The 288,358-nt window shown below is 43.8% G+C and overlaps 3 protein-coding genes across 3 annotated transcripts in view; 1 reads left to right on the top strand and 2 right to left on the bottom strand.

The window, feature by feature from the left end:
- Positions 1-33,061, top strand: part of TNFRSF19 (TNF receptor superfamily member 19) — a 143,669-nt gene extending 110,608 nt beyond the window's left edge. Inside the window, exons 6-10 of the mRNA XM_040340516.1 lie at positions 9,427-9,588; positions 11,557-11,682; positions 12,995-13,088; positions 21,682-22,033; positions 30,346-33,061. Coding sequence (XP_040196450.1) covers positions 9,427-9,588; positions 11,557-11,682; positions 12,995-13,088; positions 21,682-22,033; positions 30,346-30,354 — 743 coding nt within the window. The 3' untranslated portion in view covers positions 30,355-33,061. The remainder of the gene's footprint in view (positions 1-9,426; positions 9,589-11,556; positions 11,683-12,994; positions 13,089-21,681; positions 22,034-30,345) is intronic.
- Positions 33,062-90,125: 57,064 nt separating this feature from the next.
- On the bottom strand, positions 90,126-247,309 carry LOC120929225 (mitochondrial intermediate peptidase). The gene is made up of 19 exons (XM_040340515.1): positions 247,107-247,309; positions 234,312-234,485; positions 229,195-229,283; positions 225,500-225,586; positions 222,505-222,568; positions 221,165-221,347; positions 216,999-217,155; positions 209,976-210,024; positions 208,945-209,005; positions 206,416-206,468; positions 190,526-190,679; positions 186,887-186,964; positions 184,004-184,208; positions 172,420-172,529; positions 171,259-171,333; positions 167,090-167,209; positions 129,450-129,571; positions 123,585-123,658; positions 90,126-90,479 (listed from the first exon to the last, which is right to left on the bottom strand). The coding sequence occupies exons 1-19, from the start codon at positions 247,254-247,256 to the stop codon at positions 90,382-90,384; spliced, it is 2,103 nt and encodes a 700-aa protein (XP_040196449.1). The 5' UTR covers positions 247,257-247,309; the 3' UTR covers positions 90,126-90,381.
- A 15,928-nt stretch (positions 247,310-263,237) lies between these two features.
- Positions 263,238-277,889, bottom strand: LOC120929224 (adiponectin-like). Its single transcript, XM_040340514.1, has 3 exons — positions 277,790-277,889; positions 266,925-267,120; positions 263,238-263,823 (listed from the first exon to the last, which is right to left on the bottom strand). Exons 2-3 carry the CDS (start codon positions 267,118-267,120, stop codon positions 263,315-263,317), a joined length of 705 nt encoding a protein of 234 aa, XP_040196448.1. The 5' UTR covers positions 277,790-277,889; the 3' UTR covers positions 263,238-263,314.
- Between the last annotated feature and the right edge of the window lie 10,469 nt (positions 277,890-288,358).

The following is a 288,358-nucleotide window of genomic DNA, read 5'->3' as shown; positions in this document are numbered from 1 at the left end:
CGGAGAGGAGGCGGAGAGCAGAGCAGTCCTCAGGTATGTATAACATACCACTGGAGGAGAGCTGCTGCCGCCGTCTAGTTGTTCGGCGCTCAGGGAACATAACAGCTTTCATTTGAATACCTGTGTGTTCCCAGCTGCGTGTTGTCATAGCCTCTCCCCCTTGTCCGGGCACTTTGATAGACAGATCACCCGTCCCAGGATTGGACGGGTGATCTGTCTATCAAAGTGCCTGGAAAAGGGGGAGGGGCTATATATGACGACACGCTATTCAAATGAAAGCTGTTATGTTCCCTGAGCGCCGAACAACTAGGCGGGGGGGGGGATGAGACCTACACAAGGCTGCATTTGGGGGGGAGACACAGACAAAGCTGCATTTGGGAGACACAAAGCTGCATTTGGGGGGAGACTCAAAGCTGTATTTTAAAAAAAAGTATCGGTAATCGGTATCGGCGAGTACATGGGGAAAAAAAGTATCGGTACTTGTACTCGGTCCTAAAAAAGTGGTATCGGGACAACCCTACTTTGGGATGAGTTAAAGTGGAGACTGTGAGCCAGGCCTTCTCGTCCACATCAATACCTGACCTCACAAATGTGCTTCTGGAAGAATGGTCAAACATTCCCATAGACACACTTCTAAACCTTGTGAACAGCCTTCCTAGAAGAGTTGAAGCTGTTATAGCTGTAAAGGATGGGCCAACTCAATATTGAACCCTGTGCCATTAAAGTTCATGTGCGGAAAAAGGCAGGTGTCCCAATACTTTTGACAATATAGCATATTTAGCTTCCAGTACCAAAAGTGGGTCGGGTAGGGGTTTAGACTGCATACAGAGTTCAGTCGTGTTTTAGGCTAGGTTCACACCTATGCGAATTGAGTGCGGTTTAAACCGCATCTAATTCGCAGGACATTTCAAAATACATTGTTTTCAATGAGGCTGGTTCACATATGTGCGATGCATTCGCACTGCGTATTGCCTCCAAACCGCATGCGGTTTTTATGTCTTGCGGTGCGGCTCAGGTGCGAATTCAGTCCCATTATCTTCTATGGGTACGCATCTAATTCGCACATGTGTTCAGTTCTCTGCAGGAGTTTCTCTCATTCAGCTCAATACAATTCTCCCCCACTCTCCTCTCACCCGGAAGTTCTCCCAGGTCTCCAAATTCGCACCTGATCTGCAGCTAAACCGCAGTTGATCTGCAGAACACCCTCTAGAGAAATCTGCAACGACAACGCAGCTCAAAAAAGCAACGCACTAGTGTGATTCCGGCCTTAGGAGTTGAAACTCTATTGAGAAACATTTGTAGGCTGCAGAAATGTCCTGATCTTAAAGCGATTGTACGGTTAAGTAAAAAAAAAATAACAAACATGTCTATATTTACCTGCTCTGTGCAATGAAATTGCACAGAGCAGCCACGAACCTCCTGTATTTGGGTCCCCCACCGGTGCTCCTGAACCCTTCTCTCTGTCCAGTGTCCCCCATGGGAAGCTGCTACCCATTGACGCAGACAGGGGGGCTCGGACCCGTCCCCTGCCCTCTTGTCACTGGCTTTGATTGACCGCACTGGGAGACAATGGGAGACAATGGCTCCTGATGCCCCAGCAAAGCCAACGAGACCCGAAAGTGAGGGAAGAGAAGAGTTGCAGATGTGCATAGCGCTGGAATTAGGGCTCAGGTAAGTAAAATGAGGGGTGTGGGGGATGCTGATGCCTACATTTTTTTTTACCTTAATGCAAGGAATGCATTAAGATAAAAATGTTTAAGCTTTAGAACCACTTTAAGCATAAAGCATCTATTTCATATGAGGGACAATGAATACAATCACTGGCTGTACAAAAGCAAAAAAAAGTATACGATGGCTGTCATAACAAAAAAAGGCTTCACTTTTCTGAGCTGAGGATCTGATGGTCTTTGATCATTTACTGGTTCATTGGCTAATGAAAAAGTTAAACAAAGAGGTAAAAAATAAATAAATCATAAAGCAATGCACTTAAAGCGGGGGTTCTCCCTAAATTTATTTTTATTTTTTTCTAGCATGTCATTCAGCATAGTAGCTTGAGCTACAGTATGCCTTTATATATTTTTTTTTTAGCGCCGTACTCACTGTTTGATCGGGTTGTAAAGTTTCAGGGGAATGGGCGTTCCTATGCAAAGGGCTTGTGATTGACGGCCGGCTATGGCACGTCACGCTTCACGGAAATAGCCAAAATAGGTGTTTGCCCTTCACGGCGCCTGCGCAGTCAGCTCCGATGTCTGTGCGCAGGCGCCGTATAGCGCCGCGAAGAGCCGAGACCTACTCCGGCTATCTTCGGGGAGCGTGACACGCCATAGCCGGCCGTCAATCAACTTCCCTCTGGATAGGAACGCCCATTCCCCGCGGGGAGTCTGAATCTTCACTGTAGGATTAAACAGTGAGTACGGGGCAAAAAAATAAAATAAAGGCATACTGTAGCTCGCGCTACTATGCTGAATGACATGGTAGAATGTTGTTACTGAGGGTTAACCACCGCTTTAAGAAGCAACCAAACAAGTTGTTCCTAGAACTGTCAGGTGTTTGGTTTTTCTTCCATGCATTGTGAACTGTCTACACATGATTGATTGCACTGTCTATGTGTTGACAGTTTGCTGAGAGATCAGACCAAGTTAAAAAGGGACACTTGTCGCTCCACTTACATGACATGAAAAAATTACAACCACTCACTCAGTTGGTAGCCCTAACGATTGTAGCCTTTAGCACGTTACATACATATTTTCAGGATTTCGTGTTTAGGTCTTCTTTTTGGTTTTTTTAAAGACCAGGTCACGTTAAAAAGCAAGGGCAGTTACAGTATTGGTATTGCTGGTACAAAGCTTGTTCTACCTTTGGAAGTTTGTGCAGACTGGCTAAGGACAGCTGCTAACTTTCAGTTGGTTGGAGAACACCATGGAACCCCCAACCAGAGTAAATTTGTCTATAAGGATAGTCTGTGATGGCCAGCTCAAGCTATGATCCTGACAGCCTATACAGTGGAACCTCGGGTTGCGAGTAACGCAGTTAACAAGCGTTTCGCAATACGAGCACTGTATTTTGAAAAATCAAGAAAAGCTAGCAGGATTCAGGCCAAAGCGGTGTGCAGTACTATGTTTGGCCTGAGGTGGGGGGGGGGTGCCGGAGCCATTCGGAAAGACTTGGAAATACCCCATTGCTGTGCCTTGCCGAGGTCAGCTGAGCTGTCCTCGGGCCTTTCTGTCTGTTTCCGAGGCTCTCCGGCACCCCCACCTCTGGCCACATGCGGTATTGCATGCCGTTGAAGTCAATGCGGAACTAATTATTTTCGTTTCCATTGACTTCAATGGGAGAACTCACTTTGATATGTGAGTACTTTGGATTACGAGCATTCTCCTGGAACGGATTATGCTTGTAATCCGAGGTTCCACTGTATGAGGATCATTTTTACGAATACATATTTCTGTGCATTTTGGGCAGTTAAACGCCATGTTTTTCATACCTCCAAACTTTTCAAAAGGACGACACTATTTAGCACCAAGTATGCAAGAAAAAAAAAGGACATACCCTGTGTGACCTATAATTGCTATATATGGTCCATGATGAAAAAATACACACAAAAAAATTATTGCTTAAACGAGTGGTCTCCAAACTGTGGTGAGGAGGCCAGATTTGTCCCTTTTTGCTTGCTTTAATCTGACCCTTGGGGCACTATTTTATTCACTGACACCAATGAGAGGTACAGTTCCTCCCAATGATGCCAACGATGAAGCACAATTCCTATTAAAGACATCAACGATGGGGCACAATTCCTCCCAGTGACACCAATGATGGAGGATGGTTTACTCCAACTGATGCTAGAACATTTTTTACTCTTGACAGCCCCTCTAAAGACTGAAGGACCGTAAACTAGCCCTTTGTTTAGAAAGTTTGGAGACCCCTGGCTTAAACCAACACATTTTTTATCCACTAATTTTCCTTTATACTGGTTTTTCAAAATACCAGATGCAATCATTTAAAGCAAGCTTTCTCAACCTTTTGAACATGGGAGAGCCCTTGTTATGCATTTCTGGTCTCAGGGAACCCCTGGTAATAATTACTGTATCTACAGCCCTCAATACATTAGCATGGTGGTCAGTGGGGAACAAAATACCTTCAGGCGTAACGTAACCTATTTACGTTACGCCTCTGCAACTTAGACGGGCAAGTGCTGTATTCTCAAAGCACTTGCTCCGTAAGTTGCGGCGGCGTAGCGTAAATAGGCCGACGTAGGCCCGCCTAATTCAAATTTGGAACAGGGGGGCGTGTTTTATGTAAATGCTCTGTGACCCGACGTGATTGACGTCCGTGGAAATCTCCCAGTGTGCATTGCTCCTAATACGCCGCAAGGACGTATTGGTTTTGACGTGAACGTAAATTATGTCCAGCCCCATTTACGGACGAGTTACGCAAACGACGTAAAATTTTCACATTTCGGCGCGGGAACTAAGACCATACTTAACATTGGTACGCCACACTTACGCCACCATATAGCAGGGGTAACTTTACGCCGGGAAAAGCCTAATGTAAACGGCGTATCTGTACTGCATCGGCCGGGCGTACATTCGTGAATTCGCGTATCTAGCCGATTTACATATTTACGCGTAAATCGGCGTACACGCCCCTAGTGGCCAGCGTAAATATGCAGTTAGAAGTTATAGACTTACACCGGTCGGATCTAATAGAAATCTATGCGTAACTGATTCTAAGAATCGGGCGCATAGATACGACGGCTCAGACTCAGAGATACGACGGCGTATCTGAAGATACGCCGTCGTATCTCTTTTGAGAATCTGGCCCTTAGTAATTATGCAATACATTTTTTATGATGATCATGAAATTGTAGAGTAGTTGGGGGTCATGCAGGTCAGAGGCCAATACGGTATGTTAGATGAGCATTTTTGAGAAGGCAAATGAAAACGAACTGAAATCTCTTTTGAACTGTCCTTTCATGTCTGTGTTCCAAGTCTAGTTAACCGACCTAACAGCATTTTTGAAGAATGTGAAATAAATGACCTAAATTCTCGAGTTTATAAATGGAATAACTGAAATGATGTCTATAGCCTTTAGATGAAGCCCTCCTCACCTCTATGATATCGTTGTCAGTTGCTGTAACCATAAGCCAGTTCTATGGGCCTTAAATAGCCTGATTATGGCATAAAAAGTGTATTGTGCTATAAAAAATTAACATATCCTTTGTCATGCTTAAAAGCAGAATGGTGTCTTGGCGCCGGGCGTTGATCCCCTCACTTAAATGTGTTTGCTTTCTGAAGTTTGTCATGCAGAAGGTGAGACAGGGTTATGTTCTACTTCTAATTCAACCAAAACTAAGTCAATTTAGAGTACAATTCATGTGGAAAAACTAGCAGAAATGCTTGATAAATGAGTTTATGCAAAGAAACACAATCCTTCACTTTAGTCAGACCGCTTTTCAAGTGATTGCTTCTGGCTTTGATAAGTGTGGCTACGATCAAAGCTGATTTCTGCTATTTCATACCTCAAAATTCTCCCCACCACTCTGCATTCTGACATGGGATCTCTAATGAATTTGTTCTGGTCAGTCAGAGAGCCGAGACGTGTGCACTGTTTATGGGAACTCGGTGCTTTGTGGTGGGGTGGCAGAGTATTTTTGTAGCCGGTTCTTGGCCCTCGTTTTGATAACTGTGGTTTGACCATAAGCAGTTTACTTTATGTCCATGACTGGAAATATGTTTTTCATTGCTCATGTTAGAGATTGTGTGTGTGTGTGTCTCTCTCAAATGCTAATTATGCCGTCTAGGGAAAAACCTTCAGTGTCTTTGGAATCAGATCTGGGAGTACTTGGTTAAAACTGCATTTTTGTGTGCTCATTTTAGAGATTTTGTGATCATGTGTACAGTGATCTGTGGGATCATGTATGATCGTGTCTACAGTTATCTGTGAGATTGCGTATGATTGCGTCTACAGTGATCTGTGGGATCATGTATGATCGTGTCTACAGGGATCTGTGGGATCATGTATGATCGTGTCTACAGTGATCTGTGGGATCATGTATGATCGTGTCTACAGTGATCTGTGGGATCATGTATGATCGTGTCTACAGTCATCTGTGGGATCATGTATGATCGTGTCTACAGTCATCTGTGGGATCGTGTATGATCGTGTCTACAGTCATCTGTGGGATCATGTATGATTGTGTCTACAGGGATCTGTGGGATCATGTATGATTGTGTCTACAGTCATCTGTGGGATCATGTATGATTGTGTCTACAGGGATCTGTGCGATCATGTATGATCATGTCTACAGTGATATGTGGGATCATGTATGATCGTGTCTACAGGGATCTGTAGGATCATGTATGATCGTGTCTACAGTGATCTGTGAGATTGTGTATGATCATGTCTACAGTGACCTACAAAATCATGTCTCTCTCAATGCTTGGTGGAATAATCATAAAGCCTTTAGGCTATGATACACTGTTCCCGCTTCATCTTTTTCCTGATGAATGTCTGAAATATACTTGGAGGCTGGTCACGTTGGCTGCTCCCACTCACCATCTTTTGATTTGCAAAAATCAAAGGAGCCAAGCATAAAATTGTAGGCCAAACAGTGGCTGGATCAAACCACTTGCTGCTGGCTGATAGAATACAGTAGCCCAGCAGAGGGATTCATCTATACATCATGGCAACACACCTTCAAGGTCATACCCGTGTCTTCCAGCCTGCAGATAGGCCTCAGCCTAGAGCCATCAGTCATATTTTCTTTAGTGGTTGTCAGTCTGTGGATATACAACACTAGTGGCTTGCTCACAGCTGCTGTACTGTATGTAAAGGGTGTATACTATTCCAGAAGTCCCAGTATATTGGACCTGAGCCTACAATGAGGCCTGACAAATGTTTGTCCGGTTCTGTTTACATGTATTGTAGCTACTTTTTGATATTTCATAAAGTTAGGAGAGATATGGATATGCAGCATGTATTTTAAGACAACATTGCTGCTTTTGAGACAAAATTGGCACATGTCAACAATGCCTAAAATCCATATACTGTATATATTCATTTTTGTGCATTTTTTTTATTTAACCAGCCCAGATAATTTAAATATAAAGTGGGGAAAATAATTATTTGATATCCTGCAGATTTTGTAAGTTTGCCCACTTACAAAGAAATGAAGGGTCTATAATTGCTATCATATGTGTATTTTAAATGCTAGAAACAAAGTATCAACCAATATCAACAGCCCTAAAGCATAATGTTTCCACCTCCAAGCCTGACTGTATAGATGGTGTTCTTAGGGTTATAATCAGTGGCAGCTGGTGCTCAAAATTTTTGGGGGGGCACAAACGAAAAAAAAAATGCAGCCACTGTGCCCTTTAATTGTCACCACTGTGCCCTTTAATTGTCGCCACTGTGCCCATTGATGCCACTGTGCCCTTTAATTGTCGCCACTGTGCCCATTGATGCCACTGTGCCCTGTAAAATGTCCCTCCCCCACCCGGCACTTACCTTTCTGGGGGTCAGCCATCCTCCTTCCATGTCCCTCGATGTCTTCTCCCGCCCTCGATGGCGCTTCAGCCAATCAAGTTACAGGTAACCAGAACCGGTGAACCTGATTGCCTGAGACTCCTGTTAGTCTTATCCAAGGAACGCACCGCCGGTACGTCCCTTAGATAAGCATTCGGAAGCCGACTACAGCCGCTGGCTCTGATGGGCACTTTCACACAGCGAACCAGCTGCCGTTATTCAGGTGGCCGGCGCTCACCATCCGGCCATCTGAATAGTGGGCGGCAGCGGCGAAAATACATAGATTCATGCAGGCCATGTATTGTAAAATCTTGGATGAGAACCTTCTTTTCTCAGCCAGATCACTGAAGATGGGTCATTGATGGGTCTTTCAGCATGACAATGACCCAACACATACCGCCAAGGCATCAAAGGAGTGGCTCAAGAAGAAGCACATTAAGGTCATGGAGTGGCCTAGCCAATTTTCAGACCTTAATCCTATAGAAAATGTATGGAGGGAGTTGAAAATTTGAGTTGCCAAGCCACAGCCAAGAAACCTTAAAGATTTAGAGAAGATCTGTAAAAATGAGTGGACCAAAATCCCTCCTGAGATGTGTCAAAACCTGGTAACCAACTACAAGAAACATCTTACCTCAGTACTTGGTGGAGAAACCCTTATTGACAAGCACAAAGTGAAGTTTTTCTTGGGGATCAAATACTTATTTTACTCACTGAATTGCAACTCAATTTAAAACATTTGTATCGTGTTTATTTCTGGATTTTTGGTTGCTATTCTGTCTCTATCATTTAAAATACACCTATGATAAAAATGATAGACCCTTCATTTCTTTGATAGTGGGCAAAATTACAAAAGCTGCAGGGGATAAAATTATTTTCCCCACTGTACGTCCTCGGGAGCAAGTATTTATACCAGGATCATGGCTGCAGCTGCGACAAAACCCCACATGTGTGTGTGTGTGTGTGTGTGTGTGTGTGTGGTTTTTGTGGACTAAGTGGTGTCAGCTCTTCCCAGTTGTTGTGTTTTTTTTATTTTTTAACAAGAGATTTTATTTTTATTTTGAACTTTATTTGCCAAACTTTTCACCCCCTTTTTCCCCTTCTACAACATAGTGTAATAATTTTGTAACCCCAATCAAACAACTAGGAGGGCTCAAACTCTTTGTTGTAACACAGGACATACCGTATTTATCGGGGTATTGCGCGCTCTGGCGTATAGCGCGCACCCCTAAAGTGGACCCGCATTCCTGTGGAAAAAAGATTTTTGTACTTACAGTTTTGGTGTCTTGCGCGGCGTCCATCGTCGGCCTCGTCGGGTCTGGCGTCCGTCTGTGGCTTCGGGTGTCCGCTTTGTCGGGTCCGGCGTCCTTCTGCGGAGTCCTCCCCGCTCGTTTCCCTCTTTCCCGCGCCGAGTTTGAATACTGCGCCGGCATATAGCGAGCGCAGTACACTCGTGTATAGTCGGGCAGGCTCGGCTACTCTCGCGCTCACGTCCTGTACGTCCAGGACGTGAGCGCGAGAGGAGCCGAGACTGCCCGACTATACACGAGTGTACTGCGCTCGGTATATGCTGGCGCAGTATTCAAACTCGCCGCGGGAAAGCGGGTATCGGCGTATATCGCGCACCCGCGATTTTGCCCTGATTCAGGGCAAAAAAGTGCGCGGTATACGCCGATAAATACGGTATACACAAAACACAGGACAGTTCTGAGTTTTTGAGATGATAAACAGGTTATTATTGCATCTATTGAACAAATGTAACCGTACTTTCAATGTTTTTTATTTTATTTATTTATTTATTTAATGGAAATGAGGGAAGTTTGTTTTAAGGGGTTTACACTTTAGGCCTTGTAAACTCTTACCGGGTCTTTTAATCTCTGTATCATTATTTGTAATTCCTTTCAGGCAGCAAAGTGAATCTTGTGAAAATAACTGCCACAGCATCCAGCCCTCGAGATACTGCCCTGGCTGCTGTTATATGCAGTGCCTTGTCAACTGTGCTATTAGCCCTACTCATCCTTTCCGTTATCTATTGTAAGAGGCAGTTCATGGAGAAAAAGCCAAACTGTGAGTATTACAAATTCTATAGTTTGTCTTGTTTAAATGAGACGGTATTGTAAATATTTCTCACCTAACTTTTTTCTTATGCCAAGGAACCCAAAAAAAGTTATGCTGTAACGATTAAATGTTGTATATTCAAATGTTACTTTGCAGTCAGTAGATTAAGGCCCCGTTCACATTTCGCATAGTGGAAACAAAGGTTTTACTATTTGCTTTTCTTTTGTTTTTTAAGCACGATTTACATGTGTTTCTGTGTGCTGCGTATAGGGCAACCCATTCACTTTAATTGACTTCCCTGTGTAGGTTTGTTGCCCAAAAGATGCTCCTGCCCCTTTTTGGGCAAAAAGCTTTGTGCAATTTTTTTTTTAAGGCTCGTTTTGCCATGATTTATGTGAAACAATTGCAGCAAAATCGTACCCTGTTTGGTGTGCTTTAAGAATGAATGGCAACCAAACGTGCATTTGGAATCGTTGCCAGAATCGCAGCTATTCTACTGTCAATTCCAAATTGCCAAATGTGAATGGAGCCCTAGGCTTCCCACTGTCCCCATCTTCCCTTAAAAAAAAAAAACAGCATACAGAGCTCAGTAGCTTAAGCTGCATTTTTTTTTTTTTTTATTAAAGATGCTGTTTATTGCGTTAAAGAAACTTATTCCAAAAATATACAAAGGAATACTCAGTCTCGTGTCCTTACATATATGTCTGTGGTAAATAACACAGTTACGTTGGTGATAGTACATACAATCCCAATATATTCACATCCTAAAAAGTATAGAAGGAGTGTATTCAGAGGTGTGGTTTCTATGTTGGGGTTAGGTCGTAAGAGGGGAACGGGAACAAAGGACCCTTATTGAAACTCTTTGAGGATCCTCTGGTAGTGTAGGTAATAATCTGCAAATTACACAAACAAGTGAATGAGTCAATAGTGAATAACTGCTGTGCTCTCCTTGGAAAACACACAGTGCTCTGGCAATCCTTTGTCATGTAGTACATTCATTTTTAAAACAAAGATTGTGTATACTGTGTATATAGTATAAAAAACAATGTTTCATATATGCATTGAAGAGCTTCAGGGAAAAAAAAGGACATTCCTTATTTGATTGGGTCTTCACTGTTCTATTCCTCAGCATCCTTAGCACTCCTGACCATACAAGTACCACTTTTCTTGAATTTGCATTACTTTGGTCAGACTAATCCAACCAGTGATTCCTATAAAGAGCCAGTAGACCTAAGGCATCTAGCAGCGGTACTATATACGGCATACTTAAAACTTTGTATGCGTTGGGAACATATGTGATTATTCAGGGAAAGATTTGTTTATTTTTGGAATAAAATTTCTTGACTTCAATCAGGCAGGTTTGGTAACTTGTCCTGAGCACTTTTATTCCCCTGATGAACATGACCTGGTATTTTCTCGTCTAGCCCACCAGTTCCCTGTCCCTTCCACATATAATCATGTTAGGTGATGTTAGGTCAGCAGAGCTAAGGTACATAGAGTGTTTTTCTCTAGAGCACAGGTGTCAAACACAAGGCCCGCGGGCCAAATCTGGCCCTCCAGGACATTTCACGTGGCCCTCGCACCTCTCCTGCAGCTGCAGTAGAGCTCCAGCCCTCCTCTGGTCCTCCTCCAGACCCCTACTTTCTGCTTTCAAGCAATGCATCCAGCTTCTTCCTAGCAGCAGCATAAGGAAAGAGGGGTGCACTGTGATGTAAGGGAACATGGGAGACTCAACTGCTGATGGTGGGGTGGCTCTTAACATCTAATGTAAGTGAAGGGGATGCACTGGACAACTAATCTTAGAGATACAACCGGCCCCTTTGAGGGCAATCATAATGCGGCCCACAATGAAATTGAGTTTGACACCCCTGCTCTATAAGATGAGCAGCACATAGGCAGCCTGTCTGTGTATATACATTGATCTTGAGTAAAGTGTGTGATTGCACATCAATGTTTCATTGTGTTTGTGTGATCCAGGGTCCAGCAGATCTCAGGAAGTGCAGTATGCAGGCTCAGAGCTGTCATGCCTGGACAGACCCCAGCTCACCGAGCACACACACAGGACGTGCTGTCATTGCCAGCAGGAGCCAGCACAGGCTTGTGGTAAGCGATAAGTGTTTGCTTGGTTTGTTTAACCTATTGAGAGGTGCAGCACAGAACACAAAGGAGCTGACTATTCCATTAACATTGCATAGTATTCAGCTGAACACATGGAGGTTACTGCTGCCATTGTTTAATCAAGATGACATTTAGGTTGCAGAAGTCATAAAATGCTGTAATGGGTTAGAACCTTTTACTTTCCTATTATATTTATTGGTCATAGTTATGGAGCACTACTTTTCACTTAGCCTGCAATTGGAGAGCACCATTTATTACATAGTCGAGTGTTTATAGAGCGTATTTTATTAAGCAGCTTAGAAATATAGAGCACCATTTATTACATAACCTGAAGTTATAGAGCACATTTTATAGAGCACAATGTATTACATAGCCTGGAGTTATAGAGCGCCATGTCTTATGTAGCCTGGACTTATAGAACACCATTTACTACATAGGCTGGAGCTACAGAGCGCTGTATATTACATACAATGGAATTATAGAGCACCATGTATTGCGTAGCCTGAAGTCGTGGAACACCATCCTGGAATTATAGAGCACCTTCTATTACATAGTCTGGAAATCTAGGGCACCATTTATTACATAGCCGGGAGTTGTATCACAATTTATTACGTAGTTATAATCACCATTTATTACATAGTCTGGAATTTACCTTCTTTTTGAATCATTAAAATGAAAGCAAATTCTGGAGCTGCTGACTCTTAATAAAAGGACACTTACCTGTCCAGCGCTGTGAACACCGTAGATTGGAGGACCCCCCCAAAAAATATGGAAGTATAGACTAAGTTATACAGCACTGCTTATTAGATGGCCAGCAGTTCTAGCACAGTAGAAATGTCTGTGATATTAGGGCCCCTTTCACGTGTGCGGATCCGTTTTTTGGCATCCGCTTGCTCAGCGGGGATCGCTCTGTTGATCCCCGCTGAGCCGGCGGATGACTAGTCTGTCTCTTCACACTGTGCAGAGACAGACCAGTCGGGTCTCCGCTCTCCTCTATGGGGGGATCGGATTGAAAACGAACCGTCTGTCCGTTTTTTTTCATCCGATCCGACCCGCCAGACGGATGCAAAATAGGGTTTGCATCCATCACACTTTAGCGGAGAGTATCGGATCGGGGCTGATCAGGTGTCGGCGGACATGTCACCACTGACATCCGACGCTCCATAGAGGTACATGGAGCGCCTGTTCAGATCCGCCTGATAAAACTGACAGGCGGATCTGAACGGTTCTCAGGTGTGAAAGCGGCCGTGTGTGTACAGCACCTGTTTTGACTTAATTATATGGTTTTTGTTTTTAGGTCCTGTTCATTTGATTCCATCACTGTGTTGTGAGGAGACCTACAGCTTGAAGCATGGATGTGTATTTCGGTCTCACAGCACTCTCTATGATGGGTAAGGATATATTATATTAATATTACTATTATCATTTCTTTTGTTTCATAATTTCCTGTAGCACTCTACAAAGTAAGTGATACAAACAAGAGAGAATAATCATTTTATCACCAATAAATATTATTCCATTGACACTTGCATGTAATTGTATAGCAAGTACATATATAAAAATAAGAGATTACTATTTGAAGCATTGCTCCAGGCAGTGTAGACATACCAAGTTCTTTTATGATATCATTTATATGGGTAAGTACCTGAAATATCATTTAAAACTTGCTCCCGACCTTCTCACTAAATGCGTCATCAATACAACATTAGAGGTGGGACAGATTGTGCCTGGAAACAGTTTTCTATAAATGTTTACTTTTAAATTGGTAAATTTGCATGTTTATGCTTATAGGGGAGAACTCTGCAGACACCCCCCAGCCTGCCTTTGTGGTTTTCGGCACAGTAGCCGGTTAGACCTTCCATTGCTTGATTGATTGTATGATGTGCGTGGCTGGGTAGACACTGTGACTATCACTAGAACCAAACATATTAGGTACATGTATCCCATTTGACAAAGGCTCTGCCAAGGGAGGGGGGTCTTTGATGGATACATCTAACTGCTCTAAACTGAACCCTTAACACTTAAAAGAGAGCTATAGCCAAAGCGTGTTTGTACTTCTATGGTTCTGCACTCCTGTGACCTGTTTTCAGCAGGCTGAAGGCTGATGTCACACAGCTGGACCAGGCTCGGGCAAGATCACGACAATGAAGTCAGGATCCACACACATGTCTGGACTGGCACCGTCTCAGCCTCTCAGCGAGCCACAGAGAGCCTGAGCCGGCCGCTCCCGCCCCCTCTACAGCCCAGTGCACCAGTGAGCACACAGGGGCAGAGCAGAGAGCGGTGACTGATGGTCACCGCTCTCTACTCAGGGAGCTGTGAGAACCAAGCAATTGGTTCTCAGGGTTAGAGCTGGTGTTAGAGACAGATGCAGCATCCACCTAGGTAAGTATGAGAAGAAAAACTTCTAACCAGTATACCAACTCTCTCTAATGGAGCCCTGGATAGCTAAAACAGATACATGGGTTCTTGCCCTTCCCCACTAACCTAAATAAAATAAAATAAAAAATAAAGTTTGTCTAGACATGCATTTTAACCCATTCTGCAGCACATTTACCATATCCAGGGCTTGAGCTGGAGCTGGTCCCATTTGATTTGATATTTTAACAGACTTGTGTGCTACTTCTACAGTATACAATAAATAATATCGATTTTCCTGTTTTCGATAATAGCGCCCTGGTAAACTTGTCTTTTGAGAATTACAATTTTTTACTTTTTTACTTTTTTGTTTTAGGGTATGTAAATTCGAACAGTGAACTTCTCTTGTTTGGTCCCTTTTGGTCTGTTAAATATACCATTGAAAGTGTTTCGTTATATCTGTTTAATAGCTGCAAAAATACCTGTTGATTTTGCCAGAGCATTGCGCTACGAGCCCACCCTGGTGTTACAACCGCAAATAATATTCGCTATTGAAATACTGATCCTCCATCCAGCCAATCAGAAGCAGGTCTAATGCCCTGTACACACTATCGGATGGCCTAAAACCCGATGGAACTTATCGTCGGAATTTCGTTCAAGCTGTCTTTCATACACATAGTCAGACCAAATTCCGACTGTCCAGAACGTGGTGACGTAAAACACTGACGAGCCGAGAAAAATTCAAAAGTTCAATGCTTCCAAGCATGCATCGACTTGATTCTGAGCATGCGTGGATTTTTATCCTCCGTTGGAGTTGCACAGAAACGATAGGAGTTACCTATCGTTTTTTTGGAAAAAAATAAAATTTGTTCCATTTCTAAATACCGACGGAAAAAAGTCCGATGGGGCCCACGCACAATCGAAATTTCTGATGAAAAAAGTCCATCAGACTTTTTTCATCGGAGATTCCGATTGTGTGTACGAGGAATGAGACTTTCTGATTGGCCAAAAAGAGAAGAGTCCCAATTGGCCGCCGCCGAGGAGGAGGGAGGAAACGGAAGCTGCCGTGATGCCCGTGGAGAGCAGGGGAAGGGAAACCCCCCTCCAAAAAATAAACTGGCCACCACTGGTTTTAACCTTAAAAGAGAAGTATGTTATTGTTTTTTTATTCATATAAACCTAGGTGGAGGATGTGGAACGCTCTTCCACAGTCGGTGGTGTCAGCAAGAAGTATTGATAGACTCCTGGGTGTGCATCTTAGCGAACACAATATACAGGGATATGGGAAATTATTATCGACACAAACACACCAACACAGGTTGAACTGGATGTTGTCTTTATTCAACCTTACCTACTATGTAAATGCCACAAGAAAAGAAAATGAATGCAGCCACCACATCTAAGGTCTAGTAAGCTGCAATCTATTACATTTCTTTATCGTACATCACGGGACACAGAGCGGCATTCATTACTATATGGGTTATATGGAGTACCTTCAGGTGTAGACACTGGCAATCTCAAACAGGAAATGCCCCTCCCTATATAACCCCCTCCCATAGGAGGAGTACCTCAGTTTTTCCGCCAGTGTCTTAGGTGTTAGTCATGGTTTAGCTTGCCTCCACATCCTTGGGATTAGGTGAGCTAACCGGTTCTGTCCAAAAAAGCCTCAGCGCTAAAGTGGTCAGTAACCGGACCCCAAACCCTTGGGGTATAGCCCATAATGCTTTTCTTTTTAGAGAGCTGGACCCTGGGCCCAGAACTTAGAAACCTTTGGGTGCCTAATGTTTCTGTTGCCAGAGTGCTATATGGGCCCAGGACAGTGGATCCTTCATAGGAACCCAGGGCCTGAAGGTCTAGACATCCCCACCGAGATGGGGGAAGATTGGGCCTCTTGCTTGGCAAAGTCCTGCGGCATGGAGCAGGTAAGTGAGGGGAAAACTTGCGGAACTTGGTTCTTAGCAGGTTTTTTCTGGGGGGTCACAGGGGACATGCCTAAAGTTATGCACTGCATCTGGCAAACTAGTCACATATCATAAAGATAGGATGGCTCTATATGTATTATTCCCCATAAGATGTGACCTCCCTTGTAGTGTTGGAAAAGCATTGAGTGGGGCCTGTGTGATATAAAATTATATGTGTGTGTCAGAGAGCTGTGCTTACCTGCAAGCCTCCAGGCGATGCTCCATTCAGTCTTCCTCCTCACGGCCTGCAAAGCAGGCAAAACGCTGACCTCCTCATGGTTCCAGGCTGCAGGCTGCAGTTTGCTGGAGCAGAGAGGTCCCTTCCTCCCAACCCCACCCCCCCCTGTCGGGAGGGGCATTTCCTGTTTGAGATTGCTGGGGGGGAAGGGCGGGTCAGTGGCTTAAGGAAGGGGCGGCCCTTCCTTGTTTGTTCCATATAGCTCATTCAATACTTTGGAACTGAGGAGGAAAGACCAGAACGGCAAGCACGGGGCGCCGAGGACACACAGTGGCCAGAAAGAATATTGCAGTCTTCAGAAAGACTGTTTTCAAGCCTAGGAATAGGCTGTTTCTTTTCCATCTCATAGTTTTTCTTGCAATACTACTCAGGGGGACAGAATGTTTTTTCTTTCCTAGATTTGAAAAAAAAAAAAAAAGATTTTTTTTGAAAAAAAAAAAAAAAAAAAAAAAATGTCATCTAGGGGAGAGGAAGCATTTTTTTATCCCCCAAACAGGTGTTTGGGCATTTAACTATTTATAAGTCCCAGGTACCAATAAGTAGCAGGTGTACCTCGGTATTGTACCATGGCATCAAAAAACAAGGGTACAAGAGGTGGGGATTCCCCCAGAGAGTCTGAGGTCTCGGACAAAGCTATGCCGCTGCTTTCCCCACAGGGAGCCTTGGGGCCATCGGGATCTGGGGCTGGAGCTGACGCGGGTCAGTCCAACCCTAAGATGGTCACGGAGGAGGTATTACTCACCTCTTTAAAAGAGATGCAGAAAAGCATGGGTAAAATGATAGCCGCAGCTATGCGGGGCAGTAAGCGGAATAGATCTCCGTCGCCCGAGCGCGGACCCTCAGAAGAGGAGGTCCTTTCCTCAGGGGAATTGGACGACCTCTTGGACAAGGACCAAGTAGGTTCAGGGATCGAGGATCCGGATACAGAGGAGTCTGGGGCAGTCTCCCTGAGGGAGAGCTGGTGGATTCAAGGATTGTCGGACTTGGACCATAGGGCATTCAACTTGCCAGTACCAGATCTCCAGGTATCGACGGTTTCAGCTTTGGGCTCACTGAGGGCGCCTCAAAGCAATGCTGTGTTTCCGATCCATCCTCTATTAGAGGGAGTTTTGTTCCAAGATTGGAACAAGCCAGATAAGATCTTCTTACCACCTAAGAAGTTCTCTGTCCTATATCCTATGGAAGAAAAATTTTCCAAAAGATGGGCTACTCCTGCAGTGGACGCAGCCATCTCATGTGTTAACAAATCGTTAACATGCCCTGTAGAAAACATACATGTGTTCAAGGATCCAGTTGATAAGCGCTTGGAAGCACTACTTAAGAACTCCTTCACTACTGCAGGGGCAGTAGTACAGCCAGCTGTGGCTGCGATTGGGGTCGCTCAAGCATTATCGGATCAATTTAAGCAGATGCTTAAACTTATTCCTGCCCAGCAGGCAGAAGAATTTTCGGATGTCCCTAAGGCCATATGTTTTACGGTAGACGCAATCAAGGATTCTATCCAGCAAGCGTCACGTTTATCGTTATCCCTTATCCATATGAGAAGACTCTTATGGTTAAAAAGCTGGGAGGCTGAGCCCCCATGCAAGAAGCTCCTGGTAGGGTTCCCCTTCCATGGAGGACGACTCTTCGGAGAAGACCTAGATAAATACATTCAGACCATTTCAAACGGCAAGAGTACTCTCTTGCCAACTAAGAAGAAGGTTCAGGGGCCTGCGTTTAAACGACAGTATTCCCCTGGGCAGGGGCCCTCTAATGCCAAGCAGTATCGACGGCCTCCTGCAAAAGCAAACTTCGGCTTCAACAGCAAATCACAAGGACAGGCTGTTAGAGGCAAAAGGCAGTGGTTTCGCAAACCAGCAAAACCAGCCCCCAAGCCAACCTTATGAAGGGGCGCCCCCACCCACGAAGGTGGGGGGAAGGCTGCGACTCTTTTCAGAGATTTGGGAAGCCAGCATTCCCGACGAGTGGGTACGGTCTTCCGTGGCCACAGGCTACAAATTAGATTTCCTAAGGTTTCCTCCTCCTCATTTCCAGAAGTCGAGGATTCCAAACGATCCGGAAAAGGGAGCCGCATTAAGATCGGCATTAGATCATCTACTTTCCCAGGAAGTAATAGTAGAGGTACCAGTCCTGGAACAGGGGCTGGGTTTCTACTCCAACCTATTCATCATCCCAAAATCCAATGGAGATGTCAGGCCAATTTTGGACCTAAAGATGGTAAATGCATATCTAAAGATCCGCTCATTTCGGATGGAATCCGTGCGGTCAGCAGCTGCCACACTCCAGAAGGACGACTTCATGGCGTCCATAGACATAAAGGATGCCTACCTTCATGTTCCAATTTATCAGCCACATCAAAGATATCTACGCTTCATGGTGGCTTCGCGTCACTTCCAATTCGTGGCGCTTCCCTTCGGGTTGGCTACGGCCCCCCGGGTGTTCACGAAGGTCCTAGCTCCGATCCTAGCCAAGCTAAGGATCCAAGGGGTCACGATCCTAGCATACCTGGACGACCTCCTAGTCATAGACCACTCGTCTCCCGGCTTGGAGCGAGCAGTGGCCCTCACGGTCCAATACCTCGAGAGGTTCGGCTGGGTCCTAAATCGAGAAAAGTCAGCTTTCCAGCCCACAAGGCAGTTGGAATATCTCGGCATGAGATTAGACACAGAACAACAAGGAGTGTTCCTACCTCTGAGGAAGGTAAAAGCCATCAAGGAATTAATCCTACTGGTTCTAAGCACTCGCATCCTACAGGCAGCCATCCTGTCAGCATGGAGCAGAAGGCCACAGGCCTTGGATATCCCGTTGCCGCTCTTATCAAGAGTCCGACAAAGTCTGTGTTGGTGGTTAGACCCTCAGAATCTACTGAAGGGGAAGTCTTTCAGCCCAGTGGCTTGGAAGATAGTGACCACAGATGCCAGCCTGACGGGCTGGGGAGCAATTTTGGATGGTTGCACTCGCCAAGGTACTTGGGCAAAGCCAGAGAAGCAGTTGCCCATCAACATCTTGGAGCTCAGAGCTGCTCGACTAGCCCTCAGGGCTTGGACGTCAAAATTGCAGGGGTTCCCGGTGAGAATTCAATCAGACAATGCCACGGCCGTGGCATACATAAATCACCAAGGGGGAACCAGGAGTCAAGCCGCTCAGAGAGAGGTGAGCTTGATTCTCCTATGGGCAGAGGCGCATGTGCCCTGCATATCGGCAATATTCATTCCAGGAGTGGACAACTTTCAGGCGGACTTCTTAAGCCGCCAGACTCTATGGCCGGGGGAATGGTCTCTGCATCCACAAGTCTTTCAAGCACTCTGCCAAAGATGGGGAGTGCCGGACGTGGATATCATGGCATCGAGACTCAACAAGAAACTAGACAGGTTCATATCCCGCTCAAGGGATCCGATGGCCTGCGGAACCGATGCGTTGGTTTGCCCTTGGCATCAGTTCAAACTTCTTTATGCGTTTCCCCCGCTCCAGTTACTACCCCGCCTGCTGCGCAGGATCCGGGTGGAACACATACCAGTCATCCTGGTAGCTCCAGCATGGCCCAGAAGGGCATGGTACTCACTCATCCTAAAGATGGTAGTGGGAGACCCTTGGACTCTTCCTCTACGGCCAGACCTGCTATCGCAAGGTCCGATCCTCCACCCTGCCTTACGGCATCTAAATTTGACGGCCTGGAAGCTGAATCCCTGATTCTCAGGGGTAGAGGTCTGTCTCAGAAAGTAGTCTCTACCCTAATCAGAGCCAGGAAACCGGTCTCTAGGGTGATTTATTACAGGGTCTGGAAGGCCTATGTAGGCTGGTGTGAGTCCAAGCGATGGCTTTCTCGCAAATTTACCATCGATAGAGTATTAAGTTTTCTCCAGCTAGGAGTGGATAAAGGATTGGCATTAAGCACAATCAAAGGACAGATTTCTGCTCTGTCAGTGTGGTTTCAGCGGCCGCTGGCCACCCACTCGCTGGTTAAGACCTTCCTTCAAGGGGTCTTACGTATTAGACCTCCAGTTAAATCCCCGCTTTGTCCGTGGGATTTAAATCTTGTTCTGTCAAGTTTACAGAAACAACCGTTTGAGCCGTTGGCTGAAATTCCTTTGGTTCTACTGACAAGGAAGTTAGTATTTTTGGTTGCCATAGTTTCCGCAAGAAGAGTTTCGGAGCTAGCGGCCTTATCCTGTAAGGAACCATATCTTGTTTTTCATAAGGACAGGGTCGTTCTCCGCCCTCATCCTTCCTTCCTACCGAAGGTCATATCCAGTTTTCATTTGAACCAGGATTTGGTATTACCATCCTTCTTCCCTAAACCTACTTCCAGAAAGGAAGGGTTGCTGCATACCTTGGATATTGTCAGGGCCATGAAGGCCTATCTTAAAGCTACAAAGAAGATCCGGAAAACAGATGTGCTGTTCATTCTACCGGATGGGCCCAAGAAGGGGCAGGCAGCTGCAAAGTCCACCATTTCTAGGTGGATTAAGCAATTAATCACTCAGGCCTACGGCTTGAAAGGGTTGCCTCCTCCAGTATCATTAAAGGCTCATTCTACTAGAGCCATGGGCGCCTCCTGGGCAGCACACCACCAGATCTCTATGGCTCAAGTTTGCAAGGCGGCAACCTGGTCTTCTGTCCACACGTTTACAAAATTCTACAAGTTGGACGTAACAAGGAATACTGATACTGCCTTCGGGCAGGCAGTGCTGCAGGCTGCAGTTTGAGACCCTCGGATTCCGGGGGCTCCTCTTTTTTGAGTTAAATTTAAAATTTAAAATTATTTTTCTCAACTAAGTTGGATTTATTATGATTTGAGTATATCTCTAAATTAAATCCTTTTGTCTTGGAGATGTTCTCCCTCCCCTCATTGTAAGCATTGCTTTGGGACATCCCATATAGTAATGAATGCCGCTCTGTGTCCCGTGATGTACGATAAAGAAAAAGAGATTTTTAATACAGCTTACCTGTAAAATCTTTTTCTTGGAGTACATCACGGGACACAGAGCTCCCACCCCTCTTTTTTGAGGACCATTTTGGGAGGCATACTGCTTGCTACAAAACTGAGGTACTCCTCCTATGGGAGGGGGTTATATAGGGAGGGGCATTTCCTGTTTGAGATTGCCAGTGTCTACACCTGAAGGTACTCCATATAACCCATATAGTAATGAATGCCGCTCTGTGTCCCGTGATGTACTCCAAGAAAAAGATTTTACAGGTAAGCTGTATTAAAAATCTCTTTTTTTGTTCTTGGGTTTGAATCGGCTGTAAAAGGATTTCTGTTGCAGAGGGGAATGTATGATGAGTCATTTGCACTGTAAACTTAACAAAAAGTGCTACTTATTGAAGTGCGCCCCGTGGCATGGCTGTTTGATATGTAATGTGATAGAGTATTGAACCTCACACAAGTATGGAAGTCATTCTTGTTAATCTTTGCTTTTTCAGAAATGCCGATTCTGTAGCAGACGTGATCCCAGCATTCTTTGGATCCACTTCACACTCGGCCTGCAGAGAGCTTGCAGAAACTTGGCCCCTTATGCAAACAGCTCCTGGCAGTGATAGCAGTCCTGTGTGTGAGCCACATCCGGAGCCTATAGCAGGAAGCGCAGACTCTTGGAATAGAGATAGCGGGGATCCAGGTCTTTTCCACACAAGCAGTGTGCACAACATCAATGGAGAGATTCTGGGGGGACAGACTTCAGAACATCTTCATCTACCAGAGCTTGATGCCTGCCGAACAGCTGAAGAAAGCCATACAGAGAAAGAACAGCCTGCCTGCAGCCTGGATGATAAACAGGTGATTTGGCTTAATCAACTCCCTCTATAAAATGTATAACGAGTCAAGAAAGGATGCCCTGGCAGCCAATGTAAACAGTAACATCTGCTGCATAACAATTGGCACGTAGTAAATAACTAATCATATGTAAGCAACCATGTACAGGACTTTGGGGACTAGCCCTCTGAAGAGCGATCTATGGTGGATCACTTTTCAGAAGGCATTTGTCAGGAGGCGAGGAGAATTTATATTGCCCCCTCACTGCCTGCTGTAACCACTAAAAGCCCACATCACCATGCACTGCCCACTGAATACGAAATGGGGGATAGTTTTTGATGCATGCAATGTGCATATCCCTGTATGACTATGTTTGAAGCTTGGGGGGTGATAAAACTGTCTCAAAAACCTGCTTTTACCACTTCCCTAACTGCAAGTGTTAACTAGGCCTGAGAGTGCTCTTAACCACTTCCCGACCAGCCGCCGCAATTTTACTGCGGCAGGTTTGCTCCCCTGGGCAAAACGACGTTGCCTTATGTTGCTTCGCCTTTTGGCCACTAGGGGGCACGCACACACTGCCTGAGGCGTGCACGGCTCACCGCCGGAGCACCTGCGATCGCTCGTGACAGAGCGAGAACCGGGATCTGTGTGTGTAAACACACAGATCCTGGTTCTCTCAGGGGAGAGGAGACTGATCGTGTGTTCATACTGATTGTGAACACCAATCTGTCATCTCTCCTTGTCAGTCCCATCCCTTCTACAGTTGGAACACACCTAGGGAACACATTTAACCCCTTGATCGCCCCCTAGTGGTAACCCCTTCACCGCCAGTGACATTTATACAGTAATCTGTGCATTTTTATAGCACAATTTCTGAATAATTGTCACTGGTCCAAAAAATGTGTCAAAAGTGTCCGATCTGTCCGCCGCAATATCGCTGCAAAAATCGCTGATCATCACCCTTGCTAGTAAAAAACTAGTAAAAAATAATAATAATAATAAAAATTCCATAAATCTATCCCCTATTTTGTAGACGCTATAACTTTTGCACAAACCAATCAATATACACGTATTGTGTTTATTTTTATTATTTTTTTACCAAAAATATGTAGAATACATATCGGCGATAACTAAGGAAAAAATGTGTTTTTTAAAAAAAAAAAAATTGGGATATTTAAAAGATATTGTGTTTTTTTTTTTTTAAATTGTCACTCTTCTTTCGTTTATAGCTCAATTGTCAGTTAAAGCGACGCAGTGCCGAATCGCAAAAAATGGCCCGGTCATTGAGCAGCCAAATCTTTCAGGGCTGAGGTGGTTAATATGCAGTCATTAGCTGCTGTTGATTTTGCTACAACCATGTACCTTCCTATATAATAGTTTTATGCCGCGTACACACGATCGTATTTTCCGTCAAGAAAAGTCAGATGTGAGCTTTTGGTCGGAAATTTTCGTGTAGGAATTTCCGCCAACAACAATTTGAGAGCTGGTTCTCAAATTTTAGGACGGAAAAATTTCCAATCGGAAATTACAATTGTGGCAATTCTGACGCATGCTCGGAAACACTGAACTTCATTTGATCGGCTCGTCTGTTGTACGTCACCGCGTTCTTGACTGTCGAAAGTTCAGGGAACTTTTGTGTGACTGTGCTTGAGCCAAGCTTGAGCAGAATTCAAATCGGAAAAACCATTTAAGGTTTTTCCGACGGAAAGTCCGATCGTGTGTGCGCGGCATTGGTTGTCTTGCTAAACTGTGTACTCTACTCCCCTTTCCTCATCTCCACAACATATTTTGTAATCTAAAGCAGCCCATAGATGATGCGATTTTTCTTTCCCTCCACCATAGGTGGAAGGAAAGAAAATTGCGCAATTAACCCATCAACACAGTTGTGCTATTGTGTTCTGCTGGCGCAGGAACCCCCCCCCCCTGGCTGGCAGAACACAATTACTGGTAGAGGCTATAGCTGCCGGCAATAATCGCACATAAAAAATCCAACAGGCTGGTTGTACCCAAGCCTATCGATGGTGCAATCGGCCTGCCTGTAGATGGATCGAATCTCGGCCGCTCCCTGCTGAACAGGCCAAATTTCAATCCCTGTATGGCCAGCTTAACCCCAAGGCGCCGACAGTACACAAATATGTGGCCTCTTGGCTGGTGGGTCTTGGTGCCAAGCAGCCGCATATTTGCGCGGCAGTTAGCCGACGCAGCTGTGTGAGCGAGCGCCCTGCGCGCTCCAGACACTTTTACTGGCTGCGGTCACATGATCATAAACCCTGCCCTGCCTCCCGGCATCTAAAACCTCTTAAAGGGTCGGGAGGCGCCGGCACAAAGGGGTTAAGATGAAAACTAGGAGGGACATTTATAATTCTTGAGATAACACAAGAAAAGTCAACAGGACACGAGACAACTCTGAGGCTCCGATCACACATTTCACACGTTTGAATAGCGGTGGGATCATTGCGATTCTGCTCGTGATTTCAAAATGTGCTGTGAAATCGCACATCGGGGTGTTCAGGTGACATTCATTTCAGTGGCACCTAAAAACGCGGTGCGATTCTGCCAAGATTGTCCCGCAAAATCGCCCTGCAATTGCGTAAACCAAATTGCGCCGCGCAGATCACCCCAAAAAAAGTCCTGGAAGTTTTTTTTTTTTTTGTGTGTGACATGCACGACTGCAGCGTTATTTGGTTTGCACAACAATCGTGGCAGAATCATTTTTTAGGTACCTGAACATGCTGATGTATGATTTGACATTTTAGCAGCGCGTTTGGAAAATGCAGGCAGAATTGCGGCGATTCGAAATGCCATACTGTGAACAGAGTTTAACTTCCTGAGCTAAAAAAAAAAAAGTGTCCAGCACACCAAAGAGAATCTCAAATATTTACTGAGATCTCAAGCAAACAAAATTCCAACTATAAATGTGGTTTTCATTCAGCAAAAATCCTACATATTGTAATGAAAGCTTTAATATGTCTGGGATTCCATTTAAATAACAGGTCTGAACAAAATTGTAATGACTTTCATTGAGCCAATTCACACCAAAACGTGCAAGAAAGACGCATTCTGCGCGGGTTTCTCGCACCGTGCTGGAAGTGCACTGCCTTTGTGTTCTGCTGCGGGTGCCAGTGAAATGTTAACTGCACCCCAAATGCAGGTTACATGGAACCGCAGTACCGTGAGATTTGGTGTGGTGCATTTTTGAAAAGTAGCGAATGCACTACTTTTTCGTCGTCCTGGTGCGATAGGCAGCCCATTTAAATAAAAGAGCTGCAAAATCACTCCGCATGGGAATGCACAGGAACATGGACAGCATTCCTATGCGATTTATTTGTGAACCGGCCATCAATGATGGCAAGAAAGAATGTTCTGACAAATGACTTTTCAAAATTTCAGTATTAATGTTCGATCAATACTTTTTTCAACTGCGCCTGAACACATTCAATGTTATCCTGTGTCCATGTACACAGTCTCGTTTATTGCCATTTTTAGGCAGTTGCGTTTAACCCCGTTTTTCTGAAAGCAAAAAAATGTGTTCAGACGCCAAAGATTTCCACATTATAGACGCTAAAGGCGATACCTGCATTTTGCCGCGTTTTCATTTTTAAAGGTGACCTATTTTTTTACATTAAAAATCTCAAAAATGATGGCAAGTGGACAGTCCACAACTTGTGGCAAATACGGTGTGACAAAAAGTATTGCAATGACCGCCATTTTATTCTCTAGGGTGTTTATATATATATATATATATATATATATATATATATATATATATATAATGTTTGGGGGTTTTAAGTAATTTTCTAGCAAAAAAAACTGTTTTAGTCTTGTAAACGCTGAATCTGAAAAACAGGCTCGGGGGTTAAGTGGTTAACTGAACGCTTCTAGACGCAAACACGGTAAAACGTTCAGAAGAGTTTGCACCAGCGCCCCGTTTACATGGGGCTGAACAAATGTATGAGAATGCGGACAACCTTCTTTTTTTTTTTTTTACGTTTATAGCCGACCCTTATTGGTGGATTATATTTTACTGTGGAACATTTTCATTCCCTGAATGCAAGATACTTACTTGTATCTGTTCTTAATCTTTTGTGCTTCTAGTCTGAACACGTTCCAAGGAGATCAGTCTTTCTAATGTTCTTCTTCCAGTAAATCCTTGTGGTTTGTGCGCCTGATAGTATACTATTTCTTCTTTATATGGTATGTTTATTCAAAGCAAGAATAACTGTTACCTTGCTCAGCTTTCTTATTGAATGCAAAGCAAATAAAAGCTGAAATCCAGGCTCAATAAAAACTGTTTTACCAAGGGAGTTAAGACTTTTAAAAAATTGTGTGAATATTTACTTCATTTATCCCATCATGTAAAAACAGAAAAGCTTTTTTATATGACTGGTTAAAGCGGTCGTATGCCCAAAAAGAAAAAAAAAAACTGTAAGGCCGGGTACTCACGACCAAACATGTATGGTGAAAGCGGTCCGTCGGACCGTTTTCACCATACATGTCTGCCAGAGGGCTTCTGTACGATGGTTGTACACACCATCGTACAGAAGTCCGCGCGTAAACAATACGCGGGGCGTGTCCGTGGTGTCGCCGCGTCGATGACGCGGTGTCGCCGCGACAATGACGCGGCGACGTGGGCGGCCCGCCTTTAAAATGCTTCCACGCATGCGTCGAAGTCATTCGACGCATGCGAGGGACGGCGGGCGCCTGGACATGTACGGTAGGTCTGTACTGACGACCGTACATGTCCGAGCGGGCAGAATTCCAGCGGACTGTTTTAAAACAAGTCCAGGAATATTTGTCTGCTGGGAAAAGGCCCGGCGGGCAAATGTTTGCTGGAATTCGGCCCGCTCGCGCCCACACACGAGCAAACATGTCTGCTGAAACTGGCCTGCGGGCCAGTTTCAGCAGACATGTTTGCTCGTGAGTATGGGGCCTAAGGCAAATGAATAATGAGCTAGTAAAAACAGAAGGATGGGTATCCGTTCCCCATTCCTCTGGCTGGATTGGATTAGATGGGAGTCGGGTGTAAACGGACAGGCTATCTGGACCGCCCATAGAAGAGAGCAGGCTGTGTCTATGTCCACTTTGCATAAGTGGAACAGACACAGACCCAGCCGTCTGCCTGAAGTCCACTTGCTCAATCTGTTCTCTGATCCCTGCTGAGCAAATGGTCTCCAACGGAGCCCGCCCAGTGTGTAAGAGGCCTAATAAAAGCCGAACTATTTTCACATGTTCCCCCCGTGCTATGATGCCCCCAGAGCTCTCTGCCAGCCACTGACTTCTTCAGCCTGGTGGCTTCCAGGTATCAATCTCTGGCCATTTTCATTAGGCAGGCCAAGATGTTACTCCCGCGAATGCGTGGGAGTTCAGTAATTTCAGCATTGCATGCCCTTTTCTGCATTAAAAATCTTGCCTGTTTGCATATTTTTTACGTGTATTAATTACATGCTTACTTTTTTTAAAGACACTTCCTTTGGGGTCTTCTCAGGCTTTATTGATGCAGGTCTGTGCATTACTGTAGCTTCCACAGTGATGCACAGACATGCCAGTGTTGGGGGCAACTACGTCATAACTGGAAGTGACATTGCTACCAAGCTTCTGTGTTTCCATATCAGTGGAAAGCCATCAGTCCAGTGGGCATTATCCCTAGCCGAGTGCAGTGGGTGGTAGGGAGGAGAAGCTGAAAAGGCCGCAACTGACTATGAAAGATACAGGTATGCTGTATACATGCCCACTAGTATATAGTTCCCAAGCATCTACCTAAAGCTAACCATAGATTGAATATCAATTGGATCAGCAAGGACCGGGCAAACTTTGAATAGTCTATGACTGTTTGAGTGCAGTCTATTTAATGATCAACTCCGCTCGAAGGGGACTTTTGGTCATTTTTTGTTTGATCAGTGCATGCAGCCAATGGGCTGCATGCACTGATCAGTGTATTCAGTGTTTTGATCAACAAAAACAACGATCCATCTATAGCCAAGCAATATCACAGTATGCATAAAGTCAACCTTTATCAGCTTGGTTGATTAGGGGGAACTTCTCAACACGTTTCCCAGGCCAAAAAGCCTGCTTCTTCAGGAGGAGTACAAAGTGTCTATAATGTAAATCACAGTCTAGGAATGTCAACTGATGTTTGTTGCTTATTGAACAGATCTAACAAAACACTTTCAATGGTGTATTTACCAGAGCAAAATGAAGCGAAAAAGAAGAAAAGAAGTCAAATTCATGGATAGGGTTACCATACACTTTAATAAATGGAAGTATACATAGAGTACCATGCCTGCACACTGAACCTGCAATGGTTTCAACATCCAACAATCTGTGTCACTGCCGGGGTTAATGTTGGTTGCCTCATCTATGTGCACATGATCGGAGATGGTAAACTTTAGAAGACATGAACTGTAAAATAACTCCTGATTGCTGAACTTTTGCCAAGCTGAAATTCTGCACCTTGCTTGATGCCGCAGGCTGGATTCCGGCCTCTTTTTACTGCATTACCAACAATGGTACCTGTTGTGTCTTCAGTGACAGGAAAACTATAACGATTTTATTTATCCTGTGTAAAATGTATCGGCGACTTTTATAGCAAAAGAAGGTTTAGCCATTTATTTTCTCTTTAAACTGATGTTGAGAAAGTTTTATAAGCGCTTAAGAATCTGAAGCATCTAAGTTTAGCACTTCCAGGAATCTCCCATTAGTTTTCTGCACTCCTTATGGTTTAGGATTAGGATCCCTGTACACTTTATCTCAGTGTTGGTACATTTAGTTCTTTAAGTGAAATGGTAATTGAGCACCTCTTAAGTATAGAAATCGAAATGTGTACTTTTTTTTTTAAAGAGGATCTGTCCGATACACGTTACATTAATGTATTTACAAAAATAGTTAGTTGTCTCATACTTTAAACATTTTTGAAATGTTTTGTAGAAGAGATTCTGGGTGTCCTCCTAAACATGCTTGCTGTCTATCAGTATTTATTTTAAAGCTGAATTCCAAGTTTGCATAATTACATTGGTCCATCTTTAACCAATGTACTGTAAGTATGCATGTGTCCTATGCATGTGTCCTATCTGGTAGGCCAGCGCTTGGCATGGTACCCAGAAGCTAGCAGCAATCACTGTAGCAGTGCTTTCTTAGATCCAAGCTGGACCAATCCAACTACCCTCATATGCATACCTATAAATTCAGCTTTACACTTGTTCATCCATTTTGGGAAAACCACTTCCACTGGGAGCACCATAATCGGCGACAGGGATGAGTGAAGTTAACATTTCTCACTTTACCCACATGTGTGTAATAATTGGAACATTTCAGTGAAGCTTGTCATTTTGGTGAAATGAATTGGAGACAGTTGGAAGAGGGAGGTTGAAGAAACCCTGTCACCAGATTATACATTTCAACAACAATCTCCCTATAATGTAAATTTAACATATTTTAGGCATGTTGTTTACCAGTAAAATGCCCCCTTGTGTACACATCCAAAAGCCTTGAGATTTCTGCTGGGCCCCACCATATTGGTTGGCAGCTGCAGCAGAATTATAACTGTCACTCAAGTGAAACTCTATAGTATTATTCTTCATTCCTCACCCCAGCTGCTACATAAAAAAAGATACATAGGGAGGTTAGTAGAGGGTCAGAGGAGCATGCCCAGCACAATCGGTAATGATTATACACTTCTGTCCGTCAGACTTTAGGAGAGCCAGCTGTGGCCATCAGGAGTACAAAATGTCCCATTGCCAGTTTGAGTATCCATTCCCTCATCATTGGTGTCAGTGGGAAAAATTGTGCCCCATCATTGGTGTCATTGGTAGGAATTGTGCCCCATCATTGGTTTCATTGGACCTCATTGCTGGTGTCATTGGGAAAACTGTGCCCCATCATTGATGTCATTGGTAGGAAATGTGCCCCGTCATTGGTAGGAATTGTGTGCCATCATTGGTTTTATTGGTTACCATTGTTGGTGTCATTGGTAGGAAATGTGGCATTCATGTGTGTCAGTGAATAAAATAGCATCCCAAGGGCCGCATAAAAGCAAGCAAAGGGCCGCAGTTTGGAGACCACTGTTCTAGGGTATTGACTCTTCCTAAAATAGTCAAATGTGTTAGCAAGTTGAAAGAAACATTGCAAGCTAAGCTTTTTTCTGGAAGGGAAAAACACTGCAAGCATTTACAACACATATTGCTGAGCATTGTGGTATGCTGTATAGTGCATTTTGTTGGCATTTTAAATGGCACTGTAACACGCTAGCATGTGTATGAAGTGTTGTAGTGCTTTTTGTCTGGTTATTTATTAATGAACAGAAGTAAAACATTTTTTTTTTTTTTTTTTTTTTTTTGCAGGAATGCTGAAGGATCGTTTGCACAGTGTTGGATTAAGTGTTGGAAATGTCGATGTTAATCAAGACCTAATTCTGAATTGATTCCATTGGAAAGTCTCACTTCTAGAATAACTTTATGAAGAGTGACTGGTTTGTTCATAATAATGTGGTCAAACTGTAAACCCATTTCTTCGAGGTGGAATTTTTTATCAAGACCAATAATCTTGATCGCTGTACTGAAGGTCACATTGTGGATGAACCTGACTAAGATTGCATTCTGCATCCATGTCTTGCCGATCAATGTCTGGATTCTCTTCATATAGACTGGATTGAATTATAGATCTGCCTCACAGAGGTCAGCCTTTCAGTTCCAAACACTGAAACTTCTTTCTGGAGCATGAATTTTACATTCATTTGATAGAGGCTCAACATCATGGAGATTAGACCCTAAATCCTCTTAATGGAGACTGAATTGCATTGAAGATCCACCTCACAAAAGTGAACCATCAACCCTTTTGTTTTTTTTAGAGAACATTTGAGTATGGTACCTGGAGGATCAATTTTACATTCACTTCATGGTGACCAAACTCTAGATCGACTTCATGGGGACTAAACCATAGATCGACTTTATAGATCTCCATTTCATGGAGACAGAACCTTATATCTACATTTTGGGGATCCATTTCATTACAGACTGAACCATAGACCCACTTCTACTTTATGGAGATCTACCTAAATGCGTCTGAACCCTGTAGCCACTTCTTGGAGTCTGAACCCTAGATCTACCTATTTACTTTATAGGGGACAATTTCTAGATCCACTTATTGTAGCACAACATTTAATTATTTTGCTATATACGCTCTGGTATTACTTTACTATTTGTTAGGAAGTTGTGGTTACTTCTCTAGATTAAATATGACCTCCTCTGTGTCCAGGATTACCTGTTAAATAATTTCATGCCACACACTGGCAATGAAACAATGGACATATTCTATTGCATCTCTTGTCAAACAAAGAATATCTCTGAAAAGTTCAGTTCAAACTGGTCTCTGATGGAACACACAGTTGTTCTTGGCCATCCACTATTTACCAAAGACATCAAAATTACAATCTAATAGTACATGCAGCTGAAAGTGTTGTGCGTTTTTCAGATTACCGAAAAAAGAACTTCCGTTTTGTGTTGGACATGTACTGTATATGCCCATTAGCACCTACCTTCCTTGCTGTCAGGGCAGGTTAGAATATTAAACATAGAATTGGCTATTGAGTTTACCAAAGGCACTTTTTTTTCTTTTAGAAATGATTGATTAAATGTTAAATCAACATGTTGGGTTGGCTAGGTGAGTTGTCTTTTTTAACTCACTTTTTACAGTGCATTATTGGAGATTTAAGTCACAAAAAACAATCTAAGCAAAGACATAGGTTCTGTAATTAAAAAACACTTTTGTGGTTGAGTTAGGCACATACGTGAAGTGGTGTTTCTACTAACTGTTTGTAAGGATGCATTTTTCTGATTCCTTTTGCAACGGGTTCTGCGGGGACACCTAAATATGGCCATACACAGAGCGACTTTCAACCAATCCCTTCTTAATCTGTCAACATTTACTCCATGGCTGGCCCTGTCAGCACCCAGTTAGTTTAACAAAAGAGGGTTTTTCAATCAACTTTTTCATGAAGGAGCTAGGCAAGAAAATTCTTATTTGAACAATGCCGGTATCCAGTTGGATAATGGCACCAGTGGGATACTCTGAAGGTAGCAAAAAACGTGGTGACAACCCATTTGTGCTAGGACCTACCTCCTTTCCATTATGTACTACCTGTGGTACAGAAAGCTGCCTACCACTTCAAATGCTGAAAGTGTATAAATTGCCATCCGCTTGACTAACATCATCTAAATGACCCAGTTTATGATTTTTCAAACATGTCTGTAGTGTTGGATCTTAGTAATAAATGTCTCAGTCAATGTATCCAGCACTATCTTAATTGGGTGCCAATTTAAAAACTACCATGTTAGTGCATTGGACAAAAAACATGAGATTGAGGCACTGGGGGCTTTAATGGTACCACCATAGACTGAACAACACAATATATAGATAAAAACAGAATATTGTATTAAAAAGTATAAAAAAAATCAAAAATGTTACAGTAATGACTCTTTCAAAGCAGGATTGGTGGTAGACAGTATACAGCACCCCAAGCAGAACGGGAGGTCTGAAACAATTTGATGCAGTGCTTCTCAACATTTTTCACAGGGTTACCGCATTGCATTGTTACTCTTGATGTACGGAGTTAAATGGAGTGTGTATAGTCTGCTGGGTTTGCTGTCATTTGACCTGCCATTCCTGCCTTCCTGTATCCCCAATTCATTCATTTAGTATTTTAAGTAGCCCAATTCGATGGTTACAGCCTGGATTAAGAATTTGCTTTGTGGTTCCTGGAAAACATTAAAGCTTGCAGTCCTAATGGATGAAACCAAGAGGAAGGAGCATTTTATGTGTTTTTGTTCCATGTGAGGAAATGTTGCAAACCTTGTAATTGTAATGTAATATAGGCTTGTGTGTATATATACCCATATTGAAAGTGACACTTGACTTGCTCTAATGCACTTTTGATAAAGTTATTACAGTTGTTAGGAGTTCAGAAAAGTATTTTTATTTTTTTACACCCAATTCAAATTTAAACTTGGATCATTTAGATTCGTTTTATGTTCATATGAAAAATAAATGTCTGATACACAAGTTGATCTTCCTGTGTGCTTTGGTAAGGCCACTGCTCTGAGGCACAGGTAGTACAAACTGAAAGCAGATTTTTATAGCACCTAAAAGATTTATGTTATAAAGATATATGCATGTTTTAACGCATTTTGGGATCCCATGGGTTATGCCAAAAAGCGTCAAACTCACTTGGTTTTATATAGAAAAGACAGGGGCAACACACAGAGCACTTAAAGGGACACTATTATGAGAGGATCACGGAGGCTGCCATTGATAAACGCTCCTTTTAATGTAACTCATATGAACCAAGTGTAGAAATAATTAGGTTTCAACACTCATGCCTTTTCTGTGGCTGTGATTCAAAGTACTAAACTCTTCTATCCTATACAGCCAAGGAAGCTGCCATCTTGGCCTCTGCTTGATCTAGAGTTGCCAAGATGCCCCATATGTGATCAGCTATGACACCAGACATTTGATGGCTTGACAGTTGAGAGCTAACATAAGCACACTAGTAATTGTGACAGAGGGCCAGATTCTCGTAGATACGGTGCCGGCGTAGTGTAAGTCATTTACACTACGCCACCGCAACTTACTGGAGCAAGTGCCGTATTCGCAAAGCACTTGCTCCGTAATTTGCGGCGGCGTGGTGTAAATGGCCCATCGTATCCCCGCGTAATTCAAAGGGGGTGGCTTGTATTTAAATTAAGCGTTCCCCCGTGTCGATCAAACTGCGCATGCGCCGGGCTTAAAATAGCCCAGTGCGCATGCTCCAGTTCTCGACGGAAAACTTTACGTCAATGACGCTCACGTTGGCGTAAAGTCGTATTCGCGGATGACTTAGGAAAACGACGTAACCGACGGAAAAAGCCGACGCGGACCCGACGCCATACTTAACATGGCATACGGCGGACTGGCGTAAGGTTACCCCTCATATAGCAGGGGTAACCTTACACTTACGGAAACGACGTAAGCCACGGCTACGCAATGCAAATTCGTTCGGGAATCGGCGTATCAGGCTCATTTGCATAGTCAAATGAGACCTGAACGTAAACGCCACCTAGCGGCCGGCGTCGCATTACATTTAAGATCCGACGGTGTAAGTGCCTTACACCTGTCGGATCTTGGCCGTATCTATGCGAAAATGATTCTAGGAATCACTCGCATAGATACCCGGGCTCAGAAACAGAGATACGACGGTGTTTCCTGAGATACACCGTCGTAACTCTTCTGAGAATCTGGCCCAGAATCATTAAAAATATCCCTTGAGTGTAACTGCTTTGGGGAAGATGATAAATCTGTGGATTTAGTTCCACTTTAAGACACAGCTAGTCTTTATAGACAGAGACAAGCAATGGCAGTTCTCCAACTTCCATCGTGATAGTCACTTTAAAGACACCCCTATAACAAATGAACTCAAGGAGCCTATAGAATCAACCTGCAAGCATGTATCTTAATACAAAATACACTTTGTTAATACCAATTTGAATCACCCAGAAACAAGATGAAATACAAATATCAAAAAGCACTATGTGATACAAATATGTATTCCTGTTTTATAGGTGATGCATACTTGCATAGTTAGGTTGAAAAAAGACACAAGTCTATCTAGTTCAGTAGTTCTCAACTCCTGTCTTCAGACCAGGTTTGCAAGATAACTGGAAATACATCACAGTTGATATAATTTGATGCTCAGTGATTGCAGTACTCTAGTCTGCGTCTCCCCAAGGTAATACATAAAATCTGACCTGTTAGTGGGCCCTGAGCAAGGGAGTTGAGAACCAATGATCTATTTCAACCTATTAAAGGGAAAGAGAAAAAAAATATATCATACAATCCCATATACACAATCCTATACCCACAGTTGATCCAGATAAAGGCAAAAAAAAACAGCAAAGCATGTTACAATTTGCTCCAGCAAAGGAAAAAAATTCCTTTCTGATCCCCCGAGAGGCAATCGGATTTTCCCTGAATCAACTTTACCTATAAATGTTAGTATGCAGTTATGTACATTTAGAAAATAATGCAGGCCTTTTTTTTTAAAGCAATCTACTGAGCTGGCTAGAACCAGCTGTTGAGGGAGTCTATTCCACATTTTCACAGCTCTTAGGCCCCATACACACCATAGAATCCATCCGCAGATAAATCCCAGCAAATGGGTTTCAGCGGATAGATCCTATGGTGTGTACACGCCAGCGGATCTTTATCCGCGGATAAATCTCCCCTGGGATGGATTTCCAGCAGATGAATATTTGCTGACATGCTCAACAAATCCATCTGCTGAAGTCCATCCCAACGGATGGATCCGCTCGTCTGTACAGACTCACCGGATCCATCCGTCCAAAGGGATTCCCCGCACGCGTCGTAATGATTTGACGCATGCGTGGAATTCCTTATATGACAGCGTCGCGCCCGTCGCCGCGTCATAAACGCGGCGACGGCGCGACACGTCATCGCCAGAGGATTTCCGCGCGGATTTCAATGCGATGGTGAGTACACTCCATCGCATAGAAATCTGCGGAAATCTTTGAGAGGATTTATCCGTGGAAACGGTCCGCTGGACCGTATCCGCGGATAAATTCTCTCGTGTGTATGGGGCCTAACTGTGAAGAAATCCGTATTTGGAGATGAAATCTATGTTCCTCTAGATGTAAAGAATGCCCCCTTGTCCTCAGTGATGACCTTAAAGTAAATAACTCAACACCAAGTTCACTATATGGACCCTCTAATCTCTCCTCATAACTGAGCTCCTCCATGCTTATCAGTTTGGTTGTTGTTCTTCTTTACGCTTTCTCCAGTTCCCCGATATCCTTTTTGTGAACCAGTACCCAAAATTGAACTGCATATTTCAGATGAGGTCTTACTAAGGGTTTGTACAGGGGCAAAATGCTATCTCTCTCTCTCGAGTCTATACCTCACTTAATACAAGAAAGGACTTTGCTCGCTTTGGAAATACCGATTGGTATTGATAAAGTATTTTTTATATTGGAGAAAATACTTGGTGGGTTGATTTTATAGACTTTTTGAATGCATTTGTTGTACAAATTTGTATTTTAAAGAGATGGTGAAAGCTTTTGAACATACTAGTTTGGTGAGTAACAAGAGTACATTTACTTGTGCTCTCCTGTGACCCAGAATCAGCCGACAGTGGGTTAAAGCAATGGAGTTTTTTTTTATATTGTACTTAAATGTATTTTATATAGAAGCTCCGAAGGTTTTCACTTCCTGATTGACCCTCTCACCATCCCTTCTTGTTCCCCTTCCATTACCAATACAAACAGAGAAATCCCACAGTTAAATACCTCCTGTAGCAAACGTTCAGGGAAAGCACTGCGATGAGAGGGCTTTTTTTTTTAAGAAGGTGCTTAATAACAGGGTTCTGTATGTTACAGGTTTAATAAATCATTAACACAGAGAATAATTTAAACAAGGGGGCCCAGGGCAGTAAGTAATATTTCCCAACAGATGACGTCCTTTCCAGTATTTCCATAAAAAGAAATGACCAAATGTCAAATTGTTCTCTCATATGGTGGTTCGTTATATGCTGGTTTGTGTATGGATGTCAGTACTTCTACATACACAGTGTAAAACTGTCAGAGGGGATAATTGTGGCCAATAAATTAGAGCAACCATCTGGATTCATATCTGCACTGGAAAGTGACATTTGGAGAATAAAAGTTTGAATCTAAATGGTTGCTAAGAGCTGTAGGATGCAGTTGTTTCCTTAGACCGTAGCAGAGCAGTTCTTTAGTAAGAACCTGTTGACAGGCCATTAATTTCAACAAAAATTATATGTGCATGTTATTCACCCGTAAAAGCCTCTCCAACTGCTGCTGGGTGCTGCCATCTTGGATATGATGTCAATAGCCCCAGCAGACTCAGATGTCACTAAAATTACACACTATAGTTCCTCTTCGCTCCTCCCCTACTGCTATATAAAAGTTATATTGGGAGGTGAAGGGAGGATGGAGGAGCTGGGCCAGCACAGGTATTATTTAAACACTTTCAGAAGAGGGCAGGGCTATGGCGTGGGAGGGGGTGTGTGTGAGGGAAATTACTTTATCCTTGTCAGATTTTCTAGTAAGTCAAAAGGCACATTGCAAGTGATTACCAAATATTTATGGGGGGGGGGGGGGAGTGGTATAAATTATACTGCATTTTGACCACTAGATGGAGATGACAATCATAGGAAGTCCTAGTAATAGAGAAAATTTGAGAAAAACTCAAGCGGCCTGAACGAATGCTTGTAAAATTCATCTACCAAAAATATTTTTTCAAATAAGCACTGCCCAAGCAGAACAGACACAAGATAATGCTGTTCAGGGGCGGGACTATCTATTAAACATTGGTTCATTGTGACATCTTCCTATATCATGTGACAGGTGCTTTCAGGTACTAATCTGTGCATCATACATCATACCACTTAAATCCTTGTGTAAAGACAAGCAGAATTCTGTGCTACATGTTTATTTACATTCTACCTTTTTACATTTTTTGTATTGTAAATTCATGTAAAGTGCAAAGTCAATGTGATTTGTTTTTAAGGTCACGGTTTGCTACCTGTAAATTAGACTATTGTTTTTATATTTTATGGTATGTAAATACATTTTTAAAATAAAATGTTTTTTTTTTTCTCTTGGAGAACTGAAAGTTTCTTAGATACAGTGTGTTCATTTTAAAGTCTATATCAGGGCAACATGAACATAAAAAACATATATAGTACATCCGTGCAATACATTTACCCATGTTTTATCTACCCTGCTATGTCAGGCAGGCCATCAAAGCTTAGAAAGGGTGCCACATCCCTAAGTAAATTGTAGCAAAAAAATGTATATTGGATGGGACTTTTAAAGGCACCAAACAAGCATGGACAAATCTAAAATGCAAAAGTTTATTGTACAAATATTAAAAACCAACAATAATATAGGGACCCCATACACATGACAATCACATCAAGAACAAACGAAAGACCAAAAATGTAATTGGTACATAAATGAAACCCAACGCGTTTCAACTTCCATTTTGTTCTTCGGGGGTTGTTGCAATGGGTAATCTCTACAAAAGATAATATACAATACTATAAAAGAGTATATGGCCATATAACAATAACGTAATATAATAAACACACTCAGTGTTGGTGATAGAGATAAACCCAATGACGGATGTTCTAAAATCACATCAGGCGGGCAGAAAGGGACAAGTGACTGCTACACAGGATTATATATGTAAAGATATTCTTCAACTTACTGTACAATATATTTAAATGCTAAGGCATTATATACAATTTATTAACTAAATATAATAAAATCATAATTTAAGCCAGAGTATAACAAAGCTGCCAAGCGAAGCCATGACTAAGCACTGACGCCAGTGCGAAACGTTGGCCATACTGATTTTTGTGGGCTTGCAGTGACTGTATGCACAGTTGAAAATAAAGACATCTCTTTTAAAGAAAATTTTGGAGTGCGGCTGTCCAGCTTTTGTTCTTTTGTTTTTTTGCTATTACCGCATTGCCAGCACCCTGGTGGTTCAACAACCCCTGATCATCACGAGGCTCACCTGGAGCGGTGAGAATTCTGTCCAAGCGAAATTGTAGTGTCTATGAAAGTGGTGTAAATCTTTCACTCGAAATTAATAGATAAGAAAATTATATAGAATTTTCCCTCTATCCAAAATCTCCGAAAGAAAAACAATGAGAAAGAAAAGAATCAAAGTAAAAAGAATGATACAAAACAAGTCTGTTTGGTGCCTTTTAAATATACCATCCAATATACATTTTTTTGCTTTTATCTACCTTGCAGGTACAGAAAAATGACTGTTGATCTACCAGAAATGTTCTCGGCCCAGTTGTTCCTTGTTAAACTACTCCGACCCTCCCGCTCTCCCATCTTCACAATGAACACTAATCATTCTGTAGTCCAAGAGAACAACTAGGAGGGCTAGTTAGAGATTACTCAAAGTATGCACAGGACATACTGAAAATCTCACATGATTAACGGGCACTTTCCACGTTGATTGAACAGATACAGTGCCTTGCGAAAGTATTCGGCCCCCTTGAACTTTGCGACCTTTTGCCACATTTCAGGCTTCAAACATAAAGATATAAAACTGTAATTTGAAGAATCAACAAGTGGTACACAATCATGAAGTGGAACGAAATTTATTGGATATTTCAAACTTTTTTTAACAAATAAAAAACTGAAAAATTGGGCGTGCAAAATTATTCAGCCCCCTTTAAGTTAATACTTTGTAGCGCCACCTTTTGCTGCGATTACAGCTGTAAGTCGCTTGGGATATGTCTCTATCAGTTTTGCACATCGAGAGACTGAAATTTTTGTCCATTCCTCCTTGCAAAACCGCTCGAGCTCAGTGAGGTTGGAAGGAGAGCGTTTGTGAACAGCAGTTTTTAGTTTTTTCCACAGATTCTCGATTGGATTCAGGTCTGGACTTTGACTTGGCCATTCTAACACCTGGATATGTTTATTTGTGAACCATTCCATTGTAGATGTTGCTTTATGTTTTTGATCATTGTCTTGTTGGAAGACAAATCTCCGTCCCAGTCTCAGGTCTTTTGCAGACTCCATCAGGTTTTCTTCCAGAATGGTCCTGTATTTGGCTCCATCCATCTTCCCATCAATTTTAACTATCTTCCCTGTCCCTGCTAAAGAAAAGCAGGCCCAAACCATGATGCTGCCACCACCATGTTTGACAGTGGGGATGGTGTGTTCAGGGTGATAAGCTGTGTTGCTTTTACGCCAAACATAACGTTTTGCATTGTTGCCAAAAAGTTTGACTTTGGTTTCATCTGACCAGAGCACCTTCTTCCACATGTTTGGTGTGTCTCCCAGGTGGCTTGTGGCAGACTTTAAACAACACTTTTTATGGATATCTTTAAGAAATGTCCTTCTTGCCACTCTTCCATAAAGGCCAGATTTGTGCAGTATACGACTGATTGTTGTCCTATGGACAGAGTCTCCCACCTCAGCTGTAGATCTCTGCAGTTCATCCAGAGTGATCATGGGCCTCTTGGCTGCATCTCTGATCATTCTTCTCCTTGTATGAGCTGAAAATTTAGAGGGACGGCCAGGTCTTCGTAGATTTGCAGTGGTCTGATACTTCCATTTCAATATTATCGCTTGCACAGTGCTCCTTGGGATGTTTAAAGCTTAGGAAATCTTTTTGTATCCAAATCCGGCTTTAAACTTCTCCACAACAGTATCTCGTACCTGCCTGGTGTGTTCCTTGTTTTTCATGATGCTCTCTGCACTTTAAACGGACCTCTGAGACTATCACAGTGCAGGTGCATTTATACGGAGACTTGATTACACACATGTGGTTTCCTTTTATCATTATTAGTCATTTAGGTCAACATTGGATCATTCAGAGATCCTCACTGAACTTCTGGAAAGAGTTTGCTGCACTGAAAGTAAAGGGGCTGAATAATTTTGCACGCCCAATTTTTCAGTTTATTATTTGTTAAAGTTTGAAATATCCAATAAATTTCGTTCCACTTTGTGTTTGTGTCCCACTTGTTGTTGAATTTTTTAAAACAAATTAGTTTTATATCTTTATGTTTGAAGCCTGAAATGTGGCAAAGGGTCGCAAAGTTCAAGGGGGCCAAATACTTTCGCAAGGCACTGTATAATAAAACCCTTTTGCCGCGTACACAAGGTCGGACTTTTGACTGGGCAAAACTCAGTGGGAATTTCAAAACAGAAAAATAGAGAACCTGCTCTTTAAGTCCGATGGAAAAAGTCTGATGGGGCATACACACAGTCGGAATATCCAATGAAAAACTCCCATCTGACTTTTTCCATCGGAAATTCCGACCGTGTGTATGCGGCTTCAGTCATAGTTTTAACAGACCAAAAGGGATCAAATAAGTTAATTGTTGGTGTTTACGTACACTTTTTAAGGGCTAGTTTACACCAGTATAAGCAAAGGATGAGGATGTTTGACAGGTGGTGAGGAAAAGTTGTCACCCATTTTAACCCCAATGCCGCACCTTCGTACATTGCACTTGTTTGCAGGGCAGTTAAAGCATGGACCTATTCAGTACTGCCCACCAAATACCACAGGGGGTTGAGCCTACTGCCCACCGAATGCCACGGAGAATTTAATTCTCACAGCAGCATATGGACATCCCTGTCGGCTACCCCAAAGTTTTTATATAAATGGATAGTTAAGACATTGAGGGGAGTCTGAACAGGTTCTTTAGTTCTTGTTGGACTATAGAACAGTCCTAGGTGCACTAGATGGGGTTGCATGGGGTACTGAAACGAGTATAGAGTAGTGTGATTGTTGCAATGCTTTCCAGAAATGGAAATTAGAGTGTGATGTGCCTCAATCTTGTACACCCACATTATGTCAAAGCAAGAGCTCCCCAAGCTCGGCAGTGATTTACCCATCCAGATGCTGCAACCAGCTGAAGCTTTTTTAACCTATGCATCCTGTGATGAATATTGCACTGTTGTTTTCTAGGTGTGGCCCAGCTTTCTGTACACTTTATACTAACCACAGGGTCCTGAGGATAGAGTGTGTGTAATTGTACTTGGCTTTATCTGTATTTAGAAGGGAGTAATGAGGTGGCACAGGGAGAGTTGGCCACACATACAAATGGAAAACAATAACACATTATTTTCATTTGTCTACTAATTTACTGTATGTGTTTGCTGGAGGCTGCGCAATCTTCTGACTGCCTGTCCTAAAAAGCCTACAAGGACTGCATTGATTTGGTTATGAAGAAATTGGGGGCCAGCAAAGCCAAAGTGAGGTGCATGTTAAAGTGGAGTGTGCTGAAGTTGAGTATAAAAATGAGGGAAGGGAGGGGTGCAGAGCTATGTTTGAAAGTTTTGGGTTGTTGGGGTTTAGGTGTAACAGTCTTAAAATGTCCACTATTATTAAAGAGGAACTTCGGTCATTTTTTTTCAATTTTACATCTATTAAATCTTCTGCTCTTGTTTTAACTTTGGATAGAAAAGCAGTGTTTTTCTGCCAGTAAATACCTGATACAGCCAACTTCCTGTTTCTTGTCTGGTAAAAAGCCTAGGCTAATGACATGCACAACTCTCTCTCTAACTTTTGTGAGTTTGCCAGGAGGGGAGGGGGGTGAGTCATAAGAGGGATAATGAGAGCTGCAGAGCTGGAGGTGTGCCTTTTTAGTATGTCTGTGTAAATCCAGGAAGTGAACAGGCAGAAGCTTCAGCTGCTCACAGTTAAAACTAATGTAGCCAGACTCCGTGGAGGGAGATTTCTGCAGCATATTTGGCAAATACAGAATCTATAAAATAATATGCAAAGTGGATGGAGGGAAACTTCAGAATGGCAAAGATGTTTTTATTTAAAATTATGTGAGCAGACTGCAGTTCCTCTTTAACTATATTTAAATATAGGAACATCCTTCCACCATACACTCCAGTCTCTGAGTCCTTATTCACTTTTCATGCATGAGTAAACCATGTACAAGATCCAAACAACTGTTCTGCAAAATCTACCCTAAAGGGCTTTCCACACTTGTCCATCTTGGTGCATGAAATTGTATTTCAAGTAAAAATCCCATTCTTTTTGTATGAGACTGGTTCACAGCTATGGTCTGCATTTCAGTGTGATGGGGAAAACTATATGAGCCCATGGAACAGATAACAGGGGAACTAAACTCCCAGAAATTCCCTTCTCATTACAGCGATAGGGCAGATAAATCCCTCACCAGCTGCTGTCATCTTTTCCTTGGCTACTTCTGGTTGCCGGGTTTTTGGTCTCTTGGTGGGCCGGTCAGGGTATGAAACTGTCATTTTTGCATGTGTGCATTGTAATCTGTTTTGTAGGATATGAAACTGGTCAATCCTTGGGAGGCTAGCCCAGAAGGTGTGACTGGGAGAAGATGAATGTTTTTGGGATGATCTGATCAGAGCCCTTTACTCCTGGGGATATTGCCCTGGGGGGAAAGCATGTGCATGTGTTCCAAAGATGTTACTGCTGCCGGGCTTCAGAAGGTGTTATGGCTGAGTGCCAGAAGGAAGCTGAACTTAACCTCTTAAGACCCGGACCAAAATGCAGCTAAAGGACCCGGCCAGGTTTTGCGATTCGGCACTGCATCGCTTTAAAAGACAATTGTGCGACGTGGCTCCCAAACAAAATTGGCGTCCTTTTTTTCCCACAAATAGAGCTTTCTTTTGGTGGTATTTGATCACCTCTGCCGTTTTTATTTTTTGCGCTATAAACAAAAATAGAGCGACAATTTTGAAAAAAATGCAATGTTTTACTTTTTGCCAAATAAATATCCCCCAAAAATCTATATATAAAAAAAAAAATTTATAGCGTTTACAAAATAGGGGATAGTTTTATTGCATTTTTTTTTTTTTTTTACTACTAATGGCGGCGATCAGCGTTTTTCATGACTGTGACATTATGGCGGACACTTCGGACAATTTTGACACATTTTTGGGACCATTGTCATTTTCACAGCAAAAAATGCATTTAACATGCATTGTTTACTGTGGACATGACAGTTGCAGTTTGGGAGTTAACCACAGGGGGCACTGAAGGGGTTATGTGTGACCTAATGTGTGTTTACAACTGTAGGGGGGTGTTGCTGTAGATGTGACGTCATCGATTGTGTCCCCCTATAAAAGGGATCACACGATCGATGACGCCGCCACAGTGAAGAACGGGGAAGCTGTGTTTACACACAGCTCTCCCCGTTCTTCAGCTCTGGGGACCGATCGCGGGACTCCAGCGGCAATCGGGTCCCACGGTCACGGAGCTTCGAACCGGGTCGCGGGAGCTTAAAGGACAACGTACATATACGTTGATGTGCCCAGCCGTGCCATTCAGCCTTAAGTGGTTAAGGGAACTTGCCTGTGGAAGCTCAGCTAGAAAGGTGGGTGTCTTTCGCCTGAAGCTCCATGTACAAATCTGCTCACTGAGGAAGAGACGCCAGAGGTTGTTGCTTAAAGACTGTGACTGCTACCATAGGGTCTTGGATGTACTGGCTGTCTTTGTTCTGCGTTATTTTCGAGGCTGCTACTATAGGCCCTAATACTGCTGGAACAGGATTTTTCGGGGAAGCGTTTTGTGCCTTGAGTATCCTGAAACCACAAACGCTCCTCCCTGCATTTGTTCAAGATCTGCAATAAAGCTTTAAAAGACACCCCTAGTCTGAGCCTGAGTTTGTCAGTGTATAATCACATCTATTGTAACATGGTATCTGTTGATTTTGATGTCATCATCAGTGACCACATCAAACTAGTGAAAATGCAGAATTGTAAAGCAGCTTGTTTCTGTAACCGCTAAATGGTAAGATGTTGGTAAGCAAAGGTGATATTCAAGATCTATTTCATTGTGAAGGTGTAAACATGTTTATTATGTTTTGTACAGTTGATTTATAGTTGGAGCAAAAGAAAATATGACATGAAAAAAAAAAGAATACACAATAAAAGCACACAAGGGAAGTGTATAAAACTACAAAGTGAGAGACTTATGCTTGGTTAATATCAATATAATTTATGTAAGAGGATTTGTTATGACCTCAAACTGTAAAGTGTACCTGGAAAAGGCAGAATTACTGTAGCCATTAAGCCTGCATACCCCTGGTGGGGGTTTATGTCCCACATGATTGAGAAGCACTGTTTTAGTCTGTGGATTGCCCTGAATGAAAAGATTGCAGGCCGAGGAAACATAAAATAAGTTCAAATATGAAGTGACAGATGGTCAATTACAGTATATGACTGTCAAAGCAGGCCAAGTCTGTTATGAATGTAAGATGTGCTGCAGGATGAGACAGGAGAGTGACAAGTATTGTGATCAGAATGCAAGACAGAATTTGTGACCAGAGACAGAAATATTAGAGAAACAGAACAGACCCGAGGTCAGCAGGAGGCTTAGTACGATATGCTTGGTTTGGGTACAAGTCATGTTGTCACTAAGGCTCCACGAAAAAGGAGAGTTACACAACCCTGGTCAGCAATAGCCAAGGTTAGAACAATGTCTTATTGAAGAGCGTGTTGCTATTCTGGACATGTATAGGCGCATTTGTTCACTGGCACACAATGGTTACATGGCTTTGTGTCTTAGCCAAGTTAATGTACTGGCCTTTAACTATTGATTACATTTTGGGTCACCTCCATGTCTGTCTGTTCTAGTTTTCATATCACCTCCTTTAGCTCCAGCATTCCTGTCACCTCCATGTTTACACAGACAGCAGCACCGCCTCAGGCAAGGACACTCAGCCCCATATGCGATCCACACACAGAGGTGCCCGCCCGGCCCGCCTCCAAGATCCCAACAATAGAAATTAAATTGTGGCACACTCCCCTGGAAGTGTAAATACTTTATTGAAGTGTCACATACAAATTAAAACATCATAGCACTGGCACACTAGGAAGGTAGATGGGTTTCTTCACGTCCTGCAGCACTTTTTCCTTACTCCAATTTTCCTACCACCTCCATGACCTTTTGTTCCAGTTTTCCTGTCACCTCCATGACCTTTTGTTCCAGTTTTCCTGTCACCTCCATGACCTTTTGTTCCAGTTTTCCTGTCACCTCCATGACCTTTTGTTCCAGTTTTCCCGTCGCCTCCATGACCTTTTGTTCCAGCTTTCCTGTCGCCTCCTTGACCTTTTAATTCAGTTTTCCTGTCACTTCCATGCCCTTTTGCTTCAGTTTTCCTATCACCTCCATGTTCTTTTGGTCCAGTTTCCTGACGCCTCCATGTCCTTTTGGTTCAAATTTTTGTCACCTCCATGTCCTTTTGGACCAGCATTCCTGCCGCCTCTACGTCCCTTTTCTCCATTTTACCTGTCATCTCCATGTCCTTTTGGTCCAAGTTTCCGCTGTGACTTTTTGCTCCAACTTTCCTGTCATCTCCATATCCCTTTGGTCCACTTTTCCTGCCACCTTTGTGTCACTTTGGTTCAGTCTTCCTGTCAACTCCATGTCCTTTTGCTGCAGTCTTACTGCCACCTCCATGTCCTTTTTGCTGCAGTCGTCCTGTCACCCACATGTCATTTTCCTTCAGGTTTCTAGTGCTAACCACATTTAAGTTTTTTTTTCTTTCTTTCTTTTTTTCACTTTTGTTCACAAATATGTCTCGGGACTCCAATAAATCACTAACTCACATTTATTTTACAAATAAGTGAAGAAATGTTGTGTTTTATGAGCAATTAGGAATTGTAAAATCTCCCATGTCTGCTTTACACCTTTGTTAAGTGTGGTTTTATGAGAGTAACTTTTGTCTGCTCTGCTTAAACACATAAACATTTCGAACTTGAACTTAACATCCTTTCAATATCTTAAGAAAGCAGAGGATTACCTGCGGTATTTGTAACATATCCGAGCAACAGGCACTTGAAATGTATCCTAAACACTTCATCCTATTCAGAGTGATTTAGTGAAAGCAAGGATTTTATTTAACTTCATGTTTCCTTAGAAGGTAGAATCCATCTCTAAGGCCACAAAACCTAAATGTGTGCTAGAGGTTTACATGATTTCACAAGTCTTCTATAAAAACTGAATTTCTTGGCAAAACTAAATTCAGTTTAATGTATGGTATACATTATTGTGGTGTGTTTGAATGCAATGTTTGGAATTAAATATGTTTCATAAAGGGGTGAACTAAAGCCTGTCTCGGACAACATGCTCTGAGACCTGACAATTTTGGAAGACAGTGTGGCCTAGTAACAAGTAACACAGGGGCGTGCTGTTTACATATGAAATGGGGATAAATGCACAGGGAACAATGTTCAAGAATATTAAAGTCTTGTAAACCCAAATACAAAAAAATAATGCTTAGCTGGTGTTCTGTTTCAAATGGAGCTTTTTGCATTGCCATGCCTTCATATCCCATACATATCCTATGGTTCCTTGCTGCCTGCAAGCTGTAATTACTGTATTGACTCCGCCGCCTCCTCCTCTCAGAATTTCTGTAGTTCAGAAGGCAGGCTTTGTGAAATGAGACACAGAGTGCATAATCGCAGAGCATAGTGAATATGTGTCACAAAATTCAACTAAATAAAGGTGTGGGGATCTTCACAAAATACGTTTCAAATGTAAGCTAGAAATAATTGAAATACAATGTGCAAATTAATAAATGATTTTAACTTTTTACCATAGATAGGCCATAGATATGCTTTAAGACTAAAGGGAAAATGTGTCTAGGACTGAATCAGCTAGCACTGAAATAAAAGGGAGAACAGAGAGAGAAACCAAAGACAGAAATAAACAACATGGCTCATGCATCTAGCACTAGATGTCAAAATATCCGAAAACATCCTGTAATCCTGCACAGCCAGTCTATCCACACCCTCTGCTTGACTAACAAGAACTCCGGAAGGGAGGATTGCCTCACGATTCTTGCTTCACAGCAATTTGTGTGCATGGAAAGAGGCAAACAGTGGCCATGTGAACAAAGTCAAATGATTTCTGAGAACTACCATGCTTGAAACTAGGAACACTCTGGGCCAGATTCAGATCGATCAGCGGATCTTTAGATCCGCGTAATCCATCTGATTTAAGATCCGCCGCCGCAAGTTTGAGAGGCAAGTGGGTAATTCACAAAACACTTACCTCCAAACTTGTGGCGGCGTATCTTAAATCCCCCGGCGGAATTCAAATTCCGCGGCTAGGGGGAGTGTAGCATTTAAATCAGGCGCGTCCCCGCGCCGATTTAACTGCGCATGCGCCGTCCGTGAATTTTCCCGGCGTGCATTGCTCCCAATGACGTCACTAGGACGTCATTGGTTTCGGCGTGAGCGTAACTTGCGACGTGTGGTTTTGTGAATCGACGTACGCAAACAACGTAAACAAATAAATATTTGACGCGGGAACGACGACCATACTTAACATTGGCTGCGCCTGATAGAAGCAGGGGTAACTATGCCCCGGGAAAACCCTTACGTAAACGTCGTAAAAACACTGCGTCGGGCCCGCATACGTTCGTGAATTGGCGTATCTTGCTGATTTACATATTCTCGCCGTAAATCAGCGAGAACGCCCCCAGCGGCCATTTTTAAATTGCAGTTAAGATCCGACGGTGTACACAGTTACACCTGTCGGATCTTAGGCATATCTATGCGTAACTGATTCTATGAATCCGTCTCATAGATACGACCGGCCTAACTCAGAGATACGACGGTGTATCAGGAGATACACCGTCATATCTCTCTCTGAATCTGGCCCTCTATCTCCATTTTCATAGCTCCCAACTGTCCCTGATTTCGAGGGACTTCCCTGATTTGGAGCAATGTCTCTCTGTCCCTCATTTTGGTCTTATCTTTCAAATAGTGTTTCCCAGTGCTAAACCTTTCATCCAATTTCTAAATTGCTGCATTTGTGAATTTTAAAAGCCAATATAAAGGAATAGTAGTGGTAAAAAAAAGCACTTGTGGATTTAATTAACCCTTTGGTTAATTCTTCTTTAAAGGGAGCGTGTCAGGGGATGTGTCCTATGCCTACACATGTTTGCTAGTAGGTGTCCCTTATTCCCATCTCAAAATGTTGGGAGATATGGATTTTCACAGGCATGGGGACATTTAGGTAGTTAGCCAATTCCCTGTGGTTGGCAATATCCTATCTGGAGGAAATTAAAAGTAATTGAAGTCCCATTCCTTTTTTTTCATTTTAATCCCGTACCTCTATATGTTATGGTTGTTTTAATGATGTTTCACTTGGAACGCCTCTTTTTCTTTAGTAGAATTGCACTTCCCTCCCTCTCACTCCAATATTCCACTCCTCAGCAGTGGATCTTCATGGTTCCAGTCACAGGAAGTTGAACAGTGTTGGGCTCAGAATGCTTGCATAGATGGCTTACAGCCACACCCAATGTACTGAAGAAGAGAAGGGGTGTGTATAACCAGGTATGATCAATTACAGAGTGCTATATTCACAAAGTGAAAATGCCAGCGGGCTGAACACAAAAAAAGGAACCAATTTCTCCATCAAAGCCAGTGGTTCTCAACCTGGGGTCGGATGATGATTTGCCAGGGGTCACCGAATCCTGGGCTGTTCCTGAAGCCTGCATCACTCTCCCTGCATTTTTGCAGCCACCCAGCAGGGCTATCCCTGGAGCCTGTAGCCACCCAGCTGGGCTGTTCCTGGAGCCCGCAGCTGCCCACTCAGCCTCTTCGCATTTCAGTTCACGGCATGGCTGGGGGGCAAAGACTAGAGGTCAGCTGACTGGTGAGGAATATGAAGTGGGAGGGGCTGGAGGAGACCCTATTTTCTGATTTCGGCATAGGTGTCACTGCTACGAGACACCACAAAGTCGGAAACACAGTGAAACCGGAGATACAGTGAGTGACACTACCTGTGATTATAGTTGCCATTAAAAGGACTCAGGGAGTGCTAAATGTCTGTGGGTTAGAGGCGTAAATGACTTGTCTTGCCTTGGCTGACAACCCACGCTACAAAAATAATTTTACTGTTAGGGGTCCCCACAACTTGGGAAATTTTATCAAGGGGTCACGGCACTAGAGGGTTGAGAACCACTGATCTAAGCCATCGAGGTAGATGAGGAAGTCCTCCCACGCGTTATTGTTTTCTGACAGTGTCTGCGTGTGTGGGGTCCTCAACTGTCAGAATACACAAATCAGCGCTGCTTGAGCGCAGTTTTTCCAACAGGTCCATTTAACAGAAGTCGGTCGATAGATTGACTTTTGTTGAATGGTAGTGGCCACACATGGATTACAACTCCTCTGGTCCCTGCTGAACAGAACAAATTTCAATCCTTCTATGGCCAGTTTTAGTTTGGGGGGGGGGGGGTCAAAAGCACTGTGAAACTGTCCATAAAGTCTTAGAATCAGTCACGATACCTTCTTCTTAGAAACATCTATGGGGTAGGAAATATATATTTTTTTAGGTATGCAGTGTGAATGGAAACACAAAACAATTATATAGTGGTAGTCTATCTTTCATATAGGCTTTCATTGTAGCACCTTTCATGGTAGTGCAAAGCGCAGTGTGGAACAAAGTAGAGTCAATGTATATCGCCAACTAATTTCAGTTGATATCTTACTAAGATAATATCTTGGAACTTGTCAGTATGTGTAAAGAGATGGCGGTTATTTTCTGTCAGCTAAGACTGTAGAGGCCTTTGTTTTTGTTGTGGCTTCTAAAGAGACTTAACCATGCATTCCTGTGAGCCACCTTCAAACATTAAATTAATTACATGCCCCCCCATTTCTTGTGGCTGAAGATTACTACCTGCAGCACACATTCCACATCATACATCGAGGCAGTTTTTTTTTTTATAAGATAAAACAAAGGATATAGTGTCTGGCTCTTTTCACAAAGATGGAGAGCACGGTCTGTGCACAGCATAACAAAGAAACACAAAGCATGCTCTGTGCTAGCAGGGTGCAATCTAATCCATATTTAGTTGAAGCATGAGTGTTGGCAAAACCAACTTGGCCTTCACAGTGCATCTGATCCATCTTGATTATATCCCATGATGCATTGCACTCGGCTCCTTCTAACAATGGCCAGTGGATTTGCCAGCAGTCCTGCTGTTCTTCACATCAGTGCTGAATGGCAGGATTAAGAGGGGAATGTTTTCGGATGGTAGCCGGACAGTAAGAGGATTTGATTGGGTCTCTTCAGGGACGAGAGTTATCTGCCGCTGTCTCTGCAAGACATGTGAGAAAGGAGGTTTTCTCATCTGTTGCCAAATAAATCCTATTTAAACTCAGAAATATCTGTTCAGTGTTTCAAACCACTGAACACTTTTAACTACTATGAAAAAAATACAGAACTTACTGGGAAAAAATACATAGTGTATCAGGGTTAGTAGCAGCCATTTCTAGTCTTACATACAGTATCTCACAAAAGTGAGTACACCCCAGGGGTGGAGTGACAACTCATGAGGCCTCTGGCAATAGGAGATTATGGGGCCTTCGGGCAATAGGAGACTATGGGGCCCCCAGGCAATAGATTATGGGGCCACACAGTATACACACACACATACAGTATACATACACAATATACACATAGGCCCGGATTCACAAAGCACTTACGCCGACGTATCTCCAGATACGCCGTCGTAAGTACAAATGTGCGCCGTCGTATCTATGCACCGAACCAGAAACCAAGATACGCCTAAAAATAGGCTTCATCCGACCGACATAACTTGCCTACGCCGGCGTATTGTGGGTGCATATTTACGCTGGACGCATGTGGCGCTCCCATTGATTTTCGATTCAAATATGCAAATGAGGGAAATACGGCGATTCACGAACGTACTTGCGCCCGGCGCATAATATACACGGTTTGCGTAAGTCGTACGTCCGGCGTGAAGTTATTCCCCATATATGAGGCGCAACCCATGGACCAGGGAACACAAGCCGTCGTATTTTACGTAGTTTACGTTGGACGTGAATATGGCTGGGCGTAGGTTACGTTCACGCCATAGGCAGTGATTTGACGTATCTTAGGCAGTTGTTTTGACGTGATTCTGAGCATGCGCACTGGGATGCGGCCACGGGACGGCGCATGCGCCGTTCGTTATATGTATCTGTCTGGCACTCAGCCCATCATTTGCATGGGGTCACGCCTCATTTGCATGTCTCACGCCCACTTCCACCTACGCCGGCTTACGCCTCAGAAACCCAGCGCAGATTTGTGAGCAAGTGCTTTGTGAATTCGGTGCTCGCCTCTCTGCGCTGCGTCGGCGTAGCGTACAAAAGATACGCTACGGCGGCATAAATATGCACCGATGTCTGTGAATTCGGGCCATACAGTATACATGCACACAGAATACACATACACACACTGAGAAGGTACTGGAGAGGCGGGGCAGCTATAATCTTGGGATTTTTAGACCAAAAGGATGTCGGTAAGGGACATTTCAGGGACAGATGTAAAAAAACACGAATTTTTACATACTGTCCCTGGTTTTACTGAGGTTGGCAACCCTGATGGGGCCCCCTAGTGGCATGGGGCCCTCGGGCAGTGTCCGAGAGCCTGAATGGTCAGTCCGCCATTGGTACACCCCTCACACTTTACAAATATTTTATCATATCTTTTCATGTGACAACACTGAAAAAATTAAAATTTGCTACAATGTAAAGTAGTGGGTGTACAGCTTGTATAACAGTGTAAAATTTGCTGTCCTCTCAAAATAACTCAACACACAGCCATTAATGTCTAAACCGCTGGCAACAAAAGTGAGTACACCCCTAAGTGAAAATGTCCAAATTGGGCCCAATTGGCTATTTTCCCTCCCCGGTGTCATGTGACTCGTTAGTGTTACAAGGTCTCAGGTGTGAATTGGGAGCAGGTGTGTTAAATTTGGTGTTATTGCTATCTCTCATACTGGTCATTGGAAGTTCAACATGGGGCACTATTCCTCCAACTGATATGAGGCACTATTCCTTCCACTGACACCAACAAGGGGGCATTATTTCTTCTACTGATATCAATGATGGGATACTATTCCTCATACTGATAGGAGCCCTACTCCTCTGCCTACTGACCACCAACCCTGAGGCCCCTTTTATTTCTCACTGGTGCTGGACCCGGGACATTTTCTGGCCACAATCCGGCCCTCCTAAAGTCTGAAGGACAATAAAGTGGCCCTTTGTTTGAAAAGTTTGGAGACCCCCTGGCCTAGGCTATAAGAAGATTGCCAAGAGCCTGAAACTGAGCACCAGCACAATGGCCAAGATCATACAGCGGTTTAACAGGACAGTGTCCACTCAGGACAGACCTTGCCATGGTCGACCAAAGAAGTTGAGTGCACATGCTCAGCGTCATATCCAGAGGTTGTCTTTGGGAAATAGACGTATAAATGCTGCCAGCATTGCTGCAGAGGTTGAAGGGGGGTCAACCTGTCAGTGCTCAGACCATACGCCGCACACTGTATCAAATTAATCTGCATGGCTGCCGTCCCAGAAGGAAGCCTCTTCTAATGATGATGCACGAGAAAGCCCGCAAACAGTTTTTGGAACACAAGCAGACTAAAGACATGGATTACTGGAACCATGCCCTGTGGTCTGATGAGACCAAGATAAACTTATTTGGTTCAGCTGGTGTCAAGCGTGGGTAGCAGCAACCAGGTGAGGAGTACAAATACAAATGTGTCTTGCCTACAGTCAAGCATGGTGGTGGAAGTGTCATGGTCTGGGGCTGCATGAGTGCTGTCGGCACTGGGGAGATACAGTTTATTGAGGGAACCATGAATACCAACATGTACTGTAACATACTGAAGCAAAGCATGATCCCCTCCCTTTGAGGACTGGGCTGCAGGGCAGTATTCCAAAATGATAAAGACCCCAAACACACCTCCTCCTAGACAACCACTGCCTTGCTAAAGAAGCTGAGGGTAAAGGTAATAGACTGGCCAAGCATGTCTCCAGACCTAAACCCTATTGAGCATCTGTGGTACATCCTCAAACGGAAGGTAGAGGAGCGAAGGGTCTCTAACCTCCACCAGCTCCGTGATGTCGTCATGGAGGAGGACTTTAGTGGCAACCTGTGAAGTTCTGGTGAACTCCATACCCAAGAGGGTTAAGGCAGTGCTGGAAAATAATGGTGGCCACACTAAATATTGACACTTTGGGCCCAATTTGGACATTTTACCTTAGGGGTGTACTCACTTTTTTTGCCAGCGGTTTAGACATTAATGGCTGTGTGTTGAGTTATTTTGAGGGGACAGCAAATATACACTTTTATACAAGCTGTACATTATAGCAAAGTGTCATTTCTTCAGTGTTGTCACATAAAACAATATAATAAAATATTTACAAAAATGTGAGGGGGTGTACTCACTTTTGTGAGATACTGTATAATTGTGGGGAAAAAATCTAGTTTTATTACATTTCTCAAAAATGTTTATTACATTTTCAGAAATTGTGACTGAAAAATTACAACTTCAATTTTTTTTTTGCTATGTCTCTTACTAAATGCCTCAAACTCCAAAAAGGGGTAATTTGTGGGATAATTGTACTGTACTGTCTGAGAAAGGGTGTCAGTACACCAGGATTGATCAATTTTAATATATGCACACACCATAGTTTGTAGCCGCTATAACCTTCACACAAACCAATTATTATATAGTACACCAATTGGGAGGTTTTTTTGTTAGTTTTTTTCTACCAAAGACATGGAGCAGAATACATTTTGGCCTAGGAAGTAATTTGCTTTTATTGGATATGTTTTATAACAGAAAGTAGAAAATATAATTTTTTCCCAACAATTTTCTATCTTTATTCATTTAAAAAAATAAATAGTGATCAAATACTACCAAAATAAAGATCTATATGTGTTGAAAAAGTGATAAAAGTGTAATTTGTATACAGTGTTGCATGACCACACAATTGGCAGGTAAAGTAGCGTAGTGCTGAACAGAAAAAAAAATTACCTGGTCATGAAGGGGGTAAAACCTTCCAGAGCTGAGGTGGTTAAAAAGCTATAGATTCCATTTTTACAGGACTCCTCAGATCCTTGCTTTTAGGGCTGTGGTTCAGCTGGCACATTGATTGGTGGGAAGGCCCCTGAATCAAAATATTTTGGACGAGAATATATCAAATGGTCTATACGGTCTGGGAGACAGATTCCCTAAGAACCCAAAATAAGCCTTATTAAATCTTAAATCCCTCTCGTGTACCTCCAGCCAATTGAAATGTGTGTCTTTCATTTTCACTACAGCCAAGAAAACCTTAGCAACAGCATTGAAATCTGAAGCACCGACTATTGCACAGGTAAAACAAAAAATGGCATTGTATTTATTTAACAAAAATTTGGCTGCCATTGTGCATGACAAAATAAAAAAAAATATGGCACCCTTGCATTTCCAACTACTTTGAGGGGACTTTCAACGATACACTATGGTCGCTCTAACACTTATTCTAAAGCTGACCAGTTGGAGGTTCATCCTTTGCGCTGGGGCCTGCTCTGGCCCAACTCCAACCTATACCCCTTCCTACACCTGTCTGTCTTTTATCTCTTTGCTTATGTCTACTCTCGAAGATATATATCTTTTCTTTTTTTTTTACTCTTTATTTTATCAAAATGTATTATCTGCAAAAAATTAATTTTCCCTTCCAATGGGGATATACATTGACATATTTCATTTCATTTCCAATACCTTATCTACACTTACCCGACCCCCCCCCCCCCCCAGTCCAACCCCTTCCCTCTCTTTCTTGCACCATCCCTCTCCCTTGAGCATTTCCTTCTCCTCCTCTCTAAATACTCTCACTATAATTCTTTGTTAATTTAATCTTTTTCCACTTTTCTCATCTCTTAAAGAATCCCTATCTAGTATCTTCATGACTGTGTCTTAGGCGTTCCATATTATATATCTCTTCTATTTTATCGAACCGCTCTCTGTTTGTTTGTTTTTTACAACATTAGGTTTCTTGTTTTGCGGGTGGTACCCTTACAGACCATGCTTTATTCTTTGAGTGCCTTAATAGTATTTAGATATTTTTACCAAGGATGGGCAACAATTCCACCATTTTCTCTACCCCTTTTAGGGAGGTCAAGTCCTATTAGTTTTTGCAGATCCAAAGAGAATATTTAGAAGGTCTATTGCACTAATGACCATTTGTCATGACCACCTATTGCACTTAGGCTTGTGAATATCATGTACAGTATGTCACTTGTCAAAATGTGCATCTCTGCAAGACCTAACAATTGTTAAAGTATAACTAAAGGCAAAACTTTTCTTTTTGTTTTGGTTAGAAGGGAGAGGGATTAGAACAGTCAGTTTTTATTGCTGTCTGTGTCCCCGTTAAGGAAATTCAGCCTCTATATTTGTCTTGTTTACCCTTATCATTGAAAGTGAAAGTAAAAGAAAATCCCACATTTCGGGTTGTCCCCAGAAAACTAATAATGGTGGAATTATGATCCCCTCCCTTCGGAGACTGGCCACAGGGCAGTATTCCAACATGATAAAGACACCAAACATACCTCCAAGACGACCACTGCCTTGCTAAAGAAGTTGAGGGTAAATGTGATGGACTGGCCAAGCATGTCTCCAGACCTAAACCCTATTGAGCATCTGTGGGACATCCTCAAATGCAAAGTGAAGGAGCGCAAGGTCTCTAACATCCACCAGCTCCGTGATGTCATCATGGAGGAGTGGAAGAAGACTCCAGTGGCAACCTGTGAAGGTCTGGTGAACTCCATGTCCATAAGGGTCAATGCAGTGCTGGAAAATAATGGTGGCCACACAAAATATTGACACTTTGGGCCTATTTTGGACATTTTCACTTAGGGGTGTACTCACTTTTGTTGCCAGTGGTTTTGACATTGATGGCTGTGTGTTGAGTTATTTTGAGGGGACAGCAAATTGACAGTTATACATGCTGTACATTCACTACTTTACATTGTAGCAGAGTGTAATTTCTTCAGTGTTGTCACATGAAAAGATATAATAAAATATTTACAAAAATGTGAGGTGTGTACTCACTTTTGGGAGATACTGTAGTCACATAGTTAGTCAGGTTGAAAAAAGACATCAAGTTTAACCAATAGAAACAAAAAAATAAAAATAAAATAGAAAAGCTCCATATTCACAATCCTATAGCCACAGTAGATCCAGAGGAAAGTAAAAAAATAAATAAAAAAAATAAGCATAATCATTGTACTCCAATGGGAAAAAAATATTTTATTTTATATTCATCATTATTAGTCAACAGCTTGCTACCCAACTATACCTAAAGCCTTGTATTCAGTTTTGGATAGAGATTGGAACAGACAGCAATGAATACGAAATATTACAGTTGACCCCAGAACAGCAGACAAGAGGAAATCTTCCAGTTTGGACACCTGTTCCAGCAACAACTGTCTAATAAATTTGCCTACACTTCCTGTTGTATTTCTGGGACCTGGGATCAAAAAAAGGGGACACAGTGTGAAAAATACAACCGTCATTTTATTTTATTTATGCATGCTTTGTAATGTACTTTGTATTGATTGTTAACACAAACTGATGCGTTGGCATGCATTTTGATGTGTTTCAATCAGAGGCATAACTAGAACCTGCAGGTTTAGGAAACCTGGCTTCTGGGCCCTTTTCATTGGTCCCAGGGACCCTTCCTACTGTTCCTGGGGCCCTTTATAACCCCCCACTGTAACTTATCATGCGACTTGCAACACAAAGTTACATGGCAAGTTAAAACACATTAATTTCAATAGGTGCCATCTTAATCAATGTGACTCAAGTCGCAGCGATAAAAAATAGGTTTCTGCACTAATTTTCAGTGATTTTGGTGCACTAAACATAAAAATTAAATAAATCTGAATCAATCATTTATTATGTCTTTGTTATTTTGGAACCTGAATTAAATGAATTGTTTTGTTATAATTTATTTTGAATTTATGTTGGATTAACATTTTTCATAAAATAAATACAGTAAGGCGTGAGTCCCCAACCCATGGGCTGCGGCATGTTTGCAGCTGGGCCACAAAGGCTGCACTTTAAGAAGTGCGAGCTGAGAGATGACTTGCATTCAAACCATGGAGGTAAAAAACCTATGTGCAGCAGTAGTTCCCCCTATACTTACTTGAGCCCCATCGTGATCCAGAGATGTGCACGAGAGCCTTGGCTCTATGGCAGGGGTGTCCAAACTTTTATTTAAAGAGGGCCAGATTTGAAGAAGTGAACATGCGTGAGGGCCGACCATTTTTCCTGACATTCTTTGAACCAATAAAAGTCGGTATAAGTGTGTTCGTCCGAGCACTAATACTCTGCCCAACAAGAATTTTCTTGCCTTTGTGGCTGTGTGTGATGAAGAGATGAGCTTGGGCGTGTTATTTGTATATATATATATATATATATATATATATATCTTTTGTGGCCCCAACGAATCCCTGAGCGCCACTCAGGACTAAGGATGAGCTTGGGCGTGTTATTTGGATATACCGTATTTATCGGCGCATAACACGCACCTTCACTTTAGGAGGGAAGTTTCATGAAAAAACGTACATTTTAAATAAAGAACTGTGAAGCAAAATAAGGGTCAGTGCCCATCTGCAGCCTCACTATTGCAATGAATGCAGCCTCACCATTGCCATGAATGCAGCCTCTCCATTGCTACCAGTGCAGCCTGATCGATGCCTATCTGCAAAAGATATATATATATATATCCAAATTACCAGGGGGGCCACATTAAACCGTAACAGGGGCCACAAATGGCCCGCGGGCTGGACTTTGGACATGCTTGCTCTATGGGGACTCTCCCTTCTCATTGGCTGAGACAGCAGCGGGTGCCATTGGCAGGCCTGGGTTGCGGCTCTGTGTGTAAATGAGCACGCAGAGCAGCGGCTCTGCAGTGAGCCTGCTTGGGTGCCCCCATAGCAGGCTACTTGCTTTGGGGGCACTTGCTAGGAGGGAGGGGTCAGGAGCGCCGACAGAAGACCTAAGAAGAGGAGGATCGGGGCTGCTCTGTGGAAAAGCACTGCACAGAGCAGGTATGTATCACATTTGTTTGAAAAATAAATTGACTTTATTATTTTTTTTACAAACGAAACAAAGACATTTTTCCATGTGCACATCTCTAGTCAGTGTGAGATTTTCACTGTGTGCACCATATTAAACATGGACCAGAGAAAGCAATGGAGAGAGTTGTCCAATGAGATCAGAAAGACAATTATAGCATGTCAAAGGTAAAGTCTCATCAGTGCCTTCTGATCAGTGCCCACCAGTGAAGCCTCATCAGTGCAGCCTATCAATGCCCATCAGTGAAGGAGAAAAATTATTAGTTTACAAAATTTTAAACAAAAACAAAATATGAAAAACGTTCCTTTTTTTGTTTTGTTTTTTTTACAAAAGTTTTTGGTCTTTTTTGTTTTTGTTTTGCAATAATTTAAAACACAATGGTGATTAAATACCACCAAAAGAAAGTTTTATTTATGTGAAAAAAAAATGATAAAAGTTTCATATGGGTACAGTGTTGCATGACTGCGCAATCGTCAAAGTGTGAGAGCACTGAAAGCTGAAAATTGACCCAGGCAGGAAGGGGGTATAGGTACCCAGTAAGCAAATGGTTAACCAAACTGTTCCAGCCGTCTTGGGTTTAAAGGATTCCTTCTCCAGGCTGCATGTTTTAGTGCTTTGCATAGATGTTCTATAGGACCTAAGTTCAGGACTCATAGAAGGCCACTTCCGAATAATCCTATGGCTTAGTCAATCTTCTGTGCCCTTAACTGTGTGCTATGGGTCATTATCCTGTTAGAGGACCCATGACCTGTGACTGAGACAGAGCTTCCTGACACTGGGCATTACAATTAGCTCCAGAATTCCTTGATAGTCTTGAGATATCACCCTGCACAAATTCAAGGTACCCTCAAGCTGTTTTGCAAGGAGAAATGGGCAAAAATTTCAGTCTCTCGATGTGCAAAACTGATAGAGACATACCCCAAGCGACTTACAGCTGTAATCGCAGCAAAAGGTGGCGCTACAAAGTATTAACTTAAGGGGGCTGAATAATTTTGCACGCCCTATTTTTCAGTTTTTTATTCGTTAAGAAAGTTTGAAATATCCAATAAATGTTGTTCCACTTCATGATTGTGTCCCACTTGTTGTTGATTCTTCAAAAAAAATTACAGTTTTATCTCTTTATGTTTGAAGCCTGAAATGTGGCAAAAGTTTGCAAAGTTCAAGGGGGCCGAATACTTTCGCAAGGCAAGGCAAGGCAAGGCTGATTACTGTACAAATTACACGGGCAGGGAAGAGATTAACACTAGGGGACAATCAAGGGGTTAATTGTGTTCCCTCACTGTGGGGGATGGGACTGACTGGGGGAGGAGAGCAATCGGTGTTCCTATATACTAGGAACACGCAATCTGTCTCCTCTGACACAATGTGGATCTGTGTGTTTACACACACACAACCCAGTTCCTGCTTTGTCTCGAGCAATAGCAGGGTCCCCGGCGGACATCGTGGCCACCTGGCATGCGCATCGGCTCCTCAGTGATGTGGTGGGCGCGTGCCCCCTATACCTGCGGGAAGCTGACGTGATATGATGCCGACCCAGGATGGGAGACCCCATCTGCAGACGTCATTTGACTATAGCCGGGATGTGAAGTGGTTAACCAGTGAAACCACCAAGCTACTCATTCGCTCCCTTGTTATCTCTCGCCTTCACTATTGCACCACCCTTTTCATAGGCCTACCTCTCCATAGGCTATCCCCTATTCAGTCAATCATGAATGCTGCTGCCAGACTCATCCACCTTTATCAACCACTCAGTCTCTGTCACTCCTCTTTGCCAATCCCTCCACTGGCTTCCCAGCGAATTAAACTAAAAATACTAACAACAACATACAAAGTTATTCACAACTCTACCCCAAGCTACATCACCGAACTTGTCTTTAAAAATAACCCCAACCGTCCATTCTGCTCCTCTCAAGACCTCCTGCTCTCAAGCGCCCTCTTCTTTTCCTTCCATGCCCATCTCCATGATTTCTCCAGAGCCTCCCCCATCATCTGGAACTCTACCTCAGTCTATCTCCTTCTCTTGCTGCCTTTTGTCGATCCCTGAAAACTCATCTCTTCAGGGAAGCCTGAAGATACCTCCAACTAACCGAACTTTTTATCAGCTCATACCCCACAGTTTATGATTTTTTGTACCTCTTGCCCCACCCTATTAGATTATAAACTCTTATGAGCAGGGCCCTCGTAACGCTCTCGTATTTTATTGTTTTGTAACTGTACTGTCTCCCCTTTATACTGCTAATCAATGCGCAAACTGTTGGCCCTATATAAAACCTGTATAATAATAATAATTGTGTGTTTTTCTTTATTTGTGAAAGGCTACCAAAAAATGTGCACATTTGTGTGTGTTAAAATTTAGTCACATTCAGTGAAAGTCACATGAGAAAATAGATTAAGTGGAGAGGTTACATTGTATCACTGGACAATTGAACTACACAAGGCTGAAGAGCCTTGTGTAGTTCAATTGTCCAGTGATACAATGTAACCTCTCCACTTAATCTATTTTCTCATCCAGAGATCAAATGGTGTGTTTGTATGTTGTTTATGCTTATTGTACTACATCAGATAATCCCATCAAGGGTTTGTAGTGCAGGCTAGAGATAACAAAGTGAAGAACATGCCTATCCAGACTACAGAACATAAACCAGACCTGTCTCAAGTGGTTTCTCATTGTTTAATGGAACAAAGAATTATGCAGATGTGCACTCATGCAAAATCTGTGTGATATGAAGCTGCAGACATTTATAGTAATAAAAAAAAGCTTATCAGATCTGGCTAAGTGTTATAATTTATAACATTGCAAATGTATTTCTTATTTTTAGACATTGCAAGTATTTTTGTCTAATACCTTTGTGCATTGTGTTTCTTACTTTTGTCTTTTCATGTGCTTTACAAATAACTTTTTTTGAAGTGAATCATCATTCTGCCAGGCGGGAAATCTTCTTATCTAGAGGCACTAGCATACGCGTGGGAGCCGCCAGTCACGGCACGATCGCCAATTCTAAAGGTTTCTACAATGCGCCTGCGTAGAGATTGGCACCCGTCTTTTGCAAATATCTCCTAAACCGTGTAGGTGTAGGAGATATTTCGAGCACCTACAGGTAAGCCTTAATCTAGGCTTACCTGTAGGTAAAAGTGGTTGTAAAGGGTTTACAATCACTTTAAAAAGTAAAATGCAAAGTGCAATAAGCTATTCAATTCAATTAGTGACATTGTGAAAAGTCCTTAGAAATAAAGGGCCAGATCCACGTAGCGTGGCGCATTGTTCCGTCCGGCGTAGCGTATCTCTGATACACTACGCTGCCGTAACATACAGCGTATTTTCCTTATCCTGAAAGAATTTGCGCCGTATGTTACGGCGGCATAGTGTAACTTTGTCGGCGTAAGGGCGCGCAATTCAAATAGATGAAATGGGGGCGTGTTTTATGTTAATACGTCTTCACCCGACGTAAATGACGTTTTTTTAACGGCGCATGCGCCGTCCGTGGGGGTATCCCAGTGCACATGCTCCAAATTAACCCGCAACAAGCCAATGCTTTCGACGCAAACGACGTAAAATTTTCAAAATTCGACGTGGGAACAACGTCCATACTTAACATTGAGTACGCCTCATATAGCAGGGGTAACTATACGCTGAAAAAAGCCTTACGGAAACGACGTAAAAAAATGCGCCGGCCGGACATACGTTCGTGGATCGCCGTATCTAGCTAATTTGCATACTCGACGCAGAAATCTACGGAAACGCCACCTAGCGGCCAGCGTAAATATGCACCTTAGATCCGACGGCGTACTAAGACGTACGCCAGTCGGATCTAGCCCAGCTTCAGGCGTATCTTGTTTTGTGGATACAAAACAATGATACGCCGGAGCAAACTAGAAGTTATGCGGCGTATCAATAGATACGCCAGCGTAAATTCTTTGTGGATCTGGCCCAAAGTTCATAATGAGTAATTAAATTCCTTCTTTCTTAAACATAAAACAGTGTTGTGAAACATCACTTATTGCTTATTCACCTGATAGTGCCCAAATGGGTGTACACTCACCAAATAGCCATGACCCCTTTACCTAAAAAGGTGTAAAATTGCCATTTAGTTTTAAAATTACAAATCAAGTAAAAGACTGCTTACATTGTATAGTGCCCTCCCTGGCACTATGATAGCTCGCATAGATCACTGTAAGGGAATGTCACTGCTCTGCTCTGGGTTGAGAAACACAAATCCCACCAATCACATGCCCCTCCTAAGGTATAAAATATCTAAATTCGAGTCACCGGGATGCTTCATGATGACGTCAGGCGAAGAAACATACATTGAGGCGTAGACAGTGTTTCTCAACTTCATTCCTCAGGGCGCCCCAACAGGTCATGTTTTCAGGATTTCCTTTAGATGAAACAGCTGTGGTAATTACTAAGGCGGTGAAACTGATCAAATCACCTGTGCAAAATAATGGAAAGCCTAAAAACATGACCTGCTGGGGCGCCTTGAGGACTGGAGTTTAGAAACACTGGCATAGAGTACCACTCACGTCACTTCCGGGTCCCTGCCTTCTGTTTTCTCACCAATTGGCCAGTGGAAAACAGGCCGGGTTGAAATTGTGAGCAGAGTGGCAGTGTTTTGCAGCGATCTATGCAAGCTATTCTAGTGCCAGGGAGGTCACTATACAATGTAAGCAGCCTAAGGGGTCATGGCTATTTGGTGAGTGTACATCCATTTGGGCACTATCGGGTAAAGACTTATTATGAACTTTATTACTAAGGACTTTTCACATTGTCATGAATAGAACAGAATGGCTTATTGCACTTTGCATTTTAGTTTTTAATTGTACCACAGCATATGTTTATATTTTCAAATTAGTGCCCCCTTACATTTTTTATTGATTTACAGAATAGGTATCTACTACACTATTTTTTTTGTATACCAGTTTAATCACCTTTAGCACGAGTTTCTAGTAATGGCTCAAGGTCATTTTGGCACATGACATTAGACATTAGGCACAGATACTGTACCAAGTAAATTGGTCAATTTGAAGGGAATGGCATGGTAGTGGATTGGGGTGGGGGGACTGACTGGCATTGAGTGTCAGATGTGATCACTAAAGTGAGTTTTATGGAAAAGAAGAAACACTTGGGGAAATACCACTAATGGAGAGGAAAGGAACACTTGGAAGATAGAAGGGCAGAAGGCACCAACAGAGGCTTTGTAACTGTCCTGTGTATCACAACAGAGTGCAATTAACTAGGAATAATCAGAAACATTCAAGTATTGCAGTACTTCAGAATTAATATGAGTCAGGTTTTGAACATTCAGTACTGAGAGTCAAAGCGTGAATTGCCAGGCTGCAACCTCCTCCCTAACCTCCAGCCAGCTGCAGATCCCCTAATGCCCTGCACACATGGTCGGAATTTCTGATGGAAAAAGTCCGATGGGCGCTTTTCATCGGATATTTCGATCGTGTTTATGCACAATTGAACTTTTTCCGTCTGAAATTCCGACGGACTTAGATAGAGAACATGTTCTCTATTTTTCAGACGGAAAAAATTCCTATCGGAAAATCTGTTCATCTGTATGGAATTCCGACGCACTAAAAACCACGCATGCTCAGAATCAAATCGACACATGCTCAGAAGCATTAAACTACATTTTTCTCAGCTCGTCGTAGTGTTCTTGACGGTCGGAATTTGGTGTGACCGTGTGTATGCAAGACAGCTTGAGCGGAATTCCGTCGGAAAAACCATCCGAGTTTATTCAGATGGAAAAAATGGTCGTGTGTACAGGGCATAACTTGCACAAGTCCATCCAGTTCAACCAATGTCCCATATTGCACCCCTGCCCCGTCTGTGCCCTCCAGTCTCCCACGGTGCCCCTGCAAAATCTCCAGCCTCCTCCAGAGACCCCCATCCCCCACAGTTGCCCCCAACTCCCTCCACAATGCCACCAGCCCCATCCAGAGTCTTCTAGCATTTCATTACATATTTTACTTTAAAGGCTAGTTATAAATTGGGGTGGTTGCCATTTTTGTACAGCTTGGCGTGGGAACACATTAGAGGCCTTCGACTGTCATTGTACTGTTGCTGTAATACTAATGTGTCCCTGTGCTTTTAAGGAGGAATGGGCCTTCTCCAGACATACCTGCCCATACCTAGATCTTCTCCACTCGCTAGCTGTCAAAGTTTTAAAAAACGTGGCAGTGCTGGGTTCCGCCCACCAGGCCTCATCACTCATATACAGTGCTCTGTGAATGGAAAACTACAATGTCCAGCAGTCTTTGCCGTTTTCAATGAACTACCATGGCCAGGGCCAGACTTACCATTGGGCTTGACTGGGCTCAAGCCCATGGGCCCCGCCCAATAGGTGGCTACTTTGAAGAACCTAGAATATGAAATATATTTTCAGTTGTTTCACACTTTTTTGTTATGTATAATTCCACATGTGTTAATTCATAGTTTTGATGCCTTCAGTGTGAATCTACAATTTTTATAGTCATGAAAAATCAAGAAAACTCTTTGAATGAGAAGGTGTGTCCAAACTTTTAGTCTGTACTGTATATATATTTTTCTTTATTTCTTCTTTTTTTTGTAAAGGCCCCCCCCCCCGCTTCTCAATTTGCGGCAGCCTCCCCGCTTCAAGCCAAACCCGAACACTTTAGCGGCACAGGGCACATTTTTTTCGTAGTATACACAATAGAATTATAAAAGACCTGGGGCACCTTTGGGTGCCTCAAGGAGAGTGGTAATGCAGCGCGCTGCGGCAAACAGTGGGTGTGGCCAAACTGCTCTTGCTGACATCATGGCTCCCCCTCAGTGATGCCAAACCTGCCCCCAGACAGTGGCCCACATGTCCCGAATGGCAACAGATTTTTGTGTGACTACCTCCCGCGAAAGGGTTAATTTTCCCGCACTGCAAGAGGAGGCAGCACGAAAGCAGGAGGAACCGGAGCGGTGTGTGGAGGACTGTGGCTGCTGAAGGGAAGAAAGCCGACAGCCGGGCTAATGACAGTCTGTGGCCCCGGCTGTCGGCACAGGTGAGAGGCACTCCCCCCCCGCTCAACAACTGCAAAACCCCCCAGGAGGAACCGGAGCGGTGTGTGGATGTCTGCTTAAGGGAAGAGAGCCGACACATTCCGTGCACAGGTGAGAGGCACCCCCCCGCTCAACAAATTTAATGCGCCCCCCGCTCAACAACTTCAATCAATTCGCCCCCCCCGCTCAACAACTTTAATGCTTTAATGCGCCCCCCGCTCAACAACTATGATCCCCCCTCGCTCAACATCTTCGACCCCCCCCCAATTCTCGGCTCTTGGGGGCCCCTTCAACACTCAAGCCCAGGGGCCCCCACCACCCTAAGTCCTGCCCTGACCATGGCGCTGTGGTAGTTAACTGCTTGCTGACCAGCCACCATCATTACACTGCAGCAGGCCGGTTCGTTCCAACAAATCGCTGTAGCTGTACATTGGTCCTTTTAACAGCTATAGCAGGCGCACAGGGGAGCTGATGCACGTGGCCGGCGTTTGCAGTGTCCGCCAGCCACCTAGATCATACCACAGAGAGCCAGAATGGGGATCTGTCAATGTAAACAAACAGATCCCCACTCTGACATGGAAGTACAGAGTGATCATCTGTTCCTAGTGATTAGGAACAGCGATCTCTCTGTACTCCCAGTCAGCCCCCCCCCAAGTTAGAAACACCTCCCGGGGAACACATTTAACCCCTTGATCACCCCTAGTGTTAACCCCTTCCCAGTGCATTTTTATAGCACCAATCGCTGTATAAATGTCACTGGTCCCGAAAAAGTTTCAAAAGTGTCTGATCCGTCCTCCGCAATGTTGCAGTCCCACTAAAAATCGCTGATCAACAGCATTACTAGTAAAAAATAAAAATGCCTTAATTCTATCCCCCTATTTTGAAGACGCTATAACTTTTGTGCAAACCAATCACTATACGCTTATTGCAATTTTTTACAAACAATATGTAGAAGAATACATATTGGCCTGAACTGATGAAGAAATTAGTTTGTTTTCTTACTTTATTTTTAATATTTATTATAGCAAAAATTTGAAAAATATAGCTTTTTTTCAAAAGTGTCAGTTTTCTTTTGTTATTAGCGCTAAAAATAAAAACCTGCAGAGGTGATCATAATACCACCAAAAGAAAGCTCTATATGTCGGAAAAAATTTGTTTGGGTAAATCGCAGAATAACAGCGCAATTGTCAGTTAAAGCGATGCAGCGGCATATCGCAAAAAATGGATAAGGGCGAAAATCTTCCGAGGCTGAAGTGGTTCATTTATTCTTCCTGTCAGCATGTATTGTCTTCCTTGTATGAAATATATCAGATACACTGACAGGTCTGCAGGAGACATGCATGGCATCAGCAATCTGCTGATCGCTGGTGCAATTTTTTTTTTACAGGCTCCTGCAGCAAAAAATTATAAATTCACATTTTTTTACCTACAAAAGCATGTGCATTTATTATTTTTTCTGAAATATGAACATATTCCTTAAGAGTCTCTATATTGGAGCATATGTAGAAGAGATAGGACCACATTTCACAGAGAAGCCTTGACAAGGCAGGTAGGCTTCCACATATAATTGCAAAACTCTGTTTTAAAGGCAAATTGGTAGACAGTGCAATTTTTTTTATTTGCAGGCTAGCTGGTAAGTGTGCTCAGAAATGTTTTGCTTGTTTGTGTTGTAAAAAGCCCTTTAAGTGCACCTTTCTTTAAAAGCTAGTTATAGATTGGGGTGGTAAAATATTTTTGTGTAACATTCATATATTCCCATACTTTTATTGGGCAAGTACAATCTTTTTTTTACTGATGGGACCTGGAAGGTTTTGTAAGAATTGAATAGACCCTGGTCTAAATAAGGTTGGGAACCACTGTTGCAGAGAATAGATATATAGCCGGATTCAGGTAGGGGCGCGTATCTTTAAGGCGGCGCAGCGTACCGTATTTACGCTACGCCGCCTTAAGTCAGAGAGGCAAGTACTGTATTCACAAAGTACTTGCCTCCTAACTTACGGCGGCGTAGCGTAAATGGGGCCGGCGTAAGCGCGCCTAATTCAAATGAGGATGAGGGGGCGTGTTTTATGTTAATGGGGGTGACCCGACGTGATTGACGTTTTTTACGAACGGCACGTGTACATTTCCCAGTGTGCATTGCTCCAAAGTACGCCGCAAGGACGTATTGGTTTTGACGTGAACGTTAATTACGTCCAGCCCCATTCATGGACGACTTACGCAAACGACGTAAAATTTCAAATTTCGACGCGGGAACGACGGCCATACTTAACATTGACTACGCCTCGGGGGCAGCTTTATCTTTACGCGGCGTATCTCTTACGGAAACGGCGTATCTTTACTGCGACGGGTGCACGTACGTTCGTGAATCGGCGTATCTAGTCATTTACATATTCTACGCCGAACTCAACGGAAGCGCCACCTAGCGGCCAGCCTAAAAATTTCACTTTAAGATACGACGGCGTAGGAGACTTACGCCGCTCGTATCTTAGCCTAATTTAAGCGTATCTGGTTTGCAGAATATGCTTACATTAACGCCGGCGTAGATTCAGAGTTACGACGGCGTATCTACTGATACGCCGGCGTAACTCTCTTTGAATCTGGCTAATAGTTAACAATAGAATAACCACATCTATTATCATGTCTGATCATGCAGCTTTGCGCCAAGTTCTCAAAATCGACTGCCACCAATAGGGATGTCAATAGGCACAGGGAAGCAGCCCCATTTGCATTGGGTGCTCTGGCATGACTTCCTCGGACACCAGGGGGTTGATTACTAAAGATAAATAGGTTATTCACTTTGCAAGTTGCCCCAGAGCTTAGTGAATGTGATGAAGTTTTACTTTGCAAAGATTATCAAATCATGTGCAAGTAAAATAAAAAAGCAGCATTTTGAACAGCCTGTTTTCCTTTAGTAAATCAACCATTAATTGTCTACCAATGCATCTTCCCTTGGTAAGGGACAGGCAGATCCACAGCTTTGACCAAGTGTGCCATTCTCTTATTAACTTTTTACAAAGTAGGAAATTCAAGGGTATAGTGCATATAAATTTAATTATCCATATACAGGTGCATCTCATAATACGATAAAACGACATAGATGTGGAGGACGCTGATCCACCTACCTGCATTTACGAGAAGGGAGAGGGAAGTGCAGGGCCGATCCTAGGCAGGGTGCATTGCACCCAGGCGCCTGCAGAGGTGGGGGCGCCGAAGTGCTAGAGTTCTCCCCTCCCTCCTCTCCTTGTTTGTGTCCATCCAGAACTAGTGTTCTGAGCATAGGTATGTGTCCGTCCTCTTCCTGACATGAGAGTTCTAGTTTTCAGTGGCTGCTGAGTGCTGATGTGCAGGAATGACTTCCTAACACTGGGAGTCTTGGATCCCGCACTGTCTCCACCAACTCCAGTTGGAATGCCTCCCACTCCCATCTCTATCTCAGGCTGCACAGAGAGAGAATCGAGGTGAGTCACAGTTTTCAGTGTGCTGTGTGCTGGGGGGTGGCATCCCCAGCATCCATTTACACATGCTCTGGGCTGCCCCTGCTCTAGATGTTTTATGGTATGATAGATTGCATAGGATACACAGCCCCTGTCCATTCCTGCGCCATCTACAGATGTGATGTATAATGAGATGTAAATGGGAGGAGTTAGTAAAATGACAACGCCCATGTGGGGGGCGCCAGAAATATTTCTGCACCCAGGCGCCTGTGACCCTAGGATCGGCCCTGGGGAAGTGGGTTTCCCAAGTGGAGCTTCCAGGGCTGCGGGTGCTTGTGGGCACTGTTTGCAATGCTGACTTCAGGACGCCATCGGTGCGCGTTGTGGGATCGAGCACATAGATTGCTGGGCCTTAAAAATCCAGACCCTATGAAACCAAGCAATGTAATTTGCAGAGTACATTACTTTAAAAAGTCAACAAAGGACTATAGATTTAGACGGGGCACAGTTAATCTTGCTGAATGACATTTCCAGATATGCTCTGGCTTTAAGGAAAGCAGTAAAACCCCTTTTGGATGTCCTTAGAGAAAGAAATATATTTTATAAATGGAGGCGTGTGAAAGGGTAAGGCGTTTTTACAGCGCTTTTCAATTCATTTCAATGGAGAGGGGCGTTTTTTTCAGCGCTCAAAAGCTGCTCCAAAGATGCTACTTGCAGGACTTTTCTTAACGCCCCCCCAGTTCAACGCCTCAGTGTGAAAGGGTAAGGTGTTTTTACAGCACTTTCAATTCATTTCAATGGAGAGGGGCGTTTTTGGAGCATTTTTTTCAGCGCTCAAAAGCTGCTCCAAAGATGCTGCTTGCAGGACTCAGTGTGAAAGGGTCCATTGAGATGCATGGAGAGCGTTTTAAGAGCGCTATTTTTAACACTAAAACTCTGTAATACGCTTCAGTGTGAAAGGGGTCTAAGGCTTAGAGATACAAATTGGGCTTTGTTTTACCAACATGGGAATCATAGGTTTGCGCACAGGGTGTGCCTGGGCACACCCTAATCACCCTGTGCTGCACAGATTTCCCCTACTGCTTGGCTTCTGAAGAAAGGAACTGGGGAATCTCTGTCTCAAAAGTCAAACATCAGCGGTCAGTTTAGACCCCTGATATTTAAAGTGTAAAGCCACTCTCATCCTTTCTAAACTACTGCCATAGTGCTGATCTATAAGGATATAGAGGCCTCCTGCATGTATCCTCACCTGTCAAATGTCAGTAGACTCCCCGCCCTCCTCTACACTCCCCTTGTCAACATGCATTTTTTCCTATGTATTCCTTACACTAAATTCTGCTATGATCACTAACATCCAGTCAAAATCCAGAAAAGTAACCACATGACTTGAGAAAAGGAGTGAGGGGTGGGAAATAAAAAAATAATGCCTGTCTCCAGGCTAGTGCATGAGATATGTAAATAACCTGTCACTCACAGCAAGGGGCGGAATGGACTAAGGTTTTTCTCTGTAAGTCCGTTTTATTTCACTAAACAATAAAAGAGGATTGCTCATAGCTGGATTAACTCTGTGTGGCAAGACTGGGCACAGATGATAGGAAATCGTATACTCTACATTGTGACAGCAAAAAAAAATAAAAAAAAATGTTGGGTTTACATCCACTTTAACCAAAGCCCCCCAATGCAGCTTGTAAAAGATTGCAATAATTTATGATTCTTTTTTTTTTTTATTGTAACAAGTAAAAAAAATGTAAAAGTAAAAATGTTAAAAAAAAATGATTGCAAAAAAATTATAAAAAATATAAATAAAATTGTAAAAATAAACTACTAACACTAACCTCTGCCCTACTGACCTTGTCCACTGTTCTACTGACACTATTTATTGCCCTACTGCTATATATATATATATATATATATATATATATATATATATATATATACACACAAACACACAGATATGTTTGTTTGAGCTTTGGGGTGCACACTCTAATGCAATAGGCTGCGCACACCTATGATGGGAATAAACCAGGCCGTAAAATCAGAAAAAAAGGGGGAAGAAGACAGAGGAAGAAAAGGAATGGGGAAGATATTGGCTGGCTCATAGCCGAATCCCAAGATTAATTATAAGGTGGTGGCAAAGCACTTTTATATATCTGAAAGATCTAAGTACAATATAAAGATTGTCTTATAAACAGAAACTGAGTTTAGTTCAACTCTATTTACATTGTAACTCTGGAGTCCTGGGCCAGCCACCTGTAGTGGTGGCAGAGCCTAAAGTTTCAGGCACTAACAGTTACAAAGAGGTGTCTTGCAGACAGTCACATCACAGCATCACCAGCTGATTCCCGCAAAGCTTTGGTCAGGAGATCATGAGACTCTGTCATGTTAGCACTGAGGCTATCAATGAGGCTGTCAATCCCGAGAGAACTGAAGAATACAAAGGAAATCCAGATATTGAGGATTAAATTCAGTAATGTGAGTTAATCTTAGTTTTACATTTTGTAATTTTTTTTAAATCTTTTATCAGGTACTTTTATTGAATTTAAAGTGATATTACTATCACTGTTATACTGGTATAAATAGCAACCATTTCTAGAAAGGGAATTAATCAAACAACATTATGGATTGTGGAAAAAAGAGCCATTGGAGATCTCCCACACATTGGCGTAGGTAAATATATAAAAAAAGGGTCCATTATTAGTAATAGCCCCAGAGCTGCAAGGCAAGAGTGGTAGCCATTTAAGTCATCATCAGTGTATATTATTCCTTTAACCTCCCTGGCGGTATGAGTATTTCAGATTTTAGGTGCTAAAAGCGGTACCATTATTTGCAAGGAAATTTGGCGTTTTACATTGTAGGCCTGTAATTCTTAGGAATAACTCACTTAAATCTGACCAAACAAGAGTCTAGTAGGCATCCCGGGTATGACATTTTTTTTAAAACAAAATTATAAATGATAATATAATAAATAATTATAAATAATTATAACAAATAATAATATAATTATATTAAAAATTATTTAATAATGTAATCAACTCAAAATCACTGAAATTTGCTCAGTTGCAGAATTGTCGCTGTCATTACTTTTTTTTTTTATGACGAATTTCCCCACAAATCGCTTTTGCACAATTCTGCAAGTGATTATAATTTATTATCGCTGTTTTCTAGCTGCTCTAAAACCATTTTTGACATAAAGGGACACTTTTGGTTGTTATGGACAATCTACAGTTTGCAGGCAGAAAGAACAGTTTTTTATTATATAAAAGTACATGCAGGACACTGGGCAGACCACTAGGGACAAGGGGGTGTGTATTTTTTACATACAGTACTGTAATCTATAAGATTACAGTATACTGTATGTAAGGTGTTTGTTTACCTTTTTGAATTTGGTGCCGTTCTCCGCCCCTGTGCGTCGTAACGTCGCAGGGAACGGAGATCGGCGGCACACAGAGGCACTGTGTGAATCGAGCGAGCACCCGCTCGCTCACACAGCGCGGTGGCATCGCTGGATCCAGGGACAAGGTAAGTAAACACTGCCTGTGGATTCAGCGAGGCGAGCCCGAGTCTGACTCTGGGTTACCGATCGCAGCACGAAAATGTAACCCCGAGTCAGACTCTGTAATACCGCCAGGGGGGTTAAAATACTTAATGTCAATAATTAAAATGTTTGAGTGATTACAGAGTGTGTCTTCCCACCACTTGTTCTAGTTGGATATAGCTGAAGTTGGGACCTGTTGTGTGGACCATGTAAAATAGCATTTTCGGTGATAAAAAAAAATTGTACCAAAATTGTTACCAACAATTTCATTGGCTGGATTACTATGAGCAACAGATTTGAATATACTTTCCCAGTTCAGGCTATAGCCCTGCTGCTCCCAGTCTGCATCATAAACTGTCAGTAGTAAGAACACAAGGCGCCAAAGATGACAGCAGTCTGGGTCTTCCTGTAATTTTGGTTGGTTTGCGCTCTTGTCCAAACCACACAAACCTCTTTCCAAAGTACTTTATAATTATATTCCCCTTCAGGAGGTTGGCCATTCTTCATAGAGAAAATGACAACTTGATTAAGTGTAGAGAGAAGCTTTTTTTTGGTGAAAATCACAGGATTGAGTTGAAGGATAGATCAACTAAAACAAAGACTTAACTTCTCTTTAAAGTGAAACTTCAGCCAAGTTCTTACATTTTTTAAATTGGGTGGTGGGTTAGATCGTCTGTTGCAGTGAAGTGCAGAATTTCTGTCCAGTGGGGAAAGAGACTATGATAAAAGCCTCAAATAAGTACTAACCCTCCCCACTCTACTAGAAATGTGTTCCTATCATTGGGACTGCCCCTATGGGAGAGCGTTCCTATTAACTTCTGTGTTGGCAATCACATAAAGTAAAGACTCTCTATTGAGGAAAAAGATAGCAATAAAACAATCTGGAGTTCTACTTTAAGCCTTCCTTGTATGTATTTATTTGTTTACATTTTTTTAATGATTGACATGATGTGCAGGGTTTTCTTTGTCCTTGAAAGTTCACTTCATCCTCAGTGATGCAGAGACCTGCATGATTACATTGTGCGTGGAAGTTGTGGTGACACCTCCTCAGGGTTCTGGTCAATGACACAATGTATTTACAGTACCTCCTCCATCTTCTGGTTGGAAACTAGAAGACCGAGGACATCTTGTGGCAAAGGGTACTGCAGGGGTCAGTGCCAGTGAGAAGTGGCTCATTGCAGCTAGAAGTCTATGCCCAGAGACATACAGTTGTATTCAAAATTATTCAACCCCCACTGAAATTGATTGTTTTGGCCAGTTTGACATTGATTTTGATCATTCAGTCATCCTGCTTACAATTAAATCAAAGAGGCACGTGTAGGTCAGACAAATATAACATAACATTTATAATGAAATAACCACAAATGTCTTTTCTGTGCTCACATCATTATCAGTTTTATTCAACCCCCAAGGAGCACTCATATGTTCTATTTCCCAAAGACAACCTCTGAATATGACGCTGAGCACATGCACTCAACTTCTTTGGTCGTCCATGGCGAGGCCTTTTCTGAGTGGAACCTGTCCTGTTAAATCGCTGTATGGTCTTGGCCACCATGCTGAAGCTCAGTTTCAGGGTCTTACCAATCCTTTTATAGCCTAGGTCATCTTTATGTAGAGCAACAATTTTTTTTTCCAGATCCTCAGAAAGTTATTTGCCATGAGGTGCCATGTTGAAGTTCCAGTGACCAGTATGAGAGAGAGAGAGAGAGAGAGAGAGAGAGAGAGAGAGAGAGCGATCGATAACACCAAATTTAACACACCTGCTCCCCATTCACACCTGAGACCTTGTAACACCAACGAGTCACATGACACCGGGGTGGGAAAATGGCTAATTGGGCCCAATTTGGACATTTCCACTTATGGATGTACTTACTTTTGTTGCCAGTGGTTTTGAAATTAATGGTTGTGTGTTTTGTTATTTTGAGGGGGGACAACAACTTTATACTGTTATACAAGCTGTACATTCACTACTTTACATTGTAGCAAAGTGTCATTTATTCAGTGTGGTCACATGAAAATATATAATAAAATATTTACAAAAAAGTGAGGGGTTTACTCACTTTTGTGAGAGATACTGTATAAACATAAAAAACAAAAATAGATAAATCAATTTTGAATAAATTCATGTGTTCAAATGTCATAAAACTGGAAAAGATTGACAAAAATTGCCTGCATTCAAACATTTGTGCAATCATATACAGTTAGGTAAATATATTACATATAGTTTCTTTTTTCCAGGTTTTTACCAAAGCATATTCAAGCTATAATTATATGATGGATATGGACTGAAAGTGCACACTCTCAGGTTTAATTTGAGGGTATGTACATCCAAATCGGAGGAAGTGTTTCAGAATTACAGCTCTTAATAGCCACCCCCCTTTTTTCAAGGGACCAAAAGTAATTGGACAACTGAATCAAAAGCCGTTTCATGGCCAGGTATGGGCTACTCCATTATTTCTTCATCAAATAAGTAGGTAAAAGGTCTGGAGTTGATTCCAAGTGTGATATTTGGATTTGGAATCTATTGCTGTGAACCTACATCATGTATTTAAAGGGGCAGTCCATGTAAGTGAAACAGGCCATTGTAAGGCTTTAAAAAGGAAACAAATCCATCAGAGAGATAGCAGCAATGTTAGGAGTGGCCAAACACAACAGTTTGTATATTCTGAGGAAAGAAGAATACACTGGTAAGCTCAGCAACATAAAAAGGCCTGGACGTCAACAGAAGACAGCAGAGGTAGATGATCACAGGATCCTCTCTATGATAAATTTTTTTTTTTACACCATCCAGACAAGTGAAAAACACTCTGCAGGAGGTGGGCGTATCATTGTCAAAGTCTACAATCAAGAGTAGACTTCACAAGAGCAAACACAGAGGGTTCACCACAAGGTGCAAACCATTCATAAGCCTGAAGAATAGAAAAGCCAGATTAGACTTTGCAACAAAAAAAAAAAACATCTATAAAAGGCCAGACCAGTTCTGGAAAAGCATTCTTTGGACAGATGAAACTAAGATTAATCTGTACCAGAATGACGGGGGGGGGGGGGGGGGAGTGCGGAGAAGGCTTGGAACAGCTCATGATCCAAAGAACACAACGTCATCTGTAAAACATAGTGGAGGCAGTGTGATGGCATGGGCATGCATGGTTTCCAGTGGCACTGGGTCACTGGTGTTTATTGAGGATGTGACAGAAGCAGCCTGAATTCTGCAGTCTTTAGAGATACAGTTGTGCTCATAAGTTTACATACCCTGGCAGAATTTATGATTTCTTGGCCATTTTTCAGAGAATATGAATAACACAAAAACTTTTCTTTCGCTCATGGTTAGTGTTTGGCTGAAGCCATTTATTAACAATCAACTGTGTTTACTCTTTTAAATCATAATCACAACAAAAACTACCCAAATGACCCTGATCAAAAGTTTACATACCCAAGTTCTTAATACCGTGTATTGCCCCCTTTAACATCAATGGCAGCTTGAAGTCTTTTGTGGTATTTGTAGATGAGGCTCTTTATCTTCTCAGATGGTAAAGCCCATTCCTCTTGGCAAAACGCCTCCAGTTTCTGTAAATTCTTGGGCTGTCTTGCATGAACTGCATGTTTGAGATCAAAGTTATTGAGGTCAGGAGACTGAGATGGCCACTCCAAAACCTTTACTTTATCCTGCTGTAGCCAATGACAGGTCGACTTGGCCTTATGTTTTGGATCATTGTCATGTTGGAATGTGCGTCCCATGCGCATCTCGCTGGCTGATGAATGCAAATGTTCCTAGTATTTTTTGATAACATACTGCTCTCATCTTGCCATCAATTTTGACCAAATATCCTGTGCCTTTGTAGCTCACACATCACCAAAACATCGGCGACCCACCTCCGTGTTTCACAGTAGGAACGGTGTACCTTTCATCATAAGCCTTGTTGACTTGTTTATGGTTGTGGCCAAAAAGCTAAATTCTGGTCTTATCACTCCAAATTACTTTGTGCCAGAAGGTTTGAGGCTTGTCTCTGTGCTGTTTGGCGTATTGAAAGCTGGATACATTGCTGCATTTGCGTAGTAATGGCTTTCTTCTGGTGACTCGACCATGCAGCCCATTTTTCTTTAAGTGCCTCCTTATTGTGCATCTTGAAACAGCCACACCACATGTTTTCAGAGTCCTGTATTTCACCTGAAGTTATTTGTGGGCTTTTCTTTGCATCCCAAACTATTTTCCTGGCACTTGTGGCTGAAACTTTAGTTGGTCTACCTGACCGTGGTTTGGTTTCAACTAAACACCTAATTTTCCACTTTTTGATTAGAGTTTGAACACTGTTGATTGGCATTCTCAATTCCTTGGATATCATTTTTTATATCCCTTTCCTGTTTTATATAGTACAAATATCTTTTCCTGCATATCCTTTGACAATTCTTTTGTTTTCCCCATGACCCAGAAATGTCAGTGCAGCACTGGATGAAAGATGCAAGGGTCTGTCAAGAGTCTAGAAACTCGTTGACCTTTTATACACACACACTAATTACAGGCAAACAGATCACAGGTGAGGATGGTCGCCTTTAATAGCCATTCAAACTCCTTTGTGTCAACTTGTGTGCATGTTATGAGGCCAAAATCACCAGGGTATGTAAACTTTTGATAAGGGACATTTGGGTAGTTTGTTTCTGTTCTTTGTGATTACGATTTAAAAATAGTAAACACAGTGGATGTATAATAAATGGCTTCAGCCAAACACTAACAATGAGTGAAATAAATGTGTTATCATTCATAGTCTCTGAAAATTGGCCAAGAAATCATAAATTCTGCCATGGTATGTAAACTTATGGGCACAACTGTATACTGTCAGACCAGATTTAGCCAAATGCAGCAAAATTTATTGGACGGCGCTTCACGGTACAGATGGACAATGATCCAAAACACAATGCAAAAGCAACCCAGGAGCTTTTGAAGCTAAAGAAGTGGAATGTTCTGCAATAGCTGAGTCAATCACCTGCTCTCAACCCAATTGAGCATGCATTTCACTTGCTGAAGGCGGAAAGACCCACAAACAAAGAACAACTGAAGACAGCTGTAGTTAGAGCCTGGCAAAGCACCTGAAAGGATGAAACTAATACACACGATTGGAAATTCCGACAAGAAAACCGTGGATTTTTTTACGACTGAATTTTGGCTCAAACTTGTGTTTCATACACACAGTCACACACAATTCTGACCATCAAGAACGCGTGACGTATAACACTACGACGAGCCAAGAAAATGTTATTTCAATGCTTCTGAGCATGCGTCGACTTAATTTCGAGCATACGTGTTTTTTTTGCACGTCGGAATTGCATACAGATTATCGGAATTTCTGACAAGAACTTTTCCCGTCTGAAAATTTGAGAACCAGCTCTCAAATTTTTGCTGTCGGAAATGCCGATCGTGTGTACTGGCATAAGTCTTTGGTAATGTCTATGGGTTCCAGACTTCAGGCAGTCATTGCCAGTAAAGGATTTTCAACAAAATAGCCTATGTGCAAATATATATGGACCTAACTGCCTTTGTGTAAAAACCACAATTGCTCAGTGTCAAACAGCGCAATGCAATTTACAATATTTTTTATTTTCTGCCATTAAAATCAGTAACTGTCTAAAATCAGATTGGACAATGTACAGCAAGGGAGCATTAAATACATATTATCTGGTGAAGTTTTATGTGTATTTCACAAATGTACAGGGACCATTTTTTGGGACCACTCTGACAAATTTGCCTCAAGTCTAGCCAGCCTTGTCCTGTGTCTATAAATCGCTGTGACAGAGCAAACAATAAAAATATACCTTTAGTATATAAATCCTGCTTTTCCTACTGCCCTCTCCCATGGTAGCCTCCACCAGACTCACTCACCCAGACCAAGTGGATAGAACTGAGGTGGAGTTGGATTCCTTTTATCCCCACTCAGCACATTAGAGGTGCTTCCTACCTCAACCTCTATTACTATCCTCTTTTAGAACACACTGGGGGGTTGTTTACTAAAAGCAAATCCACTTTGCACTACATGTGCAAACTCCAAGTGCAAATTGCACTTGAAATTACAATGAAAGTGCACTTGGAAGTGCAGTCGCTGTAGATCTAAGGGGGACATGTAAGGAAAAGAAATCAGCATTTTAGCTTGCACATGATTGGATAATAAAATAAACAGAGCTTCCCCTCATTTCAGATCTACCCCCTCAGATTTACAGCGACTGCACTTCCAAGTGCACTTTGCACTTATTGGGCCAGATTCAGAGAGAGATACGATGGTGTATCTCCTGATACACCGTCGTATCTCAGAGTTAGGCTGGTCGTATCTATGCGCCTGATTCATAGAATCAGTTACACATAAATATGCCTAAGATCCGACAGGTGTAACTGTGTTACGTCGGATCTTACCTGCAATTTAACCACTTGCTTACTGGGCACATAAACCCCCTTCGTTCCCAGGCGAAATTTCAGCTTCCGGCACTGCGTCGCTTTAACTGACATTTGCGCGGTCGTGCGACGTGGCTCCCAAACAAAATTGACGTCCTTTTTTCCCCACAAATAGAGCTTTATTTTGGTGGTATTTGATCACCTCTGCGGTTTTTATTTTTTGCGCTATAACCAAAAAAAGAGCGACAATTTAAAAAATATATATATTTTTTTTACTTGTTGCTATAATAAATCTCCCATTTAAAAAAAAAAAAAAAATTTTCTCAGTTAAGGCCGATACGTATTTTTCGACGTATTTTTGTAAAAAAAAAAAAAAAATCGCAATAAGCGACTGGTTTGTGCAAAAGTTATAGCGCCTACAAAATGGGAAACAGAATTATGATTTTTTTTCATTATTTTTTTTTTACTAGTAATGGCGGCGATCTGCAATATTGCGACGGACGTATCGGACACTTTCGACAAAAATTTGGGACCATTCACATTAATACAGCGATCAGTGCTATAAAAATGCACTAATTACTGTATAAATGTGACTGGCAGGGAAGGGGTTAAAACTAGGGGGTGAGGAAGGGGTTAACTGTGTAGCCTGGGTGTGTTCTTACTGTGTGGGGGGAGGGGGGTGACCGATGCTGTGTCTCTATGTACAAGAGACACAGATCGGTCTCCTCTCCTCTAACAGCACGTGGAGCTCTGTGTTTACACACAAAGCTCCACGTCCCTGCTGTTACCGGCTGTGTTCCCGACGATCGCGTGTACCCGGCAGACATCGCGGCCGCCAGGTACACGCATCGGGTCCCCAGCGATGCGGCGGCACCGTGGTTACCCGCCGCGCGCCCCCCAGTGGCGCGCGCGGGTAATGCATTCCAAATGACGTCCAAAGACGTCCACTTGGCACCTGAGAACCGCGCTGTTGACGTCTTTTGTCAATAGCGCGGGGCTCAAGTGGTTAAAAATGGCGCGGGGGGGCGTTCTCGCTGATTTACGCTGAGAAATATGTAAATCAGCGAGATACGCAAATTCACGAACGTACGCAGACCCGACGCAGTGTTGTTACGACGTTTCCGTAGCGGTTTTCCCGGCGTATACTTAGCCCTGCTTCTATGAGGCGCAGCCAATGTTAAGTATAGCCGTCGTTCCCGCGTCGATTTTGAATTTTTTTACGTCGTTTGCGTACGCCGATTCAGAAACCCGTGCGCCGCAAGTTACGCTCACGCCGAAACCACTGACGTCCTAGCGACGTCAGTGGGAGCAATGCACGCCGGGAAATTTTGCGGACGGCGCATGCTCATTTAAATCGGCGCGGGGACGCGCCTGATTTAAATAGTACACTCCCCGTAGCCGCGGAATTTGAATTCCACCAGGGGTTTTACGATCCGCCGCCGCAAGTTTGGAGGTAAGTGGTTTGTGAATTACCCACTTGCCTCTCAAACTTGCGGCAGCGGATCTTAAATCACATAGATCACGCGGATCTAAAGATCCGCTGATCTATGTGAATCTAGCCCACTGTTTGCACTTGTAGTGCAAAGTGGATTTGCCTTTTGTAAATAACCCCCACTGTCTCATCTGTTTTCTCCAATTTCTCTGAGGATTGCAGATACTCCTGGGCCAGTAGTATCATGCTTTTTGAGGCCCTCTCTGCCTAGTTAGCCTTCTTTCTCTACTCTGAAATACCCACCATCATTCTTGACAACCAACATTCCTGTGAGGCCTCATGCACACTGGACGTTAAAATAACGTTATAAAAACACCAGTAGCTTTGCAGTGAGTTTTTCAACTTTTTTCAAAGTTTTTCCAATAGCGTTTTTCCACGTTAGCGGTTTTTTGTTGAAGAATTTTTTTTATGGATCAAAAAACGTTAAAAAACGCTGGTGAGTAACGTTTTTGAGCGTTTATCATTATTAGAGCGTTTTTACAGCTGAAAAACGTCTCTCAGAACCCACTAGTTTTTTTTTTTTTTTTACTGCTCAAAAACGCCACTGCCCAAAACTGCTGATAACAGCCTATGTGTGCATGGACACATAGGATAACACGATGGAGAGTTTTACTGTAGAAAAAAATGTCTACTGCCAAAAACAGCTGCTGTAAAAATGTCCAAAAACGTCCACTCACTCCGATGGTAACACCCTTGGCCTTGTATTCTCCCTTGGCCTTGTATTCTCCCATTCTCCTTGCACTACTGGCAACCTCACCAACACCCCCCCCCCTCATTTCCACTCTCTAATCACAACCTCATCAGATTCATAGTGTCCTTGTCTTTAACCACCTAGCCTTCCAAGTAGAAAATTATTGTTTAAAGAAATCTTCGTTACTTTAACTTTTCTATTTTGCTACTGACCACCTCTATTATAAAATCTCACACCTGTCATGTCCTAACCTGGCCACCTCGGTCTACGAGAGTTCACACTTAAGCCTCGTACACACCAGGAAAACTGTGGGGAGGGCTTTTGGCCGGAAAAAACGTCCGTGTGTATGCTTCCTCGCAGTTTTCCCAGCAGGAAAACTGCTGGGAATCCCGGTGGGAAAATAGAGAACCTGCTCTCTATTTTCCCTGCGTTTTTAAACCCGGCAGTTTTCCTATGTGGAATCCCGGTCATGTGTACAGGGCTTCATCCTCACTGGATGCACTTGCTCCTCCAACACAGAATCCAGCCCAGACCGTTACAACCTTAGCAGGCTGACGACAACGGAAATCTCAAGAGACATATCTGTGCTCTTGAGCGACTGTGATGTAAAAACGAAATCCCTGAAAGACTTCCACCTATACAAATCTGCCCTCCTAAAATAGAATTTTCTGCCACCATGCTGCCAAATAATTTGTCATCCAGTCCTTGATGGCCTATCTCTACCTTTAACTTTCTACTTTGTCCCCCACCACCTCCACCCACTGCCCAAGAGATAACCAATCACTTAAAAAACAAGATCGATGCAATTCAGAAGGACATATCCACTGTGCAGATAACTTCCCCACTTAACACATCCTGTCTAACAGCACATTCAATACTTTTCTCTTTTGCCACCACTGAAGAGGTTACCAAACTTTTCTCAGATGCCCACCTAACCAAATGTGCCATGGATGTTGTTCCCTTGCAACTACTACAGTCATCCTCTTAATCTATCCTATGCTTCCTCACTCACATCTTCAATCTCTCCCTCTCTACTGGCACCTTCCCCTCACCTCTAAAACATGCACAGATCACCCCCATACTTACAAAGCCCTCATTGGATCCTACTTAACTTTACAACCTAAAGACCTCACTGGACCCCACAAACCTGAACAACCTAAGACCTATCTCCTTGCTCGCATTTACCTTACACTTAGCCTACAATCGTCTGAGCTCCTACCTCACTCAAAACAACCTGCTTGACCCCCTTACATTTTTGCATTCGCTTGCAGCACGCCACAGAAACTGCCCTACTAAAAAACACACTAATGATTTACTAACTGCTAAAACCAACAGCTACTTCTCCATACACTTACTACCAGACCTTTTTGTGGCCTTTGATACTGTCGATACCACCCGCTCCTCCTCAAACTCCACTGCATTTTCCTAGTTCTCCTCTTATCTATCACAGTGCTCTTTCAGTGTTACCTACAACTCTGTTTCCGCCTCTCCACTTCCTCTTCTCTATCTACAACTCCTCCCTTGGTCATTTGAAAATTTCCCATGGCTTCCAATATCATCTATATGCCAATGACACCCAAATCTATCTCTCTACACCTCACCTCAATCCTTCAGTCTCCTCTCATATTACAAACGTACTAACTTACATATAAACATTGATATCACGCCACTTCCTCAAACAAAATCTTTCTAAAACCGGCTTTTGTACTTGACCTGCCTTCCTCCCCTTTTCCATAAAGATTAATAATAAAGGTATCAATCCCTCCGCTCTTGCCAAGTTACTAGGTGTAATCCAATCACTGTCCAAAGCTTTTACCTCTAACATTTTTAAAATTCACCCCTTTTAAACCCTTTAATGAAACCCCCAAGCTATTCACTCCCTTGTTACCTCTCACGTTGACTATTGCAACTCCCTTCTTTGCAGGCTATCCTCCCTTCAGTCTATCAGGAATGCTGCTGCCAGACTCATTTACCTTACCAACCGCTCAGTGTCCTCCACCCCTCTCCGTCAGTCCCTCCACTGCCTTCCAATTGCCCAGCAAATTAAATTCAAAATACTAAACAGCAACATACAAAGCCGTTCACAACTCTGCACGAGCTACATCACCAATTTCGTCTCCAAATATCTCCCAAACCACCCTCTCAGCTTCTCCCAAAACCTCCTGCTCGCTATCTCTCATTTCCTCTCCTATGCTCAACTCCATGAACATGGCGACTGCTATAAAAAAGTGTTGCGAGACAATAGAACTGCTGCAGAATGCCCACTATAAATAATTATAAGTGCTATAACAACTCACAACTGCATTGTGTCACACTGTTTGAAAATTATAAAGTTGTTTAAGTCTGGGCCTATTTTATAGCTGAACTCTGGGAATATGAAAAAACTACCCATGCAGTGAAGATCTCAAGCATTACTTTTTTTTTTTTTACTAGGGACCTAGAGCATTGAACTTTTAAACTGTGCGGGTGGGGGGCACCCTGTAAGGACATATTTCCCCGCACTTCCACGGAGATCAGCTTTATAAACAAGTATCCATTCTCTCCACCCAGGTCTCATATTACACCCAGCTCTTCGCTTTACGCTGTGCAGTGTGTAATGTCAGATCCCCACCCCCTGCCTGCTGGAACTGAGAAATGGCCTTTGATCCCTGTGTTAGAAGGCTATAAGAAGGGCTGCAGATAAACAGATACAGCTTATGTAGCAGGATGTTTTGATTTGTGTATAACCTGAGGCTAGTCACTTCAGTGGGTATATGTAAAGATTTACAACCTCTGACTTCTACACATTCCCACCAAACAAGGTGTAGGGGGTGTCTAGTTCACATTTGAATTGCTGATTTTATTAAACAACAAAATGTCACACACCTAAAACATGTGATATAGCACTACACATTAATGCTGTGGTATGATAAATAATTAAAGGACTGTTCTATAAAATCATGAAAGATGCATTTATTACGTGCATGCAGTATAATCCATGGAATTTGTCGACTTTTTTAAACATATTGTAACAGGCATACCGTAAACTCATTTAGAAAATTCCCGCAAAGGTGACATGCATGAATAGATGACATATACAATTCACATGGTGTATTCAGTCTCATTCTAAATAAACAAAAAAGTAGATTTGTTACTCAGCTCCACATTTACCAATAGTTCAAATCCACGCCGAGTTCCAGATTGGTTGCCAATAAATACTCCCTTCCTTGGGGAGTTTATTTATTATTCAAACCTCAGGCATCTAAGGGCTGCTGTTCTCTTTGATACTCATGTGTGTGGTGCCATGACAAAAAGCATATGAGTCTAGGAAGGGATTTAAAAAGATGACCAAACTATAGGAAATCATTTCATTGTAAGGGAGGTAAAGTATAACTAAAGTAAATTTTTTCTTTTTGGATAGAGTGGAGAGGGATTAAAATGCTTGTAAATTTTATTGCCGTCTGTACCCTTGGTAAGGAAATCCACCTAATATGTCCTGTTTACCATTATCAATGAAAGTAAAAGTAGAAGTCCCAAATGTTGGGTTGTCCCCAGAAAAGTAATAGAGGGGAAATCTTCCAATAAGGACACTAGTTCTGGTGACCTGAGGGTCCCCAAGGAATTTCCTTTATTTGCATGGATTTCCTCTCGCTTCCCGTTTGGCTATGGGGAAAGGGATTGAAGGGAATTCTCTGCAATGAGACGCAGATGTCAAAAAAAAAACCTGACAAAAAGGTTATTACCCTCCCTTATGCCGCGTAGACCCGATCAGAATTTCCGATGGTATAAAATCCGATGGAATTTTCCGTCGGCATTCCGACAAAGCTGACTTCCATCAGTCTTGCATACACACTGTCAGACTAAATTCCGACCGTCCAAAACGCGGTGACGTAAAACACGCGTCAACTTGATTCTGAGCATGCGATAGACGATAGGAATTTCCGATCGTTTTTTTTTCCCATCGAAAAAAATAAAACATGTTCTATTTCTAAACACCGATGGAAAAAAGTTGGATGGGGCCCAAACATAATCGTAATTTCCGATGAAAAAAGTCCATCTGACTTTTTTCATTGGAAGTTACGATCGTGTGTATCGGCATTACTCTATACAAAATTAAAAAAACGTTTTGCAGATTTTAAACAACTGTCCAAGCAAAGTCAGCCCAATTCTATCAATGCTAACAGAAGGTTCCAAGAGCTCCAGAATTTTATTGTGGATTCTGCATGCATCACTTGCTACTGTTGGTGCACGCATCTACAAAGAAAACAAATGGCATCAATTCAATTTGCAAGGGGTGTGTTCCCAGAAAAAGCCTTTGCAGTCCAAAAATAATATAGGAGCAAAACTACAGTTTGCTATTGAACATGCAGGATAAGATTAGGTAACAATGTGCCATGGACCAATTAATCAAATACAGAGCCGTTTGGTCACCACAACAGTATGTTTGGTGCAAGGCGAAAGCAGCATTTTAGAAGAACCTCATAACAACTGTGAAGCATGTAGGTTATCACGTGGGGTTGCTTTTCTGCTTCTGGGCCTGCGCAGCTTGCAATTGGGTTAACGGTGAACTCTGTATCATATCGAAGCATGCTTGATGAGAACGTGAAACCATCAGTCTAAAAGCCGATGTTGAACCAGAAATTGATCTTTAAAAAGCCAAGAAAAGAGGGCAATAGCAGTTTCTGAGGCAAAAGGCATACTTAAATTTTCCATAGCACACAATTACATCCATTATTATTTTTGTCAAAATTATTCTTTTGTTTTTAATCAAGTAGATCACCTTTATCTGCAGGTGCTGTTTGAATGAAGACCTAAAGTTTGCCTGTTCAAAAATGCAACAATTTTCATAGGGTGTACACATTTTTTCACATTTTCCTTTCCCCATAGTGTACTGGTCTATGGTTATGACCTAAACCAGCAACCAGACGAAGTGGACTGGACTGCAGTGAATTGGCCCATTCATGGGCCGGGTGTACACAAGATATGATCAGCTCCAAAATTCTTCACAGACAGCGCAGTGACAAGCTCTGTAATTTACTATGATGAGTGAAACCACCAGCGCTTCATCTCTCCATTGCTGACAAGCTTGCACGGAAGGGCAGACCGTAGAAGCAAACCAGCTCCTTACATAGTACAACCACCAAAACCCAGCGGGTCACACACAGTTCAGATGATCTCTACAGTACAATTATAATGAGAAAAATAGTCTGGATGAAATATTTACTTCCACAAAGGAGCCATTTCTGCATAGGATTATTATTGTTAAGACAATATTGTGGCTCAGCAGTTAGTGTTTTTACTTTGTAGCACTAAGGGTCTGCATTTAATTCCAAGCTGGATATGATAGGTGAAGTTTCTCCAACACAATACTGGTTTACTGGTATAAACAGGGCTTGAGTTCAGTTCATTGCTTGCCTATGCCACTTTACTATGCTGCACAAACACCAGTCTTTGGGTCCAGGTTTTTTTTTTTTTACATATATAAATGTAGAAAAAGTGATTTGAGTTGATGTTTATTATACACTTATACAGATACATAGGTGGCCCATATAGTGAATTTGGCATCGAGTTATTCACTTTCAGGTCATTCCATCTGGAGGGAAATAGATTTAACCTCCAAATATGTTAAGGCTTCTTCAGCTGTGAAAATGTTTAACCACCTCACGCCTGGTCAATAGTGAATTGACGTCCGGGAAGTGGTTTCGTTAACCTGACAGGATGTCTATTGACATCCTACAGGAAAACAGCCGCCGCGCGGCGATCGGTGATGCAGCGTGTCATGGCTGATCACAATATAAACAGGAAAAGCCACAGATCGGCTTTTCCTCACTCGCGTCTGATAGACGTGAGTAGAGGAGAGCCGATCGGCTGCTCTCCTGATGGGGGGTTTGTGCTGATAGTTTATCAGCGCAGCCTCCCCTCGGATCACCGCACAGGACCACCAGCATGCTTGCCCAGGCCCACCAGGGATGGGCATCCACACTGGACCACCAGGTATGCCCCTTAGACCACCAGGGAATGGCAATCGGTGCCAGGGCAGCTGCCAATCAATGCCCAGGCAGCTGCCAACCAGTGCCCATTCAAAATCCCTGCCAGTGTCACCAGGGATACCCATCAGTGCTGAATATCTAATAATATATTTGTATAGCAAAAAATAAAAACCCCAGAGGCGATCAAATACCACCAAAAGAAAGCTCTATTTGTGGGAACAAAATGATAAAAATTCTGTTTGGGAACAGTGTAGCATGACTGCGCAATTGTCATTTAAACAGCGACAGCGCAGAAAGCTGAAAATTGGCTTGGGCAGGAAGGGACGTAAGTGCCTGGTATGGAAGTGGTTAAAAGACAGTTCTGGCCAGCTCAGTGGATTTAAAAAAAAAAGACCTGGATGCAGTCCTAAATGCACAAACATGGGGGATCAGAAAGGATCAAGTTGGATCATGCTTTATTTTTTGCCTTCTTCTAAATCAACTGTAGGCAAAGGATAGTGTGTACGGAAGTGTTTTTTTTTTGCTCTATTGGTTGAACAAGATGGACTTTTTTTCCAACCCGATTAACTATGTAAAGATATATATTAAGCTTATAGGTGACTGTGATCACATGATCAGGAAACACTGTCTCTAGACCTAAGCTGTGACAGCCTGATCTCACATCTACCAGCAACGCACAGGGGGAGATGTACTGAAACTGGTGCAGTTGTGTATAGTAACCAGTCAGCTTCCAGGTTTTATTGTCAAAGCTTAATTGAACAAGCTGAAGTTAGAAGCTTGTTGGTTATTAGGCACAGTTGCACCAGATTGTGTGAATCAGTTTTTGTAAATCCCCTCCATAGTGTCAGCTGCTATTTGTCAATTTGTCAAAGGATATAGACACTGAAGGAGTTAAATACATTTTTAATCCTTGCCTCAAATTTTATGAGTCAGACACAAACAAATTAGCAAAAATGCATTTCTACTCGTATAATAATTCTAAGTAGTGCAACCGTTGTCACGTTTTTATTTGAACAGTTTCCATATTATTTTACTCGTTTTTATTAAACACACAAAAACAAATCAATTAAAAAGTAAAACAAACACTTTAAATTACGACATTCCACTAGTAGTTAATTGGTCCCACATACATAGCAGCTACTGTTTAAATTGCAGATGTGCTTTTATATATGTAACTGACCAAAATATAGTTTATGAACTCCATCAAAAATGGAAAACAATTTTTACTGCCAGACCAATGCTTGTTCTCCAGAATGCCAACAGGGAAATCCCTACCCCTGAAACTGCTGTGCCAAGCTTCCTGTGTCACCTGCGTAAGTTCTCTGTTATTCCTTTGGAGAATCCACTAAAGTACATTATACTGTAGTGCTACTAAAGTTTATTAAGCCTTCTGGTCATTGTCTACCAAGTAAACCTTGGCAGGAGATGGCTTTTATTTCAATCTCCTCCTAATATTTGCTCCTTGTGATATTTTTTGTCTATATACATTAATCTCAGATGATATCATTTGTTTTTAGATCGCTAAAATAGAATGCTTACCAGCCATTACCTTTTAAAAGTAACTCAATAGATTGCAATAGATTCACCACGGGAATATATGGAGATTTTACTTGGGCTGGCTGAAATAAGAAAAACGTGAGCTGTCACAGTCACAATTTGTGTCATCGGAGGATGTCTGGTGCAATCTGAAGATGTCACAGACTCCAGGGTGGGAGACTAAATGTGGCCCAATTAGACATGATCATTATGACCCCTGCCACCTTCATCATGACCATACAAAAGGCAATTTTCTAGCAAGCGTTACCGCCTTTTGAGTACAAAAATGGTATAATGAACCAATAACAGGATTCAAGTTTACATATATAAAAAGGTACTAAGTTGCCTTTATCCCTTCTATATTTCTGAACAAAAGCTGGTAATGCTGCTATGGAATTGTCAGTATGTATGGTCAGAATTACATTAATGTGGGTTTTACAGCAAAAGCAAATGGCAAGACAACTCAGGGACATGTTTGCAGAATTCCCACAGTGACGCAGTTCTTTAACCCTATGAAGCTATTCTCTCTCGCTGGCCCAGAATTCTGCAGAATCTCACAAGCTAGCGAGGTTGCAGAAGGGTAGTGATATCTCACTGGCCTTGGTTGCAGAAGGGTAGTGATATCTCACTGGCCTTGGTTGCAGAAGGTTAGTGATATCTCACTGGCCTTGGTTGCAGAAGGTTAGTGATATCTCACTGGCCTTGGTTGCAGAAGGTTAGTGATATCTCACTGGCCTTGGTTGCAGAAGGGTAGTGATATCTCACTGGCCTTGGTTGCAGAAGGGTAGTGATATCTCACTGGCCTTGGTTGCAGAAGGGTAGTGATATCTCACTGGCCTTGGTTGCAGAAGGGTAGTGATATCTCACTGGCCCTGGTTGCAGAAGGGTAGTGATTTCTCACTGGCCCTGGTTGCAGAAGGGTAGTGATTTCTCACTGGCCCTGGTTGCAGAAGGGTAGTGATTTCTCACTGGCCCTGGTTGCAGAAGGGTAGTGATTTCTCACTGGCCCTGGTTGCAGAAGGGTAGTGATTTCTCACTGGCCCTGGTTGCAGAAGGGTAGTGATATCTCACTGGCCCTGGTTGCAGAAGGGTAGTGATATCTCACTGGCCCTGGTTGCAGAAGGGTAGTGATTTCTCACTGGCCCTGGTTGCAGAAGGGTAGTGATATCTCACTGGCCCTGGTTGCAGAAGGGTAGTGATTTCTCACTGGCCCTGCCCGTGAGTAAGTGGCTTTACAAGACCGGACAAGACAAGTTGTCCCATAGCAAGCCAGTTATCGAGTTGTTCCAGCAACGGGACTTCTCCGATATGGCCCCCAATTTTAAATTTGATGGTTTGGAAAGAAGGAAGCGTGTAATTTCTTTACATAACACATTCACGTAACTTTTTTTTACAATAATCTAAAGTGCTATACTTCATACTTTTCCTTGGCTAATACATGACAATTTTCTAATGTTGGCAAGGAGCTAAGCTTTACTGTTCATATTGGTGAAGATCTCAACAGAGCTGTGACCACTGTGTTCAGGAGACAAGTAGGATCTAGGACTTGTACAACAAAATTGCATTGCAGTCAAAAACTAGAAATAAGTGAAATAAAACAGTCATACATTAACAAAAAATAAGTTAATTCAATGTAACAATTACTGAAAGACAAAATTAAAATACAAGATTCCCTGTTAAGGGAAGGCACTTTAAGCAATACTCACAAGAGTATTCACTTTTTAGTTGTAGTCTCAGGAAGTCAAGAATTTGCAGGTCAGCGCAAATTTATACAGGATATTGGAAAACATTACCAGCAGGATTATTTTAAAATGGCACCAAGTAAAAAGGAGCAGACTGTTGCACTGTAAATTGTTGCATGGCTTTATTCAGAGTCCATTAAAAAGGTTTCAAAGTCGGGATCCAGGTCTGAAACTAGGGCATCAACAAAGTCATCCACCGAGGGGCACTTCTGTAGCATGCCTGTGGACAAATATAAGCAACGTTAGCACAGTTAAAATATCTGATCTGGATAGCACATCCCATTTTTTATTCTGCATTATTCTTACACATTATAAAAAAACAGCAGCGTTTGAAACTTTCTGTTTTCACCAAAGATGCTCCCATGTTTCCGGTTAGTACTCAGTACATAAAACCTGCACATATCTGAGCAATCGGCCCTGATGAGCACATTATAATTCTCTGTCCTGACCAGCCACTCACAAGATCATGAAAGTCTCCATACATCTCACTGTGTGATAAACAGATTGTTACTTTTACTTTAAACGCTGAAGGATTCTGCCCCCAACATGAGAATGTATACATTTCCCCTCAAAGTTTTGTATTTTACCAACAAATCCAAAATACATGCATTGCTCACTCCGTGGTGTATGTACCCTGTTGGATGCACTCTTACCATCAGGGGTCAAGTCCTGGGGAAAAAAGTGTGGGAACTCCCACCCAAGATCCACTCCCCCACCAAAAAAAAAAAAATGATACGCTCATATGCATAATTACTAAATTGCATGTTTTTTTTAAGCAAGTTCTTTCTAAATCCCGCGCTAACTCGCGGCAGACCTCCGCAACGTCTCCTGGGAACAATGACAAAAGCTCCCAGGAGACATTGCGGCATCGAGGAAGTGACGGAATAACCACTAACCGATGAATCCATATACAGGAAGCAGTCAGTAACATAAAGGATTACTAAGGTTCGCCTGTCCCTGACAGTGACTCGAGCTGGGCCTCGCCGCTTAGTGAAGGATTGGCTCGGGCGGCTCGGCTGCTCTAGTCCTGCAAAGGGAACTGAGTTCCTGCTGTGAAAAAAGTGCAGGAACTCCGTTCCCACGTGTTCCCGCAGGACTTGAGCCCTGCTTACCATCATTCACCATGCCCCCGTAACACATGATTCCCTTATCAGTGTTCACAACACCTAATGTACACATTCATGCGTTTTACCCCTTTCCTTATTCTGTTGAAGTTGTCCCAACAATGTATGCAGTAGCATCTCTGGCAACCTCCCTCCTTCCCATATCCGTACCACGTGCTCCAGCGGCCCCTCCTCTCCATTTGCATTACATTCTCTAGCAGCTCTCACCCAACAGCCCCCCTTCCCCAGCTCTATACACGTTATACACATTCTCTACCAGTTCTGCCCTTACAATTGACATATTTTCTGCAACTCTTTGCTTACTGTCCCCAATAGCTCCTCTTGCTTTTCTCTCTTGTATCTCCACCAAAGAGCCTTACACACCGCTGTCTACCTTGATCTCTCTCCATAAAAAAGGCCGGTTGAAATCAGCACTCCATGCTCTCAACTCCCACATGATTTGTACAGTATCTCAAACCTGAACCACCCTGCCTGCAGCCTGGTCACTGCTTTTTTGTTCTGAGGTCTCCGCTATTATTTCCTACCCCATTCTCCACAACACATTCCATTTTGTGGTATATTGTCTTCAAACGTTGTTCCCTGACTGCTTTAATGGAGGCAAACTGCCAAGATGATAATAAATGCCACCTGATATTTTTATAGAGAAGCATGTGCTAAACTCTGCCATGTCCTACCATTACTCCTTTGTCAGAGGCCTGTCATGGCAGTTGCCAGTTGACAATTTATACATAACCATGCCTGCCAATTGGATCACTCTCTTCCTCCTCTGTCTTCAAACTCTCGGTCCCTAATGATTTACCATTCTGTATCCTTTCCCAGTTGAACACAATCAGCTGCTGTTTGTCTCTTATTTATCCCTCAGAAGCACTTGCCAAGCATCTTCCTTCTCCATGATCAGATTTCATTCACCTAAGCCAATCCACAATAATCATCCTCCTCTATTAATTATTCAAATGCCCCATGATCATATCATACTGCACCTCTTCTATCATCTGTTCATGATCAATTCCCATAGTCTTTTTTTTTTCCTTCCCCACTGTCCATGATCATCTCCTCTCTGCTACCCGTCTTTCATTTCCCCTTGTTCTTGATCAGCTCTCACTCTGCCTCCTTACTCTTCCACCAATCTTCATTTTTTTTTTTGCCCTCTTCTACCCGTACAAGTACAGGTCACACACTGCTTCTTTCTCATTCCACCCCAGTTAGCCGTTTCTCCCAATGTCCCATGGTCGGTTGTTGCACACGCTACCTTCCGCCATGATCAACTATTCATACCCCTTATGTTACCTGGGTCCAAAACCATTGTTCATTCTTTCTCCATCTCCCTTCCTTCAACCAATCCATACCAGCTGCTATTCTATCTTGTTTTTCCTCCCTAAAGGTCTATAAATCAGCTCAGACAGTAGTCTACGATCAGCTTCCGCTCTACCCACATGATTAGTTTATACGCATTCCCCACATGATAGCACAGTTGACCACTTTCTAAAGCCTAGTACACACTGGCTGAATGCCGAGCGGCATTGGCCGGTTGGATAGAAATCAGCCGATATTCGGCCCATTTTTACTGCAGCCAGTTTGTCCAGCTTCTGTTGATGGGTCATGACTGAAAAAGGTCTGCCAATCGGCTCCTGATCAGCGCTCTCAACCAATGGCTGAGAGCTCTGACCGGAGTGACCTGGATTGACTAAAGACAATCAGCCAACTAAAATCTGCAGAAGGAATGGTCAGCAGTCACAGCCTACATATTATGAGTACAGTTACATATATGACAAGAACCTATGACGGTCTGATGCTGTGAATTCCATGGCACCATAAAAGCGCACCATGTACAGAACATCTCAAAGATTCTCATTCCCTGCTTGTGTGGTTGGCTAGTGTTTTTCTCCTAATTCTGAATGGAGCTTGAAGTCAAATTTCAGGCACATTCAATGCAGTACTTGAATTTTCTGCAGTAAGTTAGAGGTCTATAAGCCAAGGATTTAAGATTGTCAAAATTTAGGTTTTAATTTTGCAACACTGGGATGAATGAAGAAAATGTAGTAGCCAAAGCACTGTACAGTGCAGCACGCTTCAGACAGTTACTTCAACCAACTATCGTAGTAACTACAGAATATAAGCAGGCAAGTCTCTGGCTGGCTGTGTTTTGTGGGAAATGAACATACGTTTATGAACACACTCAGACCCCTTGTGACATCCCCCTGGGAATATGTACAAGGGTTTGTCTACTGGAAGTGCTCTCTTTCCACAGCCTAGGTGCAGGGATGTCATTCGTCTCTCCAATCCATTGAAATAAACCTACATGCTTGGCTGAACCAAATATGCAATTTTTTTTTCTTTGCAGTTGGGTTGCTAACTAAAATCTAATGTTAATTGTCACCTTTAGAAAAACGGTTGTGTAGATTCTCACAGATCTATGGGAAAGCATATTCCAGTGCATACAAATACACACATATAAATGAAGCTCAGCGTTTGCCAGCTCTGTACCCAAAGCCAGAACCTGCTGTACTCCCCAGACTCCTCTGCTGCTTTGAAGTGGTTTTTTACTCAAGTACTTCCCTTGCCAAAACAAATATGACCCGGCTGTGGACTGACACACCTTGTGTACATCATGCAAAATAAAAATGCCTTCAACAATTCAGCTTGCCTCTGAATAATTATAGGCAGCGCTTATTAGGAACACAAACCTTGCCCTACATCCTTGAATAAACACTGCTGGAGCCATTTGGCTTTTGTGAGCGCTCTTTATGGCAGGAGCCTACGGCTCTGACAGTTGAATCAGCAGCAAGCAAAGGAGCCGCAGGCAATCAGGAGCTGTTCTACGAATTGCTCCATCGCTGCTCGAATCGAAAATTAATGTATTGTACAAGTGTCAGCATGAAGAGTCTATATAGTTAAAAAATGAAACTACCAGGTTGGAATAGAGTGGGATCACCATTGGAAGGAATGCCATAAGAATGTGTACTTAGACATTCCATGCAGAATAAAACTTGCTATAAGGCTATGTTATATTTTTTATTTATTTTTCTCATTTATATAAAAGGAAACCTATTCTAAAATTAGACCAAACTTCCAGTTCAGGTGGTGATCCGTGTCAAAAAGAAAGTCCTATTAGCTTATTAAAGCAGACCTAGGCTGTTCTGGTGTCTGTTCCTACACCTGTACCCCTGATCACAGTTATCAGAGGCAGGGATGGGTGAGGTGTGCCTCCGATAATGTCAGAGTCTTCACAAGCACTCAAAAAGCTAGCTGAAGGGAGTGTTCCTGGGGCTCAGTGGAGGTGATAGGTTTACTCAAAGACAGGCCATACATTAATCATTTTTTGTTCAATCAGCAAGTTGAATAAAAAAAAAAAAAAAAGGATGAGCCGATTCCCCCATCCACACATTCAATGTGATGAATCCTTCCCACCGAGTTATTGTATTCTGACAGCAGGGAGACTTAAGCCTCGTACACACAAATCAGATTTCCCTCAGACAAATCCATGGAATTTTGCGCGAAGGGCATGGCTGTGAACTTGTTCGGCATACAGACGGCAGAACTTGTTCAGCCAACATACACACAATGACGTGGGTTTTCAGCTCTTTAGCGCCACCCTTTGGGCAACATCTGCTAATGTTGTGCAATGGTTGGCATTGTTTCGGAGCATGCGTGTCTGTACTTTTTTTCTGATGGACTTGTATACACAGGATCGGATAATCCGACAAGACACATTTGTTGTTGGAAAATTTGAAAGCATGCTATAAAACATTTGTTATCGGAAATTACGACAACAATTGTACGATGGAGCGTTCAAACTGAGGATTTTCCGCAAAACACTGCCATCACACACTTGTCGGAAAATCCGATTGTGTGTACGAGGCTTTACCTGCTGTCAGAATACAACGATCAGTGCTGCTAACTGTAGCCAGTAAGCCCATTGTACAGAAGTCGATTGATAGATTGACTTTTGTATAACCAGTCTGCCCATACATGGATGAAAATTTGGCTGGTCCATGCTGAACCGGCTTAATTTCAATCTATGAATGGCCACCTTAACTGCGATTTATTAAACATCTTTTTTATTTATTTATTTTAACTTTTCAACTGTGCTAATTAGGCCCAATAAACCAGTCAAGCTTAAAGGGGTGGTTCACCCTAAAAACTACTTTTTTTTATTAGACTGGCTCCCCACATTACAATACGATTAAGGCTATTATTATTTTTTTGATGCTGTACATACCTTTGTACAGCATATTCACCCGTGGCATCCGGGTTGCGAGTCCCGCGGGAGTGGGCGTTCCTAACATGTCTGTGATTGACGTTTTGCCCAAAAACGAGCTCCCCCCCCCGTCGCGTAAGTCGCGTCACGGTTGGCGAAAGGAGCCGAACGGCGAGTCGGCGCTATACTGCGCATGCGCATCGCCGTTCGGCTCCTTTCGCCAATCGATGATGTCACTCCTACAGCCACACCCCCCTACAGTTGTAAACACACACTAGGTGAAACATAACCCCTTCAGCGCCCCCTGTGGTTAACTCCCAAACTGCAACTGGCATCTCCGTTCGGCTCCTTTCGCCAATCGTGACGCGGCTTACGCGACGGGGGGGAGCTCGTTTTTGGGCAAAACGTCAATCACAGACATGTTAGGAACGCCCACTCCCGCGGGACTCGCAACCCGGATGCACGGGTGAATATGCTGTACTAAGGTATGTACAGCATGAAAAAAATAATAAGAGCCTTAATCGTATTGTAATGTGGGGGGCCAGTCTAATAAAAAAAGTAGTTTTTAGGGTGAACCACCCCTTTAAGAATCATCCAGACCATGCAAACATATCCTCCTATGTATAAACATATTTGTTATTAATGGCTCAACGAGATCCTCCCAATCGTACCTCCAAACCCACCACAATAATAATAAAAAATGCCAGATACTTAAAATATGGACTGCAGTGAAAACTTTTGGAACTTCTTTTACAAAGGTTAGAGCTTCTATGAGCTTTTAATGCTCTTTCCAAAATGGGAGATTTTCTCTCATGTCCTGTTCAAGTTACAGGGAGGGCACAGACAGGAAATGACACAGAACATCTCCAATGGGCAACCAACAAAACGCTGATGGGCAACAAAACACTGTAATTGGTGCCCAAATGCCAAACAATAAAAAAATTAGGGATCATAGACCGCAATTAAATCTTAACGTTTCTAAGGCTGGCCATACACAGAGCAAATTTCTGTCAACCACTGTGTTGATGCGGGAACCCCTCCTGCCGGGTCATAGTTTTCTCCCAGCGGGGAAGTCGTCCCTGCTGGGAGAAGACTAATTATTGCTAGGAGCTTTCGCAAGATAATCCGCAGGCTGGTTGTACCCAACTTGATGGATCAATCAACTTGGTACATTCAGCCTTCCCATTACAGACTCAAATCTTGGCGGGTTCCTGCTGAACCGGCTGAGATTTTATACGTGTATGGCTGGCCTAACTGTTACCTAGCCTATTTAAAACTATGGATACTGTCTGAAGTTGGGCTTTAGTATACTAGCATTAAAAGGCTAATATGCATAAATATCATTATTTTTATTTGCACTGATTGAAAAAAAAAAAAAAAAAAAAAAAAAGGACAATGTATGATCAGTGATATATGGCACAATTTTTGCAAGTGCTGTAAATGATCTGAGCAACTGTTCTCATTTTGTCTTTAATATCTGTGTGTATATTTGAAAAAATATGATTATATTTTTTAGATCTGTTGTTTTCTAAATCACCTCTGTTAACCACTTAACGACCCTTGCACGACTATATACGTTGGCAGAATGGCACGGCTGGGCAGATCGACATACCGGCACGTCGTTTACATCTACCCAGCCGTGGGTCGCGGGCGCGCGCCCGCGACCCGGTCCGAAGCTCCGGGACCGCGAGACCCGATCGCCGCTGGGGTCCCGTGAACGGTCCCCGGAACTGAACGGGGAGAGCCGTGTGTAAACACAGCTTCCCCGTGCTTCACTGTGGCGGCTGCATCGATTGTGTCTCCCTATAAAGGGGATGACACTATCGATGTCACTCCTACAGCCACACCCCCCTACAGTTGTAAACACACACTAGGTGAAACATAACCCCTTCAGCGCCCCCTGTGGTTAACTCCCAAACTGCAACTGTAATTTTCACAATAAACAATGCAATTTAAATGCATTTTTTGCTGTGAAAATGACAATGGTCCCAAAAATGTGTCAAAATTGTTCGAAGTGTCCGCCATAATGTAGCAGTCACGAAAAAAAAACGCTGATCGCCGCCATTAGTAGTAAAAAAAAAAAAAAAAAATTATAAAAATGCAATACAACTATCCCCTATTTTGTAAACGCTATAAATTTTGCGCAAACCAACCGATAAACGCTTATTTTGATTTTTTTTACCAAAAATATGTAGAAGAATACGTATCGGCCTAAACTGAGGAAAAAAAAAGTTTTTTTTATATATTTTTGGGGGATATTTATTATAGAAAAAAGTAAAAAATATTGAATTTTTTTCAAAATTGTCGCTCTATTTTTGTTTATAGCGCAAAAAATAAAAAAACGCAGAGGTGATCAAATACCACCAAAATAAAGCTCTATTTGTGGGAAAAAAAGGACGCCAATTTTGTTTGGGAGCTACATCGCACGACCGCGCAATTGTCTGTTAAAGCAACGAAGTGCCGAATCGCAAAACCTGGCCTGGGCATTTAGCTGCCTAAAGGTCCGAGGCTTAAGTGGTTAAGCCACCAATATAAATGACATAATCTCTGCTGGATTCATGGCGCAGATGTTCAGGCAGACCAGTACATCAATGCTAAGCACCTGCTCAGACGCTGCCAAAGGCATCATCAAAAGGGAGCTGAAAGCCACATGTGACTCACAGGTCACCATTTGTGATCATTACAGGAAAGTTCACTTCATACAAAAGAACCTTCCAAGTGTAGTTTGCATGTTCATATAGAGATTCATTTTGTAAAATGCATTTGTAACAGTGTAAAGTGTGCTTACTGCCTATCAGCCTAGAAATGTAAATTATCCGCTGACTACAGAATCACTTGGTTATTGTCAGCATAGTTTGGAAGCCAGGAGTCGCTGTACAGGGACCTCTCCCCAGCCCTGGGCCATTGTCAGACTCACCTTACCCACTTTGATGTTTCTGCCTTCTTAAAAGGAAGGCAATTTCATTTAAATGATGTCAGTGACAATAAGTGTTTCTTTCCTGGCTGCTTGCAATGAAATGGTGATTTATGTGTTAGAGACATGTGAAAGAGCCTGAACGACAGTGTGCTCAAAACGTGTCGATTGCTCACCCTTGCCATTTTCTACAGTGACCGTGAGCCGCAGGACAAAATCAGAGCGCAATGCAGAGAACTCACGTTACAGAAAATCAGTACTTAACACAGACCTTGCAGTAAAATGCAGAGTCCGCTAAAGCCTGCCATACATGGATCAAAATTTGGCCCGTTCAGCAGAAACCGGCAGAATTGCAATTTCAATCCCCTTGTGGAGGCTTCTATTTGTGGACAGCTTTACACCCGATCCTGCATACTTAGATGTACCTGTTTTAATCATCAACCATGTGAGTTGCTAAATGTTGTACCTTCATTAAATGTAACCATATTGCTACGCTAAAGCCTCATACACACGGATTTCCATCAGACAAATCTGTGGATTTTTGTCTGAAGGGTGTTGCCCGTGAACTTGTTCTGCATACAGACGGCAGAACTTTTTCAGCCAACATTCACGAAACCACATGGTTTTTTTTTTTTTGCTCTTTAGCACCACCCTTTGGACAACTTCTGCTAATGTTGTTTTATGGTTAGCATTGGTTCGGAGCATGCGTGTTTGTACTTTGGATTTTAGTTAGACAAATTTGTGAATACACAATCTGATAATCCAACGGAACACATTTGTTGTCGGACAATTTGAGAGCATGACCATCCAACATTTGTTGTCAGAAATTTCGACAACAATTGTCCGATGGAGCATACAGACATGTGGATTATCCGACAAAACACGTCCATTGGACAATCGTTATCGGAATATCTGATCGTGTGTACGGGCCTTTAGAGGTGCCACTCTTCTCTTTTATAATCAGTTGCGACATGACACTACTTGTATATCAAGACATCGCTCTTTTAGCAAGTCAAAATTTATTTAAAAAAATTTTTTTTTTTAACTGTATGTGGATAACTTTTTTTTTTTTTTTTTTTTTTTTTTTTAACAACAAAAAAAAAAGTATCATCTATGGGCTGCTTTATATTATTATTTAAAGGTACATATATAGCGCTGTCAATTTACACAGCGCTTTACATATACATTGTTTTTGTTTAATCATATTTTATTGGATATTTTTTTTGTTTATACATAGTACATTCACATCGGTCCCTCCCCTCAAGGAGCTTATAATTCAAGGTCCCCAACTCACATTCATATACTAGGGCCAATTTAGATAAAAGCCAATTAACCTACCTTATATATCAATAAAGACACACAAAATTAGAATGGTTTGTGTGTTATCAGCCTAAGCACATTGTTTTTGTCTATTGCTGTGACTAAGGCCAGCCATACACAGTGCACATTCCTTTCTTTCGCCAACCCAGAAGAAAAACGGGTGAAGATAGAAGCTCTGTCAGTGGCGATAGCTTGCCGCTGGAGGGCTTCATTTTAAGGTAATGCATACTAGCACATGCATGCTTCACCATGTGTTTTAGCTGAACACACGGAGAAGAATAAATTAAACAAACAAAAGGAACCACCCTTAAAGTGATTGTAAGGATTCGTTTTTTACATCATACTTGCGTAACTCCACTGTGCAGTAAATTTTTCACAGAGTGGCCCCGATCCTCGGCTTCTGGGGTCCCCCAGCAGCGCTAGTAGTTCCTCCCCACGCCGTATAACCCCCTAGGAGTTACCTTGCGGGCGCGCGCTCGAGTCCAGCATTGTGCGTCCATAGACACCAAATGTAGGGCTCAATGGCGTCATTGGATTTTGACAGCAGTGAGAGCCAATGGCTGCGCTGCTATCAATCTATCCAATCAAGACCTGAGACAATGGGCAGAGGGGAACAGCGCATCTCCAGCGGGGTAATACAGGACTCAGGTGAGTAAAACGGGGGGGGGGGGGGGGGGGGCTGGTCAGTGACAGAAGTTTTTTCACCTTAATGTATTAAGGTGAGGAAAAAAAAAAAAAAAGGAGGGTTTACAACTCCTTTAAATAGGAAACCTGGGGTAGCAGTACCATACCAACTAAAACAAGAACATAAGCATGGATAGAATATATAAAAGCAGAAGCATACTCAGTAAGTAAGTGGTTAAATTAGCTGCTGAAAGTGCCTAAAACTGAGAATGTAATATGACCAAGTGTAAATGATGGCCCTAGAAGTATTCCTTCTATTCTGGTGTGTGTTTCAATGGACTCTGGAGCGTGCCCGCAAGGTAACCCCTCAGGAGAACACTTCTCCTAAGGGGTTATGCGATGCGGGGAGGAGCTACCAATGCCGCTGGGGGACCACAGAAGTCGAGAATCTGTGCCACTCTGTACAAAACGTAGCTTTTATATTCCATACACACACACTTTACTACACTGTGTTGCTATCACAATGTGATAGCATTGTGCGGGTGACAGGTCCCCTTAGTGGAGACCATCAGGGGTCTGTTTAAACTGCCAACATCTCCCCTGCACTTTGTCTACACATATGGAGTACTGAAAGTACTCTGTTGCATTACCAGACACAGCCTGTTATTTTACAGCTGTGAACCTAGAAGTACTCACAGCACTTCCAGGTTCACAGATCAGGAATATGATCTCTTCTCCATGCTCCCCACTGTTCATCCTGACAGTGGTTGTTGTGATCAAAGGCTCCTAGGAGGAAGGGGACAGCCTTTGACTCATAATGGGGGGCACCCACTTCCACCACCCATAGAACTGATCAGATGTTTTTTTCCAGCCACCCTGATCCCTCCCACAATAAAGCCCAGTGTCCAAAGATACATTTGAAAAGAACCACACGGCTGCTATTGGTTTAACCCCTGCAATGCCACGCGAAACATGCCATTGACAGTGAAAGGGTTAATGTGTAAATGGGTGCTCCTGAACAAAGAATAAATGCGCAGGATGTATGAAGTGCAGATTTAGTTTTATTCAGACTCTTGAATAATTTATTGATTTATTTTATTTATTACAGGTACTTAAATAGCATTGTCAATTTATGCTGCGCTTTACAAATATATTGTACATTCATGTCAGTTCCTGCCCTCAAGGAGCCAACAATCGAAGGTCCCCAACTCACATACATGCACATACTAGTGCCAATGAACCTATCGGCATGTGTTTGGAGTGTGGGAGGAAACCCGAGAACCCACACAGGCACATCATTAAAAAGTCAATGGCCCGGATTCACATACATCGGTGCATATTTATGCCGGCGTAGCGTATCCAATATGCGCTACGCCGCCGTAGCGCAGAGAGACAAGCACTGGATTCACAAAGCACTTGCTCCCACTCGCTGTTAAATCTAAATTTCTAATCTAAATCTAAAGCTGGGTTTCCTCAACGTAAGCCAGCGTACGTGGAAGTGGGCGTGAGCTATGCAAATGATGGGCCAAGCGTCATAGAAGTACTTAAAACGAACGGCGCATGCGCTGTCCCGTGGAAGTATCCCAGTGCGCATGCTCAGAATCACGTTGCAACTACTCCCTAAGATACGAGGGATCACTGGCTACGACGTGAACGTAACCTACGCCCAGCCCTATTCACGTACTACGTAAAATACGACAGCTGTGTTCCCTGGTCCATACATTTGCATGAGTTGCGCCTCATATATGGGGAATAACTTTACGCCGGGCGTACGACTTACGTAAACCGCGTATATTATGCGCCGGGCGCATGTACGTTCGTGAATCGACGTATCTGCCTCATTAGCATATGTGAATAGGAAATCAATGGGAGCGCCACTTGCGGCCAGCATAAACATGCGCCCAAGATACGCCGGCGTAGGAAAGTTACGACGAATGGACGAAGCCTATTTTCAGGCGTATCTTGGTTTCAGAGTCCGGCGCATAGATACGACGGCGCATATTTACACTTACGCGGCGTATCTCGAGATACGTCGGCGTAAGTGCTTTGTGAATCCGGGCCTATGTGTTTCGGGGGTTCAATGGATCCCCCCTTTTCATCAGGGCTACAAATAAAATATACAAGATGGTCATCAGCATACAGTATTGACAGGCGTGTATGTAAAATAGAATACAGAGAATATGCTGGTATCTGTAAACAATTTATAACTGAAAAATAAACCTTTGAACCTTGAAATGTGTTTTTTTTACATTCTACTTTTGCCTCTTTCCTCCATTGCGCACCTAGTCCCCAAGCGGATTTCGGCCACCACCTCTAGGAGAGCTATCCAAGGGGTATTATTCCCTCAACACTGCTTAAGACCTGACTCTGAACATACCCACGACTATGGAAGATCCAGCGCTCCGCACCTTCCTTCTAATTACTGGAATGGCTGACATGGTGTCATATTATTTAGCTATAGAAAAGCAACACTTATCAGTCCCTTGACACCAAACAAGAAGCCAGGTGCAGCTTCTGAAGCACTGGAACCCACAAGAGTGAGATATGGACTTCACAATTACTATTCTAAACGTATGTACAGTATCTGGCAGGAGTTCTGCTTTAATTACACAACTCTGTATGAGGGTTCAATTAACACAGCTGTAGAACACACCAAATATCTCACACAGGGCAACATATAGCAAGCAATGGAATAATCAATCACTGTATAGTGTATTACATTTACACTTGTTTACAGTGAGCAGTTGAGCCACAACCAGATGACGGGCTGAGGTCAGTCGCAGTAATCTCCACCAGCACATAACTGGAATGGAGCCACATTCCCATTTGGAAAGAAGGCTAAATATTTAAAACAAAAAAGGGTAAATATTTAGACGTGTCCCACCCACGCTCTATACAGAAACCACGCCATGTCACTACAATGCGAAGCTCTTCATTTGTGCCATTATTCCCTTTGTCTCTCCCAAAAGGCAGCTGATTAAATAAAATATCCATTATTGAAATAAGGAAGCTATGAAGAAAATATGTGGTTGAACATTATAAACAAATAACCATTTAAATTTTATTTTGTTACCCTAAGGTAGCATCACAATGCCTAAATCACAATCATTACTAATGTAGGCTATAAAGGTCCATAAAAGACATGGATGAGCGAGTTTGGGTTGGAGGAACTTGACTGGCCTGCACAGAGTCCTGACCTCAACCCGACAGAACACCTTTGGGATGAATTAGAGCGGAGACTGCGAGCCAGGCCTTCTTGTCCACATCAGTTCCTGATCCCACAAATGTGCTTCTGGAAGAATGGTCAAACATTCCCATAGACACACTCCTAAACCTTGTGGACAGCCTTCCCAGAAGAGTTGAAGCTGTTATAGCTGCAAAGGGTGAGCCAACTCAATATTGAGCCCTACAGACCAAGACTGGGATGCCATTAACCACTTCATTACTGGGCACTTAAACCCCCTTCGTGTCCAGACCAATTTTTGGCTTTCAGCGCTGACGCATTTTGAATAACAATTGCGCGGTCATACAACACTGTACCCAAATTATATTTTTATCATTTCTTTCCCCACAAATAGAGCTTTCTTTTGGTGGTATTTGATAATCTCTGCGATTTTTATTTTTTGCGCTATAAACAAAAAAAAGACAGAAAATTTGGAAAAAAAACACAATATTTTTTTACTTTTTGTTATAATAATATCCCAATATATATATATATATTTTTATATTTTTTTCCTTGGTTTAGGCCGATACGTATTCTACATATTTTTGTTAAAAAAAAAAAAAAGAAAAAAAAGAAAAAAAATCGCAATAAGTGTATTTTATCGGTTTGCACAAAAAGTTATAGCACTTACAAAATAGGGGATAGATTTATGATTTATTTTTTTATTTTTTACTAGTAATGGTGGCGATCTGCGTTTTTTTTTGTCAGGCCTGTGATATTGCGACGGACATATCGGACACTTTTGACACAAATTTGGAACCAAATTTATACAGCAATCATTGCTATAAAAATGCACTAATTACTGTATAAATGTGACTGGCAGGGAAGGGGTTAACCACTAGGGGGTGAGGAAGGGGTTAAATGTGTATCCTGGGTGTGTTCTAACTGTGTGGGGGGAGTGGACTGACTGGGGGAGGTGACCGATGCTGTGTCCCTATGTACAAGGGACACAGATCGGTCTCCTCTCTCCCTGACAGGACGTGGAGCTCTGTGTTTACACACAGAGCTCCACGTCCCTGCTGTCACCGCCGATCGCGTGTACCCGGCGGACATGGCGGCCGCCAGGTACACGCATCGGTTTCCCAGCGATGCGCCGGCACACTGTTTACCCGCTGCGCGCCCCCCACCAGTGGCACTCGCGGGTAATGCACAGAAAAAGACGTCCAAAGACGTCCACTCGGCACTTGAGAGCCGCGCTGTAGACGTCTTTTGACTATAGCGCGAATCTCAAGTGGTTAAAGTTCATGTGCGTGTAAAGACAGGCATCCCAATACTTTTGGCAATACAGTGTAGTAAGAATTGTAATTGTTCAAAACATCCCATCTGAAAAACTAGAACAAACCAAGCCAAGCCTCCACAAAGGCCAAAAATGTATTCTAATGTCGCTTGTATTTTTCGCTGTGTTGTCAATCACCTTGAGGAAGGTTGGAAGATCTGTGCCAGTCTCCTTGCTCTTCATAAAAGGGCCATACAAAGATGCAAAACGTATTCTTAAACTGGCTATACACTTAATATTTCAGCTGATTCCTCCCAATTGACCAAAATTCTAACTATTGGGTAGATTTGTCGGCATTGCTCGGCTCGACAGACGTCGGGTAAAGGAGCCGTGTGGAAAATTGTCGGTCTAACAGTGATTGCAGCCAGTTACAGTTAGTAGTTGTGGGTGCTGGCTGTCCAAATACAATTTCCGGCAGTTGAGATTCATTTATACATGCTTCTAACGTAAATGGAGAATAAAGTGATTTTCCTCATTCACTGGGCCGAACAAGTGAAATCCAAATGGCCATTTTTACTTGTGATGGTAAAATTACATAATTTTTGTATTCAATATAGATTATATAGGCAAGTTTCTTCTTCAACACAAAGGACAACTTAAAGGAGAACTAACGTTTGACAGTATAGTGCCCCCCCCCCCCCCCCACTTCCCAACTAGTCGTTACACTTTTCAGGAGCTTCCAAACACTGCTCAACAGCCGATCTCTGCTATGAATTAAAGGAGTTGTAAAGGAAAACATTTTTTTTTGCTGAAATGACTGTTTACAGGGTATAGAGACATAATAGTTAACCGATTCCTTTTAAAAACGATTAAAAATAGATAAAAATCAATCATATAATGTACCTGTAGTTTCAGTTTCGTTTTTGCATCTAGCTTAGTTTTTGCATGTTATTTGATGCATCTGTGCTGGACAGAGCCATAGAGCAGTGATGGTTTGGAAAACGAAACTAGAATCTCTCAGTACTGTGATCATCAGGAAACAGACAACCAGGACGTGTTCAGAACAGAGCAGAATTACAGCAACATCAGAGCAAAAACGAACAATGAGGACATGAAACCAGGACTGCAGTAAGGTAAAGGAAGCTATTTAGCTAAAAAAAAAAAATCCTTTAGTGACCCTTTAAGTGACCGAGAACGAGCAGTTAAAAAAGTTATGTTATCGCTCTTTTAGCCCTATGATTTTTGGATGCAAAAAAAAAAAACGGATCTCCCGCAAACATGGTGGGTTGTTACCTTCTCAGATACTCCCCCACCCAGTGGATCCAGAGATGTCCTGCCGAATCCTCTTAGAATTCTGTGCCCACACATGCCGTCATCTTTTTAAGTGACGTCATTGAGACTCCCTCCGGCTCTTTTAGGTTTAGCCATCAGGCCTCTCCATGACATGGTGCTAGGCCCACCCCCCACCCCCCCCCCTTCCTCTTTCCACAATGAAGGACTATGCCTCCTGGAAAATATGTTGTATATCCCAGGGGGCACAGCGGGGCAAAGTGCACGTCAAAGTGCATCGGGGGCATGCCCAAAGTTGTTCATGATAAAAAGGTAAACACGAAAAAAAAAGTGGGCTCCATATGAAGAGGAAGAAAGGCAATTTATATTTGAGGGTGAAGATCTGCTTTAACCACTTAAGGACCGCCTCCTGCACATTTACGTCGGCAGAATGGCACATGCACGTACAGGTACGTCCTGTGCTAGTGCCCAGCCGCGGGCGCGCGCCCGAGGTGCGTGCGACCCGGTCCGAAGCTCCGTGACCGGGACCCGCGATCGGTCCCCGGAGCTGAAGAACGGGAAGAGCTGTGTGTAAACACAGCTTCCCCGTTCTTCACTGTGGCGGCATCATCGATCGTGTGATCCCTTTTATAGGGATACACAATCGATGACGTCACACCTACAGCCACACCCCCTACAGTTAGAAACACATTAGGTCATACATAACCCCTTCAGCGCCCCCTTGTGGTTAACTCCCAAACTGCAATTGTCATTTTCACAGTATACAATGCATTTTAAATGGTCCCAAAAATGTGTTAAAATTGTCCGAAGTGTCAGCCATAATGGCGCAGTCACGAAAAAAATCGCTGATCGCCGCCATTAGTAGTAAAAAATATTTTTTTATAAAAATGCAATAAAACTATCCCCTATTTTGTAAACGCTATACATTTTGCGCAAACCAACCGATACACGCTTATTGCGTTTTTTACCAAAAATAGGTAGAAGAATACGTATCGGCCTAAACTGAGGGAAAAATGATTTTTTTATATATTTGTAGGGCATATTATAGCAAAAAGTAAAAAATATTGCATTTTTTTCAAAATTGTCACTCTATTTTTGTTTATAGCGCAAAAAATTTAAAAACGCAGAGGTGATCAAATACCACCAAAAGAAAGCTCTATTTGAGGGAAAAAAAGGACGCAAATTATGTTAGAGAGCCACGTCGCACGACTGCGCAAATGTCTGTTAAAGCGACGCAGTGCCAAATTGCAAAACCTGGCCGGGTCCTTTAGCTGCCTAAAGGTCCGGGTCTTAAATGGTTAAGAAAAAAAAAAGTTCCCTGAAGCTTTTGGCCTGTAGTAGGATAGGAAGTCCCATATGGCATCCTGCTTTAGCAGCTTGCAGACAAAATGGCAGTCCTTAGCCACTACAGAGCCCTTCAACACTGAAACCTCCCATTCTACTTCCTTTTTATTGGAGGAAATTGTTCTCACCTTCTGTGAAGGAATTTGCAAAGTTGACCGTATACTGATTGCTGCCGGTCACAATGTGAAAGGGAGACCAAGTACACACAACCTGATATTATGTAAGTTCACTGGTAATGTTTATCCTGGCTGACACTTTAACTTCCTCCCAGTGTCATCTTCTCCATGGCTGCTAAGCACAGGTCTGTCTTCTTTAAGCTGACATCTTTGGTTTATGCCTCAAATGTGCCTCCGGGAATATAGCCCTTAATACTTGTTGATCTTTGTCTTGCACTTGACACATTCAATCACATGTGTTTCAACAGAGCTCTTTACAGGAATTAGATTTACCAGTTCTCATGGCTCATAGATTTCCATCCTTAAATGATACTCTTGTGCACTGTACTGTCTGATGTACATATTGCTGAGTGACAGTGCACTGTAAGGTTCACCTTTGACCTGCAAGCTATTGTAGGTACAAACCACATACCAAGCAGTGACTAAGCTGATGCTATGCTTGGGGTAGGCAACTCGAGGAGCTACAATTCCCAGTATGTCCAGTCACAAAACTTTTAGAAAAATCTTGCCTGGCCCTCAACCATATAAAGGGCTTTAACCACTTCCATACAGGGCACTTATACACCTTCCCGCCCAGACCAATTTTTAGCTTTCAGTGCTGTTGCACTTTGAATGACAATTGCGCGGTCATGCTACACTGTACCCAAACTAAATTTGTATAATTTTGTACCCACAAATAGAGCTTTCTTTTGGTGGCATTTGATCACCTCTGGGATTTTTATTTTCTGCAAAAAAAAAAAATGACCGGAAATTTAGAAAACAAACATTTTTTTTGTTTCCGTTATAAAAAACATTGTAAATAAGTACGTTTTCTCCTTCACTGACGGGCACTGATAAGGTGGCACTGATGGGCACCAATGAGGTGGCACTGATGTGGTGGCATTGATGATGGGCACCAATATGCGGCACTGATGGGCGGCACGGATAGGCACTGATGGGCAGATAGGCAGCACGGATGGGCAGGGATAGGCGGCACGGATGGGCAGGGATAGGCAGCACGGATGGGCAGGGATAGGTGGCACGGATGGGCAGGGATAGGCAGCACGGATGGGCAGGGATAGGCGGCACGGATGGGCAGGGATAGGTGGCACGGATGGGCAGGGATAGGTGGCACGGATGGGCAGGGATAGGTGGCACGGATGGGCAGGGATAGGTGGCACGGATGGGCAGGGATAGGTGGCACGGATGGGCAGGGATAGGCGGCACGGATGGGCACTGATAGGCGGCACGGATGGGCACTGATAGGCGGCACGGATGGGCACTGATAGGCGGCACGGATGGGCACTGATAGGCGGCACGGATGGGCACTGATAGGCGGCATGGATGGGCACTGATAGGCGGCATGGATGAGCACTGATAGGCGGCATGGATGGGCATATATGGGCACTAAAAAAAAATAGATGGGCACTACCTAATGTGTTGTACTAATGGATGCCAATCAGTGGCATCCATTGTGGCACTGATTGGCATCCATTATGTGTCATCCCTGGTGGTCTAGGGTGGCATACCTTTGATTTAAATCCCTGGTTGGTGATCTAGTGGAATCCCTGGTGGTCCAGTGGGCATCCCTGGTGGTCCAGTGGGCATCCTCAGGGGGGGCCGTGCTGATAATCGATCAGCACAAACCCCCTCCTGTCAGAGGAGCAGCTGATCGGCTCTCCTCTACTCGCGTCAGACAGACGCGAGTGAGGAAAAGCCGATTACCGGCTTTTGCTGTTTACATCGTGATCAGCCGTGATTGGACATGGCTGATCACGTGATAAAGAGTCTCCGTGTGAGACACTTTACCTAGATCGGTGTTGCGGGGTGTCAGACTGACACCCTGCAACAACGATCGCCGCGATGCGCGCCCCCGGGGGTGCGCAGCGGCTCAGAATCCTGAGGACGTCCTATGACGTCCAGTCAGGATTCTACAACCACTTTGCCACCGTCAATCTGTCATTGGCGGGCGGCAAGTGGTTAAAGAGGATCTCTGGGAAACTCCCCTTCATAAGCCGGCCAGTGGGCTGAACAAAGAAAAAACAAGGTGGAGAGAGGAATCCTCCCCACCAGGACATTATACTTTATTCTGATAACTGCACCCACTGTTACAAACAAAACAATTGAGCAAGGACCGCCACACACCGATTGAAATCCAAACATCCATGTCAATTGGTGTATGGCCAACTTTAGTCTGTGACCTCTTGAGCTCCCCTGATTCAAAAATTGCGCACTCTCTGCTTACTCTGGAACACGAGAGAGAATCTGTGCACCAGTGGCGGCTCGTGCTCCATTTTTTTGGGGGGGGGGGGGGGGGGGGGGGCAGGACTCCAAAAACAAAACACCCACCACTCCCACACCCCGTTGGGTCTTTTGATTGATCCCCCTCCCCACTCCCGTTGCTTGCGCGTCCACTCACCAGCCCTGTGCTTACCCCAGCTAGGTCACAGACAGCTTCGGCTCCTTCCTGCGTCTCCTCCTCGGCAGCTTCCCCTGCGTCTCATTCTCCTCGGCTGTAAATGAGGTTGATTCTCCTCTCAACCAAACAGGTCCTAAGACCCGATTCCCGATTAGCCAAGAGGAGAATCAGGATAACAGTAGCGAATATTAAATTTGCTATTGTCACACAGCTGGGTGGGCTCAGGGCGCAGTGCTCTGTGACCCAAGCCTCAGGCTCTAATCATGTGCTTCCAAAAAAAACAAAAAAAAAACCAACCCATTGGAATTCATGCCTCCGGCACCCCACATGTAGATTAGGGGGCCGAACGCATGGATTAGGTGGACGGACCGCCACTGGTGTGCACCACTGAATCATGTGACTTGAGGTTACAGTGATGCACAAAATCACTATGAAAGTCTTTATGGAAAAACTTCAAACAAACCGTGCATATCATAAATCATACAAATTTGATATACAAATCTAGAATAAAAATTGCATAAACTGCAAAAAGTCCCAGTATTGCAGTCCCAAAATGATGATTTTAAGCGTCAGTGCTCCTATGGACTCCTTGTAATGCAAAAAAGTGCTGGTGCTTATGGACATAACACAGAGCTCCCCTCCACAGTGCTTTCTGTGTCCCACATGGACTAACACTCACAATATATGTTTGACCAACTATCTTTAGTATGATCAATAGCACTTGTAGGGCAGTCCCCTGGTTGGTTGATGCCGTTTAAGTTTCGCCAGATAATATTCACCATACCCGACAAAGTTGCTCAGAGGGAAGGATGACAAAAGACATAGCGTAAAACCACGCCAGTAAATTTACAGATATGCACTCACTTGCTGGGGTGCACTATTACCTGGCACCTGGTGTAAACAGCCTCGAGTGTGTAAGAGGACGACGACGGCCACCTGATAGCGGAAGTGAGGAACAAGTTACCGCCTAGAAATGACATCAGTGGACGTTGCGTCACACCCATATGACCAAAGCCTAGACACATCCCCTTACACATACAAGGTTGTTTACACCAGGTGCTGGGTAATAGGGCACCGCAGCAAGCGAGTGCCTTTCTGTGCATTTCTTTTAATCAACACATTTGCTGGAGTGGTTTTACGCTATGAAATTCACCTGTTGTCATCCTTACCTCTGAGCAACACTGTCGGGTATGGTGATTATTTTGCAAAGTTAAGGGCATCGATCAGCCAGGGGAATGCCCCACAAGCTAGAGATTTGGTCAAACGTATAGAGTGAGTATTAGTCCATGTGGGGCACAAAAAGCACTGTGGAGTGGAGCGCTGTGTTAGGTCTATAAGAAAGCACCAGCACTTTTTTGCATTACAAGGAGTACATAAGAGCACTGACACTTAAAATTAAATCATCACATTGGGACTGCAATACTGGGACTTTTTGCACTTTATGCAATTTCGATTTTAGATTTGTATATCGAATTTGTATGTTTTAGGATAGGCACGGTTTATTTGAAGTTTTTCCTTAATTAATTTGTGTTTTATAACATACATATTTAACGGCAGCAGTCATTTGTATACTGTATGTGTACTGTTCTATTTGAACGCATTACACATCCTAGGTGCAAAGCATTCGTTCACTTTAACTATGAAAGTCTTGCTGAATCTGGCTGCATGTGATTATATGCAACTGAATTAAATACATAGACTGACTAGCACTATTGAAGTTTTCTTGTTGCAATAAGTTGCTCTTTAAAGCGGGCAAGGCAATGATATAATGGGCTAGAATGTGATGCATACTAGCCCATTATGAGAAACGTACCTTCGAACAAAGCCACCCAGCGCCATTATGTCACCGCTTAAAGTGCTGACACCTTCCCCCGGTCTTCCTTCCCGGTTTCCTCGCCTCCAGCTACATGAGTGGCCGGGGGCACGATGACATCACTCCTGTGCAATGCGCGCGGGAGCCGTCATTTACGGCAGAGGCTCTGAAGGTCCGGCACTGTAAGCCAGACCTTTAAAGCGCATACGCCGGTGATGTCATTGGCTGCACGCACTCTTAGGAGATCTTAACAGTACTTATAGGCAAGCCTTATTATAGGCTCACCTGTAGGTACAAGTGGTGTACCAGAGTTCACTACTACTTTAAAGACAAACTCCAAGCAAAATAAAAAGACCATTCAATCCAGTTGTATATTGCATTTTTTTACAAACATCTGGTACAAGAACCTGAATCAGTGTTTAACTACTTGCCAACCAGCCGCCGCAGTTCTACGGCGGCAGGTCGGCTCCCCTGCGCGAGAGCCCGTAGCTCTATGTCGCCTCGCAAAGCAGCCACTAGGGGCGCGCTCCCCCCGTTCGTCCCTGATCCCAACGCGCGTGCCCGGTGGGTGCGATCACCGCCAGGCACCCGCGATCGCTCGTTACAGAGCAAGAACTGGGAACTGTGCATGTAAACACACAGCTCCCGGTCCTGTCAGGGGAGAAATGCCTGACCGTCTGTTGGGAATATTTTGATGGGGGCACTTGTGGTGACAACTTTCTTGGAGGGCATTTCCTTTATTATGGAGAGATTTTCTCTTGCTTCGTAGTTTTACAGGACAGGAAGTAAAGAAACATCATCCCAATAATACCACCGGATGGAGCTTTTAAAGGGATTGTAAAGGTTCGTCTTTTATTTTCTAAATCGGTTACTTTAAGCTAGTGTATTGTTGGTGCACTTACCTTTTCCTTCAATTTCCCTTCTAAATGTTTATTTTCTTTGTTTGAATTTATCACTCCCTGTTTCTCCTCAGTAAGCTTTCCACCATCACCTGAGCGGTGGAAAGTCATTTAGAACAGCTTACTGAACACCTTACTGAGGAGAAACAGGAAGTGAGAAATTCAGACAAAGAAAAAAAACATTTAGAAGGGAAATGGAAGAAAAAGGTAAGTGAACCAACAATGCACTAGCTTAACTGCTTAAGGACCGCCTCCTGCACATTTACGTTGGCAGAATGGCACGGCTGGGCACATGCACGTACAGGTACGTCCTGTGCTAGTGCCCAGCCGTGCCCAGCCGTGGGCGACCCGGTCCAAAGCTCCGGGACCCGATCGCCGCTGGAGTCCCGCGTTCGGTCCCCCGGAGCGAGCTGTGTGCAAACACAGCTTCCCTGTTCTTCACTGTGGCAGCTTCATCGATCGTGTGATCCCTTTTATAGGGATACACAATCGATGACGTCACACCTACAGCCACACCCCCTACAGTTAGAAACACAGTATGTCATACATAACCCCTTCAGTGCCTCCATGTGGTTAACTCCCAAACTGCAATTGTAATTTTCACAGTAAACAATGCATTTTAAATGCATTTTTTGCTGTGAAGATGACAATGGTCCCAAAAATGTGTCAAAATTGTCCGAAGTGTCCGCCATAATGTTGCGGTCGTGAAAAAAAATCGCTGATTGCCGCCATTACTAGTAAAAAAAAAATATTAATAAAAATGCAATAAAACTATCCCCTATTTTGTAAACGCTATAAATTGTGTGCAAACCAACCGATAAACGCTTATTGCGATTTTTTTTACCAAAAATATGTAGAAGAATACGTATCGGCCTAAACTGAGGAATTTTTTTTATTTTTTTTTAATATATTTTTGGGGGATATTTATTACAGCAAAAAGTAAAAAATATTGCATTTTTTTCAAAATTGTCGCTTTATTTTTGTTTATAGCACAAAAAATAAAAACTGCAGAGGTGATCAAATACCACCAAAAGAAAGCTCTATTTGTGGGAAAAAAAAGACACCAATTTTGTTTGGGAGCCACGTCGCACGACCGCGCAATTGTCTGTTAAAGCGACGCAGTGCCGAATCGCAAAACCTGGCCGGGTCCTTTAGCTGCCTAAAGGTCCGGGTCTTAAGTGGTTAAAGTAACCCATTTCGAAAATAAAAAACAAACCTTTACAACCCCTTTATATCTCACCCACTATCTAAAATGAATAAAAAAAAAAAGTCTGGCTTTAGATATTGTCTCAAGGCTTGGGAATTACTTACACGTCTGTTAATTACAAGGAAGGGCAACTTATGGTTTTAGACAGCGCAGCATTTGTTGTGTTTACCATTTGGAAACCAGGGGATTGTAAACTGTCAGTTAAGATTATGTCAGCAGATGGATTATCACTAGATGATTGTGGTTACGCCAATAAAAAGATCTCCCAAACTCATGGAAGTCACATCACATAACATATTTGTATTTGCTTTGGAACACATACGGTATCTCCATAAGAATATACTGCATGTAATAAAACATTTCTTCCAGACTTGATATAAATGAAGATAAAAGATAGTTAGTGACATGTACAAAAACAGCAGAGCCATAAGGCTGTATCTAATAAAATAGAATTGTGAGGTCACGCGGCCTGATTTTATTTGTTGTTTCACCATTTAGTGCTGGAGATTTCTCTAGAATTATGTAATTGTATACTTCCACAAAGTATTCAATTCATTCAAATTGCCCCCCAAGCTAATAAAAGGATCACATTTGTTTTTTGTTGATGAAATAAATAGAAAAATTACTTCCCATAATCCAAGGTTCATTTGGGACAACCAGTGCCCACCCTGAAGCCCTTCTTTTCAACGGTCTCTGACCAAACTTGTGCACACCCTTCTCGCTGGCGTTACCATGTGCGGTAAAACCAGCAGCCACTGCTGCTCCGGCATTGTATAATATGACCTATGAAGGCTCGCCCCACAATCCATGGGGTTGGTGAGAAGAGGAACAGAGTGGTACAAAACTCTCTGCCTTATCTATGGACAAAACCAGCATGAGATCCTTTATTAGCTTGGGAAGGGGAGGGGTCATCTTTACTTCCTTCTTGGAGATTAGCTTTAATAAAAATTACATATGAGAAATTTGCGCTCATCTTGGAATTCTGTAGATCAGGATTTCTCCAATTATTATTATTATTTTTGATTGAGAGAATTCTCAAAGTTTTTAATGTGCAGGAATCTTTAAACTGTTTCTGTTCTCAGTGTATATGGAGGGTGTTGGTTTTCTTTTTTGGTTTAACTGGATGGACTTGTGTCTTTTTTCAACCAGATTAATTATGCGACATTTTTTGCTGTGTGATGTGATCCTTAAACCCTTTAACGAGCCATTATAAAATGACGCCGGCAGGAACCCTCCCTCCCTCCAGGTGGACATCATATGACATCCTTTCTTCCCGGCAATCTAGGGCACACGCGGCACCGCTCGTGACCCGGTGCGCATGCCCGGCGGACATCCTGTGATTGCCGGCGATCACGGCAGGAGTGAGGATCTGTGTGTTTGTAAACACACAGATCCACCTCCTGTCAGAGGCGAGGAGACCGATGTGTGTTCCCAGTACAGAGGAACACACATCGGTCTCCTCCCCTTATGAGTCCCCTTCCCCCTACAGTTAGAATAACTCCCAGGGAACATATTAACCCCTTCCTTGCCAGTCACATTTACACAGTAATCAGTGCAGTTTTATAGCACTAATAGCTGTATAAATGTGAATGGTCCCAAAAATGTGTCAAAGGTGTCTGATATGTCCGCCACAATGTCATGGTCACAAAAAAAAAAAAAAAAAACGCAGATCGCCGCCATTACTAGTAAAAAAACAAATAAAAATGACATAAATCTATCCCCTATTTTGTAGACGCTATAACTTTTGCGCAAACCAATCAATATACGCTTATTGCGTTTTTTTTTTTTTTTTTTTACAAAAATTAGGAAAAAGAATACGTATCGATCTAAACTGAGGAGGAAAAAAAATTGCGATATTTATTAAATCGAAAAGTAAAAAATATTGTGTTTTTTTAAAAATTGTCGCTCTTCTTTTGTTTATAGTGCACAAAATAAAAACCGCAGAGATGATCAAATACTACCAAATGAAAGCTCTATTTGTGGGGGAAAAAAAACCAAACATTTTATTTGGGGACAGTGGTGCATGACCGCGCAATTTGGCAATCAAAGTGCAACAGCGGTGAAAGCTAAAAATTGGTCTGGGAAGGAAGGGGGTGAAAATGCCCTGTATGGAAGGGGTTAAATAAACTTTGGACCCTTTTGGAGATCTTGGTGTGCTGATCATATATCTTTCGCTCTGAATATTTCCGGTCTACAGCACCCATTTACCCAACAGCCATTACAGGAACATGTGCATTGGGAAGGTTTCTCTGGACTATGTGCTTATACGAATACAAGAAAAATTCCAAGAAAAATAATGTATTTAGAACCTTTTACTGCAATAGGAACATATGGTTAAATGTCCTTTAAACACGAAAACTATGTAATAAGGAAGTGTGTGCATACACAGAATAATCTAAGGGTGGATGTTTCATGCTGGGTACCCATTATTGTAGCAACTTATGTATTGCAGGGAACCTTGTTTGAAGTATTTGCTTAGTTAGACCCCATTATATATAATACAATGTAAACATACTGTAACACCACAAGTACAGTATTTATCCATTGTATGACTACTTCACCTCAACAGAAGAGTCCTCTGATACTATATATGTGCAGGAAACCTTTCTTCCAATGAAAGTAGAAGGCTGTTATCTTCCAAATAATGGAGCTAAAAAAAAAAAAAAAAAATTGGCTGCAACATTACAGCCCGGTCAGGAAATTTTTAAGCATGTCTTTAGCTGGCAATACATCATACTATTTTCTTATTCAGTTTCTTTTAGCTTTACCTTAAACTTTGTACTATTGTACTTTGTGTCAATTGATTGCATACAATTTAAAGCGTTTAGGTTTTATTCCCTATTATAAGGTTTTGGTAAATCTAAAGGAAAACTGTACAAGATAATTGTATAATGTATGGCAGCCTTGGTGCATTTCACTTCTATCATTATTTTAAAAAGGTTTTATTGGTCTTCAATCCAGCCACGTGATGCCATGGTTCTTTTTCCTCCAGCAGTGGGCTGGTCATTATTGGTCCCATTCTGCAGCATTTTCCTGTAAGCACTGGGTGTCTTGATAATCCACTCTCAGGGAAATGGCCCTTGATGCCCTGAGCACATAAAAAGTAGGCGGAATAATGCCTGGAGTCATTCAACCAGGGAGAGGACTGCCGCTGGACCGTAGATTGGTGAATCTGCAGAGAACAGTGCTAGAGATAGTGGGGTAGATTCAGATAGATCAGCGGATCTTTAGATCATTGGTTTCGACGTGTACGTAAATTACGTCCATCCGTATTCACGACCGACTTACGCAAACAACGTAAAAAATGTAAAACTCGGCGCGGGAACGACGGCCATACTTAACATAGGATACGCCGCATATAGCATGGGTAACTATTCGCCGGAAAAAGCCGAACGCAAACGACGTAAAAAAAAAGCGGCGGGCGTTCGTTTCTGAATCGCGGAAATCCTCATTTGCATATTCGTCACGTGTAAAAAATGAAACGCCACCTAGCGGCCAGCGGGAGAATGCAGCCTAAGATCCGACAATGTAAGTCACTTACACCTGTCGGGTTTTAGGGAGATCTATGCGGAACCTGATTCTATGAATCAGCCGCATAGATCCGACCGTCGGATCTCAGAGATACGACGGCGTATCAGGAGATACGCCGTCGTATCTCTATCTGAATCTGCCCCAGTGTGATTATTAGAGGAAGAGCTGCTATTTTACTTATTGCAGGGTTACTCAATGTTTTTTTGTTTTAGCTGAAGTAGGCTGTCTGGACCCCAACTTTTGACCCCTATGGGCACAAGTCACAATGTGTGTTTAGCATCTAAGTGGGAACCTGTACTATTTAGCCAAGGAAAAAAAATACTCAAAGTGCATTTCTCAGTTTTAAATACAAGCTCAACTTTAATCACCCATCAGCTTCTTGGGTGTCCTGGGGATTACCATAAAGGTGATTTTCCTCTCGAGATCCCCGTTCTACTCAACTCCGAGAACCGGAACCTCCCACCAAGTTCTATATTGTTTATATGCCTTACAAGAAAACAACAATAAATAGGGGTGCCAATAATCTTCACAAACAAGAGTGATTTGTCATTACTGGTATAAGTCAAATTTGTGCCGGGGTTTTTACCTTTTATAAAATATCCTGAGCGATTTAATTAGTAGTTTCCCCAGCAAAAATACGCAACTCCCCCCCTGGCCCATTGCAAAATCTCACTGCTAATGTTGAATTCTCCATGGTAAATTATGAATAAACACAATGCTGGATAAGCGTTTGCAGCGACAACCTATTTACTGTGTGTTTGCAAGCAAATAAGTTCATGAAATGTAGACAACACCATTTGATGTTGAGAGTGCCTAAGGAAGACCTTACAGCACGGCCTACTGTACATCGACCAAGAGGATTCTTTCTTTCACATCCTGGCTGCCAGTGCATGCTAAGGTTTACCAGCTGAAGAGCCTTCAAGTTGCCCATACAAACAAAAGTCCAAATCCAAAGTTTCTAGAGAAATGCACAACAGGATGGAGCAGATGTTGGCAGAGATGTGCGGGAGAAGAAGCCAAAAGTATCCTGGAATGTGAGTGTAAAATTGATCAAAGGTTTCCTGCTCATCAGACTTGGCCTTACAATAATATATAAATATAGCTGCACTATTTCCTCAAGCCTAGTCCAGACATTACAGTACAAATTCCACACTAAAGAATCAATCTGCTCCAGCGAGGCAGAATGACAGCAACTTAGAACAAGCAGACTGATTACAAACCAGAAAACAGCAGCCTCACTATACTGAACATTAGGAAAATGTCTTGTATTTATTGAACACATCTTTCAATGTACAAGGTGCAAAACATCAAGTAAATATAAACCCAGAGATCTGAGACCAAGTCTATTGTCCACTCCCCAATACTAGCGGTCATGTGCCATTTTCATAGTCTATGGAGGCCTCAAGAAGCACTTAGTAGTTGGGATGCCTGAGGTGCAGTACCCATAGATCTTCAGCTATGAATCTGGGGATACTGTTTTGTTATGTTTTATTTTTAATATTTAATGGAAACATGGTTAGCCTCACATGCTATGCTAGGTGCACACTGGTCGTTTGACACATTTTTGGGCACTTGGATGCAAGAGATGCAACCACCAGTCTAGTTGCCAGCAGCCTATGAACATCTATGACAGGCTTATGAAGAGAAAAAGGCCTATGTTTAACGTACAACCGAACAGGGTGATACTGTGGATGTACCAGTAACCGGTGTGCCACCGTCCCGATAGTATTGGAATTGGCTAAGGGCTAGTAATTGTGGACTTTGAAGGCACACAGTACATCAGATCAGGAAGGATTTTTTTCCCCCTGCTGTAGCAAATTGGATCATGCTCTGCTGGGGTTTTTTTGCCTTCCTCTGGGTCAACTGTGGGTATGGAGTTGGGTGTATAGGATTGTACTGTGTTTTTTATTTTGTTTGTTTATTTTTTGTGGTTGAACTGGATGGACTTGTGTCTTTTTTCAACATAACTATGTAACTAGTACATATGGTAAGAAAACTAAATTTTGTAATTTTTAGATTGTATGTTTTTTATATGTATGATGTACCTATACATTTAATTTGTTTTTTGTATATGTTTTAATAGATTGAATTGTCTGTGCTCCTGAGGAAGCGCTACCTATAGCGCGTAACATGTAGAGCGAGCCCTTCTGTTCCTCTGGACTACCACTTGGTTACACACTACACATTCAACTTTACAATTATGCTCTATATCTGAGCCTCCTATGGTAGAACTGTATCATAATTGTGATAACCAGGTATTTACTTGATTTCTTTTGATTTTGTGTCTGTTTTTATGACATTCTTATAAAATCAATGACAGGCTGAATTATTCAGAGGCTAGACCATTTAGGCCTGTTATGGGACGGCGGTGAGTTGGGTCCTTGGGATCCAGGTTAGGTTTTTTCAAGATGGGCTGGATTGTGCCCTCTTTCAACAGGGATGGCACTGTGCCTTCCTTAAATGACTGGTTTATAAGCTGTGTGATGGGTGGTGCCAGGATGTCGGCACATTCCTTCAGCAGTTTGGTGGGGATGATATCATTGGGCGATGTGCTGTTCCGCAAAGCACCAATGATATTTTTTGTGGTATCGATGGAGATCGGTTCCAGAGTGAACTTTGTTGATTGTAGAGCGTTTCTGTGGGTGTTTTGTGGTTGATTGACGGTGGGGTTGAGGGGGGTATTGTTTTGCATGATGCTTTCCCGGATTCTTTCAATTTTGTTGATGAAGAAATCCGATAGTTCATTGCAGAACTCTTGGGTGTCTGAGTTGGGGACTTCAAGACATCCTGGATTCATGGTCTGGGTGACCATCTTGAAGAGTTCGCGGGGGCGGTTTAGGGCGCTGTTAATCGCCATAGAAAAAATGATGTTTCTTGGCTTTGAAGATTTCTTTATGATATCGTGTTGTTATTGCCTTGTAGATGATGAGGTTATCCTCTGCAGGACTTCTTTTCCAGGCGGCTTCCGCCCTTCTGCGCTCTTGCTTCAGAAGCGACAGCTGGTTGTTGAACCAGCCGGACTTTCTTTTTCGGATGCAGGCTTTGCGTTTCGGTGCTACTAAATCGGCTGACTGTAGCAGGGCTGCGTTTATGGCATCCAGTGTATCTGCGGCTGTTTGATGTGGATGGATTGTTTTGATTCTGTTTCCCAAGGTAGATTTGAAGAGTTCCGAATGGAGCTTCTTCTGAGATCTAGCCCAGTGTATTGTCACCGGCTTGGGTGCTTTTATCACTGGGGGAATTTTGGAGATTATGAAATTAATTGCATGGTGGTCTGTCCATGGCAATGGTTCATTTTCTAAAATGCTTATTTTCAGATTTTGTCTGAAAATTAGGTCGAGTGTGTGACCTGAAGCATGTGTTGGCCCGCATATAAGTTGCTGTAGCCCTAATCCCTCCAGGTGATCAATGCAGGCGTCCGCAATGGGATCCTGTGCGGAGTTGGCCCACAGATTAAAGTCCCCAAGCAGCAAAAGGTGTTTGCTGTTAAGGGTATAAGTGGATATAAACTCCGTTAATGATGGCAAAAACTGCGATTTTGGCCCAGGTGGCCTATAGCAGAGGAGAATGTGAACAGTCTCCTGGGGGGAAGTTTGAAGTTGAAGAGTAAGGGTTTCCATGAATGGAAGAGGATTTTGAAGGGCTGGCTTAGTGATTGTAATGCGATTCTTGTGGATCACCGCCAGGCCTCCTCCTCTTTGCCCTATTCTGTTTTCCGTTATAATGCGATAGTTTTCTGGCACCAATTCTCCGAGAATGGTGTTGCAGTCGTCTGAGAGCCAGCTTTCTGTAATAAAGAGGCAGTCTAGATCGTTTTGTAGTAAGAAATCGTGGATTTCTAATCGGTGTTTTACTGCCGATCTTGTGTTGATCAAAGCACATGATATGTGCTCGAGCTGGGTTAAATAGTTAAAATTTTTGATGGTCGATCGTCGATCGAATCTCAAAAGTTGCTCTATTTTTAAGGCCTTTTTGGTGACGGCTGGTAATGCTGTTGCGAATTGTCTCAGACCCCGAATAGAGTCCGCAGAGTATCGCAGATTAGCCATTGTCGCCAGTCACATTGTCGTCAGTCTTTCCTAATTGCGGCGGCCGCGAATGAGGCCTGGTCTGGCGCGGATGCGGGAAGAGCCGCGAGACGCCGGACGTGATGGGTGGAAGACTGTCCAAGTGAGCCGTCACTCGTTGAGTCTTCTCTCCCCGATTGGTCCAGAGGAAGGCGAAAAACCCCAGGCGTGCTGTGCCAATCTGCAGCGATCGGGGGAAAAAATTCCTTCCTGACCCCTTAACGGCGATCGGTGCAACCCTGGATCAATTGGCTAGGGGGGTGTGGTGGACCCTGCCTGGCTGCACTACCCCTGGGGAGAGCCGACTCGTTTGAGAGCGTCCTGCTCTCACTATCCCTGGGGTGAGCAGACTAAGATGAGAGCGTCTGCTGCACCGCTGAATCTATATAGCAAGAGTTCCAACTTTATTAGCTGCAAGCTTGTTCTGGATCAGTGATTGAAAAAAAAAAAAAGTGACAGGAATTGATGCTTGTGGGCCAAAACAACCAGTGTACATGAGGCCTTAGGCTGGCCATACATTTCTCTTGTACATTTTTACTTTAGATTTACCAAAACCATAAAATATGAGATCAAACCGAAACACTTTCAATTAATATGCAATTAGGCAGGACCTTGCATTACCACCTACCTAAACATTGTTGCCGACAGAAAAATCCTTCATGGAAACAATTTTCTAGATGGCAGTGGCCTCTTTTAGCAGAATGTGTGCTGCCACACTACAAAAATGGTTCAAGAATGGTTTGAGGAACACAAGTTCAAGGTATTGACTTGGCCTCCACATTCTTCAGCTCTCAATCCAATTGAGCATCTGTGGGTTATGCTGGAAAAACAAGTCCAATACATGGAGGCCCCACTTGCAACTTACAGGACTTATAGAATGGGCTACTGACGGCTTGGTGTCAGATACCACAGCATATCTTTAGAGCTCTAGTGGCATCTATGCCTTAACAGGTCAGGGTTGTTTTGGCAGCAAAAGGGGACCTACCTAATATTAGATGGGTGGTCGTAAAAAGTTATGTCTGATCAATGCATGTGCCGAGTTTGTACAGAAACAGTGCTTATCTGTGTTTGGTTATCTATCAGGCAATGTGTAATGGGGTGATACTGCGCTGGTCAGTAATATTGTGGAATTAATTAATCTAGATAGTGAAACAATACCACAAATATAAATAATATTGAAATCAATAACATGTGAATGCTGCTGCAGCCAAAAATGTTAGATAGAACATCAAAAGACAATATAAATGGAATTAAGCTGCGCTGCGCTAATGGTGTAGCATATAAATATAATCTATACCCAACATGAATGGTGATAATAAATACATATAAAAAAACAACCATAAAAGTGATTATAAGTTCTTAAAAAACTTAAATAAAGTGACATGTGCACACATGCATCTCGGTGCAAACCACATGTATAAAGTCCCAAAGGAAAAATTCAAAAGTATTCAATCTCCGTGCAGATTTCTAATGCCAGAAAAGAAAGTGCTGAAAGTGTCCAGGGAAATCGTGTCTGAGTAGCAGGATAGACGAAAGCCTCCACCTCCTATCTATATCCTGCTTACCAAATTGAATGGATCCCTAATGAAAGAGAAGGCTGGCAGTTACTAGCATAACTCCCACAGACAGAGGCATGATGGGACTTGTAGTTTTGCAACAGCTGGAGGGCCACCCGTTTCAGACCCCTGATTTACAATCACTTCAAGGCTACTATCTTAGGTCAAAATATGCAATGGTACAAAGCTGTGCTCATAACATCTCACAGTTTAAAGAACACCAAAATGAAGGTCCAGTTTCCCAAGTTCTGCGAGAAGATTCTTCTCTAATATGACAATCTAGGAACAGGGCTTTGTTCACATAAAAAACATCTGAACTGTTGATAAACCATCACATCAGCAGCTGTTGTTTGCCAAACATACACCCTGGTCAAGAGAACAGACAAAAAGAGAAGAAGATCAAACGTCTCTTGTTTTCACTTTACCTTCTACCATGAGTATGGGCTCCTTTCCACCACCATGTGCCAGCATCTCCCTGCGATAGCGCTCTCCCATCACCCTGTGGACAAGACAGATCCTGTTACTGCCACCTGCATGCTCGGTTCTCATAAGGACATGCTGTTATAAGTCTCGTTTCCTGACTGATACAGATTTAATGAAGCCTGCTGCCCCCATGACACAATGACAGCCTTCATTCTTCAGAGACCTCAGGAAGAGTTCTTGCCATCTCAAAAAACTCTCTGCTGAATGATGGCCACTGTACTGGGTCCCAATATATGCAGATTCATTTACATATATACAGTACCAAGCTCACATTTCCTTTGAAGGAGTCAATAAAATCTAAAACTGTATACAGAAGAATTCACAGAATTAACGCTGAAGTTTTTTTTTATCGTTATCAGGGAGAGTACTTACATGAAGGGCGAGTGGCTGCTCTGTTGCTTAAAACCTTGTGTCCTTGTTCCCCTGGATACCCCCACAGCTGTGATCTTCCAAGGCTTTGGAGGGGTTTATATAAGCGGCTTCACATGTCTCAGAAATTCGCCAAAAAAAGTGACTACTATGCCTGTCCTTTCCAACCCTCCGCTACATTCATAGAAACTATACTATCAGATCCCACAATGGAAATTGCTCTATGAATGGAGGAGGCAGACCTTTTTTTCATCGTCCTGTTCTCTATTCATAATGCACTTGTTACTGTGGGAACAGATAGTAGAGTTTTTGTGAATTGTGGAAGGAGTCGGCATACTCTGCACTAGAGATGGGCTTGAGCGTGTTCGAAATCACATGCGTTAGATCCCGCCAGGAAGCCGACACTGCTCAGGGACAATCACAGGCAGTGAGACATTTCCTGATCTGTGCAGCTGCAAACCAGGAAATGTCTCACTGCCTGTAATTAGCCATGTGCAGTGTCGGCTTCCTGGCAGGATCGAGCACATGGGATTTCTAACACGCCCAAGCCCATCTCTACTCAGCACTTATGATGAGTGCTTGTCACAGGTGGTGCTGCTCGTAATAAGACCTGCAGCACTGGAAGATCACTGTTGTAGGGGTATTGGGGTCTAAGGACAGAAGATTTCAAAGAACAGAGCAGCCACAAGCACACTGGATACTTGTCATTCATGTAAGTACTATACCTGGTGGCAACTTAAAATAATGTGTCATTTTCTGGGTTAAAAATCAATAATTTTCTTTTTCTATATTTCATAGTAGATCTTCTATGCAGATTACTTGGTTATAATATCAGTTATATGCAAGTTACTCATGCAAGCTTCCACTATAAATGAATAATTACATATATGTTAATGTAATCAAAACAACATGATATTAGGCACAAAGACATAATATCAATGCAGTAAAAGGAAACCTTGGTAGTGGGTTAGATACAAGCTTAGTACATTTACCCCTTTCTGTTTCTGTTTGAGGCTGGTAAATTGCACATTTTCAATAAAGATATTTGAGGGGAAAAAAAATGAACCCCCAATGACGTCACAACTAACAAAACACTTTGGGAGGAGCCAGGGTGTACATCACCACGCATGTGTGCCGAACAGCAGCCATCTGGGATGTGGGCAACATTGAGGTCTTACTATACACAGCACTGTCATGTAATTTTAATTAAAGCAGCGTTCCATCCAAAGCCGGGCGCCCACAGTGACAAAGAGGAGGGGGAGACAAGCGGGGCATCGTTCCCCCGCATCGCTGGGCCCTGGGACAGGAAAGTGTACAATTTTTTAAAATCAGCAGCAGCAGTATTTGTAGCTGCTGACTTTTAACAGGGGTTATAAGCCTCCCTTGCTTTATCCAAAATGAAAAAAAGTTTGGCCTATAGTTCTACTTTAGGACTGAGTGCATTTTGTTTACACATTTCTGTTGGGATAGTCCATTGCAATTAAGAGGAATTGTTTTTTCTTTTCTGCTGATCTGGAATGTATATAATAGCATAGGTTGTATATCATATTGAAATTAGGTAACACTAATTGTTTTTACCTTGGCAGCATTATCACGAGATAATTTCACAGGGTAATATCAGGTTTTGCAAATGTAACATGGGTCTGTGAGTGTTTTACAAGATGAGCAATATATTTTTTTTTTTTTCACCTGAAAGGCAAAAGCCATAATGAGCTAGTATGCACCGCATACTAGCTCATTATGAAATACTTACCTCGGAACGAGGTGAAGAGAACTTACCTGGTCCACGCCGAGCCATCTTGCTTTGTCGTGTCTTTCGGGTATCGCCGCTCCAGCGATGTGATTGGCTGGAGCGGCGATGTCGTCACTCCCGGCTGCCGGCCCTTTAGCCGAGGATTCCCTCTGCGCATGCGCCGCTGCAATCAGCGGCGCATTGCGAGCGGAATATCTCCTAAACCGCACAGGTTTAGGAGATATTCTTTATACCTACAGGTAAGCCTTATTATAAGCTTACCTGTAGGTAAAAGTAAAATAAACGCCTATACAACCACTTTAAAGCGGTGTTCCACACAAAAATTAAAAGCCAGCGGCTACACACACTGCAGCTACTGGCTTTTAATAATAGGACTCTTACCTGTCCTGGAGTCCAGCAATGTCGGCACTCGCAGCTGATGTTTCCATCAGCTTCTGGGTGCTGCCACCGCCATTGCGGGTAAGGGAACCTGGCAGTGTAGCTTTTTGGCTTCACACTGGGAACCCGACTGTGCATGCGCGAGGCCCGCTCCTCTCTCCTACTGGCCCGGCGGCCGAGGGAGGAGCCCCGCGGTGACGTCACGGGAAGTGGGAAAGGATACCGGTCATATTAGTGTTATTCAAATTACCCATCAGTGTTCATAATGTTATGGCTGATCAGTGTTAATCAAGATATCACTCTAATCAAGATATCACTCAACAACAACTGAAGTCATGCACAGTAAAGCCAACAGCCACCCCAGGAGAAAAACAGTTCATGCACAGCTATATAGTTCTCAATTATTGGTGCTCTGCAGAAAGTACCACTCCAGGCTGGCAATAAGTACAGGAACTGGAAGGTGAGTGCTCTGGTATGTAAGGATCCGTCCCACATCGAAGTCCACAGCAAAAAAAAAAAAAAAAAACACGGCCCAACAGCTGAATACCAGAACATTAGAAGTTGTAATCAAAGATGGACACATCTCCCATTGGACACAGACTTTTTGCCTTGATGCGTTTCATCCTAAACAGAGTTTAGTCAGAAAAACAAATTTTGAGGGCAAAAACCCTGTTGAGGGCAAAACGCATCATTAGCAAACCCTGTTTCTGATCTAGAGATGTGGCCATTTTTTTTTTTTTTTTTGAAAACTGATATTTTGGAATTCAGTGATTGTACAGCTTTGTCGTTTGTTGATGAAGATATCTGAAATTTTAACCAGCTATTATGAATAACAGATGTCAAACTGAATTGTAATCATGCTCCTGGGTCATGTGTATTCAAGTATTCCATTTCATTGGAAAACAGATACAATCATTAAAATAATATACTGTACTGAGCACAATATCTACTGTAAGGTACTGAGTCTTTTGAAAAGAGTTGTAATTATAGCAGCAACTCAAATAGACATAATCTGGTTTAAAAAGATAAGGAGGAAAAAAAAGTCAACGATCTTGTTAAATCATTGCACACAACACTCCTGCTTGAGCAACTATTTTTTAAGGCACTTTTTTTGTATGTTTTTTTTTTTACACATATACGTTTTGCGCAATTTTGCGCATGCGTGCGCACAAACTTATTCTCGTGTTCACAATATGTTAATGGTCATTTGCGCACAAATGTGCGCAGCCACATTACAATTAATGAGATTTTAGTTCAGTTAAAAAATAAGCTGTACTGAGCTTTTTCAAGCTGAAGTGTGCAAGAGGCCTTAATAGGATTTAAAAAATAAAAAAAATAAAAAACAATTTAGACCTATGAAAGAACCCAATTTATCTATATGAACCAAATGCCCCAACCCACACACAAATCTCGCACAATGTTAAAAGTAGGCGGTTGCAAATTTTTTCCTGTTTTTATTTCAGGTTTATGTATGCATACAATGTGTAAATGGGACGTTGTGGCTCACTGCTTGTTTTTGCTTTTCCTTCTCATTCCTGATGTTTTACTTTTTTTTTTTCCTGTATCGTGAAAACGTTAAGGCTTAATGTACATGGGGCATTTTACAAACTCTCCTGAGCGATTAAATTTGAAAAATAGTAAGTGACGTTTAAAAACATCAGTTTTGTCACGTTTACATGCAGCAAAGCATATTATATATCATTTTTTTACGTTTCTTGCAAATAGTCGAAAATGAAAAAATGCCTGTAAACGAAACGTGGCTAAACGCGAGTTGCCGTGTTTACACGCCGTTACAGGCATTTGGCGTTTCAAATGCTTCTGAACATACATCTGTCCTAAATGCATTTTTTGCTTTCCAAAATTTTTTTCTAAACTCAACTGCCTAGAAACGACCCTGTGTACATTACCTTATATAGGCATACCCCGCTTTACGGACACTCACTTTACGTGTCTCACAAGTACAAATATTTAAAGTGTCTCACAAGTACAAATATTCCCGTGCCGTGCACCCGCATTAGACGGAACTAACTGAAGTTCTGAGTACTTAGCCTGCCTAGTTCCAGTGTGCTCTTTCTGTATCCTGGCTGCCTCCCCACCTCCAGTGACATCACATCCCCTCCGTGTTTTTTCAGGCTTCCCTGTCAGCCACAGAATGCCATCCAGCCTCGCAATAGCACTGTCCTTTGTGCACAGCGCAATGTCCACAGTCCGGGGGATGGATTGGAGCGGCCCCCCCTTGCATCAGATGAGCTTATTTACATGTGAGTGTTCCCCTGATGCCCCCACTAAAGCCCCTGGCACCCCCACTACAGCCTAGAAGTGAAAAAAGGCATTGCTTCACTCAAGTACATTTTCGTTTTACATCCATGCTCTGTTCCCGTTGTGTACTTAAAAGTGGGGTATGCCTGTACTTTGTTCTAGCCTGGAAATCCACTTTACGAAACAAACTCCAGGCAGGTACAAAAAAACACAACTAATGTGGCAATTTATTTTTTTAAATGCAACCAGGGTAAGTATCTGAATTTTAGTCGATAGCCTTCACAGCCTCACTTAGGCACCTCATCCAGCTGGTTAAAACGGGAAAAAATGGCCCTATTCCCGCATCCATACATGTCTTTGCATTTTGACAGCAGGGAGACTTCCCCACCGTCAAAATAGGCCCAACAGGCTGTTTTGAACAGAAGTCAATTGGTAGACTGACTTCTGTTCAACCACATTGTCCAAACTTGGCTGGTTCCTGCTGAACCAGACAAATTCCATACTTAGACTGTGAGAGGGAGGGGCAGGACTGATAGCCAATCAGGTGCACTGCTTCCAAATGTGCCAAAGAACATGCTAATTGTGAGAGCAGAACAAGCAGAGTGATGTTCTCATTCACTGTTCAGTCATCACTGCATTCTTCCACTGTATGTTGTGTCATTGAACTGGTTGTACCGTATGGGAGCAAAGTGAAAATTTCAGGGATTAATGGACAATACTACCTTTGGCAGTTACGCAGCTTCCAAATATGTAGTTTAATTGAATATTTAGCCATTTGCCTGGAGTCCAGCTTTAAAGCTCTAATACTAAATATTGCTTGGGACTATAGTTAGATAGGTTTCTGCCATTACTTAGCTGTTTGAATGTAGCTGCATTTAAAAAAAATCTGGGATTCTGATAAGTTAAAAAGACTGGAAAAAAAACTGTAGATGTACTCAGTATGTTACTAAAATGACAGGTTATCTAGAATAACTACAACGTGGCTACACAAGTGATGGACCCCTGTATATTCCTCCCATCACAGAATGAAGCAGTATGTATCCCTTACCGGTCAAATGGGTTTTTCATGAAGCACTGTCTCCACACCATGGATGCAACAGCCCGAGACATTAGATATGAATAGTACTTGGCTCCATATCCAGCAAGGTGACTAAATCTCTGTTGCCAGGCCTGCCAAAAGAAAAGAAGTAAGATAATATATGAATGAATTACAGATGATCTATCAGCATCACATATAGAAGGACCGTGAAGAGCCCAGTAAAAAATGTTACAACAATCACACTCATTTTGTTTTTAAACACCACATATAATAACTGTATATTTTTCTTTAACTGTCACTACCCGCTCCCCCACTTGTAGGCATCTAAAAAGACTTAATTCAGACAGTTCAAGATGTGCTTCTTCATGCTGCATTCCAGTATGGCAAAGTGAATGTGTACCACCTGCAGGTAGTTCTTACATCTCAATGAGATCGCACTGCCTTCTCAAAGCATTTATCTTTGTTCTGTCCCTAAAGGTAGGCACTGTGTTATTTAGGGCACCAAACATCGTTCCCAAAACAAGGATCAGCAACATCAACTTTGTAAAATTTTGTTAAAGTATGAACTGACGACCATGTGGCTGCCTTGCAAATATGGGAAACATATGTGTCTGATGGTGAAAAATCCAGGACCTCCCAATCTCTTTATTGGAATGGGTCACAACAGGAAAAGAAGGTGACTGATGTCTCATGATGTAAGCATGAGCAAAAATCTGTCAATCCATCATAAAATAGCGGCTAAGGTGGCTGCCTGACTTTTGCATGAGCCTTTCAACCTAAAGTAAAATCGGTTTTACAAAATCAGATCATAGTGGAATGCGGCTTTCATTCGGCCAACCAACAGATTTCAATGTCGTTTGGGCTGCGTTATTCACAATACTCAGGACAAGGGATTTCCATCAACAAGCGCTACTTTAAACAAACTCCCTTCAGGGTTGACAAAACAACTGTGTGAAAAAGTGAATACTAAAGCTGCTATATCTATAGGTGCACAAAACCAATGACGAAGTAAATAAAAGGGTGATAAGCGCTAAAATATAGGTGTATGACACAGTTGGCTGTAGGCCAACACACTAAGACTAATAGTGAAAAGATGGGTTAGGAGAGCCCAAAACGTGAGGGTGACTGACCCACTAAAAGCAAACAACTCATAAACAAATATTAAAAAACATGTAATAAAGTCTATAAGTAATACGACAGATGGATAATCTTGAAAGAAATATCCGATACAAGGATCATCTGTATAGGTGAATGCAATCCGATAACTTGTCTCCTATTGCCCTTACCTTAAACCAGTGGTATATGCGCAAAGGGCAAAGGTGTTCTCCTTTTGGATCAGCGCCGCAACTCCTGGATCAGCTCCAATAGTCCTGGAGGGTTGGAGGTCCTGGAATCCGTGTATCCGTGGTGCCAGGGATGGAGCCAAGGGATAGCCAAAGGATGGATCCCTGAAGAAGTCACGAGACGGTGACGTAACGGCGTAGGAAGTGAGACCTATGCAAGCAGCCGGAGGCCAACGGAAGTAAGTCGGCTGATAGTCACGCCGCGTCCCACGCTGTCATACGCTGTAGCGCGAATTCACGAGCTTTTAAATTCCTTTTAAATATCGTTTGGAACATATATTTTTTGAATACATTTTTTACTGCTCACAACTTACTTCACCATTGTGGCACACCTTTTTATTGCATCCTTTGGCTATCCCTTGGCTCCATCCCTGGCACCACGGATACACGGATCCCAGGACCTCCAACCCTCCAGGACTATTGGAGCTGATCCAGGAGTTGCGGCGCTGATCCAATAGGAGGAGAACACCTTTGCCCTTTGCGCATATACCACTGGTTTAAGGTAAGGGCAATAGGAGACAAGTTATCGGATTGCATTCACCTATACAGATGATCCTTGTATCGGATATTTCTTTCAAGATTATCCATCTGTCGTATCACTTATAGACTTTATTACATGTTTTTTTATATTTGTTTATGAGTTGTTTGCTTTTAGTGGGTCAGTCACCCTCACGTTTTGGGCTCTCCTAACCCATCTTTTCACTATTAGTCTTAGTGTGTTGGCCTACAGCCAACTGTGTCATACACCTATACTTTAGCGCTTATCACCCTTTTATTTATTTAAGTTCAATTACAATACAATTCAGTACAAGAGGGGTCCAAAGGGTCCTTCTGATGAGAGATTACAATCTAAAAAGGATGGTCTCATAGTATAAAAGATAACTGAGTTATGATGTGAAGGACAACGTAAACTTTAATTTTATTAGGTGGAGGCAGGATTGGCTTCTCTGAAGAGATGAGTTTATAAGGATCGCCTAAAGGTGGACAGAGTAGGATCTTCACAGATTGGGATAAGCTGTTTCAAAGGATGGGAAAGGCTTGGAAGAAATCCTTGAAGTAAGCATGGAAGGAAGTGACAAAAGAGTTGGAGAGCAGGAGGTCTTGGGAAGAGCATGGAGGACAATTTAGGTGAAATTTTGAGAATATAGTGATAATTTAGCTATGGCCAAAGTTCTGGATGGCTTTGTATGAGGTTTAGTAATTTGAATTTTACTCATTGGGAAGAAACAGACAGGGGAGGGACTCACAGAAGGCTAGCAGACACTGAACATCTGGGTAAGGTGAATGAGTCTGCGGTGTGACTCCACCGAGGCCGACTACTTACACATGTTTTGGTCATGCCCTGGTGTGACAGCGTACTGGAGGGAACTGTTTTCCTTTTTTGGGGACACTCTACACTTCCCGGTTCCGCTCACCCCGGAGGCCGGGTTGTTAGGGGTGCTTAATGACTCTGTACCTACAACGCATGCTCGGACTCTGTTACGAATAATTTTGTTCTATGCCAGAAAACTGATATTGTTACAATGGAAGAGTGCGTCCGCTCCGGACATTCAAATGTTGTATCGTATGGTGAATAAGGTTTTACCCATATTTAAATGTATATATAGAGGCAGGGCCTGCCCTAAGAAGTTTGGCAAGATCTGGCAACCTTGGCTGGATATTGCCGACTCCTTCTGGAAGGATACCCCACTTTCTCAGCCATAAAAGGATTAGGGGGGCACGGCTCTGGGTGCTCTGTTGATTGTTGGGAAGACGGGGGCGGAGGGTCTGGGTGTGGGGGGGGGCTGGGGGTTGGGTCGGATGGATGATTGAGGGTGTGAGAGCGTGTTTGTGGGTGTGTGTGTGGGAGTGTGTATGGGTTACGGTTGACCTAAAAAAGGTAACTGTTACTCGCGGCCAGGTTCGGGCCGACTGGGTTACCCGGAAGTAACGGGTTCTCCGATTCCTCCGTTGAGGGAGCGGGGCAATTTGTTTGTGGGAGGGAAGTACAGTGGAGGGAAGGGAAGTGGTAGCATTTCTGTGCGCCATGATATGCCTGTATTGTTCCAACTACTGTGCCATTACTTTTTGGACCACTGTACCTGTACTTGTACTTGTGAAAAACTAATAAAAACAAGTTTAAAAAAAAAAGGTGAATGAGTCTGGAAAAAGAATTCATGTTGGGCTGAAGGGGCATAGCAGCTTATGTGTAAACATAGGCCAATGGGGAGGGAGTTTACAAAAATAAAATAAAAAAATCTGTTCAAAATCCCGTACCGCTGGTATCATAATCCCACCTTTTTACATAACCTCAACCCTAACATTCCTGATCGCTGCTGGAGGTGCCCTTAAACACTCAGGAACATCATTCCACATTTTCTGGAGCTGCCCTTAGATGCAACTATTCTGGCAAGCATTAAAGCACTTATTTACATGCCCTTCCGTCTATGGTAGGTCCTCCCACCCTCAAATATGTCCAAAATTACTTCTACATGTACTAACAGTCACTAGATGTTTAATTGCCTCCCAATGGAATTGGACACATGGGCTGAACACACTAATTTATTTACATTTGCGAAGTTAAACTCATGAAATCCCTCACGGCTAGAATGAACAATATTCTTACTAAATATGAATGAGTATGGGATCCCTGAGTCCACCTTGATACTCATTATTAAGACTTACACTTGGGAGCCTCCTGGGTGCAATGATAACACTTGACCTGTCATCCCTTCCACTTAATTTCTCTATCCCTCCCCCCAATTTTTTTGTTATTTACCTTTCTTACCTGAAACATAACCTTCTTGGGCTATCCATCTCTTGATATGTTACTATGGCTTGGAATCAAGCCTTTGGCTTACTGGGCGTTCACATGACTGGTGAAGACTTTGTCTGTCACACAAAATTGCATCTCTTTCAATGCTGCTCAATATTTGTTTGTTCTGATGTTCTATGTTCAATCCTCATGGTTCTGTATGGCTTCCCAATGCATCACCTCATACTCGAATGCATTACAAGATTCAAAAGGAACCAGCAACATCAAGCATAGCAGACTCTGATGACAGAATAAACTCTAAACATCCAGTAGGCAAACTGTTACAGCAGGATTGTTTTCATACCCGTCTACCCTGTGTCTAGAATCAGACATACTGCAACCGTGTGGCTCTAGGGAAAAACAAGACTCAGGGTAATATGCAAGACCTTAGGTACTAAGGAATCCTGGACAACTGGTAGTAGGTTATTGTTGGATGGCAGGAGGTGACTAAAGCTTCTGTAGTCAGGCAGAAGAGATAGATCAAAGTTTTTAAATTACTCTTTGCAGGCAGGGGCAACATTGGGGAAATGCTTCCTTGACACCATATGCCAGTGCACAACAATCTATCCAGGGGATGACCTCCAACAGTGTTAACCAATTCCGCAGTGAAAGCTGGTCTGAGTAGGGTAATTTAACAGACTTCTATGACCTATGTAATTGAGGTAGAGGCCAAGTGCTCAGCATGACCAGCCTATTCACAACATAAGTCTTCAGAGACAGACAAGCGCTTAAAAGTGGTTGTAAAGGCAGAAGGTTTTTCATCTTTATGCATTAAGATAAAAAGCCTTCTGTGTGCAGCAGCCCCCCCTTACACTGATCTGAGGTCCCTCTCTGTCCAGCGATGTTCCACGAGTGGCTCAGCAGTCTGAGATTCTCCTTCCCGATTGGCTGAGACAGCAGCAGCGCCGTTGGCTCCCACTGCTGCCAATCAATGTCAGCTAGCTAATCAGGGGAGAGGGGGGCAGGGTCAGGTCAGGGCTCCGCTTGGGTGCCCCCCATAGCAAGCTGCTTGCTGTGTGGGCACTGAACAGGAGGGAGGGGCCAGGATCCCAGGAGGATCTGAGCTGCTCTGTGCAAACCCACTGCAACAGAGCAGGTAAGTATAACATGTTTATTATTTTTATAGGAAAAAAACAGACTTTACAAATCACTTTAATCAATGTCAATAGCTCTGGGCCTAGAAATTATTCTGTGGCTAACTTTTGCCAGTATGGAGTCTGAAAAATAACCAATGAGAAACCCAGTGCCTGAAGGTCACTTCCAGTCTATTCCCACAACCTCCAATCTAGCAGTTTTTTGATATAACATTCCAAAATCAAGGCGGGCTGAGGTTTGTTAGGAATCAATGAGACCAGCTCTAGTAGGGATGCAGAGAAGAAATTTTATTAAAACAAAAAATAAGTGTAAGAAAAAGAGTAAGAAAAAAGGGTGCTAGCTAAAGTTAGTCTTTTCACACAGTGGAGCTGAACAAAATGTTCACCCTCCTAGGGCACAAAAACAGAGGCATGCTGGTAGTGGGATGGGTTATCCTGGGCTGGTCTACAGTTTTTTTTTACCAGTGTCCAGTCCTTCTTTATAACCTGAAGGTTAAATTATTCCTGTGTCCCCCAATGAAGGAGAAAAACACATTTAATAACAGCACAATCACAGTTAAATATTGTAAACAAAATTGACTTTTTAAAATCCCTCGACAATTATTTGCCAATTTACAAAATTATAGCATTTAGGACAGCGGTGTGAAAAACACGAGTAATTTTCTGTAATATTCTGAATCATACGGGCTCATGACATATTCCACACGAACTAGGACACAGGTTTCCCAAGGAAGAGAAAAAAAAAGCGCGCAACAAAAAGGTTAAACATGTACACTTAACTTAGCGTAACGCCACTTTTGTTGAGGAAAAAAAAAAAAAAAATTCCCCTCTGGGTGATCTATGTACATTGCAAGGATTATAACAACCTTTGTTGCAGATTCCTCCCTTTTGCTATTCTGAAGTAATCCATGTGTGTTTTTCTGTGCCTCTGTACTAAGTGGGTCTAATGGGAGTGGTTTAATAATTAACTGTCAGGTGTGCAGCTGCAGGGCACGAATGAGGAAATATGACATGCTCCTATTAAAAGTAGCTCACCAAAAAAATGAAATTTTTGTTGCAGGGGATGCCTGAAATCTGACTAGTATCTGAGGCAGACTTTTGGGGAAATTGGTGAGCCAATCACACAAGCAGGAAATAATGTTTCTGGGGAGTGGTTAGTACACACACTGGGCCAAATCTTCAAAGGAGATACGCAGGCGGAACTGCTGTTCAGCCTGCGTATCCCTGTGGCTATCTTTGGAAACGATCCTCAGAAGGATTTTTCCAAAGATAGGCATAATATCCGACATCTGTAATAGACTTACACTGTCGGATCTTAGTATGCAGTACCGAATCCGCCGCTGGGGGCATTTCGAGTCGAAATGCCGCTTTGCGTATGCAAATGAGTACTTAGGCAGATCCACAAAGCTTTTTAGCTTTGTGTTTTCTGCGTAAGTTACGTTTTGCATGCGTAAAATTAGGGATGCTTTTACAAGGCCTAAACTGTTTAGACCTTGTAAAAACAAACCTTTTTTTCGATCGCCGGGGTTTTTTTAAAATTTCGATTTTTTTTTCCCCGCGCGTATTTTTTTTTTTACCCGACGCAACTTTATTGTCCCGTTGCGATCCACAAAGCCCGGCGTAAAGTACGTTCGCGCGATGCACGTCGGGAAAAATGACGTCACACGCATGCGCCGAACGGTCGGCGCGGGAGCGCGCCTCATTTAAATAGGAATCGCCCCCTCGATCAGACTTGCGACGGAGGCACTTAAGTTACACGGCGTGTAATTTCTAGGTAAGTGCTTTGTGGATCGGGCACTTAGGTAGAAATTTAACGCCTGTGTAACTTAACTGCTGAAAGTTAAGTTAGGCAGCTTTTTTGAGGATTTGGCCCACTGTGTACAGAACTCCACCTAGCCATATTGCAATGCATTCTCAGAAAATAACAGTGGCTGCAGATTAAAAAGGAAAGGTAACTTAATAACATTCAATAACAATAGGATTAGTGTCGCAATTATATGGGCTATATTTTTTCTTTATTTGCTATTTTTTTTCCCACGAAAGTGGAGTTACCCTTTAAGAAATTGGTCTTGGCTGGCGGTTACATTACAGGTAAGACTGGATTGATGGAGTAAAGTCTAAACTAATATCTGTAACAGCAGAATTGGAACCACCTCAGGAAATCTTCCACAGACATTCCATCCATTTAATAAGAACAGTTGTGCAGAATGGCCCAGAGGCTTCTGATAATGTGCCATCTGCAGGTCCTGTCACTGCCTGCCTTCAGTGCACACAAGCTCAAAGGTAACCAGAATATGCAATCAAAGATGGCTCCTTTGACTCATCCTGACATCAATCTAGGACGATTACCTTGTCAAAAGAAATGCCACAGTTTTGCTTGTGAGAGTTTTATGTTAATTAAAAAGTACAAGAGGAAAAAACGTTTGTTATTAATAAAAACCTGAAATAAGTTTTTGGTTCTGTTTACACCTACAAATATCTTAGAAGGCACAGCAAAAACCAAATTGGTGCTGGTAGATTTATGCACAACGTATAAAAGTATGCTGGGGCTTCAAGCTAAAAAACAAACAAAAGAACAGTATATATGCAATGTGTTTGTAATGTGCTAATGCTGCCATTAGTTGTAATGTAAAGTAAGGTATCGTGATCTTAAATCATGCAAAAGCACAAGTCAGTTTTTGCCTATATAGTACAGTTTATGTTTAAAATAGAAAATGCACTGGATGCAAAAAGGGAAGGGCAATGAAAGATAACACCAGAAATCCTGGAGCTTTACCCATCAGTGTTGATTGATCTTGATTTAATACACATCAAGACTAAGCAGCTTTTAATATGACTGTATAGATAAAAGGTCACTCAACCCGAAAAATGTTGTTTCTTGGGAATTCTAACTGCAAGATCTATGCAGTTAAGCTGATGTATAAATCCACAAAAAAAAACAAAAAAAAAAAACACCTTATCTCGACTACCAGCCCCTATAGAAAGGGTTTATACCGGCAAAACCGGTCACGCAGTTTCCTTCCAGGACCATTACTGTCTCTCATGATCTGCCATTCCCCTACTATACTTATGGATGCTGGCTTTCTTGTACTGTATGTATTTTCATTACTAACACTGTGATCATGGTTTGGTTCTACCCAAGGCTAGGTTCACACCTACGCATTTTAGCGCATTTTGTAGAAATGCACTACAGTCCATTTAACTTCGTTTCCTATGGCTAATGTTCACGTCTATGCATTTTTCTGCTGCTGCATTTTTGGAAAGTGTAGGGACTTTTTCTCCTGCAGCAGATTGAGTTTTGCGTGTAAAAGATTTCAATGGATCCGACCCAAAAACTGAACTGTGAATAGGTAGTTAAGAAGCGGACAGCTGCAGCGTCCTTAACAACCAATTCCCTGCTGCCGGCTAAATGCAAACCAAAAAGAATACCGGCATTAGAAAACGTAAAAAAAAACAAAAAAAAACAAACACACACACATGTAGGCCCGCCCAATCCATACCAGGCCCTCCAGGTCTGGTACAGATTTAAATCCATCCATACTTTATCTGAGCAAGCAGCCCAGCACCTCCTCCTGAACCATACCAGGCCACATGCTCTCAACATGGGGGGTGCTTTGTGGCAGGTGGAGTTCTCTCTCCCCCCCCCCCCCCCAAGGAACCTTATCCCATGTTGATGATGACAAGAGCCTCTTTCCCCACAACCTTAGCCCTACCCAAGTTTTTTTTTTTAGGTCATCAACGATGGGCATAATCAACCTTTAGCTTTTTATACTGTATCTTTTGTTGATACTAGTGCCAACATTTTCTACAATAGCCAGTATCTGCCCAATAAGCCATAGCAATGGTGTCACACTTACGGCTGAATTCCACAATTACTATTTTCCAGTGGATAGAAGAAGATCCTGGACTGCCGCACTCCTTAAAACGATGTCTTTATTGTACAAATAAAATCCAAAAAACAACCAAAAAGTGATGCAGTCAAAATGAAGTGAACAACAGGAAAAAGGTGGCTGACATGTTTCACATCATCATGCAACCCTGGGTACATACTTGAGGAAACGCTGCACCACCAAATTGAGGACATGTGCCAGACATGGCACATGTGTCAACTTTCCCTGTCTAAGGGCGGACAGGAGGTTTGAGCCATTATCGGACACCACCATTCCTGGCTCCAGCTGGCGTGGTGTGAACGATGTCTTTATTGTACAAATAAAATCCAACAACCAAAGCGATGCAGTCAAAATAAAGTGAACAACAGGAAAAAGGTGGCCGACATGTTTTACATCATGTGACGCTTACTCGTAACTACGATACTGTCAGTTTTACAACATATAAATATAATTCTGTGCGTCACTGTACGTTTCGTGCATTATATTGCAGTATATTATATTGTATCTGTGCAATGTGTCTGTGTAGTGCGAGTACTCAAATTAAAGGGCAACAAAACGCATCTTTACATTGACTAAAGTGCATCTACGTACAGATTTCAACTTCTCCTTTACATTTGCTTATAAGCACCGTCATCGCCCTCCCAATAATGTCTGGGAGGACAAGTAGAGGCGTTCCTTTGGCACTGTAAGGGGGCCAGCAACAAAAGTGTCCACAGGCAAAGGTGGACGTGGTGGTGGTCAGTCCTCAGGCAGGGCATCATTTCCTCTGTTTAGCGAGTTTGCTCGTGCTATCCAACCACAGCATGCAGAGGAGGTGGCAGACTGGCTTACTAAACCTTCCTCATCCTCCTCATTCTCGGTCACACAAGAAGAGACAAGTGTGCAGTCCCCTGCAGTTGCCAGAGTGGAGAAACCTGCCTCCTTGTCCACATCTATTCCTGTCATAGCCCTAACATCAGCCATTAAGTAGGCAGCTGATTTATTTGACCAAAGCATCAGCCACTTGCTCCTTGATGATGCCCAGCCATTACTGGATTAAGATGCTGGTTCTGAGGTAGGAGGATGACAGAGTCTAGAGAGAGGGAGGAACACTGGTAGACAAATTGGCATTCATGTTCCCCATACCGCAGCGTATTGCCAAGTTGTCTCCATGGGAAATATTAAGATGGAGATTAAGATGATGATGTCACTGATGCTACTTGGGTGCCAGATAGAGCAGAAGAAGAAACTGAAGGTGAGGCGGCACAACACCAAGGAGGTCGACATCAAGAAAGAGTAGAGAGCAGCCACCCTTTTCCGTCACATTCTGCAGCTGTTATCTCCCGGCCCACTCCCCACAGCTCAGCTGTCTGGACCTTTTTCAGCACATCTGCAGCAGATCGCACTGTTGCTATCTGAAACTGTCACAGGCACATCTAACGTGGAAACAACACCAACCATTTGGGTACCACATGCCTAACAAGGCATTCTAACGTCCAACCACTCATTGGCAAAAGCACCTAAAAGTCACACAAAAGGGGCTTGAAACTGTCCCTCCTCCTCCTCACCCATTTCAGTCTGCCCCTGCGATACCGAGTCATTACCTTTCATCAGCTTCCACTGACAGGGATGATGGTATAGCACAGACCGCCTCTGCTTTTTTTTCCCCCACGCCAATGGCTGATCATGAAGGATGCATGCACTGTATTGTCACCATTTGAGGAGGCCACAAGGATGGTGAGCAGTGACAGTGCATGCACCAGTGAGACAATCCCTATGTCACAGAACACAGGAGGAGAGAGGGGAGGAGGATTCTGGCACTCATAGGCTTTGAAGTAGAGGAAGCCATGCGTCGATCTGTAAGCGATGGCTTTCCAACCCCAGGACCCTTGGGAGTAGTATGTGGCTGGGAGGAGGAAGTTCCAGATGCTGTCACCTGGGTGACCCCGAGGAGTCTGCTTCTCAAGCCTCTGCAAATTTGAGGCGCAAGGGCAACCTCATGCTTCAAAGCCTGAGAAAGGACACAAGAATACGTGGCATAAAGGAGAATGATGATTACTGGTTGGCAACCCTCCTTGACCACCGTTATAAGGGTGAGGTCTCTGAACTCATCCTGTCCCCACAGAGAGTGCAGAGGATAAAATCTCTTGAGAACACATTTAAGTGGATTTTGTTGAACGTTTTTCCTGACTCTAGTAGGTTACAGTGTGGTGGAATACTTTGTTTTGAGTCTTCCGTTGGTCAAGAAAGGAGCGTTGGAGAACGTTGGATTTTTTTTACGTTTAAAGATTTTTATTGAAGTTTTTATCATAACAAAACGATAGAAGACAAAGACACATGAAAGTACAGAGCCAAGTCAATCCAGATTAACAGAGCTATGGAGTCATTCTCCCATAGGACATGCTAACAAAGCAAACTAAATCAACCAATCTATAGCACCAGTAGTTGTAAAACCAGCGTGGTGACCGCTATAAAGGTAGTCAGGCTTATAGAATACCGCCGCGTAGGTCCCGCGACTTTTGGCACCCCGGGCGCCCCTAAAGGGGTCACACTGCGTCCCGGGAGCCAAGGCCACAGGGCCCCGCGCCGCAATGAACAGTATTGTTCAACCTACATAGAGCAGGAAGTCTGCTTGCAACAGAGAAAGCAGCAAATATTAGAGCATGTCACAATAAAACTAAATAAACATGACAACACAACAGAACACCAAGAGAGGTGCAAAAGGAGAAAGAGAGAGAGAGACACGTGAGACGGAGAAAAGAAGAAGAGGGACAGAGATGCATTTACGAATGGATTGGAGTGATCCCGCCCCCAGGCTGGACCCCAGGTAGGAGAGACACATTGCAGTAGGTAGCCCAGGTTTCCCATGTGGACCTGAATTTTTCCGATTGGTCCGCACATTTAGCAACGATTTTCTCCTGCGACATTATCCAGGAGACCTTCCTCCTAAATACCAGGAAGGAAACTGAAGGCTTCTTCCACGACTTGGCTATGGTCATTTTGGCCCCCAATAGTATAAAAAAAAGACAAGATCTGGGATTGTTTAGGAAGGCCAGGGATACACTGGTTCAACAGCACCACATTAGGCTGAGGCGGTACCACTGTCCCCAGCAAGGATCCGATGGTACGAAAAACCCTCTTCCAGAAGGATATAATGCGGGGACAGGACCACCATGTGTGGAACATGGAACCCTCTAGCTCACATCCCCTAAAACATTGTGGAGAGGTCCCTGGAAACATTCTTGCCAGCCTGGAAGGAAAGTAATACCACCTAAGCAGAAGTTTCAGACTCGCCTCTATGAGACATATATTAAGAATACCTTTATACGCCCAATTTGAGGCGCAATACCATACCGCAGTGCTCCATGATGTGTTCAGGTCCTCCTCCCAGGCCCGTGCATAGGATGGCTCATCTGTCTTAGACATCAGAGCTACATATATCAAGGAAATTCCACCCCTCTGATCCATCGTGTTTGCACACCAGTGTTCGTAGGGAGTTATAGAGGGGGGTACCGACTTATCCGTCCGAATAGAATGGAGATAGTGGGAGATTTGGGAAAACCGAAAGAGCTCACCGTTGGGCATGTCCAGTTTTTTCCTGCAGTGCGAAAGGGAAAATGTGCCCGCTGAGGAGAGAAAAAGTGTCCTATCCTGTATAAGCCTTTATCCGTCCACCACCGAAATGCCCTGATATCCAACCCTGGTGGGAAGTCGGGATTATGAAACAAATGCATTAGGGGTTTCAGGGGGGAAATCAGGGAGCGAAGGGAATAGAGTCTGGAGCAGAGGGCTACAGAATGGGATAGTGTGGGAGATAAAATGGCTGGTCTGCGTCTGGGATCGCACCCCAAAATGTAATCAATGGTGTATAATGGGATAGCTTGTCGTTCCATGGCTAGCCAGTCAGGTTTAGGTCCCGTCGAGAAAACCGCAGATATTTGAGACAGTTGAGCTGCCTGGTAGTACCCCCATAGGTTAGGACAGGGCTCGACAAATCCCGGCGCCAGGTCGCCATGGCGACTAGAAATAGGGTCCTGGCGACTTGGCTTGGAAGGGGGGTCAGCTTTTTTTTGTGAGCTGGCGACATCTGGTGGTGAGCCGTTGGTATTACAAGTTATTACCACCAGATGTGTAAGCTGGCACCATCTGGTGGTGGCCGTTGGTATTACAAGTTAAGCATTACAAGTTAAACAGCAATTCTAATGTAATTTTTCACTATTTTCACTGCCATCTTCTTCCCTCTAATTAGAACCCCCAAACATTATATATATTTTTTTATCCTAACACCCTAGAGAATAAAATGGCGATCATTGCAATACTTTCTGTCATGCCGTATTTGCGCAGCGGTCTTACAAGCGCACTTTTTTGGGAAAAAATTACACTTTTTTTAATTAAAAAAATAAGACAACAGTAAAGTTATCCCCATTTTTTTTAATTATGAAAGATAATGTTAAGCCGAGTAAATACCCAACATGTCACGCTTCAAAATTGCGTCCGCTCGTGGAATGCCGACAAACTTTTACCCTTTAAAATCTTCATAGGCGACGTTTAAAAAAAATCTACAGGTTGCATGTTTTGAGTTAGAGAGGAGGTCTAGGGCTAGAATTATTGCTCTCGCTCTACCAATCGCGGGGATACCTCACATGTGTGGTTTGAACACCGTTTACATATGCGGGCGCTGCTCACGTATGTGTTCGCTTTCTGGCTCCTAACTTTTTTAGCTGGCTCCTAGATTCCAAGCAAATTTGTCAACCCCTGGGTTAGGAAGCCCCAGACCACCCTCCGTTTTTAACCGATAGAGTATGCCCGAGGGACATCTATACCCCCTCTTCCCCCAGACAAATCGGACAATCTCCGATTGGAATTTGCTGAGGAACTGCTTCCTCACCGGGATTGGGATAGCACGGAATAAATACAGAAGACGTGGGAGAAGGGTCATTTTAACCGCGTTCACTCTGCCCAGCCAAGACAACCCACACTTAGCCCATCGCTCAATAGCCCCTTTACATCTAAGGATCATAGGGGGGTAGTTTGCCTTGAAGAGGTCGTTGATTTTGGGCGTTAATTTGATACCCAGGTATGGAATTTGCGAGGGAGCCCAGGTGAAGGTAAAATTACTGGAAAGCTGTTTAAGCAGATGTGGGGGGACGGAGATATTCATAGCTAGAGATTTACCCAAATTAACTTGCAATCCAGAAATCTCACTGAAAACCCGTAGTGTCTTAAGTATAATCGGGGTGGAAATTAGGGGAGATGTTACGAAGAGCAAGAGGTCGTCAGCGTATAGGGCACATTTGTGTTCCAGTGGCCCACAGGTTACCCCCTTGACGTCAGGATTCGATCTCAGTGCCACTGCCAATGTCTCGATGGCCACCGCGAAAAGGAGAGGAGAGAGCAGACACCCCTGTCTGGTTCCCCTGCCTATGGAGAAGGTCTCCGAGTATCTGCCCATTAGGCGTACCTGTGCAGAGGGGCTTGAGTAAAGCGACCTGATGAGGCTAAGGAAGCTAGGGCCAAAACCCCCACCTTCCCAGAATACCAGTTAAGTACTCCCAATCTATGGAATCAAAGGCCTTATGTAGGTCTATAGACAGCAAGAAACCCTTCTGTGGCGATCCCCCATCCCATTGTGATTTAAGTAGGGAGAAAACATCAATGGCTCGTCTGATCTGATCCGTTCCCCGTCTCCCAGGGATGAAGCCCATCTGATCCTTGTGAACATAAGAGGAGATGAAACTTGATAATCTGTTTGCTAATATTTTTGTCATAATTTTAATGTCATTATTAATCAGAGAAATGGGGCGATAATTACACACCTCGCTAGGGTCTTTATCCGGTTTCGGGATGACCGAGATATAAGCGGAATTTAAGTCTGCCAAGAGAAGGGCTCCATCCCTAAAAGAGTTGAACAGTCGCGTCAAGTGAGGGGCCAGATATGCGCCAAATTTCTTATAGTACCCAGTGGAAAAGCCATCCGGTCCTGGGGAGGAACCTAGTTTAAGGGCCTTAATGGTCGTCAACACCTCCTCCTGAGTGAAAGGGGAATCCAGGAGGTCCCTATGATCCTCAGACAGACGGCAGTGGTAGCTCGTCCAAAAAATCTTTATCTGACGGGCTGGGAGGAGAACGGGCGGGTTTGTATAGGTCAGAGTAGAACCATAAGGCGGCGTCCATATTTTAGTCCGGTTCTGCGTCAGTTCCCCTGAGGCCGCCCGGATTTTAGGGAAGGCTAATGATCGCTGTTTGGGACTCAGCTTGGTGGCCAGACGGGAGCCCATACTGTCAGTTTGGGAGTAAAATTTAGCCCCGGTCCACCGAAGGTGTTGTTCGGCCGGTTGGATTTTTTTTAGTCCTTGCCGCCCTGGGCTGTCAGCTTCCACATCCCATCAGCAGCGTCTGCATCACATGGTGGATGATTACCTTGGGGCCAAAACAGAGATGGAGAGCTTTCCAGCTGACGATCCACTGGCTTACTGGGTCATGAGAATAGACCACTGGCCAGAACTTGCCCAGTATGCTATTGAGTTGTTGGGCTGCCCTGCATCCAGTGTGCTGTCAGAACGGTTATTTAGTGCTGCAGAAGGTTTCGTTAATGATCATAGAACTTGTCTGTCCAAATACTCTTTATAAAAGTGAATCAGTCCTGGATTACCAGCTATGAAGCGCCTGATGCTGATATCACCGATTAAGTCTTTTTGGGATGTGGAATCTCTGCAGGACTTCAAGGCTGCCTAGCTTTGAGGGTGTTCAATCCATTCATCTGGAAGAATGTTTTTGGTATAGGTTTCATGGGCACAATTAACACCCAAAGTCCAATTTTTCAGCACCTGTTTGACAGGTGCATATCATTGCCAATTTTTTTACAGCAAGCCAAATTCTTGCTTTCATCAAGATTATCTCTAATGGTGGGAAGGCGCCACGACACCCAAAGACCAATTTAAACGCACCCGTTGCTTCTATCCAAAGTCAAAGTGACACCAGAATGTATCCAAAAAATCTCTAATCTTGTTCCCAGTGCACTACATTGTGGCCTCATCATACACACTGGCTCCCCAATTGTTGCATAGCAAAATAAAGGCAGCTTGCAGGAAAAATTTCATTTTTTTTTGGGCTGTATAAATTCAATTATTGCTGCAGCAGATTCTAGACATGGTACAGATCTGCCACTTTAACTTGAAAACTAGGGGGAACCCCCCAGGCACTATATTGGAATGAATTTTTTCATTTTTAGGCTTTAAAAAAAAAATTTAAAAAAATAAATCACTGCTCATTTAAAAATTACGTTTTTCACAAACTTTTTTTATTGATACATGTCCCCCAGGGCAGGACCCGGACCCCTATAACCATTGTATGCCCAATTGCTTGCATTTAAGCCATCAAAATGGGCAATTTTGATATTTGACGTTCGGGTCCCATTGACTTTAATGGGGTTTGTTATTCGGGTTCGAACTTTCGCAGTGTTCGAAAGTTCGGGTCCGAACCGAACATGGGTCAGTTCGGCCCATCCCTAATCAAAACTAGAAACTTTGACAAGCCAACTTGCAAGCAGCCATCACCAAAGATGACAATTAAAGTAAACCTGTAAGTCGCATAGAAAACAATCAGAGTATTAACAAAAAGGTACACCACAAGAAACTTATGGTTTGTGGAAAATTGCATATGTTTCCATGACAAAAAGCTATCATTTTCATATTATAGGGACTTGTAAATATCATGTTAAAGCGGTGGTTCACCCTAAATTGTCACTTTTGCTCAATCAAACTGCTAGTAATAGACAGTAAATAATCCGTTGTGTTTTTTTTTTTATCTCGATCCTTACCTTTTTAATGCTGTCGTCTCTGTGCTGTCAATCAAAATCCCCCGCGGGAGTGGGCGTGTATGTTCCTTTTCCCGGACCAGCGCTGTGTCTCATGACAATCCCAGGAGACGCGCTGTTGCTTTAATCCCGCGATATCTCGCCGGTCATGTGACTCGGCAAGCGGGCGGCAACGAAATCTCCACTGCACACTGGGGAGCAATCTCTCATAGTTTAATATGAGAGCAGCAGGAGGGAGGAGGGGGGTTGCGGGCACTGACACAGGGGCAGACAGCACACTGCACACTGCACATGCGCGGGATAGAGCCCCAGCATTCACCGCATCCCGGAAATAAACAGTGGTGGGCTTCAGGAGTGCCCACAAACAAGATGGAAACGTCCATCGATCGGTTTTATAAAGTATCCTTTTTCGGGAAACCGGAATGATCGCGGCTGTATATACAGGACTGGTGAGTACAACATTAGTTATATTAACAGCGGAAGAATAATATTTAAAAAAAAAATCGTATTCCCGCAGAACCACCGCTTTAAGTTCATATGAAATATTACAACTGTTGCCTATATTCACTACTATGCTATGTTTTTTATGTACTGATACTACAGGAATACAAAATGTTCTGAAACTGATAACTAATACAGCTCTTGGCTGCAGAAGCCTCCGTCAGCTCCCCGCTCAACCTTCATGTGAAGAATTTCACTTCCAATCTACAGCATAATTATGTTTATTACATGTCCCTAGGCTGTTTCTATAAGTAAGCAGGTAAAATGAACTTGGCACAGTCTATTTCTAGCCCCGATAATTATTTATTTCTGCCTTGAAGGCCAAGTTCATATTTTTTTTTTTCCTAAATTCCAGCTTCCCCATGTACCAATATCATTAATGTACCTTGTTGCATAAAAGCTCTTTCTCTGTATTTTAGAACAGGCCTTACTTCAGCCTCCATTACTTCCTGCTTTGTTCTGAAATTCGGTATTTGGGATGGAAAAACTGTTACCAGGAAGTAGTTCACCAGCTGACCTCATTAAACGCACACAATGCACCTGCCTTCTCCCTCCAATCGATTACTCCCACCCCTCTCTGCAGTTACATGCAGACCTTGTTCGTAAGCTTCTCCTATACTTATCTATCAAACATTTCGTAATATATCTTCATCTTGCATCGATCGTTCATTAGGCATGAGTGTGCAAGAGCTGGGCAATTATATAAAAGCCTATGTGGAGTAGAGCTGTATTATTGAAAGAAAAGGATTCCTGGCATCCCAAGCATGGGTAGTAGGCATGCACGATATGAACAGGGCTTAACAGCTGAGTGTCTCTGGTGCAGCAGCGACTAGGATGCGATTAATAATGCCACTGCTCTGCTCTCCTACGCTATACAGCCACATGTATGTTTTGTAAGCCTATGGAAATTTTTACATTGTAATATCCAAAATTGGTTATTTACATTGTATTGCTCATACTATGGGATGTGAACCAGTGCTGGTGTATGCATATACTCTGGGTGGTAGACAGCTGAATTAAAATGTCTAAAATAAATATCGATACCAGCTGGCACAGGAATGAGAATATTCTGTGTATTCTGCACTCATACAAGGAAGCACATTGATTTAAACCAGAGGATGCTGCCAGGACCACCAGGTAAGTCCACCACACTGGACCATCAGGTAGGCCACCCTAGACCACCAGGGATATTCCAATCAGTGCCCAGGCAACTGCCAATCTGTGCCAATGAAAAATGCTTGCCAGTGCCAGAGATGCCCATCAGTGAAATCTATCATTGTCACCCATAAGTACCCATCAGTGCATCCTTTCAGTACCCATCAATGTCGCCTATCAGTGCTACCAATGAGTGCCCATTATCCGTGCCACCTCATCTGTGCCGCCTTATCAGTGCCCATCATTGCAGCTTATCACCATCAGTGAAGAAAGAAACATATTTACAACATTTTTGGTCTTTTCTCTTTTTATATTTGTTTAGCAAAAAATAAAAACCGCAGGGGTGATCAAATACCACCAAAACAAAGCTCTATTTGTGGGAATAAAATGATAAAAATTTAGTTTGGGTACAGTGTAGCATGACCACGCAATTGTTATTTAAAAAGTGACAGCACTGAAAGCTGAAAATTGGCCTGATGGGAAAGTGACTGGTATTGAAGTGGTTAAGCTACAAAACGTCATTTTTATGGAGGGGGCGGGGAAATATTAACTATCACACCTTACACACTAATTGACACATCATATGGTTCATTGTTACCATAACATCATTCCTTGAATGACTTTCATCTGGAGATTCCATTTTTATATGCCTCATAAATGAATAAAATTACACCTGAAATACGGGTTACATCATGTAACAAAGCTTCAATACATGCAGAAAAAATAAATCCCCAGAAGCAGCCAGAAAGGTGACACCCTATTCCATTACATTATGAAGGCGAGGACGGTACAGTTGGGTTTATGTGACATAACTGAAACATCCCAGGTTTTCCTGACAGTGTAATTACATGAGAAAACAGTGGCACGTCAATCATTGTAATACTAGGCTGGGACCCAACACACTTTTTCATAAATGGGAATTAAGCGTGAAAGTAATGGTAATTCCTGTAATAGTAAAAGCTGAAATTTATAGAGCCAACCACAAAAGTAGAATACCGCCTACTTAAATCAGAGTTATCCACTTTACTTAAAACAAAACCCTTTATCCCTGGGGCAGTCTGTTGTCTAGGTGCCCTCCTTGTATAGGACAGGAGCTGCTGTGATCACACTGATCCTTACATTCGTTTGCTTCTTTAAAGATGCACTATGAGCAAACCGCTAAGTACAACAATGAACTAAAATGGCTTTGGCAGGAAAAACTTCTATATACAGTTTGTAATACTAAGTAATGGGCGGATTCAATACAAGGTACCAAATCCAAATTAGAATATAGATCATATCATTAGAAGGGAAAACAGTAAAATCTAATCACTGTTGACATCAAAATTAATTAAAAGGGGTTTTAACCACTTGCCGACCGCGCACCGTCGAAATACGTCCACAAGGTGGCTCTCCTGGGCGAGATCACGTAATATGACGTCCGACGCGTGAACGGAAATTGGGCGCGCGCGCGCCCCCCCGCCGTTCCCGATGATCAGATTCGATGCAGAACTGATCAACCACCAGGTCCAGGCCAATAAAATCTGGCCTGGACCTGGTGATCGCTCTAACCAATGGTTGTCTTCCCCTGGCAATGTTTTGTAAACATTGGCAGGGGAAGTACTGCTCTCTCCCTCGTGTCGGTCTTTCCGTTCCAGACCGAGAGGGAGAGAGCATCTAACCGTGAGTTGCACAACACTACACTGACACCAGGTCACGTAGGCACACAATTCACCCCCCGATCACCCCCCAAATTAACCCATTCACTGCCTGTCACTGTGTCACCCAGTACAGCAATCAGATTTTTTTTTGATCGCTGTACTTGTGTCATTAGTGACAAAAATAAGTGTTAGGGTAATCAGTCTTAGGCCCTAAAAAGTCTAGGGACCCCCCCTAACCCCCCCCCCAATAAAGGTTTAACCCCTTCATTACCCCCTGTCACCAGTGATCACAGTATAAGTGTCACGGGTGACGCAGTTTAGCTAGTTAATTTTTTATAGCATCAAGGCACCCGCCATATTTTTTGCTATAAAGTTTTAACCCCCTGATCGCCCGGCGGGTGATCAAAGTTTGGTTTTAGCGCCAGATAGGGTCTGCGTCGCCCCAGGCAGCGGCCAATAGCGCTAAGACCCACGCACGCACCATACGCCTCCCTTTAGTGGTATAGTATCTGATCGGATCGATACTTGATCTGATCAGATCTATACTAGCGTCCCCTGCAGTTTAGGGTTCCCAAAAACGCATGGTTAGCGGGATCAGCCCAGATACCTGCTAGCACCTGCGTTTAGCCCCTTCGCCCAGTCCAGCCCACCAAAGTGCAGTATCGATCGATCGATCACTGACACAAAACACAAAAACACATAACTGCAGCGTTCGCAGAGTCAGGCCTGATCTCTGCGATCGCTAACAGTTTTTTTGGTAGCGCTTGACTCGGTCACTAACAGGTCAGGTGCTTTTTTGCCTGTGAATCTCACCACTGTACCCCTAAATTTAGAGCCCAAAATGGCAAATCGATGGTACAGTGATGAAGAGGCCTACTTGTTTATGAGCCTGACAGATAGTGATGAGGAGGTCACGCATCTGTCAAATTCTTGCTCAGAATACGATCCTGTAGACGACAGTGGCTCCCTGACAGATAGCTCTGACGACGGAGTGGTCCCTGCTAGGGTCAGGCGTACCAGACCCCGATCTTCTGCTGTCGCTGAGGTGCAAGAACCGCAGGGCTCTCGTATGGAGGAGAGAAGTACTAGCGCCGCTATTCCTTCTGGTGAACTGGCAAGCACCAGCGGCCTAGTACATCCTGGTCATATATCCAGCACTGCAGTAACACTTGGTGACGTGGCGAGTCCCATAAGTGCAGTTCAAGCTGGAGAGGTGGCAAGCACGAGTAGTGTCCCGCTGCCACCAAGAAGAAGACGACAAAGACAGGCCCGTCCCCATAGTGCCCTTCCTGCTGCATTCGCCAATCCTGATTGGGTACCCACCACTTCTGCAGCACCCGTACTTCCCCCATTCACTGGCCAACCCGGAATTCAGGTGAATACAGTTGATTTTACGTCACTGGATTTTTATTCGCTGTTTTTCACCGAAGATCTCTATAGATCTATTGTGGACCAAAGCAATTTGTACGCTGGTCAATTCTTCGCCGCTAATCCCCAGCTGTCCCTTGCCAGAGATTGGAAGCCAATTACGGTTTCCGAATTTAAGATCTTTCTGGGCCTTTCCCTCATCATGGGCATTACTAAAAAGAGTGAGCTGCGGATGTATTGGTCCACGCACCCAGTTCACCATATGCCCATTTTCTCTGCCTCCATGGCCAGGACACGATACGAGCAGATCTTGCGGTTCATGCATTTTAGTGACAATGAACTCTGTCGTCCTCGGGGAGACCCTGAATTCGATCGGCTCTACAAAATTCGGCCCCTCGTAAACCACTTCAACGAACGGTTTGCAGCCTTGTATAATCCCCATCAAGTTGTCTGCGTTGATGAGTCCCTGGTTAAGTTTTCTGGCCGCTTGTCATTCAAACAATTCCTTCCCAGCAAGCGTGCCAGATACGGGGTCAAGTTGTATAAGCTCTGTGACAGGGCAACAGGCTATACATCTAGCTTTATGGTTTACGAGGGAAAAGACAGTCACGTAGAGCCGGAGAATTGCCCTGATTACATAGGGAGCGCTGGTAAGATAGTGTGGGAATTGGTGTCACCCTTATTCGGAAAGGGGTACCACTTGTACGTGGACAATTATTACACAAGCGTGCCACTTTTTAGTCACCTTTTTGATTATGGAATTGGCGCATGTGGCACCGTGCGACCTAATCGCCGGGGCATCCCCCAACGGCTTGTAGAATCCCGTCTTAGTCGGGGGGAGAGAGCCTGCTTACAGTGTAATAATTTGTTAGCAGTGAAGTGGAGGGATTCACGGAATGTTTTCGTTCTGTCCACGCTTCACGCAGACACGGCAGTCCAAATTCCTACGGCGACTGGTGTTGTGGAGAAACCCCTCTGTATCCACGAGTACAACCTTAACATGGGAGGGGTGGACCTCAATGACCAGTTGTTGGCGCCGTACCTAATTGCCCGGAGGTCCAAACGCTGGTACAAAAAAGTGTCAGTGTATTTGTTTCAATTGGCTTTGCTGAACGCTCATGTGCTATACAGAGCTTCAGGACGGACTGGATCCTTCCTAAAATTCCAGGAAGAGATCGTCGAAGCCCTTCTGTTTCCAGATGGTGCTGTGCCCCACCTTCCCAACGCAAATGCAGTGAGCCGGCTGTATGAGAGGCATTTTCCTTTTGTCCTCCCTGGTACCCCTACCCAAAAAACCCGCCAAAAAAGATGTCGTGTCTGCAGCAAACTCGGATTTAGGCGTGACACCCGCTTTTATTGTCCCGACTGTCCTGACCAACCTGGTCTCTGCATTGGTGTATGTTTCAAACGCTACCACACACTAATTGAGTTTTAGCGTAGGGTACAGCACCACACAGTCCTAGGCACACCAACACAGGGTCTCGGAATATGTGATGGCCATCACATTTTGAGAGACCATAATCTGCAAGGTTCAGTTTACAGTTTTCTTACAGTTTTTATAAAAGTGAAAAAAAGTGGAAAAAAAAATTAAAAAAACTCACACAAAAACACAAAAAAAATATAAAATAAAAAATCCAAAAATAGTTGTGGTTGTATTTTTCTCCTCTCTTTATTGTTCTCTTATGTTCACTCTCTACTGTCCACTCACTATTGTTCTATATCTATTCTCTCTATTTTTACAATGTTTTATTGTATTTGCTTTGCAGGTATGGTATGTTATACTGTAATGTTTGTTTTATTGTTAACCATCATTTGTTTAGCAGGTACGCCATTCAGTTGCATCGCGGATTTATTTAGCGTGACAGCAACAGCGTTTGCTCCCACGATTTATAAAGCTGTGACTCCAACGCTGTAGGAGGTGATTTCACCACCACGGTTAAAAAAAAAGCATATATGCCGAAGCATGGGGGCAGCAGGGGCGGAGGAGCGATTTTGCTCCTAATGCCGCGTACATACGGTCGAAATTCCGACGGAGGCTTGCCCATGGAAAAGTTCGACCGTGTGTATGCGGCATAACTTTTTATGCGGGAGGATGCCCCCATGCTTCGGCATGTATATTTTTTTAGGCACAGGTTGCGTTAAATTTTTTTTTATTTTTTACTGTATTTATTTTTTTGGTATTTGCTTTGCAGGTATGGTATGGTAAGATCTTAATGTTAAAATGTAATGTTACTTTGTTATAATGTTTAACCATCATTTGCTTAGCAGGTACGCCATTCAGTTGCAGCACGGATTTATTTAGCGTGACAGCAACAGCGTTTGCTCCCACGATACATAAAGCCGCGACTCCAACACTGTGGGAGGTGATTTCACCACCACAGTTAAAAAAAGAGCATATATGCCGAAGCATGGGGGCATTAGGGGCGGAGGAGCGATTTTGCTCCTAATGCCGCGTACATACGGTCGAAATTCCGTCGGAAGCTTGCCCGTGGAAAAGTCCGACCGTGTGTATGCGCCATAACTTTTTATGCGGCGTACATACGTGTGTGAGCGGCATAACTTTTTTGCGGGAGGATGCCCCCATGCTTCGGCATATATAAATGGTGCGTGTATGCCCATCATTAGAAGTGGGTGGATGAAGGGAGGTATTCTAATGGTGGACATACCCACCGATCAATCTTTTTTTCGTTCAGCCAACAGGCTGCATGAAAAAAAAAAAAAGATTACAATACATGTCCAACAAGAACCATCAACGTATGGTATGTTGCTGGACTTTGAATGGTTATACCAGAATGATGCCTGCGGGTTTAGGTATCATCTTGGTATCATTCTTTTCAGCCAGCGGTCGGCTTTCATGTAAAAGCAGTCCTATCGGCTAATTAGCCTCTAAACTGCTTTTACAAGCAGTGGGAGGGTATGTCCCCTCCCCGGATATAAACTGCGCCATTGGGAAAGTGGGAAAACATTTTATCACACCGATCTTGGTGTGGTCAGATGCTTTAAGGGCAGAGGAAAGATCTAGGGTCTAATAGACCCCAATTTTTTCAAAAAAGAGTACCTGTCACTAACTATTGCTATCATAGGGGATATTTACATGCCCTAAGATGGCAATAAAAATTATAAAAATAATAAAAAAAAGTAAGGAACAGTTTAAAATAAAATTAAAAAAGCAAATTAAATAATAATAAAAAAAATAAATAAAAAAAAAGCACCCCTGTCCCCCCCTGCTCTTGCGCAAAGGCGAATGCAAGCGTCGGTTTGGCGTCATATGTAAACAGCAATTGTATCATGCATGTGAGGTATCACCGCGAAGGTCAGATCGAGGGCAGTAATTTTAGCAGTAGACCTCCTCTGTAAATCTAATGTGGTAACCCGTAGAGGCTTTTAAAGGCTTTTAAAAATGTATGTAGTTTGTCGCCACTGCGCATTTGTGCGCAATTTTAAAGCATGTCGTGTTTGGTATCTATGTACTCGGCCTAAGATCATCTTTTTTATTTCATCAAACATTTGGGCAATATAGTGTGTTTTAGTGCATTAAAATAAAAAAATATGTATTTTTGCCCAAAAAAATGCATTTGAAAAATCGCTGCGCAAATACTGCGACGTAAAAAAAAATGCAACACCCACCATTTTAATCTGTAGGGCCTTTGCTTTAAAATAATATATAATGTTTGGGGGTTCAACTTAACTTTCTTGCAAAAAAATAATATGTTTTTATGTAAACAAACAGTGTCAGAAAGGGCTTTTTCTTCAAGTGGTTAGAAGAGTGGGTAATGTGTGACATAAGCTTCTAAATGTTGTTCATAAAATGCCAGGACAGTTCAAAACCCCCCCAAATGACCCCATTTTGGAAAGTAGACACCCCAAGCTATTTGCTGAGAGGCATCTCGAGTCCATGGAATATTTTATATTTTGACACAAGTTGTAGGAAAGAGAATTATTATTATTTTATTTTATTTTTTTTGCACAAAGTTGTCACTAAATGATATATTGCTCAAACATGCCATGGGCATATGTGGAATTACACCCCAAAATACATTCTGCTGCTTCTCCTGAGTACAGGGATACCACATGTGTGAGACTTTTTGGGAGCCTAGCCGCGTACGGGACCCCAAAAACCAATCACCACCTTCAGGCTTTCTAAGGGTGTAAATTTTTGATTTCACTCCTCACTACCTATCACAGTTTCGGAGGCCATGGAATGCCCAGATGGCACAAAACCCCCCCAAATGACCCCATTTTGGAAAGTAGACACCCCAAGCTATTTGCTGAGAGGTATGTTGAGTATTTTGCAGATCTTGCTTTTTGTCACAAAGATTTGAAAATTGAAAAAAGAAAAAAAAAAAAAATATATATATCTTTCTTCATTTTCAAAAATAAATGAGCGCTGTAAAATACTCACCATGCCTCTCAGCAAATAGCTTGGGGTGTCTACTTTCCAAAATGGGGTCATTTGGGGGGGTTGTGTGCCATCTGGGAATTCCATGGCCTCCGAAACTGTGATAGGCAGCGAGGAGTGAAATCAAAAATTTGCGCCCTTAGAAATCCTGAAGGCGGTGCTTGGTTTTCGGGGCCCCGTACGCGGCTAGGCTCCCGAAAAGTCCCACACATGTGGTATCCCCGTACTCAGGAGAAGCAGCAGAATGTATTTTGGGGTGCAATTCCACATATAACCATGGCATGTGTGAGCAATATATCATTTAGTGACAACTTTGTGCAAAAAAAAAAAAAAAAGTTTGTCATATTCCAGCAACTGGTGGCAAGATATAAAATATTCCATGAACTCAAAATGCCTCTCAGAAAATAGCTTGGGGTGTCTACTTTCCAAAATGGGGTCATTTGGGGGGGTTGTGTGCCATCTTGGCCTTTTATGGCCTTCAATACTGTGATAGGTAGTGATCGGTAGTGAGGAGTGAAATCAAAAATGTATGCCCTTAGAAATCCTGAAGGCGATGCTTGGTTTTCGGGGTCCCGTACGCGGCTAGACTCGCAAAAAGTCCCACACATGTGGTATCCCCGTACTCAGGAGAAGCAGCAGAATGTATTTTGGGGTGCAATTCCACATATAACCATGGCATGTGTGAGCAATATATCATTTAGTTACAACTTTTTGTAATTTCTTTTTTCTTTTTTTTTTTGTCATTATTCAATCACTTGGTACAAAAAAAAAAAATATTCAGTGGGCTCAATATGCCCCTCAGCAGATTCCTTGGGGTGTCTACTTTCCAAAATGGGGTCATTTGGGGGGATTTTGTGCTATTTGGGCATTTTATGGCCTTCAAAACTGTCTTAGGTAGTGAGAAGTGAAATCAAAAATTTGCGCCCTTAGAAATCCTGAAGGCGGTGCTTGATTTTCGGGGCCCCGTACGTGGTTGGGCTCCCAAAAAGTCTCACACATGTGGTATCCCCGTACTCAGGAGAAGCAGGAGAATGTATTTTGGGGTGCAATTCCACATATAACTATGGCATGTGTGAGCAATATATCATTTAGTGACAACTTTTTGTAATTTCTTTTATTTTTTTTGTCATTATTCAATCACTTGTTACAAAAAAAAAAAAAAATTCAATGGACTCAACATGCCTTTCAGCAGGTTCCTTGGGGTGTCTACTTTCCAAAATGGGGTCATTTGGGGGGGTTTTGTACTTCCCTGCTATTTTAGCACCTCAAGAATTGAGATAGGCAGTCATAAAATAAAAGCTGTGTAAATTCCAGAAAATGTACCCTAGTTTGTAGATGCTATAACTTTTGCGCAAACCAATAAATATACGCTTATTGGCATTTTTTTTACTAAAGACATGTGGCTGAATACATTTTGGCCAAAATGTATGACTAAAATTGAGTTTGTTCGATTTTTCTTATAACAAAAAGTAGAAAATATCATTTTTTCTCAAAATTTTCGCTCTTTTTCCGTTTATATCGCAAACATTAAAAATCGCAGAGGCAATCAAATACCATCAAAAGAAAGCTCTATTTGTGGGAAAAAAAGGACGCAAATTTTGTTTGGGTACAACATTGTATGGCCGCGCAATTACCAGTTAAAGCAGCGCAGTGGAAAATTGTAAAAACACCTCTGGTCTTAAGGCTGACAAATGGTCCGGTGGGAAAGTGGTTAAAGGTAAATGTTTTTTCACCTTAAATGCATTCTATGCATTAAGGTGAACATTTTTTTTGAGTATTAGCGGCCCCCCCGATTACTTACCTGACCCCTCGAAAGTCCCGCGCCGTGAACGAGCACTGTTACTGTACTAAAGACACTGGCTGGGAAGTGGTTAACCATCAAGGGCCTAAGGGTTACCTGTGTGCCTAGCCTGTATTTTACTGTACTATGCGTGCTGATTTTGCTCAGGGAAGTGATGGATTCTATTCCCTGATTTGCAGGGACACAACATGCATCCCTTCCCCAATCAAGACAGATCTACCTGGTTTACATAGGCAGAGCTCTATTCTGTGTCCCTGCTCGACGATCGGCTGTGCCGGCTGACATCCGGTGCCCGGCAACCACAGTTCAGCTTCTGCTGTGAGAAATCACAGCAGAAGCTGCACGCCCCCTTGGCAGAAGTGCAGAATCACACATTATATATATGTAGCGCCTGGCTACTTTTGTAGCAGGTGCCATTGTAAATTTAGAGGGGAGTCAGTGAGTTAGTTGACTCTGACCAGGTTAATTTGGCAAAATTTAAGGCCTCTGTTCCAGCCCTGGCTGTACTGGGCGCCTATGCTGCTGTCTGGGGACTTCAGTCACCCTAAGACGGTAGGTGGCGGCAGTGGAATCAGGGTCTGTGGATACTTCTCCTCGGCAGCCAATCAGGAGGGTTGATCGCCTCACTGTGCATGCTGGGGAGGGGTATTTAAGGTGCAGACACCATTGGGTGTGGTCGTCGCCGCCATGTGCCTTCTACCTGGGCAGTCATCCCACCACCCTGTGTGTGGCCCTCCTGGCCGGGGTGTGTGTGTGTGTGTGTGTGAGAGAGAGTGAGTGTTGCTTTGTTCCTGGCTCCGGTAGCATGTTGGTCCGGGGCATTTAATCTACCTTGTAGGCTCAGTAAGCAGACTGAGTCTACAAATTTACAAGTGATCCTGTGCTGTCCGTCCAAAGTGGAGGAAGCCGCTCGATGGAGAACCTGTCTGGGGGAGACCGAGCACGAGGCTGGTGTCGCAGGTAGGTTTGCCACCTCATCCCTTTAAAACAGAACACATATGAATTACACAGGTTCTGTGGCTAATTAAGGTGGTAATTAGACTCATTTGGTGCCTTACCTGCATTAAATTAGCCTCAGAACCTGTGTAATTCACATGTGTTCTGTTTTAAAGGGATGAGGTGGCAACCCTAGTCGCAGGAGAGGCCCATCTGCTCATCAAAGGACACTTTGCACCTAAGAGGCTGGACGATGGTCGCCTATCAATACCTGATGCAACTAAAGCTGTTTGAAGGAGATCCGGGTGCTGAATCCTGTTGAGAAGGATTCTGGACCAAGATTGTCTCCACCTTTAGGAGGGTCTGTGGCAGAGACTTTAACCTGAAGTTTCCGAGTGACACCCCGGCTTCTAGGCCGGTGAGAGAGGCCTATCCAGGTTCACTATACCCACTCTGGCTAGAGTGGTGAAGAAGGTTACCATTGAAAGCAGGACTGCTTCCGCACCAATTAACCCTGAATCCGCCATTTCTACTTCTTCTATCCTTCACCTACTCCTACTTTTATCGTTTTTACCCAGCTGGGTAATAAAAAGCACAGAAGAGATACCTGTCGTGTGGACATTGACTTTATTACAGCTCTCATCCAGTACCCTAGACGGCGAGAAGACAGAGGTAACGTGCCACCCAAATCAAACCAGCAGCTCGTTCGGGGGCAGTTCTACACACACACACACAAAATAAATATATATATATATATATATATATATACACATATACATACATACATACATACATACATACATTTCAGGTTTTTGTTATATGCATTCTAACAGGAGAGATTGCTCCTCAATTCCGGTTGTGTCACCAGAGCAGAAAGTGGTGATAAATCTCCCTGCAGGTAATAGAGGCAACAATAGAAACCCAAGAGAATTCAAAGTCTTCCCTCTCTATCCAAAACTGGAAAGAATATTTCAGATAGATATTCTCTTTTAGGTTTCAGCTTTTAAACTTGGTTACGGAGTTCAGCAGATTTGGGGAGAAAAAAAAAAAAGTACAAACGCCAGGGCCCTACTGCCAAATAATTTGTCTGCAGCTAGAAATGTGTTTGATTTGGAAGACTAAAATAAACCAGCTGAGAGACTGTTTTCATTGTGCTTGTGGAATATAACAAAAGATTAAAAGGTCTAGCTTGCGACACTTCACTGTTTGTGCAAAACTGTCATCAATACATATAGGATGGCAGGAAAGGTAAATATTTAGAACCTATTTACTCAGGGGGAAGAGGATCGGAATTTAACATCCAATTAACCACTTACGTGGTTCCAGACATAAGCCAGGTGGTTGGGCAGTTATTTGTGGCTTACTACTATTGTGACTTTCTCGAGAGACCTACCAAACCCAAGCGGTTAATCAGGCTTGTTACAAAGAGATCAACATATCATAACAAATAGAGACTGTGGAGAAAAGCAAACTAGTAGGATAATGTATTTTGGAATGGTGCACTCCAGAAAAATAAATATAATAGCTTCCATATACAATACAATGTATGTACAGAAGATGGAGTTTAAAGTGGACCTATACTGAGCAATCCCCACCCCAAACAATCCTCCCCTTTAACCACTTGAAGACCAGGCCTTGTTTACAGATTTAAATCAGTATTTTTTCTAGAAAATTACTTAGAACCACCAAACATATTTTTTAGCAAAGACCATAAAGAAAAAAATGGCAATCGTTGCAATTTTTTATGTCGCACGCTATTTTGTGCAGTGGTTTTTGAAGATTTTTTTTTTTTATGAAAAAACATTAACACACAAACAAAAAACGCACAATTTATATTTTTTATATTTTATGAAAGATACCAAACAACATGTCACGCTTTCAAATTGTACACGCTTGTGAAATGGTGACAAACTTAAAAACCTCCATAGGCAAAGTTTTAAATGCCTTTACAGGTTACCTTTTTAGGAGTTACAGGTGGTCTAGTGCTAGAATCATTGCTCTCACACCCATTTACAATATGCGTTTGCTTCTGCCCTCGGGTGTTGAGGGATGGGGGTGCTTTATTTTTTTCACACTGTCCCTTAAATTTTTTTTTTTTTTTTTAAGAACAAAAACAGTTGGGTAACTAGTAACTCCTTTTCTAAGAAGTCTCCAGGGCAGCATCCGAGAGATAGGCTCCTCCTTCATGCAACAGGAAACACATTAGTCCACCATTATAAATTTGTTAGTCTTACCGGTGTGTAGTATTAAAAGCACCAAAAGGAACTCAAAGTAAGCCAATGTGTCGACACCCCACAATACTTGGTACTATCGCTTTGGGTGGGAACTAGTGCTGCCCTGGAAGGCTTCTTAGAAAAGTTTACCAGGTACCTAACTCTGACTTCTCCAATCGTCTTCCAGGGCAGCATCCCAGAGGATGTATCAAGCAATACTTACTGGGGTGGGGATAAGGCCTGGTGCAACTTGCGACCAATGTCTGGTCCTGACTGGACAGCTGGTCGATGACCCCACTTGGAAGGGGGGGGGCAAGGTTTAGTGCCCGATGGGCAGGTGCATAAAGCTTGCCATACAGACGGGCTATCGCGTTTCTCAATGCCTGCTTCACCTTATTGACTCCTGCATGGAGGACAAATAACCTGGTAGTTCTTTTCCTGTCTTTCGTTCCCTCGAGATAAGCTATGAATATTTTTCTTATGTCTAGCTTGTTGTAGGTGTCTATTTTCTTGCTGTCCATTGACTTAGGAAGAGATGGCATAACCACATTCTGCATCCTGTGGGAGGTTGAAGAGACGTTTGGTAGAAAAATCTGGGTTTGGCGACAGTACTACTTTATCTGTCTGGATCAGGCAGTAGGGCTTCGTCATGTAAAAAAAAAAAAAGAAAAAAAGGAAAAAAAAAAAAAAAAAGCTTGAATTTCACTCACTCCCCTGGCCGATGCTAGGGCCACCAAGAGCACGGTTTTTAGTGTAAGATTTTTATCTGAGCAGTCCTCCAGTGGTTCTATGGGGAAGAGGGAAATCCTCTGAGCACCGTCTGACTATATTTAACAAGATCAGGAATCTCTTTGTGAGCGGTTCCTCTGCTAATCTGGTGTCCAAAAAGGAGGAGTGTGCTGTCACTTGTACCTTCAGCGTGCTCTGCGAGATGTTCTTGTCTGCTCCTGCAGAAAATCCAGAATCGCTGGGATGATTTCCCTGTCGGAATCCTGTTTGTTCCCGTACCAGGACACAAACTTCATTCTCACGTTCTCATAAATGACTCTAGTTACAGGTTTTCTGCTGGCTAGAATGGTGGCGATCACTCTATCCGACATTCCTTTCCTTTGCAGCCTCACCCTCCCAGTAACCAAGCTGAAAGATTCATGAGTTTGCGATTTGGGTGGTTGACTGGCCCTTGTGATAGGAGGTCCGGCTGGACTGGCAGTATCAGGTGTGGCTGGAGAAAGATTCTTCAAGTGACTAGACCATGCTCTCTGTGGCCAGTGGGATAGCATGAATATCACTGCTGCCCTTTCTTCCCTGATTTTTTGGCTCACTTTTGGTATTAGAGTGGTCGGAGGAAATGCATAAACTGCGCTTCCTCTACAGATTTTAATTCCCTCACATTCCAAGAGGCTTGAGGCAGCTTGGGGGGGGGGGGGGGGCAGATTCATACTCCTCTGTAGGGGTGAAATTTCAGGCAGAGACCTAGGCTTAGATTGCTGCCCCTGCTTAGCCCTCCCTGCAAGCCCCCCCCCCCCCGCTCAGTTCTCTGCTTTCACTGTTCGAGACACATAAAGGAGAGTCTGGGATCGGCAGAAGTGGTTTGAATGATTGCTGGCTATCAGAGTGAGATTTAAAACTGCAATAAAAGCTGTTTTTTTTTTTTATCTTTTGATGGGATATTCATTTGTACCCTCTTATTTTTGGCTGGATGTCGGCTCTTACTGCATATAAATTAGAGCTAAAATACCTTGCTGTTGAAATTGTTGCCCTGGGCTCCCCTTGCTGCCGAATTAGTAACACATTACCATAGGCAATAGGGTTGCAGGTCTATTAAGGAGCATAAACACACTGATGACATGCTCCTTATTTTTCGCCCTTGTCAGTAGCCTGTGAGTCCCTGCTCTGTTATAGCTGCTGGTTCCAGCATCCTGGCTTTGGCATTCTCCTTGTCGGATTGTCCACCTCCAAGGTCATTGATTGTAGCCAGTGTCTGGGTGGACACCAAACCTGATTTAGGCCAGCCAAGCCTGCAGTCTCATGATTGTGATAATGTGTGTAATACCCGATCAAGCTGCCGGTTTGTCTGCACTACTCTGCCATTTTGGATTTCCCTGTGTATGATCTCAGATTGGATATCGACTATTCTCTGAGCTCTGCCTGTCTGCCAACTACAAATACCGGTTTGCTCTGCTCAGTTGGCGCCTGCCCCGATGTGCTAGCCATTTTGTAGAAGTCTTTGGGTTAACCAAGAACCAGTAGGCCTGCTTGTCTAATGGGAAAGGGGGCTGTGATAGGTGAAAAGCACAGTAGCCAGCTACAGTGTCTGACCACCTGCGTTAGGGGCACGCGTGCCAACCCTTTTTGTAAGCGGCCTAATACATCTCCACAACTTAGAAAAGGAGCCTGGATAACAAAAAATAAAAGAGCCTACATTCAGGTAACTGATGTCACAAACCTAGAAAATTCAAACTGAGTAGACCATTAAAAAAAATGAATGAGTGGAGAAAACCTTCAGTGCAATCCACGTGTCAAAACCATGGGTATATGCAACTTGAATCCTATGCAATATTAACTTTTCCTATAAAGTTCAAGCCAAGTCTCACCCACAACTGTATCTCTTCCTTTGCTACCCATCATATTAGAATACTAATAGGATATAATGAAAAATTAAAGTGGTTGGGGCCACTATGCATGTGTGTTCACCAGTGTATTTCCAATATACAGACATTGATTTCTATTAGGATCTGTATGACGACACCTATTGGTCCTGGGTGGGGAAATACGACCAACTATATTGTTTTCACGCCATGCTTTGTTTGTATTATAATTGAAAAAAAAAAAAAAAAACCCTGTTGATCTTGCTAGAAATTCTAGCCTGTGCTCTCTGTCTGTTTTATTTCAAAGAGACCATTTAGCCCCTCCTAGTTTTTTAGGCCTACAAGTCAGTTAGTGCCCGTTTTGGAGATGAAGAAATTGGGAGTGGCCGAGTTCTTCAGCCACAAGAAACTGGGCAGGGCTGACATTTAGTTCACAAAAAGCCACGTGTTGTTAAAGGGGTGGTAAAGGTTAGTTTTTTATTTTCTAAATAGCTTCCTTTAAGTTAGTGCATTGTTGGTTCACTTACCTTTTCCTTCGATTTCCCTTCTAAATGTTTTTTTTCTTTGTCTGAATTTCTCACTTCCTGTCCCTCCTCAGTAAGCTGTTCTGGTTGACTAACCCCCAGCCAGAACGGCTCAGATGATGGGGGTAAGCTTAAAGCGGTAGTTCACCCTCCTTCACCCCATTATTCCATTACTTTCGGCATCGTAGCGCGAGCTACGGTATGCCGGTCTTAAATTTTTAATCCCCGTACTCACTGTGCTATTGTTGATTGAAGAATCCGACTCCCGCGGGGAATGGGCGTGCCTATGGAGAGGGAGGATGATTGACGGCCGGCTCTGGCACGTCACGCTCCCCGAAGACAGCCGGAGTAGGTCTCGGCTATTCACAGCGCCAGCGCACAGGCTATGCGCAGGCGCCGTGAATAGCCAAGCCTATTTCGGCTATTTCCGGAGAAGCGTGACGTGCCAGGGCCGGCCGTCAATCACCTTCTCTCACCATAGGAACGCCCATTCCCCGGATTCTTCAATCAACGATAGCACGGTGAGTACGGGGATTAAAAATTTAGGACCGGCATACCGTAGCTCGCGCTACGATGCCGAAAGTAATGGAATAAAAAAAAAAAAAATGTTTTTTTTTATTAACAGGGTGAACCCCCGCTTTAAGGAGGAGAAACAGGAAGTGAGAAATTCAGACAAAGAAAAAAAAACATTTAGAAGGGAAGAAATCGAAGGAAAAAGGTAAGTGAATCAACAATGCACTAGCTTAAGCATCCTGCCTATTGTTAAAAGACGGCCACAAGGTGGCTCTCAATTGCCGGGAGGACGTCTATAGACATCCTCGGCTCCTCCGGCCACTGAGATGCCGATGCACGTGCCTGGCGGCCGCGATGTCCGCCAGGCACCCACGATCGGCGGTTACACAGACAAGGACGTGGATCTGTGTGTGTAAACACACAGATCCACGTCCTGTCAGGGAGAGGAGACCAATGCTGTGTCTTTTGTACATGGGGACACAGATCGGTCACCTCCCCCAGTCAGTATCCTCCCCCCACAGTTAGAAACACTATGCAGGGTACACATTTAACCCCTTCCTCGCCCCCTAGTGTTAACCCCTTCCCTGCCAGTCACATTTATACAGTAATTAGTGCATATTTATAGCACTGATCGCTGCATAAATGTGAATGGTCCCAAAAATATGTTAAAAGTGTCCGATGTGTCCGCCATAATGTCGCAGTCCCATGCCATTACTGGTAAAAAAAAAAAGAATAATAATTCTGTCCCCTATTTTGTATGCGCTATAACTTTTGTGCAAACCAGTCGCTTATTGCGTTTTTTTTTTTTTTTTACCAAAAATATCGGCCTAAACAGAGAAAAAAATTATATTTTCTAAAAAAAAATGGGATATTTATTATAGCAAAAAATTGTGTTTTTTTTTTCAAAATTGTCGCTCTTTTTTTGTTTATAGCACAAAAAATAAAAACCGCAGAGGTGATCAAATACCACCAAAAGAAAGCTCTATTTGTGGGAAAAAAGGACATCAATTTTGTTTGGGAGCCACGTCGCGCAATTGTCAGTTAAAGCGACGCAGTGCCAGAAGCTGAAATTTCGCCTGGGCAGGAGGGGGGTATATGTGCCCAGTAAGCAAGTGGTTAAAAACAAACCTTTACAACCCCTTTAAGCCCATTACTAAGAGGGCATACATATACATATGCAGCCCCACCAGCGCCCATCATATGCAGCCCCACCAGCGCCCATCATATGCAGCCCCACCAGCGCCCATCATATGCAGCCCCACCAGCGCCCATCATATGCAGCTCCAGCAGCCCGCCAGTGCCAGTCATATTCAGCTTTACCAGGGCCAGCATCCGTGGCGATCTCCGTGTGTCACGGAGCTGGATTTGAATTGCCCGGGCCGCAGTAACAATGTCCCGCCTCCTGTAATCACGTCACGCTGATTACATTTCCCACCACTGGATCAGTTTGCCATCCATCACAGGTGGCGGGACACTTACTACAGCTGGGCAATTCAGGTCCATGAAACACGGAGATCGCCGCAAGGAGAAGAGGAGGTAGGGGGGCAGCCAGGGTGGACCACTCCCCCTTTTGGTATCGGCTGTTTTTTTTTATTCGGTCAAATGAAAGAAAAAAAAAAAAGTTTTCGGCTGAGAATTTTCGGCAGCCGAAATTTCGGTGCACCTCTAGTTAGCAAACCTATTTTTGTTTACTATTGCAGAGATGGGTCAATGCAGGAAAAAAAAATCCTTTAGCCAACATTAGTACACTTGCTATGATGACCACTGTTAATTTGCACAGCTTCAGCATCCAATTCACAGAAAAGTGCAAGATTAAAATAACCAGTGACAAACCTACTGTATTTGACAAGCTCACTGGTCTTTTTCTGCATATTTTGCCCAATTGATCTGTCCATCAGTGAATTTCTTCTAAATGACAACTACTACAGATGACACTTCAGACATACAAGTGGTTACCTGACAGACTTGGCTGTGTGTTTCCTACATTACTCATCATTTCAGGTGGTTAGAAAGAATAGACGTCTGATTTCCTAGTTTCTAACAGATGTTGCGCCACAGAGAGATAGCAGCAAAGTCTACGGAGACTGCAAGTAGAGCCCCCCCTCGCCCACTTCTTACTTCATCCTACAAATCCCAGTGACTTGCTTACATACATACATGCTACAATCTGATTGTACGAAAGCTTGCCTAAAAGGAATCAGCAGAATGGATTTAAAGGGAGTAAAAACAAACAGAAATCATTTTGTAAAAGTAGCACAAACTATAATAATAGCCAAGCAAAAAATTCATACAATCCATATTAAGGATTGTTATTTTATTTTACAGTTTGACCCAGAGGGCAGCATTTTCTAAGGTATCCAAATGTTAGGCAACAGGAGCAAAGCAGCAAAAGAAGCCCCCTTGGTGGCCTTTGTTGGGGAATTGGACGTCAACATTGATTGAAAATAATGGCCTACCATAAGCATGGAAATTCTAATCTCAATCATTTTTATAACGAAGAAAATCCTACTTGCCTAAATTTTAACAGGTTTACCCTTGCTGAGTCTGACAGATATACGAGGTCCAAGCAAATGTCAGTACCTGTATCCTACAAGGGACAGCAAATTGTCCCGTTATGAGCTGCACACACATGCCAATGAACTCTCCAATGATCAAGCCTTCCATTTTATCTCAGAGTAGATTACTGAATCAGAAAGTTGTTTCATCTGCAAAAAAATCCAGTCCCATGCATAGTACGAAGATGGCTGGTCATATGATGACCGTATCTGTCAGTGAATGCAACCATCATACATCCACTACTATAGATCCTGCCTGGACTACCCTCTGCTACGCAGTGCAGCACAGAATAATCAAGGCAAGGAGATATACAAGACACCAAATTTGGCCAGAGTAACAGCTGCCAATCAATGCTGAATGCAGCGACACAGGGCATCCAATCAAATTCCCCTCTTTAGTAATAACAGTTCTATTTTAATGTTAGCTATGACTTGTTAAACAGAAAAGATTGTAGGAATCAGAGCAGACACATGATGTGAAGGATTCAATACTGAAGGAAGGCGCAATAGGAACATTTATTTGCACAACAATGTACTTACTGTATGAGGTATATATGGTAATCCATAGAACTTTTCCTGGGTTTCCCCTAAAATGTCTGTTGTTGAGCTTTTCAGGGGGTGCTCTCCGTGATACATTTGATCCAACATGGAATAAAAAACCTAGAGAAGAAAATTTACTTTAAAAGAACTGCTTCCCGTATTTTAGTAAATTTTTCACAACCTTCCCACTGTGTGAACATTACTGTGTGGACCATCCACTATTATGACTCTAAAGAGGACCTATACTGCATAAGCAAGTGAAGGGTAAAACACTAATGATTGGTATGGTCTGTCGGCTTCCTGCTTCTGCTCCCCCCCCCATTACTGACTTGTACCAACATATCACACTGTGTCTTGTCAAAGAATGTGGCCATCTTGGAGGGGTAGAGGAGTAGGACTTGGTTTCATTATATGAGATCTACCTCCCTGATGATTGGTGGATCAATATTCAAGCAGCAGAAGGGCAGTTGGAGCAATAATCTACAGAATAAATGAAGTAGGAGCAGGGAAATCCTTGCACTGCGGCCTCACTAGGTACAGCTTTCTCTCCAGCAAGAAGAGTACATATAGTACCGTAGATCTTACCAAATTTAGCTCCAAATCTCACAGTAACTAGAAAAAAATTATAACAATAAAATGATAAATACACGTACATGAGAGCAGCCCTGTTTTTTTTCACCGATTCTACCGTTCATTCAGAGCTGAATGACAACAGAATAGTTTAAAGCAAGCCATACACATACACGCTAAAATAGAGAAAATGTTATTTCCCAGCTATGATGAAAATCTGAACAATTATTGCATCTAATGGGTTGAAGTCACTGTTCAGGTGTGAATATTTCACTTTGCTCCTATTTTTCCATCAACTTTTGTGAAGTCAGGTAGAGCCAAAAGGGCCACCTACATTTGACTTGACCAAGTTTGAGCTGTGTATGGTCAGCTTAAAGTATAACTAAAGGCAAATCTTTTATTTTAGTTTTAGATGGAGAGGAATTAGAACGCCTCAGTTATTATGAATGTCTGTGCCCCTGTTAAGGAGAGTCACCCTCTCCATTTGTCCTGTTTACTATTACCATCGAAAGTGAAAGTAAAAGAAAATTCCAATATTTGGGTTGTCCACAAAAAAGTAATAGAGGGTACATTTTACAATGGGGACACTAGTTCTGATGACCTGGTGGTCCCTAAGAAATCCATTGTATGTGTAGGGATTTCCTCTCACTTCCTGTTTTGGCTATGAGACAGGAAGCAAAGGTAAACCTTCCCAATGGGGCAAAAATAAAGAATAAACCTTACGGGGAGAAGCTGACCCTGAGCCTTTTAGGTTGGGCTTTTCCTACGTTTCACAGGAGTGCAATTAGTTTTGCACTCCTGTGACCCATTCTCCGCTGAGAGCGGTCTAAAATCCGCTCTCCGCTGGCGTCACTGGAATCAGTCCAGGCACCATGTCATCCCGATTTAGGAAGTCTGGATCCACCAGTTGCCTGGACTGATGGCCATCTCAGCAAGATGTTCGCTCTCCGCCCCTCCACAGTGCTCAGCGCTCCAATGAGCCTGGAGGTGCTGAGCAGGAGAGAAGCTGACTGACAGGCAACATCTCTCTGCTCGGAAAGGTGAGAGAACTGAGCCATTGGCGATGTTCGGTGGCTTGACTCTCAGTGAAGAGGCGGCAGGGGATGCTGCATCCACCTAGGTAAGTAGGACTAGCCAAAAAGAAACAAAAAACAAACATACTTTTAACAGCCTATTACATACTGCAGCTGCTTACTTAATACGGTCAGGTCCATAAATATTGGGACATCGACACAATTCTAATCTTTTTGGCTCGATACAGCACCACAATGGATTTGAAATGAAACAAGATGTGCTTTAACTTCAGACTTTCAGCTTTAATTTGAGGGTGTTTACATCCAAATCAGGTGAACGGTGTAGAAATTACAACAGTTTGTATATGTGCCTCCCACTTTTTAAGGGACCAAAATTAATGGGACAATTGGCTGCTCAGTTGTTCCATGGCCAGGTGTGTGTTATTCCCTCATTATCCCATTTACAAGGAGCAGATAAAAGATCCAGCATTAATTTCAAGTGTGCTACTTGCATTTGGAATATGTTGCTGTCAACTCTCAATATGAGATACAAAGAGCTGTCACTATCAGTGAAGCAAGCCATCATTAGGCTGAAAAAAACAACACAAACTCATCAGGGAGATAGCAAAAACATTAGGTGTGGCCAAATCAACGGTTTGGAACATCCTTAAAAAGAAAGAACGCACCGGTGAGCTCAGCAACACCAAAAGACCCGGAAGACCAAGAAATAAAAACGGTGGTGGATGAACTAAGAATTCTTTCCCTGGTGAAGAAAACACCCTTCAAAACAGTTGGCCAGATCAAGAACACTCTCCAGGAGGTAGGTGTATGTGTGTCAAAGTCAACAATCAAGAGAAGGCTTCACCAGAGTGAATACAGAGGGTTCACCACAAGATGTAAACCATTGGCGAGCCTCAAAAACAGGAAGGACAGATTAGAGTTTGCCAAACATCTAAAAAAAAAAACTTCACAGTTCTGGAACAACATCCTATGGAAAGATGAGGCCAAGATCAACTTGTACCAGAGTGATGGGAAGAGAAGAGTATGGAGAAGGAAAGGAACATGGTGTGGGCATGTATGGCTGCCAATAGAACTGGTTCTCTTGTATTTATTGATGATCTGACTGCTGACAAAAGCAGCAGGATGAATTCTGAAGTGTTTCGGGCAATATTATCTGCTCATATTCAGCCAAATGCTTCAGAACTCATTGGACAGTGCTTCACAGTGCAGATGGACAATGACTGGAAGCATACTGCGAAAGCAACCAAAGAGATTTTTAAGGGAAAGAAGTGGATTGTTATGCAATGGCCAAGTCAATCACCTGACCTGAAAATGCCCCAAGAACAAGCAGGAACTGAAGACAGTTGCAGTAGAGGCCCGGCAGAGCATCACCAGGGATGAAACCCAGCGTCTGGTGATGTCTATGCATTCAGACTTCAGGCTGTAATTGACTGCAAAGGATTTGCAACCAAGTACCGTATTTTCCGGCGTATAAGACGACTGGGCGTATAAGACGACCCCCTAATTTTCCAGGAAAAATTTTGGTTTTGGGATATACTCACTGTATAAGACTACCCCCTTCTTACTAGTCTTTCTGGAAGCTGAGGGGTAGCCAGAACCGCTGACAGAAACAGGCTTTTTCAAATCTCACTGTGCCATTACATTACATGCCCCCACTGTGCCATCACTTGCCCCCTCTCTGTGCCATCACTTGCCCCCTCTCTGTGCCATCACTTGCCCCCTCTCTGTGCCATCACTTGCCCCCTCTCTGTGCCATCACTTGCCCCCTCTCTGTGCCATCACTCACTTTTTTTCTGGATAGACTTCAGGCGGTGCGGTGCGGTGACAGTCTCCGTGCTGCGAGCGTCAATGATTTAAAAGACGCGCCTTCTCCTCAGACTGTCCTGTGTTAGACGGAACACAACATTTCCCCAGCAGCGCTTCTGTTCTGAGTTCCGCCTATCACGGACGTCTTCTCATCTCGTCCGAGGATGAGAAGGCATCTGTGATAGGAGGAACACAGAACAGAGGCGCTCCTGGGAAGATTTGTTTTCCACCTATCACAGAACACACTGAGGAGAAGGAGCGTCTTTTAAATCATTGACACTCTCGCAGCACGGAGACCGTACCCGGCGTATAAGACGACCCCCGACTTTGAAAGCATTTTTTTGCATCCAGAAAGTCGTCTTATACGCCGGAAAATACGGTATTAAAAAGTGAAAGTTTGAATTATGATTGTTAAATCGGTCTCATTACTTTTGGTCCCTGTTGTAATTCTTACACTGTTCACCTGATTTGGATGTAAATACCGTCAAATTAAAGCTGAAAGTCTGCAGTTAAAGCACATCTTTTTTGTTTTATTTCAAATCCATTGTGGTGGTGTATAGAGCCAAAAAGATTAGAATTGTGTCCATGTCCCAATATTTATGGACCTGACTGTATTAGGACACTTACCTGTCCTGGAATCCAGCGATTCATTTTTTGTTACAGGATGGATAGGTAGCTGCAGTTCCTCTATGGTCAGCTTTAACTACAGTGTGAAATGTTCACTGGTTTTAAAAGGTTAAATTAACTGATTATCCATACCTGAAGCTGCATGTCCGAAGCGGCACCAACCTTTTTAGATTCACATAGACGAGATACCATTGGTTTGGATAATGGCTACAACATAATAAAAAAAAATATGACTACTTTAATAAAAAGGTAAAGTTGCAAATCCAAGAATGTACAAATGAATCTTCAATTACAACCAGACAACTACCACTAAGCAATTTAAACTTTCCAAACTGTGATTTATGGGGACTGGTAGCTCGCATAACTCATATTACATGCATAGTACCCTGCTGGCAAAATCTGGTATTACAGTGAGTGGCTCCAAGACTTTGCTAAATAGTCTAAGGGAAAAACAGACCCAAGAGGTGAGAGCACTTGGGAGCTGCAAAATCATGATTGAAGAAGTCTTCAGAGTGGCTTTACTTTTTGTAAGTACTCAACTAACATAACTGATTTGCCAGACACAAACTTCCTAAAGTAAACAGCTGAATTTACCACAACGGTTCCATAAAAAAAAATACACTAGAAATCGAACTAGCAGGTACAAAATGGCCCTATGCCTGGTGCAGCGAGTAATGGGGGTAGGAGGGACACTACCAAAATAGGGTGAACATTTTTAGCATTTACATTTTTTTTTAAAGCTCACAGTCGGCTGATGTTACAGAGCTGCGCACCGCTGAAAGATTGAGCCAGCTGCTCCAGCCCCCTCCCTAGCCCAATGCTCCAGTGAGTGCTGGAGGGGTAGAGCAGAGAGCCAGTGACTGACAGTCACAGCTCTCTGATCCAGGAAGACCGAGAACTGAGCGATCCGCGGTCATGTGATCGCTCATCAATCAGTTCTCAGGCTTAGCGTCAGCAGGGGAAAGCTGCAGCAGGGACGCAAGTATGAATATTTATTTTTTTGTATTCCCAGACATATCCTTTAAATAGTACAATTCTGTTTTATTTTCTTATAAATACAAAGACGTGTATGAAAGGATACATCATTAATGGGTGCCAAGGCCTGCTTTAAATCCAAATACAGCTGTTTTTATTATAGAGCCAAAAAGCGGGGAAGGGAGTTCATTGAGACATTGAGGATTATATGTGAAAACCACAACTAATCCAACTAAAGCTGGTTAGGGCAATTATATTCGACCGTCTATGGGTAAAACAATCGTCTTTCTTTTCCAGTCAATATTCCTAGTCTATTACCTGTCCAGTCTGGTAATGTCGTGCAAACTGGTTTACCACCCGATAATCACTAGCAAAGAACTCCATAAGTATAGAAGGTACTTCAGCAAAATCTGTAGCACATCTGGTACCTAAAAAACAGATGGGGTACAAAAAGTTATAGTAATTCACAAAGAAAGCCACTATTCTGTAAACAAAGTACTTTGTATGCTGTACACATGCATTCAACCGATGTAGCATGAACCAGTGACATTTTACAAACACAATATGAGAGGTGAAGCAGCCAATGCCAGCTCAAGAGGTGAACCAGCCCTATTACTGGTTGTTAAAAGTATCTAAATCCAAATATGTTGTATACTGCAGTCCAGGGACCTCGCCTGTGGAATGCACTACCAACCACCATCCGACTGGAGTCAGACCACTTGGCCTTCACTAGAAAGATTAAAACCCATCTCTTCTGAGGTCAAGGGGTTCCTTACCCATGAAATGGATACAGCGCCCAGAGGCGATTCAGTTTGCATGTGTTGCGCTTTACAAGTCTCTCTACTAGTGCTTGTTGTTACGGCTGCATTCGTTTTTTAATGTACCTTTTGCTTTATTTTTACCTGGTAATTCTGCAAATAACACCTTTCATCCACGAGTGGCTCTCCTCTACTGTATTTATAGAATTTATAGAAAGAGTCATGGTGGTCACCCTAGGCTGCTCTACTGATATGGACTCCAAACATCTCTTCATTTGCATTACATGGGGAGTAGGGCAATTGGTAGTGTACAGAAGATAGCCAGGTAGGAAGATATTCTGTGCAGATCACAGTGACAATGACACTGATGGCACGATCAAAAAAATAAATAAGAACGTATGCAGTCACCACATCAAAGGTACAATATATTAGATTTTGTTTTTTGGGTTCAGTTATCCTTTAAGGAATTGCTGTTTTGGTCCTTCTTAAGCCGCGTACACACGACCGTTTTTCATGACGAGAATAGTGCCATTTTTTAAATTGGTCGTTAAAAACTGTCATGTGTAGGCTCCAGAGCATTTTTCTCGATGAGAAAATTGGCCATTAAAAATTTTGAATATGCTCTATTTTTTCACGTTGTGAAAAATGGTCGTGTGTACGCTTTAAGTCAAATATTTTAGTCAAACTTTGACCAAGCAGGTTGTAGTAAATGAAAATTACTTGTGTCTTTAATTACTCAAGTCAGGGACTTAATAATAACTCAAAGCCAAAGCTTCATCATGATAGCCAGGGAAATAACATTCTCAAAAGGTGAGGTTAGCAATAGCAGTCTGCATAATCATCTTAAGGAAAGTGTACTTTATAACTTAACCTAACCCTTGGGGGGAGGGGAAGCACTAAACTGGACAACCTCCGCCTTTACACCAAGGACTCTTGTACACGGGCCGTCTGACTCTATTCAGTGCAATGCCTGTTGTATTTCCTCCACCCAGGCAGCCCTGATGCAATGAACAGTCGGTCATTAACACGTATGGCCGTGCATTGCTGTACTCGTGTATACACCAGTGTTATCATAAACATGAGTACAGCATATGAGCGTCTGCAAAGAATAGAATATAATTTGTTACAAATACCCGATGCTGTACTCACGATAGCATAGGAGTACTGCAGCGCACAGCCATTCATTTGAAGTTGCTGTAATTCTGCTGTGATCTCCACACTTCCTGCTTGTCTGGCTCCCTTATGAAAAATCTCATGGCAGATTTTCACTGTGGTCCAAGCTGTGTGTCTAAAACTCCTCAGAACCAATCAGATTCATTTTAAAAACAAAACACTGCCCTGGATTTGTTTGTTTTTGTTCTGTGGGTCGCTTTACTTCACAGAAACATGAAACCAGTTTAAAACCGAAAGTGAAACTACAGGCACATTATATGATTGCATTTATCTATTTTTAATCATTTTTAAAAGGAATCAGTTAATTTTTATGTCTCTATACCCTGTAAACAGTAATTTCAGCAAAAAGAAAATGTTTCCTTTAGTGACCCTTTATGTTATTACAAAAAAAGGAAAGCCTGGAAGCCGATAGGTTTCTAAGCAGACCTGCACCAAATTTCATACTCTCCAGTTTTAGTACATCAGCCCCTCTACTGTGATCATACAAACGTTTAAGGAAACCCACATGACCTAAAGAATAAACGTATCTCTGAATGGCAAATTTACCTAAAGTGTGAATCAGTGTGGCTTACACAAAGAACCAGGATGATGTATAGGGAAGAGGTGGGAGAAGGTATTTTCTTTGTAAAGAGCCATTGAGAGCGATTTTATTCTTGGGAGGGGTGTTTGCTCTCAGGTACACAGGGTGGAGGCTGACCACAGAAGGGCAGTATGGATGGCTTGACACAGAATGATGCAGCACATTCATATTCAGCATATGTCTCAGCATGAGGCTTTGGGTTAATCCATCAAAAGTAGAATGGCTGCCATAGCTGGCCCCCTTCTAAAACTTTTAGTTGCCTGGCTTTCTGGCTTTAACATATTTTAGTCAAACTTTGACCAAGCAGGTTGTAGTAAATGAAAATTACTTGTGTCTTTAATTACTCAAGTCAGGGACTTAATAATAACTCAAAGCCAAAGCTTCATCATGATAGCCAGGGAAATAACATTCTCAAAAGGTGAGGTTAGCAATAGCAGTCTGCATAATCATCTTAAGGAAAGTGTACTTTATAACTTAACCTAACCCTTGGGGGGAGGGGGGGGGGAGGACTAAACTGATAACCTCCGCCTTTACACCAAGGACTCTTGTACACGGGCCGTCTGACTCTATTCAGTGCAATGCCTGTTGTATTTCCTCCACCCAGGCAGCCCTGATGCAATGAACAGTCGGTCATTAACACGTATGGCCGTGCATTGCTGTACTCGTGTATACACCAGTGTTATCATAAACATGAGTACAGCATATGAGCGTCTGCAAAGAATAGAATATAATTTGTTACAAATACCCGATGCTGTACTCACGATAGCATAGGAGTACTGCAGCGCACAGCCATTCATGTTGATGACAGGATGCATGCTGCATCTGAGTGGCCTGGATGGAGGAAATACACTGGGCAGGATGCTAAATGGGCTTGTGGTCCTGTGCAAGAGCCCTTAAAAACTTATGTAACCCCTAGCAATACACTTCTATTATTAGATTTTTTTAATTTACCATTGAAAGCGTTTTGGAATATCTGTGCTGCATAGAGGATCGGACATCTGTGCATGTGAAAGTTATCAGAATCACAGAAGGTTAATTCCACAGAGCAACCTCAAGTCTTTACCAACAATTTTTTTTTTCCCCTCCATAGAGGGTGTGTTGCACGTTATAGTCACAGCATTCACTGGGACTATTGAATTGAATTGTTTTTTGTTTGTGCTTCACATATATGTGTAATGTCCTACCTGGACTAGTATTACACTCCTTGCTGTACACGGTTTCATCATTTAAGTAAATTTTTAGCGCATATTATTCATATGTATTTCTTCACTTTTTAGGTTTGATTCACCTTTATTATATGCAGCAAATTATTAGTTATTTTTGTGGTGTCCTATAATTTAACTATTTAGTAGCGCTTTAGTACTATTTTTTCTTTTATTCGTTGTGTTTACACTGACATCTCCCTGTTCTCCAGCTCTGTGACCCAATCGCGGGACACCGACGGCGATCGGGTTTGCGGGTCCCAGAGGACACGGCAGGGTCGCGAGCACACCGGCATCGCACGACCACACGGCTTGCCAATTAAAGGGGACATACCTGTACGCCCATGTGCGTAGCCGTGCCCTTCTGTCGACGTACATACTCGTGCACCAGTCAGGAACCGGTTAAGACCGCTCTCATTCACTTCAATGGAATTTCTTAAGTCCAGCAATTTGGGGCAACTTGAGGTCTGACAAGTCGGATCCCAAGTTGCTGTAGTGTTAACCGGCACTTAATGGGTAACTGGAATTAAAATCCAACCCCATAAATGGTAACCTTACTTTTACTTTAGTGATTCAAAATTCAAAAACACTAAACTACACTCTGACCCCCTCTACAGTACACTTGTCCTGCCCCAATGCTGAAACCCAATGGCCGGAGTGCTGGGCCTGTTGATGAAGGTTTTTTCTGGAACTGGTGCAAGAAGGAAGAGATTACAAGGTGTGGACATTACGTATGCAGCTGAAGCAGTGGAGAATTGTACAGGCCAAGTACTGCTGATGAGTGCCAAGTCGGCAGTAGAAAAAAAGTGGGCCTGCAACCTGGAAGAGCAAGTATTACTTCACTGCATTTTAAAGTGGAACTATAGGCACCCCCCCCCCCCCATTTTTGGATAGAGAAAGGCTTGAATCACACCTATGCATTTTTAGTGCTTTTTGCGAATTTGCACTACAGTCCATTTAACATGGTTTCCTATAAAACACGTTCTGTAGAGCAAATCTGCAAAATGCACTAAAAATTCATAGGTGTGAATTAGGCCTAAGGGAGGGTTCTAAACCCTGTCAGTTCTTTTCTGCCATCTGTGTTCCATTGGAAGTTTTTTCTTCACTTTCTGTCCCATAGCCAAAACAGGAAGCGAGAAAAAAATCCCTCCAAAGTGAAGGCATCCCTGGTTATCACCAGAACTAGTGTCCCCACTAGAGGATACAACCTTGTAAACTTGACAAATAAGGGTTGATTTACTAAAACCGGAGAGTGCAAAATCTGCATGCAGCTGTGCATGGTAGCCAATCGGCTTCCAACTTCAGCTTGTTCAATTAAGCTTCGACAAAAACTGAAGATGATCGGTTTGTTTGCAGAGTTGCACCAGATTTTGCACTCTCCACTTTTAGTAAATCAACCCCATAGAGTGAATGAATCTCTCAAATGGGGGCACAGACAGCAATAAAAACGGACAGGTGCACCCATTCCCTCTATTCCACCCCCCACCAAAAAAAAAGGGAGAAGGGGTTTACTTTTAGTTATACTTTAAATTATCCATTTCAGTAAATGTTACAACATGCTATTAAAAAGGCATCCAAAGAAAAACAATTTTACTTTCAAGTTAAAAATCACAAAAAAAAAAAAAAGAAAAGGAAAAGCCAAAAGACATCTAATTAAATTAGAAAAACCTACATTTCATACATAAAGGACACTTGTTGGATACTAGAAACATTTCTAAATGATCCATTTCTCAGAACATTTGAGAGAAATAGTACCGGTAATTACCACCATACAGCGATACATTTCTGTAAAAAGGTGAAAATCTTATATTTGCACAGCTGCAAAAAGGTAGGACTATTAAAACAGCTGGTCACACCCTTCAAAAACACCAGAAGGACACTCCAACATTGGCCCAGCACTAAACACTGAACCAGCGCTACACTACAGTGCTAAATGGCATTTTTTACTGGTACAAGCTTAACCACTTCTCCACCGAGGACGTCATATGACATTCTTGTCTTTGTGCAGTGATATCTGAATGATGCCTGTGGCTACAGGTACAATTCAGATATCACCGTTTTCTGCTGGCGATTATGTTCACGATAAGAACGATCATAGCGGCAGTTCCACCAATTGATCGTTCTTATAAGCGGCGGGAGGGGACGCCCCGCCCCCACTCCCGCCGCCATCCGGTGCTTTTCCGAGCTCTCCCGTGCCATTGGGGTCCCACAGAAACAATCGAAGTGATGTCACGCCCAGGTACCCGGAAGTAAACAAAGCCGCAATCGCGGCTATCGGCATTAAATCTGTGAACTTTTTCACAATCTCATGCTTTCAAGCCTGGAGGAGAGATGTGGGGTCTTATTGACCCCACATCTCTCCATAAAGAGGACCTGTCACAATGATTCATATTACAAGGGATATTTCCATTCCTTGTAATAGGAATAAAAGTGATCAAAAAAAAATTAAAAAACGCCCCTGTCCCCGGTATCTCACGCTCAGAAGTGAACGCGCATGCAAGTCCCGCCCACATATGTAAACGCCGTTCAAACCCCACATGTGAGGTATCGCTGCGTGTGTTAGAGCGTGTGCAACAATTCTAGTACTAGACCTCCTCTGTAACTCAAAAATAGTAACCTGTACAAAAAATTTCAAGCGTCGCCTATGGAGATTTTTAAGTACCGAAGTTTGGCGCCATTCCATGAGTGTGCGCAATTTTAAAGCGTGACATGTTAGGTATCTATTTACTCGGCATAACATCATCTTTCACATTATATAAAAAAATTGGGCTAACTTTACTGTTTTGTTATTTAATTCATGAAACAAAAAAAGGTGTTTGAAAAATGATTGCGCAAATGCCGTGCGAAATAAAAAGTTGCAATGACCGCCATTTTATTCCCTAGGGTGTCTGCTAGAAAAAAATATATACAATGTTTGGGGGTTCTGATTAATTTTCTAGCAAAAAAATTATGATTTTTACATGAAGGAGAGAAGTGCCAGAATAGGCCCGGTAGGGAAGAGGTTAAATATTCCTTACACTCATTGGACACTATTGCATACATGGGGCCAGGCTGCCGCTACTTCTAACACATATGCTGACAGTATATAAGAACTCACATTGTCACCCGCTGTCAGCAAGAACGACAGTCCAAAATAGATGTATGTTGTGACAACTTTCTGCCCCAGCAAAGTTACTTCAGCAGTGGTTGCAGCTTAGGCACATTCTGCCACATTCACAAAATATCAATTAACAATTATGTGCTTCGAAGTGGATCTTTGTTTTAAAGCTATAGTAAACTTAAACCCCCCTCCTGCCTAGACCAATTTTTTGATGGGCACTGATAGATGGCACTGGTATCAAACTCGCTGATCACAGAGCGAGCCGTGGGCGCGCAGGCCGCGTGAGCCCGGGTGGACGTCTATTGACGGCCTCCTGGCAAAGTGGGTCCATGTTGTAGCCATCATTCGGCTATAGCGCGGATGTGAAGTGGTTAAAGCCCAAATCCAGTGAGGGATAATGTTCAGCACTGGACTAGTGGTCCCGGCAGGAGAAATCAGACATAAAATCTGTATGGCTGAATTTGCTTTGCATAGTCATTGCACTGCAGTGCAAATCACATGCGGTATCACACAGTTCACCAGTGTGAACCAGGACTTAAGCTTACCTAAACCTGAACACAAAAAATGTAGTATATTGCAGATTACCAGTCCTTATACAGTAGATGTGGTGGCTGCATTATTTTTCTTTTTTTGGGCTTTTTTTTTTTATTTATTCAAAATGCAGATTGGAATGTGAATGGATTTGGTGGGGCAGTACATACAGTTTGTAATTCAATAGCACAATGGCTAAGCCATTAGCTTTGCTTCCTGAGTAGAAATCCAGGCTAACTGATCTGGGGGTGCAGTAAAGAAAAATTCCAGGGATATAATGTCAACACTGTGGGGGAGATTTACTAAAACTGGTGCAGATGCAGCATTGCATAGTAACCAATCAGCTTCTCACTTCAGCTTGTTCAGTTAAGCTTTGACAAAAAGAAAATACCTGGAAGCTGATTGATTACTATACACAGCTACACCAGATTCTGTCTGCACCAGGTTTTGTAAACCTCGCTGTGTGTGTGAAATCACTGGAGGTCCGTCACACAGTGTGACAAAAATGCAGAGAACCAGTATCACAAGTCACAACTCAGAAAGCAATGTATAACAGGTAGCGCAAATGCAGTGCAGAAGTTGACAGGGATTGCACAACTATGTACAGTAGGTGTTTGTGATATTGTGTTTTTAGCACGACAGCATCGCGCTGATTCTCGGCGACATGGTGCCGAGATCTCGCTGACATCTCGCACTCACTGGAATAGTGACAGCACATCCCAGCAAGCGCGTCATAGAAGCAACGGGAGATCCGACTTGGATTCCCGCCAATTCTACACGTGTGCGGCGTTTGTTATGAATCCTGAGGGGGAAGTCCCCGCCGGATTTTAAATAAAAATCCGGCATGGGTTCCCCCTCAGGAGCATACCGGCCCTTAGGTCTGTTATGAGTTGTAAGGAGAGCCCCCCTACGCCGAAAAAAAATGGCGTAGGAGGTCCCCCTACAATCCATACCTGACCCGTATCCAAAGCACGCTACCCGGCCGGCCAGGAAGGGAGTGGGGACGAGCGAGCGACCCCCCCCCCCTCCTGAGCAGTACCAGGCTGCATGCCCTCAACATGGGGGGGTTGGGTGCTCTGGGGCAGGGGGGCGCACTGCGGCCCCCCCACCTCAGAGCACCCTGTCCCCATGTTGATGAGGACAGGGCCCCTTCCCGACAACCCTGGCCGTTGGTTGTCGGGGTATGCGGGCGGGAGGCTTATCGGAATCTGGGAGCCCCCTTTAATAAGGGGGCCCCCAGATACCGGCCCCCCACCCTAAGTGAATGGATATGGGGTTTCTTTATTAGCTCTTTTACCAGGGGGAGCTTCTTCTTTGACGTCTTCGGGTGGGTGGGGGCTGCCGTCTGGTTCTCTTCCACCGCCGGGGGGGGGGGGGGGTCGCTTTTAAAAAAGCCCCCACCCCCCGGCGGGTTTCCTCCGGCGTCTTCGGCGGGGGGGCTTCTTCTTCCGCTATCCCAACGGGTCTTCTCCGCTATCCGGGGGGTCTTCTCAACTCTCCGGGGGTCTCCTTCTATGTTCGCCGCTCTCCGCTGTTGACTCGGCGCACCCCGGTTCTTCCTCCAGCTGTCCGGTGCCTTCTACTTCAGCGCTGAACGTCTATCTTCTTCTTCCGTGCTGCGACGTATTCTTCTTCTTCCGGGCTGTGACGTCATCTTCTTCTCTTCTCCAGATGTTGACACGCCGGCTCTTCTCGCTGAAATGACAGGTGCGTGGCTTGCATCGGACCTATATAGGCCTCACAGTCCCATCATGCTCTGTACCTACCCATGTGATACCTACCCACGTGGGTAGGTATCACATGGGTAGGTACCAGAGCATGATGGGATTGTGAGGTCTATATAGGTCCGATGCAAGCCGCGCATCCGTCATTGCAACGAGGAAAGGCGACGTGTCAACATCGGGAGAAGAAGAGAAGTGAAGAACATGACGTCACAGCACGGAAGAAGAACTCACAGCACGGAAGGAGAAGAAGACGTACAGCACGGAAGAAGAAGGCACCGGACAGCGAGAGGAAGAACCGGGGTGCGCCGAGTCAACAGCGGAGAGCGGCGAACATAGAAGGAGACCCCCGGAGAGTTGAGAAGACCCCCCGGATAGCGGAGAAGACCCGTCGGGATAGCGGAAGAAGAAGCCCCCCCGCCGAAGACGCCGGAGGAAACCCGCCGGGGGGTGGGGGCTTTTTTAAAAGCGACCCCCCCCGGCGGTGGAAGAGAACCAGACGGCGGCCCCCACCCACCCGAAGACGTCAAAGAAGACGCTCCCCCTGGTAAAAGAGCTAATAAAGAAGACAGGGGGAGCCTCCGGAGCAGAAAAATAAATTATTTTAAAAACCCTTGTGTGGTGTGTTTATTAACTTTGACATTTTTCCTACAGGTGAATGGTTAGGGGTACGATGTACCCCATATCCATTCACTTAGGCTGGGGGGCCGGTATCTGGGGGCCCCCTTATTAAAGGGGGCTCCCAGATTCCGATAAGCCTCCCGCCCGCATACCCCGACAACCAACGGCCAGGGTTGTCGGGAAGGGGCCCTGTCCTCATCAACATGGGGACAGGGTGCTCTGAGGTGGGGGGGCCGCAGTGCGCCCCCCTGCCCCAGAGCACCCAACCCCCCCATGTTGAGGGCATGCAGCCTGGTACGGTTCAGGAGGGGGGGGGCGCTCGCTCGTCCCCACTCCCTTCCTGGCCGGCCGGGTAGCGTGCTTTGGATACGGGTCTGGTATGGATTGTAGGGGGACCCCCTATGCCGTTTTTTCGGCGTAGGGGGGGCTCTCCTTACAACCCATAACAGACCTAAGGGCCCGGTATGCTCCTGAGGGGGGAACCCATGCCGGATTTTTATTTAAAATCCGGCGGGGACTTCCCCCTCAGGATTCATAACAAACGCCGCACACGTGTAGAATTGGCGGGAATCCAAGTCGGATCTCCCGTCGCTTCTATGACGGCTTTGTCTCTATCGCGGCAAGCCAGATCGGCGCTGGCTCCCGCGATGGGGCTCGTAGGTGCTCAATCTCGCCGAGAAAGGGAGCGAGATTGACACAATATCGCGTGCACCTACTGTATTAGGTGGTCATGAGATTAGGATGATTAAACAGAAACTGTGCCCCCTTGTTTCAGGAGTCCTCATAAGAGCCCCCTTTACATTTGGGTCCCTATCAGAGTCCCCATAATAGTGCCCCCTTATACTCCCATCAGAGCGCCTTCTTGTAGCAGGTGTCCCCACCAGAGGGTCCCCTCGCATCTACTGCCCCCACCAGAGGGCCCCCTCGCATCTACTGCCCCCACCAGAGGGCCCCCTCGCATCTACTGCCCCCACCAGAGGGCCCCCTCGCATATACTGCCCCCACCAGAGGGCCCCCTCGCATATACTGCCCCCACCAGAGGGCCCCCACGCATCTACTGCCCCCACCAGAGGGCCCCCTCTCATCTACTGCCCCCTCCAGAGGGCCCCCTCTCATCTACTGCCCCCACCAGAGGGCCCCCTCTCATCTACTGCCCCCACCAGAGGGCCCCCTCGCATCTACTGCCCCCACCGGAGTGTCCCCTTACATCTACTGCCCCCACCAGAGGGTCCCCTTACATCTACTGCCCCACCAGAGTGCCCATGTACATATGAATTGCCTTCCCCCATCACACTGGCTCATGGATCACTTTCAGTGACCAGGGGGAGGGGGGGACACAACTAAAATCTGTGTGTGCGTGTGTCCCCTGGGCTGTATCTGCATGTAGCTTTTATGCAATCCTTTTGTCTGAGCGGGTTTTCTCTTTATATTTGTACAGACAGGCTACCTCCCAAGCTTTCTCACAAATGACTTCTATTCTGCTAGTGTGTGGTTGGGAGATTAGATTGTAAGCTCCATCAGACAACAGGGACTGATGTGAGTGGATCTATACCCCATGTATAGTACTGCATATTATGTCAGAATACAAAATATAAAATATTTTGACAAATTCGGATCATTTCTTTTTTAGACATGTTGATAAATACACTGAAAATACCTTTGTAATAGTATAAAAGGGAAAAGGATGTGCCCTGGACTACAATATACAGGATCAGTGTGGTGTTTTTTGTATAAAAAATGTCTCAAAACTTTAGAGGAATAAAAGTATTAGCACTCTTACCCAGTTCATGACAATACGTTTGCAAGTGGGAATAAAATGAATGCTGCTTAGGAGGCATCAGGAGAAAGGGGAGCGAATGGGTAATAGTTCTGTTCTGAGAAAAACATTCTGCTTCTCCTATCTGAAGCTCAGCTGTGAGAGAAAGCCGTAATGTAGCTTTGTGAGAGAAACGGAGATGAAAACCCAATCTAAATAAATCTCCCAGTTCAGTCTGAGAAATCTCAGAGGCCGGCAGGGGAGTAAACCCAAACTGAAAAATCCATTTTCGGTAGAAAAGGGCTTCAACTGGCTTGAGGGGAAAAAAATTCTCATACTAGAGGATATTGTAGTTTTCTTTGGAGGACCCAAATGACTTAGTCAGGGAGCATATGAGCAGTATACTGTCATTCTTGCTTATGCATGCAATACCCCCATCTATTTCTGCTTTGGTCCTTACCTGTGACATGCTGGTAGCGTGTTCTGCCCAGCATGGAATGCATGGCATGCCCCATCTCATGGAAGAGGTTCTCCATCATACCAGGAGTTAACAGTGTTGGTGAACTCTTGGTGGACTGTGGGAAATTAAGCATGAGAACCACTAGTGGCAGCTGATATTCACCATCTTCTTTTAGCCGGCCTCCTCGAATTGTGAAATGACAGTCCTAATGTAGACAACAAAAACACTTTGTAAAAAAGGACACATTAACATGGACTACATTTAGGCAAGATTTGGTTTAGAAATCGGTAGGGTTGTCCCGATACCGATACCAGTATCGGTATCGGGACCGATACCTAGTATTTGCGGGAGTACTCGTACTCCCGCTAATACCGCCGATACTTAAATAGAATACTTGTTCCCCTCCCCCCCCCCCCGCCAACGCCGCCGTTAATCAGTGTGCGGGGAACAGCTTTCGTTTGAATAGCTGTATCCCCGCCGCGTATAGACACTCCCCCTTTGCGCGGGACTGGACGGATGATCTGTCCAATCCCGCGCAAGGGGGAGTGTCTATACGCGGCCGGGATACAGCTATTCAAACGAAAGCTGTTCCCCGCACGCTGATTAACGGTGGCATCAAGGTGTGGGGGACAACGTCGCTGGAATGTGGGGGGGACGACGTGGCTGGAATGTGGGGGGGGACGATGTGGCTGGAATGTGGGGGGGGGGGGGGGGGACGTGGCTGGAATGTGGGGGGGGGGGGGCGACGTGGCTGGAATGTGGGGGACGATGACGTGGCTGGAATGTGGGGGGGGGGGACGACGTGGCTGGAATGTGGGGGGGGACGACGTGGCTGGAATGTGGGGGGGACGACGACATGGCTGGAATGTGGGGTGGGGGACGAAGTGGCTGGAATGTGGGGGGGACGACGTGGCTGGAATGTGGGGGGGACGACGTGGCTGGAATGTGGGGGGGGGGACGTGGCTGGAATGTGGGGGGGGGGGGGACGTGGCTGGAATGTGGGGGACGACGACGTGGCTGGAATGTGTAAAAAAGGTATCGGTATTCGGTATCGGCGAGTACATAAAAAAAAGTATCAGTACTTGTATTTAGTCCTAAAAAAGTGGTATTCCCACGAAAAATGGAAACATTTTAAGTAGGAGGCCTAAGTGTGATTCTGCACAAAGCAGTTCTCTGCATATATAGTCAAGACCAGCAGTTATGTGACACTACCAGTCTCCTATTCACAATGCAATGTTATTAAGCATAAACCAATGCCCTATTGCACAAATAGTTTGCTTTCAGCCCTTTTACACAATATTACCAAATTTGGGACATTTCTGAATCACAGACAGAGGAAAAGACTAAGGCCTCATGCATATTGGATGTTTTTGCCATTTCTCCTAGACGCTTTCCCTCCAGGCAGCGGTGTTTTGGCAGAGAAACGCTTGATGTTTGTAAACTGATGCTATTGATTCTAGCCATTGAATTGAAAAAAAATGTTCAAGTGCTAAGTGCGTATAGATGTGTGTAGGCACGTCAATCATGTTTTCTGCCAAAATGCTGCTGCTAAAGGACATGTTGGCACCGGGTTTTTTGTTTGCCTCCAAACACCTATGTGTGCATGAACACAAAGGCCAGCACGCAGAGGTGTTGAGACAGAAAAAAAAAGGCGAAAAGGAACGATACTCAGGCCTGATTGATAACCCCACCCCATGAAGCAACCAGCCAAACTGTGGCTTATGGAAGCTTCCCGTCGACATGTTGAGGGATTAGATCAGATACTACAGCTATAATTTGTGAAATTCAGATTCTTGATCCCCACAATTTTATATTTTCTACAAAGCATTAATACTCGTGCAAATGCTTCGATACCTAAAACCGATACCATTGCAGTGTGATTTGAGCCCATATAAAATTAATGAGCTCAAACTGCATTTCAAAGAATTGCGATTTGAACAGGAATGTGGTGCGATTCCTGTCCAGTTTCCCCCCCACCGGTCCTGTGTGAACCTAGGCTTGTCATAGTGACTTCAGCCTGTTCAAATGACATGCGATTCCTTGCAGTGTGATTTCAGCCCAGTCCTTTTATACAGGCTCAAAACCACACCACAAAGGTATCAGTAGTCAGTATTGGCGGGTACTTGAGCATAAGTATCGGTACTTGTGCTCTCCTGTGAAAATAAACAAATGGTATCAGTGCAGCGCTAATTCTTAGCAGATTAAAGTCAAACCCCCTTCATCAGGGCTTAAAGAGAAGCTCCGCACCGCATATATTTGTTTTAAGGTCAGCAGTTGCAAATACTGTAGCTGCCAACTTTTACTTACGTGTCCAGGGATCTGGCGGAGTCTTCCCCCAAGCCGATTCTTGAATCGGCTCTCGGGTGCTAGCACCGCCATCTTGGGTAAGGGAAACCGGCAGTGAAGACTCATTGATGGAGACAATGGCTCCTGCTAATCACAGGCAGTGAGCGAATAAGAAGAGGGGTGCAGGGCCAAGCCGAGGCTCTGTGTCTGAACGAACATCCAGAGCAGCGGCTCTCAATGCAGCAATGTTCAGGAGAGCCATGCCTCTCCAGGGACTCACACTCCTAATTTCCTATTGGCAGCAGCAGGAGCCATTGGCTCTGTGTGTGAATGGACAGTGGCTCAGCTCGGGTGCCCCCATAACAAGCTGCTTGCTGTGGGAGCACCCGGCAGGAGGGAGTGGCCAGGAGTGCGGATGTGGGACTCGAGAAGGGGGGGGGGAGGATCTGGGCTGCTCTGTGCAAAACCACTATTAAAAAAATATAAAGGTAAAAGATAACATTTATTTCTTTTTTTAAACAAAAATAAATACATTTTATAATCGCTTTAAAATTAGAGTTTTGTATGGATTGACCATAAAAGATATAGAACAATTACCTGTGGAGGTTTTTCGGCACGCTGGAAAAAGTCGCAATAAATGTAACCAAGTAAGCCTTCATTTTCATGTACAACCGCCTAGCAAAAAAAGAAAGAAGTCTTATTTAAAGAAAGGGGGATAAATGACTACATATTACTGTCATCCAGGCTAGAAACCAGTGGTCCCTGAAGCACAGTTGGCAATGCATCGATAAAGCAATGCTACGCATATTTCAGTCTGTTCCACCGAGATGAAAATCACATGTACTGTAAGTATCTTTTGTATTATAAAGTCAATACTGTATATGAACAGATCTTAGTGGAGGGCATTCTGGGGCACCGTACCAGGACTATGCATACTGTCTCAGACAATGGCACAGACTTAACTTTATAAACAAAACAATTATTTCCTGGCTGCTGATCAGGATCTATTAAAGAAAAAAAAAAAAAAAAAAGACAGACAGACATTCTCAATGTCATTAATTATATTTATTTTTTGTGCTATCCAGACCAGAGCAGAAAGCTTGGCAAAATAATTTTTTGACTTTCCAAGTTTTAAAAGGGGGGACTGCCTTTGTAGCCCATAGTAAGAAGATCCTGCAATTAAAAACATGGTGAAGTGGAGCTGCAGTTCCTACTATTACATTTATAGCTCTTACCGCCCCCCAAAAATTTACAGACATCAATGCTCACACAATCAGTCTGTTTATGGTTAAGTTGTGAATATTTACAGTGGCTATAAAAAGTTAAAATGTCAGTTTCTGTGATGCAAAAAAAAATGAGACAAAGATAAATCATTTCAGAAGTTTTCCCTATAAATTATACAACTCAGCTGAACAACAAACGGAAATCTTTCAGGTTGAGGGAAGTAAAAATAATAATACAAATAATATGGTTGCATAAGTCTGCACACCCTTAAACTAATACTTTGTTGAAGCACCTTTTGATTTTATTACATCATTCAGTCTTCATGGCACATCTTGACTTGGCAATATTTGCCCACTCTTCTTTGCAAAAACTCTCCAAATCTGTCAGAGGACATCTCCTGTGTACACCCCTCTTCAGATCACCCCACAGATTTTCAATGGGGTTCAGGACTGAGCCATTCCAAAACTTCAATCTTCTTTTGGTGAACACATTCCTTTGTTGATTTGGATGTATTCTTTGGGTCGTTGTCATGCTGAAAGATAACGTTCCTCTTCATGTTCAGCTTTCTAGCAGAATCCTGAAGGTTATGTGCCAATATTGACTGGTATTTGGAACTGTTCATAATTCCCTCTACCTTGACTAAGGCCCCTGCTCCAGCTGAAGAAAAACAGCCCCAAAGCATGATGCTGCCACCACCATGCTTCACGGTGGGTATGGTGTTCTTTTGGTCATGTGAAGTGTTGATTTTGCGCCAAACATATCCTTTGGAATTATGGCCAAAAAGTTCATCCTTGGTTTCATCAGACCATAACCCATTTTCCCACATCCTTTTGGGAGACTTCAGGTGTGTTTTTGCAATATTTGGCCGGGCTTGGATGTTTTTCTTCGTAAGAAAAGGCTTCGGTCTTGACACTCTACCCCATAGCCCAGACATATGAAGAATACGGGAGATTGTTATCACATGTACCACACAGCCAGTACTTTCCAGATACTCCTGCAGCGCCTTTAATGTTGCTGTAGGCCTCTTGGCAGCCTCCCTGACTAGTTTTCTTCTCGTCTTTTCATCAATTTTGGAGGGACGTCCAGTTCTTGGTAATGTCTCTGTTGTGCCACATTTTCTGCACATTATGAGGACTGTCTTCAGGGTGTTCCATCGCATATGTATAATGCCCTGGAAATTCATTTGTACCCTTCTCCTGACTGATACCTTTTAACAATGAAATCCCTCTGATGCTTTGGAAGCCCTCTGTGGACCATGGCTTTTGCTGTTGGATGCGACTAAGAAAATGTCAGGAAAGACTAGAACAGCTGAACTTTATTTGGGGTTAATCAGAGGCACTTTAAATGACAGGTGTGTACTGACTAATATTTAACATGGAGTTTGAATGCGATTGCTTAATTCTGAACACCTACATACCCAGTTATAAGAGGGTGTGCACACTAATGCAACCACATTATTTTTAATTGAGTTGCACGGTTTATAGGTCACATATAGGTGGAAAAAAGTTCTGAAATTATTTATCTTGGTCTCATTTTTTTACATCACAGAAACCTGAAATGTTAACAGGGGTGTGTAGACTTGTTATATCCACTGTAGGTCTGCAGCTCTTCCTGGTAAGGTAAAAATCCCCTGCCTCAGATTTCTTGTAGAGTCAATTGGCAAAATTGAATTCCCGCCCTCCTTACCAATACTGGGATTTCCTATTTTTTCCCCTCTTTTTTTCTCCAAAAATACAAGTACACATTATACATTCGGCAACCAGATCCTTACTAAAGTGGAACTATAGGCAAAACTTTTTTATTTTAGATTGGAGTAAAGGAGGGCCATATTCCCCAGATTTTTTTCCAACTTCCGTGTCCAGTTTCAGACATTTCCCTTCACTTCCTGTCCCATGGCCAAACAGGAAGTAAGAGGAAATCCCTGCAAATTAAGGGAATCCCTTGGGGATCCCCAGGCCAACAGAACTAGAGTCCCCATTGGAAGAATACCTCCCTATTACTTTTCTGGGGACAAGCCTAAATTTGGGATTTTCTTCTACTTTCAAACAATAATGGTAAATAATACAAATAGAGAGGATGAATCTCCTAACAGGGGCACATACAGCAATAAAAACTGACAGGGGTTCTAATCCATCTCTATCCAAAAACTAGAAAAAAAATAAAAGTTTTGCCTTTAGATATACTTTAATGCATTCACAGAAAAGCAATTTTATCCTTTCATATGTAGGAAAAGCGACTACGTTTTCTATCAGGTTTTAATAAAACAAATTAAGTTTTGTTTTACATCTGCTACAGGTACTACAAAAAAGAATAAGAGCCGAATTCAGGAGCCAGACAGGTAAAAAATGCACCTGCAGTCATTTTTAAGAGAATTGTTTTTTAAATCTTGAGCCCTTTTGATTTTACATATTTTTAAGTTTACGTTTTAAAACTGAAGTTTAGAGGACTAGAGGATTTCTAAAGAATAGATAAAGCTGTCTGCCTTCAGACACACTTTCTGATTGTAGGGAGTCCTCTGAGTAGGGAGGGTGAATAATTGAATAATTGTTGCTCTGCTCTGCCAGTTTAGCTTGAATAATTTCAGCTTTAGCTATTGAGCTCTGCTAATTTGAGGCGCAGATAGGAATATGGAAAATGGAGATGAAAGACCCACCTGCTGGCTGGATAAATACAAAATATGCATAAGCAATATAGGTGATATTGCTTATGCATATTTTGTATTTATCCAGCCAGCAAGTGGGTCTTTCATCTCCATTTCACATTTTCCATATTCCTATCAGCTCCTCAAATTAGCAGAGCTCAATAGGTAAAGCTGAAATTACTAGGCCACAAAAAAACAAAAACAAAAAAAACGGCCAACAAAATGTATAAAACACACTACAAATATTGCCTTTTAACACCCAGGAGTAAGGCTCTGTCACTGACAGCATTTAAAGGCTTACGGTAAATAAAGAAAAAAAAATTGAGTGTGTGTAGATGGCTGAACTAATGCAGAGAAGATTGAAATGTTACCAGTTTCCTGACATCTTCGGACCACACTTCTCCCTTCTCTGGCTGCTCGGAATACAGAGAGATTCCAAGGAGTTGGTTAAAAAGAGAATTTAATCCCTCCATGCAGGCACCAAGAGAGAAGAATGGTGAATATAAGCTTGGTTCTATATTATACCTAAGGAAGACACAAAAGTAGTACGATTAGAGCAGACCTAGATTTGGAAAACATAAATCAATAGACAAAAATCAAACAAGCAACATGTACAATATTCTAATGTATCTAAATGCAGGAGTATCTGATCTGCACCAGGCCCAGAAAGAAATTGTAATTTCTGAAACAGATTACATTTCCTTGTACTGGGAAGAGCAGGAAAATGCATCAGATAAGTATCCCAAAGATACATCTGTTTTTTTTTTCGTTTTAGACCCATTTGGTTTCCATAAATATTGTGAAGATATGAAGGGCCAACACCCAATTTGGCAAGGAAGGGGATGCAGACCAATGAAACCCAGAATTTGGATGAAGCAGAATTGTAATTAGTATACAACGCATTTATCTACACAAGTAAAAACCAATCAGCTAACAAAACTAAAAAAAAACTACAAGTCTGTATAATTGAAGTCCACACCATTTACCTTTATCTGTCACTGTAGCCAAACTTTTCCAGTGTCCTAAGCAGGTCACATGGATTTCTTTACTTTATGGTACACAGGGGAGCAAATTAACATTCATGAAATTTCTTTTAATTAAAGCAATTTTCTACATAGCAGAATTTCTGTTGCTGTCAATCAAATCCTGTAATGAGGGATCAGGGGGTGTGGCAGAAGAGGTGTACCCAGGAACGCCAGCGGGGAACCCCAGAGGAAGATTCAGGCTGCTCTGTGCAAAACCATTACACAGAGTAGATAGGAATGACATGTTCATTATAAAAAAAATGTTGTGTATATATATACACATATACACACCCACACACTATGATATATATATATATATATATATATAAAAGAAATTATTATATATATTTACAACCACTTGAAGGCACATAGGAATTCAGAGAGACTGTTGGGTATACTGCTGCCTACATGAGTATAGGACACTGACAAAGAGAAAATTGTGGGCCAGCCCAGTATAGCCCCTCCTCCTCCCAGCATGCCCCAGTGTTTTGGTAAATCAGTAAAAAGGAGCATGATCATAAACTCAGAGGGGTGGCACCTGTGCCTCTTAAAGAACTCCCAAGAAATAGATTTCACAGCCAGTACAAAAAAATCTAATTCATGGTCATGTCTCCTGGGGTGCTTGCAGGTATGGAACCCAGTTTGCCATGAATTAGCGTCACGAATTGCCATGGTGAAGATGGTGTCATGTAATGGAAATATAGGACATTGATCCAGGCCAGGCAGCATGCATGGCCTCCTAAAGCAATTCAGAAGAGGACAGAGGTCTGGCTCAACCAGACATGACTGCCTCCCAACCTCTACTGCACTGCTGGAACCAAAAAGGTAGGGTTCTGATGTGATGCGGGAACTGTGTGATTTTGGGGAGGGGAGGCTCTGACATATAGGGGGGTCCTCTGATGTGAATAGAGGCTTGTGATGTGAAGTTAATTTTCATCAAGGCAGTTGTGTGCATCGTCCCAGGCTCAGTTTTCCCATTGTGAAGTAACAATTACTTTGTTTTTACATTGCAGACTGGGATGCCTTGGGATTTTTGTCTACTTTTAAAGGGTGCCACGACTTTAATAAAAAAAACGCTGGCCTAAGCTTTACCAGAACACACACAGGTCTGGAAATGAGCATAGTGGCCAAAGGTCACATTCCAGGATAAACTCACAATACCCAGTCCGGTGAGGTCTGGGTATGGCCTCCAAAGCCAGGCTGTAGAAGGGCCAACCATGATAGGTGCATATATAGACCAACTCAGCAGCAAGGGATCTTGACTGAAGGAAAACAGCAGCGAGTAAGAAAAAAGGTAGACTTTTCTTTTCCTGAGCCAGGTGGGCAGAGGACATGTTATACTTAAAGGGGTTGCAAAGGTTTGTTTTTTTATTTTCTAAATAGGTTACTTTATGCTAGTGCATTGTTGGTTCACTTACCTTTTCCTTCAATTTCCCTTCTAAATGTTTGTTTTCTTTGTCTGAATTTCTCACTTCCTGTTCCTCCTCAGTAAGCTGTTCTAAATGACTTTCCACCGCTCAGATGATGGTGGAAAGCTTACGGAGGAGAAACAGGAAGTGAGAAATTCAAACAAAGAAAACAAAACATTTAGAAGGGAAATCAAAGGAAAAGGTAAGTGAAGCAACAATGCACTAGCTTAAAGGAACCTATTTAGAAAATAAAAAAGACGAACCTTTACAACCCCTTTAACTTATCTGCAATTTGTTTTCAAGTGTCTAGTCCTCCTGTGGGAATTTGTGTGCCCCTCAATGGACAAGAAACAACCATACTTTTGTGTCTCACGTGAATTTCATTATCTCACCATATGAAGGTCAGTTTTCAGCATCTCTGTACTAGTTGTAAGCCTATAATCACTGACTGTCATAATAATTACAGCTAGTGTGTTGCCCAGGCTTCTGGTTGGCAGGAAACAACCTCAAGATGTTTGACATCTGTGCTACTTCTCTCTGCGCTTGTTCTTTTCAGCTGCTGCCAGGAAAATGGATCTTTCCCCCTCCTTATAGTGTGAACTCAGAATTCCATTACAAAAGGTCAACCAGACCTAAAAGAAAACCTTATGTACTCTCACAATAAAGATTATTTTTAATAGATACTAAAGACACACTATTATTCAAATAAAAGAACATATACTGGACATGGCACAAAGCTCATTCTACCACAACTGAAAGTCAATTTAAAGCCCAAAATCACAAAATAATCAGCCCAAGGGACATAACTTACGGTCAATAGAATGTGTCCCTTGTGCAGATTTCTCTTCTGTTTGCGAAAATCTTCCACTGTCCATGACCCCACCCCTGCCATAATCTTTTGGTGCAGCAGGGGTTAATACAATCATGAGCTGCCATCAACTAGATGTAAACCACACAAAATTCTCATAAAATTTAAAGGGGATTAATGCCAGAGATAAAACAATAATTCTTCCGCTTTACAAGACTCTGGTCTGGCCGCACCTAGAGTATGCTGCACAGTCCTGGGTACCAGTGCTCAGGAAGGATGTACTGGAAATGGAGAGAGAACAAAGAAGGGCAACAAAGCTAATAAAGGGTCTGGCGGATATTAGTTATGAGGAAAGGTTGCGAACACTGAACGTATTCTCTCTGGAGAAGAGATGTATGCTATGCATACTAGCTCATTATGCCTTTTTCTTGCAAGGGGTTTTTTTTTTTTTTTTTTTTTTTTAAGAGGGTTTACTTCCTCTTTAATAATGATAAAAGAATAATAATAATAATAATAATAATAATAATAATAATAATAATAATAGAGTTCTGGCTGGAAAAAAATATTTTAAAGCAACAGACAGCATGGATTCATGAAAGACAGAAGTTGTCAAACAAACCTTGGAAAGAGGCGTGGCTGTGAACGTGGTATACTTGGATTTTGCAAAAGTGTTAGACTTATTAAAGGGGGCTCTCAGATTCCAATAAGCCCACCACCCGCAGACCCAGACAACCAACAGCCAGGGTTGTCAGGAAGAGGCCCTTGTCCCCATCATGGTGGCAAGGTGCTTTGGGGAGGGGGGCGCATGGCCCCCCTGCCCCAAAGCACCAACCCCCCCCCCCCTATGTAGAGGGCATGTGGCCTGGTACGGTGTAGGGGGGGGCGCTCGCCCCCCTTCCTGACCTGCCGGGCTGCGTGCTCGGATAAGGGTCTGGTATGGATCCTGGGGGAACCCCCACGCTGTTTTTTTTTCGGTGTGGGGGATTCCCCTTAAGATCCATACCAGACCGAAGGGCTTGGTATCATCCTGGGGGGAACCTCACGCAAATTTTTTTTTTTTGCGGGGGTTCCCCTTCAAGATTCTCCGCACATGAGCCGCTCCGCAAGCAAAAGGCAATATTTGGCTACTTCCTACAGAAATGAAACTGCATTAGTCAGAGATGTATATGGCATTCACATCTTTATTACTTGCCTGCACAGTGCCCTGGAATTAGGCACCAACTATACACATATTGTTTGGTTGACACTTTTTACTATTTGTTTAGCCACCATAGGGTGGAAAAAATTTTCAATTTTCACTTACAGTGCCCTGGGGGACACTCTATACATATCTTTTGTGTTTCATATATTTTATTTGGATATCACGAAATATCGGAATTGAGCATATATTGCACATACTATCACTTCAAGGCTATATTTTAAAAGCACTTGCGATACCTAGCACACAGGACATTACCAGAATTACAATTTAAACTTACTGGCTGGTTTCACACTCCCTCTGAAGTACACGCACTAATTCCACTGGAAGAACCAACGGATCATTGGGACACCAGTGTGGATTATAAGCAATAATAGAGGGTAGCACCTGGTCGTTTGGACAAACGATAATAAGGTCTAGGAGACCCACTTTCATTGGTCTCTCCTAGTAATTGGAGCTCCCCTACAAATATAACATCGCCTTATAACAACACCTTATAATATAGGACATCTTGTGGATACTCTAACATAAAACACAAGCAGCGCCACTATCCCCAAATTTAATTAATCTTCACTTCCAGGTTTCTTTGAAACCTGTCAGGGAGGCAGCAGCTTAAATAACCCTTTTTTTCCTAAGCGCTGATCCCCCCAATCCATCTTTCTAACAACTAACTTAGTTGAATTTAGATCTGCAGCTATGGACATTTTTGGCTATATGTCAAACAGAAATATCGATGTAGGAGGTATTTTCAGCCAGGAACAAGTAAACACAAAACAAGATATGGAAAGTCTGTTAAAACAACTGAAACATGCACTAGAGAAACAGTTAAGGGTTTGGTGGGATATAGCCACCCTTGAAACCTATGTAAAAGAAGAAATAACACCTAGACGCTTGAGATGGGATGTAAACCCGAATGACCATCTAAATGATCCAGCATTGACAGAAAAATGGTTCCAGTTCTTCAGCAAATGTGAAAGCGACCTGTTACAGACTATCATAAAGAGAAGACAAATCAAACTTAAAGGAGTGGAATCACAAATAGTAGACCTAAAAAATTCTCTAGTTCCCTTTACCAGCAAACCTGAATATAAAGAAAAAGAGATACAGCTTCAAACTCACATAAAAAAATATGACACTGACATACAACTAAAAAAACAAAAAAAGTTTAAAAGGGATGTACTGGACTATAAGAACAACAAAGTATACAAGTGGCAAGTAGAGGACGACTGCCTCCTTGAAATAGATGAAAACTCCCTGTCTGAAAGCTCAAGTGAGGACTTAGAGGATATTGAACCAGAAGAAATGGACGGTAGACCTAGACTAAGATTTGAACTGACCCCAGAACAACAGCCAAGAAATGACACCCACCTACATACAAGATCAAGAACAGACATAAGAGAACCAAGAAGAAGACGAGAGTCTGGAAGAGGCAATATTGAACATCATAACACCCCTAGAAGGTACAGATCCCCAAATATGGGATATGGAGTAGGGAGACAACATCCCTATCAAAGAGAACGAACTGAAATTGGGGGTTTTCAGAGAGGAAATCACAACAACAGACCCCAAGGGAGACGACAATCCAATACTACATACAGGAACCCCCGGTGGGCAGGACACATCAGGAATCGAGGAGGAGCCAATGGATGGGAGAACACACCGAGAGACAGAGAAAGACATCAAGAACCTACAGACCAATACACCCAACGGAATCAATCAATGAATGGGAGACCAGGCCGGACTCCGAATTGGGAGAGAGCGGACACTACTATGGAGTGGTACCAACCAAGAGGAGACGCACAAGAGGAAAGAGAGGGGGGCAGAAGAAAAAGGCAAAGAGAGTACTAGGGGAGGGGATTTATAATCTCAGCAGTGCCATTTTTTCAGATGAGGAATGGAAAGCACTAGATCTCGGCCTAAAATTTGCCCCTGAAAAGACCTTAAACAAATTTGACACATATATAGATCTACAAAAATTTATGAGGAAGTTAAACCTTAAAAAACATTTTACCCTAAATAAAGATGCACGGTTGCCAGAACCCAAGGTGTACGTACACACCAATTTAAAAAACAAATCGCTATACAACCCGAAAACCCCTGGAAACCAATGCCTCAGTGCCTTTAGGAAGATGGTGGAAAAAGACATTGAGACATTGGAAAAAAAGCAATTGAAAGGCAATAAGAATATTTGGAAAACAATAAAACAAATTGGAGAGAAGAAGGAAGTAGTTATAAGACCGGCGGATAAGGGAGGGGGACTAGTTATACTCAATAAAACTGACTATGAAGCTGAAATGGAGAATTTGTTAAATGTACCTGACACATATGTGAAGTTAAAGAAGAACCCTGGACCCACATATAAAAAACAATTATCCAAATATGTCAAGAAGGGAGTAAGACTGGGGATCCTGAACACCAAAGAGGCGAAGTATCTGATATCTGAGTCCACTAAGACACCAGTCATATATCAGGTGCCTAAAATTCATAAAAGACTACAGAAACCGCCAGGAAGACCGATCGTAAGCGGTATAAATTCCATTTTTTCGCGTTTGGGAGAATACCTGGACCAATTCCTCAAACCACTGGTAACAAAAGGGAGATCCCATTTGAAGGATGGTACTCAACTAATGGTAGAATTAGGGAGCATCAAGAACACTGAGAATCTACTATTGGCAACAATAGATGTGGACTCGTTATATACAAGCATAAGGCAACAAGATGGACTAAAAGGAGTGGAAAAGGCATTGCATGAACTTACTGAAATGAGACAAGAACAAGTAACATTTATATTAGAGGGTTTGAAAATGGCCATGGAAAATAACCACTTTTGGTACAAGAAACAGTTCTATGTACAAAAGAAGGGCGTAGCGATGGGGGCTCGCTACGCCCCAAGTGTTGCTAACTTATTTATGGACATGTGGGAATCAGAACATATATATGGGCAGACTATACCTCAGTTACGACACTACAGAAGATATATAGATGATCTTATCATTCTCTGGGATGGGACAGAAGACAGCCTAAAAACCTTCATACAGGAATTAAATAACAATCCATTTGGTATAACCTTTACGGGGAAATGGCATGATCAGTCTGTTGACTATCTGGATCTACAGATCTTTAAACACAATGGGGAGCTCTGCACAAAAACATTCTTCAAAAAAACCGACAGAAACGGATACATATCCACCTCCAGTTGCCATCACCCTCAGTGGATAGGTAATATCCCAAAGGGACAACTGCTGAGAGTTAGGAGAAACTGTCGACGATTAGAAGATTATGATATCCAAGCAGAAGTACTCATTAAGAGATTCCTCGAAAAAGGGTATAAAGAAGATCTATTAACCAAACTAAAGAACAACATCAGATTAATGGACAGGGAAACACTGCTGAAGACAAGGAAATCCATAACAGTACCAAAAATGGATCTATCCTTTATCACTGGATTCAATAACCAGTATCAACAAGTGGAGAAGATTTTTAGAAAGTACTGGCCCATCCTCAGAGAAGACAGAACACTAGCCAACATTCTTCCACCTCGACCTAAGTTCATCTATCGAAGAGCTCCTACCTTAAGGACACATCTCGTGCATAATGTATTAGATCCCCCCCAGAACATCAACATATGCCCAGACCTTAAAGGCTTCTATAGGTGTCAACGTTGCCTCCCATGCAGAACTAACCGTCCTCAACCCCGGAAAAAAACCACATTTAAATCCACAGTATATAACCAAGAGTATCAAATAAAAGAACTAATCACGTGCAATAGCACGCACGTGACTTATGTTATAGAGTGCCCATGCCACCTACAATATATAGGCCGTACTACCAGGGCCCTGCGTGTAAGAATCCGAGAACATATAAGAAATATAAAAAAAGGCTTTTCCAAGCACAGCCTCTCGAGACACTTCGCAGAGAAACATCACAAAGACCCGAGTTGTATGACCTTCTTTGGGATCGATATGATCAAGGATCACTGGCGGGGTGGCAATAAACGAGTACAAGTGTCACAAAACGAAACAAGATGGATACACAAGATGGGATCTCTAGCGCCCAGAGGCCTAAACTTAGACATAGATTTGAATTGCTTCATTTCCAATTTCTAACAAGAAGAAGACCACCTCAACTAGATACCCCATTGGAGATCTGATCTCTACCAACAATACTTCAGATGAAACGTATCCCCTGATCTATCCCATATAAAAAATATACAAAAAATCTTTCTACTAAGAGCATTCTCTGATAAAATGGAACAAACAGAATTAATAGATGAACTCCAACCTAGAAACATCGATTTCTTCTGTCCAGACTAAGCTTGATAAAAGCAAATAAAGTTACCATATAAAAAACCAAATATGAAAAAATGTTCAAACTATTCTACCTTAACTAATAGAAATGGGCTTTGGCCCATAACATCCCCCATTCTTAGATAGGAGGTGGCTATATCCCATAAATAGCCATGGGGCTCCTAAATATTCCTTCTACAAGTTACTGGCATCAATCTGAAACAAGTAAAAGGCACTTTTCTAAATCTAGATCACATAGGTTGTAGCATTTCATACATATAATTTGTGTCTCTTATTTATGTAAAAAATTTTCTTGAATAAGTCCCTGGTACACTAATCCGAGAGAGAACTATTAAACCATTCTCTCCTTTTCCTCCCTGCATATAGATTATTCATCTAAATAGATCGCCTGGGATGATAATATAATGCTGAGTGGGGACATAAACCCCCACCCCTTTTTAAACCACGGCGAATAATGGGTTCTCTCACCAAAAGCTTGCCCACCATATACATGAGATAATATACTATAAATGTATGAAAGTCCCTGCACAGAAACATGCATAGTATTGGAGAATTGTGTAATCATAATAGGATCCCCTGACACTGATTTGAGTCATACATTCCAACCATTATCACCTCATACACTCTGCATAATATCTCACCTTGACATCACAGGGCAGGGAAACTATTTAATTAATGAGGTTATATATATATACAAGTCTAAATATTATTATTCAACAATTATTCTTTCTTCCTCTTTTTTCCATTATTATATGATGTGTATCTGCATAAGAATGATTGCAGTACAATGGATTTTTATTTCACGGATTTTACTGTTTTCATGTTCATACTGGGGTATCAATAACTGTTTAAATTGCTCAGCATAATCATTAACAGAAAGAACTATTTTTGCCTACGGCGCCGGCTGTGTCCTTCCCCCTAATACTATTGGATTATACCAAGGGTAATGGATGGGAGGACTAAAGGGGTTAAAGTAATCGTAGAGCCAGCCATTCAATTTCCTCACGAAAGGCGGGACACATCCATAGCCGTGTATATAAAACACGAGCGTACGTCTGTCAGCTTGAATCACCTTTGAGAACGTCAACCGACGAAACGCGTCAGGTGACCATTGACGCAAGCACACACGTACGCACGGCCCATCAGCTGACTGCATCGCTGTCCTCCGAGCCGCGATTCGCCTGACAAGGGAAACCACGGACGCTCTTTGCTTGCTGCACGGCGGCTCCGTTTGGCACAGGCTTCGCTAGTTAGCTCGAGAGTAGGAACAGCTAACAGGGCTTATTGTGCCTCTATTTTGCATTTTACCTTTTTTTATATTATATATTTTTTTGCAAAGTCCTTTTTTTGATTGGTCTTCTGATCTTCAAAAAAACCCTTTTTTATTCCATGGAAGTGGTTTCCTAAAATAGCATACCTGTACATATATCCCACGGGGATTTGGGATTGGTGATCGGTTTGTTATACCACCAACTTACAATTTTTTAAATAAAGACGAATGGTCTTTTTCTTTTACAAACGCAGTGTCACGCTATGTGGATTTTTTCTTTTTTTCTCCTTTAATCATTATCCTTTGGACACCTGGAAGCTGCTTGGATTTCCTTCCCTCCCCCTCTGGAGAGGTGATAAAGCATTGCTCTGCCGTTTTACACACCAGCACAACAACAACTATCGAGGTACCACCACCATTGCCTTTTGCCCCTAGGGGTGCCAACATTCGGTGAGTGGGGACCCAACAGGGGGAGCACAAAAGTCACGTTAAAATCAACTAAGAAGAAAATCACATGAAGTCACTATCTTGTTTTTCCAATCATGTACTTTTAATACTAGTGTCACATTGTTTCCAAACTGAACTATTGTTTGGTCTTTGAGATCTTAATCAATTAAGAGGTTTCTCTAGCAACACTTCTGTTTACACCCACAGCGGGGTGTCTATGCTCATCAATTTTTGATTTTTTGTACATGTGAACTTGGTCACTCCACTTCACTCCTCACATGTTCACTTCTTATTGGGACTGTGTTTTCAAATAACCACAGTTAGTTTATATAATTATCTATATTTGTTTATTCCATTTTATGTAACAATTGTCGCTTTGCATTTAATCCTTGTATCAGGCTTGATACTTCTTGTGGGTGGTCTTAATCGAACAGCATTGTATTTTTTGGCAATATTTTTATTATTTTTTCTTCACATATATATATATATATTGTTTTTTCACTACTTGGCAGAAGTGACCCATACGAAAGTTCACTATACAATCTTTATTACTTGCCTGCACAGTGCCCTGGAATTAGGCACCAACTATACACATATTGTTTGGTTGACACTTTTTACTATTTGTTTAGCCACCATAGGGTGGAAAAAATTTTCAATTTTCACTTACAGTGCCCTGGGGGACACTCTATACATATCTTTTGTGTTTCATATATTTTATTTGGATATCACGAAATATCGGAATTGAGCATATATTGCACATACTATCACTTCAAGGCTATATTTTAAAAGCACTTGCGATACCTAGCACACAGGACATTACCAGAATTACAATTTAAACTTACTGGCTGGTTTCACACTCCCTCTGAAGTACACGCACTAATTCCACTGGAAGAACCAACGGATCATTGGGACACCAGTGTGGATTATAAGCAATAATAGAGGGTAGCACCTGGTCGTTTGGACAAACGATAATAAGGTCTAGGAGACCCACTTTCATTGGTCTCTCCTAGTAATTGGAGCTCCCCTACAAATATAACATCGCCTTATAACAACACCTTATAATATAGGACATCTTGTGGATACTCTAACATAAAACACAAGCAGCGCCACTATCCCCAAATTTAATTAATCTATATGGCATTCACTGCCTCCCATAGACTAATTTTCACGGCTCTTAGCAGATGGCTGTCAGTGTTCCCGAGGCCAAGCAATTACTGTAACTTTTCTGTAACACTGATTGTGCCGGCTTTGCCTGTCTGCCTCCAGAGTTTGTTAAACATGCAGTTACAGGATTAGAGGCTTCAAGCTAGAATAGTTACTGAAAATGACATGCGGAGAATCAGCAGGGTTGTAGAACTTGTATATGAATCATTTGCTATAGGTCCCTCTTTCCGCCTCAGGTTTCAGATTAAGACGATGGAGGTGGGGAAGGTGGAAAAAAGCATCTACAGAAAAGATGAAACGGGCTTAGTTTGTTTAGATGTAGATTCTTCGACTTATTTCTTGACACATTACTTCTCGGGTCTGGTTTCCTTCACTGTCGCTTCAAATTTCCTTACATTTTTTGTGCAGCTTTAACAACTGCTCTTTTGTAAATGAGCAAGCCGCAAATTTTTTGTACATCAACCCACACTGGACATTTTCTCAATTGCCTATATGGCCCATTAACCTCTCTCCACACTACTCTGCCCTTCCAGTTGGACCATTTAATGCCTCCCCCATCCTTGTTCTCTGCCATACATACTCTATCCCATTCACCTCTTGTTCTTTGCTCCTACATACAACACCGCCTTAGTCTGGTCTTGGTCCCAGCCACCAGTATTCCAGTCTATGTTGTACTGTGGATTTAACACATTCCCCTCTCTTCTTGATTCCTGCATGGTCTCTTTGCCTTTCTGCTCTTTCATTCCTGCATTTTATCCGATTCGCCCCCTGGTCTATTACTGCAATTCTTCCATTCCCCTGTTCTCCAATTTCTTATTTGGTCCTATTTCCAATTGTTTTCTCAATTTCCCCTTGTTCTCCAATTTCTGCATTCTGTTCCAATCTTATCCTTGCTCTCCAATTCCTGCATTGTGTCTTCTCCCCTCATTCTCCAGTTCCTGCATTCTGTCCATGTCCCTCTTGTTTTTGGATTCCTGCATTCTGACTAGGGATGAGCTCCGGTGTGTTTGCACACTCCACATACAGAGCCCGCCAGAAAGTCGGCACTGCGCTAATCACAGCCAGCGAGACATTTCCCGATCTCTGCAGCCGCGTATCGGGACAATGTCTCACTGCCTGTGATTAGCGCAGCGCCGTGCGGTCTTCCTGACCGGCTCTGCACGAGGAGTGTGCGAACACACCGGAGCTCATCCCTAATTCTGACCCTTTTCCTTGCTCTCAAATTTCTGCATTCCGTCCCATTGCCCTCTTGCAATGCCTTCATACACTGGGCCATTTCCCACTCGCTCGCTTTGCTTTTTTCACTCTGTCCCACTCCAGACCGTTTTTCGCTACATACATTATTTCCAATTCTCCATGTTTTTCTTTGAATCATGCGGGTCTAGCCAATTGTGTATATGGCCACATCTTGTATCACAAGTAAACCGGAAAGCTGGTCTATATGATCGGTACAGGACTTTCATTGCAACATGGAGCACCCAAGTTAAAATTTACCAGCTCTGCTCATCTTCAAACTCGCAGGGTATAACTTAACACTGGTATAAATATTGTCACTGCTGGACCCCTTGCTTGCCCCCCCCCCCCCTCCATTTCTGCACCATCTGTTACCTCCTTTGTTTAAATGTAGTGGTGGGAACAGTGTCTTGTACTCCCTCTTGCTCCGCTACGTTTTTGGGTACTGCCAAGTTTTACATGTTCTTGGATTAGATGTGGTGCAAGACATATTTGGTTCTCGTTTTAGTATTTTTTCCAACTGGTTACATTCTGATCATATGGGTTTGGCTATACTAGCTTGCACTTGTGTACAGTCTGCAACTATGACTCTTACTCCCATCTGTTTTTACAACTCATTGCTCACCAAATGTTTGTAGAACATATTTTTCATGTATATGCTATCTCAACGAGACTACTCCTACTTATCACTTTGTATGTCTTATGTCCTACTACAGTTTGTCTTTGTATGCATGCATTAATGCTGTTAATACATACCCTTTTCCTTACTATTAAACACCCTTACATAAAAAAAAAAAAATCGAAATAAAATAAATTGTAGTGGTGGAAAGGTTGAGCCCTTCAGGAATATCACACACTATGTTTGTTTGATAAACATTGCAATACTAGTAACCACTATTGCATTCTGCTTTACAATGTGCCTAAATCAAAGGTTTTGATGCAAGCCTTGAAGGGGCAGCCTGCCTCTGCACACTTAGGTATATATCGTTGTTGAAAATTTCAATTCAGAAATGTATTCCTAAATAAATTAAAAAATTATATAATATAGATAGATATCTATCACACATATATAGATATCTATCACACACACACACACACACACACACACACACACACACACACACACACACACACACCACAGGGCTGTACAACAGACCGAACCATTGCAGAAATTATGTTTACATGGAAAATTGCCATTTGCATGAAATTATCATTGGAAAACAAACAATTTTCGCAACCTTTAAGATGTGTTGCACAAAAAGTTATTGAAACTACATTTATTTAAATAAATTGGCTCCTCTCTTTCCTTATCTCCAAGGTTTCCACCTGTTCTCTATTACACTGTGCCGGGTGGCGGTAAAAGAACCTCACTGCTTGCCAACCGGGCCAGGTATGGTCTTTTCTTTCCACAGCCTAATATTACTGGACCCTGACCAACCAATCTGTAGAAAAACACTATAAAACCAATTTAAATATCTTTTCCATCACTGTAGCAGACTGTTGGATATATTCAGCACTTGAACTCTTATCAATGACTTGACAAAGCTTATAATTATTATTTAGCACTACAGTGCGAATTTCTCATCACATTTTAGGACTGGTCAAAGGACTGACAAATTTAGCAGAAACAATTCTAACTGTGTACCACCAGCTTTGTGTCCAACTGTTACCCTGCTGATAAATTACCTTTAAAAATAAAAGCTCCAAAATAGGACAGTATACTTATGTGTCATAAAAAATGATCAATATACTACAGTTCTGCTGCTTTTCAGATTTACAAACTTTTTTTTTTATAGACTCCCTACTATGTTAAATATGTAAAGTGACATGTTTCTCTAAGTGAAGTTAGTTACCGACAGCTTGAAAAACCTGCCTTGAAATAGAATACTGCTGGCTTTATGTATTCCGAATTGGGGACTTATTTCTTTAAACACAGTTCGGAAACACAGCCGGGGTGCAGGTTAGAAAAAGTAAAACGCATTTCACTTTTGCTTGCTTACATCTCATTTCCCTTCTGTGTTCTTGCAATAGGCTAGCGCCATCTGCTGTCAAACATTCAGTACAAAAATAATGTTGTATTGCAGTACGCAGAATTAATGTACATCATATGAGCTGCAATAGAGATGTGTGCATTCATTTCTGGGGGAATCAAACAAAATTGCATGTCTCAGTGAAGATTTATTTAAACAGCAATCTGCATTTTGGCAACCAATACAGTGTAGTACCACTGTAAACAGAAAAATCAGGCACTACATACAAAATGATGGCACTCTATATATAAAAAAAAGAAAAAAAAATGAACTTCTAGCGGTTGTCAGGAAATAACAGCTGGTATTTACTTTTGCTTGGAGCCAAGCTTTAAAGGTGAACCAAAGTCATAAACACTGTCAAAACTGATCATAAAATAACTTGGCCCAGAATGCATCAGTTTCCTATTAGCTCAAGCAAGAACTGTCAAGCTTTGGCGACCCATTACTTAAATGTTCTACCCAGATTGCTGGAAAGACCGAGTGGCGGTCTAAAGGCACAACAATGTGTGAGTAATAATTTTACTTATGGCAGTGGATTTTAATCTTAATAAACATGTTGCGCAATGTTGGGCCTGGAGAATTGGAGAGAGCAGAGGAGATTACCAAAGCTTTTTATACATTAACATCTGGTGAGTGAGCATTTTTCATGGTGGAGGATAAGCACATTTGGCTTGGTGGTGAAACGCATGTTAAGCGCGGATTGAAGTTAAGAAGGCAATGTTACATGGACATGAAAGAGCAACATTGGATTGCACTGAATAATATTTGCGATTGTGGACTGTTAGCACTTTATATGAGTGATATTGCCTGAGATTTACTGGATTGTATTGACAGCATTTAAAGGGGGGATGGGAGGAACGCGGCTACACCTTTATATATTTTTTGTAATGCTAGATGGTACCTGGTGCCAGAGCACCTCTCGAAAATGTATCGGGGCGCTTCCTCTTTATGCTTTCTTTTCCCCCTCCCCTTTTTTCTCTCTTCCTCCTTTCCTTTTGATTCTTTGATCCTACCTTGTTATTTCAATAGCACTTTTTGTAGAGCACTTTGTATACTCATGACCCACGTCAGCTGGCCAGTGGGTGGTGGAGATGTAGTGATTCTATCACCCTCCCTTGCTGGGGATCACTACGTAGGATTGTTATACATTTTTACAAGAACTCTTTAGCACCATGTTGAACTTATACTTAGTATAGCAAACCGTTGGGTTGTAGGTGACTGTTATAATAGTTGGATCTCTACATTTCTGTTATTGAGGTCTTGATATGTTCCACCTGCGTTGTGGGCCTTACTTTTGATGTCATGATTCGCCTACAATTTGTGTCCTTTTTTGAAAAAACTTGCAATAAACATATTGAAACAAAACTTACTTCTCAGCACGTGAAACACCAGCGTAATAAGGTGGGTCCCAAGGCATCAATTCCTTTAAAAAAATAAAAACATAAATCAAAAGAAAACGATTTTTTCTTCAAACTGTCCCAAACATTCATACATTGTTCTACATGTACAATTTTCAAGGTTTGTGTCCTAGCTGAAGCTGTGGTGAAAATATAATGTCAATAGCACCTTGAAGCTGGGTTCACACTATTGCAAATTGGATGTGGTTTCCCTGAATCCAATTCACACGTCAGGAGACTGTGACCGACTCACAATTAAGGCAATTCACACATCTCCCGGACTGCTGCGGAGTCCTATGCGTCATCTGGTCCGAATTCAGTAAACAATTGGGACCAAAATTCGACCCGATACAGTGAACAGGGACACACCGGACCCCTGTTGTGAGCCGCTCCGCACAGCAGTGTGAACCCAGCCTTAGAAATATATTTACCTAGAAAAATGGCGACGTGTTCAGCACTTATTTTATAAAAAATCAATCCTGATGTACCGACAGCTTATCCCATTTCTTGGGACCTGACAACACCAGGACAGTACAAACATCCTCCAAATGATCTTTTTGGAAAGGAGACCGTCTGAGGTATTTAGTAAGAGGCACAGCGCGATTTTTGAAATTTTAAATTTTGTCACAATCTTTTGGGAAAGTTGCCAGTGCAGTACAGCCTCATCACATGGCTGGGGTGGCGTTGACCAGGGACACCGACTGGTGACAGCATGTTTTTTTTTTTTTTTTTTTACATACTGTGACCAGAGAAACAGTGTTACCATAGTTACTGAATGACACTGTGTATTGTTAGGATTAGCCACAACTAGTCACATGGTACAAATGGGCTCTGATTGGCCCTGTCTAACATGTGATCACTGTGACCAATCACAGCTAGCAACACAATTGTATACAATGAATGGCATGAAAATTAAGCCATTTATTGTGTACAACCGTCACGTGAGCTGCTGTGATTGGTCACAGCGATCACGTGGTACCGGTGGTAGACACAGTGGGTGACAAATTGCACTGAAGCTCGAAGCAGAGGCGCCATGCGAGGCGTATTTTTGGGAGGACGTCATAACAGGGTTCCCACCTGAATGTCATTTTACAATAGCCCAGGCAAGAAGCAGTCAAGACAAAAAAGGGTGACAATGTCATTCACTACTGCAGAGCTCCTTCTACTTATTAGACTAGGTACTTCAACCATCTTTCCCCAATGCCTGAAACTTGTTAGACAGAACTTTACACTAGAAATATCTTATAAAACATTTCATTGCTTTTTAATAAAATTAAAAAACAGGACTTCAGTGTTTTATTTCTATATTTTTGCTGCTCCACATAAAAAGGTGAACTCCACTTATTGCAGTTATCAATTCATAAAAATCATTCTTTAGCGTAATTATACAAGAACCGGAATTTATCCCGATATCAGCCTGCCATACCTCAAGTAAAGCATAACTCCCAATGGCAGAAGGAAAGTCAGTAATATGAACCAATCGACCTCTGCTGCCTGTACATGTGCCATCAGGAGTAGAAAGCACAGTGGGCAGACCTGTTGACTCATAAGTGTGCTGCTGCTCCCTAACTGACCAATCAGTGGGCTAGGGGTGGGTTTATAGAGCTGTGTTGCAGTGGAGGGAGAACACCTAGCTGTGCTCTCCAGATTCCAAAACTGGTAGCACAGAAATACAAATCCTTTAGCAGATAAAACAGTTAAAGCTATAAAATAACTACGGTACGTATTTAGTTGCTTGCCTAGAGTTATGCCCGGTACACACAATCCGAATATCGGACTAATGATCGTCCATTTTTTTTTTGTATGCTAATCTCACGTCGAATCTGATGAGTTTACTAAAGTCACGAAAATTCTTGTACGACAGAATAGAAAAAATCGTAAGGGATGTCATGTGTTGTAATGCATTTGTATTGCATTTTCGAACGACAGCTGTACTGATTAAACGAAAATCGTACGATCTGGCATCGTAGGAAAAAAAAATCCAGTGCATGTCCGATAGAATAATATCGGATGAACTGTCCTGATCGGCTCTCGAAAGCTCTGTACTAACGATCCAATTATCGCACGATCGCTTCAAAAGCGTAATTTTTCGTACGATTTTCGGATCGTGTGTACAGGGCTTTAGGCTTTAAAGCGGAATTCCAGCCATTTTTGTGTTTATTAAAAGTCTGCAGCTACAAAAACATTACTTGCCAAATGTGGTATGTCAGGAGGCCAGGTGTCCTTAAAGCGGAACTTCAACCTTTGGGTTGAACTCCACTTTAACTGTGTAACTTGCTCCAAACACATAACAGCTGGAACCTGTGGGGTAGAGGTAAGGGAAATGCATGCATTTTGCATTATTTTCGAATTAGTGAAGGTAAAATGTTTGTAGAACAGCAAGATCTGCTTTACTACAATAACATCATGAAAACAAAATGGGATACTTCCATTATGAGAAGCACAGCAACTGCATTATGTATAAAAGGGACAATATCAACCAAATACAACTTTCTTTCTTACCGGGTTTGTGGGATTCAGCTTTAGTTTCATCTCCATCATCATTTCAAAGTCTTTCAAGGTACTGAAAACATACAATAAAATTAGCAATGTGCCAAGGTGTATAAACAATGGACATACTAGCAATTAAAGTCAAACATCAAAGCATAAATCCTTTGTGTACTTCTTTTATTCCGTGATAAATACATTTTACTTTGAACAAAATAGCATGGTTGCTTGGTTCTTAGCTCCCGTTGTGCTGTTGGTTTGTATTCCTAAAAAGAGATTATGTAGTTTACATTTTCTGCCCATTTGTGCAGTCTTTTAGGTGCGTTAGGTCCCTGCCACTGTCCAAAAACATACAGGCAGGTATTCAACTTACAGCCTAAACAGGTAGGTGTGTGTGAATTGCTTTCACATTAGATTGTAAATTTCTCCAGAATGGTTCAATCTTTTGCATAAAATATAAAACGGTTCAATAGAAAAAAAGTTTTGACGTATGATCCCATGTAGAAATAGGGTGACCAAAGCTGTTTACAGACCATATTCTTTTTGCCACCATATTGAGTACAGTATTTTTAGCAGATGATTAAACCCCCTAAGCCCCTTTCACACGTGCTGTCCAAAAAGACCCCTGCCTGTCAATTTTTCAGGTGGACCTGATCGGATTCTCCATTCACCTCTATGGAGCGGCGCATGTCAGCGGTGACATGTCCGCCGACATCCGCCGCTTTCCGGTCCTGTCTGTGAAATCCAGATTTTCCATCTGTCTGGCGGACCGGATGGGATTGAATGAAAACAGACACGCGGTCCATTTTCATCTGATCTCCCCATAGAGGAGAGCGAGGCTCTGACAGGTTCATCTCAGCACAGTGAACGGAGACGGACCTGTCATCCACCTGCTCAACGGGGATCAGCAGACCGATCCCTGCTGAGCAAGCGGAGTCTGCCGGGCGGAACCGCCCGTGTGAAAGAGCCTATACTGTACAGATAAGTACCAACACCAGCAACACACATTCACTGAGCTTTGTATTTTCAGTCAGACTACAACTTACCGCTGCCGCAATTTGCTAGATAATTTTTCAAGGAATAACATCACGGTCTCTGTCAAAAATATGAAGGAAAAAAAAAAAAATACATTAGTGCAACATGTTTGCCTTGGACACTGTTAGCCAAGAGTGGTTAAAGGTAAAATGGACCTGAAGTGAAAAAGACTGGCTACATGGCAGGAAACACAGAAAAGTGATGTCAGAACATGACCAAGTAGTCCATCATGTCTGCCTCTTTTTTTTTATTATAGTTTAAACTTTAGCCCGTTTATAGATCTAGGTTTGTCCTAAGTATGTTTAAATTCAGTTACCGTTGATTGTTTAACACTTGCCATTGTTTCATCACTGCTTTCATCTCACTGCAAGTAGCCAAGATCGATCACAATACTCAAAACTCAGGTTTTATTCAATTTCAGCTTAACACCCTCTGGTTAGAGGGTTGGCGGTCATAGAAAAGAAAAAAAGTGGCGATTTCTCTGCCTCTGATGTGAATTAAAGAAAAATAATATCTGCACAAGGTCTATACCTATAAAGGTGAATAAGGACTTGTTTTAAGAGTTTTTACTGCTTGTTCAGAATATCTAAATACATCAATGTTCATAGTCTGGGCAAAGTTTCACTTTAAAGAAAACCTATAATTATATAAATACAGAGACCGCTTCTGAAAATGCTTGGCCCTAATGCTAACTCAAAGTGCGCAATAAGCATATCAAGAGTTCTGACATTACTCCCACTTTATCTACTGCATATCTGTCCCAGGTCAAAGCTTAGAGAATATTCAAGCCAGACAGGAAAATGAGCTTGCATTTGCCTGTTAGGTTAGGGTTAACCCACTTCCAGTCTGGGCCTTTTCTGGCACTTTGTACTTTTGTTAGAAATTACTTACAACCCCCAAACATTATAAAAAAAATTCCGAAGAGATCATAGAGAAAGAAATGCAGATCCTTGCAATTTTTTACGTCAGACAGTATTTGTGCAGCAGTTGTTCAAAACATATAACCTAATATAACCTCTAGTGGCAGGAGGAGAAACGTCAGCCCATACTCCTAAGAAGTACACAGAGCATGATTAAACAGCACACTGCCCTTAGGGGCTACTGAGAGAAGACCAGACAGTCAGATCAATCTCTTTTTTAAAGAGAAAACTGCAAAAAATGCAGAAATACCTGCTGCAGGACTCTGAGCAGAACAGGTATTCCAATCTTCACCCACCACAGCGGGCTTGGTTATAAAAGACCCTCAGGGACTGGGTCCTCAATGTGGGGTCCACTCCCCTGGACCTGTATAGCATCCTGCAGGAAAGCGCCTTGGTCAGAGCAAACACTGCACAGGGTTCCATTACGCAGGGTCCACCGCTTTTCTGAATGGATCCTTGATTCTCAGTAGAACCGTTCCAGACCTCCAAGTATGCTCCAAGACCACATGTATCACATCAGTGATCACAACCTTACAGACACTGGCGTAAAAACTGAGGTACTTTCAGTGTAGGAGGGGTTATATAAGGGAGGACTTCCTGTTCGATTGATCTGCCCGTGTCCATTCACATATAGGTGGCGTATAACCCACAGTCATTACTATGGCTGCTCTGTGTCCCGTGATGTACGATAAAGAAAAAAAAATAGTTTGCTTCCGCCATAGACCAAAAGTGACGTCGCTCCGTTCCTCAAATTGATCAGAGACAAGCTGGTCTCTGTTCACCTCTGTGACCAGCCGCGCGAACTGTCGGATCATTTCCCGGACTTGGTGGCAAGAACAGTAAGCCCAAGAAACATCAGCGAGCGGTAGGAGGCAACACGACCCCTCCCGCTGCATCTGAAAGCAATCCAGCAGCGAATTAGTCACTCAAACCAATTTTATAAGAACAAGAATCGCTGGCTGAAAAAAAAAAAATCCCAGGGTTATGGCCGATACCTTCAGCCATATCCCTGGTAAACCACCTGCGTATATACATATTGCGGTCAGAAAGTGGTTAAAGTGCTTGTAAACCCTTACATATACCCAGTGAAGTGACTGACCTCAGGCGATACACAGAGGAAACAAATCCTCCTACATAAGTTATACCTGTCTATCTGCAGGCCTCTCTTTACAACTGTTCAAAGTGCTCAACTATAAAGCTTGTATGAGAGTTCACAAAAGGGGGGTCCGAGATCTGAAGTTACACCATGCAGAGCTCAGTGAGGAGAGGAGAGCTTGGTGATTGAATGGGGGCCTCCCTTCTCTCCACACAGGAACAGAGCTGAGGCTGTCAATCGGCTGGAGGACCCTCCCCTGTCACAATTGTTCTCTTGGTGTCAAGAAAACTTTTCAAAAGTGACTCATGCTGCTAGCAGAGGAATGAAAAAAACAGACAGAAAGCAATAAGTACACACTATAGAGGTATATGTTTTGTTCAGATTTCATGTCTGAGGTTTACAACCACTTTAAGTACTCAAATGGTATAAAACTACAGTGCAGGCACCAAATGAGGACTGCAGAAACCTTCTTCTGCAGCAGGTGTCTCTGGAATTCTCGGCTGCTGTAATCAGCAAATGTGAATCACCTACAGTGACAGTGAAGTGCTCCCCTTTTCCTTTAACATATTCTTTTTGGCTTATCACTGCGATTGTGGTCTTAATATTTAATATAGTGCAGCAAAATATAACAAATCTTTTTTGTATTAATTTAAACATAAAATTGAACAATGAATGAAAATGGTCAGGTTATTGCTATAATCCTGACCAGGAGATAGTCTTTAGCGACTTAAAGTCATTCATAAATGCACCTCAAACAATGTGTGATGTGTTTCCTGGGAGTTTTTCTAACTTGGATTGTCTTATAAAGAGTTTAAAAAGGGTCAGTTCAGTAACAGACCATGGTACCCTAATAGGGTTTTATATTTATTAGGGGATCCTGTAGCACAAGCTTCCTGCCATTGTTTATGGCACTTTTCCCTTTAGAGACACTAGCAAGAAAAAAAATTAAATAAAAATAAACTGAAGCTAAACAGTTACTGCCTAGGAGAGGACTTCCAGTCTTGTTTTTTTTGGCCGTGTTTAATCACCTGAAGGTGGCAGCATAACCATATCATTATGGATATTCAAGATGCTCTGTTTCCTGTGATGTATGATGAAAAAAATAAAACATTTTTGCTTGCACATGTTGGGATGATTAATGTGATCACAGTTAGCAGTACCATAGTAGTACCAATTTAAAAAACTGCGTTTATAACCAAAGAGACCCTATTGTCATAAACCCACCTCCCTGCCTGTCAGCATTGATGGAACACTGATTCGTGAATCCCCATTTATGGCACTTCTGTTTTACGCATGTATGGCAGCCTATTGAAATGAATGGGCTGTGCGAAAGAACGCAAAAACACGAGTGCTCCGTCACATCTGCATAGGTGTTAACAGAGTCCTAAAAAGGACTGTAAAAAGACAGGTAGAGCGGCACGATTCTGGCTAAAATGAGAATCACAATTTTTTTGCTTAGAAGATGGATCACGATTCTCGTGGCGCAACATCATCTTTCACATTAAAAACAAAAAAGGGCTAACTTCAGTTTCTTTTTTTTTTTTTATTCATTGAAGTGCATTTTTCCCCAAAAAATTGCATTTGAAAGACCGCTGGGCAAATACAGTGTGACAAAAAATATTGCAGCAATTGCCATTTTATTCCTGAGGGTCTCTGCTAAAATATATAATGTTTGGGGCTTCCAAGTAATTTTCAAGCAAAAAGCATTTTCAATGACAATTGCGCGGTCATGCTTTGTGTGAACAAAATTAATTTGTTTTCATTTTGTTCACACAAATAGAGCTTTCTTTTGGTGGTATTTATTCATGACTCAGTTTATTTTTTGCAATATAAGCGGAGAAAAAAGTGGAAATTTGGAAAAAAAATATATTTTTGTCTTTCTATTTAAAAAAAAAAAATCCAATAAAATCTAATTTTGTCATAAATTTAAACCAAAATTTATTCTACTACATGTTTTTGGTAAAAAAAAAAAAAAGCTAAGTGTATAATAATTGGTTCGTGTTATCACGAACATAAAAACGCAAATGATCATGTACAGATGTGCGCAGGTGATCATGGACATATGTGTGCAAATGATCATTGGGACATGTAATTTTACTGTTACATATGTGGGGGGCAGGTGTTTTTACTATGTGGGGACATGCGTTTTGGGGACATGTTTGTTTACTTTGTGTTTTACACTGTGTGGGACACTAGACTGGTGATCAGTGAGTAAAAAGCTGAAAAAAAACAGCTCATACTCACTGATCACCAGCCAGCTGCAGCGATCCACCCTCCTCTAGAGGAGAGCCGATCACCTAGCAACCGGCTGTTTGTTTACATCACATGACGGCTGTGATTGAACATGGCCGTCATGCAATCAGGAGGCCCAATCACAGAGCCCTCCTGCCGATCTATGATGCGCCGTGTCCGGATGACACGAGTCCATCGGGATCGCGCCGCTGCATGGGAACGTGCGTGATCCCACTCCTGAGGGACATTCCTGAATGTTCACTCAGAAGGAGAGAGCACCCACCTGGCCGTATATGCTCAGTGGCCGGGTGGGAAGTAGTTAAAGCGGTGGTTCCCCCTAAAACAAATTTCTAACAATACATTCGTAAGACCCGTTACACTGCGGGTAGGCTGGCTTTTGTTTTGTTTTTTTAGTACATACCTCGATATCGGCGTTTCGTCCCTTGGCGGTGGGCGTTCCTAGTTGATTGACGTTCCTCCAACGGGCGCATACTGCGCGTCACGACTTTCCGACAGAAGCCGAACGTCATTGCGCAGGCGCCGTATAGAGTCGGCTCTATACGGCGCCTGCGCAGCGACGTTCGGCTTCTTTCGGAAAGTCGTGACGTCACGTATGTGCCCGTCGGAGGAACGTCAATCAACTAGGAACGCCCACCGCCAAGGGACGAAACGCTGATATCGAGGCATGTACTAAAAAAACAAAACAAAAGCCAGCCTACCCGCAGTGTAACGGGTCTTACGAATGTATTGTTAGAAATTTGTTTTAGGGGGAACCACCCCTTTAAGAAACAAGTGTCAGAAAAAGCTTTGGACTTTAAGTGATTTAACTTCCTGCATTTACACACAAGAATGAAGTTACAATGTTTCAAGTTGTTAGAAACTTGGCAGACTGCCCCATTTTTTCTTTACACACACACACACACAGAAGTTTATCCCTTTGCTCTAAGAAGGAAGCGTTAGTTACAATGTTTCCTGTTAAGAACTTGGCAGACTGCCAGGATATTTTCTTTTAACAGCTGAGAAGTCTCTCCACTTGTTATATGAAAGAATCGGCAAACTATGCATTGGAGATCGTCAGGGGGGTTGAATCGAGATCACGATTTTTCAACGATTAATTGTGCAGCTCTACAGACAGGTATGTTTATTTTGTTGTATAAGAGACATAGGAGGGGAATTCAATAACGCTGTTGCGGCACTTTTGTAACGATAATCCATACTGTTAATGTACTGCGCCAAATTCATGAAGGATCTGCAACACTTTTGGTTCGGACAGCGACAACTCGTGCACCAAATTCAGATAGTTCTAAAATGTACCACTTTTACATTGTGTTGCACTGAATGCGTCAAATGTAAAAGAGGAGCTAATTAAGACCAACTCTTTTGGCATACAGAGAGAAAAACAACTGTCTCAGACAGATTTTGCAAAAGTGTCTCGGGTGAATTCTAAAGCCCCATACACACCATCAGATTATCTGCAGATTTTTTTCTGCAGATTTACCAAAACCATCTAATAGGAGGTCAAACCTTAAGAGTTTCAATTTGTATGCAATCAGGCAGGCCCTTGTACTACATGGTTTTGGTAAATCTGAAGACACAAATCTGCAGATAATCTGATGGTGTGTATGGGGCTTTAAAGTGGTGCAGCATGAGCCAAATTCAAGTACAAGTTCTAGACAGGTATATGAATTGCAGGCATTCTTCACAAGAGATTTTCACAAAATCTGCCTGCGCCAGTCTTTATGAATTCCATTGATTATATGTCTGTACTGCAATGACTGCACATTTTCTCATTTAAGTAGACTTTAGTTTCCCTATAAAATCTTTTCTTCCACTTTTTACATAATTCAAGAATAGAAAACAGTTTAACCCTGGTTTTAGAACTTTAATGCCTTCCACAGAGTTTTATATAAAACCAGTCATTTTGGGGTTGATTTACTAAAACTGGAGGGTGCAGAATCTGGTGCAACTCTGCATACAAACCAATCAGCTTCCAGGTTTGTTTTTTTGTCAACGATTAATTCAACAAGCCAAAGTTAGAAGCAGATTGGCTATCATGCACAGCTGCGCCAGAATTTGCACAGTTTTAGTAAATCAACCTCATGATGACAGCTTGAGTGTAACTGCAGTTAACCAAATCAACCAATCAGAAGCAGATGCCCACAGCTTAAAGGGTTTGTAAAGGTAAAAAAATGTTTCCCTAAATAGCTTCCTTTACCTTAGTGCAGTCCTCCTTCACTTACCTCATCCTTCCATTTTGCTTTTAAATGTCCTTATTTCTTCTGAGAAATCCTCACTTCCTGTTATTTTGTCTAACTCCACACAGTAATGCGAGGCGTTGTCCCTGGTGTGAAAAAAGCCTCTTGAGGGGGGAGGGGGCGAGCAGGAGGGTCAGGACGCCCTTTACTTTGCAGATAGAGAAAGGAGCTGTGTGTTAGTGGACGTCCTGACACTCTTGCTTACCCCCTCCCCCCTCAAGAAGCTTTCTCCACACCAGGGAGAAAGCCTTGCATTACGGTGTTGAGTTACAGACAGAAGAACAGGAAGTGAGGATTTCTCAGAAGAAATAAGGACATTTAAAAGCAAAATCGAAGGATGAGGTAAGTGAAGGAAGACTGCACTAAGGTAAAGGAAGCCATTTAGGGGACATTTTTACCTTTACAACCCCTTTAAGATCTGACAAAGTCTGAATGCTATATGGCTGCTATAAAGTAACTATTATTAATATGTACAACTTTGTAGTAATAATCTCTTCTGGTGTTCATTTTGGGGTTAGCAGACCACTTTACCTGGAGTTTTAGCTATGGTCCCCAACAGCGCCCTGTGTGCAAAGGTTGGGTATCCAACAAGCTGGGCCAAATCATTCCTACTACTGAGCAATTCCTCCAAACATGTCAATTGCCTGGCATTTGGGTAAAGGAAAATCTTGTAGGCTGCTTCCCGTACCTATGACAAAAAAAATAAAAAATAAAATAAAAGTAATATGTTAACAAATACTACCAACTTATACTACCAAGTTACATTTTTTTTATTCAGCCTGCAAATTGAGCAAAAAAAATAAATAAAATATATATGGATTCCCCCATTCACACAAGTGATGTGTATGGAGGAATCTTCCCAAGCTGTTCTATAGTATTCTGACAGCGGGTACTCCCTTGCTTTTAGAATACACTGATCAGTACTGCAACTGATTGAATGTAATCTTTTGTAATGATTTCATTTGTCAGAAGTAGATCTTATAGAGCACCTTCTGTCCAACGGGGAGGGCCACACGCAGATTGGAATTTGGCCAGTCCTTGTTGACCCGGCCGAATCTTGATCCATATGTTCCCACCTTTAGTAACTAACATGAGATGGTGAGAAAGACAAAAGTGTCGTCTGCCTCCAGATTGTTACCAACCATCAAAACAATGTCAGGAGTCTGCAAGTGTGTGGTAGAGAACCACATACCGCTTCCATAAAGTTAAAAACAAATTATTTCTCCAGAACACTTGCAGCTCCTCTTCCTGACATGTTTTGCTCCTACTGGGACCTAATTGCAGATCTACAGAGTGGTAGGAGTCTAATGCTAAACAAACCCAGTAAATCGCAACCATATTTGGGACATTACAACAAAAAAGTTGGGGAAAAAGTATACAGAGTGTAGGTCAGAGAGGTTAATGAAAGAAAGGGGCTATAGGCAAGGTACCCCCACCCCCCAATCACTTTGACTGACATTGATTTGGAACGCAACAAGTACCGAACACTGGCATTATCTGTACTGGCAAGGTCCCATCAGACAACAAATGGCTACAAATGCATTTTTTATCTTGTGAACGGATAGGCTGGTGCACAGCTTTACCAATTGCACTGTTCCCCATGATTTACAGCAGCATCATGGTGGTTGTAGTGGAAATCCTTTGGGCCCTAGTGTATCTATACTCAATCCTTTAACCACTTAAGGACCGCCTCCTGTAAATATACGTCAGCAGAATGGCACGGCTGGGCAGATGTACATACCGGTACGTCCTGTACATCTACCCTGTCGCTGGCGCGCGCCCGCGAGCCGGTCCGAAGCACCGGGACCACGGGAACCGCGGACCTGATCGCTGCTGGGGTCCCGCGATCGCTCCCCGGAGCTGAAGAACGGGGAGAGCCGTATGTAAACACGGCTTCCCCGTGCTTCACTGTGGCGGCGTATCGATCGTGTCATCCCCTTTATAGGGAGACACAATCGATGACGTCACTCCTACAGCCACACCCCCCCTACAGTTGTAAACACACACTAGGTGAAACAACTCCTTCAGCGCCCCCTGTGGTTAACTCCCAAACTGCAACTGTCATTTTCACAATAAACAATGCATTTTAAATGCATTTTTTGCTGTGAAAATGACAATGGTCCCAAAAATGTGTCAAAATTGTCCGAAGTGTCCACCATAATGTCGCAGTCGCGAAAGAAAAAAATAAATAATAAAAAAAAAAAAAAAAAAAAACAACGCTGATCGCCGCCATTAGTAGTAAAAAAAAAAAAAAAAAAAAATTATAACAATGCAATAAAACTATCCCCTATTTTGTAAACGCTATAAATTTTGCGCAAACCAGTCAATAAACGCTTATTGCGATTTTTTTTTACCAAAAATATGTAGAAGAATACGTATCGGTCTAAACTGAGGAAAAATGTTTTTTTATATATTTTTGGGGGATATTTATTATAGCAAAAAGTAAAAAATATTGAATTTTTTTCAAAATTGGCGCTCTATTTTTGTTTATAGCGCAAAAAATAAAAACCGCAGAGGTGATCAAATACCACCAAAAGAAAGCTCTATTTGTGGGAAAAAAAGGACGCCAATTTTGTTTGGGAGCCACGTTGCACGACCGCGCAATTGTCAGTTAAAGCGACGTAGTGCCGAATCGCAAAAAGGGGCCTGGTCCTTAACCTGCATTTTGGTCCGGGGCTTAAGTGGTTAAGTCACAATCAACAAGGAAAAAAAAAAAAAGGGTCATTTACCCCACGTCATTAAAAAAACTATCAATAGATGGTGTACTACATTCTGTTCATACTCAGTCACTATGAGATTTGTTTTTTTCCTGCTGTTCTCTTTCCCCCCTTCCTGTCCATGTCCCCACTGCAGTTGGGTATTTGCAGAGCAGTGTTTGCAGCTCTGCATATGCTGGGTTTTCAGTGAGTTTCTATGGCAAGCATTCGATCCCATCACATTTGGGCAACCCATGTGACTATAGAGTCAAACATGTGGGTGTATTCACAGTGGTAAATGCAGACCACTCCCTTCCTCCTCCATGCCCACTAACCAGCTAGATACAATGGGGGTGGGACATTACATGTTGATTGAAGACTTCACCTCCCTGTTGTTCTAAGACACGTCCTGCCCAATTGTTGACATTGATATGAGGCTTCCTTTACAAAAGTTGTTTTTAATAATCAGTTAAACAGACAGAGCCAACAAGTGAATAGTTACAATGCATAACAAACAAGTGCACTCCACGTGCAGAGCCCGCCAGGAAGTCGTCACGGCGCTGCGCTAATCACAGGCAGGGAGACATTTCCCGATCTCTGCAGCCAAGCATTGGGACAATGCCTCACTGCCTATGATTAGCACAGCGCCGTGCCGACTTCCTGACAGGCTCTGCACGTGGAGTGTGCGAACACACCGAAAATCATCCCTAATATTCAAGACTTACCGCTTCACAGCATATAGCACTATAAAAAGGGTGCAATCAAAACAATTCTGGATTCATGTCACAATATAGCATATGAAACCAGCCAACCACAGGTTGGGTATAACTACACAAAAAGCCCACTAATAAAAGGGCCTTGGATTAATATGATAAACAGAATCAGAAAAGAAATGCAAATAGAGCAACCATCCAAAACAGGACTACGCCTGGTGGCCAGATAAACATGTAGTTAAAAAAAAAAAAAAAAATTGAAGAAACAAGAAAGACATTGCTATGAGGCTTCAGCTTTCTCTCCAGGCATTGAGGTCGCCTCCACCATTACACGAGCGTGCCCTCTCTCGGATTCAACAACCGCATACGCAGTGTTTCTTGTGATAGGAGAGGTAACTGTCAGCGCAGATACAAAGTACATGTATAGGTAGGGGTATGGTGATTAGTCCATTAGAAATAATAGTAACAGGCAGTTCAATGGTTAAAAATGCAGGCGATTTGGCTGTCCAATGGCGGCTGCTGTCCTCAGAGAGCTGTCCTTCAAGTCTGAAGACTCCACACATTCTGCTATCATCACTTCTAAGCAGCCCATGGATCCGGGACGAGGACTACAGGATGTTACAGATGAGCCTTCTTTCCTTACCTTCTTGTAGGTGTGTTTTGTACAATGTGTCATTAAAAGAACCTCTTTAATACTGCACTTAGGTGGCGCTTCCTTTCTCTACCCCTCTTGTGCTCTTGCGATGGCAAAGGAAAGCTTTAATGGCTGGAGTATTATTATATGTGTCACAGTAACAATGGAAGGACAGGGAGCCAACATTGCCAGCCTTCTGAGGAAAATGCTAGTTACCTGGCAGTTTCTGATTCAAGTACTTTTGAGTAACAGATGCAGAGCTAGCATACTGTAAATGAGTGTCAGAATTCCTATACTTGCTCCAGGTCAGTGACTTAGAAACCATTATAAGCCAAAGTTTCAGCATGACAGTCAGGAGACTAGCAGTTTCAAAAGAGAGTTAAGCAATGGATGATGCCTTGATCCTTCACTATGTTTTTCTTTTATAGAGCCTATAGCATACAGCATTACCCCAACTTTTAGTTGAGGCTGAAGCACTAGAGCTGCATTTTTTTTACTTTTACATGACAGAAGATCTACTCCCATATGGAATTGGCTTGTGTTACAAGAAAGTAAACAGTGGCTGCCATTGTGATATTTTTAAAGAGCGTAAAAGCACCTAAAGCTCAAAATTTTTATTCTAAGCCTTTGCAAAAGCATTTACCCTCTGCTTACCAGATCACTGGGAGAATCTGCATACAAGCCACCGATTTGTAGGTACTTCCCATCCCAGGGAAAGTGAGATCGAATGTGATCAGGTATAGCATTATTCTCAATCCTGTTGGGCAAGTTGGATCCAAGCAAGAAGTCACTGCTCAGGTCAGCAATGACAACATTTAGGTTGACTGCCTTCTGACGCTGCAAAGAAAAAAACATTGATATATTAGAACATGACAAAACTCAGGAACACAGACCTAGCTACAGATATCTGTATAGATTTTTTTTATGCCGAGTGAACGTGTAACATGTCCTAGTGCCTTAAAATTGGATGGTGTGTGTATACTATATTACAATTTCCAAATAATTTGCAATTCTGTTCAGCCAGTTTTATGATTGTCACACCTCTGCCACGCTGCATAGTCAGAAAGAGGACTATCCTGAATGAGCTTTAATACATTTCTGATTCACCTCTCAGCCTGCTCAAAAGGACAATTATTCAGCATCACCACCATCAGGCTGGAAACTTCTACCTATTCCTGGCATTGTCACCCAATTGCCCCCCTCCACCCTAGCAAGGTACATTCCTCAATCCTTGCCAATTTGTCACTTCACCGCTCAAACAGAGCATTGTTTCCAGGTATGTGGTAGCATACCCTCACCCATGTGACGGAGCTTGTTCCTGAACGGACAATCCCTACGATCCCTTTAAAGTTGAAAGAGGAAACAGTGGAGTTATCCCCCTGTTTATGCAATACAACAGAAGTGTGCTATTCACACGATTGGCTAAGCAGAATTGGAAATTCTTTTGGCAGGGTAAAAAGTAGCCCAGAAACAAAAATTATTATACTGCTGCCTACCAATCCATAGATGTAGTAACTGCAATAGTTTTCTTTTGTTGTCTTTTTTCACCTGATGATAGGGCCAGTTCCCACCTGAAGTGCATTTAAATCTATATGTGCATCTAATACCACCCTTTCCCTAAATGAACAAAGCTGTTGTCTAAAGGAGTGTCTGTTGCTCCTCCATCCAGAATGGAGACACCTTAAAAACAAGAAGTGCGTTACCGATCAGATAACCAGGTAAAAGGAAAGGGAAAAAAGCTTTAAAAACAGAAAACGAATAAACCACATTTAAGGATTGATAAGCTGCAACATATTACATTTTTTGGGGGTTAAATACTGTGTGAAATTACCCTTTAAAAAGGTACCAGTACATAGATCAACCGCTTTAGTTTAATAAGTAAAACAGAATCTAAAAGTGGAACACAAAGGTCATAGGGTAAACCTGCTCAGCTATGTTTGGTAATTGTATCATGTACAACAAAGTTCTTCAGGAATGCAGAAATCACAATTTACCTTTTCCCGATCCAAATGGATTCCACTGATCTCAAAATCAAATAGAAACAATTCAGCTACTCGCCTTTATAAAAAAAAAAGAAGGAAAAAAAAAAGAAAACATGAGCAAATATGGTACAGAACTTTCACCTTCCTTACTTCAGCAAAAAGATACATTACTTACAACAAAATTCATCACTGTAATTTTATATACCTTGTATACAATTGTATATACCTTGGGCCAGATTCACATAGGTTAGCGGATCTTTAGATCCGCGTAACCTATGTGATTTAAGATCCGCCGCCGCAAGTTTTTGAGGCAAGTAGGTAATTCACAAAACACTTACCTCAAAACTTGCGGCAACGGATCGTAAATCCCCTGGCGGAATTCAAATTCCGCGGCTAGGGGGAGTGTAGTATTTAAATCAGACGCGTCCCCGCGCCGATTTAAATGCGCATGCGCCGTCCGAATTTTCCCAGCGTGCATTGCTCCCAATGACGTCGCTAGGACGTCATTGGTTTCAGCGTGAGCGTAACTTGCGTCCAGCGCTTTTGTGAATCGACGTACGCAAACGACGTAAAAAAAAATAATAATTGACGCGGGAACGACGGCCATACTTAACATTGGCTGCGCCTCATAGAAGCAGGGGTAAGTATACGCTGGGAAAACGCTTACGTAAACGACGTAAAGTGACTGCGTCAGGCCCACGTACGTTCGTGAATTGGCCTCTCTCGCTGATTTACATATCCTCGCCGTAAATCAGCGAGAACGCCCCCAGCGGCCATTTTAAAATTGCAGTTAAGATCCGACAGTGTAACAGTTACACTTAGGCATATCTATGCGCAACTGATTCTATAAAACAGTCGCATAGATACGACCGACGCAACTCTGACATACGACGGTGTATCAGGAGATACACCGTCGTATCTCTCTCTGAATCTGGCCCCTTATATATAAACCTTGGATTGCGAATGACTTGGTCTGCGAGTTTTACAAAAAGAGCATTTTTTTTTTTATAAATCTTAACTTGATAAATGAGCAAGGTTTTGCAATACAAGTAGCTTAGAATCCGGCTTGTGAGAATCCGACAAAAAAAAAAAAGTTTATACTCAAAGAGCTCAATAAAAAATGTACACAAAAAAGAACAAGCTTCTTCAAGCTGAAATAAAACTCAAATGCCTGTAAAAGCAGCTTTTTATGGAGCTGAAGGGTACATGAGCCCCAAGTCGGATCCTCATCTTAATTGATGCGATTTGGATCCGACATTACAGGAAGATTATCCAGGCATTTCCTGAAGTCACATTGCTATAATCTTTTAATGTGGACTATAGACTGAATAACTCAGACCTCAAATTTTCCACCCGCCTACTCGCATTCTGCGAATGAAAAATAAGGTCTGGCGAGGAGCTGGGCTGCCTTGGAGGGGGGAAGGGGGTGAGCACTGCCGGCGGTCAGGGTTGATCGGGAGCTGTTCTCCCAGTGATCGCCCCGATGGCAGAGAGCATAGAGGAGGAGAGCCGCAGGATTGCAGAGCGGTATTTCACGCTATTACAACTTACATTGAAATTTCCTCCGCTCTGCTCGCTCACACAGCCCTGCCTCCTCCTGACCCTGCGCCTGTAATAGACAGAATGCGGGTCCAATGCTGGGATGTGTTGTCTATTACAGGCGCGGGGTCAGGAGGAGGCGGGGCTGTGTGAGCAGAGCAGAGGAAATTTCAATGCAAGTTGTAACAGCGTGATATACCGCTCTGCGATCCCGCGGCTTTCCTCCTCTCATGATCTGGCCGCAATGGGAGCACAGTGAGTCGGTAATGAGTTTATTTACACTAAGATCCAAGGTTTTAAGAGGGGGAGTCCGCAAGGGGGGGGGGGGGGCACGGCGAGTCCGCAAGGGGGGGGGGCAGCACAGCGAGTCCGCAAGGGGGGGGGCACAGCGAGTCCGCATTGATGGGCACAGGTGAGGCTGTACTGAGGGGAACTGATAAAGTTGTTAATATTTATTTTTGTAACTTAATTCTGCATAAAACATTTAAGTGTCATTTCACAAGATAATTTATGAGGGCGTGATTAGCGGCAGAATTAGGGGCGGAGCAGGGTAAGGCAACTGGTGGCGAGTAACCCTTGAGGCCTGGATAGTGGCTCAAGACTTGAAATTTTGAGCCCTGGAATAACTTAGTTGTGAAACAAATCATCGGAGTTTCCATTATTTCTTATGGAAAAATTTACTTTGATATACGAGTGCTTTGGATTACAAGCATGTTTCTGGAACGAATTATGCTCGCAATCCAAGGTTTTACTATAATATATATCTCCTTGCGAAAGTATTCGGCCCCCTTGAACTTTGCGACCTTTTGCCACATTTCAGGCTTCAAACATAAAGATATAAAACTGTTATTTTTTTTTTTTTTTTAAGAATCAACAACAAGTGGGACACAATCATGAAGTGGAACGAAATTTATTGGATATTTCAAACTTTAACAAATAAAAAACTGAAAAATTGGGCGTGCAAAATTATTCAGCCCCTTTACTTTCAGTGCAGCAAACTCTCTCCAGAAGTTCAGTGAGGATCTCTGAATGATCCAATGTTGACCTAAATGACTAATACCAGCCCCCCTCCCCCATAAACATTTACCAGAGCCCTGTATGGATCCAGTCATGTGCCCGGCTTCAGTTATCTCCCTTCTCCCACAGACTTGTTGCTCCTACTGCTGTCAGTCAAATCACATGAGGAGGGAGCCAAATGTGTGTGAAAAGGGATGCACACAGCCCGGCTCAGGAGCGAGTCTGTATGTCTGCCCCCTCCTCGCAAGAGGCTTGCTAGGGGGGCAGACACAGAAAAGGGAGAGCGAACAGCACCAGCCGGGGACCCCAAAAGAGGTTCTGGCCCACTCTGAGCAAAACTACTACACAGAGGAGGGCAGTATACCAGGATTTTTTTTTTTTAATAAAATAACAAACTCACATAACGCACACCTTTACAACCACTCTATAGGGCGATATATATACAATATACCTGGTCTCAGGATCCAGGGAATCCATAAGAGCTTTGTTTTGCAGAAGTTCTCTCAAACTTTGACATAACTCCACATTGGTGTTCAACCTGCAACAAAATAAAAGAAAAATCTGAAATAAATATTTTCTTCAAAACCTAAAGGTCAACTAAATCCATTGATTTACTGGGTTTCCCAAAACCAACATCCCAACTTTTTTGGAATTGGGGCGGTGTTCGTTTTGACTGCGGAGCAAGAGGAACGTCCCAGGATCGGCCCTGGACGAGAGGCTTTCAGAAAATTGTTACAGCCAAGGTTTACTACTACAACCTCCAAGCATTCAATAATCAAGGCTTCAAAAGCAGCAGTAATTATCTTTAAAGGGTTTTGACCAATCAGACATGGTCTGACAAAGTAAAGTCAAAGTTAGTATCCGCTAAAGAATTGAGCTTTAGAAAGGACTTCCAATTGTTTATTAGCTGGGTCCTTGAAAACAGGCAAGTCCTTTACCTAAATAGTATGCCTCCTAGGGCTGCACGATTCTGGTCAAAATGAGAATCACGATTCTTTTGCTTAGACAAAAGATCACGATTCTCTCATGATTCTCAAAAATGTAATGCCAGAACCCCCCCCCCCAAAAAAAAATTAATAAAAAAAAAACTGATTTATCTGAAAATATGAATATATAAAAAAAGAGACCAGTGATATGTCTATAATGTTAAAGATCATATAACTCCTATGAAAAAAGCAGAATAAAACTTTGATTCTGATTTTTTCATAGGAGTTATATGGTCTTTAACATTATAGACATATCACTGGCCTCTTTTTTTATAGATCAGAAGCAGTACTGCCAGCAACCATTGGGTGGCGCATGGATACACACAGTTGTACAGAACTGTGAGAAGGTTTAATACATCAGAAGATGTGCCGCAGTACCGCCGACAACCACTGGGTGGCGCATGGATACAAACTATTGTTGTGAGAGAAGCTCAAGGAATCTATCCAGCGGCGCAGGCTGCTGACGACGGTTTCGATGTCGGCGGCATTTGCGTTCCACGCTGGTTACGTGGAACCAGCGGAGAACACATAAGAATCGCGGGTCATCCCACGGGGAGATCGCGGGCGGGGAGAATCGAAATCGCGATTCTCTCCGCGATTAATCGTGCAGCTCTAATGCCTCCTATCAAAAGGGAGACATGGCTGGATCAATAGCAGGAATATACTATTTCTGTACAAAATCCTCACAAAACAGATACACTGCTAATGAGGGCTTTGACTGAGCAAATAACTTGGTGGATGCTGCCAATCTTTATGGAGATAGAGTAGAGAAAACTAAGGTTGTCCCGATACCACTTTTTTAGGACTGAGTACAAGTACCGATACTTTTTTTTATGTACTCGCCGATACCGAATACCGATACTTTTTTTAAATGTGTCCCCAAATGCAGCCATGTCCCCCACATAATATTCCAGTTCCAGCCATGTCCCCCACATAATATTCCAGTTCCAGCCATGTCCCCCACATAATATTCCAGCCATGTCCCCCACATAATATTCCAGCCATGTCCCCCACATAATATTCCAGCCATGTCCTACCTGGATGATGCCGCATGTGCCGCCGTTAATCAGCGTGCGGGGAACATTACAGCTTTCGTTTGAATAGCTGTATCCCCGCCGCGTATAGACACTCCCCCATGCGCGGGATTGGACAGATCATCCGTCCAATACCGCGCAAGGGGGAGTGTCTATACGCGGCAGGGATACAGCTATTCAAACGAAAGCTGTAAAGTTCCCCCGCACGCTGATTAACGGTGGCGGCTTTGCGGCGACGGGTTTGCGGTGGGGGGGGGGGGAGAAGTATTCTATTTCAGTATCGGGGGTATTTGCGAGAGTACGAGTACTCCCGCAAATACTCGTATCGGTCCCGATACCAATACTGGTATCGGGACAACCCTAGAGAAAACCATTGCAAAGTGAAAGTCTTTGCGGTCTTAGTTTTAAAGTTACCCAAGGCTACAGACAGCACTGGTAGGAGCAACAAGCTTATCTTCTAGTTTCAGAGTGATTCACGCTGCATGAAGACAAAAAATGGTCTACTTCATACTTTTTTAAATAAAATACGTTTTGCGGAGTTACGCTATGTTGCATCCTCTCTGTTTATACATGACCATTTGGTGGAGCCTGTGGAAGTGAAGGAAGCCAGTTCCAATAAACCCGTAACCTGGGGGTTTATTACAACGATAAAGGCCGCGGCTGGGCTATAGCCGACTGCAAACTGAGCTTGCCCCATCTGGTAAGCGGCTTTGATATCTGGTGGCGGGTCTTCACTGAGAGTGTGCAATATCTGTGAAAGTCACGGTGGTGGTTATGAGCATCTCATACAGGATCTACAGTGAAAGTGTACCCTGAGGTTTGTATACACATGTTTAAGAACTTTTAGTCTCAGTGGATCTAAAACGTTTTGGTGCATTGGCGCAGCTTTAACCCCTAATAGTCATACTCGCATACAAATGTGATAAAAGGCTTATCAATGCAGCTTCTTTTTTTACAGGTACCCTGTACCCACTCCCGGGAGACTGGGCCACGGCGAAGTATGTCAGCAGCTCAACCCCCCCCCCCTTCTCCCTCCCCTTCTGCCGGGCCAGTAAGAGAGCACAGCGCTCTTTGCGCATGCGCAGTAGGGACCTGGCCGTGAAGCTAAAAGGCTACACTGCCGAGTTCCATTACCAGCAATGCTGGCGGCAGCAACTGACCAGCCAATGTGCACATCGCTGGACTCCAGGACAGGTTAGTGTCCCAATTTTAAACCCGCAGTGTAAGCAGTCTTCCAAATGTATTGTTAGAAATGTGTTTTAAGGGGGAACCACCCCTTTAAAGTGGTTTTAAATCCACTTTTCCAAAAAAAAAAAAACACACACACAGGTACAGCTTATGTAGGAGGAGGTGTTTCCTCTGTGCATCACCTAAAACCAGTCACCTTACTGGCTTTATGTAAAGGTTAACAACCACTTTAAAAGCTCCTATTAAAAGAGGTTGTAAACCGCTCTGTGCAAGTTGTACCTATAGGTAAGCCTTATTCTAGGCTTACCTATAGGTACTGTAAATATCTCCTAAACGTGCCCTCGTGCCATTTATTCTGGAGCGAGTGCCGTGACTAGTGGTGCAAGAGTGACATCATACGGCTCCAGAGCCAGAGTCCGCGGCCCCAGGAGGAAGAGGGGCGAAGATGGATGAGACCTACAGCGGGGACAGTGCGGGCTTCATTTGCAGGTAAGCGTCACATAATATGCTAGTATGCAATGCATACTAGCACATTATGCTTTTAATTCACAGGGAAAAAGAGAGGAAGTCTAACCCATCAGGATTTACTTCCTCTTTAAGACCTCTATTGGGTAGTTCTAGGCTGGAGTTCAAGAGTCTCTAAAGGGTTTCAATACAGCAGCTTTAAGCTCATTAAACACTTTCCAAAATCTTGCAGAATCTGATGCTTCCTAAACTTCCTATACTTCCTAAACAAAAGCCAAGGTTAATAAATGTACATGTGTTAAAAATGTTAATGATAGACTGCAAACTGTCTATTCACAGCTGTTAAAGACATTCTAGGCAACGTCCAAAAGATGAGAATGACACTGAAAGCTGAAGCAATCTGAACGGCACCACTGGCACCCAATGCATAGCACACTAGAGAGAAAGATGTGGCAGAGACATAGGCGACATACTTCTCCACCATGGTACCTATGTTCCTGCAGGCTTCCTCAGCTGCATCTCTGAATGAGGAGTCGGGGTGAGCGGCCTTGACAAAGTCAGCCTGCAGAGATCAGAACATCTTATTAGTCATGAAAGAAACTAAACATAAGATCTATTAAAATGGAGGACGCAAGAAAAAAACCCATTTCCAATTATATAGTAATAAACAGAGCAGCAGTCTACAGTAACGGCATCACTTCCATTTCACTAATAAAGTATTTGACCACCTGCTTATTTTGTACGTTTGCCCACTGACAAAGAAATGATTTGTCTACAATTTTAATGGTAGGTTTATTTTAACAGTGAGAGACAGAACAAACAAAAAATGCAGAAAAACGCATTTCAAGGCCAACGTTTGGTAATTCAAACCTTCAGCTCCCTCCACATATTTTCTATGAGATTATGGTCTGGAGACTGGCTAGGCTACTCCAGGACCTCAATATGCTTCTTCTTGAGCCACTCTTTTGCTTCCTTGGCTTTGTGTTTTGGGTCATTGTCATGGTGGAATATCCATCCACGACCCATTTTCAATGCCCTGGCTGAGGGAAGGAGGTTCTTACCCAAGATTTGATGGTACATGGCCCCATCCATCGTCCCTTTGATGCAGTGAAGTTGTCCGGTCTCCTTAACAGAAAAGCTCCCCCCAAAGCATAATGTTTCCACCTCCATGTTTGATGGTGGGGATGGTGTTCTTGGGGTCATAGGTATCATTCCTCTTCCTCCAAACACAGTGAGTTGAGTTGAGGCCAAAGAGCTAGATTTTGGTCTCTGACCACAACACTTTCACCCAGTTCTCCTCTGAATCATTCAGATGTTCATCAGCAACAAACTTCAGACGGTCCTGTACATGTGCTTTCATGAGCAGGAGGACCTTGCGGGCGCTGCAGGATTTCAGTCCTTCACAGCATAGTGTGTTACCAATTGTTTTCTTAGCGACTATGGTCCCAGTTGCCTTGAGATCATAGACAAGATTCTCCGGTGTAGTTCTGGGCTGATTCCTCACCGGTCTCATGATCATCGAAACTCCACGAGGTGAGATCTTACATGAAGCCTCAGACTAGGGTTGTCCCGATACCGATACTAGTATCGGTATCGGGACCGATACTGAGCATTTGCGCGAGTACTTGTACTCGCGCAAATGCTCCCGATGCTTCTGCCGAAGCAGAGCAGGGGGCTGAGAATGGGTGGGGAGACAGCGGAGATCATTGGAATTGCTTAGAACGGCGGAGAGCGGGACTGAGAAGGGGCGGAGACCTAGCGGCGAAGATCGTGCTAAGTGCTGAGCTGAGAGTGGGCGGAACGGAGCGGAGAGCAGGTGGAGATCAGACGAGCAGGAAGGACATCGTAGCAGGCAGGCAAGTAAAAGATTCTGTGAAGTGACTATAGCTATTTAGACGTAACGCAGCAATGTGCTTCTGTCCAGCCTGATTCTCGGCACCCGCCCGCACTCCCGCAGCATCGCTCCCTGACGTTTGTCACATTAGAGCTGGGGATGGAAAGCTTTTCCTAGGCGGCTCCTCCCCGGCTCTGACATGTCTCACAGGTCATGAGGAGGAGCCTGAGAGGAGGGGCAGCTCTCTCACTGAATTGAGCCACACTGTATCTGAGGTCTGTGTTCGGAGGAGTTTTAAAGTGTGCTAAGTGTGCCAAATCTGCCCAGGAAAAGCTTTCCATCACCAGCTCTAGTGTGACAAACGTCAGGGAGCGATGCTGCAGGAGTGCTGGCGGGTGCCGAGAATCCAGCTGGACAGAAGCACATTGCTGTGTTACATCTAAGTACAGAAGCCTGGCTTCCGCCCACCCTCTCCAGCCACAGGGTGTCTGTGCTGGGAGAGGGAAGACATTCCTGTATCCACCACCCACCTGCATGCTGTACCCAACTGCACCAACCTACACCCACTGCCCACCTGCCCTCTGTACTCCCCTGCACCCACTTGCACTCTGCACCCACCACCGATCTGCACCCAACTGCACCAACCTACACCCACCTGCCCTCTGTACTCCCCTGCACCCACTTGCACTCTGCACCCACCACCGATCTGCACCCAACTGCACCAACCTACACCCACTGCCCACCTGCACCCTGCCCTCTGTACTCCCCTGCACCCACTTGCACTCTGCACCCACCACCGATCTGCACTCTGCACCCACCTGCACGCTGTACCCAACTGCACCAACCTACACCCACTGCCCACCTGCACCCACCACCGATCTGCACTCTGCACCCACCTGCACGCTGTACCCAACTGCACCCACCTACACCCACTTGCACGCTGTACCCACTGCCCACCTGCACCCTGCCCTCTGTACTTTCCTGCACCCACCACCCATCTGCACCCACCACCCACCTGCACGCTATACCCACCTGCACCCACTGCCCACCTGCACCCTGCCCTCTGTACTCCCCTGCACCCACCACTTACCTGCACTCTGCACCCACCTGCACTCTGCACCACCCTGCACTCTGGACCCACCTGCACTCTGGACCCACCTGCACCCTGTCCCCACCTGCACCCTGCCCTATATACTCCCCTTCACTCTCTGCCACCTATCAGTGCCAGCTAACCTGTTAGTGCCCATCAGCACCAGCCACTAGTCGGTGCCCAAAAGTGCCACCTATCAGTACCAGCCACCTATCAGTCCCCATCTGTCACATGACATTGAAAAAAAAGTATCGGTGAGTACTTGAAAAAAAGTATCGGTACTTGTACTCGGTCCTAAAAAAGTGGTATCGGGACAACCCTACCTCAGACCAATGGAGACTGACAGTTATTTTGTTTTTCCTCCATTTGCGTATAATTGCACCAACTGTTGTCACCCTCTCACCAAACTTCTTGCTGATGGTCTTGTAGCCCATTCCAGCCTTGTGTGGGTCTACAATCTTCTCCCTGACATCCTTGGACAGCTCTTTGGTCTTGGCCATGGTGGAGAGATTGGAATCTGATTGATTGCTTCTGTGGACAGGTGTCTTTTATACAGGTAACAAGTTGAGATTAGGAGCACTCCCTTTAGGCTGGGTTCACACTACTACACTACTTTGATCCTACTTTGCTCTGCTACATTGGTCCTACATTTATCCTACATTGGTCCTACATCCATCCTACTTTCATGAACAGGATACTACTTTGGTCCGACTTCAATGATATTCAATGGGCCTGAAGTAGGATCAATGTAGGACCAAAAGTAGTACAGGGAGCATTTTCAAAGTCGGACCGACTTGTGTAGGACGCTACAAGACGCTCTCATAGGGAAACATTGATTTTCACACGTCATGCTACATGAGCTCCCAATGTAGGACCGTTTGTCGGACAAGTGTGAACCCAGCCTCAAAGAGTGCTCCTAATCTCAGCTCATTACCTGTATAGAAGACACCTGCGAGCCAGAAATATTGCTGATTGATAGGGGATCAAATACTTATTTCACTTATTAAAATGCAAATCAATTTATAACTTTTATGAAATGCGTTTTTCTGGATATGTTTGTTGTTATTCTGTCTCTCACTGTTAAAATAAATCTACCATTAAAATTATGGAATGGTCATTTCTTTGTCAGTGGGCAAATGTACAAAATCAGCAGGGGGATCAAATATCCCCCCCCCCCCTTACTGTATACTGTAAAGCTACTTCCCATTCTTCACACAATGCAGTGGTAAGAACTGATACAACGAACTGCAGGTGCCCACCTATAGCCAATTAAAATCTTTTGAATACACAGCTATTACCTATATAGGATCGTATGGATGTTTGAATCTAGATTGCATTTCCCGTGGAACACTGACATATTCCACAAAGCTTTACAGAGAATACTGAATAATTCACATTTACACATATATGCAATAAGACTGCTTGACTAAAACCCACTTAACATATATGTACACTATATTACCAAAGTATTGGGACACCTGCCTTTACAGGCACATAAACTTTAATGGCATCCCAGTCTTAGTCCATAGGGTTGGATATTGAGTTGGCCCACTTTTTGCAGCTATAACATCTTCAACTCTTCTGGGAAGGCTGTCCACAAGGTTTAGGAGGGTGTATATGGGAATGTTTGACCATTCTTCCAGAAGCGCATTTGTGAGATCAGGCACTGATGTGGACGAGAAGGCCTGGCTCACAGTCTCTGCTTTAATTCTTTCCAAAGGTGGGTTGAGGTCAGGACTCTTTGGAGATCGAACAAGTTCCTCAACCCCAAACTTACTCATACATGTATTTATGCACCTTGCTTCATGCACTGGTCTAAATTTATTTGGTGAGGGGGGGGGGGGGGATTGTTATGCTGTGGGGTTGTTTTTCAGGGGTTGGGCTTGACCCCACAGTTCCAGTGAAGGGAACGCTAAAGGCGTCAGCATACCAAGACATTTTGGACAGTTTCATGCTCCCAACTTTGTGAGAACAGTTTGGGGACAGCCCCTTCCTGTTCCAACATAACTGAGCACCAGTGCACAAAGCAAGGTCCATAAATACATGGATGAGTGAATTTGAGGTGGAAGACCATGACTGGCCTGCACAGAGTCCTGACCTCAACCCAGCAGAACACCTTTGGGATGAATTAAAGCGCTTCTGTAAGAATGGTCAAACATTCCCATAGACACACCCCTTAACCTTGTGGACAGCCTTCCCAGAAGAGTTGAAGCGGTAATTGCCGAAAGGGTGGGCCAACTCAATATTGAACCCTATGGACTAAGACTGGGATGTCATTAAAATTCATGTGCGTGTAAAGGCAGGGTCCCAATACTTTTGGTAATATAGTGTATGTGTAGTCCTTATTTTACAAAGATCAGAAGGGATGTGATTCAGTGGTTGAGCAAAAGATAACTAGGTAGGGCTGACAACCCCAACCACAAAAATGCTATCTGTCGTCAGCCCACAACGGGATTCGGGAGGAACGTGCATTTCTTACAGGTCAGCAGGTATAAACACAGGAAATCATGCATGTATTGCATAGATGTAGTGCATATTACACTGTTTTGCATGAATTACCACCATTAAAGCCGTAATTGGATCTTGCATGGATTACCACCATCTTTTATCCTCTGTCCCCTGTACACAGCCTAGACAGGACATGGAATGCATGCTTTTGTTCTCACCAGATCAGCAACTTTACACAGCTCATCACTTAGCTGGTCAAAAAGCTTCACGGTCTCAGCACTTGGAGGAGCAGTACACACTTTCTCCACTAGGGACTCCGAATTTCTTAGGGCGTTATCTTGAACTAACTGAAATCCTTCTGGAGAACTTAACTCAGGAACTCCAAACAGGCCCTGTGGTAGACAAAACACAAGCAACGTTAAAACACTGTTGAAGGCGGCCTCATATAATGATCACAGCTGCAGTCTTTCTACATAACATCCTCGTGATCCGCCAAGCAGCTGCCTTGCTGCATTTTGAATACAGGAGGTCAGATGCTTTGAACGGGCGCCATTCAGAGAATGTTTTGCATGCTCTGAATGAATCCACATCATTCTGTGATTGGATGAGGTGGAGAGGTGGGGCATTATATCAATCAGAGAACAATTTGCCATTCAGAAAATGAAAAACAATCTCTCCTTAGCACCCATGCCACGCAGTCAGCCTCCTTTGTTCAAAATACAGCAGGGCAGCAGCTCAACATGGGACCCAGAGGCAAGTGGAAATCACTGAAGTAGCGGTGTCTACTACAGTGATTTCCAACTTCCAGGGGCATAGTCCAGGTATGGCAGGGCTTGACGAATCCCAGGTGCCAGTTTGCCATGGCGACAAGAAACTGCTCCCCGACGCCCAAATGCTTTCATACACCCCCCCCCCCGCTATGTATCCCGGGCTCCGCTTTCCCATCTGGGGGCCTGGGGAAAGCATAGCGGGAGCCGCCGGGTGGAGGAGAGCAGACATACGTCCACTCTTCTCCCCCTTTCTTGTTGCTGACAGTTTCCCAGGCCATCAAGACCAGGAAAGGATGTAATACAGTGCGATGTTCATTTCATTCAATGGAGTACAGGGGAGACATCCAGACATGAGACACTGGATGTCTTATTAAAGAGAACCTGTCACCAAAAAAATAAAAAAGCTCACCACATAGGGGACTTTTTGTCCACAACGGGATGAAAAAAAGAAAAAAAATATATTGTTTTTAATTGTAAAATACATGCAATAAATATAATAATAAAGTTACACCCAATCACATAACCCCCCCCCCCAAAAAAAATACCCCCCTACCCCCACATATACAATGCCTTATGGCGGACACATCGGACAATTTTGACACATTTTTGGGACCATTGTCATTTTCACAGCAAAAAATGCTATAAAAATGCATTGTTTACTGTAAAAATGACTATTGCAGTTTAGGTGTTAACCACTAGGGGGCGCTGTAGGGGTTATGTGTGACTTCATATGTTTTTCTAACTGTAGGGGGGCGGGACTGGATGTGTGACATCATTGATCGTGTTTCCCTATAAAAGGGAACACGCGATCAATGAAGCTGCCACTGTGAAGAAAGGGGAAGCTGTGTTTACACACACCTCTCCCCATTCTTCAGCTCCGGGGACCGATCGCGGGACTCCAGCAGCGATCGGGTCCGCGGGTCCTGCGGTCACGGAGCTTCGGACCGGGTCCCGGGCACTTAAAGAGGACGTACAGGTACGTGCTTGTGCCCAGCCGTGCCATTCTGCCGACGAATATCTGCAGGGGGCGGTCCTTAAGTGGATGTAAAACCTCTCCTATACCCAGTGAAGTGAACAGCCTCAGATGATACACAGAGATGAAACAAATCTCCCTACATAAGCTTTACCTGTATATCTGCTGTCTTCAGCTTGCTATATTCTTTAAAATTCTTACCTCATGTTAGAATTTTCACTTCCTCATTCAGCACTAGGAATGTATTCTTGGCTTATGCTGTGTGACAGCTGATGTACTCACTTTTGTTGGCAGAGTTTTTAGACATTAATGGCTGTGTGTTGAGTTATTTTGAGGGGGACAGAAAATGTACACTGTTATACAAGCTGTACACTCACTACTTTACATTGTAGCAAAGTGTAAATTTCTTCAGTGTTGTCACATGAAAAGATATAATAAAATATTTACAAAAATGTGAGGGGTGTACTTACTTTTGTGAGATACTGTATGTGCCCAGACCAGATTTCATGAATCAGGTTTACATGCACTTTAAGCTCCATGGGCGATTCCAGAAGCGTGGCACACCAAAACCTCACTGTGAATGGGGTGCCATTAGGAAGTAATGACATTACAAACACATCCTGTGTTTTGCTGTGATTCTGGAATCGCAAAGAAATCGCAGAATTCTGACCACGATTCCGGGACGCACAGGTGTAAATGGAGCCTACATGTAAGTGCTATCCCTTGTGTCGTCCCCCCCCCCCTTTTACCTAAACTTAGCCTTTAACTGTTAATATGTGTATGTCACTTTAGGTGTGTGGTTACTGTAACATTTTCACTTTTATTGCCTGGCCCCTTACCCATTCACAGGATACTTTGTTTACTATGAAGCCATTCACTGAATACAAAGCCTTCTGTGAATGGGCAAGGGCGGTACATAACACTGCAGCCCGAAACTATCAGAGCCACTCTCCCTGTACTTCCATTAAATGAAAGTGACACATCTTAAAGTGGTTGTAAACCTCAGACATTAAATGTGAACAAAGCTTATCCCTCTATAGTGTGTACTTGTCTCACTTAAGAACACTAAGCGGAATTTCTGTGTGCTGCTTTCTTCCTCTGTTATCAGCATGAATCACTTCCGGCATGTTTTCCTGACACCAAAAGAAAAATGGTGCCAGGGGAGGGACCTCCAGCTGATTGCTAACCTCAGCTCTGTTCCTGTGTGAAGGGGGGGGTGCTCTACCCTCAAATCAGCTCTCTCCTCACTGAGCTCTGCAGGATGTAGCTTCAGCTCTTCACCACCCTTTTTTTTTTAACTCTCAGACAAGCTTTAAAAATTCAGCACTTTGAAAAGATGTAGAGAAGACAGCAGATAAACAGGTACAACTTATGTAGGAGGGTTAGTTTAAACTCTGTATCACCTGAGGCCAGTCACTTCACTTGGTATATGTTTATATGGTTTACAAGCACTTTAACTCATATCTACTCTACAGAAGGGTTTCATGTAACCCTAGGGTTCCTCCAGAGGTTGCTAGGAGTGTTCCTTCAGCAATGACCGATTTCTGCCCCTTGCTGTATTTGCCGGCATATAAGGCGACCCCCTAATTTTCCAGCTAAAAAATGTGGTTTTGGGATATACTCGCCATATAAGACGACCCCCTTCCGACACACGTCACTGTGCCCATTGCATACCTCATTGTGCCGATCTCCATGCCTTATCCCTGTATGCAGAGTCAGACTTAGGGCGTCCATTGTTCAAAAGCCCCGCCTCCTCCTCGTCCTGTTCCGTGATAGGTGGAACACTCGGTTTCCCAGCAGAGCCGGTGTTCAGTGTTCCGCCTATCAGGGAGGTCCTCTCGTCCGAGGATGAGAGGACCTCCGTGATAGGCGAAACACCGAAAACTGTCTATCACGGAACAGGAAAAGGCGGGGCTTTTGAACAATGGATGCCCGCAATCTGACTGAGACCCTGCATTACAGGTACCAGCGTATAAGAGGACCCCCAGCTTTCGGGGGATATTTTTAATTTCAAAAGGTCGTCTTATACGCCAGAAAATATGGTAGGCAAGTTCACACTGACACCAGTGATCCTTTTAGCTATCTGTAAAGGGGTAAATTTCCCTTTGACAAGTGTAAGGAGCATTCTTTCCACTGAGGTATCATGAGTTGTAGATATAGTAATTATTAGCAGGGGTTCCCTGAGACTGGAAAGTTAGATTAAGGGTTCCTCTGTGTTGAAAAGGTTAAGAAAGGCTGAACAGATTTCATAAAAAATTCTGAAACTCTGGTTTAAAATGCTCCAAACTAGCCTTACAGCACAAGCATTGCTGAGTAATGCTAGAAGGCCTGACTCCAGGGAGTCCATTTATAAAAGAAATGCATAGCTATTGGTCTGGTAAAACTGGCAGGCAGTGTTGTAAGTAACGGCATTAAAATAAATGCCGTTACCCAACGATGCCCCTTTTGAGGGCAACGAGTAATCTACCAGATTACTCTTCCCCTCGCTGTAACGCCGTTCCCATTACTTGGGCGGCGTTACCGCAATTACACCTACCTGTGTCAGCCGGATTCAGCCGTCGGTCATCCATCATTAAAAAAGCGCGCCTCCTCCTCTGACTGTTCCGCCTAGGTAGGCGGAACACTAATTTTCCCAGCAGAGCCTCGGTTTAGTGTTCAGCCTATCACAAATGCCTTCTCATCCTCAGCCTCGGATGAGAGGACATCCGTGATAGGCGGAACACTGAACAGAGGCTCTGCTGTCAAAATTACTGTTACGCCTATCACGGAACAGCCTGAGGAGGAGGCGCGGCTTTTGAATAATGGATGGCTGCCGTCTGACATCTCAGCAAACAGGAGAAGGTAGGGAGATCGTCAAGGTATGTTTACAGATGGCACAGTGAGGCATGTTTACAGATGGCACAGTGAGGCATGTTTACAGATGGCACAGTGAGGCATGTTTACAGATGGCACAGTGAGGCATGTTTACAGATGGCACAGTGAGGCATGTTTACAGATGGCACAGTGAGGCATGTTTACAGATGGCACAGTGAGGCATGTTTACAGATGGCACAGTGAGGCATGTTTACAGATGGCACAGTGAGGCATGTTTACAGATGGCACAGTGAGGCATGTTTACAGATGGCACAGTGAGGCATGTTTACAGATGGCACAGTGAGGCATGTTTACAGATGGCACAGTGAGGCATGTTTACAAATGGCACAGTGAGGCATGTTTACAGATGGCACAATGAGGCATGTTTACAGATGGCACAGTGAGGCATGTTTACAGATGGCACAGTGAGGCATGTTACAGAATATTAAAAAAAAAGTCAGTTACTTTGCTGAGTAACTAATTACTTTTTCAATGTAGTAACTGAGTCACTAACGCAATTACTTTTTCGGAGAAGTAATTTGTAACTGTAACTAATTACTTTTTTAAAATAAGATGAGCAACTCTGCTGGCAGGTGCATTTGTTCAGTGTGAATGGGGCAAACACTGACTGTTCTCAGGCTATTCCATCTACAGGGCGAATGTTTCCCCATTCATGGAAAAAACAGTGTTCCAGAAAAATACTGGATGGTACCATGTATACTTATTTACGATGATCTTCAGCACCATCTAGTGGTAAAGATGTGGGATTTTCCTGTACCACTTTTTTCCCCCCCTCTATGAATAAACATTAGAAGGAAAAGCCTAAGAACATTTGATTTTGCGGCTTTCATACTGAACAAATATACATACCCGTTTCATCACATGCTTCAATCATTACACCCCATTCACACCTCCGCAACAAAACGCCCGACGCTTGTGCCGCTGGAGGGGAGAATTCCCATTGCTGTCTATGAGATGGTTCACATCTCATAGACGCCGTACGCCTGCCACCTGAAAAAAAAGTCCCGGACCCTTTTTTTCAGGCGGCATTGGCGTTCGGCCATACAAAGCAATGGGAAGGATTTGTAAAAAAAAAAAAAAAAAAAAAAAAGTTACACTATTTGCGGCAAAATACGCCGCGTACGCGGCGTTACTTGTCGCGAAGGTGTGAATGCAGCCTTAATGTTGGCTGGAGAGATTTTTTTTTTGGCAGAGGAGACGACAGTTTCCATGTATAACATGCTGCTTCACTGCAAGTTGGTGTATTAGACTTAGGGGCCTTTCACACGTACGGACCGTATGTCCGCATTTTCATCCATCCGTTGCGGATGAAAAAGGGACATACATGGGTCCCTATGTGATTTCGGGTGTCAGCGGATGACCATACGCTGACACCCGTAATTGTCCGCCTCCGCAAAGATCCGCATTTGCGGACGGAAGAAAATCCTATTTTTTCTTCCTTCTGCTGAGCGGATTGGCTGAACGCGGACATACGGTCCGTGTTCATCCGCTCCCCCATAGGGGAGAGCGGAGGAAAGACAGGGCGGTCCCTGCACAGTGTGCAGGGACCGCCCTGCCAGCTCAGCGGGGATTTTACGGAGGATCCGCCTGTGTGAAAGGGCCCTTATTTATATCTCTAGTACATCAGTTCTCACCCCAAACAGTAACTGCATCCATCATTCACATATATGCTGGGTTGATCATTTAGTGAACTGCAGAATCTTGCATTTTTTATCAATAAATAAAAGAAAAGAAAATAAAAAGAAGGGCACACCGACCTAGTGCATTATCACTTAAAGGGATTTTATTGAATGAATTAAAACAGTAGTCATACTCACAAACAGAGTAGAAAGACAGCGCTTATCGGACAATTATACTGGTAGACAGTATCGCTCAGCAACCACGGTACCCCACGCGGATCAGACCAACATTTCTGGCTTACGCGTTTCAGAGGCAAACCTCCTTCATCAGAGCCTTGGTGGTCAGTAGCTGCTCCCTCATGCAAGAAGCTCTCAGGTATAAATAGCCTTACAAATGCACAGATGAGCATGTGCGGAGACGCCCAGCCTAAAGCCTGCCCCCGTCGGCCCGGACCCTCCCATTGGCCCCTCTGCCACTCTTGTCCTGAGGGGTGTGGCCAGAAGTTCTCCACACCAACAAAGGAAAGGAGTTTACTATGTCCAAGGAGCTGCTCTTAATCACTTAGGAGCGGGGGCGGGCTTTAGGCTGGGCGTCTCCGCACATGCTCATCTGTGCATTAGTAAGGCCAGACCTTTTTTTCTTTGAAAATTTGTGCAGGAACTCAACCAGTAGAAGGGTCTTAAAGGGGCAATAAATACCAGGATTGCATTACATACAGAGTGCAGAGTTCAGGGTGTTACACACAGAATGCAGAGCTGCCACTTGTAAACACAAAAAACAGACTTCTGTGTTTACAAGTGATTGTGGTGAGCAGGCCCCCCAAGGGTCTGAGCCAGAGGTGGTGGAACTGAGTTCCCCCAAGTTCCCCCTGAAAAAAAGCCCTGAGTAAGGCTATTTATACCTGAGAGCTTCTTGCATGAGGGAGCAGCTACTGACCACCGAGGCTCTGATGAAGGAGGTTCGCCTCTGAAACGCCCAAGCCAAAAATGTCGGTCTGATGCCATCTGATCCGTGTTGGTACCGTGGTTGCTGAGCGATACTGTCTACCAGTATAATTGTCCGATAAGCGCTGTCTTTCTACTCTGTATGTGAGTATGACTACTGTTTTAATTCATATAAAATCCCTTTAACCACTTGAGCCCCGGGCCATTGTCAAATGACGGCTTCATGGTGGCTCTGAAAATCCAACAGGACGTCATATGACGTCCTGGATTCCTCCGGCCACTGGGGGGCGTGCCCCCGAGATGCCAATGCGTGTGCCTGGCGGTCGCGATGTCCGCCAGGTACCCGCGATCGGTAATGACAGAGCAGGGACGTGGAGCTCTGTGTGTAAACAGAGCTCCACGTCCTGTGGAGACCGATCTGTGTCCCTTGTACATAGCATCGGTCACCTCCCCCACAGTTAGAACACAATACAGGTACACATTTAACCCCTTCCTCACCCCCTAGCGTTAACCCCTTCAATGCCAGTCACATTTGTACAGTAATTAGTGCATATTTATAGCACTGATCGCTGTATAAATGTGAATGGCGCCAAAAATGTGTCCGCCATAATGTCGCAGTCCCAATATTAAGGAAAAAAAAAAAAAAAAAAAAAAAATCGCAGATCGCCGCCTTTACTAGTAAAAATAAATAAATAATAATAATAATTCTGTCCCATATTTTGTAAGCGCTTATTGCGATTTTTTTTTTTTTTTTTAACAAAAATATGTAGAAGAATACGTATCGACCTGAACTGAGAAAATTAAAAAAAAAAAAAAAAAATTGGGCTATTTATTATAGCAACAAGTAAAAAATATTGTTTTTTTTTTTTCAAAATTGTTGCTTTTTTTGTTTATAGCGCAAAAAAATAAAAACCGCAGAGGTGATCAAATACCACCAAAAGAAAGCTCTATTTGTGGGAAAAAAAGGACGTCAATTTTGTTTGGGAGCCACGTCACATGACCGTGCAATTGTCAGTTAAAGCGACGCAGTGCCGGAAGCTGAAATTTCACCTGGGCAGGAAGGGGGTATATGTGCCCAGTAAGCAAGTGGTTAAGTGATAATGCACTAGGTCGGTGCGCCCTTCTTTTTCTTTTATAGCTTTATGAATTCCCATGATTCTGAGAAGGGCTGCAAGACAAGAGACTTTACACTAAAATTGGATGATATTGCCCTATAGCAGGAAAACACCAGAGCGCAGGAGGATTTGTTTTTGTTTTCTATCAATAGTCAGGTTCTGTGTTTACCTGTAATTTGCATGGTATGGATTTTATTGTATTACTTGGGGCCGGTCACACCATGGTGTCGTGGTCACTCACATTATGTGTGTTGGTGCGTTGAACACATCCGCGCTGAGATACAGACCATGCAGGAGGTAGGGTTGGCGGTCCCCTGGGGTGCGTTAGGCAGACCATTCATAAGAACAGACTCTGCCTCAGCACAACATGTGTGACCAACACTCTGCACAAGTGTCAACCCATCTCTAAATCTCAACCAAAGTCTGCATGGCAGTGACTGCGCCGTTACAGGTTATGCAGGTCAGTAGTGGGCCGGTACTGAAGAGTGCATAGAAGTGGGTCAACATTGGGGGAACACTGCAAAGTGGGTAAGGTCAGAGCAAGAGAATGTAGGTCAGTGCTGGGGGATGCAAGGAAACAAATCAGTGCTAGGAGAGAGGGGAACACTGGCCGGAGGGGGTGCTGGAAGAGACGGGTAAGTATGTGAGCCCAGGGGGGCATGGGGTTGTGGTTCAGTGCCAGGAGACACGAGTCAGTGCAAAATCAAGTTAGTGCCACAAAATATGGCAAAGTGGGTTAGAGAAGGTAGACACAGGTCAGTGCCGCTGGGTAATGAGGGTCAGGGTCGAGAGACAAGGGTCAGAGGAGGGGGACACAGGTCAGAGCTGGAAGACGAGGGGTGGTGCTGGGAGATCTGGGGTCAAGGGAAGAGAGTCGGTGCTGGGAGATAAGGGTCAAAGCTTGGGGATTTGGGGATGAGGGTCAGTGCTGAGAAATGAGGATCGAGAGACAAGGGTCAGAGGAGGGGGACACAGGTCAGAGCTGGAAGACGAGGGGTGGTGCTGGGAGATATGGGGTCAAGGAAAGAGAGTCAAAAGACAAGGGTCAGAGGAGGGGGACACAGGTCAGAGCTGGAAGACGAGGGGTGGTGCTGGGAGATATGGGGTCAAGGGAAGAGAGTCGGTGCTGGGAGATGAGGGTCAAAGCTTGGGGATGAGGGTCAGTGCTGGGAAATGAGGGTCAGGGTCGAGAGACAAGGGTGAGAGGAGGGGGACACAGGTCAGAGCTGGAAGATGAAGGTTGGTGCTGGGAGACGAGGATCAAGGGAAGAGAGTTGGTGCTGGGAGATGAGGGTCAAAGCTGGGAGATTTGGGGATGAGGGTCAGTGCTGAGAAATGAGGATCGAGAGACAAGGGTCAGAGGAGGGGGACACAGGTCAGAGCTGGAAGATGAAGGTTGGTGCTGGTAGACGAGGATCAAGGGAAGAGAGTCGGTGCTGGGAGATGAGGGTCAAAGCTTGGGGATGAGGGTCAGTGCTGGGAAATGAGGGTCAGGGTCGAGAGACAAGGGTCAGAGGAGGGGGACACAGGTCAGAGCTGGAAGATGAAGGTTGGTGCTGGGAGACGAGGATCACGGGAAGAGTTGGTGCTGGGAGATGAGGGTCAAAGCTGGGAGATTTGGGGATGAGGGTCAGTGCTGAGAAATGAGGATCGAGAGACAAGGGTCAGAGGAGGGGGACACAGGTCAGAGCTGGAAGACGAGGGGTGGTGCTGGGAGATATGGGGTCAAGGAAAGAGAGTCAAAAGACAAGGGTCAGAGGAGGGGGACACAGGTCGTCAGAGATGGAAGACAAGGGTTGGTGCTGAGAGACGTGGGTCAAGGGAAGAGAGTCAATGCTGGGAGATGAGGGTCAGTGCTGGGAGCTTTGGGGATGAGGATCAGAGCAGGGGGACACAGGTCAGCACCAGGTTGGCATAGTAAAGACTTGGATTACGGTACAAGAATCGGCACCAGGAGACATGGGTCAGAAGAAGACAGTGCTAGGAGAATTGGGGATGAGGGTCAAAGGTCAGCACCAGGAGACAAGGGTCAGCAAAGGGAGATGTGGATTGGTGCCCGGATATATAGATAAGGGTGGGAGATGAAGGGCAGCGCTGGGAGATAAGGTTAGGCACTGGGTCAGAAGAAGAAAGTCAGTGCTGGCAGATGAGGGTCAGTTCTAGGAGACTGGGTGATGAGGGTGAGAACAGGGGTCACATGTGGGGGGGGGTCACGGCTCAGTGTCCCGAGATGTGGGGGTCACGGCTCAGTGTCGGGACATGTGGGGGGTCACGGCTCAGTGTCGGGACATGTGGGGGGTCACGGCTCAGTGTCGGGACATGTGGGGGGGGTCACGGCTCAGTGTCCCGAGATGTGGGGGGGGTCACGGCTCAGTGTCCCGAGATGTGGGGGGGTCACGGCTCAGTGTCCCGAGATGTGGGGGGGGGGGGTCACGGCTCAGTGTCCCGAGATGTGGGGGGGGGGGGGGTCACGGCTCAGTGTCCCGAGATGTGGGGGGGGGGGGGGTCACGGCTCAGTGTCCCGAGATGTGGGGGGGGGGGGTCACGGCTCAGTGTCCCGAGATGTGGGGGGGGGGGGTCACGGCTCAGTGTCCCGAGATGTGGGGGGGGGGGGGTCATGGCTCAGTGTCCCGAGATGTGGGGGGGGGGTCACGGCTCAGTGTCCCGAGATGTGGGGGGGGTCACGGCTCAGTGTCCCGAGATGTGGGGGGGGGTCACGGCTCAGTGTCCCGAGATGTGGGGGGGGGGTCACGGCTCAGTGTCCCGAGATGTGGGGGGGGGGGTCACGGCTCAGTGTCCCGAGATGGGGGGGGGGGGGGTCACGGCTCAGTGTCCCGAGATGTGGGGGGGGGGGTCACGGCTCAGTGTCCCGAGATGTGGGGGGGGGGGGGTCACGGCTCAGTGTCCCGAGATGTGGGGGGGGGGGGTCACGGCTCAGTGTCGGTCACAGCTCAGTGTCGGGACATGTGGGGGTCACAGCTCAGTGTCGGGACATGTGGGGGTCACAGCTCAGTGTCGGGACATGTGGGGGTCACAGCTCAGTGTCGGGACATGTGGGGGTCACAGCTCAGTGTCGGGACATGTGGGGGTCACAGCTCAGTGTCGGGACATGTGGGGGTCACGGCCAAGTGTCGGGACATGTGGGGGTCACGGCCAAGTGTCGGGACATGTGGGGGGTCACGGCCAAGTGTCGGGACATGTGGGGGGTAACGGCTCAGTGTCGGGACATGTGGGGGGTCACGGCTCAGTGTCCCGAGATGTGGGGGGGGTCACGGCTCAGTGTCCCGAGATGTGGGGGGGTCACGGCTCAGTGTCCCGAGATGTGGGGGGGGGGGTCACGGCTCAGTGTCCCGAGATGTGGGGGGGGGGGGTCACGGCTCAGTGTCCCGAGATGTGGGGGGGGGTCACGGCTCAGTGTCCCGAGATGTGGGGGGGGGGGGGTCACGGCTCAGTGTCCCGAGAGGTGGGGGGGGGGGGGTCACGGCTCAGTGTCCCGAGATGTGGGGGGGGGGGGGTCATGGCTCAGTGTCCCGAGATGTGGGGGGGGGTCACGGCTCAGTGTCCCGAGATGTGGGGGGGGTCACGGCTCAGTGTCCCGAGATGTGGGGGGGGGTCACGGCTCAGTGTCCCGAGATGTGGGGGGGGGGGGGTCACGGCTCAGTGTCCCGAGATGTGGGGGGGGGGGTCACGGCTCAGTGTCCCGAGATGTGGGGGGGGGGGGGTCACGGCTCAGTGTCCCGAGATGTGGGGGGGGGGTCACGGCTCAGTGTCCCGAGATGTGGGGGGGGGGGGTCACGGCTCAGTGTCCCGAGATGTGGGGGGGGGGGTCACGGCTCAGTGTCGGTCACAGCTCAGTGTCGGGACATGTGGGGGTCACAGCTCAGTGTCGGGACATGTGGGGGTCACAGCTCAGTGTCGGGACATGTGGGGGTCACAGCTCAGTGTCGGGACATGTGGGGGTCACAGCTCAGTGTCGGGACATGTGGGGGTCACAGCTCAGTGTCGGGACATGTGGGGGTCACAGCTCAGTGTCGGGACATGTGGGGGTCACAGCTCAGTGTCGGGACATGTGGGTGTCACAGCTCAGTGTCGGGACATGTGGGGGTCACGGCCAAGTGTCGGGACATGTGGGGGTCACGGCCAAGTGTCGGGACATGTGGGGGGTCACGGCCAAGTGTCGGGACATGTGGGGGGTAACGGCTCAGTGTCAGGACATGTGGGGGGTCACGGCTCAGTGTCGGGACATGTGGGGGGTAACGGCTCAGTGTCGGGACATGTGGGGGGTAACGGCTCAGTGTCGGGACATGTGGGGGGTCACGGCTCAGTGTCGGGACATGTGGGGGGTCACGGCTCAGTGTCGGGACATGTGGGGGATCACGGCTCAGTGTCGGGACATGTGGGGGGTCACGGCTCAGTGTCGGGACATGTGGGGGGTCACGGCTCAGTGTCGGGACATGTGGGGGTCACGGCTCAGTGTCGGGACATGTGGGGGGTCACGGCTCAGTGTCGGGACATGTGGGGGTCACAGCTCAGTGTCGGGACATGTGGGGGTCACAGCTCAGTGTCGGGACATGTGGGGGGGTCACAGCTCAGTGTCGGGACATGTGGGGGTCACAGCTCAGTGTCGGGACATGTGGGGGTCACAGCTCAGTGTCGGGACATGTGGGGTCACAGGTCAGCACCAGGCACAGCTCACACCCCCCAGGCCACCTCTCACCGTCCTTTTCCCGAACACATCCAGCCTCCTCTGTTGCTTCACATTGAAAGCGGCACCGACAGGAGCCCAGCCGGTACTGACAGAGCGATACCCGGATCCCCCCCGGACCTGCCGGGACAGGCTGTAGAGGAGGCGCCGCAGGGACAGCATGCTGCCTGATGACACTGGGTGACCCCGCTAGAGGGGAGGGGGAACCACGGCCATGTGACCGGGGTGACAGCTGACGTCACTGTACCATGTGACCTCCGGAGACGGGCGGGAATGACGAACGGGAGATGGAGAGACACTCAGTGTGAAATTGGAGTTGTATGATCGGAGAGTGTCCCCTCACCTCCCATAGAGGGCTACATTGCAATGCATACACAGCCAGCAGTGATGAATGGATGAAGCCCCCAACTGTCCCTGATTTGTAACAAAGTCCCTCTTTCCTCCTCATGTGTCCCTCATGTTGGTCTGATCTATATAATAGTTTCCCAGTGCTAAACTTTTCATATAATTTCTAAATTGTTGCATTTGTAAATTCTAAAAGCCAATATAAATGAATAGTAGTGGTAAAAAAAAAAAAAAGCACTTGTGGGTTTAAAGGGGTGGTTCCCCCTAAAACAAATTTCTAACAATACATTCGTAAGACTGCTTACACTGCGGGTAGGCTGGCTTTTGTTTTGTTTTTTTAGTACATACCTCGATATCGCCATTTCGTCCCTTGGCGGTGGGCGTTCCTAGTTGATTGACGTTCCTCCGATGGGCACATACGTGACGTCACGACTTTCCGAAAGAAGCCGAACGTCGCTGCACAGGCACCGTATAGAGCCGACTCTATATGGCGCCTGCGCAATGACGTTCGGCTTCTGTCGGAAAGTCGTGACGCGCAGTATGCGCCCGTCGGAGGAACGTCAATCAACTAGGAACGCCCACCGCCAAGGGACGAAACGGCGATATCGAGGTATGTACTAAAAAAACAAAACAAAAGCCAGCCTACCCGCAGTGTAAGCAGTCTTACGAATGTATTGTTAGAAATTTGTTTTAGGGGGAACCACCCCTTTAACTAATATATTTTTTGGTATAATTCTCCTTTAAGGCAGTGTGGCCTTAAAAAGTTTGGAGAGATAGAGATAGGGCTTGAGGGACCCAAAAGTCCAAATAGCGAGAGACTATAAAGGAAGGGGGGCAGGAGGACTATAGCAGTACAATGTGAGCAGATAAACTCAAAAGAGTAATTATATAAAAATATACATTTATTAACATTAATATACATTTATTATCAAAAACAATACATCACAGTGAACCTCGGGGACTACTCTAGCTCTGTGATGTATTGTTTTTGATGTATTTTATCAATTCCTTTGTGATACTATGTTATTAAATGTATATTTTTATATAATTACTCTTGAGTTTATCTGCTTACATTGTACCGCTATAGTCCTCCTGCCCCTCTTCCTTTATAGTCTCTCGCTATTTGGTCTTTGGGGTCCCTCAAGCCCTATCTCTATCTCAATCGATCTTTAGGATGATGGTACTAGTTTTTCATATGTTGTTTACTAAGAGCTTAACATTTAAATCAAAAAGTTGGGAGGTATGTCTTCACATCCCCCTTACTGAGCCCGGTAACACTTCCGCCCCCCGTGAAGTATCACAGCACTCACCTGGAGCCCCTCCCCCATACAGCGCAGAGCCTTTCATCGACACCCACCAATCACTTCAAATCTGCTCCTTCACCAGCCAGCGCACTGGTCATGCGCATTCAGATCGCTGACCAATCTGAAACTAGCAGACAGGGCCTGCTGACCAATCACATCTAAGGATGAGACACAACTCCACATACCCGCCAGGAAGCTGACACTCCGCAGCGCTAGTCACAATGTCTCACTACCTCTGGAGTGTCAGCTTCCTGGCGGGTGCGTGGAGTTGTGCCTGAGCTCATCTTTAATCACATCTAAGCTAAAAATCAACCAATACATGAAGGCTCCGGAAGAAGATTGGCGGCTCCATGATGCAATCACTCTGCGGACAGGGTGGAAGGTAGGGTGACCTTGTGTCCCGGATTGCCCGGGACAGTCCCGCATTTTGCAGGTCTGTCCCGGGCACCTTTATTCCAGGACAATACAGTGTCCCGGAATGAAACTGACACAGCCACCCCCCAGGCCAATCTGATGCTCCCAAAAAAGGCTGCCACATGACTGCTTTACTTACTGACAGTACTTGTCCTGGCCGGGAATGCCTGGAGGAGCACAATCCCCGCCCCCTGCTTGTGATTGGAGAAATCATAAATCCCGCCTCTTGTGTCCAATCACTGTGCTGTGATTCGCTACATCACAAGCTGATCGTTGGGAAGGGAGGGTGTCCCTGAATGGTAGTTTGGAAATGTGGTCACCCTAGTGGAAGGTGCTATTGGACGGCTGAGGTGATGAGAAGGCCTGGCAGCCATTGAGCAGCTGCCTGGCCTGCTCATCCTAAGTGAAACCATGCCCACTCCTCACTGTGGTGCACTAAGCACACTGCATTTTTTTACTCTCATATCAAGCAATGAGGCCCAACTTATGGTCTTGCACACAGGCCCACTGATTTCATAAAACGCCCCTGGCTAGAATAATTGCTCCCACTCTCCCACTCTATATTGATATATCTGTCTTTTCTCTGTGTCTTCAGATCTGGCCGGCTCGATCAGTATCTACTTAGACACACACTGCTATGTCTGGAAACACCCTCCACCAGCTCTATTCCAATGTGAGACCACTGAAGGAAGCCTTTGACCATCTATTAATTTGCTATATATATTTGTGTAGCTAACTCCTTCTCCATCTTTCTCTTTTGACCCCCTTGTATTATGGTCATTTTTGCACACTCTTTCAGTGCGCTATACCATGTAGGCTTACTGTATATGACCATACACTGATTGAATTATGGACTTTTTATCTATCCCGGCCTGGGTTACCCGTTTCCTCCTCCCCCTCCCCCTTCCTCATCCCCCTCTCCAAACTCCTCCTTCGCCCTTATCTTTCTTATCCTCCCCATTTTTCATCCCTTCCCTTTCTTCTCTCCTCCTTTTTATTTTTCCTTTTCCATCCCCTTTTCTCTATATTTTCTTTTTTCCTTTTTCTTTCTCTCTCCCCTCTTCTTTCCCTTCCCTGCCCTCCTTCTCCCCCACCAGGCCTAGACACACTTAGCCATATTGTTATAATAATATAATATATATACATTTCACCCAGATACACTACCTTTCCACGTAAATCCCCCATATGCGCCATGGGGGGATCTTGTGGTGGTTTGACTATGCCCCTGGCTTTGGATTTCTAGGTAAGAGACTATGCATTGACCTTGTTGTATATGCTAAACTTAATCTTATGATAACCTATGATTATTGACATATCCTTGTTTGAAATGTGCATTCTGTGTTGCATTTGTAGTATGGCTATTACCCTCTATATATTGTTCTTTAAACATGTTATTTACCTTATAGATTTATTCTCCTGATGAAGCGGTCCTTTGATCACAAAACTGGTAGAGAATTATTTAATCTGTGAGGCATTTCCAACCTTGAATTCAACCTCAAGTCTACAAGTATTTGGATACTGTATCGACTTTTCCTTGTTTTTTATGTAATCTTTGGAATTGTGTTTGTGTTTTATATGTAAAATAAATATTAAATGTATTTTATTCTAAGGTGTATTGTGCTTATCGATACCGAGATAGTCCATCTTCTCCTCTGTAGTGGTAAACAGCCTTAGCAACTGTTTCCACTACCCTTTTCCAGGGTCTGAATATTGATGGGAGTTTTGACCAATCCCCAGGCAGGAGGTCTGGCAGGGTGGTAAGACTGGCCCATAAAACAAGGGGGGAACTAATGCGCAAACCAGCCTAACCCGGGAAAAAATATATATAATGGTACAAATAAATTAAAAGTTACAATCAAGCAGCAGCCACAACTAATAGTGCTCACGCACTGACAGCATATGATAGACAGGGGGATGTAGTGGCGCTTGCAAATACTAAAAACCGACAATAATTTAAAACAATAAAATATTCTAAACAATGATTCCTAAAGTATGAGAGTGAGTCCGTCCTCTACTGGGGTAAAAATGTGTAACACTCGAGGTCTATGCCCAAAGAATACCATCCAACATCAATAATTAGATGTGGAAGGAACTGCGAGTGAATAAATAATGAAATCCAATGGATAAAAGTGCCTGACTGGCCGCACAGTGTACATGGGATAATAATCCTTTTTTTAAAAAATATGTGTCATAAATCCTTAAAGTGCTTGATGAAAAACAAGTGCAAAGTGCTAATAATTAAAACAATAATAGCAGTGAATGAAAGCTCCAGCTCTCCTGGAAAGTGGTTAATTACTAATTAGCAAACACATGCAGGAAAAAGCAACAACTGAAAAGAAGTCCAAAAATGCAAGTGTCCTAAAAACCTAAACGGTTCAATCATAAAACTGTTGTTTTTCTGTGCAATGAAAAGGATATAATAATATAATAATAAAATAAAATAAAAAAATAAAAAAATCATAAATAATAGTCCAAAAACAGATAGTGAATAAAACTATATCCAGTGCACAATCAAGTGATAATGAAAATATTAAAAATAAAGTCCAAAGTGCAAAATGCATCTGTGCTCCATTCAACAATTCAGATGATCAGTGGTTAATTCAGTGAAGACTTGTTACATTGTGCTCATTCAATGAAGACTTGTTACATTGTGCTCATATGTCTGTGAATCAAACCAGCCCGATTTTCCTCAGTGTGGGGATTATTTTTACCAGCCTCTTACCTTCTTGAGGCTTTTACCAAGCCTGTAACAGGAGCTGCTCTGCAGTCACATAAATACAATCCAGGATCCAAAGACGGCTCACACTCCTCCCCATTCAGGCTCTCAAAAAGAAACACAGGAATGCCTCCATAGCATAAAACCACAGGATATCAGTTTAATAAAGAAAAACGAATACACTCACAAACATTGCTGTGTTAAACAGCGTGTGTACAATCGAGTGTCACTGCTCTGCGGCCGCAAAGCAGGTGACTTCACCAGCAAGCCCTCTGTGTCCTCCTCACGCGTATCGCGACAGCCCTACGTCGCTTAATCATAGGATTGAACACAGCAATGTTTGTGAGTGTATTCGTTTTTCTTTATTAAACTGATATCCTGTGGTTTTATGCTATGGAGGCATTCCTGTGTTTCTTTTTGAGAGCCTGAATGGGGAGGAGTGTGAGCCGTCTTTGGATCCTGGATTGTATTTATGTGACTGCAGAGCAGCTCCTGTTACAGGCTTGGTAAAAGCCTCAAGAAGGTAAGAGGCTGGTAAAAATAATCCCCACACTGAGGAAAATCGGGCTGGTTTGATTCACAGACATATGAGCACAATGTAACAAGTCTTCATTGAATGAGCACAATGTAACAAGTCTTCACTGAATTAACCACTGATCATCTGAATTGTTGAATGGAGCACAGATGCATTTTGCACTTTGGACTTTATTTTTAATATTTTCATTATCACTTGATTGTGCACTGGATATAGTTTTATTCACTATCTGTTTTTGGACTATTATTTATGATTTTTTTATTTTTTTATTTTATTTTATTATTATATTATTATATCCTTTTCATTGCACAGAAAAACAACAGTTTTATGATTGAACCGTTTAGGTTTTTAGGACACTTGCATTTTTGGACTTCTTTTCAGTTGTTGCTTTTTCCTGCATGTGTTTGCTAATTAGTAATTAACCACTTTCCAGGAGAGCTGGAGCTTTCATTCACTGCTATTATTGTTTTAATTATTAGCACTTTGCACTTGTTTTTCATCAAGCACTTTAAGGATTTATGACACATATTTTTTAAAAAAAGGATTATTATCCCATGTACACTGTGCGGCCAGTCAGGCACTTTTATCCATTGGATTTCATTATTTATTCACTCGCAGTTCCTTCCACATCTAATTATTGATGTTGGATGGTATTCTTTGGGCATAGACCTCGAGTGTTACACATTTTTACCCCAGTAGAGGACGGACTCACTCTCATACTTTAGGAATCATTGTTTAGAATATTTTATTGTTTTAAATTATTGTCGGTTTTTAGTATTTGCAAGCGCCACTACATCCCCAAGACTGGCCCATAAATATTGAAGAGCCTGGCCAGCAGGGGTTGTTGTTGTCGGGTGGAAGATGAAGTGCTGAGGTTGATGTTGTAAGGCCTGCAAATTGACCCCAAGGCTAGGGGGCTCTGCCCCCAGGCTGGAGCTGAGGAAGAAAGGAGAAGAAGCTGAGGTGAGGGATCTCCACTACCCTTCAGTGTCATCCAGGAGATGCCCTGCCAAGCTAGGAAGATCTGTCAAGCAGGAGGCCTGAACACAACAGTCATATCCAAGGCAGCAAGATTCAAGAAATAGTGTGAGTACCGCTACACCCCAGGGGCCTTCAAGAGAGAAGGCTGCCAGATGCAATATCCAGCATGCTTTCACAGGGACAGTGTCATAGCTGACCTAAATCCCTTGCTCTGGGACACTTTTCAAGGCAGCCAGGTGGGCTGGTATTTTCAAGTGTTGGGACTTTGAGAGTTGCATCCAGGGAACATAGTAGCTTCTACAAGTTTGGGACTTTGAGTTTTACCAAGGGGACATAGTAGTTCATGCAAGTTCAAGACTTTGAGAATCTCACCAAATGGACATAGAGCTCCTGAAAGAGGAAACTTCTTATTGATCCTCTAGAGATTGATATCACTCCAGAGGGAGTACAATCCAGGAGCTGCATTTTTGTGTACCTAGTGAAGGAAGTTCGTCCTCAAGTTGTTCTACCAAGTCAAGTTTGGCAGCCAATAACCTCTTATTTCTATCCAAGTTGTTTTCCCTTAATAAAATAGCAAACCAAGCCCACGGACTGGTCCCTGACTGTGTGAAATTCGCAAAATACGTGTTGCCTGGCTGTGCAGGAATAGGGGGACTCAAAAATCTAGCGGCCCCCTAGGGCAGGGGTATTGAATTTAAATGCCCGATGGTCCAGTCAGTAAAAATTCTAAATCATATGTTTGATTCTCAATGGCACCTCTGCACAATGGCGGCGCAATTAAAAAAAAAGGATTAGGGACTTTTTTTCTGCTTTTAAGGCAGGCCACTGAAATAAATGGGCCGCCTACACGCAGAACTCGGTAAGCAATGATGTGAACCTAGCCTCAAATCTTTCAGGCCCCATACACACGACCGAGTTTCTCGGCAGAATTCAGCCAGAAACTCGGTCGGAGCTGGATTCTGCCGAGAAACTCGGTCGTGTGTACACTTTTCAGCAAGGAAGCCGACGAGGAACTAGTCGGGCCGAATAGAGAACATGTTCTCTATTTCCTCGTTGTTCAATGAGGAAAGTCGGCCCGCCGAGATCCTCGGCGGCTTCAACACTGAACTCGGCGAGGAACTCGATGTGTTTGGCACGTCGAGTTCCTCGGACGTGTGTACGGGGCCTCACATCACAATTCTCTAATTACATCAGTGTTCTCAGTCCCCCTGCACATCATCTCCCTATTCACATCACAGTCCTCAGCCCCTTTTTATATCACCCCCTACTTCAAATTGCAGTTCCTAGCCCTCTTCATCATATCACCCTCCTTCACATTCCTGTCCTCACCCCCCTTTAGAGTACCCCCTTCACATAATTGTCCTCACCCCCTTTATAGCACCCCCCTTCACATTCCTGTTGTTGCCCCCTTTATAGCACCCCCTGCACATAATTGTCCTCACCCCCTTTATAGCACTCCCCTTACATTCCTGTCATTACCCCCTTAACAGCACCCACATTCACATAACTGTCCTCACCCCCTTTATAGCACCCACCTTAACATTCTTGTGCTCACCCCCTTTATATTACCCCCTTCACATCCCTGTGCTCCCCCCTTATAGCATTCACCTTCACATTCCTGTCCTCACCTCCTTTATAGCACCCCCTTCACATAACTGTCAGCACTAGGGATGAGCCGAACACCCCCCGTTTGGTTCGCACCAGAACCTGCGAACAGACCAAAAGTTCATGTGAACTTTAGAACCCTGTTAAAGTCTATGGGACTCGAACGTTTGAAATCTAAAGTGCTAATTTTAAAGGCTAATATGCAAGTTATTGTCCTAAAAAGTGTATGGGGACCCGGGTCCTGCCCCAGGGGACATGTATCAATCAGGGGTCAAGTCCTAATTACTAAACCGCATGTTTTTTTTTTTTCGATCCACTGTACCTTAGTAATCCTTTATGTTACTGGCTGCTTCCTGTATATGAATTCATCGGGTAGTGTGCGGGTATTCCGTCACTTCCTTGATGCCGCAATGTCTCCTGGGAGCTTTTGTCATTGTTCCTTAAAGTTCTTTCTAAATCCCGCGATAACTCGCGGCAGACCTCCGCAATGTCTCCTGGGAACAATGACAAAAGCTCCCAGGAGACATTGCGGCATCGAGGAAGTGAGGAAAACCCGCATACTACCCATTGAATCCATATACAGGTAGCGGCCAGTAACATAAAGGATTACTAAGGTTCGCCTGCCCCTGACAGTGACTCGAGCTGGGCATCGCCGCTTAGTGAAGGATTGGCTCGGGCGGCTCGGCTGCTCTAGTCCTGCAAAGGGAACTGCGTTCCTGCTGTGAAAAAAGTGCAGGGACTCCGTTCCCACGCGTTCCCGCAGGACTTGAGCCCTGGTATCAATGCAAAAAAAGTTTTAAAAATGGCTGTTTTTTCGGGAGCAGTGATTTTAATAATGCTTAAAGTGAAACAATAAAATTGAAATATTCCTTTCAATTTCGTACCTTTGGGGGTGTATAGTATGCCTTTGAAGCAGCACATTATTCCTGTGTTTAGAACTGTCCCTGCACAAAATGTAATTTCTAAAGGAAAAAAGTCATTTAAAATCACTCGTGGCTATAATGAATTGTCGGCTCCCGGCAATACAGAGAAAAGTCATTCATAAAAAAAAAAATGCGTGGGGGTCCCCCCAAATTCAATTACCAGGCCCTTCAGGTCTGGTATGGATATTAAGGGAAACCCTGCGTCAAATTTAAAAAAAAAAATGATGTGGGGGTTCCCCCCAAATATCCATTCCAGACCCTTCAGGTCTACTATGGATTTTAAGGGGAACTCCACCCCAAACTAAAAAGAAAAATGATGTGGAGTTCCCCCCAAAAATCCACAGCAGACCCTAATTGAATTTGGGGAACATCCCCCCCCCCCCCCCCCCCGCATTTTTTTTTTTTTTTTTTTTTAATGAATGACTTTTCTCTGTTTTGCCGGGAGCCGACAATTCATTATAGCAAACTGATGCAAACTATTGCGAAACGCGTCGGAACTCTGCTGCTGCCATGCGCTACTTTTTATTGATGTCCTTTTTATACAGCAAAACTGTAAGTGTTTTTAACCGTTATTAAATTTAAACATTGTTACGGTATCACACTATGTACCTTCGTTTTCCTTCATGCACTTTGAATACGGTCTGATCGTTTGAGTTGCCGTTACTCCCCCTTGTGCTTGTGTATGTGATGTCTTCAGGATATCCCCCCAACTCCATATCCAGATCCATTTACATTCAGCTTGTATTGACCCTTTAGGCGTATGCTTATTTGGGTTCAGTACCTCTGGTAAGCCTCCGCTTCTGGTGGTGGTCATTTTCACTATTCATTTATTTTATTCACCGTGGTGTTTGGAATTATTCACTTGATCACTCATCCATCAACAGTTTATTTTCAACAATCTATTGTTATTGATTCATCAGATATGGACTTTTCACCTAACTATACTGTCAATTGGTGTTAACACAGACCAACAACACCTCATCACTTTTTTTATTTTTTAGCGCCGCAAAATTGTTTTTGTATTCCTTATCACTTTCTTGTTTCACTAGATTGTTTGTGGCTGCTCATCATTAGGATAGCGCAGATTTATTTTTGTTTTTTAGTAATTCATTATAGCCGCAAGTGATTTTAAATGACTTTTTTTCCTTCAGAAATTACACTTTGTGCAGGGACAGGCATATTATACACCCCCTAGGTACAAAATTTAAAGGAATATTTCACTTTTATTGTTTCACTTTAAGCATTATTAAAATCGCTGCTCCAGAAAAAACTGCAGTTTATACAACTTTTTTTGCATTGATACATGTCCCCTGGGGCAGGACCCGGGTCCCCAAACACTTTTTAGGACAATAACTTGCATATTAGCCTTTAAAATGAGCACTTTAGATTTTAAACGTTTGTTTCCCATAGACTTTAACGGCGTTCTATAGTTCACACAAACTTGCCGCGAACACCCCAAATTGTTCGCTGTTCGAACAGGCAATGTTCGAGTCCAACATGAGTTTGACTCGAACTCGAAGCTCATCCCTAGTCAGCACCTCCTTTATAGAACTCCCTTTCACATTCCTGTGCTCACCCCCTTTATAACACCCACCTTCATATTCCTGTACTTACCCTATTTATAGCACTCACCTTTATATTCCTGTACTTACCCCCTTTATAGCACCCACCTTCACATTTCTGTGCTCACTCCCTTTATAACACCCCCATTCACATTTCTGTGCTCACTCCCTTTATAACACCCCCATTCACATTCCTGTGCTCACCCCTTTTAAAGAACCCCCTTTATATTACAGTTTCTGACCCCACTTTACATCACCTCCAGCTTCCTCTGTCCTGCGTAACAGAGCCCACTTCCCTGTCCTACCTTACACAGGGCATAGGGTGGTAGACACAGCAGGTGACATCGGAAGCAGCTGACATCGAAAGTGCAGCAAAATGATGGATGGAGGTCGGGAGCTGTCCCAGTTAGCTGATTGGTTGCTAAAATGCAAATGCAATCCGTTAACTGGGCCAGCTCCAGCTCTCAGTCCGTGGCTGTGCTACTCTTCTGATTTCATCTTTGCAAAGACAACAGAGCTAGCGGCGGCTGAGAGAAAAAAGTGGATAAAAAATAGGCGCGACCACGGCAGGTCCAGATGGGACATTGACTCGGTCCGGACCCTGACCACGGTCTGGCATTTAGTGATGCCTGCTCTAGGAGGTAGCGCTTCACATAGGAACCTGGAATTAATAAAGTTTAACCGTTTATTACAACATGGAAGCACATCCTTCCCAGTGTGGTCAGTTCTGTGCTGGGAGTTCAGCTTACCTGTCTTCCAATGACCAAGACTTGTGCTGACACGCCCCCTGAACAGCTTTTCATTGGGTAGATCAGTGTTTTGCTGCTGTTTCTCTTCATTATGCTAAATCGTTCTCTCTGCAGTCTCCACTCTCACCTCTCTAAGCCCCTTTATGCAAGAACTCACCTGTTCCCATTGTAAGCCCTGGTTCACACTGGTGTGGCTGTGAAATAGCGCTACTTCATCAAATTTTTAAAGCCGCACATCATTGCGATTTGCACTGTTGATTTCATTGCGGCCTGTGACTTAATTTAATAGAAGTCTATGCAAGTCGCAATGAAATTGTCAAAAAGTAGTGCATGAACCTTTTTCATAATCGCGGCGATATGAATGGCTCTGTTTGACTTGTCATGCGATTTGGAGCTGTGAAATCGCATAAGTCACACCGTGTGAATGGGGGCTTATATCCGGTTTCATTCATGGAGCAGTTTGGCGGAAAGAGCGAACATAGTCGGGGTCTCTTGATGAGAGCCTGGGACAGCCCCTTAGTTGTTTCAGCCTCTACTGCACCAGAAGTTTATGGCAGCATGGGGTGCATCAACAGAGGAGTATTTCAACTAAAAGAAGAGGAATCAGCACAAGGGATACATCCTACTGACTGTAAGTTATGTCCCTTGTACTGATTTCTCATTTTTTTTTTATCTTGGCTGCACTTAGGCTTTGGTGAAGGCTTCATAGCCGAAACGCGTCAACATCTAGCCTGTACCCGTGTATCCATGTAACAAATAAAATACTTTTATTCAAGAGCATCCTGATTCAAGAATTGCACCTGTGGGGCCTGAACACCCTGGTTAGAGCACCAGATCACAGTTCTTAGACTCTTATATTGGCAGTGGCGCTGAAGTAACATTTTGTTTCTTGCACTTAGGCTTTAACCCACAATAGCAACTGTGTATGGGCCCTGACACTGCATTGGGATTTTAACCACTTCAAGCCTGTGCTATAGATGAAAGACGTCTACAGTGCGGCGCTCAATTGCCAGGAGGATGTTCTCCTGTTTACTTGTTCCCCGCGTGCCGCAGAGTGAGTGCATCGGGGAAAATCTGTGTCGAGCTAAATGGCCAATCACAGCGGCCATTTAGCACTCGATCGGCGTGTCCAATGAGAGATGATCTCAAATGAAAACTTATGAGATCATCTCTCATTGCTGGCTCTCCCACCTCACACAGAGACCGCATGTGAAGAGGGAGAGCGACCTGTGCTGCAGATCTGTGAGTGAACACTACATACGTGCCACCTGTCCCCAGTGTCATCTGTCCCCAGTGCCACCTGTCCCCAGTGCCACCTGTCAGTGTCACCTGTCCCCAGCACCACCTATTAGTGCCATCTTTCCCCAGTGCCACCTATCAGTGCCATCTGTCCCCAGTGCCACCTGTCCCCATTGCCACCTATCAGTGTCATCAGTGCCACCTGTCAGTGTCACGTGTCATCAGTGCCACGTATCAGTGCCACCTGTCAGTGTCATGTGCCATCTGTTATCAGTGTCACGTGTCTTCAGTGCCACGTATCAGTGCCATCTGTCATCAGTGCCACCTGTCATCAGTGCCATGTATTAGTGCCATCTGTCATCAGTGCCACCTGTCTGAGATAGGCCGCCAATACATCAGATGTGATCAATTTGCTATGATTGGCACCATAGCTTGTAGACTTTCTAACTTTCACACAGACCAAATAATAGCCACTAATTTGGGTTATTTTTACCAATGACATGTAGCAGTATAAATGTTATGAAGAAAAATTTATAATTTGCAAAATTTTATCACAGAAACTAAGAAAAAATTTTTTTTCTGAATTTTCGGTCTTTTTTCATTTATGGCGCAAAAAAAACAACAGAGGTGATCAAATACCACCAAAATAAAGCTCTATGTGTATTAAAAAATTTACAAAAAATGTATTTGGGTACAGTATTACATTATGACTGTGACATGTGTGAGAGCACCGAAAGCTGAAAATTGGTCTGGGCGGGGTTAAGTGCTCACTAGACAAGTGGTTAAGGAAATCGTTTACAAAAATGACTTCTTGGAGTTCCCCTTCAAAATGATTTATCTTATTGTTGCTGCAGTCCAAATACTTGCCTTATGCCTCTGCAGGGACGCTAGGTTTCATCTGGTTTTGTATGGTTCAGAGATGCTGGTATACATGCAAAAGTGAGGCTTCCAGAGACACAACACGAAATTAGATCAATAGTTAACCTGTGTATGTGCAATGATGTGCATTAAAGCACAGAGGTGTTGTTAAGACCAGCAGTAGTTAAGGTACTGCGGCCTTCTTTCCATCCCTCAATCGCCAAGCATCGCTACCATAGAAGGTAGAGGGATAGTGGAGATGAATGCAGTTTCCAAGATGATTCTTCCGAATAGTTAGAATATTCCCCCCCAACCATGAGCCAAGACTTCATGAAGGGTGTCCAGGTAAAGCATAGCTTTATTGAAAGGCAGGTTCTTATATACAGAAAAAGGGAATACTTGACGTAATCAGATGAACAATGACAATCTCCTCCCACCACATCATACAATGGTTTTACTAACGAGCCCCCCTTCAATAGACCTCTTAGGAGACAGACGTCCTGTCTCCGATCAAGGGTGGATCCAGAGTCTAGTCTCGGGAGGGGCACTACCAGAAAATAAGGTGTTGCTTACAGAACTTAATTAGGTGTCCTGTGTGTCCGCTGCAATGTTGCAGTACAGCTAAAAAATCAATGATCGCCGCCATTACTAGTAAGAAATATTTAAATATAAATGCCATAAATCTATCCCATAGTTTGTAGACGATTGTCAGGGACTGCAGACATGGTACAAGAGATGGTCAGAGACTGCAGACGTGGTGCAAGAGATGGTCAGAGACTGCAGACGTGGTACAAGAGATGGTCAGAGACTGCAGACATGATACAGGAGATGGTCAGAGACTGTAGACATGGTACAAGAGATGGTCAGAGACTGCAGACATGGTACAAGGGATGGTCAGAGACTGCAGACATGGTACAAGACATGGTCAGAGACTGCAGACATGGTACAAGACATGGTCAGAGACTGCAGACATGGTACAAGGGATGGTCAGAGACTGCAGACATGGTACAAGAGATGGTCAGAGACTGCAGACATGGTACAAGAGATGGTCAGAGACTGCAGACATGGTACAATGGATGGTCAGAGACTGCAGACATGGTACAAGGGATGGTCAGAGACTGCAGACATGGTACAAGAGAAGGTCAGAGACTGCAGACATGGTACAAGGGATGGTCAGAGACTGCACATGTGGTACAAGGGATGGTCAGAGACTGCAGATGTGGTACAAGGGATGGTCAGAGACTGGAGACATGGTACAAGAGACGGTCAGAGACTGAAGACATGGTACAAGAGATCAATGCAGCCCCATCAGTGCCCATCATTGCAGCCTCACTGTACATATGAATGCAGCCCCACTGTATATATGAACGCAGCCCCACTTTTGTATATTAATGCAGCCCCACTTTTGTATATAAATGCAGCCCCACTTTTGTATATAAATGCAGTCCCACTTTTGTATATGAATGCAGTCCCACTTTTGTATATGAATGCTTTGTTTATGTCTTCTGAAAAACGACAAAAAAAAATCGAACATGCTTCGATTTTTTTATGTCGTTTTTCAAAACGTCGTTTTTTGTGTCATAAAAAATGATCGTGTGTGGGCTAAAACGAAGTTTTAAACCCGCGCATGCTCAGAAGCAAGTTATAAGACGGGAGCTTGAATGGAACAGAGTGCCGTCGTACGTGGTGTATGTAACCGCGCTTTGCTAGAGCATTTTGAAAAAACGATGGTGTGTGGGCAACGTCGTTTTTTAAAATGAAGTTTAAAAAACGTCGTCTTTTTTTTCATGATAAAAAAATACGCGGCATGAGGGTGGGTTTGAGATTGTGCGAGTTTCGCTGAAATCGCGCAATTTTAAGTTTGCATTTCACTGCGAGTTCAGGGGAGATTTGAAAGACATCTGTGTGGGTTCATGCACAGATGTCTATTGAAATCGCCCCTGAGGTCGCCAAAAGTAGTGCATGAACTTCTTTTGGGAATTGGTGCGCCTCCGCAAAGTCGACGTTGCACCGATTCAGACAGTGCGGTTGCTGGCAATAGGCTCTGATTTGGCATGCGATTTAACATGTCAAATCAGCCCGGTGTGAACAAGGGCTAGTGGGTTGACAGCCCAATTAAAATGAATAGGCTGTCTTAACACATTAAGCATAAGTTAAGGTGACCAGATTTTTAAAATGAAATCAGGGGATATATTTTTTTTTTACTAGTAATGGCGGCAATCAGCGACTCTCTGTCCATCACCACCTCCCTCACAGCCTGTCAAGTCTTACTCTCCGGGCCCCGGCTACTACTGGGTGGGGAGCGGAGGAAGATCACTCCGCCAGGGAAGGCAAGGAGATAAGCAGGCAGGAGCCGAGATGTGAGCCAAGGCAGAAGAACATGCGAGCAGGGGTGAATGGGCATGCACCCCGAAACTGAAGAAATATTCACTCCATTCTGACCAGCACATGATCATCAGAAACGGGCACAGATAATGGAAAAAAAATACACCCCTAAGCTACTAGGCGCGGCGAAGTGGGGGTATGTAATTCCTTTTTTTTTTTTTTTTTTTTTTTATTCTTCACTGACTGTCTTTGAAATTGCCCCAGCCCCTGTTCAAATCCAATCCGGGGACAAAACTGAGGACAGACTTTGTCTGGGGACAGTGTCCTCAATCAGGGGACTGTGCCCTGAAACCGGGGATGTCTGGTCACCCTAGCATAAGTGCAACCAAAATAAAAGCCAGAAAAAACAGAGAGAGGTACAGTGAGTAGGATGTGTCCCTTGTCTGGTTGGTGCCTCTTTTAGTTGATTTTTTCTGTTTTGTTTTTTTGATTGCCTTTGGGCTTTAACCCATAATAAAACAGTGATGGTAACCTCAAACTGCAGTGGAATTTTAAGTAAATAGTTCAGAAATAAACACTCCCTGGAGTTCCTTCCAAATATATTAGATTTTATTTCTGTTTCAGTGAATATTTTAGTGGAATTCCCATAAAAAGTGATAAACAGTCAAATTATAAATCCTGAAAATGTAGTGTCATCATTGCTATCAGTATAAAGACCATTATTGTTGTCTTGATAGACCTCCAGCCAAGCCTCATCACCTTTCTTCATGTCTAGAATACAGGCACCGGAAGCTTGTTGAGTGCCTGAGTTAAACACGTGATACATAAATTGTACATTCTTATTGTTATGTTTCAGTACAATATGTACATTTTTACCATACACTGTAATGTGGTAGGTTAGGTAATATACACCATTTACCGGAGAGGTTAATTTTCCAGTTTCTATATTGTAGACATTATGCTCATTATAAAATACTTTCTCAAACTTAATGGGTGTGCCGCCACCTGGATTGGATGTTTTTAGTCCCACATGAAAAGCATAGCTGTTCCTGGTGGGGGATGATCCAGATTCACCTTTGGGTCCTGGAGCACCAGGGGGACCTGGAATTCCATTCGCTCCTGGGGGACCTAATTTTCCTGGGGGACCATGTGGACCTTGTTCTCCTGGTTTACCTGGTAGAATATGAATAGACAAAAACACATTATCTTCTGAAAAGCAACGGATACCTATTTACAGAATATTCCTGTTCAAGGAAATATTTCTGTGGATCTGCACACAAGAAAAATGGCTGAATTTAGTGGACAACTGTGTTTTTACAATCTAAACAACTAGGTACTGTTACAAAGAATATTTTTTAGAGATGTTCTTGCTCAGTGCACCTAAAAGTGATATTTAGGTGTAGCGCCCCCTTACTTTCAGTATGGGCGCTATGCTAAAGTTAATAGGGAATGGGAGAGTTATTTTGCTCCCATTCACAATTTGCTAAATTTGGGCTGCTGTCATTCCTGAACTGTCCTGTAGGTCAGTCTGTGCTCCAGGGATGTGATTTCATCCCTGGGCGACAGCTGGCGCTAGAGGGGTTCTGGCGGAGCCACTTTTCTCCAGCAGCCAATTAGAGGAGTTTTCCCTTGCAGTGCATGCTGGGGGAGAGTATATCTGTGACAGACGCCATTTTCTTTGGTTCTTCTTCTTTGCGGGTTCCAGGTGCGGCACCCACCTTCAGGGTGTGTGCATCCAACGGACCCCGGCGATGGCCTACCAGGCTGGGGTCATATGCTATGTGGAGCTCCATATTGCTGAAAGGGGCCCCAGTGACTTACTGGGTCCCCCCATCTACTGAGGAGACCCCAGGCTGGGTGCCGCTCGATTGGGGGATCGGCTTGAGGAGAACCCGGAGGCAGGTTGTCCAATAGAGCTTGAACGAACCATCGGGGATCTGGTGACCAGGATGCAGACAGGTACACTATTACTGTCATCCGGTGACCTATGCTTAATCTACTGGGAGGATTTGCTAAATCTCAATCCGTTCGTTTAGCTCACTTAAGTAATTGGCTTGTGGCAGAGGTCTTAGAGCCGGGTCTGTGGCAGAGGCCTGTTCCTCCCAGCAATCTAAAGTGACACTTCGGCTGCCAGGCTCGTGACAGGAGTCTGTCCGGGGGCACTTCACCCACTCTGGCTGGAGTGGCGATGAATCACAATTGATACTACTGAGAGCAGGATTGCTCCGTTCATATCCAGGCCTGATACTGCAAAGTTCTCTCTATCGCTTCATCAACCTTTTCTTCCTCATGTGGTGTTGATGTTGGCCATGTTGGGCCTGGAAATAAAGCATTTGAAAACCTTTATTCAATGACTGGACATTCGCTCACTGCTCTAAGCTACTCTTCTGATCAACTACACCCCTAGACAACACTGAAAGGTAACTTAATATGCCGATCCCAACAACAACCAGCGGCTCCTGCGGGGGTAGCGCTACATAGGCATTTTGCTTTGATATTTCAACAGTGGAATCTCCATGCCGTAACTCTGTTACTGTACAGAGAGACCTAGATACATTACATAAATGTTGTTTCTTTTTTGGTACCTATGCTCTCCTTAAGCTATTGAACAAATTATATCCTAATTGGCTAGCTTGGAACAGTGGGTCAGGAGGTGCGGTACCTGAACCTGGAAATGTGGAAAGGTCACACTTGCAAGATCTTCAGCCAGCACTGGTCCTGCTTTCAGACAATTTCATACCCCACATCCCTGATTCAGCTGGTAGCTATCACTGCTTTGTTAGCAGGGTTTACCTTGTCAGCAGTCAGCCCTCAACAGGCCTTTGCTAGTCAGATGACTAGCCTTAACTGATGGTTAGGACAGACCTTTAAGCCATGGATGCCCTCAGTTCATCGGTGGCAGTAAGTGGTTGGTTGTTGTCAATTGTATGTTATCAGTTTGTTGGCCATTACTGTTGGAATAAATGTGGTCTGTAAATCAAAAAAGGCATGGCCATGCCCTTCCAACTATAACATTGCAGTGTTTCGGTGGGTGTGGGCAAAATTTATTATCATTACAATAGGGGTATTATGTCTATGTATGCCATGTCCGAGGCACACTCTGGGCTACAACTGCACAAACCAGGCTGTCACTGACCGTGTCACAAATGCTGCAGCCACTCATACACAGCCAATGCTGCAGCTGTTCTCCCTTTCTTTTCCAGGGCTGTGTTCATCCACATTACCATTGCCTTACAGGTTTTTTTTTTTTTATGCAACCACTTTAAATATCTCACAGAAAAAAAACTCTCCAATAGGGTCGCAGGCAGCTTTCACAAACTGATGAAAGTTCTAACCCTTCACCACTCTACTAATTCAGGGCAAAGCAACCCGTTTACATAAACCCCTCTTTGCCATCCAGTAAGGAGGGAAGAGAGACAAAACACTGAACATTTCTAGGGCTGTGAACGTTTCCGCCAAGACCTGACAGAAATATCCAGTACTTCTGGGTATGAAGAAGCATTAGACTTACTCGCTGTTACAGCTCTAGGCCAACTGTAAGGGCCCTTTCACACGTACGGACCGTATGTCCGCATTTTCATCCGTCCGTTGCGGATGAAAACGGGACATACATGGGTCCCTATGTGATTACGGGTGTCAGCGGATGACCATCCGCTGACACCCGTAATTGTCCGCTTTCGCAAAGATACTCATTTGCGGATAGAAGAAAATCCTATTTCATCCGTGTTCATCCGATCCCCCATAGGGGAGAGCGGAGGAAAGACAGGGAGGTCCCTGCACAGTGTGCGGGGACCGCCCTGTCAGCTGCCAGCTCAGCGGGGATTTTACGGAGGATCCCCGCTGAGCTTTGAGGACACACGGAGCGGATCATTACTGATCCGCCCGTGTGAAAGGGCCCTAACAGGGAAGTCCTTAGTCGTGTGTAGGCTGTGACAACTTGTGGCTTACACAGTGCTTTATTTTCACTCCTGGTGAGAGAATGGAGCAGTGCAGAGTGAGGGGAAGGTAGAGGGTCTGCAATAAAGTAATTGATGGGCAAAGCACCACATTCACTTGAAGGTAAACATGGCCAGAATAATTCTGCTTCTGCTTTGTAGAAATTCACTATTTTTCTACCTTAGCTCCGGTGTCATGAGTTTTTTTCCACTATTGTATACCCTGAGAAAATGCTTCTGTCTTGTTTCTACAAATTACAAAATAGAAATCCACTAGAGAACAACACATGAGAAAATATTCTTACTTTATGGCCCTGATTATCCTATAGTACCATTTACCTGGGTCACCTTTTGTTCCTGGTTGTCCGTCTTTTCCATCTCTGCCAGTAGGTCCATGCTGGCCATTTATACCTGGTGTTCCTGGAATACCGGGAACCCCTGCAATACATTCATTGTTTTTGGTAGTTTCACAATTTCCTGGTGTTTTATTCATTGACACCATAATGACCACAATCAGGAACCTAAGTCTTCCCATCTGAAAGCAAGAAGATATGTGGTGTTATATAAGGCTCTAGTCACCCCCCAAAAATTCTAGACAAATATCTAAATGCACAGGTATTATATATATAAAGTATATGTAAAATAGGTACAATGACTGTCAATGGAGTCAATTTGTTTAGCCTGTTCTGTGATTCACAAACTCTCCCACACTGCACAGTCAGGCATGTAAGCGTGGCGTATCTTGGATACCCTTTTTGGGAGGAATCGCTCTCACGCAGTATATAATGCACCAATGTTCTTTGTAGAAGTCTTTAGAAAATATGTTAAAAAAGCAGATTAACCAATCTTTGTCACATGAATCATTTCTTACACTTGCACACTTTGTACACTTGCACAAAGTCAGGGATTTTGTAGGATTAGACTTATGTTTATGATTAACCAATAATACCAAGTAGGGGCTAATGATCACCATTTTCATATGTAGGTTGAACCATGGTCGTTAACCGAAACAAAAACATCTGTGTAAGAGGCTTACAACTGCGTGAGGAACAGCCAAACTCTGCTGCTAAGTTGAGGTTGTGGAAGACAGTTTTAGGTCATACACCATGGCACCATGGAGCACATCAATAGGACACAAGATAGTTATACTGCATCAACAAGGTCTCTCCCAGGCAAAGATTTCAAAGTAGATCGGGGTTTCAAGATGTGCTGTTTTAGCTCTTTTGAAGAAGCAAAAAGAAATGGGCAACATTGAGGGCTGTGGATGCAGTGGCTGGCCAAGGAAACCTAATGCAGCAGATGAAAGACACATCATGCTTACTTCTATTCGACATTGGAAGATGCACAACAGTGCCATTAACACAGAACTGGTGGAAACCAGTGGGACCCAGGTACACACATCTATTCTCCAGATAAGTCTGGCCAGAAGTGGTCTTCATGGACCTCCGACCTGGAAACAAGGCTAAGTGACTCAACTATGCATGATAACATAGCAACTGGGGTGTAGCACAACGTGAGTCAAATTTGAAATGTTTTGCTGTAGCGGAAGGCAGTTTGTTAACCAAATGACTGGAGAGAGGTACAATAATGAGTGTCTGCAGGAAACAGTGAAGCATCATGGAGGTTCCTTGCAAGTTTGGAGCTGCATTTCTGCAAATGGAGTTGGAGATTTGGTCAGGATGAATGGTGTCCTCAATGCTGAGAAACACAGGCAGATACTTATCCATCATGCCAGGCATGTGATTGCCCCTAAAGATGTTCTACAGCAAGACAATGACCTCAAACACACAGCCAATGGCATTAGGAACTATCTTCAGTGTAAAGAAAAGCAAGGAGTCCTGAAAGTGATGGTTTGGCCCCCATGGAGCTCTGATCTCAGCATCTGTCTCAATAAAATCTAAGTGAGGCAGCCTACATCCACAGACTATTTGTGGTAAGCTCTGCAAGATGTTTGGGACAACCTACCTGCCGACTTCAAAAACTATGTGCAAGTATACCTAGAAGAATTAATGCTGTTTTGAAGGTAAAGGGCGGTCACGCTTAGACACTGCCCTGATGGGCCAGTATTTGGCGCATTATAAATCCATTAAATCAATCAATCAATCACACCAAATATTAATTTGATTTGGATTTCTCTTCTGATAAAAAAATAAACTATTAACACTTCTATTTCTGAAGGTATTCTTAATTTACCTCTTTTTTTTTTACACCTGCCTAAAACTTTTACACAGCAATATATATATATGTATATATATATATATATATATATATATATATATATACACAGTACAGACCAAAAGTTTGGACGCACCTTCTCATTCAAAGAGTTTTCTTTATTTTCATGACTATGAAAATTGTAGATTCACACTGAAGGCATCAAAACTATGAATTAACACATGTGGAATTATACATAACAAAAAAGTGTGAAACAACTGAAAATATATTTCATATTCTAGGTTCTTCAAAGTAGCCACCTTTTGCTTTGATTACTGCTTGGCACACTCTTGGCATTCTCTTGATGAGCTTCAAGAGGTAGTCACCTGGCGCAGCACCCCATCACTCCCCTTCTCGGTCAAATAGCCCCTACACAGCCTGGAGGTGTGTTTGGGGTCATTGTCCTGTTGAAAAATAAATGATGGTCCAACTAAACGCAAACCGGATGGAATAGCATGTCGCTGCAAGATGCTGTGGTAGCCATGCTGGTTCAGTATGCCTTTAATTTTGATTAAATCCCCAACAGTGTCACCAGCAAAGCACCCCCACACCATCACACCTCCTCCTCCATGCTTCACGGTGGGAACCAGGCATGTAGAGTCCATCCGTTCACCTTTTCTGCGTCGCACAAAGACAGGGGGGTTGGAACCAAAGATCTCAAGTTTGGACTCATCAGACTAAAGCACAGATTTCCACTGGTCTAATGTCCATTCCTTGTGTTCTTTAGCCCAAACAAGTCTCGTTCGGCCCATCATTTGCATGGGGTCACGCTTCATTTAAATGAATCGCGCCCACTTCCACCTACTTTGAATTAGGCCGGCTTACGCCTACGAATTTACGTTACGCCGGCGCAACGTTGGGAGCAAGTGCTTTGTGAATACTGTGCTCGCCGCTCTGCGCTACGTCGGTGTAGCGTATATTCGATACGCTACGCCGGCATAACTATGCGCCGCTGTACGTGAATCCGGGCCATTAACTTTAATGGTATCCCAGTCTTAGTTCGTAGGGTTCAATAATGAGTTGGCCCATCCTTTGCAGATATAACAGCTTCAACTCTACTGGGAATGTGGTCCAAAAGGTTTAAGAGTGTGACACTCAGTCCATTCAGAATCTCTAACAGACCATTTACCTTATTTAGCTCCCCTTTCCCTGCAACAATGGTAGCCCATGTATTTAGTAATTGAGCTGCAAGTTTGAAAATGATTTGCTAAGATATTGCTAGACTTGCCAGGCTTCACAAGTTTGTTGCAAAATTGTAGCAAGTACACATTGTATGACTCCAAATCAACTTTCTTTGCAAACATTCTGCAAGTTCTGGTTCAGTTATGTTGTGCAATAGTCAGGGGCGTACCTAGAGCATTTGGCACCCGGGGCAGATCCTACATCTGGCACCCCTCTCCCCACCTTAAAATGAAAAACACCCCACTGTGCCCCCTGCATACCTCTGCATCCTTCAATATCTTTTTGTCAATTCTGTGTACTCCCCTCTCCACAACTGCACCTCTGGACGCCTTCACATTACACAGCCCTTGTACCTCTGGACCCCTTTACATTACACAGCACCCTGCACCCCTTTACAGTACCCCTTCCTACAATACAGACCCCCCCTTCCTACAATACATACCCCCCCTTCCTACAATACAGACCCCCCCCTCCCTACAATACAGACCCCCCCTTCCTACAATACAGACCCCCCTTCCTACAATACAGACCCCCCTTCCTACAATACAGACCCCCCCTTCCTACAATACAGACCCCCCCTTCCTACAATACAGACCCCCCCCCATTCAGACCCATAATGTACCTGGGTCAGAACACACACCACAGACAGAGAGCCCTAGGTAGTGGCTTGGTGGGGGGGGGGTGCGAGCTGCACCCGAGCCAGTTGGCACATCTGGGACCGGCGCAACGATCCCCTTCTCTCACGGCTCTGATCAGTCTCGGGCAGCAGCTGTCAGCAGAGCAGAGAAGCCGCCTCCCCCTCCTCCTGCATGCACAGCACAGTATAGACATAAAGGAGGAGGGGGAGGCGGCTTCTCTGCTCGGCTGACAGCCGCTGCCCGAGACTGATCAGAGCCGTGAGAGAAGGGGATCATTGCGCCGGTCCCAGATGTGCCAACTGGCATGGGTGCAGCTCGCAACCCCCCTCCCCCTCCTGCAAAGCCACTACCTGCTCCGCTCGTGCACTCCATATCTAGTCTGTCACCGCACAATGTTAAACCCGCAGAGGCACTGTCTTTTTTCATTTGCGGAGGGGGGGTAGCCAGCCTGACACCCCCCCAGTGTGTGGCACCTGGTGCGGCACAACCCCCCCGCCCCCTCCCTTTGTACGCCACTGGCAATAGTCATCCCACCAGAGGTGTAACTAGAATATCTCATTACATATCTGAGTGCGGATCCCCCACTTACATCAGGGTCCCCAGATATCCCCCACTTACATCAGGGTCCATAGAGCCCCCCTTACATCAGGGTCCCCAGAGAGCCTCCCTACTTACATCAGGGTCCCCAGTGTAACGCTTCTGCCGTTTCCCTATGCAGATCGAGCGTGCCTCTATCTAATTCATGCAGCCGCGCTCCGTCCGCGTCACTTCCGGTGCGCGGATGTTTGCGCTCCACGCTGGAACGCGGAAGTGCGACCCAGCGTGGAGCTGCGCTTTTCCCCGCGAATTCGGGGCTATTTAAACTCCCAGAGATGTCGGCAGGGTGTTCCGATATTCTAGTTGGACACCTGCCGCCATCTGGGATCGCAGAACCTCTCGCTACAAACCCGCAGTCCATTACAGCCTGTGACTCCTGGAGGCCATCTCTCAGCAACACTACAGAAACCAGGACTCACCTCCCTGAATACACTGGCAGACCTGATAACAACTCAACACCTCTGCATCCGATTCATAGCCTGCATCTACAGCTCCCAACAGCCTGGTGACTCCTGGATAAGGATCTGAGCGTACTCCCCTCATTCAACCACCTCTTAAACTACAGAACCGCAAGTATCTTGTCAGCAGTGTACAATCTGTCATAGTCTACTATCTGCTCACTGTTTCAAGGGACTGTCTTTATATGACTCACCACTACACATGCAAACTATATTCAACTGTGCAATGAACTGTGTCTTATGCTAACAACTTGATATACTGAAGTATTAATATAATACTAACTAACTAACCATAGAACCACGTTATTCAATAGTACTTCTATAGCATATCCTTACAGAGACTATTCCCTCCACAAGAGACTGTTTATGTAGGATATATGATAGGATAACCTTATGAAGTAATAAGTTGTCCCCTATTTATGTTTTGGTCTTACATGGAGGATATGATGACCTAACCCCATAATCTCAGTTCAGTTTTGAGAGTTAATTGGTGGTTCAGACCTGATAAGCCTCCGCAGCTGAGATCCAGACCTATTAATAAATTTAGATAAAACAGGGTCTTTACACCCAGAGAGCCTCCCCCTTCATTAGGTTCCCCAGAGGGCCTCCCCCTTCATTAGGTTCCCCAGAGAGCCTCCCTTACATCAGGGTCCCCAGAGAGCCCCCTTACATCACGGTCCCCAGAGAGCCCCCTTTACATCAGGGTCCCCAGACAGTTGACCCTCCCCCCTTCCAGAGGTTCCCCGTGTACCTGGGGGCAGGTGGGAGACGGCGATAAGCAGCTCTATGGTGTCCACGGGCAGAGGGATCTTCCTGGGGCTTGTAGTTCTCTTCCTGAGTGTATACAGTGGAGAGGGGAGGGGCCTATCCCGGGCATCTATCAGCAGGAGTGTAGAAGCAGAGCGACTCACTTGTACACTGAAAGTTAAAGTGATACCTGCTTGGGTCAGAGGCCCCTCCCCTCTCCTCTCCACTCTATAAACTGACACTTGGGAAGAGAACTATAAGCCCCAGGGAGATTCTGCCGCCCACGGGCACCATAGAACTGGTGATCGTCGCCTCCCACCTCCCCCCACTGCATTCAGGGGTGCAGGGGGAGATGCCGGGTCTTTGGGCCCCCCCCCCCACAGCGGCAGAACAGCAGTACCCAGTTGCAAGTGCGACCGTGAAAGTTCCGCCACTGATCCCACCACAGGGGTCACTATGACTTGCAGAGCTCTTGCTGTAGACTCGCCACTGAAACTTTGCTCTTGCTAGAGACTTGACACGCAAATTTGCTACAAATTGGAAAAGTGTCAACTAGAACTTTGAAATGCTTTGCAAGTGTACAGCGAAAATGGGCAACAAGTTAACAAGTCTTACAATTTAACACTGCCACAATTTTGTGGCAAGTTATCCTTGCTATCTGGGACTATGCCACCAACAGGTGGGAAGGCTAACTGCATCTGCCTAGAGATGGATAACAACCCCTTTTCTTGGTTACAGTGTATTGTAAAGCTAAAACATTGTGGGCTGGATTCAAGAAGCAATTGCGCCTGTGTAACCATAGTTACACAGCGCAATTGCTTACTTGCCCCGGCGTAACGAATGCTCCTGATTCAGGAACCTCGTTACGCCGACTGCAGCCTAAGATATGCGCGGCATAAGGCTCTTATGCCCGCATATCTTAGGCTGCATTCTTGCAATGGCCGCTAGGTGGCGTTCCCGTTGTGCTCAGCGTATAGTAGCGTATAGTATGCAAATTGCATACTAACGCCGATTCACAACGTTACGCGAGCCCTGCGTACGCAGTTTACGTCGTTTCCGTACGTCGGTTTCCGCATAAGGCTGCCCCTGCTATTAGCAGGGGCAGCCAATGTTACATATACCCGTCGTTCCCGCGTCGCGAAATTTCAAATTTACGTAGTTTGCGTAAGTCATTCGTGAATGGCGCTGGACGTCATTCACGTTCACTTTGAAGCAAATGACGTCCTTGCGACGTCATTTGCCGCAATGCACGTCGGAAAAGTTTCCCGACGGAGCATGCGCTCTACGATCGGCTCGGGAATGCGCCTAATTTAAATGATTCCCGTCCCCTACGGGATCATTTAAATTGCGCGCGCTTACGCCAGGCATTTTTCCGGCGCGCCCACGCAATTTACGGAGCTACTGCTCCGTGAATCAAGGGCAGCGCAGTAAATTTGCGGGGGCGCAGGGCAAAAACGTAACGTAAAAAAAGCGCAAATCTACCTGAATCCAGCCGTTTGTTTAGTGTTGGATAGAGTAGTAAAGAATTGAAAACCTTGCAAGTTTTTTTTTCTGTGGGATTTCTCTCCCTGTCCCAGAGACGCAATAGGAAATCTCTACAAAGTACAAGGAATTTCTCTCTTAGACATTTGTCACCTGAAGTAGTGACTCCAATGGAAGAATTCATCTCTATTACTGTTCTAGTGATAGCTCAAAATTTGGAATTTGCCCTTACTTTTAATCATGACTACAATGTTCACCAGGATTTAACGAGAGGGTGAATCAATCCAATGGAAGCTCAAACGACAATAAAGCCTGACAGGGGTTCTAACTCTTACCTACTGTATCCAAAAAATAATGTTTGCCTATATGTAGCATTTAAGATTAACAGCTTAAAGGTCACCTCTCTCCTAACACCCTGCTCACTGGTTAATGAATCACCATCTCCACTTCTGACCAATTAGCAGGGATATACTGTATCTGTAAAACTGTAAAGGAAATTTGTAAGTTCTGTATATAATTGTATTCCATTTTGTATGTATTGCACACTGAACTCACTGGCCCAGATTCTCAAAGGGCTTACGACGGCGCAGTGCCATGTACGCTGTCGTAAGTCCTAATCTGGGCCGTCGTATCTATGCGACTGATTCTTAGAATCAGTCACGCATAGATATCCATTCCATCCGACAGGCGTAAGGCTCTTACACCGTCGGATCGTAACTGCAATATTTTTTTCCCCCGCTAGGTGGCGCTTCCGTCGATTTCCGCGTCGAGTATGCAAATTAGCTAGATACGCTAATTCCCGAACGTACGTGCGGCCGACGCAGTAAAGTTACAACGTTTACGTTAGGCTTTTCCCGGCGTATACTTGCCCCTGCTATATGTGGCGCAGCCAATGTTAAGTAAGGCCGTCGTTCCCGCATCGAAAATTTTTAAAATTACGTTGTTTGCGTAAGTCGTCCGTGAATGCTGCTGGACATAATTCACGTCCACGTCAAAACCAATGACGTCCTTGCGACGTCATTTAGAGCAATGCACGCCGGGAAATTTTAGGGACGGCGCATGCACAGTTTGTTCAGCGTGGGGACGCGCTTCATTTAAATAAAACACGCCCCCTACCCGCCGAATTTGAATTCCGCCAGGTGATTTACGCTACGCCGCCGCAACTTTACAGGCAAGTGCTTTGTGAATAAAGCACTTGCCTGAAAAACTTGCGGCGGCGTAACGTAAATCAAATACGTTACGCCCACCCATTTTTACGCCATTCTACGAGAATCTGCCCCACTGTGTACACGGCACTAATAATGTTTTCATTACATGTTTACATTCTTTTGAATCCTAATTAGAATTAGCCTGTCTATGTTACGCCCTTTTTACCATAAAAGTACAATTGTAATATTAATGTGATACTTACGTAATCATGTGTATAAAAACCTTAGATTGCGTCATAATAAAGCAGAACAGTTATTTGGAAAGATGCAGAGTGTATCTTTTGTGTCTGTTCCCTACTGCAGTAGTTATTATTAACTTGGAACCACTAATTAATATGAGGATAGGAGTTGCCTATCTATACAATTATTTGTCAAAACCTAAACTAGGATATAGTGGTATCACCTTCCTGACTATACATAGATGTGTAAATCACAAAAATTGGCTCAGCACAATTACAAATCCTTTGGATGGAAAATATGTTTTTCATCTTTGTATTTCACTATTTTAGATAAACGTTTAAAGCGGTAGTTCACCCCCCCCCCCGACACATTTTACCATCGAGACAGGCATTGTAGCGCGAGCTACAGTATGCCTGTCCCGATTTTTTTAACCCCGGACTCCCCTTGTTCTCGTAGATCGTATTTTTCGGCTCCCGCGGGGAATGGGCGTGCCTATGGAGAGGGAGGATGATTGACGGCCGGCCCTGGCACGTCACTCTCCCCGAAGACAGCCGGAGTAGGTCTCGGCTCTTCACGGCGCCTGCGCACAGGCTATGCGCACGCGTCGTGAAGACCAAGCCTATTTCGGCTATTTCCGGAGAAGCGTGACGCGCCAGAGCCGGCCGTCAATCATCCTCCGTCTCCATAGGCAAGCCCATTCCCCGGTATCTTCAATCTACGAGAACAAGGTGAGTACGGGGGTAAAAAATTCGGGACAGCCATACTGTAGCTCGCGCTACAATGCCTGATTTTATGGTAAAATAAAAAAAAAAATATTTTTTTTCGTCGATAGGGTGAACCCCCGCTTTAACTAGCTGTGGTTGTAAATAACCCAACCTATGCTTTGCAGGACTACACAATGGCCATAACTTACTTCTCTATCAAGTCATCCAACTCATTGGAAACAATGTACTACCTATTTGGCAGTTGTTAAGCTGTGATACAACAATATTGTACGACCTACACCCCCTTAAAGTGGCTGTAAACCCAATTCATGAAATTTGAACTGGGCACATATATGTGCAGTATTTTGTTAGCTCTCTTCAATGAGCTAAGCCCCTTAGCTCTCTCCTTAACTGTTCCTCTGTTATTAACCTAACTCCTAACAAATTCTCTGACACTTTAGATAAAAGCAGCCTGAAATTTCTGTCGGGGAGGTTGGTAAAATAGATTAACAGGGAGCTGGCCCTGTTCCAAAACATGTCTGAGAGTCTCTGCCTATGATGAGAGGGGGTGTGTGCCTTTCCTCCAATCAGCAATTTTAGCTATCTTGGCTGTATGCTTAGACATCACACTCTGTGTTAAACAGGAAGAGAAAATCTCCTAACACAATTTGAACTTTCTAAATGGTATATAAATGTGAAAACAGCAGATATACATGTAAAACCTATGTAGGGAGATTTGGTTCATCTCTGTGTATCATCATGCTCACTTCACTGGGTGTATGGAGGGTTTACATCCACTTTAAGGCCTAATCTACAAATTTCATACAATAACAAAATGTGGAAGAATACATCACATCAAAATAACTTTAAAGCATTACAGTCGAAGTTTTTTTTTGAATTTTGGGTAGTATAAGGATAATCTGAGGGGTAGATTTGAAATGAGGGGAAGCTCTGCTGATTTTATTATCCAATCATGTGCAGTCTAAAATGCTGTTTTTTATTTTCCTTGCATGTCCCCCCTTGGATCTACAGCGACTGCACTTCCAAGTGCAATTCTAAGTGCACTTTTAGTGCAATTTCAAGTGCACTTTGCATTTGTAGTTTGCACTTGTAGTGCAAAGTGGATTTGCCTTTCGTAAATAACCCCCTCTGTGTCTTTCCTATATTCGTGTATGTGTCCCACTGGGTGGATTCACCCCTTTTTATCCTGGTGCCATCGAGACAGAAAGTGATGGAAATATAAAACTTTTAGAGTTGTTACTAGAATAAGCGGTTAGGAGAAATCTTTCAATAATGACACTAGTTCAAGAGACAACTGTCTAAAAAGGGAATTTTACTCCACTTTGAGGCCCCGTACACACGACCGAGTTTCTCGGCAGAATTCAGCCAGAAACTCGATCGGAGCCGTATTCTGCCGAGAACACTTTTGGCCGAGGAAGCCGACGAGGAACTCGTCGAGCCAAATAGAGAACATGTTCTCTATTTCCTCGTTAGTCAATGGGGAAACTTGGCTCGCCGAGATCCTCGGCGGCTTCAAAAGGAATTCGACGAGCAAAACGATGTGTTTTGCCCGTCGAGTTCCTCGGACGTGTGTACGGGGCCTAAGAAATTTCTTCCACTACCTATGTAGTCTCCAGGAGAGGAAGTAAAGGAAAATCTCTACAGTGAAGCACAGCACAGAAGTTTAAACGATTTCTAACCTATCCAAAAAGAATAGGAACATAAAAAAAAAAAGTATTCTATGTGCTAAGAAAATTACACAAAAAGACATAGTTTAAATGAACAGGTACTTACAGCTGCCCAGTCCTCGGGGGAGGTTGTACTTTGAAATGGTAGTCAGTGACATGAAGCATTATATTCCTTAATGCTTAATGAGTGTTCAGACTTGTCTAATGTATATAGTACATTCCATGAAAACCCTGTTAATTTGGAATTGTAGTTAATATCTGAATTGTGTTTTTTTACCGTAAACGCACTATAAGGTACTTGGTTACATAGTTAGGTTTAAAAAAGGGAAAAGTCCATCTAGTTCAAAAAGAATAAACAAATATAAAACCTCTTTATACACAATCCTATAACTACAGTTGATCCTGAGGAAGACAAAATAAAAACAATAAAGCTGCAGCGGAGTTTATCCAATTTGCTCCAGGAGGGGGGGGGGATCCTGCCTGATCCCCTGAAGGTAATTGGGTATTCCCTAGATCAGGGGTAGGCAACCTTTGCGAGGTGGAGATCTACCTGGACAACATAGAAGAGATCAAAGATCAGTGGGTGCTGTGCCCCTTTAAAAAATAAAATAACAATGAACTAGCAAGCCCCCAATGAAAAGTAAAGACGGCATAAAGAAAACTTAGAAAAATCTCATAAAACTAACATCACTGTAGAAATTTAAACTTAGCCTACTTTATTTAGTTTAGTGAGGAACTCGGCAAGCACTATTTTTTTTCCATGTCTAGGACAGCAATTGGTTACCCCCACAAGGCTAATGCTGAAGTTCATCATGAAAGCAAAAAATCTGGTAGTGCAGACTGATTTCTTTGACTAGTTTCAAACTAGCAAGTATTCACCCCCCCCCCCCCTTTTTGGTATTTTTCATATTTTGTTGCCTCACAACCTAGAATTAACATGGATCTTTTGAGGATTTATATCATTTAATTTACAGAACATGCCCACAACTTTGAAGATGTTTTTTTTTTTTTTTATTATTGTGAAGCAAATAACAAATAGGACAAAATAACAGAAAAAGTCAATGTGCATAACTATTCACCCCCCTAAAGTCAATACTTTGTAGAGCCACCTTTCACGGCTTTTACAGCTCCAAGTCGCTTTGCATAAGTCTCTATGAGCTTGCCATGTCTTACCACTGGGATTTTTGCCCATTGGATGGTTTGCGCTTGTGAACAACAACCTTTACGTCTGACCACAGATTTTCTATTGGATTGAGGTCAGGGCTTTGACTAGGCCATTCCAACACATTTACATGTTTCCCCTTAAACCACGTGTTGCTTTAGCAGTGTGTTTGGGGTCATTGTGCTGCTGGAAGGTGAACCTCCGTCCTAGCCTCAAATCACACACAGAGTGGTACAGGTTTTGCTCAAGAATATCCCGGTATTTAGCACCATCCATCTTTCCCTCAACTCTGACCAGATTCCCAGTCCCGACTGCTGAAAAACATGGATGGTGTTATTTGGGTGATGTGGTGTGTTGGGTTTGCGCCAGACATAGCATTTTCTTTGATGGCCAAAAAGTAAATTTTTTGTCTCATCAGACCAGAGCACCTTCCTCCATACATTTTGGGAGTCTCCCACATGCCTTTGCACAAACTCAAAATGTGGCATTTAGTTTTTTACTGACAGTAATGGCTTTCTTCTGGCCACTCTACCATAAAGCCCAACTCTATGGAGCGTACGGCTTATTGTCGTCCTATGTACAGATATTCCAGTCTCTGTGGAACTCTGCAGCTCCTCCAGGGTTACCTTAGGTCTATGTGCTGCTGATTAATGCCCTCCTTGCCCAGTCCGTGAGTTTTGGTGTGCGGCCATCTTTTGGCAGGTTTGCTTTTGTGCCGTGTTCTTTCCATTTGGTTATGATAGATTTGATGGTGCTCCCAGGGATCATCAAATATTTGAATATTTTTCTATAACCTAACCCTGACTGTACTTCTCAACAACATTGTCCCTTACTTGTTTGGAGAGTTCCTTGGTTTTAATGGCAGTGTTTGGTTAGTGGTGCCTCTTGCTTAGGTGTTGCAACCTCTGGGGCCTTACAAAAAGGTGTGTATATGTAATGACAGATCATGTGACACTTAGATTGCACACAGGTGGACATCATTTCACTAATTATGTGACTTCTGAAGGTAATTGGTTGCACCAGAGCTTTTTATGGACTTCATAACAAAGGGGTTGAACACATACACACGTGCCAATTATAATTTTCTGAAAAATCGTTTTTTGTATATATTAGATTAAAAAACCATTGAACTAAAGGCTCTAATGTAACAAAATAGGTGAAAAGTCAAGGGGGTGAATACTTTTGCAAGCAATGTGTATATATACACACACATACACTTACCTGCACAGATCGTTCCCGTACCTCTTCTTCTCGTGTTAACTGTCAGCGCTCCTGGCTCCTACTGTCTTCCAAGTGCCCCCATAGCAAGCCATAGACACAGACAGCGTAGCTTGGCCCGCCCCTACTTCGATTTGACTGGTGGTAGTGGGAGCCAATTGCTCCTGCTGCCTCAGCAAAACCTATGAGAGAGAGGAGAGAAGACAGAACTGCTACAGACGGGCACAGCACTGGATCAAGTGAGGACTCAGGATAATATAAGAGGGAGGGGGGTGATTGTGTTACCTAAGCATTTTTTATCTTAAAGTGGAGTTCCACCCAAAAATGGAATTCCACTTTAAAGAAAGGTGACCCCCTGACATGCCACATTTGGCATGTCATTTTTTTGGGGGGGAGCGGAAACCCTCTTTTTAGAGGGTTCCAGCTCCCATTTCCTCCCAAGGTCGCCTCGGCGACCAGAAGTAAGTCACCTCCCCCCCTCCCTGCAATCATCTGGGACACGTCACAGGTCCCAGATGATTGCTCCGCCAATCATGGTGCGCAGCGTGACAATTCCGGCTCTGCGGAGAGGAGGGGGAGACGAACGGGGCTTCGTTCCCCCGCATCGCTGGACCCTTGGACAGGTAAGTGTCCAATTATTAAAAGTCAACAGCTGCAGTATTTGTAGCTGCTGACTTTTAATATTTTTTTTATAGGCGGAACACCCCTTTAAGCTAAAGGGAGCTATAGAACAAAGCTGCTAGTCTCCAGTAAAACCTGGACACTGGATTTTAGGTGGTTGTAAACCGTTTACAACCACTTTTTGCTACAGGTAAGCCTATAATAAGGCTTACCTGTAGCTACCCTGGATATCTCCTAAACCTGCATGGTTTAGGAGATATCCCCTGTATCTGCATGTGCCGACGTCATTGGCACATGCGCACTGAAGCAATGGCACGTTGCAGGGGTTTCAATCTAACGTAAGTAATACATAATGAGCTAGTATGCTATGCATACTAGCTCATTATGCCTTTGTCTTGCAGGGTTTTTTTTTGTGGGTTTACAACCACTTTATGGCTTCATCCCTCCGAAGACTATCTTGAAGCCTCCAAACTCCAGAATCCAATCTGGGAGTTACAAAATCTGGAGAAAGTTGAAAATCCACTTCTCTTCATTCATACCAGATATTCCAGAGCCCTTCAGTCTGCATCCTTGATAACCTCTTTTTACACTGTGGCAGGGCTCAGAACTTTCACACCTGGAAAAATGTAAAGAAAGCAAAGGGGGGAAACAAAGCTGTTTACCTGAAAACCGATCTAAGGACTTTTAAGCCCTTTTCTAGCTGTGGCCAATGACATGAGGCTGAGGATTCTAGAATACCTATCCACTCGTTTCTTCCCCCAACAGGCTTCAGCTAGCAATGGCTGCTGGCAGTGTTGCCAACCGTACGTATTTTTACGGACAGTTTGTAAAAACCGGCACTTTTTTCCCCGTCCGTAAATGTCCGTAGTTGCGGGAATGTGCCAGTAAAAATAGCCGAGATCGGTTCGGCTTGGAACTGCGCATGCACAGTTCCGGAACATACAGTAGGTGTTTGTGATATTGTGTTTTTAGCACGACAGCATCGCGCTGATTTTCGGCGACATGGTGCCGAGATCTCGCACTCACTGGAATAGTGACAGCACATCCCAGCAAGCGCGTCATAGAAGCGACGGGAGATCCGACTTGGATTCCCGCCAATTCTACACGTGTGCGGCGTTTGTTATGAATCCTGAGGGGGAAGTCCCCGCCGGATTTTAAATAAAAATCCGGCATGGGTTCCCCCTCAGGAGCATACCGGGCCCTTAGGTCTGTTATGGGTTGTAAGGAGAGCCCCCCTACGCCGAAAAAAACGGCGTAGGAGGTCCCCCTACAATCCATACCAGACCCGTATCCAAAGCACGCTACCCGGCCGGCCAGGAAGGGAGTGGGGACGAGCGAGCGCCCCCCCCCCCCCTCCTGAGCCGTACCAGGCTGCATGCCCTCAACATGGGGGGGTTGGGTGCTCTGGGGCAGGGGGGCGCACTGCGGCCCCCCCACCTCAGAGCACCCTGTCCCCATGTTGATGAGGACAGGGCCCCTTCCCGACAACCCTGGCCGTTGGTTGTCGGGGTATGCGGGCGGGAGGCTTATCGGAATCTGGGAGCCCCCTTTAATAAGGGGGCCCCCAGATACTGGCCCCCCACCCTAAGTGAATGGATATGGGGTACATCGTACCCCTAACCATTCACCTGTAGGAAAAATTTCAAAGTTAATAAACACACCACACAAGGGGTTTTAAAATAATTTATTTTTCTGCTCCGGAGGCTCCCCCTGTGTTCTTTATTAGCTCTTTTACCAGGGGGAGCTTCTTCTTTGACGTCTTCGGGTGGGTGGGGGCCGCCGTCTGGTTCTCTTCCACCGCCGGGGGGGTCGCTTTTAAAAAAGCCCCCACCCCCCGGCGGGTTTCCTCCGGCGTCTTCGGCGGGGGGGCTTCTTCTTCCGCTATCCCGACGGGTCTTCTCCGCTATCCGGGGGGCCTTCTCAACTCTCCGGGGGTCTCCTTCTATGTTCGCCGCTCTCCGCTGTTGACTCGGCGCACCCCGGTTCTTCCTCTCGCTGTCCGGTGCCTTCTTCTTCCGTGCTGTACGTCTTCTTCTCCTTCCGTGCTGTGAGTTCTTCTTCCGTGCTGTGACGTCATGTTCTTCACTTCTCTTCTTCTCCCGATGTTGACACGTCGCCTTTCCTCGCTGCAATGACGGGTGCGTGGCTTGCATCGGATTTATATAGACCTCACAATCCCATCATGCTCTGGTACCTACCCATGTGATACCTACCCACGTGGGTAGGTATCACATGGGTAGGTACAGAGCATGATGGGACTGTGAGGCCTATATAGGTCCGATGCAAGCCGCGCATCCGTCATTTCAGCGAGAAGAGCCGGCGTGTCAACATCTGGAGAAGAGAAGAAGATGACGTCACAGCCCGGAAGAAGAAGAATACGTCACAGCACGGAAAAAGAAGATAGACGTTCAGCGCTGAAGGAGAAGGCACCGGACAGCTGGAGGAAGAACCGGGGTGCGCCGAGTCAACAGCGGAGAGCGGCGAACATAGCAGAAGACCCCCGGAGAGTGAAGAAGACCCCCCGGATAGCCGAAGAAGACCCCCCGGATAGCGGAAGAAGAAGCACACCACCCCCCGCCGAAGACGTCGGAGGAAACCCGCCGAGGAGTGGGCGCTTTTATAAAAGCGACCCCCCCCGGCGGTGGAAGAGAACCGGACGGCGGCGAAGAGCGGCCCCCACCCGAAGACGTCAAAGAAGAAGCCCCCCCTGGTAAACAGAGCTAAAGAAGACAGGGGGCGGCCTCCGGAGCAGACTAATAAATTATTTTAAAAACTCTTGTGTTGTGTTTATTGACTTTAACATTTTTCCTCCAGGTGAATGGGTAGGGGTACGATGTACCCCATATCCATTCACTTAGGGTGGGGGGCCGGTATCTGGGGCCCCCCTTATTAAAGGGGGCTCCCAGATTCCGATAAGCCTCCCGCCCGCATACCCCGACAACCAATGGCCAGGGTTGTCTGGAAGGGGCCCTGTCCTCATCAACATGGGGACAGGGTGCTCTGGGGTGGGGGGGCCCCGCAGTGCGCCCCCCTGCCCCAGAGCACCCAACCCCCCCATGTTGAGGGCATGCAGCCTGGTACGGCTCAGGAGGGGGGGGGGCGCTCGCTCGTCCCCATTCCTTTCCTGGCCGGCCGGGTAGCGTGCTTTGGATACGGGTCTGGTATGGATTGTAGGGGGACCCCCTACGCCGTTTTTTCGGCGTAGGGGGGGCTCTCCTTACAACCCATAACAGACCTAAGGGCCCGGTATGCTCCTGAGGGGGGAACCCATGCCGGATTTTTATTTAAAATCCGGCGGGGACTTCCCCCTCAGGATTCATAACAAACGCTGCACACGTGTAGAATTGGCGGGAATCCAAGTCGGATCTCCCGTCGCTTCTATGACGGCTTTGTCTCTATCGCGGCAAGCCAGCTCTGCGCTGGCTCTCGCGATGGGGCTCGTAGGTGCTCAATCTCGCCTAGAAAGGGAGCGAGATTGACACAATATCGCGTGCACCTACTGTATGCTGTTTTCGGACGGATTTCACAGAGGCTGTGCCACGCGGCGCCGGCGAGTGATGTTTTAGGACATCCGGCCAGGCGTGCTTGCGTGCATCAGAATTTTAACTCTGTAACTAACCAGAAGCCAGGAGGTCGGAGAAGAACAGCACTGGAGCAGGAGTCAGGACTCGGAGGCTGAGCAGCATGCAGCGGTGGCGGATGGAGGAGCCTGCTGCATCCAGGCAATACAAAGTTTACAGGGGAGTCAGGTGATGGTGGCAGAGGGGGATCCGATGGAGGCAGGGGATGATGGTGGCACTGCAGAGGGGGGACGATGGAGGCAGGGGGTTAATGGAGGCAGGGGGAGATTGGAGGCAGGGGGTTATAGTGGCTGCGGTGGCACCCCAGAGGGGGATGGAGGCAGGGGGAGATTGGAGGCAGGGGGTGTTGGTGGCACCGCAGAGGGGGATGGTGGCACCGCAGAGGGTAGGGGATGGAGACAGGGGTTGTTGATGGCACCGCAGAGGGGGATGGAGGCAGGGGACGATGGAGGCAGGGGGTAGTTGGAGGCAGGGGGCCTGGGGGAGATTGGAGGCAGTGGGAGATTGGAGACAAAGGGAGATTGGAGGCAGAGCGAGATTGGAGGCAGGGGGAGATTGTGGCACCGTAGAGGGGGGGTGAAGGCAGGGGGTGTTGGTAGCAGAGGGGGATGGAGGCAGGGAGTGATGTGACTAAATAATTTGCCCTTATTATATCGAAAATAACAAAAATATGTTTTTATACCTTAATATCTACCTTAAATCACATTGCTATTTGCCTAGCGTACTTGTTTGTAGCCTAAATACTGAAATTTGCACCTAAAAATTAAATTTAGTAACTTTGTGAAATGCCAGTAAAAACGTGGCTGCGCCAGTAAATTTCGGGTGTCGCGACAGTAAATTTAAATCTGGTAGGTTGGCAACACTGGCTGCTGGTGCCCAACAATATCATGATGAGATCAAGTTCGATCAAAAACATTAGGAGAATGTTACTGAATATCTACGGGTATCTTAAAATGTATGAATAGCCCGTTTTTTAAGACAAAGAAACTGTTAAAATAAAACTTTTATATGCAGATTTTCAATGTATTTATTCATTTTTCTTTTGGTTGAACTTGATGGACTTGTGTCTTTTGTCACCCTTACTAGCTATGTAACTATGGGGCAGATCCACAAGGAAATTACGCCGGCGTATCTATTGATACGCCGCATAATTTCAAAGTTCCCGTGTCGTATCTTTGTTTTGTATCCACAAAACAAGATATGACGGCATCTCGGATCGATCCGACAGGCGTACGTCTTAGTACGCCGTCGGATCTTAGGTGCATTTTTTCCGCGGCCGCTAGGTGGCGTTTCCGTCGAATTCCGCGTCGAGTATGCAAATGAGCTAGTTACGGCGATCCACGAACGTACGTCCGGCGCATTTTTTTACGTCGTTTGCGTTCGGCTTTTTCCGGCGTATAGTTACCCCTGCTATATGGTGGCGTACTCAATGTTAAGTATGGCCGTCGTTCCCGCCTCGCATTTTGAATTTTTTACGTTGTTTGCGTAAGTCGTTGGCGAATAGGGATTTGCGTAGAATGACGTCACCGTCATAAGCATTGGCTTGTTCCGGTTTAATTTCGAGCATGCGCACTGGGATACCCCCACGGACGGCGCATGCAGCGTTCAAAAAAACGTTGTTTACGTCGGGTCACGACGTATTTACATAAAACACGCCCCCATCACATCGAATTGAATTGCGCGCCCTTACGCCGCCAAAGATACACTACGCCGCCGTAACTTATGGCGCAAATTCTTTGAGGATTCGAAAAAAAAAACATAAGTTACGGCGGCGTAGTGTATCTTAGATACGCTACGCCCGGCGGAAATATGCGCCGATGTACGTGAATCTGCCCCTAATTTATTCCCTGCATACTTTGGTCCACTTTAAAGCCTAACTCTGCTCCATCAGGAGAGAACCAGAGAACAACACTTGGAATAAAATGAGTTTTGAGTAAATCTCTTGAGGGCTGGGGTATGTCCTTTTAAACTTTTTTGTTGCATTGGAGTTGACCTTCAAGCCCTTGTTAGTCTAGCTGCATGAATTTATAAATCAATGTTGTCACTTTATGATGTGTTTGTGATGTGTCATTCTAGTTAAAGGGGTTTTAAACCCTCCTGTTTTTTCACTTTAATTCATCCTATTTGACGATTACCGCCCCCCCCGTTTTACTTACATAAGCCCTGGAATGTCCCACGCCAAGGACGCGCTGCATCTTTGCATCTTTTTGATAGATTGATAGCAGCTATTGGCTCCCACTGCTATCAATCAAATCCAATGACACGACCGATGGGAGGCGGGGCCAAGTCCTGCATTCGGCGGTTATGTACGCCAAATGCTGGACACGGGAGCGCACCCGCAAGGTAACCCCCTTGGGCGAGTGCTTCCCAGAGGGGGATATCTGATATGGAGAGGAGCCGAGAGAGCCGCTGGGGGACCCCAGAAAACGGTGTTTGGGGAAACTGTGCAAAACGAGCTGCACAGTGGAGGTAAGTATTACATGTTTGTTTTTGTTTTTTTTAATCAATCATTTAGTATTACTTTAACTAGATGTGCTAAAAGTAGTTAATGAGATTTGTATATAAACCCTGCTTAATAATTAATATACTGGATTATTTATGTAAAAAAAAGGTCACAATTCAACTTCCTGGACAAAATATCCTGAGCACACAACTCTGAACTGAATAAATAACAAGATGATATATTTGAAATCTCAGTTTAAAGCTTAACTTCAGGCAAACAGCTAAATAGACACTTTAAATGCACAAATGTGAACTACAGTATCTGCCAACCAGGCCCGGACTGGCCATAGGGCATACCGGGCATATGCCCGGTGGGCCGCGGCGGCCCGCGGGCCGGTAGTGGCCCGCGAATGGCCCTTGGCGGCCCGCGGGCCGATCGCGGCCCGCGAACGGCCCTCGGCGGCCCGCATGTCACTTCTACCCAGATGTGTACCAAGGCCCTTGGGGCGGACTGGGCTGGGTTGCAAGAATGCATTTGCCCCCCGGGCTGCTCTAATGTCCTGCAAAAAGGCCACTGAGCTGGCCAAGTGCGCCACCTGCCACAAGTTGTGGATTGTCCACTGGCCACGTCACCTGGCCACGTCACCTGCCACAAGTTGTGGATTGTCCACTTGCCATGTCACCTGGCCACGTCACCTGCCACATCACCTGGCCACATCACCTGCCACGTCACCTGGCCACATCACCTGCCACAAGTTGTGGATTGTCCACTGGCCACGTCACCTGCCACGTCAACTGGCCACGTCACCTGCCACAAGTTGTGGATTGTCCACTTGCCACGTCACCTGACCACGACACCTGCCACAAGTTGTGGATTGTCCACTTGCCACGTCACCTGCCACAAGTGGATTATGCACTTGCCAAATCACCTGGCCACGTCACCTGCCACAAGTTGTGGATTGTCCACTGGCCACGTCACCTGGCCACGTTACCTGCCACAAGTTGTGGATTGTCCACTTGCCATGTCACCTGGCCACGTCACCTGCCACGTCACCTGGCCACATCACCTGCCACGTCACCTGGCCACGTCACCTGCCACAAGTTGTGGATTGTCCACTGGCTACGTCACCTGCCACATCAACTGGCCACGTCAATTGCCACAAGTTGTGGATTGTCCACTGGCCACGTGACCTGGCCACGTCACCTGCCACATCACCTGGCCATGTCACCTACCACAAGTTGTGGATTGTCCACTTGCCACGTCACCTGCTTCAAGTTGTGTATTGTCCACTTGCCATGTCATCTGCCATGTCACCTGGCCACGCCACCTGCCACAAGTTGTGGATTGTCCACTGGCCACGTCACCTGGCCACGTCACCTGCCACAAGTTGTGGATTGTCCACTTGCCATGTCACCTGCCACATCACCTGGCCACGTCACCTGCCACAAGTTGTGGAATGTCCACTGGCCACGTCACCTGCCACGTCAACTGGCCATGTCACCTGCCACAAGTTGTGGATTGTCCACTTGCCACGTCACCTGCTTCAAGTTGTGTATTGTCCACTTGCCATGTCATCTGCCATGTCACCTGGCCACGCCACCTGCCACAAGTTGTGGATTGTCCACTGGCCACGTCACCTGGCCACGTCAC

Source organism: Rana temporaria, chromosome 2 (assembly GCF_905171775.1).
Source record: "Rana temporaria chromosome 2, aRanTem1.1, whole genome shotgun sequence".
NCBI classification, from domain to species: domain Eukaryota; kingdom Metazoa; phylum Chordata; class Amphibia; order Anura; family Ranidae; genus Rana; species Rana temporaria.
This window is presented reverse-complemented; position numbering and strand designations above follow the sequence as displayed.

Excerpts from the sequence above, each read along its gene's own strand:
- LOC120929225 (XM_040340515.1), bottom strand. The coding sequence starts at position 247,256 with ATGCTGTCCCTGCGGCGCCTCCTCTACAGCCTGTCCCGGCAGGTCCGG. Across the intron at positions 229,284-234,311 it reads TGTGTAAAGTTGCTGATCTG|GCTGACTTTGTCAAGGCCGC; the intron begins GTGAGAACAAAA and ends TGATCTCTGCAG. Across the intron at positions 225,587-229,194 it reads ATAGGTACCATGGTGGAGAA|GTTGAACACCAATGTGGAGT; the intron begins GTATGTCGCCTA and ends ATTTTGTTGCAG.
- LOC120929224 (XM_040340514.1), bottom strand. The coding sequence starts at position 267,120 with ATGGGAAGACTTAGGTTCCTGATTGTGGTCATTATGGTGTCAATGAAT. Across the intron at positions 263,824-266,924 it reads AGGAACAAAAGGTGACCCAG|GTAAACCAGGAGAACAAGGT; the intron begins GTAAATGGTACT and ends ATATTCTACCAG.